At 44.4% G+C, this 219,590-nt stretch overlaps 1 protein-coding gene and 2 non-coding genes across 3 annotated transcripts; 2 read left to right on the top strand and 1 right to left on the bottom strand.

Annotated features, from left to right (window-relative positions):
• Positions 1–2,425: 2,425 nt before the first annotated feature.
• Positions 2,426–185,776, top strand: daam2 (dishevelled associated activator of morphogenesis 2). Its single transcript, XM_042333487.1, has 26 exons — positions 2,426–2,665; positions 81,388–81,594; positions 115,655–115,744; positions 123,265–123,339; positions 124,363–124,457; positions 130,695–131,028; positions 133,719–133,829; positions 135,726–135,829; positions 137,403–137,469; positions 139,642–139,759; positions 141,121–141,259; positions 141,827–141,885; positions 142,955–143,145; positions 143,526–143,540; positions 146,061–146,360; positions 152,339–152,446; positions 154,313–154,419; positions 154,991–155,075; positions 163,896–164,002; positions 165,599–165,687; positions 166,138–166,306; positions 166,563–166,670; positions 167,178–167,238; positions 169,042–169,173; positions 180,797–180,967; positions 185,246–185,776. Exons 2-26 carry the CDS (start codon positions 81,424–81,426, stop codon positions 185,459–185,461), a joined length of 3,222 nt encoding a protein of 1,073 aa, XP_042189421.1. The 5' UTR covers positions 2,426–2,665; positions 81,388–81,423; the 3' UTR covers positions 185,462–185,776.
• Positions 12,758–12,830, top strand: trnam-cau. The gene has a single exon. It is a non-coding gene; the product is annotated as a tRNA-Met (tRNA).
• trnaa-agc lies at positions 182,277–182,350 on the bottom strand. Its single transcript has one exon. It is a non-coding gene; the product is annotated as a tRNA-Ala (tRNA).
• Positions 185,777–219,590: the final 33,814 nt, after the last annotated feature.

The following is a 219,590-nucleotide window of genomic DNA, read 5'->3' as shown; positions in this document are numbered from 1 at the left end:
TAACATCAGCCAATCACACTGCTTAGTGCGCATACTCCCTTAAGTGTTGAATCTGACTGACATCAAAAATGTACGGATCGGAAAATTTTCAAATGCGCGGCAACCGTGGCAATACTTTTCACTGAAGAGGACGTTAATTCGAAATGAGTTTATCAAAGAAGTGGAAAGTGGACGCTGAAGGCCGAATATTCAACAAAGAATGGACTTCTAGATTTTTTTTTACTAGTGTGGGTAGAAAGTAAAACAAATAAAATAAATTAAATAAAAATAAATTAAAAAATGAAATAAAGAAAGAAAATAAAAACAATGTGCAGTTACAAAATAAAATAAGCAATTTTGCATGTTTTCACTGGCACTCGATGAGAGTTGTGATGTCAAAGCCACAACCCAGTTGATAATTTTTATTTGAGGTATCACCAAACATTTTAAGCTCACAGAAGAATTGGTATCAATGCAGTCAATGAAAGATACGACACCTGGAGAAGACTTTTTGGAGGCAGTAAATAAGTGTATCTTAAAATTAGGAGCGCAGTGGAAAAAATTGGTGAATGTGACCACCAATGGAAGCCCAAATCTGACAGGCAAAAATGTTGGGTTACTGAAAAGAATTCAAGATGATGTCAAAGAAACAAATCCAGAACAGAATATTGTTGGATGTTTGAATACATCAATGTCTGAGTGTTTAAAAAGTAGACTCAGACGTTGATGTATTCAAACATCCAACAATATTGTTTTTCTACACCAAGAGGTCCTCTGTAAGAGTGTTCTAAAACTAAGCAATGTCATGGACACAGTTACGAAAGTGGTGAACTACATTCGAGCAAGAGGATTAAACCACAGGCAACTTGTAACTCTGCTTGAGGAATTGGAATCCGAGCATACAGATGTTCTGTATCACACGAATGTAAGATGGCTTAGTTTAGGAAAAATCTTGAAAAGAGTGTGGGAACTGAGAACAGAGACTGATTTATTTTGGGGCATGAAACAAAAAGATTTGGATTTCCCACAGCTGAATGACAATAATAATAATAATCCTAGCATTTGATATAGCGCTTTTCACGTCCGGAGGACGTCCCAAAGCACTTCACAGAATACACTGTAAAGTGAATCGACTGTATATTTGTGGGCAAACGCGGCAGCCAATTGCGCACAGCAATGTCCCACAAACAGTCGTAGATTGAAAATGACCAATTTATTATTGTTTTTGGTTTTGGAGGGATTATTATTAGGCTCTGTGTGGAGTAAGGAAACTTGCCCAAGGTTTCGCCCTCTGCCTGGAATTGAACTCAGGTCTCTCACTTGCAAAGCGAGTGCTCTAACCACTGAGCCACAGGACTCCACAAATGATGCAAATTGGCTCTCTGATTTCGCATTTGCCGTTGATATGATGGGCCACATGAATGAACTGAATTCAAAACTACAACGGAAGGGGGCCTTTGTGCACGATTTGTATTGCAGTGTTAAGTCATCTATGACAAAATTATTTACTTTATCACGTTAGATAGGAAACAGGCTGTTCGCCCACTTTCCAATTTTGCAGCAGATTACTGTTTGCGATCAAAACCTTAAAAAGTATATTTCGTCATTACTTGACCTGCATGCCGAATTTTCTCGTCAATTCCAGAATTTCAATTTGATTGAAAATGACCTGTCTTTGGTCTCTTCACCTTTCTCATTTGATGTTGACAAAGCCCCATTTGACCTCCAACTTGAGTTTATTGACCTGCAATGTGATCCATTGCTTGAAGAGCATTCAAATCAGTGCCATTTCCCAGTTTTTATGCCTCTCTTAATGAATATACCTTTCCAAAAATAAAGGCTTATGCCCGGAGGATGCTTGTGCTGTTTGGATCAACATACATATGTGAGGAGACATTTTCTGTGATTAAATCAATAAATCAAAACATAGATCTGTGATGACTGATGACCACCTTGCATTAACCAGATAATGCACTTATCTGGTTAATTATCTGGTTAATGCACATCACCGCTTTCATTCTTCCCATTGAGTGAGCTACTCACATTCTCATCACTATGTGAATAAATATTGAATAAATGTCTACTCAATGAGTTGCTTTTATTTAACCTAATTTTAATGAATGTTGATCATATAGACTTTATTTTATGCATGTACAAGTGTAAGACTTGATTTTGAGCTATTATTAAGCATTTGCGTCTATATTAAGTGTGTGACCCCCGAAGCTTACCAAACCTCGTGCAGTGGCCGCCAGCCCCACTACCCCCCTCCCCTGGGGACTGCCGGGGGCTAATGCCCAATTATATTTCCAGCTGAAAAAATACACGTCCCAAAATGCATTGAGATATCGCTTGGAAACCGAAAACCCCGAACTGACTGGTCCTCCCTCACTGCCCTCTCACCACCGGGGGAGTCTCTGGGTTTCTCTTTGGTTCGAGAGGAGAGTGACGCTGAACGTCGCCGAAGACTAAGATGAAAAAAAGTGAAAACAAATCAGTGTCAGTGAGTGAACGGTTGGGTCGCGGGAGGTGGAGCAGCGGAGTGGACGTTTCACAAAATCTTTTTAACTTTGATTATATCTGACAACTTCAAAGGATATATATATATACTGTATATAAGCAATTTATTTTGGAAACTTGGGGGACTCGTCTGCAGATAAAAACAGAAAGAAATCGAAGCTCTTTGAATGTAAGTACAATATAAAATCCAGATTCCTGCAATGTCCTGGGAACATGGGAGGGAGCAGTTGTGTGGCTTTAATTTAAAGTTTGGGACAATGCGTTTTATTCTCGCTCTGGTCAGGTTACTGACTGACATAGCATTGCTGTTCTGTAGGAGAAATGCAAGAGGGTCATTCCAGTTTTTGAATAAGCATTTATAAAATAAGGATATACATGAAAGTGGTTATTGTTTCTATGCTAATTTATGATTTCTGACCTGGACGACATAGAGCATCTGCATTGGGAATCTGAGAAAATGTGCACTGATTTAAAAGTGCTGACTTCACCAGTGAATGTAATAGATATTGTTAACAAACATTATTTGAATTGCAGCAATCCTATTGGTTTTCTATTTATGAGTTATATTTTCGTGGTTTTCAGAATAAGGGAAGCATGAACTGGGAAATGTATCAGGAAACTATCATTTTAGTCTCGCTTTAACATAACCGTATTGGAAGATATAATCATTGAAACAGCAGAACAAGTTCCCAGTCCTCGATCAACGTTTGACACAACACGTCTGACAATAGTAATGCAAACTGTGGAAGGAGAGAAAATGCTGTGACCTTTGCAAAATTGTATCGTGTTCATGTTATGTATCCAGCTTCTGGATTTGCTTGGCAGGATCCACAGTTATTCCAGTTACTTGCGTACATTTCTGTTAAAAATGGGAACATGACTGTTAAAAACGTGCCTTGAAACCAGATCAGGTATTTTCTCTGCCTCTGCCTCTGCCCCATTTACTGTGTCAGCTGAAGTCATTTTTCTCTCAGGTTGATGACGTCTTTGCAAAGTAAACGGAGGGGTTTTGAGTTTTGTTTTGCCATTTTGTTTTACTTACAATCGGGTTAAGAGATGTAAGGATTATTATCTGCAATATTCCATTGGAAGTCGTCTTAGTCCATTTTTTTTCAAAAGGGAACTTATTGGTTGCTGATTTTCTAATAACGTTGGTACTTTTTTAATTCCCCCATCACTACTGCTGTTAGTGATTGGGGACTTACTGATTTATGAATTGGATGTCCTTTATAGATTACATGTCGCCCCCAATACTTGCTGCACTGCACGATTGAAAAAAATTGGAGAATGCCTAGTTATACCGTTCCCCTTGTATAGCAATAAAAGTACCCACTATCGTAAGCTTGACGTCCATGTCAATAATTTTTTTTAAAACAAATTGGTGAAGCTCAGGCCAGGAATGTAACAAACACATTCTGTAAGAATGGCATTCTGTACAGTTCGATGCCTGTCCTAATTAATGAAGGGAGCCCCATCTTACAGAGTGGATTGAACTACAGAGTAGTCCTGGAGTCCTGTAGCTCAGTGGTTAGAGCACTCGCTTTGCAAGTGAGAGACCTGAGTTCAATTCCAGGCAGAGGGCGAAACCTTGGGCAAGTTTCCTTACTCCACACAGAGCCTAATAATAATCCCTCCAAAACAAAACAATAATAAATTGGTCATTTTCAATCCACGACTGTTTGTGGGACATTGCTGTGCGCAATTGGCTGCCGCGTTCGCCCACAAATATACAGTCAATTCACTTTACAGTGTGTTCTGTGAAGCGCTTTGGGACGTCCTCCCGACGTGAAAAGCACTATATCAAATGCAAGGATTATTATTATACGAAGAACCCCCCTCCCCTCCCCCTCACACAAAAAATACACATCTGTATCTGTGAAACAGTTGTTTTTCTGACTGGAAGTGTGCAGTGGTGTCCCCCAGGGGTCGGTATTGGGACCAATGCTGTTTTTCATCTATATAAATGACTTGGACTTGTGTATAGGAAGTACAGTTTCCATGTTTGCAGATGATACTAAGCTAGGGAAAGTAATGAACAGTGAGGAGGATAGTACCAGAGTGCAAGTGGACATAGACCGACTGTTAAAATGGGCAGACACGTGGCAGATAAAGTTTAATGTGGAGAAATGCAAAGTGATGCATTTTGGGAGGAAGAATGAGGAGAGGCGATATAAGCTGATGGTACAATCTTAAAGGGGGGGAAGGAACAGAGAGACCCGGGGGTTCATATAAGCAAATCTTTGAAGGTGGCCGGACAGGCAGATAAAGCTGTTAAACAAGCATACGGGATACTAGGCTTTATAAATAGGGCACAGAATACAAAAGTCAGGAAGCTATGCTGAACCTCTATAAAACATTGGAGCTGGAGATTGTGTTCAGTTCTGGGCCCCACACTTTAGGAAGGATGTCAAGGCATTGGAGAGGGTGCAAAGGAGATTCACCAGGATGGTACCAGGAATGAGGGATTATTCTTCTTGGAGCAGAGAAGGTTAAGGAGACTTAATAGAAGTTTTCAAAATTATGAGGGGATGCGATAGGGTGAACAAGGAGAAACTATTTCCACTGGTGGGTGGGTCGGTAACCTGAGGACACCAATTTAACATAGTTGCTTAAAGAAACCGAGGGGAGGTGAGGAGAAATTTTTTCACACAGCGAGTTGTTTGGCTCTGGAATGCATTGCCAGAAAGGGTGGTGGAAACCAATTCGATAACAACTTTTAAGAGCGAAGTAGATCATTATTTTATTAGAAAAGGGAAGGATTTATTGGCGAGGGAGTGGTCCAAAAAAGATGGTATATGAATTTCTTTGCCCTACAATATAAGTGGTCATCTCTGGGTCAAACTAACAGGTGGTAGAACAGACGACAGGTCTATTAGCCACATTAATTCTTGTGACATGGTCGTTTCTGATATTGTTTTCAGTGCCTGGTTGAAATAGGGAGCCGCACTCACTTTCGAGGTTGTTTTCGCCTCCTGTCATGGGTCCCAGAACAATGTCAACTAGGAATAGTGAGAATCAGAATTAGAGAGAGAGAAGTGAGAGAGAGAGAAGCAGAATTAGAAATGCGAGAAGAGAGGTTTTGCCAGTTACTCGCATTGATTTTCTTCCAGTCCATCCAACAACATTCCACTTGAGTTTGTGATTTGGCAGCTGGGCAACTGAACAAAAAAATACGTGTGCCAAACTCAAGAGGAGGAGCATGTTTTGAAGTTTATCAGAAATTGGAAGATTGTATTGATTGAGTGTACATTTGTTATTTTAACCCTTTGCGCTCCCGACCATCTGCCAAACATTCACATTCTGCTTTTGTGTGAGAGACGATCCATCGTCATAGGAAAAATATGCAAATAAATCAAGTCAGGTTTGGAAAAAAATGTCATATAAGCAAATGAGTCCTTGATGTACACAGGCACTCAAGGGCTGGATTTCAATGTCATAAATTATCCGCATGTTTTTACAGTCATTAAATGACCCATTATAACTCTCTCATAAAGGGGTCTCGAGGACGGGATAGACAATGATACAGTGTTTAAATCTGACACCCGTTAGCTGAACTCTGGGGAAACATCACATTGAATTACTGCGTTTCTAAACCTTTAAGAACATCGTCTGTGTGCCACATTCAAATGTTCCGTTAATCTCGCGTGTTGACAACAGTAGCCCTTTGAATCCCAGCCAGCTCAGCCAGATATGCGCAATAACCTGACCTTTTATTTGGCTGGCTGTATCTTCCCACTGTGTCAAAGCTGCCTCAGACTACCAAGTGTGGGCTTTGTTACCCAGCACACACAGAGTTAAGACGCACCCATTTGGGATTAGAGTTCTATGATTTAAACACCCAGCACATAATTACTCAATGAATACTAGTTCCTTTATGCCCAGTACAGAATACTGGACTATTCTCGTGGTTGAGTATGCAGAATGTTCTTCTAAATAACCGTTTCTGACCCTGAATCTCCCCAAATATCAAACACAGGTTTATTACATATCATAAGCTTTGATTATAACAACGGTATTTTCTGTAAACAACAGGTGTCTTAAAATAAACCTAAAAGATCCAAAAGGATCAGATTTACACTAATTTAAAGGAACACTTTCAATCGTTTTCCTCCTTGTTCTGATGAATGCAGGTGAGTACTAAATACAATCAAAGACTAATGAAGGATTCACTCAGTGAAACATCAGTGGCCATTTTTTGGGGGGATCAGCCGGGGTTCTGACACATGCGGAAATCAATCACTGTGCTTAAGAGTATCCAAACCAAGCTGAGATTTCCATGCATCCCACCTACACATAGAAATCCCAGAGATAGATTGTTGGAATGGAAACTCTCTCCCTAGAGGAATGCATCTTGCTTACTTAATTCCAGAGAGTATTAGGCACAAGAACCAAGGCTTGGGGACCCCAGAGTGTGCTAACTGCTGGAGTCTAACCAGCTAAAACCGCATAGTTTGCCATTGATATCACTATCTGACAAGCTTTCCCGCTGCTTGTCCAGCTAGGCATTGTGTCCAGTGGTAATTGAACATGGCACCACATCCTCAGATTTCACTGTCCTCCTCTCCTCCCTAAACCTCACCATCCACATCAACTCGCCGAACCACAACCGTGGCCACCCCCTAGACCTCATCATCACCCACAGCCTTGACATTTTCAACCTGTGCATCACGGACAAGGCCATCTCGGGCCACTTCCTCATCTCTTTCTCCTCTCTCATCTCTCTCTCCTCCATCAAGCCCTCAACTATACTTTTCTGCCCATGGAAAAGGCTTTCCCCCCGAGACCCTCACAAAGGCCCTCTCATCCTCAGACCTCCTATCCTTCTGGCCTTCCACCCGCAGTGACCCTGAAGCAGGCGTCAAGCTAGCCATGATTGCCTCTCCTCCACCTTCAGCTCCCTGAAATCCAGGATCGTCTCCAAACCCACCTGCTCCCCCTTGTACAACAGCCATCTCCGCTCCCTAAAATCCCAAACCCGGCGGCTCGAGCGCAGGTGGCAGAAAAACAGCCTCACGGTTTACCACCAGCTGTGGCTCAAGCATCTTCACACCTACCGCCGCTCTCTATCACAAGCAAAAACTGAGCACTACTCAAATATCATACTGGAGGCCAACAATAACTCCAAAATCCTATTCTCCCACGCCCACCACTTCCCCCGTGCACCCCCTCAAGCACCCTCAATCATCACATCTAACGTCAAGTGCGAAGAAGTCATGGACTTCCTTACCTCTAAAATTGACATTAGCCTGGCAGCTTTATCCTTCTTCCCTAATCGCTTACCACCACCCCCATTTCGTCCCCCTCACCCACCCCGCCCTCAGCTACTACCACGGCTCTCATCCTCATTCATTTGCCCCATCTCTCCTTCCTCCCTCTCATCCACCATCACCACAATGAAACCCACCACTTGCTGCCTTGACCCCCTCCCCATCCAACTGCTGATCACCCAGCTCCCCCTCCTCTGCCCACTGCTGGCAGACACTATTAACCCAGTCTCTCTCCTCAGGATCAATCCCACTCCCCCTCAAAACTGCAGTCGTCACCCGTCTCCTTTAAAAACCTACCCTTGATCCCTCCAACCTTGGCCACTACCGCCCTTTCTCAAACTTGCCCTTCCTCGCCAAAGCTCTGGAACACTTGTTGCCAACCAACTTTGCACACATCTCTCCCTCCACACCCTACTCGAACCCCTCCAGTCCGGTTTCCGCCCTGCCCACAGTACAGAGACAGCGCTCGTGAAAGTCACAAACAATATTGTCTCTATCTGTGACCAGAGCTCCCTCTACCTTCTCGTCCTCCTGGACTCTCCGCCACGTTCAACACAGTCGATCACGCCATCCTCTATGCCTATGGTCACCTTCCCCCTCCCACTGACTCAGCCTTGGGCTCTGCCATTGTTAAGCGCTCTGAGACACTGCCCTCGTGGAGGGTGCTGTATAAATGCAAGTTGTTGTTGTTGACATAGGCAGGACAATGTTGTGCAGCTGTCACCCCTGGACTGTGCATCTAAATCTCTGTTGTGACTGGTACATGCCTCTCAGATTGCAAGAGAGAGATAAGCAAAATCCATGAGCAAGATTGCAGATGCAATTTATCAGCTGGGCTCGTGAATCCTGACAAGTCATCAGGTATCCTTAAACACTGCCCCCCACCCCACACGACGCTATCAGACGCACACACACACCAGTCCCTCCCAAACATATTGTTAAGAAAATGTTTGACTTTCGAGCTAATGCACTACATTACCAGCGCGGCTGCGATTATTGCTCATGTTGGCACAGCCCAAATAATCATCTCAAGAGGGAGATGTTGTGAAACTAACTTATTGTGACATTCAAATTGCCTCTTGTGGAGCATAGTTTCAGGTTGTAATTTCTTAAATGATCAAAAACGAGAAAACATCTAACAGAGTACCGAACTAACTTACTATTTGTTACAGCGGCTGTAGTTCTCAGATTATAGATGTTGCTCTGGTCACACAACCCACTCCCCCCGCCCACTCCCCCCCCCACTCCCCGCCCCACTCCCCCCCCCCCACTCCCCCGCCACTCTCCCCGCCCCACTCTCCCCCCCCACTCCCCCCCCCACTCCCCCCGCCACTCTCCCCCCCACTCCCCCCCACACTCTCCCCCCACTCCCCCCCCACCACTCTCCTCCACTCCCCCACTCCCCCCCCCACTCCCCCCGCCCACTCTCCTCCACTCCCCCCCCACTCCCCCCCCACCACTCTCCACCACTCTCCTCCACTCCCCCCCACTCCCCCCGCCCACTCCCCCCCACTCTCCCCCCCACTCCTCCCCACCACTCCCCCCGCCCACTCCCCCCCCACCACTCTCCTCCACTCCCCCCCCACTCCCGCCCCACTCCCCCCCACTCTCCTCCACTCCCCCCCCCACTCCCCCCCACCACTCTCCTCCACTCCCCCCCCCACTCCCCCCGCCCACTCCCCCACCACTCTCCTCCACTCCCCCCCCCCCACTCCCCCCCACTCCCCCCCCCACTCCCCCACCACTCTCCTCCACTCCCCCCCCCCACTCCCCCCCCCACTCCCCCCCACTCCCCCACCACTCTCCTCCACTCCCCCCCCCACTCCCCTCCCACTCCCCCCCCCACTCCCCCACCACTCTCCTCCACTCCCCCCACTCCCCCCCCCACTCCCCCCCCACTCCCCACCACTCTCCTCCACACCCCCCCCACTCCCCCCCACTCCCCCCCACTCCCCCCCCCACTCCCCCACCACTCTCCTCCACTCCCCCCCCCCCACTCCCCCCCACTCCCCCCCCCCACTCCCCCCCACTCCCCCCCCCCACTCCCCCACCACTCTCCTCCACTCCCCCCCACCACTCCCCCCCACTCCCCCCCCCCACTCCCCCCCACTCCCCCCCCCCACTCCCCCCCCACTCCCCCCCCCCACTCCCCCACCACTCTCCTCCACTCCCCCCCCCACTCCCCCCCCACACTCTGTTTTGCTGTAAGTGCGAGCCTGTTGCTTTAAGACTGTGTTATGCAATCTCTTTGTCTGTCTGCGAGAGCCCTGTCTGTCTTTGTACAGCATTGTCAGTCGGCATCACACGGTGCTCCGCTCACAGCACCGTCAGCCCTACAAATGACATTGTTTCTCTTTAAAAACTTATTTAAAAACAATACGAATCCGCTTGAACACAGAGCAGTGCTTATACATCACATCATCTGCAAAAAGAATGTCGGGGTCGTGTGTGATTCACACCAGAACTATACAGTATATATATTTTTAACGTATATTTTCAGAGGAAATTGATTTGTTCAGCCTCTCGGGGGAGGGCTTTATATTGCCGGGTGGGAGGGAGTGACACTGCATGACTGGGAGTTGATTTGCAGTCTTTGTGTGTGTGTGTGTGTGTCTATGTCTATCTGTGTGTCTTGTCTGTCAGATTGTCTGCGTCTGTCTGTGTGTCTGTCTGTCAGTGTGTCTGTCTGTCATAGTGTCTGTCTGTCTGTGTGTCTGTCTGTCAGACTGTCTGTGTCTGTCCTTGTCTGTCTGTCAGACTGTCTGTCTGTGTGTCTGTGTGTCAGACTGTCTGTCTGTGTGTGTGTCTGTGTGTCAGACTGTCTGTCTGTGTGTGTGTGTGTGTCTGTGTGTCAGACTGTCTGTCTGTGTGTCTGTGTGTCAGACTGTCTGTCTGTGTGTGTGTGTGTGTGTGTGTCTGTGTGTCAGACTGTCTGTCTGTGTGTCTGTGTGTCAGACTGTCTGTCTGTGTGTGTGTGTGTGTGTCTGTGTGTCAGACTGTCTGTCTGTGTGTGTGTGTGTGTGTGTCTGTGTGTCAGACTGTCTGTCTGTGTGTGTGTGTCAGACTGTCTGTCTGTGTGTGTGTGTGTGTGTGTCTGTGTGACAGACTGTCTGTCTGTGTGTGTGTGTGTGTGTGTCTGTGTGTCAGACTGTCTGTCTGTGTGTGTGTGTGTGTGTCTGTGTGTCAGACTGTCTGTCTGTGTGTGTGTGTGTGTCTGTGTGACAGACTGTCTGTCTGTGTGTGTGTGTGTGTCTGTGTGACAGACTGTCTGTCTGTGTGTGTGTCTGTGTGACAGGGCTGTGTCCAGGCCAGAGTGTGATGTGAGGGAGAGGGCGCTGTACCTCTATGTATTAACTTTGCTGTTCTGCTTTGTCTGATAGTTGTTTTCAGGTACTGTTTTAGGTTTATTCCTGTCGCTCCCCCCAGGGGTTGGGGAGAAAAGAAAAGACAATCAATTTAGTGGATGGCAAATCCCATCGCTGCTTTGTGACTGCAAAAAAAATGTTGGTTCAGAAATATATACTACACAATGTGTGTTTAAAAAACCACTGTGTGTTTTTGTGGAGAATTTTGTTTTTTTTTACCTTTTAAACCCCAAACCATGTTCCTTATTCGATGGATATAAAGAATATATCAAATATGTGCTGGAATTAAATAAAGAATATAATTGATTTCTGGGAGCAATTATCTAATTGAGGGTTCAGATAGTATTACTGATAAAAGCATATTGTAGGAAGTTTTTCAGATGAGTGGGAAAGCTCGGAAGGTCCAGTGAATAAGTGAGTCATAGCAGAACTCTGCCTGTGATGTTCTGCATCTTCCCAGTAGGATACGCACAAAGCAGGATGTGGGAATGCCCCTAATCTTAACTGGGCTGACATCAAAGAAGAGCTGGGCTCTGTAATGCAAGTAGTTCCTTGGGACTCAGTGCACTGAGCCATATCGCTCACTTATTTTAAAATAAAAATAAAATATTTGCTTTAAAAATGTTTACCTGCTGAAAGGTACTGAGAAGTATTATAAGAACACAGAGTTCTTTCTAAGCTGTTGCATGGCAATGTGAGAAGTGTTTTGCCTCTTGTCAGATACATTTGGTTGCCATATTGGAAATCATCCAAAATGGGGATATCAAGTAGTGCTCTTAATTCCAGCATTTTCAACATCTGCCCTGCACTCCTTTCTGAGCAGAATTTCAGCGACCATTTTTGCAGACTCAAACCAGCCTTAAAACAAGACATTTTAGGGGCCACAAACCTACCCCCCCACCAATATTTTAACCTCAATCCTTATTTAAAGGATTTACAGGAAGGTTGTCACAATAAGGAGGGAAAAGAGTTCCAATCTTTCAATTGTTCTATTGACTTTACAGCATATTCTGTAAAGCGCTTCGAGACGTCTAGAAAATGTGAAAAGCACTATATCAAATTCAAGGATCATTATTATTATTATTATTGAAAGTCATTTTTAATCCATAATCTTTTATTAATTCAAAGTATCACTGATGGTAACTCTAGCATTTGGACAGGTTATTGCTTGTATTTTTAAATCTATCCCCTGATAAACTGGTTGAAACAGAAGAATCAAGATTTTCAAATGCTTTATAAGTAATTATGTATTTTGAGAGTATGGAAACTGGACCACTAATTTTTGTCAGTTTCTTTTGGCCACACTTTGCCACACAAGTTGGATTTCAAAACTCATATATTCTAGGCTGACTATCCAATGCAGTGCTAGGGGTGTGCTGTATGGTTGGAGGTACTGTTCTTTGGATGAGGCATTAAACCAATGACCTAGTTCAGGTGGACGTTAAAGATGGCACTATTCAAAAAGAGAAGGCAATCTGTCTGTCCAGTGGCCAACAATTTCCATATTAAATTGGGCGATTCACTTATTTACATTTCATGCTATTTGTGGGACATTGCTGTGTACAAATTAATTTCCATGTTTGCCTACAAATATAGTCACTACAGTTTCCAGTATATCCTGTAGCGTGGAGTTCTGTAGCTCAGTGGTTAGAGCTCTCGCCTCATAAGCGAGAGAACCTGGGTTTGATTCCCGGCAGGGCGAAACATTGGGCAAGTTTCCTTACTCCATGCACCTGTTTATCTAGCAGTAAGGGGAACCCGGTGGTTAGGTCGATTGGCCGATCGCTTTTCCGGTGGTAATAATTCCTTTAAAAAAATTGGTCACTCAATCCACGATTGTTTATACACTGCTGTGCACAATCGTGTTTCGCCCACAAAAATATGCAGTTATATGCAGTATATTCTGTGAAGCGCTTTGAGATGTTTCGAAGACGTGATAAGGCGCTATATTAAATGCAAGGATTATTTTATTATTATAACTTTGAGATGTCCTACCAATGTGAAAAGTGCTACTTCAAATGTAAATGTGAAGATTGTAAGTATCAGGTTGGCTCAATTGATAGCACTCTCTTGCCTCTGGAGTCAGAACATTGCGTCAAGCCTCTAGGTTGATACTGTAGTGTAGTGCTGAGGGAGCACAGCATTGCCGGTGTGCTGTCTATCAAATAAGCTGTTAAACAAAGGGCCTTTCTGCCTGTTGAGTCAATGTTAAAGATGTCATGGCATTATTTGAAATGGCTCGAGATAAAGATGTGTTCATTCATTTCATTACTATTTGCGGGACTTTGCAGTATGTCAATTGACTGCCAAGTTTGCTTACACATACAAATTCACTACTATTTACAATGAAGCAGAACAAGAGGGCACAAGTTCAGAATAGCAATTTCAGGAAATATTTCTTTACCCACAGGGTAATTAACAACTGGAACAGGTTAACAGGAAGAGTGGTTGAGGCCAGGATGTTGGACTCATTTAAAAAAAACAGCTTTATGCTGTAATGGAGAACTGTAGGGTGGGTATTCCCAAAGAATGAGATCAAATGGCTTAAGCATCCAATTTTTTCTTGTCAACCTTTAAATCACATTGAGTACTTTCATTTGTGATAAGGTACTACAATAGTAACTAACCTCATTATAGCTTGGTCCTCAGGATCCATTATGTCAGAAAAGGGAAAATGAACAAGTTCAACACCACATTGAATATTACTTCATTTAGAGAGGTATGAAATATGCTATATACTATACTACTACAAGGGGAAAGAGATAATTTAGTGAAGAAATTTATAGAGATACACAGCAGGTAGATTATTTTTATTTTGAAACTACTATGGCCAGATGGACCACTGTGGTCTTTTCCGTTCCTATAGTTCCTGTTACATTTTAAATTGAAAATTCTTGTGGTATGAGTTTGTGCAATGTGAACATGAGTGCAAGAAATTATGGTCAAAAAGTGGCCAATGAAAAGGGATTTAGAACAGAAGAGCATTGGCTGCTGAGATCATTCCCCAGCTTCCAAAGAAGGAAAAAAAGATGTGAAATGACACCCACGTGTTGGGAAATTGGGAATCTATAGGTTTTATTACTGTGTTAGCTGAGCAAAGGAGATGGGCAGGAGAGTGGGGTATGAGCAAGGCAGTGAGTAGGGTTTTAAGGTAAGGGTGAGGATCTTGATAGATCCTTTCGGAGATTGGAAGTCAGTGGACCCTGGCAAGGATTGTTATTGGTGAGGATATGGATAGTGGAATGTTGAATGAGTTGGACATTGTGGATGGTGGAACTGGGAAGACAGTGAGAAGTGCACCTGAGAAATCGAGGGGGAAGTGACAAAGGTGTGGATGAGGGTTTCAGCAGCTATTACAGTAAGATAAGGTTGGAGATGAGTGGCGTGCCAGAGGTGGAGAAAAGTAGTTCTGGTCACCGACTGAAGCTGGCGATCAAACCGGATGGCTAGGTTGTGCAGGTTTGGTGAGTTTGAGAGGTAAGTCATGGACGTTGAGGAGATCAGAGCTGGAGGTGAGGAGATGGGTACCTAGGAGAACCACATTGAGCTACAGGAAGTTGGTGATCTGATAAACAGGTGGCCAGACTTCCGTGGATCTGGGGGTCACGCCTAGAGAAAGAAAAATAGATTTGTGAGTCATCCACATACATGTGGAAGTTGACTCCAAGTCTGTGAATGATGTCACCAAGAGAGAGTAGGCAAATGAGGAAAAGGAGGAGGGCGAGGATAGAGCCCTGAGGCACACACCTCTGAGGGGAGCAGGAGCAACCATCAGTGGAGACAGTGGGTCAGTCGTTTGGAGCAAGGATTTTAAAACAGATGATTTTTTTTATAATGCTTATCAAAATGCAAAGATTTATTATTATATGTGTAAAACTAAAATGTATTTGAAATGAGTGATTAGAAGGATTTTTTTTCCCTAGAAACAAATAACTGATTTACAACAAAAATAGAACAATGGCCATTTGGCCTATTAAACCTATTCCATCATTTTATTAAATCATGGTAGAATTTGGAAATCCCACTTCCTCAATTTTTCCTCACGTTTCCCTAGTTCTATCTCCCTTTAACTGATCCCAATTTAACTGCTTCTTCTGGAAAAGTACATTCAATATTATCACCAGTTTTTGTGTGAAGAAATATTATTTGGTTGCACTTAATTGATTTAGCTTGATGCCCAGCTTTTTGATCTCTACCAGACAGAAAAGTTCTCTCTATCTATCTTGTCAGTTCCCTTCATTATTTTGAACACGTAATTCAGATGACCTCCTTGCGCTCCTCAGCTCTTGGCAATAAAAACCCAGTTTATCCAGTTTCTCATCATAGTGTTGCTGTGTACCTTTTAAAATAAATTGGACAAATATCCGATTAGGATTGAAGTAGATACACAATTTGGACAAATTAAGATTGTTCAGGATTCCATGTAATGTGGTTCCTGAACATAATGCAAATGAGCCTTTCCTGCTCCCCCACCAAATGTACGTGAGATCAGCAGAGTTGACTTTCGCCCTTTAGCTTCCTTTCTTCCCAGGAAATAGTACTAAGCTTTCCCTTGGCACTACCTCTGGTTGAAATTGTGAAGTCTTTGCAGCATCCCACTATCAAGTGTCGCCGTTATTTAATCCAAAGCAATTTATGTATCCAAGGCTTTTTGTCTATTTGTAAATACAACTTGAGAAATGCATGGCATTCGCCAACTAAACTTGTGCACATAGTTTCACATGGTCAGTGGTTCTAATAGGTTAATGTTGGGCAAGATCCAATGATATTGCTGGTGTCTTGTGAAAACAGTTTGGGTCATGGTCCACATTCTCTGAATGCCCAGGTTGTTTATTTCCCTACAAAAGATAATGCTCCAAAACAGATAATTGCTTCTGAGTCTCTGGAAATCCTGGCTATTCTCTAAAGCTACACAAACATTTATAAAAGCAGCCTATTGCAGGCAATGTTTAGATGTACAAGAGCATGGTGGAAGCAATTAGCTCATTTATTGTTTGCAAGAAGCCTTCCTCAAAGTGCAAGATTGAATAATTTGTCCAATTATCTGGTTATGAGAAATTGAGCAAGATGGCCAAACCAGGCAATTATAAATAATAATATCCCTAGGTTTGTGGAAGATCTCCATTGGTCCAAAAAATAATGAGTTGTTACTTTATTTTATGTATTTATACAAATGTAAACTTATGCATCAGTTTTTACTTGCCTGAGAAGAAGGTCTGCTGTTAGATACACCATTTCATTTTAAACTAGGCTAAAGAAAACCTTCACTCCTCAAATCATAGAATCATAGAATTATACAGCACAGGAGTCCATTCGCTCCATCGTATCCTGCCCGCTCTTTGAAAGAGCTGTTCAAATTAATCCCACTCCCCGCGCTCTCCCCGTAGCCCTACAAATTTGTACTACCAAACATCTAATGTCTCAGCAAGTTTATTCAGTGAATAACAGCTCTACAGGCCAGACATTATTGATCCCTGACCCATGCTGAGTTACCTGATCTCACCTTGGCTGCCACGAGGACTGGTAAAATAAATTTCCTTAACACTCCTGGTTGAGTGCAGCTAAAATCAGCCTGTTCTGATTACTAACCAGAGAAGGTCTGCTGTTAGATACACAATTGTGGATACAATGTGAAGGCAGAACTGGGCTTAGTTGTGATGCGATGACTCTTCTTCAAGGCTCACAAATGAACAGTCATCACTTGGGCGAGATATCAAAGGGATATTTGTAGTGCCCCAACTGCTACCCCAGGTAAGATCAGATAACTCATCAATGACCTGGGATTGGATAGCACTTCTCAGTTTTTATGAATCAGCTATCCACTGGATAAGTTGACTGAACTTTTAAGAGAGCTAAATCAGAATTTTTTTCTCGTGTTTGATTAACTTAATTCGTTAACTTTTACCTTTTTTTCCGAATGATTTTCACAGGGAATACATTGAATAAAGAATACTAAATACCCTGGAGTGATTACAAAGCTGTATTTTAATTGAGTGGACCAGATGGTTTATATATAGAATAATGGAGATCTGGGAGTGATTATGAGGCTATAATGTAATGAAAGGGTTTAGTTGGCTTATGGCTTACATTTAGGATAATGGATATCTGTCGGTGATTACAGGGCTGCGGTGTAATAGAGGAGTTCATATAGTTTATATAAGTAAATATAAGTAAATATAAGATATAACCTGAGAGATCCTTGAGCAGTTGAGTATTGCCAGCTGAACCCTGAGATTCGATCACAGCCTTGAACTGTTTCACTGGTACCTTTATAAGTCATTTATAAGTCATTTTTGTACTTGGCTTGTTGACCGCAACAGTGTTAGTTGTATGAGTGATCTGAGGTCTTGATTATGCCCACAAAAGGTAGAAATATCTCATGGCTTAGACAAAATGTATTAATGTAATTTTTTTTTGGTGTGGCAGTTCACAGAATTTAGCTTACTCAGTTTATACTATTCTACAAAGGTTTTTTTGTATAAAACCATTTTACCTCTGGAGATTCTGATTTGGATCCGGCCCAGAATATGGGAAACTGGAAAAATATTTTTATAAAAAACCTAAATTTTTTTTGAAAATTAATCGCAAGTGAATTGAGTCTTTGTAGCCTTGGTTTAGTCCCCAAGGTCTGAGTCTCAACAAAACGGCTTCTGTTTAGGTTAGGGGTTTGGCATAAGTAACTGTGAATAGTCTTGGGAGTGGAAATATAAAACACAGTGGATGAGGATATCTCAAGAAAGGGCTGTACAGTGTTGCTGACCTGAATTTAAAGCTGACCTGTTAATGAAAAATAAAAGTTAGCCAAGGTTTCCAGGCCTGAGCACTATCTGGGCTCCCTTCCATCCTCCACAACACACACACACACACCACCACCACCAGCAAGTGTGCATGTGTGAATGTCAGGTGAGGAAAGGATTGTACTTGGTTGCAATGCTTCTTCCCCTTATATCTGCCTAGCCTCCCAAAACTTTTTCAGAGAAAGCGTGATTAAGTGGGGATCACAAGATTATTTCAGGTGAAGAAGGCCCTTCGGCCTATTTGATCTCAACCTTCCAGAACACATATTTATTCTCCCATTACAACATCAGGCTGTTTTTTAAGTAAATTCAGTTACCTGGCCTCGCTCACCCTTCCTGGGGTAAAGAAACACTTTCTGGTGCCTGTTCTGAAGTTAACCTAAACCAGATCACATTTGGGGTCTTTGAATCATGATCGCAAAATATGCAACAATATATCTTTTAAATACTTTCTTCCGTGACTTCATAAGTTGCAAGCATGTCAACTACATGATCAAAGCTTAGTGTGTGTGTCAAATTGTGCTCAATAGACAGGATTGTGACTGCATTTAATCTATCCTGGATCATTGTAGATCTGAGTGAGTTTTTGATGAGGCTCATCTTTGAGAACGAGAGTTCAGCTTGACACACTGTTACTGGTTGTGTTAAGAACATATGAAGAGAAATGTGATCCTAATGCAGATAAATGCACTGACATGGCTGCCTGTGTCACCGGCAGCAGAACAGACGAGTTGTGTACAGTGAATTGTAAACCGACTTGGGGTTCTCCACTCTGGTACAGTTGCTGACGAACCTCAGTGATGGTTAATCAGTTGAATAACACTGCCAATTACATTACAATGAATAACCATTAAACGCTTTGAAAGAAGTGTATTTTTGTTGCAAATGTGGGTGATTAACTGTGTTTGAGGCCCAAAGTTTTAGCAAAATGATAAATAGACTGGAGATTGCAGGTTAGCAGGGTGAAGTGAGGTGGGGTGCAATTAATCCGTCCTTGCTATAAAGTCTCCTCTAAGATATCTTCTCTCAAGATTGAAGAACTCTATCTTATCCAATTGTTATTCAAAGCTCATTCCTCTAACATTGGCATCATTCTCATTGCTCTCCTCTGCACTGGCTCTGGAGCTCTGCCCCCTATGTTGTAGCGACGAGAACTGTATTCAGGACTCAAGGTGCAGCAAACTAGAGCACTATCCTCAGTATGAGGATCTGAACTCAACTGGTTTAACAAAATAAAGTCCAGCTTTACCATTTTTATTACTGCCTCGTACTTTTTAACAATGAGTGATGAGTCAGCTATGACCCCTAGATCTATTTCAGCTTCCTCCTTAGCAAGTTCTGTCCCAGCTGTATGTTTCGTATTCTTACTTCCAATATGTAGTACTTTGCATTTATCTGTATCAAATTTCATTTGCCAGTTATCGGCCCATGTGCAGGCCCTATCAAGCTCTCTTTGTAAGACCTTTGCTGCTTCCTCTGACTCCACATTTCCCTCCAACTTGGTGTCATCTTTAACTTTAACTATTAGGTATGCAAATCCAAGTCGTTAATGCAAACAAGGAATAGAAGGCGTTCCAGAGCAGGGAATTGTGTGCATATCATCAAACGAGGCAAAGAATGTACTGTAAATATCAAGTCCCGGATGAGAGCTAACTTTCTACAGCTGAATGTTGACAAGACGGACACCCTCCTCCTTGACTTCCGACAGCGTCTTGTCAACTCAGGCATTGACATCATCATTGTTTATAGATACACTCTCCAACTCAAAGAACCAGTACGGAACCTTGGTGTCCTGTTCAACTCTCAGCTGTCCTTCAAACTCCACATCCATGCCATGACCCGTTCTACCTGCCCCCACCTCTGCAACATTTCCCTACTCTGCCACTGCCTTTCCCCCAGGCAGCTGAGAGCCTCATTTATGCATTCATCATGTCTAGGCTCGACTATGCAAAGTCCCTGTTGTTGGCCTTCCCAACTCTTCCTTCCACAAGCTGTAGACTATCCAGAAGTCTGCAGCTTGTCTCTTCTCCCATACTAAGCTCTGTGAACCAATCACCTTCATCCTCACTTGGCTACAATGGCTCCCCATCCCTCTGAGAATTGTATTTAACATCCTCGAATTAATGATTCGGACAGGTTACTAGGAAGGGTAATTCAGGCCAGGACACTGGACTCATTTAAAAAAAATTGATAATGTAATAGAAGATGGTTGGGAGGGTAATCTAATTAAGCTCTTAGAGAGTGTGATTAAACACTATTTATATAGCGTTCCCCTCATGAAGGTTGTTGTTGTAAACTGGAAGGATGAGATCAAATGGCAGAAGGGCCTTCTTCATCCAAACATCTCTTGTGATTTTGTAATGTGTTATCATGATTCCCTCCATGACTGTGTACCTGGCCTTGGTGCACATTGCAGCTCTAACAACAATTGTTTGTCTCTCTCTGGGGAGCGGTTGGGGGTGAGGAAGAGGAACAAGGTTTTCTCATTTATTAACTGGCAAAATTACAAAATCACAAAGCTGAAGGGTAACAAATCCAGCAACAGAAACAAGATAGCTGAGTGGTAAAATCCTCCACACTTCAAAGTGCATCCTTAGAAAATCTACAATACTCACAAACTGTCGATAGAAGCAAATTACACATTAATAAGTAGATCCAATGTTTAAATGTGTACATCTGACATATCCTCTGTAAGATCTGTTTTCTGATCTCTATGAGACTCACAAAAGGAGTACAGAGTGTATCTATCCTATTCTCCATCAGTTCTTTTACCCTTTTTGTGGGAAGCGCAAGTGCCTAATACTTGGCACAGTGTTTCTTGAAAAGCTCATCTGTACCCATACTTTTTTTGATGTTTCAGTCAACAAGCCACAACCGTACAAAACAACGAGATTTTGAAACCCTTTCTCCCTGATTACGTCTTCGAACCCCTCCGACCTGTTCAAGCTCCCACTCTGACTCCCGACATGAAAGGTGCTATAAAAATGTAATTTGTTGTTGTTATTGACTCTGTGAAGCACTTTGGGTTCTATGTGAAATGTACTGCCACCGTGCAGATTGTTCCCTTTTTATGTACAAAAAAAAGACTAAATATCATTTGGTTATGAAGGGCATCAACATTTATTCGAATTCAAGATCTTCATCCTCGCCTACAAGGCCATTCACGGCCTTGCTCCCTCCTACCTCTCTGACCTACTATCCCCCTACTTACCTGCCCGTACCCTCCATTTCTCTGGCTCCGGTCTCCTCCACATTCCCCGCCCCAACCGCCCTACCATCGGTGGCCGGGCCTTCAGCCTCTCAGCCCCAAGGCTCTGGAAGTCTATCCCCCAGTGCCTTCGCCTTGCTTCCTCCCTTTCCTCCTTCAAGGCCGGTCTCAAGACCTTTCTCTTTGACCGTGCCTTCAGCTTCCCTCTCAACTCTCTACCCCCTCCTCGCCCCCTCCCTTCCCTCCCCTCACGCTGACCATTTCCCCCCTGCTCGGGTCCTGACCCAACTGTCCAGCGCCTTGGGACGTCCTCCCGACGTGAAAGGCGCTCTATAAATGGAATCTTGTTGTTGTTGTTGTTGTAATTCTAGGCTTAGAAGTTTAGAGGGTTGAAATTCCTGTCAAGCACAAACATAATGGGGAAATCTGCTGGAAGCTGACATTGTCAATGTCACTCCTCTCAATGCTGACAGGAATTTCAGAGAACTGATTCTCTATGGGTCTCTATTGTCACTTCATAGACATGTAATCTGTGGAATGTACCAACTTGGGGTTGAACGATTGAATACTTGAATGATTGATAGCCTGGAGTTTTTCATGTGAATGCCTTTGAGGTCAGAGAGGATTTTTTACATTTTGCAAATCTTGGAAGAGTTGTTTATGGATGGTTAACGGCCTGCCTGAGTTGATTAAACCAGATGAGGAGAGTTCCATCACAATATGGAAAGGGCGGGATTGATGAGCCAAATAGCTGCAAAAGGAGTGTTGACCTGGTTGGACCTTACTATAGTATCTTCTCAAATAGAGCCCTCACCAAATGCACTTAGTAGAGAACAGAGACAATCCACTGATAGGTAACAACCAGCAAGGAAACCATCAGCTCTTTGATGTTGGTAACAATAATAATACTTGCATTTAACATTGTGCCATTCACAGCAAGAAGACCTCTCAAAATGCTTCACAGGTATTGTAAAGTATAGTGACTCTGTATTTTGTAGAAGAATATGGCAACAATGTTCTAAAAACAAAAGTCATGAAATGAATGATAATTTTATCAGGGGATTGTTAGTCAAGGTATCAGGAGGAACTCCCTACTCTTTTCCAAATTGTGCCAGGGATCTTTAACATACACTTGAACAGGCAGCTGGTGTTTCAGTTTAACATCTCATCCAAAGGAAAATATCTCCAACAATGCAGCACTACCCCAGAACCGTATTGAAGTGTCTTTCTGGACTCTGAGTTCAACATTGAGCTTGGAATCACAACTATTCTGACTCAGAGACAAGAGTGCTACTAACTGAGCCAGGCTGACACTTGAAATAATGGGTTCAAATTTCACTGATTTTGATAGTTGATACCTGTATCTCAGTATGTGACAATAATAATAAATAATCACAGGATTTTACTGTAAAATTAATGTGTATTTCTAGGTGAATGTGGCAACCAATTTGTACACAGCATTATCCCACAAACAACCATGAAGTGAGCGACCATTTTTATTTGGGGCACTGTTGGACACCCTTCTATTTTTTGTTACATGTGGGACTAGTTGGTAGCTCTTTCAAAGAGCCGGCACAGGCACGATGGGCTGAATGGCCTCCTTTTGTGCTGTAAAATTCTATGATTCTATGAAATTAGCACATTTGAGTAAGTTATTCTCTATTGTCCATGGTTGTCGGGAGTATTTGGGGAGATGCAACAACACCAAATTACATTTACACAGTTGGGAGGACGTGTCCAAGCTGCTGGACAGTCAGGGATTTGGACCTGAGCTGGGAAGATAGGAGTTGGAGGCTGGCCGAATGCGCGGTCGAAGAGGAGGGTCTTGAGACGTGTTTTGAACGAGGTAAGGGAGGGAGCAAGATGGAGGGAATGTGGGTTAGAAGAGCTGAAAGCCTGATTGCCGATGTTGGTTTGGGTGGGGGTGTGTAGGCAGGGAACATGGAGCAGGCCAGAGCCTGCTGAGCAGAGGGAATGGACAGGTTGAAATATCAGGTCACAGAGGTAGGGGGGAGCAAGGCCATGGAGGGCCTTGAAGATGAGGACGAGGCTTTTGAACTCTATCCTCTGGGGGATGGGGAGCCGGTGGAGCTGTGCGAGGGGGAGGGTGATGGGCTCATGGAGCCTGGTGCGGAAGAAGACATGAGCTGCAGAGTTCTGGATGATCTGCAGCTTGTGGAGGGAAGATTTGGGAAGGCTGACAAGCAGGAAGTTGGCCTAGTCGAGCTTAGATATGATGAAGGCGTGAATTAGGGTTTCGGCGGCCTGAAGGATGAGGCAGTTGGTGGAGCCGGGTGATGTTGTGGAGGTGGGGAAAGCCGTACGGGTCATGGCACAGATGTGGGGTACACAGGATGGTTGAGGGTCATAAAAGACCCCAAGGTTCCGGATTGGCTTTAGTAAGGTGGAGTGTGCAACCATGGATGGTGATGCTGTCAGCGCCTGAGGTGAGGAGGCGCTGACGGGAGCCAATCAGGAGAGCCTCGGTCTTGCTGACATTCAACTGCAGAAAGTTAGCTCTCATCCAGGACTTGATGTCTACAGACATTCAGTCAGGACAGTTGCAGTCGGTTGTTAGTAGTTAATATAGTGGGGGTGTAGTCGGGATCTGTGATTGCATAAAGTACAGCGCCAGGATCTCCCAGGTTACAACTTTCCCTGCTGTAAAAGGTGAGATTGCTGTGCGTTGGAAGTATAGGAGTGCTTATTCTGACAGTCAACCTCAATTCTTTTTTCGAATTACGTACAGTACATTTTTCACATAACTTGGCTTTGCCTTGTGTAAATAAAACCGTCTGCTTTCTGTTTGTGTCAAAACTCCCAAACAAGCTGCTTCCCATAATATATTGCAGCTTGAAGTCTTCTGGTCCTATGAGAACATTCTCAAGCACATTTAACAAACTATTCCGCTGCTTGGTGCAGACTGAGATGAACAAATACCCCATGCAATACAATGGGACCTATTCTACCCAAAATACTAAACCAGTGGGGTGGGATAACCCCAATGGCTTCTGTGCTGTTGGTTCTGTGGGCAGTGAGTGGGGAGGGGGATCTGTGGAGAGAAGGAAACTAGAGTAAATAGATGTAAGGATAGATGAATATATTATCTGGAGTTTGAACTTGGGGATTACCTTTGGGGATCAGGGAGTATGAAAACAGCTTTCCCTGGAACTAGTATAATTTGTGATAGTATAGAGTTAGCAGTAGAAGTAATGAGCTTGCTGGGTTGAATTTTGTTTCTTATCAGAAAATTGAATGATTTACTTCCCTTGACCCCCCCCCATAGCTAATCTGAAGTATCTGCCTGAAATGGTGCACCCCCACATTCATTAGTTATTTTTATCTCTCTCCATATACTGGTAGTCGCTTCCAACACTGATCTTCTCTGTTTAGGAGACAAGCCTGTACCATAAGCTGGAGGATGCAGTGTAGGTCTTGTTGAAGGTTAGCATTACCATGTACTTTGCCCGGCAAACATATGTGTGCAGATACGAACGACCTACTGTGTATGCCAAGATACCTCCTGAAATGAGTGGAAAAGAGAAAATACTGGAAATATACAGCAAAAACAACAATCACAACAACAACAAATTGCATTTTCCCTAGGCCCCAGTCACTCAGCATCTAAAATTAGGAAGTACTCCATGTTTTAAGTGTGACTGGCTTCTGATCATGGAGAGCACCTGAAATGCCAACATGTTTATCTTTTCAGATTTGTGGGAATAAGGTATACCCGCAATTTCTTGCAACTCTAATAGGAAGTTAACCAGCCTGGATACCAATACCAACACTAATAGTAAGTTAACCAGCCTGGATACCAATACCAACACTAATAGCAAGCTAACCAGCCTGGATACCAAAAGAGGAATGTGTCCCTTTAAGATGCATGTTAATAACCTGATTCTGTGGAAACTTGGCAGTAGTTGCACTGACAGACTAGGAGCCAGGTTTCTGTGGTTACACTGCGCAATGTACAATCTGTGAGTCGCTTTGGGAGTTTACAAGCTGCTGGACAGGAAATCTTTTGCATACTTTATCCAGGACTATTGGGGTTATTTTTGTCTGCCGTGACATGGCACTGCAGGACTTCATTTTCGGGGGAAATGTTACTTTCAGCAGTTTTATGTTCAATGCTCGTTCTATATCTGATGATGAGGAATTGTAATAATTACAGAGGAATTGTAGAAATTACAGCCTAGGAGATCAATTGGTCCATCAAGCCTACCTATGAAAGGCACTGCTGTTGTCCAATTGCTTATGATGGACAGGAGGGAATAGAAGGTTGAAAGGAAAACTTTTTTTCCCACAGGGTAGTGGATACATGGCACAGACTCCCAACAAAAGCAGTAAAAATTGTTCAGGCCTTCAAAGGAGAAACTGGATGCAATTTGCTCAAGAACAATATTAGAAGATTCTGGGGATAGGTGGAGACGGAGATGAACAAATCCTCCACAGAACAGAATCTGGATCCTGCAGGTGTGTGTGGTGTGCAACTGTTGCAAGCAGATTGGCGGCTGTATGTTTTTATAACAATTTGCATTTATATCATGCCTTTTATGCACAATAGTGTCTTGGAGCATTAGACAGTGGCAGGGTTGAATGCCAAGCAAGGGAGAAGGGAGGTGACCATCAATGCAGTCAGTGACGTTGGTCTTTTGAGTCTTTCATCACCTCCTGCCTCTATTATTCCAATACGCTCATCGTCAGTTTCCCCAGCTCCACTACTCATAAATTTCAATGAATTCAAAACTGACACCTGTATCCTCTTCTGCACCAAACCCCTCCCTATTGGAGAACGGATCGATTGAAACAACTCCCTAAACATGTTCACAAGCTGAAGCAAAGCAAGTATTTAATTCTACCCTGAAAATTATCCTAACCATTGAAAGGAGTTGATAAAAACCTTCAATAATATTGTTTTGCACAGAAGCTTCATATAAACATGAGCAATGGTGTTACAATCTCACTGTTGAGCACTGTCCTCCTCTCAGTTCAAGTCATCAGAATGAATACAAAGAACTGGGGTGGTACACTGACCTTTCACTTCTGAGATCTGGGTTTGAATGCAGCCCAAGTTACTGACACGAGAGGCCGTTCTATCTGCTTATTGTATGTAAGGCACATTTGCTGAATTTTCAACTTAATTTTTGATGTCCACTGGTCTGAGGCACAAACCTTGTCCTTAATTCAGCACTGATTGGCACCAAATTACAATCTCTTTCAGAGATCTGCAAGGACAGTTGAAGTAAGAAATGTAAAATATGGCACCAATGTAGTAGAGGTTGGTGCTGAGGCAACTTGTTAAAAGAAGGCAAAGGGATGTTTGTTCTGCATCTAATCCATGCAGCACCTGACATAGTAGTACTGGATGAGACAGGGTAGAGAGAGTTTTGCTGTTATTAGCCCATGTGCTTGACCTGAGAGTATTGAATGCTGACATTAGATTGATTCTCTAATTGTTGGTGATGTTGTTGACCCTTTCCTGTGTGAGCTTCTAATGGGGGAAAAAAAGTGTAAATTATGTTGCTTAGGAGTGAAAAATTGTTGATGATCAGAGACTCTCAAGTCAGGTACAGCAAAGTTAATATTAAGTGAGAAATTGTTGTGTTTCTCAGCACTAACATCTCTCACCGCATTGAGCATAAAATGCATACACTAAGATGTGCTAAAAGTAAAATAATTTTCGAGGCTGGTGCAACAATGCACATGAAAACGAGCCAGGTCAGGCTGGACGTGTACAGAATACTGAATTTTGGGAACTTTGCAAAATTGTGGAAATACTGTCTCTTTTCCTTAAACACAGCCAGTTGAAATGTGACAGGTGAACAGATGTTTGGAACAAGAGATTTTACACGTGCGGTAATTGGTGTTTCAGGCAGATTATTGGCATGAGCTGAAGCAACAGAGGGTTACACTGAAGAAAGCTGTACACAGATGAAGGTTTCACAAGAGGAGGATTTGTGTTAAGGTTGGGAGGAGAGTGAGTGAGCCATGTATGAGAACTAAGGATCCACGAGCTGAGAGGAAAGGAGGGGAGGTTAAGGATGTTGACCACAAAGATATGTTTTTAAAAAAGGTATAGAGGGCAGCTGCAAGGCAGAAGAGCTTTAGTAGAGAACGAAAGCACAAGGGTTGAAGACTCAGTCACCTCTTATGAAGGAGTATTTGCAAATAATTCAATTGAGAGGTGTGAAAGTGTTAACTTAGATTATTTCTTACTTTGGGACCAACCAAATGCAGTTCTGTACTTTTCTATATTCCTTTATAGATTCCTATAAAAACACACAGAAATATAAAGTAATCTGCATAATACTGTAGCCCATGGATTTGGGGGTACGTTACATGGAGTTCAGATACCGAGCACCTTCAACTGTTCCAGGATCCTCTTGTGCTATTTTATTTGCTCTTTGCAGATGCAGATATGGTCACTGTGGTCTTAAGAACATAAGAATTAGGAGCAGGAGTAGGCCATTCGGCCCCTTGAGCCTGCTCCGCCATTCGATAAGATCATGGCTGTCTTCTGACCTAATTCTAATTACCTACCCTATCCCCATATCCCCTAATCCTTCTGTTTTTTAAAAGAGGCCAACCATACCCTCTGTTTACCCAGCAATAAGCAGAACCCTGTTGTTAATCGATTAGTGGATAATTTTTCCAGGGGTAATATTTCCTTCAAAATAAATAAAAATTATTTGGTCACTCAATCCACGACTGTTTGTGGGACACTACTGTGAGCAATTGGTTGCTGCGATTCACCCACAAAACATAATCAATTCACTTTACAGTATATTCTGTGAAGCACTTTGAGACGTCTAGAAGATGTGATAACAACAGATACAGATACAAATCCCGAATCCTGTGAAGTCCAATGAACTTAATCCACTTAATACCCTGGAATAGAATCCATCCAGTCCTAGAGATTTGTGTTTTAACTTCCAATAGTATATCCATAACCATTTTCCCACTCATATGAAATTCTGGAAGTTCCTGACTTTCACTAAATATTAGCCTTCCCCATATCAACGGTATTTTATCCTTTTAGCTTTTTTGCTTGGACCCGAAATGTGTCATTTGAAAAATTCTTCAATCTTATTTTAAATCCTGTTTTTATATTAAGAAAGCCAGTTTTCAAATAAAATATGAATACAAGAAGTTTCCAAAATTATTAATTTTTAAGACAATGGTCACAAGTCTAAGAGTGGGAGAAATATACCTCTAGTTCTATGGATGAGTTCAGTTCATTCTTGTCACCAAAATAATCTACTAATTAAAATCTTTCAGATCTCGTAATTATCATACCCGGATTTCATAAACTTTTGCTGTTCTGACGGGCTGCCTGTCAGACATTAAGGCCTGGTTGAGCATTTAACTTTAACTCACTTTTGCCAAAGTTGAACTCAATGTCCCTTGTATGTTCAGGGTATATTGTTACCTTGTAATATATGTTCAAACTGTTGTCCCATAACAAGCTGTGAAATAAAATCCAATATGTTGGTATGTTGATTTGTGCTGTATAGTAAGTCTTCACTTACAATTATTGGGAAATCCTAAAATAGGAGTTGTTCAATTTAATGGCAGAAGGAATTTTGTTCCAGAATTGTTCCTTAATTTAATTCCTAGGTTTCAGTTCCTAATCAAGTTCCATATCCCTCACTGTCCATATTATCAATTGCCTTCATAAAACTGAACTTGGAACTAACTTTGTCCCTCTTTTTACTCTTTCTGATTGTATATCAAATAGAGTGAACACAACGGGATGAGGCTTGGGGCTGCTCTTTTAATGGAGGCAAACTAATTTGGAGACTCTTTCCTTTAAACAGACCGATCCTTGGAGAAGAGAATGCTATTTTATTACTTTAGGGCCAAAATTCTGTGCTAACCATTAATTATATAAATTTAGATAGCTGCGGATTTTTAGTGCCTTTTTTGAGTTCAGTCCAAACCACTTAAAAGGCCTCATCTTCAAGCTGGGTAATCTGTAGCCACAAACAAAATTGACTCTGTGCGTTACCTCCAACTAAGTATTTGTTCTTTGTCTGTGCCAGGAAATGTTACCAGTGGCCCCCAAAAATACTCCCTCTGAAGGTCCTGAGAGATATGGCCAGAGCCAGGTGTCTTTTGGACCTCAGTCTCCTCCTATCTCTTGACCCTGTTGAAGCTGCCAAGTCCCATTGAATCTGGTGTGTATATATATATAAATGGCCAACACATTATCACCTTGTGTTCCTGAACCAAATCACAAATCTTCCTGAAAGCCACTTCTGGTTCTGCCATCAGATTTTGACCTTGTCAGAGATTAACCACTGAAAAAACACCATTTTTACATGTCACTATTTTAACATAAAACATTCTACCGGAAATTTGTCCAAACCCTTTGGCTCAAGTACCATTTCCTACCAAAATTGTGATACCTGTGCCTTCTAAATCCTCCCCAATGTGAAATGTGGTTCTCTTTTTAAAAATATTTTTAAAATTTAATTTGTCTTCTCCGAACCACTTTTTAGTACTCTCTTCACTGAAAATGAACACGTACAGAAATGAGATTGGGCTGAAGGTGTTTCTGTCTCTCTCTCTCTCTCTCTTAATCTCAGTCTCTTTCAATCTTCATCAATTCACTTTTCTCAATCTGTGTCCATCTGTTTCTATGTCAGTCCTTTAATCTGTCTGTTTTTCAATCTCTGTCTATCTCATTCTCAATCTGTTACTTGTGATTGGATAATAATAATAATACAATAATCCTTGCATTTGATATAGGATCTCTAGGTAGTATATGTCTCTATTCTTGTGTCTAATTCTCTGTACTTTTCTCTGTATCTATTGGGCTATTTGCCCTTATATCACTCTTTATGTTTGCAGTTTGTGTTTTACTAATGTGTGTGTGTCTCTCCTTTTGGTTTGCCTCTCTATATCTATGTGCATATCTCTCTGTCTTTGCTTGTCTCTATGTGTGTGGCTCTTTGCCTTTGCTGCTGTTTATATATGTGTGTGCTTCTCTGTTCTTTTTTTGTATATGTGTGGCTGTGTGCTGTGCGTGTGTATGTGGTGTGTCACTGCCCTGTTCTTGGCTCAGCCCCTTGTTTACAGCTCACTGCAAAGGCAGCTAAACAAATCGCAGCTGGGACGACTTGAAATGCAAAGCATATTGATTGCTGCAGAGAGCAGCACAGCAGCAGCACCCAGCATTCAGAGCAAGTACCAGCACAACTGATTGCAGGAAGGAAACTGCTGTTGACGCAGTTTATGAGTGTACTTTGGCCTTCGACTCCATCAGGAAGTTATTGGGGTTGGAGCACCGAGGTGGGTGGGGAGGACCATCCGGAGGACAGTGCCAGGACCGGCCCACTGACTCATGGGGAGTCTGCAGCACATCGACCCCTGTCGGCCGCAGTTGGAACCAGTCACCAGTGAGCAGCACAAGCAGCACTGGATGTCAACAACAACAACTTGCATTTATATAGCGTCCCTCATTCAAGGTAACGTCCCAGAGTTAGTGGAGCACAACTCCAAGTGGAGGGAGGGGGATGTCATGCCAATCGAGCCCATACCAATCAGGCCTGCATCTGTAAACATGTACTGAGGTGTAAAGGGAGAGCGGCACAAAGCGAGTGAGATTGAGTGAGTGAGTGACAGATATACAGTGAGTGAGTGACAGATATACAGTGAGTGAGTGAGGGAACATATTCAAGACTGAGATTGATAGATTTCTTGTGGATAAAGGGATTAAGGGATATAATAATAATAATTATTATAATATAATAATTAATAATAATATAATAATAATTATTATTAAGGGATATGGGGATAAGGCGGGTAGGTGGAGTTAGAATAGATCAGCCATGATCTTATTGAATGACGGGGCAGGCTCGAGGGGCCGAATGGCCTACTCCTGCTCCTAATTCTTAGGTTTTTATGTGAGTGAGTGACAGATATACAGTGAGTGAGTGAGTGACAGATATACAGTGAGTGCAGATATACAGTGAGGGAGTGACAGATATACAGTGAGTGAGTGAGAGAGAGATACAGTGAATGAGTGACAGATATACAGTGAGTGAGTGACAGATATAGTGAGTGAGTGAGTAAGTGAGTGAATGAGTGAGAGAGAGAGAGATACATTGAGTGAGTGACATACAGTGAGTGAGTGACAGAAATAGTGAGTGAGTGACTGAGTAAGTGAATGGGAGAGAGAGATACAGTGAGTGAGTGACCAATATACAGTGAGTGAGTGACAGATATACAGTGAGTGACAAATATACAGTGAGTGAGATACCATTAGTGATGGCACACTGCGAGTTTTGGCCATTAGTTTGGGCAGAAGATTTGAAATGGCATCTCTTTGCCTGAACCCACCAATAGCTTCAGGTCCTGCGCTGGTGCTGCTCCAGGACACTGCTAATATCTATAGCTTGCTGGATGAATCCTTTAATTAAAGAGTACAGAGGATAATAATCCTGCCATGGTCTTGTGAATATGCAGCGCTTCTGTGCAGCAAAATAAGCAAGGACTCTTGACAGGCAAGAGCTGCTAATATGGTGGTCTGTGAACTATGAACAGGATGGTCCCATGGCCTGTTAGCACGGTGAATGGCAGGCACTTGGATTTGTTCTCAGCTGCTATAGTTTTGAATCTTGTGCTGTGGTCTTTTGGAAGAGAACAACTTAAACCCTGCTGCTGTTTTGAAACTGAACTCACTAAAGCAGGAAGGAATCTAAGGTGCTGTCTGACAGCATGTTTGACTTTGCTATTATTCACAAGTTGACTTTGCTTATTTCAGGAATGGAATGTGATCTTGCAATACAGAAATTTTCACTTCTAATTTATTTTTCTAAGTACTTACCCTTTGCTGAAGGTGCTAATCCTACTAGGGGTTATGATTTCACCCTCCAGTAGCTCACCCAAGGCCACGTGTTGGCAGCTTATTGTCATCATTGGTTGGTGTTTTATTGGGGGGGGGCGAGAATCACAGCCACGTATGAGTCTTTCCTTATATTCTCTTGTTATAAAAGGAAAGGCTGACTGCTGCCAAGCCCCTGCTTAAGTCCTGAAATCTCACCTTGTCTTAGGCTGTTAAACCGCTTTGTCTTAAAATGTAAGATTGAGCAGAATTGAGGAAAATTCTTAAATGTTTCTTAAAGTCACAATTATGAATGCTGGTTTTCTGTATTTTTTTAAAAAGGGAAATCTGCTTCCAAATCAGATGAACTTAACAATTTACTACAATTGTGTTGGGGATGTGGATCTTACTTTTGAACGTAAACAGGCCAAGACCAGGAGAATTTCAGCTCTCCAGGAAACAAGTCAATTCCATCTCATAGGAACAAACCATAGGAATTAGGAGTAGGTCATTCGGCCCCTCGAGCTTGCCCCGCCATTCAATAAGATAATGGCTGATCTTCTAACCTAACTCCATCTGCCCGCCTTATCCTCATATCCCTTAATCCCTCTATTCTTTAGAAACCTATCAATCTCAGTCTTAAATATGTTCAAGGACTGAGCATCTACATCCTTCTGGGGTAGAGAATTCCATAAATTCACTACCCTCTGAGTGAAGAAATGTTTCCTCAACTCTGTTCGAAAGGGCTGTCCCTTAATCTTAAAACTGTGACCCCTCGTTCTAGATTCTCCTACCAGGGGAAACAGTCTCACACTATCTACTCTGTCAAGCCCCATTAGAATTTATATGTTTCTAATTATTATATATTCTAGAGAATATAGGCCTAGTTTACTCAACATATCCTCATAGGTCAACCCCTTCATCCTAGGAACTAACCTAATGAATCTACGCTGCGCCCCGTCTAAGGCGAGTATGTCCTTTCTTAAATAAGGAGACCAAAACTGCACACAATTTTCTAGGTGTGGTCTCACCAAGGCCCTATACAGTTGCAGCAAGACTTCCCTACTCTTATATTCTAACCCTTTTGCAATAAATGCCAGCATGCCATTAGCCTTCCTAGTTGCTTGCTGTATCTGCATACTAACTTTTTGTGACTAGTGTACAAGGACACCCAATTCCCTCTGAATACTAACACTCTCCTCTTCTAGAAAATAATCCGCTTTTCTGTTTTTACTACCTAGGTGATTAAGTTAACACTTCCCCACATTATATTCCATCTGCCACCTTCTTGCCCACTCACCTAGCCTATCTATATCCCTTTGCAGTCTTTTTATGTCATCCTCAGAGCTTACTCTCCCACCTAGCTTAGTATCATCCGCGAATTTAGATATTTTAAGTTCTATGTCTTCGTCCAGATCATCGATATAAATTATAAATAGTTGAGGCCCAAGCACTGATCCTTTAATTCCATGTGCCCTAATCTTGTGTAGCAGCCTGTTATTTGGCAGAGTGTTGAACACCTTCTGAAAATCTAAATATACTACATCTACTGGTTCCCCACTATCTAACCTACTAGTTACATCCTCAAAACCTCTAAAAGATTTGTTAAGCATGACTTCCCTTTTGTAAAGCCATGTTGACTGCCTAATCATATTATGGTCCCCTAAGTACTCCACTACGATGTCCCTAATTAAGGATTCTAGAATCTTGCCTACCACCGATGTCAAACTGACTGGTCTATAGTTCCCCATCTTCTCTCTCTCACGCTTCTTAAATAGTGGTGTTACGTTTGCAATCTTCCAATCAATGGGAACTGTTCCAGAATCCAGAGAATTTTGGAAGATCAAAAACAAGGCATCCACTATCTCAGCCCCCACCTCTTTTAAAACCCTAGGATGCAGGCCATCAGGTCCAGGGGCTTTGTCATTTTTCAATCCCAAAAGTTTCCCTAGTCCTAATTCTTTACTGATGTTAATTTCCCTAAGTTGCTCACTAACATTAGCTTCTTGGTTCCCTCTATTTTTGGTAAGTTTTCAGTGTCTTCTAACGTGAAGACAGAAGCAAAGTATATGTTTAATGACTCTGCCATATCTTTATTCCCCATTATAATTCCTCCTGTCTCTGCTTGTAATGGACCCACATTCACGTTTGCTAGCCTCTTCCTCTTAATGTATTTATAAAAACTCTTGCAGTTTGTCTTTATGTTCCCAGCTAGTTTGCCCTCATAATCCATTTTCTCCCTCCTAATCAGTTTCTTAGTCTTTCTTTGTTGGTCTCTGAAGCCCTCCCAATCCTCAGGTTTACTGCTCTTTTTGGCAGTATTATAGGTCTCTTCTTTTAATTTTATATTTTCCCTAACTGCTCTAGTTAGCCACTTTTATAGTGGCTCAGTTATACCACTTTTCCCCATGGTATTTTTATTCCTCAAGGGAATATGTGATCACTGGAAATTATGTACTATATCTTTAAAGGTTTGCCATTGCTGGCCTACTGTCATATCCCTTAATCTAATTCCCCAGTCTATTTTAGCTAAATCCTCTCTCATATCTGCACTCTCATATCCCCTGTCACTGCTGCCCTGGCTGAGCTCAGGGAGACAAATAGCACTGACTAAACCCACTATCACAGTTTCAAGTACTGTGATGGAATGGATGTGAGTAGGACTATTGGGCATTGTCACCTATTCAGGGATACACTGAGCCATGAGAAACTATTAGCATAATCTCCCGCCAGCAAAGGAGGGCGATGGTGCCACATTAAGAACAAAGTCAACTCCTGTCAGAGATAACACAAGAGAATCTTAAGGAGAAGTGCAACTTGCTTTGAGGTAGTAAGAGCTTCAACGATGTCTACAGTTAGGACTGAGCCAGGTATACAATGATAGCTTGTTGGTGGGAAAGCCAATGGTAATTCATTCCTTCATTAGGTTCTGCCATGTTGTGGCAGGACTAGGCTCTTAATACAGAAGCTCTATTGTAGCTCCCCAACTGCTACCCAACTAAAATCATCAAACTCAGCACAGATTAGAATTGGTGATCTTTTGATGGTATAGCTTTGAGGTCTTTATCCACCAGACCACGGCTGGCAAAGACGCGGCCCACAGCCCAAAGATACAGTTTTGAGTAACTCCATTTTCTCCTGTCGGTGGAAAAACAAAGGGTCACCAGCCCAAAGACATATCCTAGCAACACAGACGTCAGTTTTGCACATGTATAAAGTGACATATCTGAGATTAGTAATAAAAATGGGCTTCATGGCAGCAATGTGCGCAACATCACACATGCGCACAACTCAACTTTGTTTTGCCAGGAACCATTTGTTGGCTCCCATGTTTGTTACAAGTGACAGCAAATGGACTGCAGAAAATGGTAGAGAGGGATGGAGAGTAACAGAAGGAGAGAGAATCTGTCGAGGAAGGATAGAATTGGGAGAGGGAAGACAGGGAGAGAGCAGGGAGAGAACAGCTGGCACATTGTAGCACTATAGAGACAGTATAACTGCTGATGGAACAATGTTTTAAACAGTGCTGCAGCCAATTTGAAATTTAGGTAATGTTCAATTATCTGCACTGTTTGCTTATCTGCCACGGGGCCAGTCCAATTACTGTGGATAATCGTCTCTATACTGTAATTGCTGGGATAGAACCTGTTAAAGTGTCTTGTATCAATGCCGGAGAAATTTCACTTTATCAGTAGTTAAATCTGCAATTTTTGATATTGGAAGTAAGATGATTAATGTATCTATTATAATACATAGAGGATGAACATATGCGCATCCCTCCAGCACAACATACTTTGAGTTTAAAATAAGCATCAAAGGCTATGCCATAGGTTGACACTGCATCTCTAGAAGACTGATGTCTTTTTGGGACTATATTCTGGTTTCAGTTTTGACATTCACGAAGTCTTCCTTCTTGACCTATATTGACAAAACAACAACAACAACAACAACAACAAGATTCCATTCATTGAGCGCCTTTCACGTCAGGAGGATGTCCCAAGGCGCTGTACAGTTGGGTCAGGACCCGAGCAGGGGGGAAATGGTCAGGGTGAGGGGAGGGAAGGGAGGGAGCGAGGAAGGGGTAGAGAGTCGAGAGGGGAGCTGAAGGCACGGTCAAAGAGAAAGGTCTTGAGACCGGCCTTGAAGGAGGAAAGGGAGGAAGCAAGGCGAAGGCACTGGGGGATAGAGTTCCAGAGCCTAGGGGCTGAGAGGCTGAAGGCCCGGCCACCAATGGTAGGGCGGTTGGGGCGGGGGATGTGGAGCAGACCGGAGCCAGAGGAACGGAGGGTACGGGCGGGTAGGTAGGGGGATAGTAGGTCAGAGAGGTAGGAGGGAGCAAGGCCGTGAATGGCCTTGTAGGTGAGGATCTTGAATTCGATCCTCTGGGGGATGGGGAGCCAGTGGAGGCGAGCGAGGGTGGGAGTGATGTGGTCCCGAAGCCTGGTGCGGGACAGTACACGAGCTGCAGAGTTCTGAATGACCTGCAGCTTGTGGAGGGAGGTGCCGGGAAGGCGGCGAGGAGAGAGTTCCCATAGTCCAGCCTTGAGGTGATAAAGGCGTGGACCAGGGTTTCAGCAGCGTGAGGGGTGAGGTAGTGCCGTAGTCTGGCGATATTCCGGAGGTGATGGAAGGCGGTGCCAGTTGTGGCGCGGATATGAGGGAGAAAGGACAGCTCAGGGTCGAACAGAACCCCGAGGTTGCTGACTGCTTTGAGAGGTGGAGAGTGCAGCCTTGGATGCTGATGCTCTCGGCGCCTGAGGTGCGGAGGCGCTGACGTGAGCCAATCAGGAGGGCCTCAGTTTTGCGCACGTTGAGCTGGAGAAAGTTGTCTCTCGTCCAGGACTCGATGTCGGACAGGCAGCTGTCAGGACATCGGTGGTCGTGGAGTTGAGGGTAGAGGAGGAAAGGTAGAGTTGGGTGTCATCCGCATACATGTGGAAGTTAACCCCATGTCTGCGGATGATGTCACCGAGGGGGAGCATATAGAGGGTGAAGAGGAGGGGACCGAGGACAGAGCCCTGAGGGACACCGCACGAGACAGTGCGGGGGGTGGAGGAAAAACCATTTGTGGAGACAAAGTGAAGACGGTGGGAGAGGTACGACCTAAACCACTCAAGGACAGGGCCTTGAAGGTTTAGGTGGGAGGACAAGCGGTGGAGGAGGATAGCATGGTCGACCGTATCGAATGCTGCCGATAGGTCGAGGAGGACGAGGAGGCAGAGGGAGCCCTGGTCACAGATGGTCAGGATGTCATTGGTGACCTTGACCAGGGCAGTTTCTGTGCTATGGGCAGCACGGAAACCCGATTGAAGGGGTTCGAATAGTGAATGGTTGGAGAGGAAAGAGCGCAGCTGGGAGGCGACAACTCGTTCCAGGACCTTGGATAGGAAGGGGAGGTTGGAGATGGGCCGGTAGCTTGATAGCTGCGACGTATCAAGGGAGGGTTTTTTTAAGGTGGGAGTGATGGTGGCAGTTTTTAAGGGAATGAGAATAGAGCCAGAGGAGAGGGACAGGTTGACGATGTCTGTGATATGTGGGGCAAGGCGGGGGGGACGGAGGAGTTGGGATGTGGTAGAGAACAGTAGCCTAGGGTTGTCCTTCGCCTCCAGGATTATCCTGGAGTAGAAGGACGATTTTGAGGAGGTCCAGCCAGATTTGTCGGTGGACCGTTAGGCCAGATTTGACCCAGGTGCGTTCAGCGGCCCGCACCTGGCTCTTCAGTGAGTGGAGGTGGGTGGTGAACCAGGGGGATGAGCGAGAGTAGGAGACAGTACGGGAGGTGATGGGGGCAAGAGTGTCAAGTGTGGAGGAGAGGGTGTTGTGGAGGAGGGTGAGAGCAGAAGAGGGGTCAGTGAGGGTTGAAGGCCAGAGGGAGAGGAGTTCAGAGGACTCCAAGGCAGCGGTTAGGGATTGAGGGGGTAACTTCTTCCAGGGGCAGTAGAAGATGGTTTGTGGGTCTGGTGGAGGTGGGGAGGGGGGTGAAGGTGGTGAAGGAGATGAAGTGGTGGTCGGAGATGGCCGGTGATGGTGACATCCGAGACACTGAGGCTCCGGGTGATCACCAAGTCGAGTGGGTGGCCGTGACTCTGAGTGGGGGAGTTGATGTGGAGGGAGAGGTTGAGCGAGGAGAGCAGGGAAGAGAAATCTGAGGAGATGGAGCAGGAGGGGGTGAAGTGCAGGTTAAAGTCGCGCAGGATGATGAGGTGATCAGAGCAGAGGCAGAGAGATGTGAGAAGTGTTGAGATATCAGAGATAAGGGTGGGAGAGGTTTTAGGGGGCCGGTAGAGGAGGAGGATTTTAAGTGAGAGGAAGGAGGGGTGAGAGAGGGTGAGGTGCTCAAAAGAGGGGAAAGAGCCAGAGGAGTAAGGGGATAGGGCAAGTGGTGTCCTTGAGATAAGGGCAACACCACCGCCACGGCGGTTGGGGCGAGGGATGTGGTGGGAGGTGTAGCCGGGTGGTGTGGCCTCCGTGAGGGGGAAGGTGTCGCCTGGGGTGAGCCAGGTTTCCGTTAAGGCCATGATGTCAACGCTCTCATCAAGGATGAGATCGTTGATGACCAGGGCCTTGTTACAGAGGGAGTGGACATTTTGTAGTCCGATGTGGATGGAGCGGTTGACAGACGGGTGTATGGGGAGGGAGGGGGGTCCCGGTTCTGAGGCAGGGGTGGGGGAAGTGGGGATGAGGGAGGAGAGGTTGGCTCCCCTGGTCTGTTTCAAAAGTGCTTCAGGGTTAATTGCCGTCAAGTGAAGTGACTAAGTGCTTATGGGCAAACGTGGCAGGTAATTTGTACACAGGCAAGTCCCACAAACAACCATGAAGCGAATAACTAATTTGTCTGGGAGTATTTGTAGCCAGGTCACCAAGACAAACTTCTTTCAAATAGTCTATGGGCTCTTTATGTGAACCTAAACAGGCAGACTGGACCTCAGGATAAACATCGCTTTTGAAGGAGGTCACCTCTGAAAATGCAGCTTCTCCCCTCAGCGATGAACTGGATTGTCAGCCTAGATAGTGAGCTCAAGTCCCGACAGTAGGTTTCTGTTCCGTTTCCATTCTTTTATACTGCTGAGTATGTTAATTTAGCCAGTGCATGATTACATCATCAGAAGAGTTGCTGAACCTGACAGTAATAATAATAATCCTTGCATTTGATTTACGCTTTTCACGTCTTCTAGACATCTCAAAGTGCTTCACAGAATGTACTGTAAAGTGAATTGACTGTATATTTGTGGGCGAATGCGGCAGCCAGTTGCGCACAGCAATGTCCCATAAACAGTCGTAGATTGAAAATGACCAATTTATTATTGTTTTGGTTTTTGGAGGGATTATTATTAGGTGTGTGGAGTAAGGAAACTTGCCCAAGGTTTCGCCCTGTCTGGAATTGAACTCGGGTCTCTCGCTTGCAAAGCGAGTGCTCTAACCACTGAGCTGCAGGACTCCACAGGAGATGGATAAAAAATTCTGGCTGGAAACAATACATTTAAGCATACTGTTCCAATTTAATTACTTCACACAGGAAGTGGTGAATATGTGGAATGGACTATCCAGGGAAGTACTGGAGGCAGATTGTGCCAATATTTATTTTCAAGGGGGAATTGGATAGTTATTTGATGATTGAAGGATATTAGAATAGGGTATGAATCATTTTACTTTGGGTCTAGCCAAACAGATTGCAATGGTCTTTGCTAGTCCTGTAAATTCCTATTTCTAATGATTTTAATAACTATACTTGCATTGTTAATAATTTAGCTTCGTCATGTTAGTAGTTTGGCTCAGTTGGTAATATTCTTGCTCTTGAGTCAGAAGGTCATCAGTTAAAGACCTTTGTTGAGACTTTGACCTTAGTCTAGTGTAGTGGGGGTTTAGGGGGGGACAGACAGACAGAAGTTGGAAGTGCCATAATTTGTTCAGCTGGATATCACAAATATATGGCAATGGAAAAGAGAAGGCACTTCCCTGTGTCTAGCTGACAATCCTCCAGGTTAAATTGGTCATTCACTTCAAGGCTATTTGTGGGGCCATATTGTGTGCACATTGGTTGCTGTGTTTGTCTGCAATTAACCACTCACTGCACTTGACAGCGAAATGGTTTAAGACATTTCAATGTTACAGGCTCTATATCATTTGCAGGGATTCTTTATTTGGTGGTTTCAGTAACTTCTCCAGACAAACATTCACCCTTTTGTTCCCCAACCTGTGGGTCTGAATCTGGACCCAGGTATGCTGTGGGCCACCTCCATTGTACAGAGCTGTCAGTGTTTGGCTTTGGAGCTCAACTGCTCTGTTCATACATTAAGCAATAATTGACCTCTGTGCTTATTGTCTTTGACATCATCAACCTCTCCCTGTCTTCTGGCACTGTTCCTATCCCCCTCAAAACAGCCACTATCACCACCACCTTGAAGAAACCTTCCCTTGACCTATCACAGCTGGCCCATCTCCAACCTCCCTTTTCTGTCTAAGGTCCTTGAGAGAGCCGTTGCCTCCCAGCTTCGCTCTTTCCTCTCCTCCCACTCCCTACATGAGCCCCTCCAATCAGGTTTCGGTGCTGCCCACAGCACGGAAACTGCTCTGGTCAAGGTCACAAATGACATCCTGACCATGTGTGATCAGGGCTCCCTCTGCCTCCTCATCCTCCTTGACGTCTCCGCCACCTTTGATACTGTGGACCATTCAATCCTCCTCCACTGCCTCTCCTCCCACCTCAACCTTCAAGGTTCTGTCCTTGACTGGTTCAGGCCCTACCTTTCACACTGCCTCCACTTTATCTCTGCAAACGGCTTCTCCTTCAGCCCCTGCACCGTCTCGTGTGGTGTTCCTCAGGGCTCTATACTCGGTCCCGTCCTCTTCACCCTCTACATGCTCTCCCTTGGTGACATCATCCGCATACATGGGGTAAATTTCTCCATGTATGCGGATGGCATCCAACTCTATCTCTCTGCCTCCACCCTCACCTCCAGGACCACTGGCGTCCTGATCGACTGCCTGTCCGACATCAAGTCCTGGACAAGGGACAACTTTCTCTAACTGAACGTCAGCAAGACCGAGGCCCTCCTGATTGGCTCGTGCCAGCGCCTCCGCACCTCGGGCGCTGTCAGCATCAGCCTCTACGGCTGCACACTCGACCTCACTTAGCCAGTCAGGAACCTGGGTGTCTTGTTTGACCCAGAACTGTCCTTTCTCCCCCACATCCGTGCCATGACCGGCACTGCCTGCCACCACCTCCGCAACATTGCCAAACTCCGCCACTGCCGAAACCCTCACCCACATATTCATCACATCAAGGCTCGATTATGGAAACTCCCTCCTCATCGCCCTTCCCAACTCTTCCCTTCACAAGCTGCAGATCATACAAAACTCTGCAGCTCATGTACTCTCACACACCAGGCTCCATTACCCCAACACTCCCACCCTCACCCGACTCCACTGGCTCCCCATCCCTCCATTCAGCAGGCTCCGGCCTGCTCCATCTCTCCTGCCCGGTGGCCAGGCTTTCAGCCTCTCTGCCCCCATACTCTGGAACTCCATCCCAGTCCCTTCCCCTCGCTTCCTCCCTTGCCTCCTTCAAGGCCGGTCTCAAGACCCTCTTCGATCATATCTTCAGTCACCTCTCTGCCTTCCCTCACCCCTACCCCACCCCTCCCCCATGCTCGGGTCCTCAACCCTGACTGTCCAGCGCCTTGGGACGTCTTCCCGACATGAAAGGCCCTCTATAAATGTAATTTTGTTGTCATATTCAGCTTTGGTCAGGTTTTTGTGGGTGAAAGTTGGACTGCATCAGCGTTCAGAATAGCATTCAGTATACATGATCCCTTCTTGGTGCTACCAACACCTCAATGATTTATAATTTGATCAGATTTGCTGTAAATTAAACTAGAGACTAGGGTGTGCTGCAGAATATTATATAGATGGCGAATTGATTGGGATTTAAAAAGGAGATAGATACTGTAGATATTTGGGAACGACAGATATTAGGAGATATGAAGATAAAAATGGGAATTGGATTAAAAGATCTACAATGATCTAATAAAATGACGCAACAGGCTCGACTGGCCAAATGGCCTCCTCTTATTCTTTTATCATCATCAGCGCCATCTACATTAAAAATAAAAGATATGAAAAAAACTAAGATGTTAATCCTTTAAATTTTACAGGATCAACGCTTGTTCCACTGGATTAAATCATAACTCAGGGATGACCCTTTGTTTGTTTTCTTCTCCAATTTCTTTGTCTCCCTCGATACCTCACTCACCCAGCTGTGTGGGTGTGCACAGATTAATGGTGAAGGGCACAAGTGAGCACTACTGAGACTCCTTTCCCTCCCACTCCACACACATACATACATACACACCCACACATATTACAATTACTGATGATAATGAGGTTGAATCGGGCTCCCCTGAGACTCTCTTCCCCCACCTCACCCCCAGACCCACCCCTGCACCCACCTCACTCCCACTCTTACCTCCACCCCCAACCCCGCACCTGGACCCTCATACAATACTCACATAAGTTACATGTTGTCTGGATTCATATACGATGGGATAAAGTTGGGCAACTTGTAATGTTTTCCTTGTGTTAATTAGCACAAGGAACGCTTAATGAAACACAGCAAACTATAGCACAAGGAGTGGCCACTGGAGCAATGCAGTGAAAGGCAGCAGTGCCTATGCGTATCTCTTCAAGAGCATGTTTGGGGAGTTATCCTGGAAGACAAGGTAGGATCGAATCACCTTCTGATATAGTTTTACACATGAGCCCGAGGCTTTGAGTATTATGTTGGGATTTTAAGCAGCTGTTGAGCTGTAATCTTACACCAGTGTGGGCAGTACTTTGAATTTCAGAATACAAAACTGCTTCTTTCTGCTGCTGTTATGTACGGATTTGTATCTGACTCCTGCATAACTCCCTCAGGCTCGATCAGTCATCTGAAGCTCAGCCTTGGCTGTGTCCACGTCTCCTCTTGGCACTCTGCTCAGGAAGTGTTTATGCTGAGAAACAGGGTTTGGTTTCAGAGCAGTTTATTATGCAAGATCCAACATAGAAAAAAATGAGTTATTTCTTAAATGAGTCCAGCATCCTGGCTGCTACCATTCTTTCTTCTCACCCATTCCATCTGTTATTTATCCTCTGTGTAAAGGCATATCTCCTGGTGCCTATCCTAAATTTTTTTTATCACAACCCTGACCCCGTACTCTCTTGTCCTGCTGCTGTGGTGTAGGACAATAGGGCCCAGGGTCAGGGCTGGGAATCTTTGGAGTAGCTCAATTATTATACCCTGATGGTATAGTGGGATAAAAGTTTGTAATTTTGTTGGGAATCTTTTTCTTTGTGTACGGGAGAGAAAGAGGGAGAAGGGACATGCAGATAGTGAAAATGAAATATTTGCAACCCAGTGTTGCAACCAGGCAGTCCTTCCAGTAATTTGATGTGCGTTATGCTGATCCTCACAGGAATAATCTTCTTTCCTTTGACTGAAGATCCTATGGGTTAGAATTGCACTTTTCCAGTTCTCTGCAGAAGTCACTATTTTCACCTTTGAATAACTAATTGGGATTTCTTGTTGCAAACATCAGTTTCTATTCAGCATGTGTTTATGTGTTTCACAGTACTGGGTGGATGGGTCATTTCCACAGATGTTCGATGCAAGTGAACACTGCTAATACAGGGAACTTTTAACCATTAAACATCTAGATGCTGTAATAGAGATGTTGTGAACTACAAACCCCTCCCCCTGCTCCCTGGCAGGCATTTGAGTCATTTTAGAAGATTTATCAACTCATTCTTTGCAGGAGAATGAAGGTGCCTTTCATGCTGGAAGGTCCAGTATGTGAACAATCTTCCTGGGGTTGGGGGGGGAAGGTAAGTGGGGTCTCCTTAGAACTGAACTTGCCCCAAGATGGCAGGCTGTTAGGTTAAGTCTCTGTGGCGGGCCTGTCAGTCAGGCAGGTCTGCAGTACTCCCGGGCATGACTGATGACAGACCAGACTGCCTGGCTCATCGATTTGCAGGGGAAACTGGTCACTGGGGACAGGGATTCTTCCCACTCAGCTCCTGTTAACCCTGCAAGCCAAAGCCCTAATGGTGGTCAGTCCTGGCTGAACAAGTAGCGGAAAGCTTTCCAGACAATGCTTTCAATGGCAAGCTATGTGTTTTTTACTGGTTAAACTCCAGCTCCTAATACTCTCTGGATTTAGGAAATCAAGATGTGTCTCTGAGGAGAGACTCCACATTCTATTCCAGTAAGTCATTCCAGTCCAATCATGTGTCAGGGGGATGCATGGTACTCTTAAGCATGGTGATTGTTTTCCTCATGTGTCCAACATCAAGTTTACCACCAAAAAATTAGGGTGTGAACTTGGAGTACTGAAGTTTTGCTTTATTTTTATATTTATTTTATTCAACAGTGAGATGCCACACTGATCGAGGTCAGCAACCAAGGTGATTTTCAGTAATTGGGAATTGAGTTTTGAAGACTAGTTGATGATATTGGGTCTGTTTCTGTGGAAAAGACGTGACCTGATTGAAATGTGCACAATTGACATTGCTGATGCATGGAATTCCCCGTCATAGAATCCTAGAATTATACAGCACAGAAGGAGGCCATTTGGCCCATCATGTCTGTGCCGGCTCTTTGAAAAGAGCTATCCAAATCAATCCCACTCCCCCACTGTCTCCCAATAGCCCTGCAAACTTGTCCTCCCCAAATAATTATTTACTACTCTCTTAAAAGTTGTTATCGAATCAGCTTCCACCATCCTTTCAGGCAATGCATTCCAGATCCGAACAACTCGCTGTATGAAAACATTTCTCCTCACCTCCTCTCTGCTTCTTTTAGCAACTATTTTAAATCGGTGTCCTCGAGTTACCGACCCACCCGCCAGTGGAAATAGTTTCTCCTTGTTCACTCTATCAAATCCCCTCATAATTTTGAAAACCTCCATTAAGTCTCCTCTTAACTTTCTCTGCTCCAAGGAGAATAATCCCAGCTTCTCTAGCCTCTCCTGATAACTGAAGTCCCTCATTCCTGGTACCATCCTGGTAAATCTCTTTTGCACCCTCTCCAATGCCTTGACATCCTTTCCTAAAGTGTGGGGCCCAGATCTGAACACAGTCTCTAGCTGAGGCCTAACCAGTATTTTATAAAGGTTTATCGTAACTTCCTGACTTGTATTCTATGCCCTTATTTATAAAGCCTAGTATCCCGTGTGCGTTTCTATCAGCTTTATCTGCCTGTCCTGCCACCTTCTAAGATTTACTTGTATGAACCCCCGGGTCTCTCTGTTCCTTCACCCCCTTTAAGATTCTACCATCAGCTTATATTGCCTTTCTCATTCTAGTTGCAGAAACGCCTGTCTGCTCCTTTCACCATTGTGTCCCCAATGACAATTGCATTGACACTCTTTCCTGTGTCCCCTTGTGCATCCATTTGCTTTTGACTCCCTTCCCCAGATGTGTCATCACCCTGACCTCTTTCAGTGCAGGGAACCAATTTATGAGTGCCACACTCTCAGGGGATAATAATAATTATCCTTGCATTTGATATAGCGCTTTTCACATCTAGATGTCTCAAAGCACTTCACAGAATATACTGTAAAGTGAATTGACTGTATATTTGTGGGCGAAACGCGGCAGCCAGTTGCGCACAGCAGTGTCCCACAAACAGTCGTGGATTGAAGTGACCAATTTATTATTGTTTTTTTTTCTTGAGGGATTATTATCAGGCGTGTGGAGTAAGGAAACTTGCCCAAGGTTTCAGCCTGCCGGGAATCGAACCCAGGTCTCTCTCTTGTGAGGCGAGTGCTCTTACCACTGAGCTACAGGACTCCACATTTCTGCACTGCCCGTCCCCTCTTCCTACCATGCCAGGTGGTCACTCTCCTTCTGTGGCTGTGGGGTGACCACCTCCTGAAACATTTGATCCATGAACTCTTCACTCTCCTGTATGCTATGTAGTGCTACCAGCCTCTCTTCAAGCTCAGAAACTCTGAGCTCAAGCTTGAGCATCCGGAGGCACTTCCTACACACATGCCTGTCCAGGGCACACAAAGCATCCTGGTGTTCCTACATGGTACACATTGTGCATGCATATTATTTTAATATAAATTTATAATATATATTTTATAATTCTGCAACTCTTTCCACCTCTGCAGTGAATTCCCACTCTCACCAAATTCCTTAATAGAATTCTCACTCTGTTCCACCTCACTCAGTTCCCTCTTCATGCTTCTGGGCTCTCTGAGAAGAAAGAGAGCAATGGTGTTTAAGTGTTTGTTCACTTTTTCAGTTCTGGTATCCACTGTATCTAACATTAAATGGCTTGACTGATTTTTTTCCAATTGTTATTATTGGTTTACCACAGAGAGCTCATGCCTGGATTGGTTGCTCAAACCGCATGGTTTCTCAGAAGTTCTGTCACATGAGCTGTTCAGCTCTGTGCAGAGCCAGGAGAACAGTGAGCGGTTCAGTCCTGCAAAGCAGCAATGGTTTGCTTGGCTGCCAGTCACTGGTGAAGCTGGAAACCTTTCAGCACAAAGCTGCTCGGCATTCAGCCATACGACCTACAAAGTGTTTTTCTACTTTCTCGGATTCAAGCCACAACAGCTCTCTGTGAATAAATTGACTCCAGACACCATACAAGGAGCCAAGGTCTGCTTCCCATTGATGAGCAGCAGAACCCACCTTTGTCTCTGACTCTGTATGTGCCTATTCTTCAAGACTACTCTCTCTCTCCACCCGTAGTCCTATAGCTGTATGCTGAACAGCATTACAGGAGGCTGTGGGGATAACGTTTCCAATGTTTCATAACAAGTTCATTATTAATATATTATAAAACTTTGGAAACTTTATTGCTGCAACGTTGTAGAGGGCAAACATGAAAATGGCCCTTCAGCCTATTCAACCTCCTGCTTCCAGATTGCTCACCTGCCACTTTGCCACCTGACTGATTAAAGGTCCAGAAATTTGTGACACACTCAAGGGAAGGGCTGCATGAATTTGTTTAGAGAAAAGAAAATTTATTTTGGAATTATTAATTCAGTGCTATATCAAATGCAAGGATTGTTATTAAATAATGGTTACATATTCTAAATTGTCCAGTAATACCTTAGCAAAAAATTAAGTACATTGACAGAAGCAACAACAACAAATTACATCTGTATAGCATGTCGGGAGGACACCCCAAGGCACTCTAGCAACACGAGAGATTGAAAATGGGAAACACTAAAATGCCTTCATCACTATTGAAAGCAAAGGCAACAAGCCTCTTCTGTGACATTTTCCTTATCAACTGCATGTTTCTGGGATCCCATTAAAATCTCGATTGGTTATGGCAACTTGGCTCCAATGAAAGATACAGAAACAGGCAAATAACCATTTGGATAGTTTGTATGTAATTCTGCACTTGCATTCACTTTCTTCTCAAGGAGAATGCCAAAAACCTTTATTTGGTTTTCATGCAACACCAATGTTCTCCAAACAGCCTGAGTTACAAGTAATTCTACAAATCCTTATGAAAAAGCTCACAAGGAATCTGTAGAAAGTTATTTTTGTCAATGTTTTATGATGGTGAGTGTTTAGTTTAAAAAGATTGTTCAGTATTGAAAGGATTATTCAATTATTCAACATTTCAGCATGAAGGCAATTGAAAGCAGTTTCTGATTTAAATAAACATTATTTAATACAAGAATCCTATTTTAATGGTCAGGAAGAGCAAATAAAATGTAATTAACAAACAGTTAAATCAGTATAAAGTTTGCTACCAGTATGGATCTCTGAGTTAGCTATCCTGCTTACCTAACTGCGAAGTCCAAACCTGTAGCTTCTCCACACTGAGCAGGACACAAGTTGCCATGTGTTCCAGAAGTTTGTTACACTCTACACAAAGCAATACTATCCGGTACTGTCCTAAAATTATTTTGAAAAGATTATATTGAGAATAATTGTATCCGTGTCCCTAGTTTGAATTGAGCCGAGACTGAGTGGGTTATTGCCTGCCTGGCTGGCCTGAAAGTAGAAGTGTTGTTATGGCCAATAGGAGTCTTTTTTTTTCAGGCTCTGGCTCAGTTGATTTATTTGAATCATTATTTGAGATTAATGGATGAGATGCTAAACCAAGGTCCCATCTACTTGTTTAGGTGGATGTTAAAGATATGCCTCACCTTGATACACGCAGAAATGTTGGAGAACCAGAAGTAGAACAGAAGAACTTCTTGTGCAATCTCTTAAAAGAGAAAGCAAAGCGGACCAAATATCAGAGTTCAAAAAACTGACATATGCTGTGAGGTTTGAAGGGTGGATGACCCAACCACTACAGAAATTTGGATGGGCAGAATAGGTTAAGATTCCACAGACATTTTCTTTGACTGAGTAAGATGATTTCAGTCAGCATTTGCAATTTTTTGAATATCTTCAGCATGGAAGAAGCTTTTGGAGAACAGTACACCTTTTAAGTCAAAAGGCAAAATACTACAGATGCTGGAATTCTGAAATAAAAACATAAGTTGCTGGGAACATGCAGCAGGTCAGGCAGCATCTATGGAGAGAGGAAAGTGAGTTAACATTTCAGGTCAGTGATCTTACGGCAGAACAGATGACCTTTCATCAGAAAGGTTGATGACCTTTGACAGAGTTCTGACAAAAGGTCATTGACCTGAAACGTTAACTCAGTTTCTTCTCCATAGATGCTGCCTGACCGAGGCGACTTCTGTTTTTATTTCATTCTTTTAAGTCATCTATTTATACCATTATATAATATATAATAATAATCCTTGCCTTTGATATAGTGCCTATCACATTTTTGAGATGTCTGAAAGCGCTTCACAGAATATACTGTAAAGTGAATTGACTGTATATTTTGTGGACAAAACGTGACAGCCAATTGCGCACAGCAGTGTCCTACAAACAGTCATGGATTGAGTGACCAATATTTTTAGGTTTTTTTTAAAAGAAATTATTACCCCCAGAAAAGCGATCCGCTAATTGACTGACAACCGGGTTCCTACTTACTGCTAGGTAAACAGAGGCGTATGGAGTAAGGAAACTTGCCCAACGTTTCGCCCTGCTGGGAATTGAACCCAGGTTTCTCACTCGCTCTAACCACTGAGAGTTTAACTGCTTTAAGATGTAAAGGGCTAAGCTGCACATGATTCACTTATGATTGTTAAGGTTTGCTTTGCCAAATGAAGCAATTAACTGAGAACTCTTGAAGATAGTGACAGAGGTAATAGTTCTAAAGTTGCCAGGTTCATTTCAGATCAATGGAACCATTTCCTTCACCTACTTTTTTTATATTTAGTGTAGGCCCTAGGTTTTATGGGACTGTTACCGTATACTATGTGAGTTCAAAGTCCCGATGTATGCTTGAAATCATAAGCTTCTGACTCAGCAGCAAGTGTTACCAACTTAGCCTGGCTGATATCAGTCTCAGAAGGTGAGGGGTTAAAAGACAACTTTAATGTAAATACTTTACTCAGACGGTGGTTAACACGTGGAACAGTTTGCTTCTGAAGGCAGAGGTAAAGAGTGTGGTTATTTTCAAGAGGGAACTGAGTGTATTTTTGACAGTGGAAGAAATGCGAAATAGAAAGAGATGGGATTTCACAATGAACTGACTGAATAGCTGGACTAGTCTGCTTTCCTTATCCTGTACATTCCTGTGTTCCTATCTCCACAAGGGATGGGATAAACCCTTTCTGACTCTGTTCTTTGATGCATAACATCTCATTACTGGGACTGAAGCGAACTTCTGATGTAGAAATAAAAGCGTTCTGTTCACTTTGACATTTGCCCATCTGACTGCGCTATTGTTCTCTACACATCTGTACTGCTTCCTGAACCATATCCAAAAAACACTGGTTGCATCCATATCTGTGGAGATTTATGTTAGTGGGGAAACCTTTTGTACTCCTCATTTGGGAGGTTTTATTAAAACATGTCCAGGTTTTGACTTCATATGGTCTCTCCCAAAATACTGATGGTCGTAAGGAGTTCAGCTGTCTGATATTCCACCCTGTCTTAGTGGGGAAAAATATTTTGCATAATAATTTAAGATTGCAGAGACATTTGTGAAAAGTTTTGAATCCAGTCTTGAATTAGAAACTGTTTTTCCACAATACTTAAAAAATAAACTGGCTTCCCATTTAAAACCGGATTCAAGATTTTTTACAATTCTGCAGGGGATGGGTGGGAAAGAAGGCAAACCATTCCACTTGTAACAGTGTAGCCATTAGGAAATTACATAAGGATGAATTTCCGTGCATTTTCCTTGACTCATTTGCACTCCCATCCTCGCGAACTACTGGCACAATGGAGAATTCACTGTTGCTTTGCCTACAATGTTACCATCATCACTGGAGTAACCACTGCATGGTACTACTTTATGAAAATGTCACCCTTTCCTGTCTTCAGACCAGTGATCTCCTCCACCCACTCCAAGCGCTCTGGGATGCTACCCTGCATGAGGGGCGCTATGTAAATGCAAGTTGTTGTTATATCTCATTCACTGAAGCCTTCACTTAATTGGGGGCAATGCCTTGTAAGTGCAGCTCATTCCCTGTCTGAATGGGCTTTCGATTAGTCAATAGCTGACGCTCAGGACAGGCACATCCGCAACATCTGCTTTGAAGTGGAGCCAAATTTCTGTGGGTTCAGAGGTATCCTCTCGGTGTGGGGGGGTTTCCAAGGTGACATGCCTTGCAATGGAATGTTGGAATCGAGCCAGCCCTCTGTAATGGTCTCTAGCTCGGTTCCTGAGCCAGGCTGGTCCGCAGTATTCCAGGGCACCTCTGATGACACCACAGCCGAGCCTGGCTCATTGGCATGATATGGAAGGACAGAACAGTCACTGGGGGCAGGGAGTCATCCTACTCAGGTCCTATTAACCCTGCAAGCCAAAGCCCTAATGGATAAGGTGGTCCTAGCTGGACAAGCAGTGGGAAACCTTGCCGGACAGCAATATCAATGGCAAGCTGTGCAGTTTTAGCTGGTTAGATTACTGCAGTTACCCCAAGCCTTGACCCTTGCCAACCTGTGCCTAATACTTTCCAGAATTAGGTAAGCAAGATGAGTCCCTCCACGGAGAGAGCATGGATTCCTTTACAACAATCTATCTTTGGGATTTCCATGTGTAGCTGGGATGCACAAAAATCTCAGCTTGGTTTGAATACTCTTAAGCATGGTAATGGGTTCCACATGTGCTGGACACCCGGTTGAACNAAAAAAGTGTTAAGTAATATAAGTAAAGTGCTGCAAATGTGTTACTATTTGGTAATTAATGACAATCACTCATGCCTGCAGTGTATCCATTTCAGCTCAATCCTTGGCACTTAGCTACCATCTTTGATACACCCATGAACTGCCTCCACTTGAATTTGTGATCCTCCATGCAACTTTTTGCATGGGAGAAGCAGGGGGATCTGATTAACCTCTTTGATGCCACTAAAATTTCAATTTTGGCATTAAAAGTGTTTTAAATAAGGGAATTTAATCAGTATACCATTGTCCTACCTCTCATACCATCACCACTTTGTCTTCACAAACGGCTTCTCCTCCAGCCCTGCACGGTCATGTGTGGCGTCCCTCAGGGCTCTCCTTGGTCCCCTCCTTTTCGATATTTACATGATCCTCTTGGTGACAACATCCGTAGACATGGGGTTAACTTCCACATATATGTGGATGACACCCAACTCTCTCTCTCTCAACTCCAGGATAACTGCTGTTCTCACAACTGCCTGTCGGACATCAAGTCCTGGATGAAAGCCAACTTTCTCCAGTTCAATGTCAACAAGACTAAGGCCTTCCTGCTTGTTTCTAGTCAGCACCTCTATATCTCAGGCTCTGACAGCATCACCCTTCATGGATGCACTCTACACCTCACAGACCCAATACAGAACCTCAGCGTCCTGTTCAACCCTCAACTGTCCCTCATCACCCACATCCGTGCATAGACCCGCTCTGCCTTTCCCCACCTCTGCAACATTGCCCATCTCCGCCACTGTCTCTCATGGCAGGCCGCCGAGATCCTCATCCATGCGTTTATCAAATCCTGGCTCGACTATGCAAACATCCTGCTCGTCAGCCTCCCCAAATCCTCCCTCCGCAGGCTGCAGATCATTCAGAACTCTTGTTTTAAGAACTATAAAAAACTGACTTCCAAACTAAGACTCAATTGGAGAGCTTTCTGCAATATCACAATTTTTAATTTTCAGACAAAATAAATGTTACTGGCTTTCAGTGGGGGAGGGGGAGTCATCACAGCCGACCCCCAAACTTATCCTCACCTGAAGTACATGCAACTTCCAGCATAGGATAATAATCAGAGGTAGGAATCCTAGCTGATTTTTTTCTTCCTCCTTAACCACAGAAGGTCAATTATAGCCTGCCTTGATACCTCAGCTGAGATCACCTCCCACAGAGCACACTGTAGAAAGCACATAGAGAGATCAGTAACAGCAATATGTACTTAAGTTAATTATAAGGAGTGGCCAAGACCCATGTGAATGAGAGTGGCACAAGTGTGAATCCATGAAGTGCTTTAATAGGAGTCACAAATTGTGAACTCCTGCCTTCAATTGTGCCCAGTCACTGCCTGGTGGAGAACAGCCTTGTCAGATAGACAACAAAACTGCATGTCCCTTGGGTGATGGGATAGCCCATTCCCCTCTCCGCCTGCAGTCCTGCACTCTCTCAATGAGGAGACAAGTGAAATAGAAGAAACAGTGCCAAATCCTTGCTGGATATCCAGCTCCGTCTTATAGTAATAATAATCCTTGCATTTGATATAGCAAATTTGATATAATCCTTGGATTATTATTATTAGATAATTATTATATTATTATATAGTGTATTTGAGATGTCTCAAAGTGCTTCAAGGAATATACTGTAAATTGAATTGACTGTATTCGATCGGCAAAATATAGAATGTATTTTTAAATGTATTTCTAAAAATTCCCTAAAAGGGGAATTCACGCATGAGAAAGGCCATTCAGTCACTGAAACTCATCCGCTAATGCATTTACTCTCCCATTGGGATTTACATTATATTTGGGGTCAGAAGGTTCAAGTCTCCCAATGGGACTCTAGCTCACAGTCTAGGCTGACCCTCCACGACAGTGCTGACAGCCTTCACACGAGGAATCAAACTTGTCCTTTGATGTAATTGATCCTGTGGCCTATTTGAAAGACAAAAGAGGTATTCTCAGTGTCCTTGCAACATTCCTCCAAAATAAATTGGTTATTAGTTTATAACTGTAGGACATTGCTGTTTGCAAATTGGCTGCTGGGTTTGCCTACAAGAACATCACTGCACTTGACAGCAATTATCTGTGAAACACTTTGAGATCCTTTGATGTTATGCAGTAGATGTTGTATCAAATGCAGGGATTAGCATTTTGAAGACCCAGGGTTTTGCTTGTGTGACCTTCATTTGGCAGATTATCCCAAACATTTATCATTCTTTGCATAAGTCATTTTCTTGCTATTTGTTCCAAATGCACTTTAACTCAATTTCATGTCTCTGGATATACTTTCTTGATGTACTTTGAAGTACTTTGGGCATCTCTTATCTATAACCATTTACCATTCAATGTATTTTGCTGATGTCTTCCCCCCGACTTATAAGAACATAAGAGCATAAGAATTAGGAGCAGGAGTAGACCATTCGGCCCCTCGAGTCTGCCCTGCCATTCGATAAGATCATGGCTGATCTTCAGACTTAACTCTAATTACTTGCCCTATCCCCATATCCCCCAATCCCTCTGTTTTTTAAAAATCTATCAGTCTCAGCCTTGAAGATGTTCAAGGACTGAGCATCTACAGCCTTCTGGGGTAGTGAATTCCATAAATTCACTACCCCAGAAGGCTGTAGATTCCATAAATTCACTACTCACTGAGTGAAGAAATGTTTCCTCAACTCTGTTCTAAAAGGCTGACCCTTAATTTTAAGACTGGTTATAGATTCTCCTACCAATGGAAACAGACCCTCAGTGTCTACTTTATCCAGCCCTTTAAGAATCTTATATGTTTCAATAAGATCCCCCCTAATTCTTCTGTACTCTAGAGAATACAGCCCTAGTTTATTCAGCCTATCCTCATAGGTCAGTCCCCTCATCCCAGGAACTAACCGAGTGAATCTACGCTGCACCCCCTCTAGGGCAAGTATGTCCTTTTTTAAATAAGGAGACCAAAACTGCACACAATACTCTAGGTGCGGTCTCACCAAGGCGCTATACAGGCCCTATATATTTAATCACCTTCTTTCTAGACTAAAACTTTCTTGTTGAATCTTTCATCCCTTTACACTTAGCGTCTGTTTTGTTGCTCTTTTCCAGACTTTTTGTAATGCAAGTACAGTAAATAATAATCCTTGCATTGTATATACAACAACTTGCACTTATATAGCGCTCTCCACACAGGGTAGCGTCACAGAGCGTTTAATAGTGGCGGAGCCTGACTTGAAGCTGGGGGTAGGGGAGGAGGTGGCTGTAAGCACAATCAAAGAGGAAGGTTTCAGGTGGTACTTGAAAAAGGGGAGAGAGGGGGCAAGGTGGAGGGATTGAGGGAGAGTATTTCAGAGTTTCGGGGCATAGTGGCTGAAAGCGCGACCTCCCATGGTGGAGTGGAGGGAGGAGCAGGCGGCCGGTGCCAGTCGAGCAGAGGTGCTGGGTGGTGAATTGGGGAGTGAGGAGGTCAGAAAGGTAGGGAGGTGCCAGTGAGTGAAGGGATTTAAACGCAAGTGTGAAGATCTTGAATTTGATCAGTTTAGTGATGGGGAACCAGTGGAGCCTGACCAGAACTGGTGAGATGTGGGATGGAGTTTGGTCAATATCCGCATATAGCGCCTTATCAAATCTTTGAGATGTCTCAAAGCGCTTCACAGAATACACTGTAAAGTTAACTCACTGTATATTTTGTGGGCGAAACGCGGCAGCCAATTTCTGTTCATTGTTGTTGGGTTAGAACCACGTATATCAGTGAGTGATGGAGAATTTTGATAGAAGGAAAAAAAGTTCATGTTCCCTGATGTTTCAGGTAAAGTCTTTTGACTGACTAAAATTAAAGTACTTGAAAGCTGAGTTGGCTTTATAAGCACAGTCATTGAAGCTTTGAGATCTAAGTGCCAGCAAGGTCGAATTAAGCTATTACTGAAAACACTGCCAAGTCTCCTGAAACCTGTCAGACTAGAGCTGGACCCTTGTAATATAGTGCTTGTCGAGCAGAGGGATTAAACTGTGTTGTTTAATTGCCAGGCTCAGACAGATATTGAAGGTTTCATATGCCTCAGTGTGATGTACGGCCCTAAACCATAATTCAGTGAGCCGTGATACTAACAATGCCTCGTAATCTGGTTAAATTACTCGGCAATCTCTGCACCATTTTTTCAAAAGTAACATACTTTCCGGCTCTCATAGTCCAAGTAGGTATGACAAGGGGCACAAATTCTACCAGGGCTGTGGAGTCCTGTAGCTCAGTGGTTAGAGCACTCGCTTCGCAAGCAAGAGGGTTCGATTCCCAGCCGGGCAAAATGTTGGGCAAGTTTCCTTACTCCATGCACCTGTTTACCTAGAAGTAAGTAGGAACCCGGTTCTTAGTCAATTGGTGGATCGCTTTTCCAGGGATAATAATCCCTTAAAAAAGATAACAATAATGTGATCACTCAATTTGGTCATGACTGTTTGTGGGTCACTGCTGTGCGCAATTGGCTACCGCGATTCGCCCACAAATATAGTCAATTCACTTTATAGTATATTCTGTGAAGCGCTTTGAAACATCTCAAAGACGTGAGAAGGCGCTATATCAAATGCAAAGATCATTATTATTATTAAATACACAGGCCCATTAACCAGAAATACTCTGAGGTTTATTTTTTCTCTGTTCTTGTTAGCCCAGTGTGTTGGTCTCTTGTAAATTTAGACTATGAATGTTTTGTACTCCGTTGTACACAAATGAGGAACATAGGAATTTAGGAACAGGAGAAAATAATAATAATAATAATCCTTGCATTTGATAGAGCGCTTTTCACCTCGGAAGGATGTCCCAAAGCGCTTCACAGAAGTGAATTGACTGTATATTTGTGGGCGAACGCGGCAGCCAATTGCGCACAGCAATGTCCCACAAACAGTCATATGGATTGAAAATGACCAATTTATTATTGTTTTGTTTTTTTGGAGGAATTATTACTAGGCGTGTGGAGTAAGGAAACTTGCCCAAGGTTTCGCCCTGACCTGCCTGGAATTGAACTCAGGTCTCTCACTTGCAAAGCGAGTGCTCTAACCACTGAGCCACAAGACTCCACGATGATTTAGTCATTGGAGCCCACTCTGCTATACACAATGCATTCACACCTTCTCTAGTCCCACTTCCCTGCCTCCTCACCATATTCTTTAAACTTTCTACTTCCCAGATTTTGATTTATCTAATTTTTGAATCTCTCAATTTCTGTTTTATGGATTTCAAGATGGTGTATTCTCAACGCTATCACTTCTGTGACAAGAAATGTATTCCCAGAAAGACAGGTAGCAGTGGGCACAGTCATGATGGGCCAAATGGGCCTCACTTTGTGCTGCAACATTCAGTTCCATAATGTTCATGTGCCTACAAATACACTTATTATACATGACAGCAATTAGCTGTGAAGTTCTTTGAGATATGTATTTCAATGTTATAAACAGTATATTAAAGAAAAATATTAAAGACAAAGATTACTTTATTTTTTATTACCACTATTAATTATCATTGTTGATAACTATCATATCTCACACTGTGTTTTCCCTTCCGCTTGGTAACAAACATAACAAGGGCATATTCGGACACGGTGAATCCCAATTGCTAGTGCACTGTGCTGAGCAGCCCCTCCCTGTCTGCACGTTCTTCTGTATACAACAACAACAACAACAAGATTCCATTTATAAAGCGCCTTTCACGTCAGGAGGACGTCCCAAGGCGCTGCACAGTTGGGTCATGACCCGAGCGGGGGGAAATGGTCAGGATGAGGGGAGGGAAGGGAGGGAGCGAGGAGGGGGGAAATGGTCAGGGTGAGGGGAGGGAAGGGAGCGAGGAGGGGGAAGACAGTCGAGAGGGGAGCTGAAGGCACGGTCAAAGAGAAAGGTTTTGAGACCGGCCTTGAAGGAGGAAAGGGAGAAGGCGGCGAAGGCACTGGGGGATGGAGTTCCAGAGCCTGGGGGCTGAGAGGCTGAAAGCCCGACCACCGATGGTAGGGCGATTGGGGCGGGCGACGTGGAGCAGACCGGAGCCAGAGGAACGGAGGTTACGGGCAGGTAGGTAGGGGGATAGTAGGTTGGAGAGGTAGGAGGGAGCGAGGCCGTGAATGGCCTTATAGGTGAGGATGAGGATCTTGAAATCAATCCTCTGGGGGATGGGGAGCCAGTGGAGGCGAGCGAGGGTGGGAGTGATGTGGTCCCGAAGCCTGGTGCGGGACAGTACACGAGCTGCAGAGTTCTGAATGACCTGCAGCTTGTGGAGGGAGGTGGCGGGAAGGCCGGCGAGGAGAGAGTTCCCATAGTCCAGCCTTGAGGTGACAAAGGTGTGGACCAGGGTTTCAGCAGCGTGAGGGGTGAGGTAGTGCCGTAGTCTGGCGATGTTCCGGAGGTGATGGAAGGCGGTGCCAGTTGTGGTGCGGATGTGAGGGAGAAAGGACAGCTCAGGGTCGAACAAAACGCCGAGGTTCCTGACTGGCTTTGAGAGGTGGAGAGTGCAGCCTTGGATGCTGATGGTGTCAGCGCCTGAGGTGCGGAGGCGCTGACGTGAGCCAATCAGGAGGGCCTCGGTTTTTCGCACGTTGAGCTGAAGAAAGTTGTCTCTCGTCCAGGACTCGATGTCGGACAGGCAGCTGTCAGGACATCGGTGGTCGTGGAGTTGAGAGTAGAGGAGGAAAGGTAGAGTTGGGTGTCATCCGCATACATGTGGAAGTTAACTCCATGTCTGCGGATGATGTCACCGAGGGGGAGCATATAGAGGGTGAAGAGGAGGGGACCGAGGACAGAGCCCTGAGGGACACCACATGAGACAGTACGGGGGGTGGAGGAGAAGCCATTCGTCGAGACAAAGTGAAGACGGTGAGAAAGGTACGACCTAAACCATTCAAGGACAGTGCCTTGAAGGTTGAGGTGGGAGGACAAGCGGTGGAGTAGGATAGCGTGGTCGACCGTATCGAATGCTGCCGATAGGTCGAGGAGGACGAGGAGACAGAGGGAGCCCTGGTCACAGATGGTCAGGATATCATTGGTGACCTTGACCAGGGCAGTTTCTGTGCTATGGGCAGCACGGAAACCTGACTGAAGGGGTTCGAAAAGTGAATGGGTGGAAAGGAAAGAGCGCAGTTGGGAGGCGACAACTCTTTCCAGGACCTTGGAGAGAAAGGGGAGGTTGGAGATGGGCCGGTAGCTTGATAGCTGCGACGCATCAAGGGAGGGTTTTTTCAGGGTGGGCGTGATGATGGCAGTTTTAATGGAATGGGGACAGAGCCAGAGGAGAGGGACAGGTTGATGATGTCGGTGATATGTGGGGCAAGAAAGTGGAGCTGGGAGATAAGGAGTGGAGTGGGGATGGGGTCAAGGGAGCAGGTGGTTGGTTTTAGGGATAGGATGAGTTTAGTGACAGAGGGTGGGGAAACGGGTACAAAAGTGAGTAGGGGAGGATGGGTAGCAGTCGGAGTGTGGGAGGGAAGGGGTGGGGGGTTGGTGGATGTTGGAGGGGAAGTGACCGCGGAGCGAATTCCCTTGATCTTGGATTCAAGGAAATCCAGCATCTCCTCGCAGTGAAGGTTGGAGGAGATGACCTGCGCGGGGTGGCGGGGGGGACGGAGGAGTCGGGTTGTGGTGGAAAACAGTAGCCTGGGGTTGTTCTTCGCCTCCAGGATTATCCTGGAGTAGAAGGACGACTTGGCCGAGGCTAGAGTGGAGCGGTAAATTTTGAGGAGGTCCAGCCAGATTTGTCGGTGGACCGTTAGGCCAGATTTGACACAGGTGCGTTCAGCGGCCCGCACCTGGCTCTTCAGTGAGCGGAGGTGGGTGGTGTACCAGGGGGAGGAGCGGGAGTAGGAGACAGTGCGGGAAGTGATGGGGGCAAGAGTATCGAGTGTGGAGGAGAGGGTATTGTGGAGGAGGGAGAGAGGAGAAGAGGGTCGGTGAGGGTTGAAGGCCAGAGGGAGAGGAGTTCAGAGGACTCCAAGGCATCGTATTTAAACTGACATACCGCAAATTAGCCTCTCTCAGAGTGGCACATGTTGGGAACACTCACCGCAGGCTTTGGTATTATTTTAGCTTAGTCTCCGACTGTGAATAAAGCGATTTTTTGTATTCAAAGGCAATGCACGGAGGCAGCAACACCGATCTGGAATCAGCCAGCCTGCCTTCACACAGCGAGAGAGAGTGGTGGTGGCAGGCGATGACTGGAGCTCCCGTCTCCATTCATCTTTGGCAGCCGGAGCAAATCCTGCAGCTTTCAGGAAACTCAAATTAATGGCTAGCAAATGCTTTGATTTATTTTCTTGGTGACGTTCCCGGACATTGCACCAGGCTGAGTGGTGGCTGAGGAGAGAGTAATATAATAGTAATTCTTGCATTTGATATAGCCCCTTATCATGTCCTCGAGACGTCTCAAAGCGCTTCACAGAATATACTGTAAAGTGAATTGATTGTATGTTTTGTGGGCGAAACGCGACAATAAATTGCGCACAGCAGTGTCCTACAAACAGTCATGGATTGAGTGACGAAATTATTATCCCTGGAAAAGCGATCGGCCAATCAACTAACAACCAGGTTCCTACTTACTGCTAGGTAAGCAGAGGCATGTAGAGTAAGGAAACATGCCAATGATTTCGCCCTGCCCGGGAATCAAACCCAGGTCCTCTCGCTTGTGAGCCGAGTGCGCTAACCACTAAACTACAGGATTCCACCTAGGGGAATGGTGGACTTGTTACCGCTTACCTCTAATGTGAGAGTACAGTGGAGGTGATTTGAATTGTAAGTAGAATTCTGAGTTCCCTGAGCACAGGCTGACATCTGGACACATTATTTTTGTCATTTTGTTTTGATCTGCTCTAAGAGAGCATCATCCTGGCTTTGCACCTCAGCCTGTCATTTGCTGGAGTATGCAGTCCAGAGCTTCAGCAAAGCATTGAGCTGAGTCTTATCTAAAACAAGAAAACCAAAGAACTCATAAAAGGGGGTTTAATTTAATAGAATGCTTAATGTTTGGATACTTAAAAAAAATTCTATCTTAAATTAAGTATTAAATTCAGCTTTAACTCTTACTGGAGCTCCTCTGCTGACCTTGTCAAAATCACCTCAAGCAGCTGGGTTATCATGACATGAACATTTGAAAACAAAACACCCTATCACATCAGAACTTTCTGAAACACTTTACAGCTTTTATCAGCTATTTTGAAATTCATGATCATGGTCTTAGCCTTAAGAAAATATCTTTTAAAATATAATATTGCACAAAAATTCAGGAAAATTCTAGGATTTAGTCTTAGTTTTGAAACCAGCTCAGATCTTACAGCAGGTTTTTACTCCTTTCCTTAGCCTCGGAGCTAAGGCAAAGGGTAGCCTCAAATACAGCCCCAGCTGAGATCAGCGTAGGATTTGAACCTGTGACCTTGCAATTTGCATGGCGAAGAAATACTGTCATGAACACAGGATGAATATGTGGCCAGTGATAGCGATAGTCATGCAATAGAAGCCAAAATAGTGGAAAATTACGGCTGTTTTGTGATGTTCTATTAATAATAATAATACTTGCATTTGATATAGCGCTTTTCACGTCGGGAGGACGTCCCAAAGCGCTTCACAGAACACACTGTAAAGTGAATTGACTATATTTGATGGCGAACGCGGCAGCCAATTGCGCACAGCAGTGTCCCACAAACAGTCGTAGATTGAAAATGACCAATTTATTATTGTTTTTGGTTAAAAAACTATTCCCACTAGTTTGTGCTGTAGCATACCCTCTTTTCCCTTCTCATTGCATAGGTTCACCTTAAGGGAGATAACTGTATCAGCTGGGTTACCTTAACATGAACATGAAAAAGAAGTAATCTGTCACAAAACTCCTCCAAACTCTTCACACAATGATTTGCTTTGACTGTATTGATTGTTGTTATGTAGGCAAACACAGCTAATCTGCACCAGCCATGTTCCACAAGCACCAGTATGGTGAATAAGAATTAACCTGTGTTCACGGCAAATTTAGGTGAGGAAGGAATATTCTAATAATAATGCTTGCATTTGATATATTTGATGTATATGCGAATTGTCTCGAGATATTTCGAAGCACTCAACAGGGAATTGCTGACAAGTGCCGTGTCTATATTTCTAAGTGAACATGGCAGGCATTTTATAATATAATAATCATCCTTACATTTGATATAGCGCCTTATCACGTCTTGAGACGTCTCAAAGAGCTTCACAGTAGCTTTACTGTAGAGTGAATTGACTGTATATTTTGTGGGCAAAACATATTTTGTGGGCAAAATATACAGTGGGCGAAAATTTTACACTCAAGATTCCTCAAGTCGCAAATTGATCTAAAGGCTAAATGTGAAATGTAAATGTGAAAATTCCGTGCTCTTTGTAATTGTGCTGTGGGATGTTTAACATTCACCTGAACCATGAGAGTTAAACCTTAGTTTAACAACTGATCCAAAGGACAGCAACTCTGACAAGCAGTGGTTTCCCCAGTATGGGTCAGTCTGGATAATGAGGTCAGATCCTGATGCTCGCGCTTGAATCCACAACCTTTTGACCGAAAGGTGACAGCGCAACCACTGAGTAAGCCTGACAGTGCCATCCCAGCCCAGGGTGGCTATGTCAGTCCTCAGTCTGAATGACACTACTGTCATTGTGTTTGAAGCTTCCTTGTTCCAGCAGCACTTTTGGATTACACAGAGCTGTGCTCACTAGCGTCTGCAATGGATAGTAAATGGTATCAGTTGAACTAGCTGGTACCAGCTCTAAGCATTGCGCTCACCCCTCCCTGCTCCATCAGTGTGTACATAGTTTGTAATTGGACTCTGGGCAGAAATCCAGATGAAAATGGATCAGAGTGAATATTCAATAGTAAAAGTCCTGTGGACTTAGTCAGGAATTGGGGAGACTTGCAAATTTCATTTGTGTGGCATCTTTCACGTCAGGAGGATGTCCCAAGGCACTGGACAGTCAGGGGGTTGGACTTGGGCTAGAGGCAGGAAATATTGTGGAGCATTGCAGAATTCCCTGGTCAGGGACCATTTGCACAATTCCACTTAACTCAGCTTTTAAAGTTTGATTTTGTCTTTTAAGAATACTCGCCCTCTTATCCCATTATAGCTGTTTCTTAAATGAGTGTAGCAATCGTGGCCTCTACTATCCTTTCTTCTAACCCATTCCAGATGCTGATTACCCTCTGTGTGTGTGTGTGGGTGGGTCAGTCAGTCACAACCTGAACCTGTGCCCTGTGGTCCTTCTGCTTTGATGTATCTGAAAATATTGTTCTGGGTTATTTTTTCTATCCCATGAGACTTCTATAAAGTCCCTCTTTTGAATTAATTAGATAAACTAGGGCTATCTAATTAGATAACATAGACACCTCTTTTTTGAGAACACTTTATCCAATTTATCCAGTTTATCCAATTATTTTGTAACCTTATCGTTCCTAACATTGGTTGCTTGCATATTGCATCATCTTACACTAATAATAGTAATAATAATCCTTGTATTGTATATACAACAACGAATGTTTAAATTGCCTTTCATATCAGGAGCACGTCTTAAGGTGCTGGTCAGTCAAAGGTTTGCACCCGAGTTGGGGGTTGGTTTCAGGAGGGATGGGGCCCAAAGTGGAACTCTGGAAAGATGATCTGCTGATGGTGGGATGAGCACGGAGGGGCTGTGAAGTGGGAACGACAACAAGATTACATTTGTATAGTGCCTTTCATGTCGGGAAGATGTCTCAAGACACTGGACAGTGTATAGTATTTCAGACCTGAGCTGGGGTCAGGGGGGGAAAGGGAGGGGAGGAGAAGGGGGGTGGCCGATCACATGGTCGAAGAGGAGAGCCTTGAGGTGGGACTTGAAGGTGGATAAAGAAGGGGCGAGGCAGAGTGACTGGGGAATGGAATTCCAGAGGTTGGGGGCAGAGTGGCTGAAGGTTCTCCCGCCAATGGTGGGGCGGGTGGGGCGGGGGACGTGGAGCAGGCCAGAGCCGGCTGAGCGGAGGGAACGAGTGGGTTGGTATTGGGTTAGGAGGTCGCAGAGGTAGGGTGGGGCGAGGCCATGGAGGGCTTTGTATGTGAAGACCAGGATCTTGAACTGGATCCTCTGAAGGATAGGGAGCCAATGGAGTTGGGCGAAAGTGGGGGAGATGGGGTCACGGAGTTTGGTGCGGGAGAGGACAGGCTGCAGAGTTCTGGATTATCTCCAGCCTGTGGAGGGAGGAGTTGGGAAGGCCGACAAGCAGGGCGTTTGCCTCTCCGACCTACTATCCCCCTACCTACCTGCCCGTACCCTCCGTTCCTCTGGCTCCGGTCTGCTCCACATCCCCCGCCCCAACCGCCCTACCATCGGTGGCCGGGCCTTCAGCCTTTCAGCCCCTAGGCTCTGGAAGTCTATCCCCCAGTGCCTTCGCCTTGCCTCCTCCCTTTCCTCCTTCAAGGCCGGTCTCAAGACCTTTCTCTTTGACCGTACCTTCAGCTCCCCTCTCGACTCTCTACCCCCTCCTCGCTCCCTCCCTTCCCTCCCCTCACCCTGACCATTTCCCCCCTGCTCGGGTCCTGACCCAACTGTACAGCGCCTTGGGACGTCCTCCCGACGTGAAAGGCGCTCAATAAATGGAATCTTGTTGTTGTTGTTGCGTAGTCGAGCCTGGAGGTAATGAAGGCATGAACAAGAGTTTCAGCGGCCTGGGGGGTGAGATAGCGGTGGAGTCGGGTGATGTTACGGAGGTGAGGGAAGGCAGAGTGGGTCATGGCTTGAATGTGGGGAAGAAAAGACAGTTGAGGGTCGAACAAGACACCGAGGTTCCTGACTGGCTGGTGTGAGCCAATCAGGAGGGCCTCAGTCTTGTTCACATTCAACTGTAGGAAATTTGCCCTCATCCAGGACTTGATGTCCGACAGTGGTCCTGGAGTTGAGAGTGGAGGTAGAAAGATAGAGTTGGGTATCATCCACATACATCTGACCCCATGTCTGCAGATGATGTCACCAAGGGGGATCATGTAGATATTAAAGAGGAGAGGGCCAAGAACAGAGCCCTGGGGGACGCCAGACATGACAGTGCAGGGGCTGGAGGAGAAACCGTTAGAGGCAACAAAGTAGAGACAGTGAGAGAGATAGGAATCGAACCAGGCAAGGGCAGGTCCGCAAAGATTAAGTAAGGATGGGAGGCGGTATATGAGGATGGAGTGGTCGACAATGTCGAAGGCGGCAGAGAGGTCGAGGGGGACAAGGAGGCAGAGGGAGCCCTGATCACAGATGTTCAGAATGTCATCAGTGACTTTGACCAGGCTGTTTCCGTGCTGTGGATTGGAGGGGTTCAAAGAGGGAATGGCGAGAGAGAAAGGAGCGGAGCTGGGACGCGACGACTCATTCCTGGACCTTGGAGAGGAATGGGAGGTTAGAGATGGGGTGGTAGCTGGAGAGGGAAGGTTTTTTCAAGATGGGGCTGATGGGAGCTGTTTTTAGGGGGTTAGGAACTGAACTGGTGGACAAGGAGAGGTTGATGACATCGGACAGGAGAGAGGCCAGAAGATGGAGCTGGAAGGCGAGGAGAGAGTGGGGATGGGATCGAGGGTGCAGATGGTGGGTTTGAGTTTGCGGACAGTCGTGTTGAGGGAGGAGGGAGAGATAAGGGGAGATGGGTGGGGGGGTGGGTCATGAGGGAGTGGTGATGTGGGGGTGGCAGTGGACGGGGCAGAGGTGGTTGAATGTATCCCCTCGATTTTAGGTTCGAAGAGGTCCAGCATCTCCTCACAGTTGGCGTTTGAGGAGAGAATAGGTGAGGCATGGGAAGGTGGATGGAGGAGATGGTTAGTGGTGGAAAAGAGAAGCCTGGGGTTGTCCTTTGCCTCCAAGATAACCTTGGAGTAGAAGGAGGATTTGGCAGAGGCAAGAGCGCAGCGGTAGGTTTGATGTGGTGAAGCCAAATCTGTCGATAGACCATTAGTTTGAATTTGGTCGAGGCGCGTTTGGTAGCTCGCACTTGTGCCTTGAGGGAACGGAGATGACTGGTGTACCAGGGGGATTTATGGGAGTATGAGGCAGTTTGGGAGGTGAAGGGGGCAAGGGAGAGCAGAATGGAAGAGAGGGAGTTGTGGAGAAAGGAGAGTGAGGAGGGGAGATCGGTCAGTGATGGCCAGAGGTGTAGGAGTTCAGATGACTCCAGGGAGAGGGAGAATTTTTTTTTCCATAGACGGTATGTAATGATGGAGGGTTGGGAAAGGGGAAGGGTTACTTAGGTGTTGAGGGAGATGAACTGGTGGCCCGAGATGGCTTTGTTGACGATGGTGATGTCCGAGATGGTGAGGCCCCGGGTGATCACCAGTCAACGGGGTGGCCACGGTCATGGGTGGGGGTGTGGATGAGGAGGGAGAAGTTAAGGGAAAAGAGGAGGGCGGAGAAGTTGGCAGAGGTAGACCAGGAGGGGGTGAAGTGGAGGTTGAAGTTGCCTAACATAAGGAGGCGGTCAGAGCAGAGGGAGAGGGAAGATAGGAGGGTGGAGATGTCCGAGAGGAAAGTTGGGGAAGGCTTAGGGGGACAGTAAACAAGGAGGATTTTGAAGGAAATCCTGGAGGGGTGGTAGAGTGTAAGGTGTTCGAAGGAGGGGAAGGTTGCGGAGGAGTAAGGGGAAAGGCTGAGGGGGGACCGGGAGATGAGAGCCACACCACCACCACCACCACGGCGATTAGGCCATGGAGTTTGGTGAAAGGTGTAACCTGGAGGTGTGGCCTCAACTATTGGGAACGTGTTGCCTGGGGAGACCCAGGTTTCGGTGAGGGCGAAGATGTCGATATTTTCCTTGACCGTGAGGTTATGGATTGCGAGGGGAGGGGACAGTTAGTGGTGGGAGTGTGGGGGGATGAGGGGTGGGGAGGGTTGGGCAGACAGGTTGGATGGGGATGTGAGTGAGGAAAAGTTGGCTTCCGTGAGTGAAAGCTGGCGGGCCTTGCGGCAAGAGTGGGGGAAGGGGAGCTATAGGAAAGCCGACGGCATCTACCACGGTGGGCGCGACGAAGAATGTGAAGGGAGGAGCAGAGGGAGGCTGTGGGGGAGTCGAGGAAGGATAGGAGTCGGGGCAGGCCGAGGGAGGGGAGGGTTGAGTGGGAGTAGTGGAGGGAAGGGGATGGGGTCGGGAACATCTTGGGGAAACAGCTCGGGTCAATCGCGGCAGCCAACGTGCGCACGCTGAGACTCGGAGCGGACAGGATGTTCAGCGAGCCATGGCTATCCCGCGGGGCTGTGAGGCTCAGTGAGGAGATGGGGCAGTGGTGTCTTCCTGGTGAGTCCTGGCCTCGAGATTCAAATGAGGCGGGCGGGATGACGTCATGCGGCATCCAGTTGTTGATTGGCTGAACCCTCAGAGAGTCCCGGATGGTGGCGCGGGCGCTGCTGGTGAGGACCAGCTGAGGCGCTGAGTCCCTCCCCCGCCCCGGGCCCCTCCCCCCGCCCCGGGCCCCTCCCCCCGCCCCGGGCCCCTCCCCCCGCCCCGGGCCCCTCCCCCCGCCCCGGGCCCCTCTCCCCGCCCCGGGCCCCTCCCCCGCCCCGGGCCCCCCCCCCGCCCTGGGCCCCCCCCCCGCCCGGGCCCCTCCCCCCGCCCGGGCCCCTCCCCCTGCCCCGGGCCCCTCCCCTGCCCCGGGCCCCTCCCCCGCCCCGGGCCCCTCCCCCGCCCCGCCCCGGGTGGCATCGGGCCCCTCGCTGGGTCTTGTCGCCGCTCGGGGTGTCGAACTCCTCAGAGAGGAAGACTTCAGACCTCGAGTCGCCGCTGAGCCGCCCCAGCCGCCGGCTTCCACCGCGTCCCAGGTTCCACTGGACGTTGAGCCGCAAGTCCCGTCCCAGCCTCGCTCCGAGCGCCTCGGACCCCGATCCCGGGTAGGGTCGCCTCCGTCTCCGATTCCACTCCAGGCTCCCCGGCCACGGGAGACCTCGAGCCCCAGGGCTCCGGACGCCCCAGCTTGAGTCTGGACGATCCACAGCCACATCTCCATGTGCCTCAAGGTCGAGGAGCGCCTCGTGAATCCAGTCTTCTGACTGTCGCCATCTTAGATGAAGTGGGCTCATGGTGGATGGGTAGGGTTTTAGAAGGTGACAGAGATAGAGTGAGGCAACACGGCGGAGGAATTTAAAAGTGAGGATGAGGATCTTGAACTCCAGCCTCTGGGAGATTTGGAGCCAGTGAAGCCAAGGTTGGGAGTGGAGTTTGGTGTGAGAGGACACCAGCTGCAAAACTCTGAATGGGTTTTAGCTTGTGGAGGGAGAGTTAGGAAGTCAAGCAAGCAAAGAGTTGGAGTAGTTAAGCCTGGACGTCATGAATGCTTGGATAAGGTTCTCAGCGCCCAAACACGAGAGGTAGTGGCAGAGGTGAGGGAAAGCTGAAAGGGTTAAGTCACAGATGTGGGGTTTAAAAGACAGTTGAGAGTTGAACAAGACACCGAGGTTCTGTGGCTTCGTGAGGTGGAGTCTGTATCCATGTAGATTGATGCTTTCAGCCCCTGAGATGAGAAAGCACTTACATGAGCCAAGCAGGAGAGCCTCTGTCTTGTTAACATCCAGGACTTGATGTCTGACTGGCAATCTGTCATAAATGGAATCCATGGTAGAGGCAGAGAGTTAGAATTGGGTGTTATTTGCATACATGTAGAAGTTAACCCCATACCTGCACGTGATGTCAACAAGCAGGAGCAAGTAGATATTAAAGATGAGGGGACCCTACAAACAGCTAGGAAATCAATGGCCCCATTTATTTGGGGGATTGTTGACCAGGACACAGGAAGAAACTGGGAGTACAATATGCCCCCCCTGCACTGCATGGACCATCAGCCTAAACTATACAAATTCAAGTCCCAACATGGGGCTGAGTTCCAAGATCCAGTGTAACTAGTGAGAAGCTATTATAATAAATGAATGATTTATAAAGCTCCAGAGGCTTCTCTGTACTCCATGGGTTAACCAGGGTTGGAAAAGAGTGTAAGCAGGATAACATACCTCTGTGTGGCTCACAACTCCAAGGGCACTCCTGCTTCTCTGCTGGTTCAAAATGTTTAATAATTCCCACTTGCTGCACCTCTGACCTGATCCTCAGAATGTGGGTGGTCAATGCAGAGTTTCCTGTACCAATTGGATATCGACAGCTGGATTCCAGTCCAGGCTTGCCCAAGCTTCCAGCTCTCTCTGTTCCTCTGTGCCTCAAATCAAGGTTGAACTTTCCATACCGAAAACAGGAGGAATTCGGGGCCGTACACATAGAAAGAGGCAATTTCAAAAGCACAATCCCTGTTATTGGGGATGGGGGAGGTCTTGTCCTATTGTGCAGACCCAGATACGTTTGAATGGGAGGGAGTTGACATGTTGTAGTTTGTATAATACTTCTTAATGTTCAAAGTCTCAAGAGGCTTGATTCCTTTTTCTTTTTATTGAGGTATGGTTCCAGGGGCACCAGGTGGTCTTTAATACATTGACCAAGTGGCTAGTGATCACATCAGTTGGGTATTCACATGCTGGGGGGGCAGGAAACAATCTGAAGTCAAGCTGTTGCACACTCATGCATCTTCTGCCAGAATTGGGGTGGGTGGAGATGGAAAAAGAGTCACTAGATAGTGATCAGAAGTAAGGGAATCCTGACTAATATTTTTTCTCCCTGTGATTCTAGGTTTTCTTATGGTTTATAAGAACATAAAAACTTGCTAAGCGAAAGAAGACCAAGGTCAATCTGGTTCACCTTCCACCATCCTGGCAGTCGCTTATCATGTTGTGTCCCAAACTATATATTGTATCCTGAGATATTATTTTCTAGCAGAAATCTATCCAATTTGTTCTTGAAACAAACATTTTTTGCTTTTACCATCTCCCTAGGGAGCCTGTTCCATAAGTTTACTGCTCGCTCACTGAAGTAGTGTTTCCACAGATTTGTTCTGAATTTGTTCTTTTCAATCACAGGCCGTGTCCTCTGGTTCTACTGTTCAGGACAAAATAAAACAGCTTATCATGATCTACATTATCTGGTCCCTTCAGAATATTAAAGACCGTAATCATACCACCCATTTGTTAGGTTCTCTAATGCGGGGGACACTGCCCTCAGTTGACAGTAACTGACTCATCACAGAGTGGGGATTGGGCCTAGTGACCTTCTGTGTTGAAGTGCAGCACTTTTAATGAAAAATCTTGGGGAATGAAAACCAGGTGGGAGGCTGGCGTGGACGTGAGCTGCTTTTTGTCTGCCTGGATAGGACCGGAGCTGCTCCCCATCTGATAACCTCAGCTCAGTAGACTGAACAGCGCCTCTCCACACACATGCATGCACTGAGCCTTGTTGGTAAAATTAAAAACACACATACATACCCTTTTTTTTACACTGAGGCACAGAGGAAAGATCTGTATCTGTCAGTGTAGTGAGGTAAGGATTTCCTCCAGAATCTTAGCATTTATTATTTGTACATGCCTCTTTGTTGCAGCATTGCTCCTTAAGAAGCTTATGTGGTACCCCACCCCTCCCCACCCTCATGATCTGGGATGGGTCAAAAGGTTGTCGTTTCAATCTCCACATCAATAATTTTGTTCATAGTGCAGACTGAATCTCTGGTGCAGTTCTGGAGTTCTACATTGTTGAGGCACAGCTATTGGTACCTGTTCAGCACTTCTATTCCTTGTTTTCTGAGCGGTTTCCATTCTGTAGGCTGCCCTTATGTAACATCCCCCAATCAGGGATTTTTGCGGCCTTCCCTCAGTTAACAGCTACGGGTAATCAAAGTAAAGCTGGCGTTGTGGTCCTTTGCACAGCCCCTGCAGCTGCAGATGAGACTTACTGTGGTTCTGAGGAATGCTAACTGCAGTCACGAGCTGCTCTCTACCTGATTGAGCAAGCACACCCAGCACCCAGCAGTCCAACTTCCTGTCCCTAGACAAAACAAAGCTTTGGCATGATCCTATCAGCAGACCCTCGCTCTGAGGAAATAATAAATAATAATACTTGCATTTGATATAGGGCCTTATCACGTCTTCAAAAGTGAATTGACTGTATATTTTGTGGGCGAAACGCAGCAGCCAATTGCGCACAGTAGTGTCCCTAAACAGTCATGGATTGAAGTGACCAATGTATTATATTTTTTGAAGGAATTATTACCCACGGAAAAGTGATCTGCCAATTGACTAACAACCGGATCCTACTTACTGCTAGGTAAACAGAAGCGTGTGGAGTAAGGAACCTTTCCCGACATTTCGCCCTGCCAGAAATCGAACCCAGGTCTCACTTGCGAGGCGAGTGCTCTAACCACTACACACACAATCCAATAGGAGGAATGTGGGTAAATAATGGAACAAACATTAACAATAAAATCCTTGCATTTCATACAGCGTTTATAGCATTGTTCCAGGAAATTTCTGTCAAGTGTAGTGCCTGTTTATTTGTAAGCATAGTTTCTCCCATATTCTGATCAACAGTCCTCCAGATAAATGTAAATAATTCACTGTGTGGCCCTGAAACTGTGGAATACTCCCTCAATCCCTCCGCCTTGCACCCTCTCTCCCCTTTTTCAGGTCCTGCCTGAAAACCTTCCTTTTCAACCATGGAAGGTCACCTTCTCACCTCCTGGCTCGGAGTCAGGTTCCGACACTGTTAAGCACTCTGAGACGCTACCCTGCGTGGAGGGCACTATATAAGTGCAAGTTGTTGTTGTTGGATCTTACTGTGTGCTGCCGCTTCTGGTTACAAAGGCAGTCACTGCGTTTGGTAGCAATTCCCTGTGAACTGTTTTGAGACATTTTGATGTTATAAAAACAACATTAAATGCAAGTTATTATATGATTATCATTATAGGTACTTGTTTCCATGAGAGTGAGATGGGAGAACAGCACCCTTAAAAGAGAGACTAGTGTTGTTCATGGCTGAACATGGTTGAAAAGGAAGGTTTTCAGGCAGGACCTGAAAAAGTGGAGAGAGAGTACAAGGCGGAGGGATTGAGGGAGTATTCCACAGTTTCAGGGCCACATAGTGAATTATTTATATTTATCTGGAGGACTGTTGATCAGAATATGGGAGAAACTATGCTTAGAAATAAACAGGCACTACACTTGACAGAATGCCCTTTCGTGAGGCAGTGATCGGGAACAGAGCAGCGTCTGCTCTTTGTTCACCATCGTGGTAATGCCTGCGCAGCAACATAGCTCCCTTCACGCAGAGTAACGTCCCAGAGTGCATTAACCAGTCAGCCGCTTCCTGTGTGCAGCAGGAGTGGGGAATCTTGGCATAGCAGTTACAGGCTGAAGAGTAAAAGCTGTCTTGCAGCAATGCAAGGCAGAGACAGATAGTCTGGAGGTCAGGTTTGAAGCTTTAGTTGATATCTTCCCCGGCAAATGCTTCCAACCATGAGTTTTTTAAAAAAAACAAAATGCCTTTTAAGGATAATTGTAATACATCCATGGAACGCTCGCTCTAGCTCTCCTGATTTATTTCTCTAACCTGACCCCACATATGCTTGTGAAAAAAATATGTTCACAGCCAGTGAAGACTGAACTGTGCGCAGTATTTTCCGGTGGGGAAGAGGGAGGTCATTTAAAAAGGAGCAGATGCTATGGCAGTAGGATGGTTTACTGGTTTTGTTTGCAGTTCTGCTCCTCTCTCAGGAGCTAGACCGTGTCTTTTTTTGCCCTGCTCCAGCGCAGTGCGTTTCCTTTCACTCCTGCCCTTGCTGTGCCAGCTGGGCCTCCATCCTCGACTCATACCACACTCAGTCTCAGTCACTTTCTTCTTATTCCATCATTCTCCTTCCCTCCTTTAGTCCTGTAGCTCAGTGGTTAGAGCACTTGCCTGGCAAGTGAGAGGACCTGGGTTCGATTCCCAGGCAAGTTTCCTTACTCCACACCCCTGTTTACCTAGCAGTAAGTACGAACCCGGTTGTTAATCGATTAGTGGATTGCTTTTCTGGGGGCAATAATCCCTTCAATTTTTTTTAAAAAATTAGTCACTTCAATCCACAACTGTTTGTGGGACACTGCTGTGCGCAATTGTTGCCTCATTTTGCCCGCAAAATATATAGTCAATTTACTTTACAGTATATTCTGTGAAGCCCTTTGAGACATCTTGAAGACGTGATGCAAGGATTATTATTATTGTTGTTTCCTCCCTCCACCCTTCCCTCACTAACTCCCTAATTAATTTGCTTCTTCCCTCACTTTTTTCCTCCCTCACTCTCTCACCCCCCACACAGTTCCTTGCTTTGTTTGTCCCTCCCTCACTTTCTCTCCCTTCTTCCCACCCTCACTCACTAACTTCTTTGTTCATTCAACCAGACAATAATTTATAGTTACATAGCACCTGTCACATCAAGAGGAAGTCTCAAAGGCCTTCACAAAACTGACTGGAAGCCTGAGTGGGCAGAAAGTGAATGGGTAAAGGGTGGGATGGTGAGTGGATAGAGGGTGAGTGGGTAGAAGGTGAGGGGTAGAGGGTGGGAGGGTGAGTGGGTAAAGAGTGAGTGGGTAGAGGGGTGGGGCTGGTGGTGAGGTAAACATGTTCTCTCTGCTCTCCTTGACTATCTCAGGAGAAGCTAGTCACTGCTGGTTTCTGGGGTGGGGGAACTAGTAGAGCAGAGCTCATGTAGGTTTCACCCACCAACCTACAGAGGAGATGAGAGGGTATCCTGAAACACTTACTGCAGAAATGTGCTCTTTGTATTGAAGTGAATACAATCTTACTGGTTACTTTGTTCTCTCGGGTTCTATAAACTTATCAGAAACTCATGAAAAGTTGCTGATAAATTTATAGATTTACAGAGTGAGCCCTCTCCTGAGTCAACCCATAATTACAGTGGTTCATGGCAGGAATTATATAATAGAACAGTTAGAGCTCAGCGTGCACAGAAATCCAGCCAAACCAGAGGCTGTGGTCAGCAGGACACAGAAGCAGTGAACCAGCAAGTTACAGAATGCAGAGCCAACTGAGCACCTGTAGGAGACCAACACATTATATTACACACCTTTTAAGTCAAAGAAATGTCTGAATTACAGAATTAGATTAATCAGTCTGAAAGTGAATGCTGTTACGGTGTCAGATGTGCTTGCAATATTCCACTAACTGAAATGAGATGATTAATAAATAGCATAAATATATACAGTTCTTCTCTTTGCCCTTATTTCTAATTGTTCTCAAACCTGACAATAATGGTTGAAACTGTGAAAGGAAGTTACCAGGTTAAGATCCAAATCAATCAATGCTGAGTTTGTGACCTCAGCTGGCTGACCAACAAAACTAGCAAAATGCTAGCCTAGCTCAGTTGGTAGCACTCTCATCTACTCTCACCTACAAATCAGAAGGCTGGGAGTTCAAGCCCCACTTCACAATATCACAACAATGGTCTGGATAAAGAAGGCTCTTCAACTAATCCAATCTCCTCCCTCCTGAACACCCTGCCCTGTCCTCAACACTACCACCCTTCCTGCCAAACTGTTCCAATCATTAATTACCATCTGCTTAAAGACAAACTTCCTGGTATCGGTCCTAAAATTGCCCTTTACAACTATAATCCTGTGTCCCCTTGTTATCCTGTCTTGATACATCCTAAAGTATTGATCTGGGATTTCTTTGAACTCACAAGTTTAAGCTGATAGTGCAATGCAGTTCTGGGGAGGTGCTGCATTGTTGGAGGAGTCATCCTTCCTTCCTATGGGACATTAAACCAAGGTTTCCCACCTGTTTGTTCCAGTAATGTTAAAGATCCTAATAACACTACTGGAAAAGAGGAGGTAGTTTCTCGCAGTGTCTTTGCCAACAATCCCACAAATAAAATGAGTTACTCACTTCATGGCTGATTGTGGGACATTGCTGTGCACAAATTAATCTCTGCACATATAAAATATGCCCTCCTGATGTGAAAAGCGCTATATCAAATGCAAGGAATATTTTAAGATCACAAAAGAGATTTGGATGAAGTTTCCCGTGAAACAGGTCAGAAAAATGTCTGAATGAGTATTCAGAGCATTTCCCTTGATAGTCCTTACATGTAAGAACTCTGCTGCACCAAGAGCATTCTAAGAACACAATTAATCATGGCAATAAAAAATAAAAAAGTCTGTTCTGTGAGCTTCCTGCAGACAGGCAAGTGTAGTCATTATACAAGGGTACAGGGAGAGAGAGGAGAATTGATGTTTCCTTTGTTTTTACCTGTTGTGCAAGATTAATTTTCACTTTACTACATGCAAGGTTTGATGCTGTTAAGCAACTGGTTTCTTGTTTGTTCCTTGTGTGTGTGCATGTGTGGGTGGATGTGAGTGTGTCATGGGTTTATATCCAGGTTGTACTGGTAGGATCAAAATCTTCTCTGTCTAGAGACTATAAGGATCCTGTGAGATGAGTTTGTGGGCCAATCCTATATATCCAATACCCGGTGTATTCTCCCGACATAAACTGGCATCAAAATCTTGCCATAATTCCATTATAACACTAAACTGTTTCTTAAATGAGTCCAGTGGTCTGACCTCAATAACTCTTCTTGGTAACTCATTCCAGCCATTCATTACCTCCTGAGTAAAGAAATTGCACTTCACACACCCCGAACTGTGTCCTTTTGTCTTAGTGCTTTGAGGTGTCCGCCACTGTTGGTTGGTAGTTTAGATGTTTATGACTGGCAGGCCATGTTATAAACATCTGAGCTGTGAGCTTGATTATTCAGACTTGAGCTCCTTCATTGTAGCTGGTCCAGGACCTGACCACTAGCTTCTCATGGAGCATCTAGGTATGGATATTAATTGATGACAAAATGCCATCGTTGTCCACAGAATGAAATGGAGTAAAAAAAATTGTGTTTTGGGACAGAGCTGGTACAGTGGTCGTTGGAAAGCCATCACCACAGAAGGTTACAAAGCACCAGTCCTCGGGCACCTGCTCTGAGCTGAGCAAGTGTTAAGTGACATTGTCAGCACTTCCTATAACTACATTGTTAATAGTGATCCTTGCTCTTAATGTAACGTCCGTAACGCTGAATTACCTCAAAGCTTTTCCCAGGGAATTTCTGTCTAGTGACAGTATTTTGGAAGCAAACACAGCAGCCAAATTGCACACAGCAATGTCCCATAAGTCAATGACCAATTTTGTTTATATCGGGGATTGCTGGTGAGGACGCCAGTGAAAACTCCCTTCTCATTTCCAATCATATTATGGGATCCTTGATGTCCACCTCAAGTAAGTTTGATGTCTCATCCAAAGGCTTTGTTGAATGATTCTGATTGCTCACTTACATATGGCTACTGGAAGGGGATGGGGTCTATGCTGAGCTGTACTTGGTGGCCCCAGGCAGCCTTTGATAATTCTGGTGGATTGTATTGCCAGCTGTTAAACAGGAGGACAGATTTGAGGCAACATGATTGCTGTCTTTAAGATTCATGCTGACCTGCTGAGTTTTTCCAGCTCTCTCTGTTTTTGGACAGATTTGAGCTTTATCTATTGTTGCTTCTCACTGATTCCGCTGAGGGATGCTTTTCCTTTGATACAAAGTAAGTAAGTCAGTCAGTGAGTGAGGGAGGCAGGGAGGCAGGCAGGCGGGCTCAGGAGATACATCAACAATCATTCGTGTGAATGTGTGGTGTGGTGAGACCATACTTAGAATACTGTGTACAGTTCTGGTCGCCGCAGTACAAAAAGGATTTTGCAGAAATTGAGAAGATAAAAGAAGGGCAACCAAAATGATTGAGGGAATGAAGGACTGGACTATGAGGGACTTAAGTAAATTGGGCATGTTCCTGCTGGTAAAGAGAAGATTGAGAGGCGACATCATTGCTGTCTTTAAGATTCCAAAGAGGCAATATAGATCATGACAGGCTGTTTCAACTGTCCAGAATAGTAAAATCAGAGGACAAGGCCTGCAATTGGAGGGGGATAATTTCAGAACGAATCTACGCAAACACTATTCTAGTGAGCGAATAGTAAACGTAAGGAGACGGTTGAAGCAGGAAAGTCTTTCAAACACAGATTAAGTAGTTTTAGGAAATACATAGGCAGTCTGGGAAGTATGTGCATGCGACCGCCAGGAAGGTGGAAGAAGAACTAGATGGACCTTGTTTTTTTTTCGTCCAGAGCATTTCTTATATTCCTATATATTCTTATGAATCTGTTTAGAAATCTTGAGGTGAAATTTGCAAGCCATATAATATATCACATTGAATATGTTGGAGCTGGATTCCCCCCTTTCCCCGACTATGGCATAAAGGTTCAGTTCAAAGTCACTGACAGATGACTCTTTGTTAGTGTTGGAATCTACCATTGTTCTGATTGAGGAGACCAGCGTTTCAGTGTCACCTTACGGGATACCGGCCAAACTGAATTGTGTATGAGGTCAGTATTCTGTCACACACTGCACTGAAATGCTGCTCTACAATAATAGCAGCTTGAAATATCAGGCAACACTGACTAACTGATTTCTCAAAGAGGGTAATGCCCTTCTTGGGACCAGCTTAATTGCTGGGTACAAAATTCCAAAGATTTCTGAGCATTTCACAGAATATTGACTTAACTCAGATTGAATTTGTCTGGTATTTCTTGAAGTGGCACTGAAATGCCATTCTCCACGCTCGGAAACGACAACGAAAGCATAGGCACAGTGAATGACACAATAGGGTACCATTTGGCCCATTTTTTTTAACTCCTCCAAGAATCAATCCACCATGTATCAAATTCAAATTCTAAATTCTCTGCTCTTTTTCCCCATAACATCCAATACCTTTCCTCTGTTATCCACTGCTGGTGGCTACAAAGATAATGTCTTCAGAGCTTTAAGCCTAACCATGTGCTGAAGGTATAGTGCTGGATATGGGAGGAGATTTTAAAAAGAAACCAGTTTATGTCATTAACTTTCCCTTGTAGAAACATCTGTTTGGTCTCTTGCCACTTTACATGGAATAATTGGATAGATTATTCTGTGAAACTGAGGTGAAGTGTCATGATTCAGGAGAGAGCAGGAGGCAAATCAAAAAATTAGTGACACCAAACCTAGCTGAAGATAGGAGGAAGAGGGGAAGATTGAGAGAGGTAAGGAGTTCTAAGAATTGCACAAACTTTTGAAGACATACAACATAAACACATACAGGGAAAAAGTTAGGTTTACAGTAGATAGTCCTGATAGTCGCAAGCGAGAGGACCTACTAGGTTTCCTTATTCCATACGCTTCTGATTACTTAGCAGTAAGTAGGAACCTGCTTGTTAGCCGAATTGCGGAATGCTTTCTCGGGAGTAATAATCCCTTCAAAAATAATAATAATTTGGTCATTCAATCCACGACTGTTTGTGGGACACAGCTTGCTCTGCCACATTTCCCCCAAAGTATACAGTCAATTCATTTCACAGTATATTTAAAGCGCTGGAATGCATTGCCTGAAAGGGTGGTGGAAGCCAATTCGAAAACAACTTTTAAGAGAGAGGTAGATAATTATTTGGGGAGGACAAGTTTGCAGGGCTATGGGGAGAGAGCGGGCGAGTGGGATTGATTTGGATAGCTCTTTTGAAAGAGCCGGCACAGACACGATGGGCCAAATGGCCTCGTTCTGTGTTGTATAATTAGAATCATAGAATCATAGAATTATACAGCACAGAAAGAGGCCATTCGGCCCACTGTGTCTGCGCTGGCTCTGAAAAGAGCAATCCAACTCAATCCCATTGGCCCGCTTTCTCTCCATAGCCCTGCAATCTTGTCCTCTACCCATCTACCTCTCTCTTAAAAGTTGTTATTGAATCAGCTTCCACTACCCTTTCAGGTAATGCATTCCAGATCTGAACAACTCGCTGGGTGAAATTTCTTTTCCTAACCTCCCTTCTGTTTCTTTTAACAACTAACTTAAATCGGTGTCCTCAGCTTACTGACCCACATGCCAGTGGAAACAGTTTTTCGCGGTTCAACCTATCAAATCCTCTCATGATCTTGAAAACCTCTATTAAATCCCCTCTTAATCTTCTCTGCTCTAGGGAGAATAATCCTCGTTTCGCTAACCTCTCCTCATAACTAAGGTCCTTCATTGCTGGTACCATCCTGGTAATAAACCTCCTTTGCACCCTCTCCAATGCCCTAACATCTTTCCTAAAGTGCGGTGCCCAGAACTGAGGCCTAACCAGCATTTTATAAATATTCAACATAACCTCCTGACTTTTGAATTCTATGCCCTATTTATAAAATCTAATATCACGTATGCTTTTTTTAACAGCTTTATCTACCTGTCCTGCCACCTTCAGAGATTTGCTTAAGTGGACCCCCAGGTCTCTCTGTTCATTTGCCCCCTTTAAGATTGCACCATCAGCTTATATTGCCTCTCCTCATTCTTCCTACCAAAATGCAACGCATTTCTCCACATTAAACTTCATCTGCCACATTTCTGCCCATTTTATCAATTTGTCTAGGTTCTCTTGGAGTCTGGTGCTATCCTCCTCATCATTAACTACTTTTCCTAGCTTAGTATCGTCTGCAAATTTGGAAATTGTGCTCCCTATATCCAGGTCCAGCTCATTAATATAAATCAGAAAGAGCAGTGGTTCCCTGAGGGACAGCACTACACACCTCCCTCCAGTCAGAAAAGCAACTGTTTACTACCTACCACTCTCTGCTTTCTGTCTCCTAGCCAGTTCTGGATCCATGTTGCACAGTCCCTTTAATACCATGGGTTTCTATTTTGTTTATAAGTCTCTTATGTAGCACTTTGTCAAATGCCTTTTGAAAATCTAGATAAACTACGTCTACTGCAGTACCTTCATCCACCCTCTCAGTCACTTCATCAAAAAATGCTATAAGGTTTGTCAGACACGATCTGCCTTTAACAAATCTGTGTTGTTAAACCATATATTTCTAAGTGAGAATTTATATTGTCTCGGATTATAGTCTCCAGAAGTTTTCCTACTACTGATGTTAGGCTGATTGGCCTGTGGTTCTCAGTTTTATCCTTCTGCCCCTTTTTGTACAGGTGAGTAACATTTGCAAGCTTCCAGTCCCCTGGCACCACTCGCGTGTCCAAAGAGGATTGAAAGATTGTGACCAGAGCCTCCGCTATTTCCACCCTTGCTTCCCTCAGTATCCTTGGATGCATTCCGTCCAGACCAGGTGACTTATCTATGTTGAGCACTGATAGCCTTTTTAGTACGTCCTCTCCGTTGATTTTTATCATATCCAATTTCTGTTCACAAGCCTACAATATTGTGGCACTGGTTGCATCATCTTCTTTTGTGAAGACAGTTGCAAAGTACTTATTTAATACATCAGCCATGCCCTCTGCCTCAACAAGAAGATTTCCACTCGGGTCCCTAATTGGACCCACCCTATCTTTGACTAACCTTTTACTCTTGATATGCTTACAAAATACCTTAGGATTCCCTTTTATGTTTCCTACTAATCTTTTCTCGTGCAGTCTCTTCGCCCCTCTTATTTCCTTTTTCACTTCTCCTCTGTACTTCCTATATTCTATTTGATTATTTTGTTTCTTTTGGACCTGACATTTGTTCATAAGCCTCCTTTTTCTGTTTGATTTTAATCCCAATTTCCTTAGACATCCAGGGAGGTTTGACTGTCTTACCTTTCCCCTTTGTGGGAATGTATTTGCTCTGTCCCCGAACCATCTCCTCCTTGAAGGCCATTGTTCATTTGCTGTCTTACCTGCCAATCTTTCTTTGCAATCTATCTTGCTCAGGTCCCTTTTTAGCTCACTGAAATTAGCCCACTTCCAGTTGAATTCTATGAGACGTCTCAACGATGTGAATAGGTGCTATATCAAAGGCATGGATTATTATTGTTGTTATTATTATAGCTTCATTAGATGAGTTAGGATCAGTTTAGGTTCAACTTGCTGAATGACAGAGTTCTGCACTGTAATTTCTAAAATTCTATGAGTTCCATAGTCTTGAGGCCTCGACTGGGAGACAAAGATGACGAGACAGAGCAATGAATTGTAGGGGACAAAGGTTGTGGCATTTCAAAAAGGGTTCCTTCTGTTAATTGATTTTATGAATCACTACAAACAACTCTAAGATTTCATCCAGAATAATGGCTCCGGAGTGTGTAAGATGATTTATTGTTTTATTTTTATTTTTTGGCTGGTTTGCCAGGCTTGACAGTGAGGTGTGGGGGCTACCCCACAGACGAGAAATGACTTGACAGCTCAGGAAGTATTAAAAGAGGGACTGTGCCTTGTGGGGTCAGTTTGACCCAGTGCTGTCACTTTGCTGCTGTTAACCAGCTGGTGATTTACTCCTTTCACTGCCCACACGCCAACAGTTCTAGTTTTGTAAATCTTATAATTCAAAGAAAGTAATCCCCCAGCAACAAAATGTTTAGGTCATTTGTTGGGTGCAGAGGTCTATATATTCAATCAAGCAGCTTTGCCAGGTTAAATCAACTTTTATTTTTCCCTCCCATTGGAATCATTTTTATAATGTTTATGGAAGAAGCTTTGTGTTATTTAGGAGTGTTTCTTTTTCCTTCTCTTAACCTCCTGGGCCACAATGAGAGATTGGCTAAATTTGAGTCGTATTCCTGAAAGCTAGAGAGATTATAGTGATTATAGTAACTGATCGTGATAAATAATAATAATGGTGGTACAGTCGATTGAGGTGTTTAAAAAAAGGACAGGTCATAGAATTATAGAATCATAGAATTTTATAGCACAGAAGGAGGCCATTTGGCCCATTGTTCCTGTGCCGGCTCTTTGAAAGAGCTACCAATTAGTTCCACTCCCCCGCCCTTACCCCATAGCTGCTCTTACCCCATAGCCCTGCACATTTTTTTCTTTTCGAGTACCTATCCAATTCCATTTTGAAAGTTGTTATCGAATCTGTTTCGACCACTCTTTCAGGGAGTGCGTTGCAGACCGTAACAACTCTCTGGGTAACAAAAATTTGAGAAGCAATGGTATTACTTCTGAAGTACAGGGTGACCAAAAAGTTGTGATAATTACCCTATTATCTAAAAAACCCAAAATATCATAATTTCTTTAAGACTTATTAGATATTGTAATGGTATCACAACTTTTTGGTCACCCTGTATTTATTTATCTCATTGTGCATTAAAAGGCCTGCCTTCTAATTAACTGGCGAAACAAGCTGGATAGGTTGAATAATCTCCACCTGTTCCTGTGTTCCTACTGTGCACTAGCACCAATGCAGATGAAATGGCTGAATGGCTTTCCTCTGTGAGGGCTCTCCAAGTTGAAACTGTGCAGGTTCACTGATGGACTATGTTTCCATTTCTTTTCCACAGATCATGAACTGTAGATAGCAAAAGCACAAGGTGACCATGGCGCCACGGAAGAGGAACCGGCATGTGCTGGGGTTTTTGTGCTGCCTGAGGAGCAGCGAGCACCCAGAAATCACCTTCAAGGACAGAAGTGTCCCCCTGCAGCTCCTGGAGTTCTCACTGCCAATGCCGCCCACAGAAGAACTCAATGCCAGGTTTACGGAGCTCGTTGTAAGTGTCTTGAAGTCTAGCAGGGAAGTTGTTTAACAACAAGCGATCGAAATTGAATTGTGTTGATATAATTTGATGACCATTATTATAATTAATAATAAACATAGAAGTCGCTGGGAACAGTCGCTAGGGTCAGGGAGCATCTATGGAGAGAGAAAAGTGAGTTAACTCACTTAACTCACTCACTTAAAAGTGAGTTAACTCACGCCGAAAGGTCATCAACCTGAAACAATAACTCACTTTCTTCTGCCCATAGATGCTGTTTGACTTGCTGTGTGTTCCCAGCAACTTCTGTTTTTATTTCAACTTTCCAGCATCTCCAGTATTTTGCCTTTGATTATAATTAATAAGTTGCTTTTGTAGAGCACCTTTCACATACAATAAACATCTCAGAGCACCTTACACATCAAAACTGATCAGAAATTAAGTGAAGGTTGCAATACAGGCAATATGGCAGCTAAACTGTCCCAGCAATATCCCATAAACAATAATTAGATGAGATTTTAATTCATTTGAATTTCACTTCATTTCTAACTATTCTGTAAACTGCTTTGAGGTATTCCTGTTTTGAAAGGCACTGTATGGACACGAGTTGTTATTGCCAGTGTCTGGAAAACAGTGTGCGCCTTATGTGCTAGCTATTGCATCACATACAATCAAGTATTTTCTAAAGAAGGATGGAAAATGGGGTGAACATCACACATTTGAGCAACATTGGAATGGATCTTCAAATTACTCATCCTTTGGGATGAGTTAGTGCTCTTTATGGACAGGTGGTCCAACATACTAGATTGTGGTTGAGAGCAATGCTGCCCAGTCACTTTAGGCCATGCAATGCATCCTACTGTGAATATTATTGTATTGATTTTCTTCCACGTCAACCCACCAAGCATCTGGGATCAACAGAAAACTTTGTACTGCTGTCTTTCCTCTGATGACTCCACAGTGAGAACTTGACAACACAAGAACAATAAACAGCAATAAATGAAAACAGACTAAGCATTTGAGGGCTTCTGCTCCAACGTGTCCCTTGCCACACTCCCCTCCCCTATTAAGTATTTGTTGGTTAAAAACACAGGCTTTGTGTTCCAGAATTCCAGAAGAGAAAGCCGCACTTCTCCCCAATAGCTTATTCTGTGAATGGCTGAGCAGGACAGAGTGAGTTTGATCACTGGTCTGTACTGATGATAGCTGATCTCAGGAGTGATGGAGAAGCATTATATTTGTCCTTAGGGCCCTTGATGTGGTTGGTGATGAGGATGGGGGAAAAGCAGAAATCCGTCATTTCCAAAGAAAAAATGGTCATACTTTGCCCATGATCAATGACAATTGTTGCTGGATTTGCATTTCTATTTATCCATTTAGTTCCACTCTGTTTGTGTCTGAAATGATCCTATCTGAAATCAATTTAGGGTTGGGAGAGGAGTCTCAATGAGGTGCCAATGGATCTGAGCTCACAATAAAAATGGGTCCTCAATTTGACAATCTCACCTGGGGTGGGGGGAGGGAGGGGGCAAAGGATGGTGGGTGATGGGAAATGGAAGGTGTCAAACTGCTGGAATTGGAACACGTTTCTATAGTTAGGTCAGGAGAGTGATAAGTAGATAGTCTCTTTCTCTAACTATTGCACTTGCCCAGTATTAATAATGGGCATCTGGAATGGAACGTTGTCCATTCTCCAGCATTAACATCCGGTACCTTTACGGATCAGAGAGCTCTGTAAAACAACATTGGCTATTGTGGTTGGGAGTATAGTTATCCATTAACCTCGCAACAACTTGAATTAATAATGATAATAATCTTTGCATTTGATACAACACTTATAATCTCAAAATGTTTCAAAGCTGTTCACACGGAATTGCTTTCAAATATAATTAATGCATATTTATAGGCACATATGCCAGCCAATTTACAACAACAACAACAAAATTACATTTATAAAGTGCCTTTCACGTCGGGAGGACCTCCCAAAGCGCTGAAAATTTAAGGACAGCAATAGCCCAGCCAAGAAGTGAATGACCAATTTTTCTGGAGGTTTGCTGGCCAGGAGAGAAACTCTTTTTGAAAAGTGTAATGGGATCTTTAACAACTACTTATACAGAGAAGACCTTTATTTTAAAGTCTCATTCAAAGGATGACACCTCCTCCAGCCCTCCCACTGTTGTGCTCAAAGTCTAAGCATCAGCTTGAGCCCACAACCTTCTGAGTCAGAGGTGAGAGTTCTATTGACTGAGCCAAGTGGTACCTTTGAAAGGTTTCTGCCAATCTGTGCTGCACATATTCATGTTGGGCAAGGCTGGAAGCAGAAAAACTTAATTGAATCTGATTCAGAATTATTTTTGGTGGGGGAACATCTCACATGCACACTTTAACATGAGCGTGGAGTCCTGTAGCTCAGTGATTAGAGCACTTGCCTCGCAAGTGAGAGACCTGGGTTTGATTCCCGGGCAATGCAAAACTTTGTGCAAATTTCCGTACTCCACACGCCTCTGATAACTTAGCAGTAAGTAGGAACCCGGTTTTTAGTCCATTCGCAGATCACTTTTCCGGGAGTAATAATCCCTCAAATAAATAAATAAAATAATAATAATTTGGTCACTCAATCCACAACTGTTTGTGGGTCACTGCTGTGCGCAATTGGCTGCTTCCTCCTCTACCCTCAACTCCACGACGACCGATGTCCTGACAGTCTGCCTGTCTGACATTGAGTCCTGGACGAGAGACAACTTTCTTCAGCTCAACGTGCGTAAAATTGAGGCCCTCCTGATTGGCTCACGTCAGCGCCTCCGCACCTCAGGCGCTGACAGCATCAGCATCCAAGGCTGCACTCTCCACCTCTCAAAGCAGTCAGGAACCTCGGTGTTCTGTTCGACCCTGAGCTGTCCTTTCCCCCTCATATCCGCGCCACAACTGGCACCGCCTTCCATCACCTCCGGAATATCGCCAGACTATGGCACTACCTCACCCCTCACGCTGCTGAAACTCTGGTCCCCGCCTTTATCACCTCAAGGCTGGACTATGGGAACTCTCTCCTCGCCGCCTTCCCAGCACCTCCCTCCACAAGCTGCAGGTCATTCAGAACTCTGCAGCTCGTGTACTGTCCCGCACCAGGCTTCGCAACCACATCACTCCCACCCTCGCTCGCCTCCACTGGCTCCCCATCCCCCAGAGGATTGATTTCAAGATCCTCATCCTCACCTACAAGGCCATTCACGGCCTTGCTCCCTCCTACCTCTCCGACCTACTATTCCCTACTTACCTGCCTGTACCCTCCGTTCCTCTGGCTCCGGTCTGCTCCACATCCCCCGCCCTAACCGCCCTACGATCGGTGGCCGGGCCTTCAGTCTTTCAGCCCCGAGGCTTGGAACTCTATCCCCCAGTGCCTTCGCCTTGCCTCCTCCCTTTCCTCCTTCAAGGCCGGTCTCAAGACCTTTCTCTTTGACAGTGCCTTCAGCTCCCCTCTCGACTCTCTACCCCTTCTCGCTCCCTCCCTCCCCTCACCCTGTCCATTTCCCCCTCCTCACTCCCTCCCTTCCCTCCTCTCACCCTGACCATTTCCCCCCTGCTCGGGTCCTGACCCAACTGTCCAGCGCCTTTGGGACGTCCTCCCGACGTGAAAGGCGCTCTATAAATGAAATCTTGTTGTTGTTGTTGTTGTTGCTGCTGCGTTTCACCCACAAAATATACAGTCAATTCACTTTACAGTATATTCTGTGAAGCATTTTAAGATGTCTCGAAGACATGATAAGGCGCTATATGAAATGCAAGGAGTATTATGAGCAGTGGAACCCTAGATCGGAGGATCCGTCAGTTCAATTGTAGCTGTCTTCCCCCCCCCACACCTCTCCTAAAACTCCGTGAATGGCCTTGTAGGTGAGGATGAGGATCTTGAAATCGATCCTCTGGGGGATGGGGAGCCAGTGGAGGCGAGCGAGGGTGGGAGTGATGTGGTCGCGAAGCCTGGTGCGGGACAGTACACGAGCTGCAGAGTTCTGAATGACCTGCAGCTTGTGGAGGGAGGTGGCGGGAAGGCCGGCGAGGAGAGAGTTCCCATAGTCCAGCCTTGAGGTGACAAAGGCGTGGACCAGAGTTTCAGCAGCGTGAGGGGTGAGGTAGTGCCGTAGTCTGGCGAACTTCCGGAGGTGATGGAAGGCGGTGCCAGTTGTGGCGCGGATATGAGGGAGAAAGGACAGCTCAGGGTCGAACAGAACACCGAGGTTCCTGACTGGCTTTGAGAGGTGGAGAGTGCAGCCTTGGATGCTGATGGTGTCAGCGCCTGAGGTGCGGAGGCGCTGACGTGAGCCAATCAGGAGGGCCTCAGTTTTGCGCACGTTGAGCTGAAGAAAGTTATCTCTCGTCCAGGACTCGATGTCGGACAGGCAGCTGTCAGGACATCGGTGGTCGTGGAGTTGAGGGTAGAGGAGGAAAGGTAGAGTTGGGTGTCATCCGCATACATGTGGAAGTTAACCCCATGTCTGCGGATGATGTCACCAAGGGGGAGCATATAGAGGGTGAAGAGGAGGGGACCGAGGACAGAGCCCTGAGGGACACTGCACAAGACAGTGCGGGGGGTGGAGGAAAAAACATTTGTGGAGACAAAGTGAAGACGGTGGGAGAGGTACGACCTAAACCACTCAAGGACAGGGCCTTGAAGGTTTAGGTGGGAGGACAAGCGGTGGAGGAGGATAGCATGGTCGACCGTATCGAATGCTGCCGATAGGTCGAGGAGGCAGAGGGAGCCCTGGTCACAGATGGTCAGGATGTCATTGGTGACCTTGACCAGGGCAGTTTCTGTGCTATGGGCAGCACGGAAACCCGACTGAAGGGGTTCGAATAATGAATGGTTGGAGAGGAAAGAGCGCAGCTGGGAGGCGACAACTCTTTCCAGGACCTTGGACAGGAAGGGGAGGTTGGAGATGGGCCGGTAGCTTGATAGCTGCGACGCATCAAGGGAGGGTTTTTTCAAGGTGGGAGTGATGGTGGCAGTTTTTAAGGGAATGGGAACAGAGCCAGAGGAGAGGGACAGGTTGACGATGTCTGTGATATGTGGGGCAAGGAGGTGGAGCTGGGAGATAAGGAGTGGGGATGGGGTCAAGGGAGCAGGTGGTGGGTTTCAGGGATAGGATGAGTTTGGTGACAGAGGGTGGGGAAACGGGTACGAAAGTGTGTAGGGGAGGATGGGTAGGAGTCGGAGTGTGGGAGGGAAGGGGTGGGGTGTGGGTGGATGTTGGAGGGGAAGTGACCGCGGAGCGAATTCCCTTGATTTGGATTCAAGGAAATCCAGCATCTCCTCGCAGTGAAGGTTGGAGGAGATGACCTGCGCGGGGTGGCGGGGGGACGGAGGAGTTGGGATGTGGTAGAGAACAGTAGCCTGGGGTTGTCCTTCGCCTCCAGGATTATCCTGGAGTAGAAGGACGATTTGGCCGAGGCTAGAGTGGAGCGGTAGATTTTGAGGAGGTCCAGCCAGATTTGTCGGTGGACCGTTAGGCCAGATTTGACAGGTGCGTTCAGCGGCCCGCACCTGGCTCTTCAGTGAGCGGAGGTGGGTGGTGAACCAGGGGGAGGAGCGAGAGTAGGAGACAGTACGGGAGGTGATGGGGGCAAGAGTGTCAAGTGTGGAGGAGAGGGTGTTGTGGAGGAGGGTGAGAGCAGAAGAGGGGTCAGTGAGGGTTGAAGGCCAGAGGGAGAGGAGTTCAGAGGACTCCAAGGCAGCGGTTAGGGATTGAGGGGGTAACTTCTTCCAGGGGCGGTAGAAGATGGTGGTGGGTCTGGTGGAGGTGGGTGGAGGTGGTGAAGGAGATGAAGTGGTGGTTGGAGACGGCCTTGTCGGTGATAATGACATCCGAGACACTGAGGCCCCGGGTGATCACCAAGTCGAGTGGGTGGCCGTGACTGTGAGTGGGGGAGTTGATGTGGAGGGAGAGGTTGAGCGAGGAGAGCAGGGAAGAGAAATCTGAGGAGATTGAGCAGGAGGGGGTGAAGTGCAGGTTAAAGTCGCCCAGGATGATGAGGCGATCAGAGCAGAGGCAGAGAGATGTGAGAAGTGTCGAGATATCAGAGATAAAGGTGGGAGAGGTTTTAGGGGGCCGGTAGAGGAGGAGGATTTTAAGTGAGAGGAAGGAGGTGTGGGAGAGGGTGAGGTGCTCAAAAGAGGGGAAAGAGCCAGAGGAGTAGGGGGATAGGGCAAGTGGTGTCCTTGAGATAAGGGCAACACCACCGCCACGGCGGTTGGGGCGAGGGATGTGGTGGGAGGTGTAGCCGGGTGGTGTGGCCTCCGTGAGGGGGAAGGTGTCGCCTGGGGTGAGCCAGGTTTCCGTTAAGGCCATGATGTCAATGCTCTCATCAAGGATGAGATCGTTGATGACCAGGGCCTTGTTACAGAGGGAGCGGACGTTTTGTAGTCCGATGTGGATGGAGCGGTTGACAGAAGGGTGTGTGGGAGGGAGGGGGGTCCCGGTTGTGAGGCAGGGGTGGGGGAAATGGAGATGAGGGAGGGGAGGTTGGCTCCCCGGGTCTGTGTCTGGGGTGGCTGGCGAGTGTGGTGGGGAATGGGGCAGTCGGTGTGGCTGCTGCTGGACAGCCAACGCGCGAGTGCCACGGTGCGCCCGGCGGAGGATTCCCAGACTGGAACAGAGGGAGGTTGTAGAAGGGTCAAGTGGGGATAGAAGGTGAGAGGGACGGAGAGAGAGGAGGAGAGAGTGGGAGAGATGCAGAGGGGGGAGGGTTTGGGAGTAGAGAGGAGGGAGGGAAGGAGGGGGTGAGGGGGCATGGGTCATAGCGGCAGCCATAGTGCGCACGCGGGGACCGGGAGCGAGCGGCCAGGTGGATGGAAACATTATCTCATGGGCTGGGGCAGCCAACCCAACAGGACCATGGTGGGCCCTGATGTGAGCCCTGGGGGGGACACAGAGGATTTTTTTTGTTGTTGCGCGCGCACACTTCTGAAAATGACAACTATGACGTCAGCGGTTCCCCCGCTCCGTCCCCACCCGTTCCCTCCTCAACAGCCCTGTGCTGCACTCCCTGCCGCGTCGAGCTTAAATACCTGAGAGATAGGCCCAGGCTCCTCCCCGCGCTGTCCTGGCGCCGCTCCCTGTCTTGGAAGTTGTTATAGAATCGGCTTCCACCACCCTTTCAGTTGATGTATTCCTGATCCGAACAACTCTCTGTGAAAATAATTCTCCTCACCTCCCCTCTAATTCTTTTAATCCCATTTCTCCACTTTGTCCCCATTCCCCTAATTTCCCTTATTTTCCAAGTATATATCTATCTCCTTTTTAAACATCGAAATTGATTCTGCTTGCATAGCCGTCTGGAGTTTTGTGGCCTCCTAAGGTGGTGCATTCTATATACTCACAACTCTGTGAAAAAATAAATGTTTGCTGATCTCAATTCTCGCCATATCAGCTCTACTTTTAAGATTATTGCCATGTGTTTTGTATCACTTCACCAGAGGAAAGAACAGTCCGCTATTTGCCTCATTTGCATATTGAGCAAAAAAAGAAATAATAATCCTCGCATTTGAGGTGAAGCGAGAAAGAGAAGAAATGAGAATTAGACACAAATGTCGTTCTATCCCAATATCCATAAACTACATCTTGTTGCCACAACAAGTTGAAATGATCATTTGGGGAATGCTGCAGGCACCAGACCCACCAGGCTCACAGATATCTGCCGACCATATGTGTGAGAAAGCTTATTCGCTCTGTGCCAGGCTACTAGCTACGGCATCCCACATATATTTGCCAGACTGCAGGAGGGCCAACGGATTGACACGACTGCCAGATTGGTGGCGTCCCTGGGCTGCAACGACATAACCCCACGGGGATGCTCTCCCACACTTCAGATCCCCATCACCCGAGATGTTTCAAAATAAAACAATTTGCAGATTTCCAACTGGGTTAGAAATTCTATTTTCCTCTTTAAAATAACTTCAAATTGCGGCCTCAGTCTGGCACTGGTTATGATTTGGGAGAAACCTCACTTGACATTCCTAAAGGGAACATACATGGCTAATTCCTCACTTCAGGAACATGGCTTGGCAGAGACATTCACTTCCCATTCCCGACTCCTGAAGGAGAAAGATGAACATGGGCACTGTTGAAGAGGGAGATAACCCAGTTAATATGTCTTTCTGGGTCTCTTCTGCTTCTCACCTTTCTGTGGGGAAAAGTAAATTCTTCTCATTTTCAAATCTAATGAAAATGCAGTGTTCATTTTGGCCGCAATTATCATTTCATAGAATTATACAATACAGAAGGAGGCCATTCGGCCTATTATGCCTGTGCTGACTTACCATAGAGCAACAAATGGAAGGATTGCATTTTGCGTTGGGCTGATATCAAGATGGCTAATTGAACTCAATGGCCAGTGTAAATGTTTGTTTTGTAGTGGTGTTGGTGGTGGTGTTGGGGTGGAGGCGATGAGTGGGGGAAATCAGTTGAATGTTTACAAGAGAATTTGCAAAGGTAAGTGCAAAGGTAACATCACAACTAATTTACAAACTTTTTGGGGGGTCAGCCGGGTGTCTGACACATGCGGAAACCCATCACCATGCTTAAGAGTAACTAAACTAAGCTGAGACTTCCATGCATCCCACCTACACGTGGAAATCCCAGAGGTAAATTGTTGGAATGGGATGTGCACTCTCTCCCTGGAGGAACACATCCTGCTTACCTAATTCCAGAAAGTATTAGGCGCAGGCTGGCTTGGGGACCCCAGAGTACGCGTTGGAGTAACTGTTGGAGTCTAACCAACTAAAACAGCATAGCCATTGATATTGCTGTCTGGCAATTTACAAGCTGGGTTGTGTAACACATGTTGGATTTCAGTATGTTAACTAATGAAAGGGATTTCAGGTGAATGTCATTGGTTGTTAATTACATTAATACAGGCAACTGCACATATTTGCACATGGTTAACACAACCGACAAATTGTGGCAAACTTCCTGCCGCTTCTCCAGCTAGGACCACCCTATATATCAGGGCTTTGGCTTGTACAATTAAAAGAAATTGGGTTGGAAGAAACTGTGGAGCAGCCTGGTTCAGGAACCAGAACTACTGGGACTGCCACAGAGGATCAACTCCAGACTTCGTAATTTTCCATTACCAAGTCTTGGAGCCAGCTGAATACCAGGGAGATCCCTCTTACATCTCACCCTCCCAAGGAGGATAGTCACAAGTCATTCGACATCTGAGAAGCTCAGATTTGAGCCCTCACAAAGTGCATAAGAGATACCAGGAATTCTCTTGGTGAGTGGTAAACCTCAGCATGAAGTGCATGAGAGCTTTGCCACCATCCTCCTGCTCATATCGTGGACACACATTCCTATGCATCAAGTGGTGATTCCACCAGTTGGACTTGCGGAGCTTCAGCAGCAGATGGTTATCTCTGTACATATCAGTCAAGGTGGATACCAAGCCTTAGATATATGAACATATGAATCTGGACTCCAGGTAACATGTTCTTGCAGCTGTCATCCCATGCTTCATACTTTCCTCATAAGCTGTTTTATGGCTAGTGATCAGAAGCAGGAAACCTTGCCTACATTACATTTTCCTATCTCGGGGCCACTGAGACCAATTAACTAGTGTAACTGGTAAGCCAGCTGGAGTCAGCTAACTGAGCACAGGCCGGAACTCGAACCTGTGACTTTCTCATCTACATTGATCAGTGTTGCATTGGGCAATAGCTTTTCTCACTTGGGAGGGCATCCCTCTAAACATAGACATCCCTCTAAACATAGACATGATTTGCACAGGGAGGTGGAGGGCTTCAATTGACGCTCTCCATTATTGGAAACAAAAAACATCATTTTTGATGATTGGCAGACCTTACAATGCTTTGACCTTCCATTTCCTCCCCTCTCCCCATGATGAGGCCAGCACTGTGACATTCTCATTCAGGGAGCATCATGGGAAGATCTGATGAAACTCATCCCTTGATGTATTCTTGAATGACTCTTTGTTTAACGATGGCCTACAAACTGTGGGACTCTTCCATTAGTTTGATTAGTCCAGCAGATAATGGGGACTCCTGAGAGAGTGGTGTACAAACTTGTACAACGGATGTGAGGATTTGATGGACCAGACACTTCAGGAGGTGGTCATCCCATAACCACCAAGGGTTCAGAGGGAAAGTGACTGAGTGACTATCCGGCATAGTAGGAAGAGGGGATGGGCAGGGCAGAATGCCCCCAATAGTCTAACACTCTCAAACCGGTACTCTGTACTGAATATTGAAAGTGTTGATATCTCCAGGGAGGACAGTAAAAACCGATTGGTTGACCAGGGGGACATAGGTAACAGGAGCAATGCTGTTGTCATAGGGATACAACAGTGAAAGGTATAGACAGGCGTTTCTGCAACCGAAGACGGGAGTTAAGGATGGTATGCTGCCTCCCTGGTGCAACGGTCTTAGACATCGCGGAACAGCTGAATACATTTCTTCAGGGGGAAGGGGAACATCCAGAAGTGGTGGTTCAGGTTGGGATCCATGATATTGTTAAAAAAAAGGGCTGAGATGCTACAAATAATAATAATAATCCTTGCATTTGATATAGCGCTTTTCACGTCGGGAGGACGTCCAAAAGCGCTTCACTGTAAAGTGAGTTGGCTATATATTTGTGGGCGAACGCGGCAGCCAATTGCGCACAGCAATGTCCCACAAACAGTCGTAGATTGAAAATGACCAATTTATTATTGCTTTTGGTTTTGGAGGGATTATTAGGCTCTGTGTGGAGTAAGGAAACTTGCCCAAGGTTTCGCCCTGACCTGCCTGGAATTGAACTCAGGTCTCTCGCTTGCAAAGCGAGTGCTCTAACCACTGAGCTACAGGACTCCACAAAGGGTGAATATCAAAAGCTGGGGAACAAACTAAAGAATAGAACATCCAAGGTGGTGATCTCCCTGTACCTCGGGCAAATAAATACCATAATGGCAGGATCAAGCATATGATCTAAGCTTGGCTGGAGAAATGGCTTGAATCTGGAACGCATTGCCTGAAAGGGTGGTCAATTCGATAACAACTTTTAAAAACATGGTTGGATGGGTATTTGAGGAGGACAGCTCGCACCAAGCTTCGGGACCACATCACTCCCACCCTCGCTCGCCTCCACTGGCTCCCCATCCCCCAGACGATCGATTTCAAGATCCTCATCCTCACCTACAAGGCCATTCACGGCCTTGCTCCCTCCTACCTCTCCGACATACTATCCCCCTACCTACCTGCCCGTACCCTCCGTTCCTCTGGCTCCGGTCTGCTCCACATCCCGCGCCCCAACCGCCCTACCATCAGTGGCCGGGCTTTCAGCCCCTAGGCTCTGGAACTCCATCGCCCAGTGCCTTCGCCGCCTCCTCCCTTTCCTCCTTCAAGGCCGGTCTCAAGACCTTTCTCTTTGACTGTGCCTTCAGCTCCCCTCTCGATTCTCTACCCCCTCCTCCCTCCCTCCCTTCCCTCCCCTCACCCTGACCATTTCCCCCCTGCTCGGGTCCTGACCCAACTGTACCACGTCTTGGGACGTCCTCTCGACGTGAAAGGCGCTCTATAAATGGAATCTTGTTGTTGTTGTTGTTGGATGGGTCTGCAGGGTTATGGGGAAAGGGCTAGGGAGTGGGATTGACATTACATTGCTCTTTTCAAAGAGCTAGCACAGACTCAATGGGCCGAATGGCCTCTTTTTATGCTGTACGATTCTATGATTCTATGATTATGACTTGTGTGCTGCTCCCTATTCTGTATTTAAATACTAATAGACTTGTTAATCTTGTTAATCTGTGATTTGTTGACCTTAACAATGGTAGGGATGTTAGCTCTGGCTACTTGAATAATTTCACATTGAAGATAACATGTGTCAATATCAAACATTCACCATTCAAATATAGTGTAGCCAGAAACACAGAGAAGCTTCTCCAACAATGTATAAGTATAGTGCCTCCTACTGTACCTGTGAAATATCACTTTTCCACCTGATTTTCATTTCCTGAGTGTGATTGCAACTAGGAAGGGCAGTTTGGACTGATAACCTATTCTCATAGGAAGATAAATTTAGACTACATCATCTTATTTTCCATTTCATACCCAGTATAGACAGAAGAATAAATATCTAGTCTGGCACTCTCTGTTGGTAGAACGCTGTTCTCTAGGTTGGTTCATTGAATGTGGCTTGAGTTCTCTGGGGAGGGAGTTGAAATGAGAAATGAGAAACAAACTGAGGACAGTTATGCTGCCTCTTGACACAGTGGAGCAAGAACACCCAAATTAACGAGCTAACAGCTTAGTGCTGAGAAGCAGCAGGGATACAGGAGGCTTTGCTTACAATGGGTGTCCTCATCTCCTCACTACCTTCAAATACATTTGATTTGAATGCATGAGATATTGAGATGTCGCTTTGTACAAGGGAGAAACAAAACCTCATTAGGAAACCATCACAGGCTGTGTTAGCGCTGTAATGAAATCCAGTTCCTCATTTTTGCATGTACAGCGTTATTTCTGGCTGTGCAACAAACAAATCTAGGCACAGATTCCAGGAGGACTACAGGATTTGGAGCTGTTTGACACAGTTGGGTTGTATGGGCTCAACTCATGTACAAGTTTACTCCTTCCAGTACACTGATCTTTCCATCAACCCGATCTGCCCCAGTCATCTCTCACAACAAAAGCTTCACAAACAATCCCACCAGGTAACCTAGATGTTTTCACAACCACCTCCCAGCCATCAACATGTGGCAAACATATGTGGTTCATGGCAGCAGAAGCTGCCGGATCCCATCCTCATCCTCCCACTGTTGATGCATTCCACATTGACACAACCATGTTACTAACTGCTGATTGTCAGTGTTTGCAGCCTCTACAAGATCACAAGAGAAGTTCAGATGAAGAAGGTCCATTTGATCCCATGCTTCCAGAATACTACATCTGACCATCCTCCCATCAGAGCATTAAACTTTTATTTTAATGAGTCCTGCATCCCTGGTCTCAGCCACCCCTCCTGGTAACATATGGTAACTGTTTGCAACCCTAAACCTTTTTCCTTTTGTTCTGCCTCAGCACATCCAAAAGTATTGTTTTGAGTTAACATTTTCAATCCCATTTAAAATCACATATACTTTCATAATGTCCTCTCTGGGACATCGCATTTCAAGACCGCTTATCTCCACTGCCTTATGGCAACCAGATCTGTACGCAATGCTCCAGGTGCCGAGAACTCTACAGCTTGAGTATGACTTCTAAGGATCTGAACTCCAATGATTTGGCAATATAACCCTCATCCTGTTTGTCTTATTTATTCTTGACTCACACTGTTTTGACCTGGTGAATGATGAGTACTCCTAGGTTACTTTCAGCTTTTCCTTTGGTGAGTTCTATCCCATTCATGGAGTATATGTACTTCCTATTGTTATTCTTCTATGCAGTTTCTTGCATTTATAATAATAATAATAATCCTTGCGTTTGATATAGCACCTTATCATATCTTCGAGCAGTCTCAAAGTGCTTCACAGAATATACTGTAAAGTGTATTTTTGAGGGTGAAATTTATCTGTATTTTACTTTATTTGTAGTCGTTAGCGCATGTGCATACCCTTTCAAGTTCTCTATGAAAGACCTTTGCTGTCTCCTGTTATTCTACATTCCCCCCAACCACTTCATTCTCTTCTCTTCAGCCAATTACAATTTCATATCCATATCTTTTGCTTGCTATCCAGTGACAGCAGCTGTGAAGGAATCTGTCAACTACCGTTTGGAAGTCTAGGTACACTGTATTGCAAGAATTCCCGCAGTCAATTTAGGATGTCACCTCTTCAACACAGTCTATGAGGTTGGTCAGATAAGATCTACTCCTTCTGAATACGTGTTGATTGACATTTATTAGTTATGTTTAAACAAGTAACATTCCATTTTCTTTCTGATGATTGACTCCATCAGTTTTCCAATTATTGAGGTCAGGCAAATGGGTCTGTAATTGCCAGGTTTCTTGAATATGGGAACCACCACCTTCTGATCTATTGGTACCTCACCAGTGGTGATTGAAATTGACCCTTTCATAAAGTCTGTCAGTGCTACATTAATCTTCTGCTTTGTATCTCTACGAACCCTGGGACACAGTTAATTTGTCCCGGTAGTACAATAACAACAAAATTACATTTGTATAGCGCCTTTCACGTCGGGAGGACATCCCAATCAGTGTTTCAGACCCGAGCTGGGAGTCAGGTTTGGCAACGAGGAGGGTGATCGAAGGCATGGTCAAAGAGGAGGGTCTTGAGACGGGTCTTGAAGGAGGCAAGGGAGGGTTCAAGCCCCACATTGCGGTTTGAGTGCACAGACCAGGCTGACACTATTGTAATAATGAGGAGCATTGGATTGTCGGAACTCTTGTGTATCAGGTGGCTGCGGCATAAAAGCCTAAGTTCCATTGGCCTGCTTGGGTGGATGTTAGTGATCCCAGGAAACTATTTGAAAAGAGAAGAGAGTTAATTTCTCCTGTTATCCCAGGTTACCAATCTTCCAGAGAAATTGGTCATTAACTGTTTGTGGAATTCAGCAGTGTGCAAATCAGATGAAACAGTTAAAACATTTACTGCTATATTTTTCCCAGATTCATTCCCTTGTTTGTTCTAACACAATATTTCAATGCCTCACTGATTTCACAACTATAATCTTCTGCAAGCTGAAATTAAACCAATTAAAAAGCATTATTTTGTTATAATAATAATAATTCTCATAATTGATACAGCACTTTATCACATTAAAACATCTCAAAATGCTTCACAGTTTTTTGTAACTGTAGTGACTCTGTATTTGTAAGCAATCTTAATCTACCCCTGTGGGACTTCAGCTCACAATCCACTCAAGGACAAGACTGTAGAAGTGCTGAATCTGTTTGTTAAGATGTTAAATCAAAATCCTTCTACCTGTTCATACGGATGTTAAAGATGCTACAATACTATTTAACAAGAAGAGAATTTTCACCTGTTGTCCTGGCCTTCACTCCTCCAGATTAATCATAAATCATAGAATATTACAGAGCAGAAGGAGGCCATCCAGCCCATTGTGCCCTTGCCAGCTCTTTGAAAGAGCTAGCCAAATGAATCCAACTCCCTATCTCTCTCCTGTTAGTCTTGCAAATTTGTCCTCTCCAAGTATCTATCCACTTCTCTCTTGAAAGTTGTTATCGAATCTGCTTTCACCCTTTCATGCAATGCATTCCAGATCCGAACACCTCGCTGTGTGAAAACATTTCTCCTCACCTCCTCTCTGCTTCTTTTAACAACTATGTTAAATCCGTGTCCTCGAGTTACCGGCCCACCCGCCAGTGGAAATAGTTTCTCCTTGTTCACCCTATCAAATCCCCTCATAATTTTGAAAACTTCTATTAAATCTCCTCTTAACCTTCTCTGCTCCAAGGAGAATAATCCCAGCTTCTCTAGCCTCTCCTGATAACTGAAGTCCCTCATTCCTGGTACCATCCTGGTAAATCTCCTTTGCACCCTCTCCAATGCCTTGACATCCTTCCTGAAGTGTGATGCCCAGAACTGAACACAATCTCCAGCTGAGGCCTAACCAGTGTTTTATAGAGGTTCAGCATAGCTTCCTGACTTTTGTATTCTGTGCCCTATTTATAAAGCCTAGTATCCCGTATGCTTGTTTAACAGCTTTATCTTCCTGACCTGTCACCTTCAAAGATTTGCTTATATGAACCCCCGGGTCTCTCTGTTCCTTCACCCCCTTCAAGATTGTACCATCAGCTTATATTGCCTCTCCTCATTCTTCCTCTCAAAATGCATCACTTTGCATTTCTCCACATTAAACTTTATCTGCCACATGTCTGCCCATTTTAACAGTCTTTGTCCTCTTGCAATCTGCTATTTTGGACCTGAAATTTATCATAAGCCTCCTTTTTCAGTTTTATTTTAATTCCAATTTCCTTATTCCCTTTGTGGGAATGTATTTGTTCTGTCCCCGAACTATCTCCTCCTTGAAGGCTTCCTATTGCTCATTAGTTGTTTTACCTGCCAATCTTTATTTCCAATAATAATAATAATAATAATCCTTGCATTTGATATAGCGCTTTTCACGTCTTCTAAATGTCCCAAAGCGCTTCACAGAATATACTGTAAAGTGAATTGACTGTATATTTGTGGGCGAACGCGGCAGCCAATTGCGCAAAGCAATGTCCCACAAACAGTCGTAGATTGAAAATGACCAATTTATTATTGTTTTTTGTTTTGGAGGATTATTATTAGGCTCTGTGTGGAGTAAGGAAACTTGCCCAAGGTTTCGCCCTCTGCCTGGAATTGAACTCAGGTCTCTCGCTTGCAAAGCGAGTGCTCTAACCACTGAGCTACAGGACTCCACCTGCCTAGGTCCCTATTTGACTCACTTGCCCTCTTTCAGTTGAATATCTTCACCTTTGATTGCTCCTTGTCCCTTTCCATGAGTAGTCTTAACCCAATGATGTTGTGGTCACTGTTGTCCAGATGCTCTCCTTCTGAAACCTGCTTCACTTGCCCCACTTCATTCCCCCGAACTGGATCCAGCATTGCTTCCTTCCTCGATGGACTGGAAATATACTGAACCAGAAAGTTATCCTGCATACATTTTAGGATTCCTTCCCCTCCTTGCCCTTTATACTGTTATTTTGCCAGCCTATGTTAGGATAATTGAAGTTCCCCATTATCACTACTCCATTGGTTTTGCATCTTTCTGAAATCTGCTTGCAGATTTGCTCGGTGGTCTATAGTATACACCTAACAGAGTAACAGCTCCTTTTCTGCTCCTTAACTCTAACTAAAAAATTCTGTTTTTAATAATAATAATCCTTGCATTTGATATAGTGCTTTTCACGTCTTCTAGAACATAAGAACATAAGAATTAGGAGCAGGAGTAGGCCATTTGGCCCCTCGAGTCTGCCCCACCATTCGATAAGATCATGGCTGATCTTCAGACCTAACTCTAATTACCTGCCCTATCCCCATATCCCCCAATCCCTCTGTTTTTTAAAAATCTATCAGTCTTAGCCTTGAAGATGTTCAAGGACTGAGCATCTACAGCCTTCTGGGGTAGTGAATTCCATAAATTCACTACTCTCTGAGTGAAGAAATGTTTCCTCAACTCTGTTCTAAAAGGCTGACTCTTAATTTTAAGACTGTGACCCCTGGTTATAGATTCTCCCACCAGGGGAAACAGACCCTCAGTGTCTACTTTATCCAGTCCTTTAAGAATCGTATATGTTTTAATAAGATCCCCCCTAATTCTTCTGTACTCTAGAGAATATAGCCCTAGTTTATTCAGCCTATCCTCATAGGTCAGTCCCCTCATCCCAGGAACTAACCGAGTGAATCTACGCTGCACCCCCTCTAGGGCAAGTATGTCCTTTTTTAAATAAGGAGACCAAAACTGCACACAATACTCTAGGTGCGGTCTCACCAAGGCCCTATACAGTTGCAGCAAGACTTCCCTACTCTTGTACTCTAAACCTTTTGCAATGAACGCTAACATGCCGTTCGCCTTCTTAGTTGCTTGCTGCACCTGCAAACTAACTTTTTGAGACTGGTGTGCAAGGACACCCAAATCCCTCTGAACACTAACACTATCTAATCTCTCCCCCTCTAGAAAATAATCTGTTTTTCTATTTTTTCACACTTCCCCACATTAAATTCCATCTGCCACCCACTTGCCCACTCCCCTAGCCTATCTATATCCCGTTGCAATCTTTTTGCATCATCCTCAGAGCTTACTCTCCCACCTAGTTTAGTGTCATCCGCAAATTTAGATACGTTACATTCAATGTCCTCGTCTAGATCATTGATGTAAATTGTAAATAGCTGAGGCCCAAGCACTGATCCTTGTGGCACTCCACATCCTGCCAATTCGAGAATGACCCGTTATCCCTACTCTCTGTTTTCTACCCGTTAGCCACTCTTCAATCCATGCTAATATGTTCCCATTAATCCCGTGGGCCTTAACCTTGTGCAATAGCCTTTTGTGTGGCACTTTGTCAAATGCCTTTTTAAAATCTAAATATACTACATCTACTGGTTCCCCCCTATCTAACCTGCTAGATACATCTTCAAAAAACTCTAAAAGATTAGTTAAGCATGACTTCCCTTTTGTAAAGCCATGTTGACTCTGCCTAATCTTGTTATGGTCTTCCAGGAATCCCATAACAACATCTTTAATTAAGGACTCAAGAATTTTCCCTACCACTGATGTCAGACTAACTGGTCTATAGTTCCCCATCTTTTCTCTCCCACCCTTCTTAAATAGTGGTGTTACGTTTGCAATCTTCCAATCAATGGGAACCGTTCCAGAATCCAGAGAATTTTGGAAGATCAAAGACAAGCCATCCACTATCTCAGTAGCCACCTCTTTTAAAACCCTAGGATGTAGGCCATCAGGTCCAGGAGATTTATCAGTTTTAAGACCTGACAATTTACCTAAAACCATTTCTTTACTAATATTAATTCCCCCAAGTTGCTCGCTAACATTGTCTTTCTTGGTTCCCCTCTATTCTTGGAAGGTGTCTTCTAAGGTGAAGACAGTCGCAAAGTACTTGTTTAATGACTCTACCATGTCTTTGTCCCCTGCTACAATTCCCCCCGTCTCTGCCTGTAGCGGACCCACATATACCCTTGACCTTTTTTTACCTTTTTTTTTACCTTCCTCTTTATATATTTATAAAAACTCTTGCAGTCTGTCTTTATGTTCTTCGCTAGTTTGCCCTCATATTCCATTTTCTCCCTCTTAATCACTTTTTTGGTTCTCCTTTGTTGATCCCTAAAGTTCTCCCAATCCTCGGGTTTACTACTCATCTTAGCTGTTTTATAGGCTTCTTCCTTTAACTTTATACTTTCCCTAACTGCTCTAGTTAGCCACGGTTGGGCCACCTTTCCCGTGGCATTCTTATTCCTCAAAGGAATATGTGCTCGCTGGGAATTTTGCACTATCTCCTTAAACGTCTGCCATTGCTGGTCTACTGTCAAATCCTTAAGTCTAATTTCCAAGTTTATTTTAGCTAAATACTCTCTCATATCAGCAAAGTTGGCTCTACTTAAATTTAAGACTTTTGCTTCGGACTTAACTACTTCTCTCGCTAACTTAATGCTAAATTCCATCATATTATGATCACTTTGCCCTAGAGGAGCCTTAAGTTCCAGTTTGCTGATCAGCCCTGCTTCATTGCACAAAACAAGGTCTAATATGGCCTGTTCCCTGGTTGTCTCCTCAGCATATTGATCTAGAAAATTATCTCTAATGCATTCTGTAAACTCTTCCTCTATCTTACTTTTCCCAATTTGGTTGTCACAATTTATGTGCAGATTAAAATCACCCACAATTAATGTTTTTCCTTTACTACATGCTCTGCTAATTTCCTGATTTATACCTTGGGACTGCTGTTCGGGGGTCTATAAACTACTCCCACTAGAGTTTTCTGCCCCTTGTTGTTATGTACCTCTACCCATACTGACTCTACTTCCTGCTTTTCTGATTTAAAATCTTTCCTCTCTACAGTTTTTATCCCATCCTTTATTAGTAGGGCCACCCCCCCTCCTCATTTACCACATTGCCTATCTTTTCTATACACCGCATACCCTGGAATATTTAGCTCCCACCCTTGATCTCCCTGTAACCATGTCTCGGTGATGGCTACCAGATCATACCCGTTTGTTTGTATTTGTGCATTTAACTCATCTATCTTATTTTGAATGCTTCGTGCATTCTAGACGTCTCAAAGCGCTTCACAAAGACTGTAAAGTGAAATGACTGCATATTTGTGGGCGAAATGCGGCAGCCAATTGCGCACAGCAGTGTCCCACAAACATGGATTGAAATGACCAATTTATTATTGTTTTTTTTTGAGGGATTATTATCAGGCGTGTGGAGTAAGGAAACTTGCCCAAGGTTTCACCCTGCTGGGAATCGAACTCAGGTCTCTCGTTTGCAAAGCAAGCGCTCTAACCACTGAGCTACAGGACTCCACGATGGTCCCTCTAGCACATTGTCTCTTGCCAGGGCCGTGTAACCATATATTTAATCAATATTGCCACCACGCACCCCTCCGTTTTTTCCTTCCCTATCCCTCCAGAATACATTTGTAGCCAGAAATATTCATCTCCCATTCCTGCCCTAATAATAACTGTTATTGCCAGTATATCATAACCACATGTGGCAACCTGAGCTTGCAGCTCATCAACCTTGTTTGTCACACTCTGTGCATTTATGCTCACGCACTCCAAGACCAACCTAGTCTGGTCTGCATTTCTACCCTGTCTAATCCCTCCTTTTTCTGGACTATGCTTTATTGCATTGCTATTAGCCTCTCGTAACTCTCTATGTAACCTCTCTGATGTTACATCCCGATTCCCTTCCTCCCTCAAAATTAGTTTAAACCCTTCCCCACAGCACTAGTTAACTTCCCTGTGAGGACATTGGTCCCAGCCCTGTTCAGGTGTAACCCATCCACCTTGTACAGGTCCCACCTGCACCCGGAACTGGTCCCAATGATCTAGGAATCTGAAGCCTACCATTTCTCTAGTTCATGTGTTTGATCCTGCTGTTCTGATACTCACTTGCACGAGGCATTGGGAGTAAACCAGAGATCACTTGAGATCCTACTCTATAGTTTTTTCCCTAGTTTCTGATACCTGTAGGATCTCAGCCCTTTTTTCCTTACATCATGGATCCCAACATGGACCACAACTTCTGGATGTTCCCCTTCCCCCTGTAGAATGTTTTGCACCCATTCCATGATGTCTTCAACCTTGGCACCAGGGAGGTAACATACCATTACGCTTTTGGTTGCGTGTCTACTCCTTTCACTGTTGTGTCCCCAGTGACAACTGCATTGGTACTCTTCTCTGTGTCCTCCTGTGCATCCATTTGCTTTTGACTCCTCTCCCCAAAGGTGTCATTACCCTCACCAGTATTCAGTACAGAGAACCAGTTTGTGAGTGCCACGCTCTCAGAGGATTTCTGCACTGCCTGAACCCGCTTCCTACTATGCCGGGTACCCACTCACTCTCCTTCTGAACCTTCTGTGGCTGTGGGGTGGCCTTTCCTGAAACGTTTGATTCTTGAACTCTTCAGCCTCCCATGTGCTATTTAGTGACTCCAGCCTCTCCTCGAGCTCAGAAACCCTGAGCTCAAGCTCGAGCACATATATCTGTCCAGGGCACACAAAGCATCCTGGAGTTCCCACATGGCACACATTGTAGATGCAACCGGTCTCAACTGCCCTGACATATTCCCAGATATGTTTTATATATTTTAATATAAATATTATATATTTTATAATTATGCACATCTTTCCCCCTCTGCATCGAATCCCCACTCTCACCAAATTCCTTAACACAATTCTCACTCTGTTCCATTTCAGTCAGTTCCCTCCTCATGCTGCTGAGGTCTTTGCTTATTGGAAGGGCTTAATTGATATAGCTTCCACTGGTTTAGTTGAGGTCCAGGAGTTAGTAAGGGGAGGGAAGGGAATCTAATCTCTAGTCTCTCTCTCTCGAGAGAGAGAGAGAGAGAGAGAGAGACTTGTTAATTTGTAAACTGTGCCTTCCAGTTTTCATGTTCGGAGCACACTCCCTTCCTGCTGTCATCACCTCTAGACTGGGCTCGAGCTGTGACAGCATGTGGCTGGGAAGGAAACCTACACATTTGTTAATAGACACTCTCTGCCTTCTCTGCCTTTGGCTAAAATCAAGTACAGTTTTAACTGTGTTTGATTATGGAGATTGATCCAGTGACTTGATCATATAATATCATATATTGATCATGACAGTATTAAGAATGGAACTGTTGCTGCCTTTTGGCTGGTTTGAGAGGCTGGCATTTGTATATGTGAGTGTCTGTGACCCACCTTTGGGACTTGACTGACCACAATGAGCGTCCACCCCACTCTGTGCCACCTCTAGCCTCCACAGCCTCCTGCAGGCTGACAGTGTCCCACTAATCTGCCACCTCTTGTCCCAGTGTGCGTATCTTGGCTGCTGCCCCCGACCCGAGCTGGCTCTCCCTCAAAATGACCCCCATCCCTGCAACTCTCCCGCTCTATCCTGCTCTCTCTCTGCCCTCCCCATCTCCTATTTTTGCTTGACCCCCACCCCGCCCCCCCCCACGGCTTCCCTCTGCTCCAGCCCGGGAATCCTCTGCCGGGCTCATCGCAGCACTCACCGTTGGCTGTCCAGCAGCAGCCACACCGACTACTCCATTCCCCACCACTGCCGCAAGCCACCCGGGACCCAGACCCCGGGGCTAATCTCTCCTCCCTCATCCGCATCCCCACCGTCCCTGCCAAACAATTCACTACACCCTCCCATCCCACACACCCCCCTGCCAACTGTCCACTCCGTATTGGCCTTTAAAACGTCTGCTCCATCTGCTATAAGACCCTGGCCGGCAATGTTCTCATCCCATCCTTGATGAGAACGTTAATATTATGGCCCTCACGGAAACCTGGATCACCCCAGGTGACACCTTCCCCCTCACTGAGGTCACACCACCCGGCTACACCTTCCACCATGCCCCAACCATCGTGGCGGTGGTGTGGCTCTTATATCCAGGGCGTCACTTGCCCTATCCCCCTACTCCACTGGCTCATTCCCCTCCTTTGAACACCTTACCCTCTGCCATCCCTCCCATCTTTTGCAAAAAATTCTCCTAATTTACCCCCCAACAAAATCCTCCCCCACCTTCATCTCTGACATGTCCACCCTCTGCCTCTGCTCCAACCGCCTCATCATCTGAGGTGACTTCAACCTCCACTTCACCCCCTCTTGCTCCACCTCCTCAGACTTCTCCTCTCTTCTCTCCTCTCTCACTCTCTCCCTTCACATCCACTCTGCTACCCACACCCACGGTTACCCGCTCGACCTGGTGATCACTCAGCGTCTCGAATGTCACCATCACCGACAACGCCATCTCTGACCAGCATTTCATTTCCCTCAACTCCTATAACCCTCTCCCCACTGCCTCCAAACCTACCACCATCTCCTACTGCCCGTAGAAGAAGATCTCCCCGCAATCCCTCTCCGCTGCCCTGGAGTTCTCTGAACTCCTCGCCCTCTGGCCCACCTCCCGCACCAACCCATCCTCTGCGTTTACTCTCCTATTCCCTCTCACCCTTTCCAACATATTCGACGCCCTTTCCCTCCTCACCTCCCGAACTGCCTCCTATTCCCGATGCTCACCCTGGTCCACCAGCCACCTCTGCTCGCTCAAGGGCCAGGTGCGGTCTGCCGAACGCACTTGGCTCAAATCCGGCCTAACAGTCCACCGGCACATCTGGCTGGACCGCATCAAAACCTAACACTCCCCTCTTGCCTCGGCAAAATCGTCCTTCTATTCCAGATTAATCCAGGCTCCTGTTCTCCACCACCAACCAGCTCCTCCGCCCTCCCCACCACGCCTCGCACATTCTTTCCTCCGACTCCCACTGTGAGGAAATGCTGGACTTCCTTGAGTCCAAAATCGAGGGAATCTACTCAGCTGCCACTGCCCTCCCAACTTCCACCCCCTCCCTACTCCCCCCCACACTCCGATCACTACCTATCCCTCCTTCCACACCTTTGAACCTGTCACCCCCTCCTCTATCATCATCACCATATCCTCCATGAAGCCCACCGACCTGCTCGCTGGACCCCGTCCCCACCCCTCCCCAACTCCACCTTCTTGCCCCACTACTCGCCGACATCATTAACCTCTTCCTGTCACCTGGCACTGTTCCTATCCCACTCAAAACAGCCACTATCACCCCCACCTTGAAGAAACCTTCCCTTGAATCATGACAGCTAACCAGCTTCCGGCCCATTGCCAACCTCCCGTTTCTGTCCAAAGTCCTTGAGAGACCCGTTGCCTCCCAACTTCACTCTTTCCTCTCCTCCCACTCACTTCATGAACCCCTCCAATTGGGTTTCCGTGCTGCCCACAGCACGGAAACTGTTCTGGTCAAGGTCACAAACGACATCCTGACCATGTGTGACCAGGGCTCCCTCTGCCTCCTCGTCCTCCTCAACTTCTCGGCCGCTTTTGACACTCAATCTGGCCTAATGGTCCACCGGCACATCTGGCTGGACCACATCAAAACCTTCCGCTCCGCTCTCGCCTCGGCCAAATCATCCTTCTATTCCAGGTTAATCCTGGAGGCGAAGGGCAACCCCCGGCTCCTGTTCTCCACCACCAACCAGCTCCTCCGCCCTTCCCACCACGCCTCGCAGATTCTTTCCTCCGATTCTCCTCCACTGCCTCTCCTCCCACCTCAACCTCCAAGGTTCTGTCCTTGACTGGTTCAGGTCCCACCTTTCACACCGCCTCCACTTTGTCTCAGCTAACGGCTTCTCCTCCAGTCCCCCCACCGTCTCGTGCCGGATTCCTCAGTGCTCTGTCCTCAGTCCCCACCTCTTCACCCTCTACATGCTCCCCCTTGGTGACATCGTACGCAGGCATGGGGTAAATTTCCACACGTATGCGGATGACACCCAACTCTATCTTTCTGCCTCCACCCTGAACTCCAGAACTACTGGCGTCCTGACCAACTGCCTGTCCAACATCAAGTCCTGGACAAGGGACAACTTTCTCCAACTGAACGTCAGCAAGACCGAGGTCCTTCTGATTGGATCGTGCCAGCACCTCCGCACCTCAGACGCTGGCAGCATCAGCATCCACGGCTGCACACTCAACCTCACTAAGCCAGTCAGGAACCTGGGTGTCTTGTTTGACCCAGAACTGTACTTTATCCCCCACATCCGCGCCATGACCGGCACTGCCTACCACCACCTCCGCAACATTGCCAAACTCCGCCACTGCCTCAGCCCTCAGGCTGCCGAAACCCTCACCCACGCATTCATCACATCAAGGCTTGACTATGGAAATTCCCTCCTTATCGGGCTTCCCAACTCCTCCCTTCAGAAGCTGCAGATCATCCAAAACTCTCACACACCAGGCTCCGTGACCCCATTACTCCCACCCTCGCCTGACTCCACTGGCTTCCCATCCCTCAGAGGATCGAGTTCAAGATCCTCGTCCTCACTTTCAAGGCCATCTATGGTCTTGCCCACTCCTACCTCTCTGACCTACCTCTCTCCCCTGCTGACTCCCTATCAACCATGCTGCATATCTCCCGCTCAACCCGCCCTACCATCAGTGGCCGAGCTTTCAGCCTCTCCGCCCCCATACTCTGCAACTCCATCCCACAGTCCCTTCGCCTCGCTTCCTCCCTTGCCTCCTTCAAAGCCATCTCAAGACCCTCCTCTTCGATCATGCTTTTGGTCGCCCTCCCCCTTCTCTTCCTTCCCTCACCCCTACCCCACCCCTCCCCCATGCTCAGGTCCTGACCCCTGACTGTCCAGCTCCTGACCTGAAAGGCGCTCTATAAATGTAATTTGTTGTTGTTGGTGGTTAAGATACTGCACTTGAAACTTGGTGACTCTTTTTGTAAGATGATTCATGTAGACCAGGGGCGTGGGAATTCTCTGCTGGAGATTTGGTGCAGTTTTCTAATACCGATAAATCTGAAGCTGTTTTGTTCCAAACAAAATTTTTAATGACTGTGTCTCAGAGAAATCAGCTGAATAACACCACTGAACCGTGATTTCAGCCATGACGCATGCTTCTTAATTCACTCATCCATCTCCCACCAATTCTGAGACAGCATCAAAGCAAGTCAGTTCATTGATAATTATAAAGTACATCCAGATATAGTTCTTAAAATATATTGAGTTGAGTGGTGGGTGAGTTTTGTGGGGTTGAAGTGACAATATGAGTCTATCATGTAATGATTACGAATGCTAACCAACAGGCTATCATTGAGTCACATCTAAATCCAGATAGTGTATCACCAAATCACGTCTAAATCCAAATGGTCTCAACACTAAATCACGTCTAGTTATAGACAATTTGGAGCTGATTCATACCTTGGGCCAATAGAAAAAGTGCGGAAATATTTACCCAGTAAGTGCGGAGAAATTTGAGAAGCTTTGCAGAAAATTGCAGTGTTGATTGGTGGTATTGAGAGGTGCATTTTGTGAAACAACCCAGATTAAAACTATATGCATATGTTTCCTGAACATGTACTTATGTTTAAAGTACTAAAAATGTTAATTTGAATAGTACAGCACTTACCAAGAATTGGTGGCTTAGTTTAGGCCGTAGCGGGGTCTAGCACACTGTTTGTACAGGTGTGTAGCAGGGCCTAGCACACTGTGTACAGGTATGTAGTGGGGCCTAGCACACAGTGTGTACAGGTGTGTAGCCGAGGGGGTGTTTGTAGCAGAAGAGGGCTTTTGTAGTGGATTCCGTGGAAAAAGTGCAGCTCTTCTATTGGCCCAGGTCATACCTAACCCCAGTCTAGTGCTGAATCATATCCAGTAACATGGGATCATTAATGTCCAACTGAACAGGCAGACAGGACCTCAGTCTAATGTCTGATTTGAAGGACAGCACCTGTAACAATCCAATTGGAATGTCAGCCTAAATTAGGGTTGCACCAACTTTGCTTCATATTGGGTCAAAAGTTGAGGCAGCATCTCCAGGTTACACCTTTCACCAAACCCAACGGCTGAATCGCCGTGGCGGTAGTGTGGCTCTCATCTCCCGGTCGCCCCTCGGCCTTTCCACTTACTCCTCCGGAACCTTCCCCTCCTTTGAACACCTTAACCTCTACCACCCCTCCAGGCTTTCCCTCAAAATCCTCCTTGTTTACTGTCCCCCCAAGCCTTCCCCAACCTTCCTCTCGAACATCTCCACCCTCCTATCTTCCCTCTACCTCTGCTCCGAACGCCTCCTAATCTTAGGCGACTTCAACCTCCCCCTCCTGGTCTACCTCTGCCAACTTCTCCTCCCTCCTCTCTTCCCTTAACCTCTCCCTCCTCATCCACTCCCCCACCTACAACTGTGGCCACCCCCTTGACCTGGTGATCACCCGGGGCCTCACTGTCTCGGACCACCACTTCACCTCCCTCAACACCTCCATACCCCTTCCCATTTCTCAACTCTCCACCATCACATACCGTCTGTAGAAAAAAAATTTCCTTCCTCTCCACTACCCTGGAGTCATCTGAACTTCTATAGCTCTGGTCCTCCCTGACCAATCTCCCCTCCTCACTCTCTTTTCTGCACAATTCCCTCTCCTCCATTCTGGACTCCCTTGTCCCCCTCACCTCCCGAACTGCCTCATACTCAACAACAACTTGGATGTATATAGCGCCCTCCACGCCGGACGGCGTCTCGGAGCGCTTTACAGTTTCGGATCCCGGGGCCGAGCCAGGGGGGAGGGGGGGAAGGTGACCAAAGGCGCGGTCGAAAAGAAAGTTCTTCAGCAGAGACCTGAAAATGGGAAGGGAGGGAGCGAGAGGAAGGGATTGAGGAAGGGAGTTTCAGAGCCTTGGGGCATAGTGGCTGAAGGCACGGCCGCCGAGGGTGGAGTGTAAGACTCGGGGGACAAGGAGGAAGCCAGACCCGGAGGAACAAAGGCAACGGGTACTGTTTTGAGGAGAGAGGAGGTCAAAGAGGTAGGGGGTGCAGAGGAGTGCAGGGACTTGAATACGAGGGTGAGGATCTTGAAAATCGATCCTCTCTGGGATAGGCAGCCAGTGCAGTCTGGCAAGGACTGGGGTGATCAGGGAGCAGAGTTTCATGTGGGTGAGAATGCGGGCGGCAGAGTTTTGAATGAGTTGGATTTTATGGATGGTAGTGGATGGGAGATCGGTGAGGAGGGCATTAGAGTAGTACTCCCGTAAATCCCCCTGGTACACCAGCCAACTCCATTCCCTCAAGGCACAAGTACGAGCTACCAAACGCGCCTGGACCAAATCCAAACTAACGGTCCATCGGCAGATCTGGCTTCACCACACCAAGACCTACCGCTGCGCTGTTGCCTCTGCCAAATCCTCCTTCTACTCCAAGGTTATCTTGGAGGCAAAGGACAACCCCAGGCTTCTCTTTACCACCACAAACCGTCTCCTCCATCCACCTTCCCATACCTCGCCCATCCTCTCAAACTCCAACTGTGAGGAGATGCTGGACTTCCTCGAATCCAAAATCAAGGGGATACATTCAGCCACCTCTGCCCCGTCCACTGTCACCCTCACATCACCTCTCCCTCATGACCCCCCCTCCCCCACCCATCTCCCCCTATACTCCTTCAACACTATCTCACCCTCCTCCCTCACCATGACTGTCCGCAAACTCAAATCCACCACCTGCTCCCTCGATCCCATCACCAACTCTCTCCTCATCTCCCAGCTCCATCTTCTGGCCCCTCTCCTGTCCGATGTCATCAATCTCTCCTTGTCAACTGGTTCAGTTCCCACCCCCCTAAAAACAGTCGTCTTCAAAGTCACTAATGACATTCCGAACATCTGTGATCAGGACTCCCTCTGCCTCCTTGTCCCCCTCGACCTCTCTGCCGCCTTCGACACTGTCGACCACTCCATCTTCATACATCGCCTCGCCTCCTTACTTTATCTTTGCGAATCTGCCCTTGCCTGGTTCCATTCTTATCTCTCTCACCGTCTCCACTTTGTTCCCTCTAACAGTTTCTCCTCCAGCCCCGGCACTGTCACATCTGGCGTCCCCCAGGGCTCTGTCCTTGGCCCTCTTCTCTTTAATATCTACATGCTCCCCCTTGGTGACATCATCCGCAGACATGGGGTCATATGTTTGCGGATGACACCCAACTCTATCTTTCTGCCTCCACCCTCAACTCCAGGACCACTGCTGTCCTGACAGACTGTCTATCGGACTTCAAGTCCTGGATGAGGGCAAACTTCCTACAGTTGAATGTGAACAAGACTGAGGCCCTCCTGATTGACTCGCGCCAGCGCCTCTGCACCTCAGGCTCTGGCAGCATCAACCTCCATGGCTGCACACTTCAACTCACCAGCCAGTCAGGAACCTAGGTGTCTTGTTCGACCCTCAACTGTCTTTTCTTCCCCACATCCAAGCCACGACCTGCTCTGCCTTCCCTCACCTCCGTAACATCACCCGACTCCACCGCTATCTCACCCCTCAGGCCGCTGAAACTCTTGTTCATGCCTTCATCACCTCCAGGCTCCACTATGCAAACGCCCTGCTTGTCGGCCTTCCCAACTCCTCTCTCCACAAGCTGCAGATAATCCAGAATTCTGCAGCCTGTGTCCTCTCCCGCACCAAACTCCGTGACCCCATCTCCCCCATTCTCGCCCAACTCCAATGGCTCCCTATCCTTCAGAGGATCCAGTTCAAGATCCTGGTCCTCACCTACAAAGCCCTCCATGGCCTCACCCCACCCTACCTCTGCGACCTCCTAACCCAATACCAACCCGCCCGCTCCCTCCGTTCAGCCGGCTCTGGCCTGCTCCACGTCCCCGCCCCACCCGCCCCACCATTGGCGGGAGAGCCTTCAGCCACTCTGCCCCCAACCTCTGGAATTCCATCCCCCAATCACTCCGCCTCGCCCCCTCCTTAGCCTCCTTCAAGTCCCGCCTCAAAACCCTCCTCTTCGACCATGCCACCCCACTTCCCCTCCCCTCCCTTCTCCCCCTTGACCCTAGCTCGGTCTGAAATACTGACACTGTCCAGTGCCTTGGAACGTCCTCCCGACGTGAAAGGCGCTATACAAATGTAATCTTGTTGTTGTAAACTACAGGAGTTACAAAAGGATTCATAATGAGTAAATCCCAGCTATGCTGTGACCCACCCTCAGGGACTTCACTGGACTTTACAGAGTCCCAACATCTGAGCAGACTTGAGACTTGCATTTAAATTTTTTTGACCATTTTTCTTTTTTAGAATTATAAAATACTAGAAATTTCAGGATAGAAGGAGGCCCTTTGGCCATCAAGCCCATAATGGCCCCAGCTTTTTCCCTGGACTCTTTTTATATTGCCCTCAAAGTATACAGTCAATTCACTTTACAGTATATCCTGTGGTTTGCTTTGAGACGTCTCGAAGACGTGATAAGGCCCTGTATCAAATGTAAGGATTATTATGATTTTCTTTATTATTATTACACACACATTTGTGACTTTGCAAAATTTAGACATCAGTGGTTGTTGCTATGAAGGCAAATGCAGCAGCCAGTCTGAGCCACACACAGCACTGATTTAACCATCAGTTTTAATGAGGTTGGAGAGAGAAGAATTGAGGGCAATGTCACCAGGAGAGAGGACGAGGCGAAGAATCCAAGGTGGGATTGTGGTCACACTCGCCTGCTTGCAGCTTGTGGATGGATAGTTTCAATGTGGAATGGGGTCAAGCCTGGGACTGAGAGAGGGGAAGGGCTTCATTTGTTTCTGGGCTACTGGATGATTTCAAGATGATGTGCGACAGAGGAGGTTAAAATTATTTGTGCAGCACCTTAGGCCAGCTGATCAAATAAACTTTCTGTTCCCAAAGTAATCCTGAGGGACTCCCTAATGTTGCAGAAGGAATGGGAGGTTTTCATGGAGAGGAAGTCATTTGCAGGGTCTGTGTGTATCTGTCTTCTGGTGTGTTGAGGGGGGAGGGGAGGAAATCATTGAAGTGAATGTCAGGTCTGTGGTAGCGGACTTCATGTTTACTTTGAAAGGTTATTACATTGGAGAGGAAACCTGACTCCGAGGGCATTGACAAGTAGACTTCCTGGCTGTATTTCTCACACTCACGCACACACACAACACAAATACACATCACACACTCAAACAAATAGACATACGCATGCACGCAAAACATGCATTCACATCACATAAATCTAGACACCCCCCCCCCACACACACACACATGCAAACACACTGACAAAAACACACATGCACAAACCACAAGTGTTTCGCACACAAACACAGGTATAGAAATGCTTGTCACTGAGACACTTATTGCTGGACAGTGACAGGAAGCATAAGGAGGACTTAGTTAAGGTGCAGTCACTGAGTCTCACTGGCCCTGAGATACAGTCAGAGGCATCGCTTATATGCCACTGCCTACTGTTTTATGCTGAGCTAATGATAATTTGGTCAGTCATTAAGCCTTTGCAGCTGTTCTCCAATTCCGAGCACCCCACTTTAGGAGATGGCAAGGCTATGGAGAGGCTAAGGAGGAAATTCATTAGGAATGATGTCAGGGATTGATGTTGGCCGCTTTACTTCTGAGGAGAGGTTGGAGAAACTTGAGCTGTTTTCAGGTTGAGAGGAGACCTGAAAGAGGTGTTCAATCTTTTGCAGAACTTTGATGAAGTAAATAGGGAGAAACTTTTTGCACTGGTCACTGAGCCAGTTACACAGAGGGCAAAAGGCAACACACTGCACATGCTCGAAATCTTAAATAAAAACAGAAGTCACTGGGAACACTCAGCAGGTCATGGACCTGATACTTTAATTCACTTCCCTCTCTCCACAGATGCTGCCTCACCTGCTAAGTGTTCCCAGTGATTTCTGTTTTTATTTCAGTAACTTAGGGCATGACTTTAAGATCATTATGAAAAAGCAGAGAGATAGGTTAGTTTTTTTTACACAGAGGGTGATTAGCACATAATAATAATAATAATCCTTGCATTTGATATAGCGCTTTTCACGTCTTCTCGAGGTCTCAAAACGCTTCACAGAATAGACTGTAAAGTGAATTGACTGTATATTTGTGGGCGAAACATGGTAGCCAATTGTGCACAGCAGTGTCCCACAAACAGTCGTAGATTGAAAATTATCAATTTATTGTTGTTTTGTTTTGGAGGGATTATTATTAGATGTGTGGAGTAAGGAAACTTGCCCAAGGTTTCGCCCTCTGCCTGGAATTGAACCCTGGTGTTTCGCTTGCAAGGCAAGTGCTCTAATTACTGAGCTACAGGACTTCAGATGGAACGCCCCATCACAAATGAGGAATGGATAAATTTTTCAGAGCTGGCACAGGCACAATGGTCAGAATGGCCTCCTTTTATGCTTTAAAATTCTGATTGTGTTAAAAAATTGCAATTGTCTGATGAGGACTCCTGTGGGATCCTCCTGTGCCTGGGATTCTCCCAAGCTCCCCCCCTTCTTCCTCTTCCTCCTCCTCCTCCTCCCTGGCTTCAGTGTCGTGAACCATAAGGACACTCTTTGGGAGAGATTAATTCAACCCAACAGCATTCCTGACGGTTGAATCGTAGACGGGTTGCGGTGTGAGGTTTCTTTCAGCCAAAGTTCTGGTGTTTAAAATCATTCCACATGGGGCTAGAAATGACAGGGAGATGGGTTCTTTATAGCTAGTTAGCCGGGGGCGGGTGTGGGGGCAGAAATTCCTCCCGGGTCGAGATTACGACTATATTCATGGCTTTTCAGAATTAAATTTAAAAGAAAACTGACTTCAAAATTAAGACAGCATTTAAAATCGTACAAAATGTGCACATGGTGAACTTCTAAAACAAACATTCCCAGGCAAGTTCTTTCCACTTCCCCTGAAATAGCCAGTGAGTTCTGCTGCATCCCCTAAATTTAATGTGGTAGGAAACATTCACACCTTTAATACTATTTAAAAGGCACTTGTAAATGCCAGATAATGTTATATCATTGCACCACCATTTATACCATTCTCTGAGTGGCTGGAATGGACATTGAGACCAGTTTTACTGTAAATTAGGATTGAAGTAGTGGACACTGTCTGGTACCATACCCAAGTACCATTCAGCACCATTCACCTGGAACAAGGAGCATCTCCAGGCTATTTGAACATAGGAATTATTGTAGCTGAGTCCTAATTATATCTTCTGTCACCCTCCTATCCCTACCCTCCCTGCCCGCTACCCCTCCTGATCCTAACCACCAGCTCAGGTAAGGTTCCCTGACTGCCCAGTACTTCGGGACATCCTCCTGAAGCGCTGTACAAATGTAATTGGTTGTTGTTGCTGGACAACAACTCACTGGAAATTCACCCAGTTACTGGTAAGTGATTAGGAGTGATGAGCCCTGGCGAGTCTCCTCCCCTTTTTCTTTCCCAGCTTGTAGGTGCTGAGGCTAATTTTAGTATAATGTTCCCCTTCCTGGCTGGAATTAGCTAACTGTGCACACAAGCTATTGGACAGAGGACCTGTATGACTCCCTTTCACACTGATTAGTGCCTTCATCGACTGAGCCATGCAGGGAACGAGAATGAGGTAGGTTAAAGTCCCTTTACATTCCACACGTACCATCTATGATGAATGTGCCTCTCCCTCAGTTTAACTGGTCATAGTCACTGTCTCAACAGAGGTTAAAATATATCTTAAATTTTAAGAGTTTCTCCCCTGTTGAAAGGCAAAAAGAAGTTGCTTTTGGCCCAGCTTGATGGGATCGAATTACTTTTAATTGCCGCCTCCATCTCTCCTCTGCACAATTCATCCCCTTCCTTCCCTCATAGAAAGGGAGAAGGGGGATCACCCTGTTCTTATACAGAACACATACTGTATCTTGCATTTCAGGCATCCCTTGTCCTACATTCAGTACCTGTCAATGGAACCTTTCTACAGCCAAGAGGACTGTTATTACAGCTGGTAAACTCTGCCCGTGAATAAAGGCTGCCTTACAGAAGTTTCACACAGGCAGGAAACCCAGTCGGTGCCACTCATGTGTGAGAAGCACTTATTTCACAAGCAGCCATTAACATGGCAGTACTTCATCTGTGTGTGGGGAAGGGGAGAGAGACAGTGAAGGGGAGGGGAATCCACCTCAAATCCGCAGCCCAATTGATGTGCTGAACATCACATAGAGCACATTTTTTGACCTCAACGGGGGTTCAATGATCCATTTTGCAACAACAACAACTTGGATTTATATAGCGCCCTCCACGCTGGATGGCATCTCAGAGCGTTTCATATATCCCATATATCCCTCATTCCTACTCACCTCTTTGTTGCTTTCCTGATATCACGTGAAGTGCTGGTCTAATTTAAGCAGCTTGGTGGTTAATGGGAAGGCAGTAAGGCGGGTATTATGGAAGGAAGAGTTCAAATTGGCTAAAAGGTTCTCCTTCATCTGGACTTCTCTTCTGAACTCTTAGAAATGGCAAGCGGGGGTAAATACTGGTGACATGAAGGATCTCTTGTTGGAGGTGAGGGGACCTCTCGCAATCTGCGTGGCTGATTTCTCTGTCTCTTATTCCTAGGATGAATTGGACCTCACTGACAAGAATCGAGATGCTATGTTCGCTTTGCCCACGGAGAAGAAATGGCAAATATACTGCAGCAAAAAGAAGGTACGGAATGGGTAGGGCAACAGTGACAGCGTTTACATTGCAACTTTCACTCAAATAAATGTCTCCAAACCTTTTCAGGGAGTAAAAATGATTAGGGATGAATGTTTTTGCGGAGGCAAAAATAGCAGCCAATCTGCACCAACCAGTCCTGTAATGTAAATAGCAATCAGATGAGGGGCCAATTCATTTGAATTCAATGGTAAATTTAGATGAGGAGGGGAATGTAAAATAGGATAATCAGCAGCAAAAAACAGAATGGGAGGCGGGAGGGGTGGGTGTCTCAATGTTCCGTCGAATCACAAGGCAGTTGAAATCTGAAATACTATGTCTACACACTCAAAAAGGTAAGATGGTCTGGAAATAAAAAATAAACGAAATCTTAATATAGAATGTTATTTAAACAGCGGGTCCTGGAAACTCATCAATCGTTTTTCCCGAGAACTTTATGGGCAGTCCAGGGATGTGCGTGCACCAGTGATTCTAGAAAAGGCCACTAGTCACAGCAGTCATTTTGGACAATTTCTGTTGCCCAGCCATTGAATGTCTCGCTCAGTAATTGTTAGAACAGAAGAGGCTGATCCATCGTGTGCAGCAGAGAGTAATCAGACTTGCAGCTTACAATGTGCTGCTGTGTCACAAGTACATTTGGCAGCACATCAACTGAGCACCAAATATTAAATTAGGGAGCATCCTCAAGATCTTGGATCAAGATTGAATATTTGGGCCCGTAGACGAGAAGAGGGAGGGGTTTAGCACAGTGTAACAGGGAAGGGGGAGCACCTATAGATGCTGCCAGCCTGAGAACATCTGATGTTGGTGCCAGTGGCCACAGGTCTATGATTGTAGCAAATTACCAGTTGCAGGACTCTGCTCTTCATCTCACAAGCTTTGATCAGTAATGGCATTAAATTGGCTTCAAATATACGGACAGTGGGTTTCTTTCTATGGCGCAAGACTTGAACACTGCTTGGCCTCGAGATTGTTAGCAAAGCAAGTGGGGAGAGACAAGAAGGAATTTCTTCACTCAGAAGATTGAGTGCAGAATTCATTACCACAACGGGCTACTGAGGATGGGTCAATAGGATCATTGAGAAGGAAACTGGATAAGCACCTGAGCTATTAATAGATATAAGGAGAGAGCTGAAACGTGGGTAAATGCAAGTAGTAATAGCACAGACACTGGACTAAATGGCCTCCATGTGCTGAAAATGTCTGTGTTTCAATGCTTGTGTGTGTATGAGATCATTCTGCTAGACTTCCCTTCCCACTTCTAATTCATAACTTTTTGAACCTTGTCTTCGAACTCTGTCAATGACCTCATAATCTTGATAGTTTAAGACTTATAAGGTGTTTAATTTGCATTATTTCTTAATTGGATTCCTCAATTAGAAATCCTGTGTGACACATTTCTAGTTATTGGAAAGAGCCTCTCAATTTTGGATTTCTTGTTTAGGAAATATCGCAAAATAGACCCATTAAAAATTACAGCACAGAGGAAGACAGTTGTGTCCATGCTAGTTCTAGCTCCTCTACTCTATCTACCTACTCTAACCACAATTGACCCAATATTGATATGCTTCCTATTCAACTATTTATCCATTTCTCTCTTGAATGTTGTATGGTCTCAGCTTCGATAGCAACTTGTGGCAAAGTATTTCACGTCTAATAAGAAAGATATTTCTGTAACTACCTACTTGTTTCGCCCACAAGAAACACAGAGAATTCACTTTACATTATATTCTGTGAAGCGCTTTGAGATTTCTAGAAAACGTGCTATATCAAATGCAAGGATTTTTTAAAAAAAAATTCAGTTTTTTCCAACCTTAACTTGATGATCAAAAAAATAAAACATCCCCTTTTCCATAAGAGATAAGTATTCACCCCTCCCCCCAAAAAAGAGTGGAGGAACAAAAAAGGAAAGCAAATGGATATATAAAACGTAGCAAGTTACTCCCTGAAATGGGGGGATTGCACTGCATGAAAAGCCTCATGCAACATCTGTAAGTGTTTCTGAAGTTTGGCCCAGCATTAAAAAGGTGTTTGTTATATATATATATATATATAAGAAGTTGTGAATGCTGAAGCCCATCAGAATCCCTGATCTAATGATATAAAACAGGAAGGTGGTACACTTAATACAGTACCAGTAATATTTATTTAAATGTTTGGCCTGGGATTCGCATGGGCTTTCTCCCTTGGGGAGGGAAAATGTTTTTTTTAAATAAATAAGAAACCCATTCCACCAGCTGACAGGGCTTGGCTGGCAGGTCCATTTCTCAGCTGTCAATCAGACCTGCAGCATTATATCATCTTCTCCAAAAATCACTTCCAAGCTACAACCCTCTTGACTCTGTGTACATGTTGTGAAGATTTGTCAGCAGTGGGTGAACAAACTACCCGAATTAGAAAGGCACAACGCAAATGTAATTTTGTTGTTGTTGTGAGGGTTAATTTGGTATAAAGGAGCTGCCTGGACCACATGTTTTGTTAATCATTAATAGTCAAGCAGAGCAGTGGTGGAGAGCCCACATTGGGGGTGGGAGTGAATTCACTGAAAGGATGGTCCTAGAGGAGGGGTTTATGCAGAATCCAAGCAGTAGGTCTCAAGGCTAGATGAGCCAGGGCTGAGCCAAAGGAGAAAATTGAAAAAAGGACAATTTGTTGCCACAGAAAATTCAAAACACAGTACAAGAGAATGGAACAAAAGAAAACCAGTCTGTAGTTTTGTGATGAAAAAAAGACCCATGGCGGAACATTGATCTGTCACCCCACAACCTTTGAATTCAGATAGATGGGAAAGTGCCTCTACCACTCATGGTCGCTTCCAATTTTACACTGAATCAGTGGTGGCCATTTTGGTTTAGTCGAACAAATATTCACATGAAGGTCATGGCCCTGAATTCACTGGTGTTTTGAGCAACAGTACTGAGTGAGATGATAAAAATGTAAATGGTCATGTACTGGTGGGGAGAGGAAGGAGATTCTTTGACACAGTGACATAGAAATGCAATCCTGAAGTGCAATATCTTGACAATTTCATGTACCTGATCTGTAAATGCTTAATGCTCAGGGCTTCTCATTGGGAATTGCGGAAAGTAGGACTCATCCCGTATCCACACTCTCTCCTAGGAGATATTTCTGTATAAATATTCCTGATCGCTAAAGATAACGAGTAAAAACTTTACGTCAAACATCCGTTCACCCTCACGTGCAAAGTGGAGAACATTTTCCCGGGCAGTGGAAGTTTTCACCAAAACACTTGGACGACAACATTTCAGCATCTCTAGTCCATTTAAGCAAGTACTCCATTGCACACAAGTGAGTTTCTATGCCTATTATATGGAATAGGCCAGAGTTGAATAATAGAGACATGAGGGTGATTGGATAAATAATGTAGAATTTGTACTTGTTACTTTTGGGAACTTAGGTGAGAGAAGACCAAGGTCCATGTGGTTCGCCTTCCACCATCCTAGCAGTCGCTTGACATGTCATGTCCCAAACTACTGTTTCCTGAGATATTATTTTCCAGCAGAAATCTATCTAGTTTATTCTTGAAACAAACAACACTTTCTCCTTCCACTGTTTCCCTAGGGAGCCTGTTTCATAAGTTTACTGCATGCTCACTGAAGTGGTGTCTCCGCAGATTTGTTCTGAATTTACCTCCCTTCAATCGCAGGCTGTGTCCTCTGGTTCTACTGTTCAGTACAAGATAAAACATCTTGTCATGGTCTAGTCCCTTCAGAATCTTAAAGACCATAATCATATCAACAGTAGACCAGGGACTATTTGTGCAGAACTTTCCCTTAGGAGAGAGTGTGGATACAGGACAAAGTCCACAACAGATAGGCTAGATCTCTGTGAAAGAAGAAGCTTCAAAGGTCTCCTTTTATTCCATGGATTCTTGAATTTTTGTCTTGAAAGATTACTTTGCTGTCAATGACACCCTCCCCCCACATACTTTGCAATGATGTAGCTGTGAGCTCCCCACAGTTGGGTCTATTGAATTGCATAATAAGTGTGGCTGATCTCAATTACTCTGCTGTTCATGACCTTGTCTATAGTGGTTTCACTGTGTTGGCTGAGTGACAGTGGTAAAAGGCTTGTAAATTGCCCTCTGGAACAGTGAATGAGTTTAATTGAAAACGCACTGTCCTTTGCTAACCATGCTTAGGCCAAGCCTTATCTAAATCAGCTGACAGTCACATTTGAAAGGATGGGAGTTGTACCAAGTTTCCTAGGCGCAGCCTGTTTTTTCCCCATGAGGTATCAGTCAATGCATTTAAATGATTGATATTCCCTTGGATCAATATTTTAAGAAATTAATGTCAAAGGTGCAGAGAAAGAGCAGGGTATGGGAATAGAACAGATCATTCTGGAAGTTTGCTGCATTAACAAAAAGAACAAAATTACATTTATAGAGCGCCTTTCACGTCGGGAGGACATCCCAAAGCGCTGAACAGTCAGGTGTCGGGGCCCGAGCATGGGGGAGGGGTGGTGTAGGGGTGAGGGAAGGCAGAAAGGTGGGAAGGAGACCAAAGGCACGGTTGAAGAGAAAGGTCTTGAGACCGACCTTGAAGGAGGCAAGGGAGGAAGTGATGCGAAAGGACCATGGGATGGAGTTTCAGAGTGTGGGCGCAGAGAGGCTGAAAGCCCGGCCACTGATGGTAGGGCGGGTCGGGCGGGAGACATGGAGCAGGCCAGAGCCCGCTGAACAGAGGGAGCGGGCAGGCTCATAGGGAGTCAGCAGGTCAGAGAGGTAGGAGGGGACAAAGCTGGATCACTGACATAATGAGCTGATTTGCTACTTATTGTGCTCCAAACTTTTTGTGATTCTGTTATCCACTGCAAACTGTGTTTCCCCCAAAGTTTTTAACCAATCTTGACTATGTTGTTCCAAAGTTCAATGTAAGTTTCTTGCAGTGAGAACATCAAGCCAACCACTTTGTGCGCTGTGCATGTAACAGGCACCATGTTTGGGATTACTTTCGGACTTTTCAATCTACTTTCCTCCTCCCTTTCCAGAACCTTCCTCGTCTGCTCCCTGTATTCCTGACAGCAATTAGCTGTGAAGCTCTGAAAGATGATCTGGATTTACAAACGATATGTCAAATGCAAGGAGTATTATAAATTACATGTTATCTTTCATGTAAAAGGACAGCTCAAAGCACTTGACAACTGTTATTGTGAACACTATCACAAAGTTGAAATGCTAGAGAGATTTTTAGGTTTTAAGTCATCAAGAGGGGTTACGAGACAATATGGTTATGGAAGAGAGGTAGAGATGACAGCAGTGTGGTGGCTGAAGGCTCGGCCACCGACAGTATAATGGAGAATGATCAGTTGACCAGTTTGAAGAGTTGACAGGAATACAGGGCTGGACAAAATTCCGTCTAAACACTGGAACTATCTTGCTGGCTGGAGCTCTCTAAAAAATGTGAGATATTTGTGATTCCAAAGACTGAAGGATATTCTTAGTCCCGCAAGCATAGGAAATATACATTACATCATCCCTTTTGGCCTGGTGACCCTTGAAACATGACCCTTGAATTCTCATTATGGTCTAGGCCTCATTCTCTCAATTTGTAGAACTAAGGACTCATTTTGAGATGAAGCGATTACTGAAGATGCTTTATTCTATAAATGCACCCTCAAGCAAGACCTTCATATAATAAAAATATTATAATTCTTTCAGTGACTATCCTTCTTGGGGGGAAGGTAAGCGAGGTCTCCTTGGAGCTGAACTGGCTCCAATGTGACATGTTTGGCAACGGAATGTCGGAATCGAGCCAGCCCTCTGTGATGGTCTTTATTAAGTCCAGTTCCTGAGCCAGGCAAGTCCACAGTATTCTAGGGCACTGCTGATGACAGCATAGCCCAGCCTGGCTCATCAGCAGGACTTGAAAGGACAGACAAGACATTGGGGGGCATTGAGACATCCCACTCAACTCCTGTTAACCCTGTAAGCTGAAGCCCTAACGGGTAGGGGGGTCCTAGTTGGATAGCAGTAAGAAAGTTTGCCACACAACAATATCAATGGCAAATTGTGTGGTTTTCGCTGGTTAGACTCCAGCAATTACCCCAACGCACACCTTTGCCTTGGCTCTTGCCAACTTGCGCCTAATAATTTCTGGAATTAGGTAAGCAGGATGCATTACTCCAGGGAGAGAGTATACATTCCATTCCAACAATCTATCTCTGGGATTTCCATGTGCAGATGGGATGCATGGAAATTTCAGCTTGGTTTGGAGACTCTGGGATGCAGTTTCATAGAGTGGGGCAGATAAGCTGAAAGTCTGACCTCCGATAATGGGAGGTTAAGCTGGTGCCCACTGAATGGAGGGAGTGGCCATGTTGGTTGGTTTGTGAAAAATTATCTGGCTGATCCTGTTGTCAAATCCTATCTTTCCCCTTTTCCTACATGCACATACAACAACAACAAGATTCCATTTATAGAGCGCCTTTCACGTCGGGAGGACGTCCCAAGGTGCTGTACAGTTGGGTCAGGACCCGAGCAGGGGGGAAATGGTCAGGGTGAGGGGAGGGAAGGGAGGGAGCAAGGAAGGGGTAGAGAGTCGAGAGGGGAGCTGAAGGCACGGTCAAAGAGAAAGGTCTTGAGACCGGCCTTGAAGGAGGAAAGGGAGGAGGCGGCGAAGGCACTGGGGATAGAGTTCCAGAGCCTAGGGGCTGAGAGGCTGAAGGCCCGGCCACCAATGGTAGGGCGGTTGGGGCGGGGGATGTGGAGCAGACCGGAGCCAGAGGAACGGAGGGGCAGGTAAGTAGGGAATAATAGGTCGGAGAGGTAGGAGGGAGCGAGGCCGTGAATGGCCTTGTAGGCGAGGATGAGGATCTTGAAATTGATCCTCTGGGGGATGGGGAGCCAGTGGAGGCGAGCGAGGGTGGGAGTGATGTGGTCCCGAAGCCTGGTGCGGGACAGTACACGAGCTGCAGAGTTCTGAATGACCTGCAGCTTGTGGAGGGAGGTGCCGGGAAGGCCGGCGAGGAGAGAGTTCCCATAGTTCAGCCTTGAGGTGATAAAGGTGTGGACCAGAGTTTCAGACATACTGAAGACATACTGTCTTCACTACCCTTCACTGCTAAAAATGCGTTCAATTCACTCTTGAAAACTGCCCGCACTATCCACCTCCTTGGGTAAACTGTTCCACATGTTAAATATTCTCAGTTTGACATTCTGAGCCCCTGTTGTGAACCTCTTGACCATATTGAATAGATTGTCTCTAACCTTTAAAATGCAGATTACTTAAATTGCCTCTTTTCCAATGTGACCATTCCCAGCTCCTGCAACCTCTCCCAGTATAGATGCTGAACACCATACATTCAAACAATTCACTGCTGATTTATTGACTGAAGTGTTTATTTTGACAAAGGAGTTGGCAAGGAGAGGCTAAGGGTAGGCCCACTGGTTGCTGATAGTGTTGGCTTTCCCTGAGTGTATCAGCTAGCACTGGCTCAGCAGTGCCATGGATTGTACTTTGATCTAGAATTTTTCTCTTGTTTACCAGGAACAGGATGATCCCAATAAGCAGGCCACCAGTTGGCCTGACTACTACATCGACCGAATCAACTCCATGGCTGCAGTAAGTGACTGTCTTTAACTCAGATGTTACAGGGTCTGGCTATTGAAACGCAATGAATATCCCTATTTCTCCACAGCCTGAATGATTTACCTGATTCCATGCCTCTGATTTGTTGTATGTTACATTTTTTTGACCATTTTTCTTTTCTAGAATTACAAAAAACTAGAAATTTCAGGATAGAAGGAGGCCCTTTGGCCATCAAGCCCTTCCCTGGACTCTTTTTATTTTGCCCACAAAACATAGTTAATTTAATTTACAGTATGTTCTGCGAAGCACTTTGAGACGTCTCGAAGATGTGATAAGGTGCTGTATCAAATACAACGATTATTATTTGCTTTTCTTCAAATATTGGAGGTCTGCTGGCCAACTGGTAAAGAGTTAATTTTGGGGGAAGAGTGCGAATATTGCCGCTCTTTGATACATGAAATATAAAAAGTTAACCAAAAAATTAAGCCTGGTGAGGGACTGCAGTTTATAAAACATAGTCTCTTCACTTTAGTAATGTCACGATGGCAGATGCTAGAATCTGAAAAGGAAGTAATCACTTCCGGAAAGTGATGTGCTGCCACCTCGTGGGCGATAATTTAATGCCAGCAAAAGGCAAAGTGCTGCAGATGCTGGAAATCAATTTGAAATAAAAACAGAAATCACTGGGAAGACTCAGCAGGTTAGGCAGCATCTATGGAGAGAGGAAAGTGAGTTAACGTTTCAGGTTCATGACCTCAACTTAATGCCAGCGATTGGTTTGCAGTGTAGTGCTGGAATCTACCTTCACTTATTCGATTCCCTTATAGATAACCGGATACGTGAGTCTTAAGTTGTTTAGATTTCTCAGAGGTCCATGTGCCGGCACAGAAAAACAATAACAGCAACAATTTCATTTATACAACGCCTTTCACACAGGGTAGCATCCCGGAGCACTGAACAATGGCATTGCCCCAGCACGCCACAACCCTGGATGGACACTCGCTGGCTGTGGTGTGGTGTGGTTGTTGCTTAATTAAATGTTTTGTTCCTCTACAGATGCAGACCCTTTTTGCCTACGAAGAGGAGGAAATGGAAATGAGAAACACAGTGGTTGAAGGCCTCAAGACAGCTCTACGAACACAGCCAATGAGGTATTGTTTCATTGAGAAACAAGTGGGATTGGCCAGTTTGGTGTTAACTTGTGCTGAGGTAGAGGTCACAGGGTCAGACTTGTGGCCCTGTGATATTTATTGCATGTAATGGGCCTCAGCCAGGACCCCACCCTCGCCCACTGGTGTCAATCAAGAAACCGGGATTGCAGTTCTGTACTTCCAGCTTGTGAATTGTGACCTTTGACTTGTGATGGCCTTTGACTCGTTAGTAAACCTTTGACGAGTTTGTTAGTAAACAAAATACTCAAAACCCATGAAGCATCAGTTGAAGTTTGAGACCTCCCAGGCGTCACCATTCCATTGGGGGAGGTTGGAAGTTTCTGAACCAGCTGATATCAATGTGATGGTTTACCATTGTTGACAGGCAGATTATTTGCATGTTCCTTTGTCCTATGGCACTTTATATTGGGCCTTCATCAGTCCTCCCTGATCTCTTCCCTTATCCTTTCATATTGTTTTCCTTCAGGTGTTTATTCAATTCCCTTTTAAAAGCTATTACAGATCTGGTTTCTAAAGTTATCTATTGCAAAGTAAAGCTTTTCATATTCTAATGACCCTCGTCCTATATAAAAAAAACTCTTTAAACTTCCAGCTTCATTCTTCTGTGATAATCCTCAATTTTTGCCCTGTTCATTTACAAAATATGGCCACTAAAATTTACAGTATAATCCTGTAAAGCACTTTGAGACATCTTCCTGATATGAAAGGAACTATATCAAATGTAGAGATGGAATTATTATTGTTAACTCACTGATCAGTGAAATTCATGCCTCTTTTAATTGTATCTATTTTTGGAACATCTGATAGATTCCTTCACCACCCCATTTCCTCTCCACCACCAACCTCTGAGCTTTGGGCTTAATTGAGTCAATCGAAAATTTACTTCTTGACAATCTTGAGCTTATGCTCATTTGAGTGCATTTCATGTACTTTGTGACGATTGTACCAATATTAGTCAAGTTGTGCTACATGCAGAGACCAGATCTGTCTGCATCAAATTGGATACGCAAAATTTTGAGCTCGTAGTCTAGAGCATAATGATGCCATCAGCTGCTTGTGCAGATGACCATTAAAGAGCCGGTGATGCTGTTTGAAAGAGAAGGCAATGATTCTCGGTGTCCTGGCCAACATTGCTTCAGATAGAGAGGTCATTCACTTCATGGCTGTGCACAAATTGGCTTTTGCGTTCACCTACAATACAGTCATTACAAACACAGTAAAAATGCTTTGAAACGCTTTGAGATATTTCAATGCTATAAGGCTCTATATCAATTGCAAAGATTCTCCTTCTTATTCCTTCCATTATATGGAAGGGACAAAACAGCTGCTGAGATTTACTTTCAGTGCTTTGCAGCTGTCAAATGAACACAGAAATAGAGACTGCTCAAAACTCATTATGTTGCCACTAATCTTAATAAGAAATCTCTGGCACTACCAATCTACACTGAGAACAATGCATGCCCTGCATTGGTGCATGACAGCACCACAATTGATGGAATATGCGTCACAATCTGATTCCAAATGCTGGATGTTCAATTTTTTTACATTTGAAAAAAATATTTAGCCAGAAGCAGACGGGCAAAGAGCCTCAGCTAGAACTAATACGTTTCATCCTCAACGATATCAAAGAAACGTATTCAACATTCTCATACTCGGCTCTTATTTAGAATCATAGAGTTATGCAGCACAGAAAGAGGTCATTTGGTCCATTGTGTTCATGCCGGCTCTTTGAAAGAGCTATCCAAATTAATCCAATTCCCCCACTCTCTCCCCTGCAAATTTGTCTTCCCCAAATATCTACCTACTTCTCTCTTGAAAGTATCTTCTCCCTCTTTCTCTTCCCACCTCCCTTGGCTACCACCCCCAGGTCCGCTGCTCAACCAGTAATGTGAAGCACTTTGAGATGTCTTCCCGATGTGAAAGACTCTATATAACTGCAAACTGTATTGTATTGACAGCCCCTCTGTGGTTCCGAAAATGAGGCTTATTAACCTGCTCCACCATTTTATTAGTTCATAGCAACTCTTCATTTTCCTAAATCCCATGTTCTCAATACCCTTTCTATCTGAGTCCTGGACTTTCCCCTTCACAAACAACTCAGTCAATTGAGATGGTGCATTCCAATTCGTGTGATTTCTCGCGCTACGTGGAATCCTGTAGCTCAGAGCACTCGCCTTGCAAGCGAGAAGACCCGGGTTTGATTTCCGGCAGGGTGAAACGTTGGGCAAGTTTCCTTGCTCCACATGCCTCTGTTTATCTAGGATTAAGTAGGAACTTGGTTGTCAGTCAATTGGCAGATCGCTTTTCTGGTGATAATAATTCCTTCAAAAAATAATAATTTATTCACTCAATCCTCGACTGTTTGTGAGACACTGCTGTGCGCAATTGGCTTCCGGGTTTCACCCACAAAATACATAGTCAATTCACTTCACTGTGTATTATGTGAAGTGCTTTGAGATGTGTTGAAGATGTGATAAAGCATTATATCAAATGCAAGGTGTGGAGAAACCTCTTGATACGGTTGGATCTGTTTTAAATGACTGACCTACCCAAAAGAGAAAGTGTGAGAGTGGTTTGGCTGGCCATACTTGGGATATTCCGATCAGAGCTGGCAGTTTTTCTCTATTTGACACTGCCACCCTTCAAGCTTTCACTGGGCAAAAAAAGCATGTTCATAAATTTCCTGCTGGCTTAGTTTTGTCAATATTCTTTGGAGCATGGATTTAACCCTTCCACCCACTCAGATGGAAATGTGAGGAATTCCGGTGTTGGAAAGGTTAGCAAATAGCAACACAATCTGGCATTGCACTGTATTGGACAAGGTCTCTCATTGTTTCTGGGGAACAGGAGGCTTGGAACTGGGGACAGTGAGGAGGTGATGGCTTCAACCAACTATATGTAAAAGGAGGTGGCAGAGGAGATGTTACAGACATCTCATGGCAAGACTGATATCATATTTGCTTTCTACACTCAGACATGCACATGAAGAATGGGTATGGATCCGGGATTCATAAAGTACTAATGATGCATGTGGCTTTTCCATTTCCCACAGGGTAACCCCCTTGTACATCATACTGAGCTGCAGCAACTGAGCTCTGAAGCAATCCTTCAGTTTAGCTCACTCGCCTCTTGAGTCAGAAGGTTTTGGGTTGACATCCCACGTCAGGACTTGAACTCACATTGTGTAAACTGACAGTGCAATGCTGGAGGGGATGGGTATTGCAATGTTGAGGATGCCATTCTTCGGATGAGACGTTAAACTGAATCAGACGTCTGCCAGTTCAAATGGTCGTTAAAGATCCCAAGACACTATTCGAAAAGAGAAGGGAGTTTCTCCTGGTATCTTGCTCAATAAATCCTCTGGATAAAATTGGTCACTCACTCCTTGATTCGATAACAACTTATAGGAGAGAAGTAGATAATTATTTGGGGAGGACAAGTTTGCAGGATTATGGGGCGAGCGGGGGCAAATGGGATTGATTTGGGTAGCTTGTTTAAAAGAGCCAGCACAGACACGATGGGCCGAATGACTTCCTTTGCTCTATGATTCTATGGCTGTTTGTGGGACATTGCTGAGCACAACTGGCTGCTGCATTTCTCCACAAAATACAGTCAATTCACTTTACAGTATATCCAGTGAAGCACTTTGAGATGTCTTGGTGATGGGATAAGGCACTATATCAAATGCAAGGATTATTTTATTCTCCAGGGGCATCTTGACATACACAGGGTGCCTATGGCAGTTACACTTTATGTTCCGAGGAGCTTTTTCCAGTATCCAATATCAAGCTTTTTCGTTACCCTTCTTCTACCAGAGCATTTATTTTCAACCGAAGTAATGTCCAATACCAACCACGTCAGTACCTCATGTGTGATAATGAGCTGCTGCTGTAAATGTGCTCCACTGGAGTTTTTTGTGCCATGTTTACCCGCTTTGAGTACCAAATAGCTATCTGCATGACTTGGCATATCTGCATATTTTAAAGAAACTCCTACCAGCCTTGTTAGCATAGTTTTCCTGGTAATCACCAAAGTCTCACTATGCATCTGGCAGCAGATGATTGGTGCTGTGCTATTGACTGCTGGCAACAGAATAATAAGGATGGGAGATGTGAGTGGAAGTGCCTGACTGATCATATGTGCCAAAGTCTAATCTAGTGCTATTCAAAGAGGGAGGCTTTGAATGGGCGATTGTCCTTGTTCAAGTCGGGCAATGTTTTAAAGAGAAAGGTTTTACAAATCCAGTGTTATTTCCTTCTTAGCTCCACTTGGATTCCAAATTTGCCTGGCATGAGTCAGCTGCTTCAGAGAGAGTAAGAGAAAATTGCAAGTGGGAAGAATTAGTGTGGCAGCGAAGCGATGCAGTTTGACAAATAGGGATTTGAAAACAAGTGAGAGGATATTAAAATCGATCCGTTCGATGATTGGGAGCCAGTCGAGCCTGGCAAGGACTGATGTGATGGGGGGTAATAATAATAATAATAATAATAATAATCCTTGCATTTGCTATAGCGCTTTTCATGTCGGGAGGATATCCCAAAGCGCTTCACAGAACACTCTGTAAGGTGAATTGACTGTATATTTGTGGGCGAACGCAGCAGCCAATTGCGCACAGCAATGTCCCACAAACAGTCGTAGATTGAAAATGACCAATTTTTATTATTGTTTTTCGTTTTTGGAGGGATTATTATTAGGCGTGTGGAGTAAAGAAACTTGCCCAAGGTTTCGCCCTCTGCCTGGAATTGAACTCAGGTCTCTCGCTTGCAAAGCGAGTGCTCTAACCACTGAGCTGCAGGACTCCAAATTACAGGGGATGGAGTTTAGTGTGTGTGATTAGGAGCCGGTGGAGCTTGGTAAGGACCCCTCACAGGCTCACATGTGAAGAATAACCATTTGGACATAGTACTGGAGGCTGGCTGACTTCCTTGGACAGATACCCCAGAATGAGACAGCTCCTTTGCAGGAGAAAATGGAGGAAAAGAAAACTGAAACTCACTGGGTATTTAGTTTGGGGCCAATTCTTGCCTGAGAACAGACCTGAAAGTGCAGGAGAGGCTTCGGAGTTCGAGATCTTTTGGTTTTGAAGTACTATAAATATTAATAATAATAATTCTTCCATTTGATATAACATCTTATCACATCTTTGAGACATCTCAAAGCATTTCACAGGATTAACTGCAAAATGCAGTGATTTTGTATTTCGTAGCCAAACGCAGCAGCCAATTTCCACACGACAATGTCCCATAAACAGGAAAAACATATAAATTTACATTCATATAGCATCTTTCACATCATGTGAAGTGAATTGAATGATCAATTTTATCTGGCCAGGAAACTGGGAGAAATTTCCTTCTCTTTTCAAGCAGTGCTATGTGATCTTTAACACGATCCTTTAGCTCAGTAGTTAGAGCACTCAACCTCGCAAGTGAGAGGACCTGGGTTTGATTCCTGGCAGGGCAAAATATTGGGCGAGTTTCCTTACTCCTTACGTAAATAGGAATCCAGTTGTTAGTTGATTGGCGGATCGCTTTTCCGGGGGTAATAATCCCTCAAAAAAAAAAAAAAATTTGGTCACCCACTGTTTGTGGGACACAGTTGTGCGCAATTGGCTGACACATTTCGCCCACAAAATACATAGTCACTCCACTTTACAGTATATTCTGTAAAAATGCTTTGAGACGTCTCAAATATGTGATAAGGCACATATCAAATGCAAGGATTATGATAACATTCACCTGAAAGGCGGAATGTTTAACATCTGAACGACGGCACTTTGACAATGCAGATCTCCCCAACACTGCACTGGAGTGTCAGCCTGGATTAAGAGTTCAAAGTCCAACCTTCTGACACAGTGTTACTAACTGACCCCAACTCAGGCAAGCTTCGGCCTGCTTCATGTTCCCCACCTTGCCTACCCCACCATTGGCGGGCGGGCCTTCAGCCTCTCTGTCCCCACCCTCTGGATCTCCATCCCACAGCCCCTCCACCTTCCCCCCTCCCTTGCCTCCTTGAAAACCCGTCTTAAGTCCTCTTTGATCGTGCCTTCAGTCACCCTCCTATTCCTGCCCTCCACCGCCCTGATCCCAACCACCAGCTTGGGTGCAGACTGTCAAGTGGCTTGGGACGTCCTCCTGATGTGAAAGGCGCTATACAAGTGTAATTTGTTGTTTTTAATGTTGACCCATACTGACATACGTGTGATATTTTGACCCTCAGGTTTGTGATGCGGTTCATTGAGCTGGATGGCCTTACGTGCCTATTAAACTTTCTGAGAAGCATGGACTATGACACGTCAGAGAGCCGAATTCACACATCCGTTATAGGGTGTATCAAGGCCCTGATGAACAATTCACAGGGACGGGCCCACGTGCTGGCCCATCCTGAGAGCATCAACATCATCTCGCAGAGTCTCAGGAGCGAGAACGTCAAGACAAAAATCGCAGTGCTGGAGATCCTGGGGGCGGTTTGCTTGGTACCCGGGGGCCACAAGAAGGTGCTGCAAGCAATGTTGCACTATCAGCTTCATGTGGCTGAGAGGACCCGCTTCCAGGTAGGCTTTACTCCCTGTGACACATACGCTCCCATAATCACAGAGAGCCTCAGTCAGGCACAGTGATGCCCACCTGATTGGTGAAAATCGGGGAGGGAGAGCACAGGTTTTGCCCTGCCTCACCAGAGTGATCCTGGGAAATAAATTAAACCAAAACATTAACTTGTTGGGTCACAATTTACAAATCAAAAAACATTTGCTACAAATTATAATAGTGGTAGAAGGGAAAAGGAACAGACTTCTTTCCAGAAGCGGGTGTTGCCATCGTATGGGCAAGAATTAATGTCAGAGATCTTGTTTTCTGGTCAGCCGGGTGTCTAACACTTGCAGAAAACCATCACTATGCTTAAGAATATCGAAACCAGACTGAGAGTTCCATGTAAGCCAGTTACATGTGGAAATTCTCAGGTCTGGAATGGAATGCACACTCTCTCCCTGGAGGGATAGTTAAGAAATGCTGGAAACATTACCCAATTTTTCAAGAATTTTTTTGTCATTTTTAGTTTCCTTTGGATTGTTCTTCATTAAAAGTAAAGTAATTCATTCAAGTCTCACATCACACTTGCGCTAATCATTCAGAGATTGGAAATCTCTCATGATATTAGCCTTCAGACCATTTTCTTAACATTTAGAATGGTACAGAATTTTGGAAAATTTGTAAATTCAGTATAAATTTGAAAGCTAGTTTGTGAACTTATTTGTAAAACCACCTTCCAAATTAAGTCTTTCCCCTGCCAAAGTGACGTTTTGCATAATTCTGCAATATGTTAAATGCTCGAGAAAGGCTAATACTTTTGACAAACGTTTGGCCTCAGATGCTTAGGAAGCAGCTTCTACTTCATATTTGTGGAGTTGATTATTGCTGACAATCAGCAATATTAACGCATAACTCTGGATCATGTTTCCAACATCAGGAAGGTACAAGGAAGTGAGTTAGCAGCGAAAAGTAGATATAGGAAAGAAATGTGATTAGGACAAAGCACCAAAATAATACAATTTACATTTACACAATTTAATTTTGGGAGGATTCCTCAAACGGCTTTAAGTACTCAGGTGGGCACCAAACAAAAGCAAATGGATGCCTAGGGGAATATAGGGAAGAGTGTCAATGCAATTGTCATTAGGGACACAATGGTGAAAGGGGTAGACAAGCATTTCTGCAACCAAAGACGTGACTCTCGCATGGTATGTTGCCTCCCGGATGCCTGGGTTGAAGACATCACAGAACGGGTGCAAAACGTTCTACAGGGGGAATGGAAACATCCAGAAGTTGTGGTCCATGTTGGGATCCATGACATAGGGGGAAAAAAGGGCTGAGATCCTACAGGGAGAGTATCAGAAGCTACAACAACAACAACAACAACTTGGATTTATATAGCGCCCTCCATGCCGGATGGCATCTCAGAGTGCTGTACTATAACGGATCCCGGGGCCGAGCCAGTGGGAGAGGGAGTAAGGTGACCAAAGGCGCGGTCGAAGAGAAAGGTCTTCAGCAGAGACGGGGGACATGATGTAGTGGCAATAACAGAGACCTGCCTCAAATAAAGGCAGGAATGGGAGCTGAATATTCCTGGCTACAATGTATTCAGGAGGGATAGGGGAGGAAAAAAAGGAGGGGGGTGTGGTAATATTGATTAAAGATTAATTGATGGTTACGGCCCTGGAAAGAGACAATGTGCTATAGGGTCCAAAAATAGAATCTATTTTGTTAGAGTTAAGGAGCAGAAAAGGAGCTCTTACTCTGTTAGGTGTATACTATAGACCGCCAAATAGTGGGAAGGAGATAGACGAGCAAATCTGCAAGCAGATTTCAGAAAGATGCAAACCCAATAGAGTAGTGATAATGGGGGACTTCAATTATCCTAACTGGCAAAATAACAGTGTAAAGGGCAAGGAGGGGAAGGAATCCTAAAATGTATGCAGGATTACTTTCTGGTTCAGTATGACTTCCAGCCCAACAAGCAAGGAAGCAGTGCCGGATCGAGTTCTGGGAAATGAAGTGGAGCAGGTTTCAGAAGGAGAGCATCTGGACAACAGTGATCAGAACATCATTAGGTTTAGAGAACTTATGGAAAGGGACAAAAAGCAATCAAAGGTGAAGATACTCAACTGGAAGAGGGCTAATTTCAGTGAGTTAAAAAGGGACCTATCCAAAGTGGACAGGAAAGAAAGATTGGCAGGTAAAACAGCGAACGAGCAATGGGAAGCCTTCAAGGAGTAGATAGTTCGGGGACAGAACAAATACATTTCCACAAAAGGGAAAAGTTGGGCATCCAAACCTCCCTGGATGAATAAGGAAATTGGGATTAAAATAAAACAGAAAAAGGATTCTGTAATTCAAACCAGTGTGGAGGGGAGGTGGGGAATAGCTGAAGAAGGTGCGGGCCGGAAACGTAGCAGAAAATAGTGATCGAAGATGGAGGTCTTCAGGCAGAAAGTGGGTAGGGAGGAGACAAGTTGGAGGAATCTGGGCTAGAGTTCCATATAATAAGCTCAGGCATATTGGGAGGGGGGAACTAGCACTGCCAGACGCAACAGGGAAAGAGCAGGGAAATTAGATCAGAGTTTATAAATCCAGTCACAGAGGAAGAACAGCATGAGCTCAAGGAATGTCCTGCTATGTTTTAAATGCTTTGATTCGAGGTTAAGTCAGTTAAACCATCGTAAAGCGTTTTTTTTTCTGGTTTCAGACCTTGCTGAACGAGCTGGACAAGAACACTGGAAAGTACAGGGAAGAGGTTCACATCAAGACTGCAATAATGTCCTTCATTAATGCAGTGCTAAATGCCGGGGCAGGAGAGGTGCGTCGGGGTTGGGGGCCAGTGGTCAGGGCTAGAGGCCAGGGCAAGGGATCAGGGCAGGGCATCAGGAGATCTAATCTCTGTCTTTCCAGGTCTCTCCAGTTGCCCAAATTCCCAAACTTCCTCCCAGTCTTAGCCTGTGAGACTACTTTGCATTAAAATTTAAGATTGCATTCACTTAAAAAATACACTATAATGAGAAAATTCTGTGAAGTGCTTTGAAATGTGTGAATACACTGTATAAAATGCAAGGATTGTTATTCTATTTATAATTGTGGAAAACTCTAATTCAATCTCAATTTAGGAGGCAAATTTCCGCAGTTCTTTAAGGGAGCCTGGCTCCCAAATTAAGATTGAGTTTAAAATTTTTTCACAATTATATACTATGTTGAGGTTTAACAGGTGGAACATTGGGCCTCAGGTGCCATCAATTAAAGTGTGAGCTTCACCTTTGTGATCTCTTTCAAAGAAGCAGTCTCAGCCTTTGGGCCCTTTTTAATGAGGTGATCTCTGGTCTCCATCGAAAGGAGTTTTGCAATAAGACTGTGCATCAACAACAACAACAAAATTACATTTTTAGAGCGCCTTTCATGTCGGGAGGACGACTCAGGTGTCGGGGCCCGAGCATGGGTAGGAGTGAGGGAAGGCAAAGAGGTGGGAGGGAGACCAAAGGCACGGTCGAAGAAAAGGGTTTTGATGGTAGGGCGGAAGACATGGAGCAGGCCGGAGCCCGATGAACGGAGGGAGCGGGCAGGTTGGTAGGGAGTCAGCAGCTCAGAGAGGTAGGAGGGGGCAAGGCCATGGATGGCCTTAAAGGTGAGGATGAGAATCTTGAATTTGATCCTCTGGGGATGGGGAGTCAGTGGAGTTGGGCGAGGGTGGGAGTGATAGGGTCACGGAGCCTGGTGGGTGAGAATACACGAGCTGCAGAGTTTTGGATGATCTGCAGCTTGTAAAGGGAAGAGTTGGGAAGGCCGATGAGGAGGGAGTTCCCGTACACTCCCATACACTCCCAAGCCTACACTGTTTCAACACTGCCCGCCCAATTCCAAATGATGTGGGAGGAGGGGGAAACACCATCATAGAACAAGGCTTCACTGACCATAAATTAGTACTAAATCGATCATCTCATCCAAGAAGCCACATGGCTGGTGCGGACAATTAGACAAGTCAGAATGTTACTTATGTGAAAGAAACTATACAAATGTAATGTTGTTATTGTTGTTTGCTACAATCTGTGCGGCCCAGGTCTGGAACTTCTTATAATAGTAATAATAATAATCCTTGCATTTGATACAATGCCTTATACATCTTCGAGACGTCTCAAAGCGTTTCACAGAATATGTGGTAAAGTGACTTGACTTCATATTTTGTGGGCGAACCTTGGCAGCCAATTGCACACAGCAGTGTCCCACAAACAGTCGTGGATTGGGTAACCAAATTATTATTTGTCTGTCTGTCTGTCTGTCTGTCTATGTGTCTATCTGTTTGTTTGTTTGTTTATTTATTTATTTATTTATTTATTTGAAGGGATTATTATCCCGGAAAAGCGATCCACTAATCAACTAACAACCGGATTCCGACTTACTGCTAGGTAAACAGAGGCATGTGGAGTAAGGAAATTTGCCTAATGTTTCGCACTGCCCAGGAATCAAACCCAGGTCCTTTCACATGGGAGGCGAGTGCTCTAACCAATACGCTTTAAGACTCCATTCTTGATACAAAAGTGCAAGGTGTTCCTTTTCCCCAGGTTCTAACATCTAGGACAATCCTGTTAAGCAGAGGGGAGAGAGAAAGGAGTTGGCGTTTACAGGGCAAAAGCATGTTTGTATTATGAGAGGCTTATTGCAACATTCCAGCAAACCAAGGGTTATTTCTACCTTTGCTGCTTCATAGGACAATTTGGAATTCCGACTGCACCTCCGATATGAGTTTCTGATGCTGGGCATTCAACCTGTGATTGATAAGCTTCGCAGCCATGAAAATGCAACATTAGACAGGTAAATGAGCCCTTTTCAAACCACGAATGAGTGAGTGCAACTTGGAAACCACCAGTACCTTCAACTCTTTGCCCTCTATATCATAGAATCATAGAATTATAGAATCGTAGAATTATAGAATCGTAGAATTATACAGCACAGAAGGAGGCCATTGGCCCCATCGTGTCTGTGCCGGCTCTTTGAAAAGAGCTATCCAAATCAATCCCACTCCCCCACTCTATCCCCATAGCCCTGCAAACTTGTCCTCCCTAAATAATTATCTACTTCACTCTTAAAAGTTGCTATCAAATTGGCTTCCACCACCCTTTCAGGCAACACATTCTAGATCCGAACAACGCGCTGTGTAAAAACATTTCTCCTCACCTCTCCTCTGTTTCTTTTAACAACTATGTTAAATCGGTGTCCTCAGGTTACCGGCCCACCCTCCAGTGGAAATAGTTTCTCCTTGTTCACCCTATCAAATCCCCTCATAATTTTGAAAACTTCTATTAAGTTTCCTTTTAACCTTCTCTGCTCCAAGGAGAATAATCCCAGCTTCTCTAGCCTCTCCTGATAACTGAAGTCCCTCATTCCTGGTGCCATCCTGGTAAATCTCCTTTGCACCCTCTCCAATGCCTTGACATCCTTCCTAAAGTATGATGCCCAGAACTGAACACAGCACTCTAGCTGAGGCTTAACCAGTGTTTTATAAAAGTGTATACATCTGCGGGGACATAGTGTTTCAGGTGGTTCCCAAGCGCAGAGTATCTACAGCTTGGCTCAGTGTTGCTTATCTCTGCTCTCTCCCTCTTAGCATCTCCAGTGTTACACTGGTAGCTACCCATGCTGAATGATTAGGGGCTCCCACCCTCATCTCCAGTGCCCAGCCAGAATTGTCAAGCACTTTAGGATATCCTTCTGACATGAAACGAGCTATATAAGTGTAAAATTGTATTGGATGGAGAAAACTATGAAGGAATAAAATTAAAAGATCTGCCATGGTCAAATAAATTGTCAAAGCAGGATCAAGAAGCTTTGCCCCCGTTTTTATAATCGGGATAGTGAGCAGTGAAGCACAGTGAACTTTCTGATTCTCTCTGTGTACTATATTTCATAGAATCATAGAAGATTTATAGTATAAAGAATGATTTCCCATTGATTAATCTATTTGAAAGTTTAAATTATTTTCTCTCCACCCTCCCTTTTTAGTTCACTGCTCCTCAGACCCCACCCAGTAGAGCTGAACAACATGGCTTTTCCCAATTTTCTGCCTTTGCCATTTCCGAGCTGCCCATAGTGCAGGACGTTCCACATCCTCAACCTCTTGGGGGAAAAAGGTGGCATCATGTGCTTTATTTAATGTCGCCTAAATGCGAAATGTTGTGATGTAATGGTTGTCAACATTGCTCAGTGAACTGGAGGATGTGCAAAAAGCATCCATCCAGTGTGAGTTATGTAAATGAGGTTGTCAAAGTGGCCATGAAACAGCTTTTGGGACAGAGCTTTGGCTGACTTCACAAGATCCGAAGGCTTCATTTCGCCAATCAATTTCTTCAATTGAGTCTTAAGAAAACTTACCTATCTTTGCCTTTAGGCACTTAGACTTCTTTGAGATGGTCAGGAACGATGATGAGAACGAACTCGCAAAAAAGTTTGATGCGGTGAGTACCGATGTCTGTAACACTGAATGTGTAATTCGGAACAGAAGAGATGGGATTTGGCTTGTGTAGGACTTTCATTATACAGTATTCTCTTTATAACACGATTCACTTTGGTTTGGATACTCTAAAGCATGGTAATGGGTTTCCGCATGTGTCTGACACCTGGCTGACCAAAAAACAAGTAACACCCTGGCTCCAGGTATCTGGAATTTGAATCTAGCTGGAATGGTCCTGAATCTGAGACTTCGAATTAGATTGCTTGAATCCCACGAGTAGAAGATATCTTGTTCGCGCATAAAGAAAAGCAATGCTGAAGAATGCCAGTAAATGCCGGTACCAGCATTGTAATTACACGTTGCCAGAATTTCTGGCTTGCCAGAGCAGATTCCACCCCCCATCATTTGTCTGGCTAGATGGGGTTCATCTGTAATGCGGGTGCCTGTGGATGTGTGGCTGGCTTTCCTAACATTAATAAATTTCTGATGTCCAGATGATCAGGTCACCTCTACGCAGCACTAACAGAGGAACAAACACAGGCAATTTGGCCCACAGTGCCCATTATTGCTCTTTGAAAGAGCAATTCATTCAGTGATTTTATTCAATTCATTCATTTACTATTCAGCGCTTTGGGACGTCATCCTGATTGAAAGGCGCTACACAAATGCAATTTGGTGTTGTTGCTTTGACCATCAGTCCAGCAGTACATTCCACATCCTTTTCATAGAAAAAATCCTCCTTTGATAATTATTGTAAATGAATGCCCTCGACTTACAAACTCACCTACAGGTGAAAGTAATTTATCCCTGTCTACTCTATCAAACCCCTCATCATTTTAAAGATTTTTATTAGGTGAAAGTAGACCCAGTTCCTTTAGTGTCTGCTCATAAGTCAAACCATTTGTCTCAGCATTCCTGAATATTTATCCCACCTCTTTACATTACAGCATCAAAATGTTTCTTAAATGAATCTAGTCTACTGGCCTTAACCATCCTCGCTGGTAACCTATTGGGCAGTTGATTCCCCTCTAAATATGTCCTGTTTTTGTCTTCAACATCCTATTTGCACACCTTGAACACACCCTCTTACCTCTTACCCTGCTGCCTTAGGGTATCTGAAACAAATGTTCTGGGTTGACTTTTATTGAAGGATGGAAGCTTTACTCTCAGTTATCAGTTTGTGCTGTGCTGCCTGTCTTAGGTAATACCTCTGCTAGACGCTGAAGTTTCCAGTAGGAGGTAGGGCTGTTGCAACAGTCGCTGGGATCTGATGGTAGTTAGTTATTTTGAGGTGAGTGATGCTTCCAAACATCAATTTTTCAAGTCATAGAATCATAGAATATTACACCACAGAAGGAGGCCATTCAGCCCATTGGCTCTTTGGAAGAGCTACTCAATCAGTCCCACTCTCCTGCTCTTTCCCCATATCCTTGAAATGTTTTCCTTTTTAAGTATCTATCCAATTCCCTTTTGAAAGCTGTTATTGAATCTGTTTCCATCTCCCTTTCAGGCAGTGCAGTCATCAGGCCTACACCCCTTTATCCTAATGGTAGTGGAGTAATGGAAGACATTATACTCCTGCCATCTCTCTGTTTATCTGACAGTTTCAGTAACCAGTGAACTCGTTGTTAAAGAGGGTGCACCCCAATCAGCATCATTGGTGATACAAGTCCTAACATTATGTTATCTGCAGCAACAATCTTCCAAATAAAACATTATTATTTTGTGGGTTGATCTCAGTAAATTGGGACTACAATTGGCTTCAATGTTCCTGGATTTGGGAAAGGAAAGTCAGTCACGGTTCCGGTATTCATCGCTAGAGACCCCTTCTCCCTTTACTGTACCACTGCCTCGTGTGTGTGAATGTCAGGTAAGCATAAGATCTGTATATAAACCATCTGATTCCTTTGATTCGAAGGCAGCCTCGAATGTAGTCCCTCCTGGGGATCCATTATTCTCTATATAAACCACTCTGATCCTCTCAATTAAATTCCAGTCTATAAACACAATCCCACATCTCTTCGTGGCAAGAAACAATACATTTCAAGACAAAATGGTCTGAAGAGGCTAAGACCAGGTGGAACTTTTGGGATTCTGAAGCAAATGTTGTATATCATGTTCCATCAGGAATGCTGCCCACTTCGAGGTACTGAATTCTGATTTCCCCACTTTCCAGGTGCACATTGACACAAAGAGCACAAGCCAGATGTTTGATCTGATTCGGAGAAAGCTGAGTCACACAGACGCCTACCCGCATCTGGTCTCTATCCTACAACACTGCCTCCAGATGCCATGTAAGTATATTTGGACAACAAAACGTTGGGCAAGTTTCCTTACTTCACATGCCTCTGTTAACCTTGCAGTAAATAGGAACCGATTGTTAGTCAATTCACGGATAGCTTTTCCGGGGTTAGTAATTCATGACTGTTTATGGGACTTGCAAGGATTATTATTAATATTATTATGATCTTTATTGTCAATGTCACCACACAAAACCGGGTCCTCAGATGTTTCGGGGATAACTGCCAACTACCGATCGTTCCACCACAGTTCAGCTGTCTCCTCCACCCCCCCCCCATCCAGTCTCTCCTGAAGTTGCTTGAATTATTTTCAGTTCTGGTTTCTCGTTGAGGGAAATGATTTTGTCCTGCCAGTTAAGTTCTCTTTCAAGGAATACTCCAAGGAGCACTTTTCAATTTCAATAAATATGATACGCACTTAACAGATGTGTCTTTGAGAGAAATCTTTGCCAGAAATGCAACATAACTCAAGAGTTTCCTGCGCCCCCTCCTTCCCTTCAAGAGCATTAAATTCCTCTTTTATCTTCAGCCATCAGTCCCTACTGCTCCCAGTTGCCCCTTCCATAATATCACTTTGAATCGACACTCAAGTTTTGTATGGTTGACTTATTTTCCTTTCGTCCCCGTTTCTGTGTGTGTGTGGGGGTGGGGGGGGGGGGTTGGGGTGGGAATGATCAGGTACCAGTCTCACACTGAGCCAGGGGGAAGTACCAGACCTGTTGGTGCTCAATGATATCCCTCTTTGGTGGTGCAGCTTTGGTGCCAATTTACCCCTCTCCATCACTTTAATTTAAAACAAAACACTCTGCAAGGAGCCTGATAGTTTGGAATCTCCTCTGGCAACAAGCTCTGGAACAGCAGCTTAGGACCAAGGCATGTTGTCTTAAGCCCTCAGCTGCACAAGGCCTGAAGTGTCGAAGCAACAAGTAAAGGGGAATCTCTGGAGAGAGAATGGTGGAGGAAGAAGTCTGTGCATTAAAGTAGCTCAAACCCTTAAAGAATAAAGCTCAAAGTGCCGTTCTCCATCTCGTTGGCCTCCAGGTGTTGCTTTGCTTCCCATCTTTTTTCAGCCATTGATTTGGGATTCACAGGCCATGAATTTCATGGTGAATTTCTTGACCAGAAGGTCACAATTGGCTGCCACGTTTCGCCCACAAAATGCACAGTCACTATACTTTACAATATATCGTGTGAAGCGCTTTGAGATGTCTCAACAGCATGATGAAGTGCTACGTCAAATGCAAGGATTAGTGCCATTGTTATGATTAACACAGCGAATACAATTGGCAACGAGATGTCAGCAACGAGATGCCATTTGTGGGGTTTGTGCAGTTCTGACAATGCCCTCTCTGCAGGGAAGAGGAATGGGACCAATTGCCAGTACTGGCAGCTCCTGGACAGGATACTGCAGCAGGTGGTGCTGCAGGACGAAAAGGGAGATGATCCTGACGTCACCCCGTTGGAGAACTTCAACGTAAAGAACATTATTCGGATGTAAGTTATACACCATAGGGAACCAAGTATGAGGTATGATCTGAGCCTCACTCAAGCCTGATATCTCACCTAGTCTTGGCCTGTGAGACAATTTTGTCTTCAAATTTAAGATGGTGTAGAATCGTAGAAAATTCTTAAGTTCAGCCTTAGTTTGAAAGTCTTTCTAAAGCCGACCGGGTCTGACTGTGTCTCGACCTGGACTAACCATTGACTGACCAGGGCTAACCAGCACTAACAGGGCTAACTGGTGCTGACCAGAAATAATGAAGAGTTACCAGGACTGAGCAGGAATTACTAGCACTAATTGGGAATAACCAGGGCTAGTTAGACAAGACCAATACTGACTGACTGACTGGGACGGCTTGAATGGTACTTCAGTGGAAGTTGTCATCTGTTTTGAAGGGAAGAAATACACAGAATCGAGAGGAAAATAAACTTGCAGCAAAAATATTTGAGAGATACTTGATGTTTCCAAAGTCAGCTAGAAATTAGAGAAGATTGACACAGGGCTATTGTATTGATTCATTAACAGACTAACAGTCAATGTGAACCTCTCGCCCTCGGCAGGTTAGTGAATGAGAACGAGGTGAAGCAGTGGAAGGATCAAGCAGAGAGGTTCAGGAAAGGTAGGTTTTTATCCTGATCACAAGCAGGGAGTTGCTACTCCACCTCAGGCAGCTGCTGTCAGGAATGTTGCTGTATGCTGTATACTTCCAGTGATCCCAGCGCTGTGTTCTGGGTACTCTCTGTGCTCCCAGCAAGGCATGCGCCCAGCAAGGCATGCTTCCTATGCTCCCAGTGCTCTCCGCTTCTAGCACTCTGCACTGCCTGCGCCCCCAGCGCTGCCAGCGCCCAGTGCTGCGTGCTGCCAGCGCCCAGTGCTGTATGCTCCCAGTGCTGTCTTCTTCCAGTGCTTTGTGCTTCCAGTGCTCCTTGGGCTTCCTGTGCTCCCAGTGCTGCGTGCCCCCACCCAGTGCTGCGTGCCCCCACCCAGCGCTGCGTGCCCCCACCCGGCGCTGCGTGCCCCCACCCGGCGCTCCCAGTGCCCCCACCCGGCGCTCCCAGTGCCCCCACCCGGCGCTCCCAGTGCCCCCACCCGGCGCTCCCAGTGCCCCCACCCGGCGCTCCCAGCGCCCCCACCCGGCGCTCCCAGCCCCCCACCCGGCGCTCCCAGCGCCCCCACCCGGCGCTCCCAGCGCCCCCACCCGGCGCTCCCAGCGCCCCCACCCGGCGCTCCCAGCGCCCCCACCCGGCGCTCCCAGCGCCCCCACCCGGCGCTCCCAGCGCCCCCACCCGGCGCTCCCAGCGCCCCCACCCGGCGCTCCCAGCGCCCCCACCCGGCGCTCCCAGCGCCCCCACCCGGCGCTCCCAGTGCCCCCACCCGGCGCTCCCAGTGCCCCCACCCGGCGCTCCCAGTGCCCCCACCCGGCGCTCCCAGTGCCCCCACCCGGCGCTCCCAGTGCCCCCACCCGGCGCTCCCAGTACCTCCACCCGACGCTCCCAGTGCCCCCACCCGGTGCTCCCAGTGCCCCCACCCGGCGCTCCCAGTGCCCCGTGCTGTGAGTTCCATCCCTGCTGAGAATGATTGTTTTGTGACTTGGACCGCATAATTGAGAGAGATATCGCAATGAGCAGCAAACAACAACAAGATAACAATTTATGTAATTGATTTTATGGACATTCTGCTATGCTCAGAACACGCAGAATTACTGGGCAGACTGGAAAAGAAGGAGCGAGAGTGTGAAACCAAAACGCAGGAGAAGGACGACATGATGAAAACTCTCAACAAAATGAAGGACAAACTCCAGAAAGAGTCCATTGATCTGCGACAAGCAAGAGATCAAGTGGTGGAGCTCAGTACACGACTCCATGACCTAGCAGCCTCTGTAAGTCCTCTCTCACCAAACCTGACACTGGTGGTTAAATGGGAGATAGTGGAACTGTGTTCCTTGAACATCTTCAAGGCTGAGACTGATAGATTTTTAAAAAAACAGAGGAATATGGGGATAGGGCAGGTAATTAGAGTTAGGTCTGAAGATCAGCCATGATCTTATCGAATGGCGGGGCAGACTCGAGGGGCTTAATGGCCTACTCCTGCTCCTAATTCTTATGTTCTTATGTGTCTGTTTAAGGGGAAAGTAAAGGGGAAAGTCTGTATACAAGGAATTAGATACAGAATTGAAGAAAGATAATATTAAAAGATGAGGCCGGCCAGTCACACCAGATATTAAAGGTATTAAACGTTTTGTGTAAATTATATGTGGAGTCCTGTAGCTCAGTGGTAAAGACCCGGGTTTGATTCCCAGACAGGACCTTAGGCAAGCTTTCTAACTCCACACGCCTCTGTTTACCTAGCGAGTAAGTAGTAACCTAGTTATTAATTGATTGGTGGATCACTTTACCAGGGATAATAATTCTTTTCAAAAAAAATTTTGGCACTGAATCCACGACTGCTTGTGGGAAAACTACTGTGCGCAATTGGCTGCCGTGTTTCACCCACAAAAGTACAGTTAATTCACTTTACAATATATTCTGTGAAGCGCTTTGAAACGTCTCAGACGTGATAAGACACTATATCAAATGCAAATATTATTATATGTACAGCAGAATTACAGATGAAAAATAAATTATTATCAATTGATCAGTCCAGAGTGCACAATGTGTTACTAAGATATAGAGTTCTTTATCAGTAAAAACCCTTTGTTTTTCTCTTTTGTTGTAAATATCTGTTGAGCTGTATCAGCCTCGCTCAGGGTGTCAGCCTGGCTCACTTGAGCATAGTGATGGGTTTCCGCATGTGTCAGAAACAAAATTGGTAGCAATGTTGCCTCTGAGTCAGAAGATTGTGGGTTCAAGCTACGTTGATACTTGAAACTCTAAGCTTACATTCCATTCCATTCACGATTCGAACCCCTTCAGTCGGGTTTCCGTGCTGCCCATAGCACAGAAACTGCCCTGGTCAAGGTCACCAATGACATCCTGACCATCTGTGACCAGGGCTCCCTCTGCCTCCTCGTCCTCCTCGACCTATCGGCAGCATTCGATACGGTCGCCCATGCTATCCTCCTCCACCGCTTGTCCTCCCACCTAAACCTTCAAGGCCCTGTCCTTGAGTGGTTTAGGTCGTACCTCTCCCACCGTCTTCATTTTGTCTCCACAAATGGCTTTTCCTCCAGCCCCCGCACTGTCTTGTGCGATGTCCCTCAAGGCTCTGTCCTCGGTCCCCTCTTCTTCACCCTCTGCATGCTCCCCCTCGGTGACATCATCCGCAGACATGGGGTTAACTTCCACATGTATGCGGATGACACCCAACTCTACCTTTCCTCCTCTACCCTCAACTCCACGACCACCGATGTCCTGACAGCTGCCTGTCCGACATCGAGTCCTGGACGAGAGATAACTTTCTCCAGCTCAACGTGCGCAAAACTGAGGCCCTCCTGATTGGCTCACGTCAGCGCCTCCGCACCTCAGGTGCTGACAGCATCAGCATCCAAGGCTGCACTCTCCACCTCTCAAAGCCAGTCAGGAACCTCGGGGTTTTGTTCGACCCTGAGCTGTCCTTTCTCCCTCATATCCGCACAACCGGCACCGCCTTCCATCACCTCCGGAGTGTCGCCAGACTACGGCACTACCTCACCCCTCACGCTGCTGAAACTCTGGTCCACGCCTTTATCACCTCAAGGCTGGACTATGGGAACTCTCTCCTCGCCGGCCTTCCCGCCACCTCCCTCCACAAGCTGCAGGTCATTCAGAACTCTGCAGCTCGTGTACTGTCCCGCACCAGGCTTCGGGACCACATCACTCCCACCCTCGCTCGCCTCCACTGGCTCCCCATCCCCCAGAGGATCGAATTCAAGATCCTCATCCTCACCTACAAGGCCATTCACAGCCTTGCTCTCTCCGACCTACTATCCCCCTACCTACCTGCCCGTACCCTCCGTTCCTCTGGCTCCGGTCTGCTCCACACCCCCCGCCCCAACCGCCCTACCATCGGTGGCCGGGCCTTCAGCCTCTCAGCCCCTAGGCTCTGGAACTCTATCCCCCAGTGCCTTCGCCTTGCCTCCTCCCTTTCCTCCTTCAAGGCGGTCTCAAGACCTTTCTCTTTGACCGTGCCTTCAGCTCCCCTCTCGACTCTCTACCCCTTCCTCGCTCCCTCCCTTCCCTCCTCTCACCCTGACCATTTCCCCCCTGCTGGGGTCCTGACCCAACTGTACAGCGCCTTGGGACGTCCTCCCAGACGTGAAAGGCACTCAATAAATGGAATCTTGTTGTTGTTGTTGTTGTACATGGCAATGCAGTGCTGGGGGTGTCCTGGAGATGAGACGTTGTTGGAAAGGTGTCTTTAGGATTACATTGAACCGAGTTCGTTATTTGACTATGCAGGTGGACATTAAACATCCCGTGACATTGTTAGAAAAGACAAGGGAGTTTCTCCTGGTACCCTGGTCAACAATGCTCCAAATAAAATTGGTCATTCACTTCATGGCTATTAGGAGGATTGCTGTGTGTAAATTCACTGCACATTCTCCTACAAATATACTCACTTCACTTTAGAGTATACTCGGTGAAGTGCTTTGAGGCATCCTCTTGACAGGGTTGATTCTTATTAATCACTTCATGGCTGTTTGTGAGCCATTGCTATGCACAAATTAACTACCACATTTGCCTACAAAACACACATTCCATTTTATTGTGATGAAATGCATTTGAGATGTGCTCCCGATGGGAAAAGGACAAGATCAAATGTAAGAATTACTCTTCTGTATGCTTATTCACTCACTCCCTGTTTCCTCTTTTCCAGAATGGTGGCAACTTCTCTTTCCTTCCCCTGCCACACCCAGGAGGACCCTTCCCACCCCCACCCCCTCCTCTAATGCTGGGAGACCTGCCTCCACCGCCTCCCCCTCTGCCCTATATCTTCGCACCTCCTCCTCCCCCACCTCCTCCCCCAGGCGGCCCCCCTCCCCCCCCTGGGGCACCCCCCTACTTTAACTGCGGAATACCACCGCCCCCATGTTCTCTAAACCAGAATATCCGAAAAAAAGCCATTCCACAACCATCTCACCCTCTGAAGTCCTTCAACTGGCACAAGTTAGCTGAGGTAACAGTTTCTCAAACATTGGGATAAGGTTTGCTATGATTTTAAACAATGTCCTCATTAACTATTATCCACTAGGTGCCAGCACACACATCCAGGTAAGTTGTTTGTTTTGTCAATTACAAGCTTTACAGGCTTATAATTTATAAGTCTCAATCTACAACTGTTTGTGGGCCACTGCTGTGCGTAATTGACTGCCGTGTTTCGTCCACAAAATACTGCACTTTACAGGGTATCCTATGAAGTGCTTTGAGCCATCTCTAGAAGCTTTTTTTTATATATTATCCCGATTTAACCTGCTGAGCTGGAGCAACATTTGCATGATAAGCTGTTTTATCTTGTACTGAACAGAAAAGCCAGAGTACACGGCCTGCGATTGAAGGGGATAAATTCAGAACAAATCTGCAGAAACACTACTTCAGTGAGTGAGTAGTAAACTTATGGAACAGGCTCCCTAGAGAGACGGTAGAAGCATAAAATGTTGTTTGTTTCAAGAACAAATGAGATACATTTCTGCTAGAAAATAATATCTCGGGAACAGTATATAGTTTAGGACACAACATGTCAAGCGACTGCCAAGAGGAAGGCAAACCACATGGACCTTGGTCTTTTTTTGCCTAGAAATTTTTTATGTTCTTATGTTCCTATTAGTACCGCATGTTTCATTGCATTCCACAGGTCCCCAGATCACAATCTGACCTGTAAATTCATTCCCTCCTGAAAGAAGGTGAAAAATACCTGGAAGAATGTGGACTAGAACTGAATGCAGTCTGATGCTCTGTGTCACAGACAATATGTGAAAACACCTCATCCCAGGCTGCTCAGGGGGGGCATGACAGGTTCTTTCTCACTCACGCTCATTGACACATCATCCCCAGCTTCAGCCGTAATGGAGGCAGATCTCAGAGATCATTGTTCTATGTGGGTGTTACAGTAATTGTAACCAATAGGAGCACTGTAACTGATCCCTGGTGTTAAAGGAACTAGCTATGAGGAAGGATTAAATAAGCATGGACACAGGTTATAGAGCTCTGGCTGGTCTGAAGTTTGTCTAGGCATAAGAGATGGAAAGCAGAATAGTCAAGCTTGGATGTGATGAAAGCATGATCGAAGGACTTACCGTTATTATCAGATATGTCAAAGCATTAGGACAAGAAGCATCAGGGTGTGAAGACAATTTTAGGAGAGACATTGGAAAGTGCATGTTTTTTACAGAGGATAATGACCAACTGGAGCTGGTTGACAGGAAGTGTGGGAGAGGGTGGGATTTAACAAACTGCTGTGATGTATTTTGTGATGGTAGGACATTGGACTGAAGGGTCTTTTTCAACCCAACTTCTCTTGTGACATACTAGGGACATGATGGTGCTGGGTCCTGCAGCCTGAACAACACTCCTCATCTTATCTCACTGAACAGAGTGTCCAGGTGCAATACATCGACCTTCACACAAAAATACAAATACTAAAGTAAAAAGTAAAATTTTGAAAAAAGCATGCAAATGGAAGAAAGTAAAGGGAGGCTGAGAGAAACAACAACAACAAACTACATTACACAGCGCCTTTCACGTCAGGAGAATGTCCCAAGGCGCTAGACCAGTCAGGGATTTGGACCTGATCAGAAGCAGTGGAGGGCAGGGGAGGGTGGGGCTATGAGGGTGGCCGAAAGCGTGGTCAAAGAAGAGGGTCTTGAGACATGCCTGGGAGGGAGCCAGGGAGGGAGCGAGGCAAAGGGACTGTGGGAAGGAGTTCCAGAGGGTGGGGGCAGAGAGGTTGAAGGCCCGACCACTGGTGTTGGGGCAGGCTGGGCGGGGGACGTGGAGCAGGCCAAGCCATAGATTTGTGCCAGACTCCATCAGCAAGCTATAAAAAGCAAACTGTAGCTCAGTGCTGTCAGAGATCTGGGGGAGGGAGTGGAGGCTGTCTACACCTTGCTCTCAGTTGATAGTGAGCCAGCTGTTCCTGGCCACAGCAAGCTGGCTACATTTCGACTATAATAGATGGTCGATCCCTTTCGGGACTATCATTTTAAAACCGGAGGAAACGCACCATTTTTCATTCCTTGGCAGTCACCATTTTGGGGGGGGTGGGGGAAGAGGGAGGTCAGTGAGTCCAACGAGTGGCTCTGAATTTCATCTGGTTACAGACCAACAACAGCAACAACAACTTGCACTTAAATAATGCCCTGCACGCTGGGTAGTATCTCAGAGCAATTAAATTATTTATTATAACTACACAGGAATCGAGCCTGACTCCGAGCCGGGAGGGGTGGGCGGAGGTGGCCGTAAACACGGTCAAGGAGGAAGGTTTTCAGGCGGGACTTGTAAAAGGGGAGAGGGGGGATCAGCAGCCTTCCTGAAGTGCCGGATTTCTCATCGCTGCTGGCAGACATATTACCCACAGCATCCACAGCTCAGTGCCTCGCAAGCGAGAGGACATGGGTTCGAATCCCGAGCAGGGTGAAATGTTGGTCAAGTTTCCTTACTCCACACGCCACTGTTTACCTAGCAATAAGTAGGAACTCGGTTGTTAGTCGATTGGTGGATCGCTTTTCCAGGGGTTAGGGTTAGGTTTTTTCCTTAAAAAAACATGGTAACTCAATCCACGACTGTTTGTGGGGATGCTGCTGTGTGCAACTGCCTGCCGCGTTTCGCCCACAAAATATATAGTCAATTCACTTTATATATAAAGTATATTCGGTATATTCTATGAAGCCCTTTGAAATGTCTCGATGGCATGATAAGGTGCTTTATTATTAGTAGTAGTAATATTATTATTAGCATTCCTCTCCCATTCAAATTTCCTCGCTCCTTGAGTTGTGTAGAACAATGACACTGATTACCTGAATAACTCAATTAGATCTTATTGTGCCTGAGGGTCACCAAACAACCCCATCATGGGGGTGATAATAAAGAAGGCAATGGTTTGAAGATACTCTAGCTTTGGGCCAAATCATTGTCTCAAAGTCTGGGGGTTGGGAGGGGGGAGATCGTGGAATTAACTCCCAAACCTCTCACTGCCTGAAGTCTTTAGCAATGTAATAATTATCACCTTGATCACCCCACCCAGCAGGAGCTTTCCTAACATCCTAGCCTCTACTCTCGGTGAAGAGGACTCGCCACTCGGAGATAGCGACTGGGGGGATCTAAAGCAGAATTTAGAAAGAACCATTTCATTCATAGAGCAATGAGATTGTGGAAATCGCTGCCTGAAGCGGTGGTTGAATCAGACGGTATAGATTGATTCAAGAGGAAGATAGAGCTTCAAATGAGTGAGAAGGGAATAGAAGATTATGAGAGGCAGCAAGGAATCAATGAAGACTCGTATAGAATATAAACACCAGAGGGGACAGGTTGGGCCAAGTGGCTTGTTTCTAAGCTGTACATTTTTTGTAAAGAGAGAGAGAAACAATCAGGGTGTCCCTTCACCATCTCCCTCATGACATTCCTCAAACAACCCTCGGATACCAATAAGAATCAATAACTTCAAGGCCCACAATTGAGCCCACCACCCCATTGAATGGCCCAGTATTAGATGGTCAATGTAGCACACAAGGTTAGTCCATCAATAGCACAATATCTTCTACAAACAGTAGCAGTACCTCAGACACACTCATCAAGTCTGTCCCTCTTGATACCATCTAATACATAAACCCTTGCACGGATCTTGTTGCTAGAGTACACATTCTGGATAAAATCTAAAACTTGGCCATGTTCTCCCACAGCTTTCAGCTTCTTCATGACAACATTAGGTCATAATCCCCCAAATAAAATGTTCATTCACCTCATAGCTGTTTGTGGGATGTTGAGGGGCACAAATTAGCCGCCCTATTTACCGACAAAATATAGACTTTACCACTTTGATGTTCTCCCAATGTGAAAGGTGTTACATCAAATGTAAATGTATTTAAGTCAAAGTCCTTTCAGAAATCAACAAACCCAAGTTCCCCAGCTAAGTTCAGTTACTCAAATAATATAATTTTAAAAATGTGGTCACTGAATTCCAAGACTGTTTGTGGGACACCGAAGTGTGCAATTGGCTGCCGCATTTCACCCACAAAATGCACAGTCACTACAATTTACAGTATATTCTGTGAAGCGATTTGAGACGACTCAAAGATGTGATAAAGCGCTATATCAAATGTAAGGATTATTATTTATTATAGCTACACAGAATTCGAGCCAGAGATCTTCAGGATCTGTATGTCTTAGCTACTCCCTTGATAATCTCCTGCAGCCATCAGAAAACTTGGACAGCAGGGAGCCTGAAGAATCCCATTATAAGTACACAGTGTCATTGTTGCCACTCTTAGAAGAAAGAGGAAGCTCAGGATTGTAACTTTGGGCTGAAGTGCTAAATGAATGGCAATGTGACAGAGAGTTACAATGGACTATTTTTATCAGTAATGTATAAAAATTCTAATCCAAGCATAACATTTGCCTTGGCAGGTAGTGATGCATTTATCAGGATTTAAGTGTGCAGTTCTCTCCAGTAGTTTTAGTGGTTTGATCTGACAACCAACAGTAACACTGTTGAGGCAAAAAAAGTACCTTTAACGTGTCTCAAGAAAAAGACTTTTAAGGAATAAAAACGTGGAAATGACCCATCCTACTGAGGTCATTCATTTTAAAATGATTTATGAGAAACTGGGTGACATAATGAGATAGAACAGTGTCTCTCAATGAGCGGTCTATGACCTGAGACCAGACTATGATAACCTCAAGGCCAGTCCACACCAGATGTCTCGCTTGTTTGAATGACCTAACTGACTCATTTACCAATGATCTGCCACCATTTTAAGAAGAAACTGAGCTGCTTTCTGACATCCAAAAGGTTGAGAAGTACTAGGTTAGCGCACTGTCCTTTCACTTCTTAAGACTTGGGTTTGAATTAAGCTCAGCTTGACATCGTGATGGAATCTCCTCTTTGTGTTGGTTGTAAGAATCATGCAGACAAATGTCACATTGATGTGGGGAGTGGGGGGCTGACTACCAAGGTTGGAATTCAGCTGACCTGGGATGGAACCTGGTCTGAATGTTCTCTAAGCTACTTGCTGAATATAAACACACACATTGTTGGGCAAAAGTAGCAGTTTCAATAAATACATATTCTTTAAAACAGCATCTGAAAGTCTAAACGCTGGGTCAAATGTCTCACTCAATTGGAATTCAAGATAGCAGCACTGAATATTTGTCAGTCGGCTTTGGGGCGAGCATTATTCAGATATTGAGGGCACGGAGATTTCCTAACACATATTAACCTCATTCCCAAAATAAGGAATGGAATGTGTTTAACAACATTGCAGTTTTGGTCCTTATGTTATGATTCTCACTGTCCAGACAGACACATGACCAGTGGCCATTTGGATGAGGTACCAAAGAGAGTGCAGGACACAGCCCAAATGAAGGAGTCCTGTAGCTCAGTGGTTAGAGCACTCGTTTTGCAAGTGAGAGACCCGAGTTCAATTCTAGGCAGGGCGAAACCTTGAGCAAGTTTCCTTACTCCACACAGAGCCTAATAATAATCCCTCCAAAACCAAAAACAATAATAAATTGGTCATTTTCAATCTACGACTGTTTGTGGGACATTGCTGTGCGTAATTGGCTGCCACCTTCGCCCTCAAATATACAGTCAATTCACTTTACAGTGTGTTCTGTGAAGCGCTTTGGGACGTCCTCCCGACGTGAAAAGCGCTATATCAAATGTAAGGATTATTATTATTATAAGGGTCTTTAGCAGAGTAGCGGGAAAAGCAGAGGGAAAAAAATCTCCTTTGTGTTTTAACCAATTTTAAAACTCTGGTTAGGAATTCTGTCAGCAAGGTTTGCCAAGCCTCTGCTATACATCATTGAGAGAAGTCACATTATCGTTACAGACATTGTTTTACTAGAGCCCTGACTTGAGCCAGGTTCACAATCTCAGTACCCTTCAGATGTTTGTCATGTCCATGTCTTAATCATACCTCATGCTCTGAATTCTTACAGAATAAGATTGGGGACACTGTCTGGACTGAGATTGATGATGTTCGAGCCTTCAATGTGCTGGACCTGGAAGACTTCGAGAAGATGTTCTCAGCGTACCAAAGGCAACAGGTGAGGTCCCTTCAACTTGTATGAAAACCCAAATAATTGAACACAAGTTGCATTCACTGGGTGGGAGCAAGATTCAATACATCAAGAATCAGTAAAGATTAAACAAATGACATTTGTCAGGCATTCAAACAGGTCTCTGAGATCCCCTAGATTTATCTCCCCCACCACCATTTTGGCTATTAAATCCAACCTCTTGTGGTATGCCACTTGAGTAAAGCAATTTTATTTACCTGATTTGCAGAGATGGGGTGTGGCTGTTGTACGTCATACATCGACAGTAAAATATCATGATGACCCTCATTATCCAGATTTGTGCATAAAGAATGCCTGCCAAGGGTAACTCATCCTTTACAATTGTACTTCTGGACAAGTCCAGAGGAGAAGGGGCATGTTTAAACAATAAATCATTTGATCAAATAGCACAGCAAGGATCTTGCCACCAAAAATCCAGGGCAACTTTTTTTAAACATCCCTGATAAGATTGTAATGTACATGTTCTGCCCTCGAGTGGAGAGTGAAATTACAGCTTGAAACACAATTTCAGGCATCTTCTGTAAAATGTCCCATATAAGGCAGAGAACTCTTCTCATTACATATGTATGTAAGTGTGTGTGTGTATATATATATATACAGAAAGAAAGATGGTCACAGGTCCTTAATTGGGCTTTAAGTGGCTGGCTGCCCGGTTGTTAATCTAAGTCTGTCATTGCATTTTTACGTACTGTTTATGACCCAGTGCAAAATGTACTCAGATAGTTCATCATCCTGACAGCTGGCTCGCCGGCTCCATTTTTTGAATAGCGATCATTCAACAATTGCACAACAGCAGGCTGCACTTTCTGTTTTTCTTTGGACAAGCAGAGGTTAAGTCTCAGGATTCTTTAAAATGTGGAAGTTCAAAGGTCTCATTTTCTAAAAAAAAATTAAATCCACAAATATTGGCTCTTGAGAGGCACTGGGTCTGCCTGGCCCCAATGCTGTTAGTGATTTCAAACTTAATGTTCATGACCTTGCTTGGAATAGTCTTCCTCTTTGAGTAGTCCTCTACTCCATCAATTAACAATGACAACATCTCTGCATGTGGATAGTGTCTATTTTGTGAGTGGTTTTCAGCCCAGTTGATTGCCTGATCACCTTGTTCAAGCTTGTGTGTGGCGCATTTTCTAACCTCTGGAAGTGAACTCCAACTTGTCTTCCATTAACACAACTTTTCTTGCCTTTCTCTATTTTTCAACACCAACAATTTTATTTATATAGTACCCTTCACACGGCATAGGATTTCTCTATTTCCTCAAGACTATCGAAGAGGGTGATTCTTCCAATTTTTACTCTCATGCTCCAATTGTTCTCTACTATAGATTTATCAAAAAGAATCACAGAATCATAGAATTTTTCAGGCCGAAAGATGGCCATTCATGTCTGTGTAAGATCATCCATTTAGTCCCACTCCTCTGACGTGGATTTCTGTTGGGGAAACATCAACCTGGCTGCTGTCTGGAGTCCCCTCGCTATAAATAAATGCCACTTGTGAACCTCCCAGGCAAGTAGCCTGCTTACACTCACAGTGGTCTAAATTGCAAAATTATTTACAAATAGTGAATGCCACATAGTTACTTTCCGTTCAGTGCTAACTCACTTTGGCATGTTTCATTTTTCCATGTTTCTTGGCTGGCTTGCCCTGCACAGGATGTGCTCACTAACCTCTTGAATCAGGTGAGTGGTTTGTTTACCAGTGAGTTATAACTACTTATCACCAGCCTCTAGTATTTGGTTTGAATTACATACAATTCAATAATATACAAATAGATGAACAGTATGGCTAACTAAATGTTCTTAACTATTTTTTCAAATGAAATTAACACATAGAAAGAGCTTGGCTCAACTGAGGATCTCTACCTCACGACCAGGAAAGTGAAAGAGCTGTCGGTGATTGATGGACGGAGAGCGCAAAACTGTGTAATTCTGCTGTCAAAGTAAGTATGAAACTTCAAGGAGCCACCTCAGCCTTCAAGTAACCAACTATAACATGCCTTTCACCCAAATGAACATCTCAAAGTGCATAAGACCAGTGCTCAGTGAGGTCGATGTCAGAATGAAGTATCTCCGAATGAGTTAAAAATATCCTTGACCCTTTGTATCACTGAATCTAATTAATGTAATGGACCATCCATTTAGTCCCACTCCCCTACCATGGATTTCTGTTGGGGAGACATCAATCTGTCTGCTGTCTGGTGACAATGTCTCTGGTGAATAATCAACATGTAATATCCTTGCATTTGAAGTTGCACTTATAATATTGAAACATCTAAAAGCAATTTACAAATAATAATAATAATCCTTGCATTTGATATAGCGCCTTTTATGTCTGATCCTATCCACACCTCACATCCACCAAAGTGCACTTTCCCAGCAGCAAAAGGGAATCCTGAGTAAGGGAAAAGGTAACAGAGGCTCCAACTTGATGGAAATTGATAAAAGTGTGCAGTGGGCCAAATAGCCTGTTTTTGTCCCAGACTTTCTTATCTTCTAATATTCTACTATTAGGTTAAAACTATCCAATGAAGAGATCAAGCAAGCTATTTTGCAAATGGATGAACAAGAGGACTTGGCCAAAGACATGCTGGAACAAGTAAGGATATCTACATCTCCCTCCCTTCTTACTCCTTCCCTTCTTCTATCTTCTCCCCTTCCCTGTCCTCCCTCCCTTCATCCCTCTGTATTCCCTCTCTCTATTATGTCTTTCACTTGCTTTTCCCTCCCTCGGTTTTCTTCCTTCCTTAGCCGTCCCTCTTAGTAGATCAAATGGCCTCATTGGGTACTGTGGGAGTCGATGGAGGGCGCCTTAAGTCCGGGTGACTTCATCTGCCGCAAGTGTCTGGAAATCAGGGAGCTTCAGCTGAGAGTAGCTGAGCTGGAAGCCCAGGTGCAAACACTGCGCTCCATCAGGGACAGTATGCTGGAGGAGACCCTCACTCCCCTAGGACTCAGTGATAGCAGCCCATCACTGTATAGGAATCATGAGAGAGGGGTACTGGAGCCATTGGGAGGTCAGAGTTCAGGAACAGCACCACTCCCAGAGGAGCCCAACACACAGCCACAAGCTAAAAGTGATTGGGTGACAGTGCGATGGGGAAAGAAGAGGGATTGTGCAAGGCAGAGCACCCCCAACAGAGTACCGGTCTCAAATCAGTACTCAGCATTAGCAATTGAGAGCGTGGAAACCTCCCATGAGGACAGCAGTGAACATTCTGTCCAACAGGACAGGGGCATGAATCACACGGGCAACACTGTTCTGATAGGGGATTCAACAGTGTGAGGCACTGACAGGATCTTCTGTCATAAGAATTGTGAGGCTAGGATGGTTTGCTGCCTTCCTGGTGCGAGGGTAGTGGACTTTACCCAGTGTGTGGACAAGATTCTTCAGGGGGAAGGAGAATGTCCAGAAGTCATGGTCCATGTCATAGTCATGATATTGGGAAGAAGAGGACTGAGATACTCCAGGGCGAGTATCAAAAGTTGGGGAACAAACTCAAGGCCAGAATATCCAAGGTGGTGATCTCTGGGTTACTCCCGGTGCCTCAGGCAACGGGGCACCATAATGAAAGGATCAGGTGTATGAACGACTGGCTGGAAAAATGGTCCAGAAAAGAAGGTTTCCGTTTTGTGGACAATTGGGACCACTACTGGGGGAGGTGGGATCATTACCTTGCGGATGGGCGGCACTTAAGCAAAGCAGGGGTTAGCTTCCTGGTCAAGAGATTATCGAATGCTGGGGGGGCTAATTTAAACTAGTGGCGAGGGGGGATGGGTATCCCAGGATAAAGAATAGATTAGGGAATAGAAGAAAAAGACAAGTGGGAAATATAGAGCAGGTACTTGTGGACAATTTCCTCAAATGCATGTACCTAAATGCACGTAGCTTAGGGAATAAGGTTGATGAGCTGCAGGTTCAACTGGCCGTAGGGGGTTAAGATGTGGTAGCAATAACTGAGACATGGCTCAAGCCAGGACAGGAATGGGAGATAAATATTCCAGGGTATAATGTGTTCAGGAAGGATAGAGAAGGAAGAAAGGGTGGAGGGGCGGCAATATTAGTTAACGATACAATTGTAGCTGTAGAAAGGGATGAGACTCTAGAGGGCCCGACAACAGCCGGGCCGAGCGCCCAGAGTGAGCTACGTCCGGAGTGAGGTGAGGCCAGAGTGTGAGGGAATTTGGTGAGAGTGGGAATTGCTGCTGTGAGTGTCGTGAAAACTGCAATCGTGAGTACATAACCCAATTTGTTGTTGTTGTTATTCAAGTCTTGTAGTAGTTGTTGTAGTTGTTTTAAGTCTTGTGTTATTTAAAATTGCTGATACCATTGGTACATTGGTCTTGTGGGGTAACTTTACAGGGAGCAGCTGTAGCCAATTAAGCTTAGCCAATAACAAATAACTTATTGATTAAATTAACTTATTGATTAATCACTTGATTAGGCGTTAATTCCAAATCACTGCTGAGCAAATCAGAAAGTATAAATAGGAGATAGCTGCGCGAGCCGAGAGCGCGCTACGTCCGGAGTGATGCGAGGCCAGAGTGTGAGGGAATTTGGTGAGAGCGGCAATTAGGTGCAGAGGGGGAAGTGGGGGCAGGCTATATATCTTTGTATCTGTATAAAGTTTTTGAAGATGGTGTGGCAGGTAAACTGTGAGGTCTGTCACATGTGGGAGTCAATGGAGGGCGCCTTAAGTCCGGGCGACTTCGTCTGCCGCAAGTGTCTGGAAATCAGAGCGCTCCAGCTGAGAGTAGCTGAGCTGGAGTCTCAGGTGGAGACGCTGCGCAGCATTAGGGATGGAGAAAACTTCCTGGGCAGCTTTATCCTGGAGCCGGACACTCCCCTGAGGACCAAGGAAGAATGTAGCAGCGACGGACATGACTGAGTGACAGTCAGGCGGGCAGGCAAACGTTCCCGAAAGAGAGGGGCTGAAGAATCCCAGACTTTAGCCTTGTCTGACAGGTATGAAATATTGGCAACCTGTGTGGACAAGGAAATCTGCGAGGAAGACGGGCAAACTGACCCCAACACCCCTGTGCAGGAGGTTAAAAATGTAATTCTTATTGGGGATGAGACAGTCAGGAGGACTGATACAGTTTTCTGTAGCCGTAGCAGGGAGACAAGAAGACTCTGTTGTCTTCCTGGGGCCAGGGTGAAGGATGTCACCGCCGGACTGGAGATAAATTTGAGGCATGAGGGAGAGGATCCAATTGTAATGGTACATACAGGGACCAATGACATTGGTAGGACCAGTAGGGACGAGTTAAGGAGCGAGTTCCGGGAATTGGGAATTAAACTAAGGAATAGAACTTCCAAAGTGATGATATCGGGACTGTTACCTGAGCCAGGAACTAATTGGTAAAAGAAGATCATAGATCTGAATGCCTGGCTAAAAGAGTGGTGCGGAGAGCAGGAATTCCAATTCATGGGCCACTGGCACGAGTATTGGGGAAGATGGGAGCTTTTCCAAAGGAATGGGCTCCACCTAAATAGGGCTGGGACAAATGTCCTGGCTACGCGAATAAATAGGGAGGTAGAAAGGGCTTTAAACTACTAAGGGGGGGGGGGGGGGAGTGGAAAAACATAGTAAAGTATAGTCCATTAAAGTTAAACTTGAGATCAACAAAAGCAAGAGAGCAGATTAACAAGGGAGAAGAGCAAAGTGTGTCAAGCAGGGAAAGGAAGTGGGGTGATAGAGTGCTGGTGAATAGGGTTAATAGCCGGAAGAAGGAATTAAGAGCGCTATATCTGAATGCACGAAGCATTCGTAACAAGATAGATGAATTAGTTGCACAAATAGAGACAAACCGGTATGATCTAGTAGCCATCACCGAGACATGGTTACAGGGTGATCAGGGATGGGAACTGAATATTCCCGGCTACGTGGTATATAGGAAAGATAGGCGATGTGGTAAACGAGGAGGGGGAGTGGCCCTGCTAATAAAGGATGGGATAAAAACAGTAGAGAGGAAAGATTTTAAATCTGAAAAGCAAGATGTAGAGTCAGTATGGGTAGAGATACGTAACTTCAAGGGGCAGAAAACTATAGTGGGAGTAGTTTATAGACCCCCAAACAGTGGTCAAAGTATCGCTCAAGGTATAAATCAAGAGATTAGTGGAGCATGTAGCAAAGGAAAGACACTAATTGTGGGTGATTTTAACCTGCACATAGACTGGGACAACCAAATTGGGAAAGGTAACATAGAAGAGGAGTTTATAGAATGTATTAGAGATAATTTTCTAGATCAATATGCTGAGGAGCCGACCAGGGAACAAGCCATATTAGACCTTGTTTTGTGTAATGAAACAGGGCTGATCAGCAAACTGGAACTTAAGGCTCCTCTAGGGCAAAGCGATCATAATATGATGGAATTTAGCGTTAAGTTAGAGAGGGAAGTAGTTAAGTCTGAAGCAAAAGTCTTCAATTTAAATCGAGCCAACTTTGCTGGTATGAGAGAGGATTTAGCCAGAATAAACTGGGAGACTAAACTTAAAGATTTGACGGTAGACCAGCAATGGCAGACATTCAAGGAGATAGTGCAAAATTCCCAACGAGCACATATTCCTTTGAGGAATAAGAATGCCATGGGAAAGGTGGTGCAGCCATGGCTAACTAGAGCAGTTAGGGAAAGTATCAAATCAAAAGAAAAAGCCTATAAAACAGCGAAGATGAGTAGTAAACCCGAGGATTGGGAGAACTTTAGGGAACAACAGAGGAGGACCAAAAAATTGATCAAGAGGGAGAAAATAGATTACGAGGGCAAACTAGCAAAGAACATAAAAACAGACTCCAAGAGTTTTTACAAATATATAAAGAGGAAAAGGCTAGCGAGGGTGAATGTGGGTCCATTACAGGCAGAGACCGGAGGAATTATAATAGGGGACAAAGACATGGCAGAGTCATTAAACAAGTATTTTTCTACAGTCTTCACCGTAGAAGACACTGGAAACATACCAAAAATAGAGGACCAAGAAGACAATGTTAGCGAGCAACTTAGGGAGATTAACATTAGTAAAGAGATGGTTCTAGGTAAATTGTCGGGTCTTAAAACCGATAAATCCCCTGGACCGGATGGCCTGCATCCGAGAGTTTTAAAGGAGGTGGCTACTGAGATAGTGGATGGCATGTCTATAATCTTCCAAAAGTCTGTGGATACTGGAAAAGTTCCCATTGATTGGAAGATTGCAAACGTAACTCCACTATTTAAGAAGGGTGGGAGAGAAAATAGGGAAAACTATAGACCAGTTAGTTTGACGTCAGTTGTAGGGAAAATTCTTGAGTCCTTAATAAAAGACGTAGTTATGGGATACCTGGAAGACCATAAAAAGATTAGGCAGAGTCAACATGGCTTTACAAAAGGGAAGTCATGCTTGACTAACCTTTTAGAATTTTTTGAGGATGTATCCAGCAGGTTGGATAAGGGGGAACCAGTAGATGTGGTATATTTGGATTTTAGGAAGGCATTTGACAAGGTGCCACACAAAAGGCTGTTACTCAAGATCAAGGCCCACGGGATTAATGGGAAAATATTAACATGGATAGAAGAGTGGCTATCGGGTAGAAAGCAGAGAGTAGTGATAAACGGATCATTCTCGAATTGGCAGGATGTAACTAGTGGAGTGCCACAAGGATCAGTGCTTGGGCCTCAGCTATTTACCATTTACATCAATGATCTGGACGAGGACATTGAATGTAATGTGTCTAAATTCGCGGATGATACTAAACTAGGTAGCAGAGTGAGCTCTCAGGATGATGCAAAAAGATTGCAACAAGATATAGATAGGCAAGGGGAGTGGGCAAGTAGGTGGCAGATGGAATTCAATGTTAGCAAGTGTGAAATTATTCACCTAGGTAGCAAGAATAAAAGAACAGATTATTTTCTGGAAGGGGAGAAGTTAGATAGGGTTAGTATTCAAAGGGATTTGGGTGTCCTTGTACACCAGTCCCAAAAAGTTAGTTTGCAGGTGCAGCAAGCAACTAAGAAGGCGAACGGCATGTTAGCGTTCATTTCGAAAGGTTTAGAATATAAGAGTAGGGAAGTCTTGCTGCAACTGTATAGGGCTTTGGTGAGACCGCACCTAGAGTATTGTGTGCAGTTTTGGTCTCCTTATTTAAAAAAGGACATACTTGCCCTAGAGGGGGTGCAGCGTAGATTCACTCGGTTAGTTCCTGGGATGAGGGGACTGACCTATGAGGATAGGCTGAATAAACTAGGGCTGTATTCTCTAGAGTACAGAAGAATTAGGGGGATCTTATTGAAACATATAAGATTCTTAAAGGGCTGGATAAAGTAGACACAGAGGGACTGTTTCCCCTGGTAGGAGAATCTTACACCTGGGGTCACAGTCTTAAAATTAAGGGTTAGCCTCTTAGAACAGAGTTGAGGAAACATTTCTTCACTCAGAGGGTAGTGAACTTATGGAATTCACTACCTCAGAAGGCTGTAGATGCTCAGTCCTTGAACATTTTCAAGGCTGAGACTGATAGATTCTTGAAAACTAGAGGGATTAGGGGATATGGGGATAGGGCAGGTAATCAGAGTTAGGTGAGAAGATCAGCCATGATCTTATTGAATGGCGGAGCAGGCACGAAGGGCCGAATGGCCTACTCCTGCTCCTAATTCTTATGTTAACAGAATCAATCTGGTTAGAGGTCAGCAATAGGAAAGGAGTGGTTACACTGATAGGGGTTTACTATAGACCACCAGATAGCGGGAAGGAGATAGAAGAGCAGATCTGCAACCAGATCACGGACAGATGTAGGGCGAACAGAGTTGTCATAATGGGGGATTTCAATTATCCCAATATAGATTGGTAAAATAGCAGCGTTAAGGGCAAGGCAGGAAAAAGGTTCATCAACTGTACAGGAAAATTTTCTTGAGCAGTATGTCTCCAGTCCTATAAGGAAGGAAGCATTGCTCGATCTTGTCTGGGAATGAAGCAGGTCAGGTTGAACAAGTTTCGGTAGGGGAGCATCTAGGTAACAGTGACCATAATATTATTAGATTTAGATTACTCATGAACAAAGGACAAAGTACAGTCAAGGGTGAAAATGCTTGACTGGAAAAGAGCTTTTGATGGGCTAAAGAGGAACCTAGAGTTGGTGGACTGGCAAGTAAGAATGGCAGGTAAAACGACTCATGAGCAATGGGAAATCTTCAAAGATATGATAGCTCAGGGTCTAAACAGATATATTCCCACAAAAGGGAAATGTGCGAGAACCAAGCCTGCTTGGATGACCAGGGATATTCTGTCTAGGAAGAAAAAGAAGAAGATGGCGTACGACAATTGGCGGATACAAGACACTGAGGATAGCAAAGCGCATTATAGAGAATGCAGGAGTGATCTTTAAAGAGCGATAAGACAGGCAAAAAGATCGCATGAGAAGAGGTTAGCAGGTAACATAAAGGGGAATCTTAAAATATTTTATAAGCACATAAAGGAAAAAGGTTAGTTAAAGGTAGGGTGGGGCCAATCAAAGACAATGACGGCAATCTTGTTGTGGAGGCAGAGGGCTTGGCTGATGTACTAAACGAGTACTTTGCATCTGTCTTCACAACAGAAACGGATGCCCCAAATGCCACAGTATTGGATGACAGCGTAGAGGACATAGATCAGATTACTATAGACAGAGAGAAAGTTCTGAAAAGATTGACTGGGCTCAAAATTGATAAGTCACCAGCACCAGATGGGTTTCACCCAAGGTTGCTGTGGGAGATACGGGTTCAAATAGCGGAGGCTTTGGCCATTATATTTCAATCGTCATTGAACACAGGAGTGGTGCCAAGAGATTGGACAGTGGCTAATGTTACCCCACTCTACAAAAAGGGGCAGAAAGACAAGCCCAGAAATCACAGGCCAGTCAGCCTAACTTCGGTAATAGGAAAGCTACTGGAGACTGTAATCCGGGACAAAATAAATCTCTACTTAGAGGAACACGAGGTAATTAGAGACAGCCAACATGGATTTGTTAAAGGGAAATCTTGCCTAACAAATCTAACAGAATTTTTTGAAGAGGTGACTGCGAGGGTTGATGAGGGAAATGCAGTGGACATTATTTACATGGATTTTAAAAACAGTACCGCATAAGAGGTTAATAAAAATACTGGAGGCCCACGGTATTAAGGGGACAGTGGCAGTTTGGATTAGGAACTGGCTGAGTGACAGATAGCAGAGGGTGGTGGTTAATGGGTGTTTCTCGCAATGGAAGGAGGTGTGCAGCGGTGTCCCCCAGGGATCGGTATTGGGACCACTGCTCTTTCTAATATATATTAATGATCTGGACTTGGGCATAGAGAGCACTATTTCCAAGTTTGCAGATGATACCAAGTTAGGTAGGGTAGTAAATAGTGAAGAAGATTGTGATGGACTGCAGGCAGACATACACAGAATGGTGGAATGGGCTGACGTGGCAGATGGATTTCAATGTAGATAAGTGCGAGGTGATACACTTAGGTAGGAAAAATGATAGGAGGCAATATAGGCTTGGTAGCTCAATCGTGAGGAGGGTGAACGTACAGAGAGATTTGGGCGTTCAAGTAAGCGATTTATTGAAGGTGGCAGAGCAGGTAGATAGGGCAGTAAAAAGGGCATTTGGTGTACTGAGCTTCATTAGTAGGGGCATAGAATATAAGAGTAGGGAGGTTATGCTTAATCTGTACAAAACACTGGTTAGGCCTCAGCTGGAGTACTGCGTCCAGTTCTGGGCACCTTACCTCAGGAAGGATATTAAGGCACTGGAAAGGGTGCAGAAGAGATTCACGAGAATGATACCAGGAATGGGGAAGCTTAGCTATGAGGATAGGCTGGAAAAGTTGGGACTTTTCCCATTAGAGCAGAGAAGGTTACGCGGGGACCTGATAGAGATCTTCAAGATCATGAAAGGTTTCGACAGGCTAGATAGGGAAAAGCTGTTTCCGCTGGTAGGTGTGTCTGTGACTCGTGGTCACAGTCTTAAGATATCTACCAAAAGAACCAGAGGGGAGGTTAGAAGAATTTTTTCACTTAGTGAGTTGTTAGAATTTGGAATGATCTGCCTGAAAGGGCAGTGAAGTCCAATTCGATATCAGCTTTTAAGAGAGAACTGGATAGGTATCTGGAGAAGACAGGTTTGCAGGGTTATGGGGAGAAAGCTGGTGATTGGGGTTAGTGAAAGTGACTTGCTCTGTCAAACAGCCGACACAGACTCGATGGGCCGAATGGCCTCCTTCTGTGCCGTAACATTCTATGATTCTATGTAAGCCTTCTTTGATTTGTTTTGTTGTTCATTTTGTTGAATTCTATTAAATACAGCAGATAGAAGATCACAGAAGAGGAAGTCCATGCAGTGTAACCACTGATTGTTTGTGGTGATGGTGGTGGAGGAGGAGTGTGTTTAGTATGCAGTGTAATTCTGGGGTTTCTTTGTCTCTCCAGCTGCTCAAATTTATCCCTGAGAAGAGCGACACAGACCTTCTGGGAGAGCATAAGCACGAGATTGACCGCATGGCGAGGGCTGATCGCTTCCTCTTTGAAATGAGCAGGTTTGAAATGAAATGATGTAGCATCCTCTCCTGATTGTCGGGGTGTTTCTGTCAGGATTACCAAGGAGACCATTCCTCGGAAACAACAAATACTTCTTTTTATGTTGTATCTTTGTCTACTGTTTCTAGGTTTCTAGTCTTGTTTATCCCCTGTTTTAGGTGCCCTGCCCCCAGGTGGAGTAAAGCAGCCAGTCACCTGGCTCTCATCTGGCCTATTTTTTTTCCTGCACATCAGTTTTTTCCTCTCCTGAATGTACTGACACATGCTAGAGTACAGATCCACGGTACCTCACTTCAAGTGTCCGCTCTTCACACATGAGCCTTAACAGTAAGTGCTGGTAGGCTATTCATCCATCAACACTCAACCCAATCCTGCTTTTACCCCATGCCAAAGAACATGTGATTCTACCAAAGGGCCATTGGATAGCAGTCACTATTGGGATCCCTGGTTAATGCCGCATCTCCTTCCCTCCTTTGCCTCGGGCATTTAGCTGAGATTAGTTTTGTGTGTGTGTGGGGGGGGGGGGGGTTGGGTTGGGCAGAGGAAGGGGCTGGCAAAATAGAATCTGAAACTCATCAGGGCCTATGTGGTTCAGTTCCATCATGACAAGTGCGTTTCCAACAGCGGCACTGAGGAAAGCCATCTGTTTTGCTGTTGTATTTGTCATGACAGTCGATCTCACTGTTTGTTAGCCTCAGGGATTGGCCCATGCCAGCCTTCATAATGAAGCACATTAATGAGTGAGAGCTGATCCTGAGAGTGGAGACCATTTGCTATCGATCTGGAGTCTCAAATCTTCTCCAAATTATACACCAACAATTTATTTTTGTATTTTTATAGAGTCTTGTCATGTTGAAACATCTCAAAGTGGACTCCATATCTCCCCAATGTGGAGTCCTGTAGCTCAGTGGTTAGAGCACTCGCTTTGCAAGCGAGAGACCTGGGTTTGATTCCCGGCAGGGCAAAACCTTGGGCAAGTTTCCTTACTCCACACACCTGATAATAATCCCTCAAGAAAAAAAATAATAAATTGGTCATTTCAATCCACGACTGTTTGTGGGACACTGCTGTGAGCAACTGGCTGCTGCGTTTTGCCCACAAATATACAGTCAATTCACTTTACAGTATAGTCTGTGAAGCTCTTTGATACATCTAGAAGATGTGAAAAGCACTATATCAAATGCAAGGAATAAAGTGCTTTAGGTGTAAGGAGCCAATTGTACACAGCAATGTCTCACAAATAGCCTTGAGGTAATTGATCAATCAATCTGAAGGATTGTTAGCCAGCACACTAGGAGAAAAACTCCTGTCTTATCCAATAGTCTGATGAATTGTTCTGATTCAACTGAAGCAGATAAAGGATCTCAACTGAACACATCTTCCGAATGAATAACAGCTCCGACAATGCAGTGCTTCCCCAATGCTGTACCTGGAGTGGCAGCCTAGACCTTGAACTTAAGGCCGTAATGTGTAACTTTAATCCGTAATCTTCTGATTTGGAGGCAAGAATGCTATTGACTGAGCCATCCTGACGCTGGTTTGCTCTTGGTGTGGAACTAATCTGTTTACATGAAACATGTTGTACTTGCCCACAGAATTGATCACTATCAGCAGCGACTCCAGGCCCTGTACTTTAAGAAGAAATTTGCTGAACGACTAGCAGAGGCAAAGCCAAAGATCGAAGGTAAGTCTGCTGAGGAGGCCAGGCTGACTAAATATTTACACTCTCACATAATTTCTGGAATAACATTTCTCTGCCCCACCAGCGTGGGCCTCACCAGCTGTGAAGCTTCATATGCCATTTGTTTTTTCAGAGGGAGCTGGTTGCTAGGTGAGCTTTTTTAACAAGTAGTAAATCAGATGATAAATTGGTGTGTCTTGAGGTTTTGCTAGTTATAGGGAACGGTATCAGTTTTCCCCCCCTATCCCTCCCTCCCTGTCCTTCCGTGTGGGAGGGGAAGCACTTTGGCCTTCGGTTGGCACTGTGCCCAATGGCCCAACATTATCCAGTAGCTTAACAACATGTGGAAGCCCCAAGTCCCTGAAACCCACGTGTGTGCCGAAGCCTTTGATGAGTTGCAGATCGAGTTTACATTCTCAAATGGAAATGTGTCTCTTGGGTCTTTTCCCTCAGCCATTCTCCTGGCTTCCAAAGAACTGTGCCGCAGCAAGAGGCTGAAGCAGCTGCTGGAGGTGGTGCTGGCATTTGGTAACTACATGAATAAAGGGCAGAGGGGCAATGCTTTTGGCTTCAAGATTTCCAGCCTGAATAAAATTGGAGACACAAAGTCAAGTATCGACAGGTATGTCTTTGTGGGTTTCTCTTTTGGATTAGAAAGCAAGTATGTTTAGGGCAGAAAAAGATCACTAGGCTCCATCAACTCTTCCTTTCATTTTTCATTCAACTTGCCCACCCCCCCCCCGTCCACCCCACACATTCCAGGTTTTAACACAACCTTTAGACTCAGAGCCAAGAGTGCTACCAACTCACGCAAGTTGACACATAAAAGTAATCACATGCAAGGTTTCTAATTTGTGCTTGGAACTCTTTTATTCTAGGAACATCACACTGTTGCACTATCTGATCATGATATTTGAAAAGACCTATCCCGAGATCCTGACCATTCAGTTAGACTTACTGCACCTACCGGAGGCAGCCAAAGTCAAGTGAGTAATGCAGGAAGCAAGCTTGTGTTTGTGTTATATTAGTTCCAGACAATTTTCATGCCCTCTCTTGAAGATGCTGCTTCATAGATCTGCTAATGTCTCAATGACAATCAGTGCCTGTATTGTACTAAGGCTCAAAGGATGCAAGTTACAATCCTGGCCAGGCCAGAGTGAGCTAATCTTAGCTTGGGGAGCAAGTGGGGTGTTCGTGTGTAAGGGAGGGTAACAATTAGCCATTCTTGCTGATCAGGACTCACTCCCTCCTATCATTTGACCTGTGAGTGTGCATAGTGGGTGAGTTCGGGCTAAAGGGACGGGAAGCATTAATTGCGACTTCCAAAAACTGTCAAGTGTGAAAGAAGACTGGAAAATGTTTATTCCCTCCCCATATGAAAACACAAAAGATAAATTGATAGACCACATGTCCCAGGCCAACTCTGAATTTTATTTGCTCTAAAAGAAATGTTTTTAAAAAATATATATATATCATTTGCAATCTCTATACAGCCTAGCAGAGCTCGACAAGGAGATGAACCATTTGAAGAATGGGCTGAAGGCTTTAGAAGATGTAAGTATCCACTAAAAGTTAGTGTTGAAAAGAGTGCCGCTCCATTGGGGAGTGGAGCGATTAAATCCAAAACACCACAGAGCTGTGCTGTAAAGCTTTACTTACTGTTGGTTCTGTGGGCATTTTTCTGTCTTCTTCTCCTACTCCTCGATTCACATAAGAGGTAAAATCAGAGGGTGTATTGATACAGAATGCTATGTAATGCAAGGATTATTAATGTAGCACTTTCTAATCGTCAATTGGGAAACAGCCATTGACCGAGGCCTGGGAGCGAGCTAATGGTCTACCTCTTGTCAGTGAACGAATCACAGCTCTGGTCGAGGGATCTGAGAGGAAGAGATGGGGGCAGGGGTAAGGAAAGCCTGTATAAAATAAAAGTTCAATACCATTTCACGGTGAGCTTTAAACGCTGACAGGATTATTTAGTGCCTTGCGGGTAAAATAATATTAAACCCAGGCAGCCCATAGTCCCAGAGGAACAGCATTTCAGTTGTATTTAGAGGGTGCTGGTTTGAAACACAGTCATCCTGCCCTTTGAACTTGGCAACCATCTATGGGGGAAGTGATGAAGAGGAATCTTTTTCTCTTCCCCCCAAAAAAATTGCGAAAGGAAAACGTAACCATATGTTTTACCAAAAGCATCAGCGAGGAACTGATGGCTGGTAGGATTTACCTTCATTCATAGCTTCCTCGGTTTGGCTCGAGCACATTCACTGGAAAACCAGGAGCTCAATGCCTTTGTTTCTGAGTTCAGAAACTGCTTTAGGCAACACAGCAGAATAATAATGATAATCTTTGGATTTGATATGGTCCTTATCATGCTGAAATGCCTCGAAATACTTTACAGGTAATTGTTGTCAAGTGTAGTGACTACCTTTTTTGTAGGCAATTCACAGTAGCAGCAAATCACAGCAAAGTTCCACTAGCAGCCATGAGCTGAATGACTAATTCATCTGGAGATTTGTCAAGAGGAACTCTCTGCAAAAGGGTCATGAAACTTCCACCTGAATAGTCGTCATAGCCTTAACTTAACGTCTCATCCAAAACAGGACACGTCTGACAATGGAGCAGGCACTTCCTCTAGTAATACACGGGAGGGTCAGTGCGGAATATGCACTGATACCTCTCTATTAGTGGAGTCCTGTAGCTTAGTGGTTAGAGCACTCGCCTCGCAAGTGAGAGACCTGGGTTAAATTCCTGGCAGGGCGAAACCTTGGGCAAGTTTCCTCACGCTTGATAATAATCCCTCAACAAAAAACCCAACAATGATAAAACTGGCCATTTCAATCCACAACTGTTTGTGGGACACTGCTGTACGCAATTGGCTGCCGCATTTCGTCCACAAATATATAGTCAATTCACTTTACAGTATATTCTGTGAAGCACTTTGAGACGTTTTGAAGATGTGAAAAGCGATATTTCAAATGCATTTGATTATTTATTATATATCTGGGTTGCTGAAGAGGGGACCTTATTAGACAGTGGCAGAAAGCAATGCTAAATTGTTCAGCTGACTCCACTGTTTGTGTATGTATGAGCTCTATGGTCTGCTTTTGGCATAAGGCCTCAGAACAGCCATCGAGCCTTAACCATAAACTGTCGTGCTCCCCCACCCCCCACCTAACTACTATGATTTGTTGCTTTATTTATTGTCACTTAGCAAAACAGTAAGCAGCTGTTGCATTTGTAAAGATCTAAATTATCTTTTACTTTTCACTCCTCTTCCCCCACCCACTAACCAAACCTCACCTCACCTTACCCCACATCATCCCACTTCACCCCAACTCACCACACCACACACAGGAGCTGGATTACCAGAAAGGCCATGTGAGGGACCCACGGGACAGGTTCGTTTCAGTAATGAACGACTTCATTACAGTGGCCAGTTTCAGCTTCTCCGAGATGGAAGACCTTTTGAGCGAAGCAAAACACAAGGTAAGGAGAAAGGAGCATAGATGGTGCCGTTAGGATAAGTGGGGTCAAAGCCCTACTGTGATATCTCACAGTTGTCAAGAATCTGGGATGGTGTGGCGGGAGGGCATAGTGAGCTGAAGACCCTCCCCTAAAATATGTGTATGTGTTGGTCCAACAAGTCAGAAGTGAGCTTTGAAGAAGGTTACAGTTTATTTCATTGGAGTCACTGAACAAAAATAACAACAAATTACACTTGTTAAGCACCATTCACGTCGGAGAGATATCCCAGGATGCTACTATGGACGACATACCAGCAAGTATTTCTTTACCCAGAAGGTAATTAATGGCTGGAAAGGGTTATCAGGGGAAATGGTAAAGGCCAGAATGGTGAACCTTATAAAATGTAGTTTGATACTGTAATGGGAAGATTGTGGGATGGTTATTATGCATGGATGAGGTCAAATGGATTGAAGCACCTTATTCATTCAAATCAGTATTCTGATCTTCAACTCACAAGCAGTAGCTTTCTATTGGAAGAAAAAATAGTTTCAGGGCTTGTGTTTATAGTCCAGAGAGCCTACAGAATCTTTGATGCTATTTTTCAACAAAACAGAGGTTGAAAGGAGATGTGATCGAGGTGTTCAAAATTATGAGAGATTTTGAAAGGTAAGTAAGGAGAAACTATATGAGTTAGTAAATATTGGACATAACTTTAAGTTCATTCCCCAAAAATCAAAAAGAGGTTAGGAGAGAGGGATTTTTAAGACTGCACCAAAAACTTTGGTTGAAACAGAATCCATAATAACTTTTAAAAGAGAATTGGGGAACAAGGAAAAATCTGAAAGGGTATGATGGGTGGAAGTGCAGGTAGTGAGACTGAATGGATGGCTTTTTCATAGAGTTGCCACAAATAATCCTTGCATTTGATATAATAATAATAATAATAATAATCCTTGCATTTGATATAGCGCTTTTCACGTCGGGAGGACGTCCCAAAGCGCTTCACAGAACACACTGTAAAGTGAATTGACTGTACATTTGTGGGCGAACGCGGCAGCCAATTGCGCACCAGCAATAATAATAATAATAATAATCCTTGCATTTGATATAGCGCTTTTCACGTCGGGAGGACGTCCCAAAGCGCTTCACAGAACACACTGTAAAGTGAATTGACTGTATATTTGTGGGCGAACGCGGCAGCCAATTGCGCACAGCAATGTCCCACAAACAGTCGTAGATTGAAAATGACCAATTTAATTATTGTTTTGTTTTTTTTTGGAGGGAAACTAGCCCAGGGTTTTGCCCTCTGCCTGGAATTGAACTCAGGTCTCTCACTTGCACTGAGCTACAGGACTCCGCAAGCATGATGGATGGAATGCTTTCCTTCTGTACTGAGGAATTCATAGAATCATAGAATTATACAGCACAGAAGGAGGCCATTCAGCCCATCGTGTCTGCGGCTCTTTTAAAAGAGCTATCCAAATCAATCCCACTCTCCTGCTCTCTCCCCATAGCCCTGCAAACTTGTGCTCCTCAAATAATTATCTACTTCCCTCTTAAAAGTTGTTATTGAATCAGCTTCCACCATCCTTTCAGGCAATTAATTCAAGATCCAAACAACTCGCTGTGTGAAAAAATTTCTCCTCACCTCCCATCTGTTTCTTTTAACAACTATTTTAACTATTCCACTATTACCACCATTGGAAATAGTTTCTCCTTGTTCACCCTATTGAATTCTCTCATAATTTTGAAAACTTCTATTAAGTCTTCTCTTAACCTTTTCTACTTATATGAACCCCCAGGTTTCTCTGTCCCTTCACCCCCTTTAAGATTGTACCATCAGCTTATATCGCCTCTCCTCATTCTCCCTCCCAAAATACATCACTACACATTTCTCTACATTAAACTTCATCTGCCACGTGTCTGCCCATTTTAACAGTCTGTTTATGTCCATTTGCCGTCTGCTACGATCCTCCTCACTGTTTACTACTTTTCCTAGCTTAGTATCATCTGCAAACTTGGAAATTGTACTCCCTGTACCCAAGTCCAGGTCATTTATATAGATCAAAAACAGCATTGGTCCCAATACTGACCCCTGGGGGACACCTCCAGTCAGAAAAACTACCGTTCACCACCACTCAATGCTTTCTGTCTCCCAGCCAGTTCTGTATCCATGCTGCAACTCTCTCTTTAATACTGTGGACTTCTATTTTGCTTACACGTCTCTTATGTGGCATTTTATCAAACGCCTTTTGAAAATCCATATAAACTACATCTGCTATTCTGTATCATAGAATTATACTTATACAGCACAGAAGGAGACCATTCATGGCTGTGCTGGTACTTTGAAAAGAGCGATCCAAATCAATCCCACTCCCCTGCGCTCTCCCCATAGCCCTGCAAACTTGGCCTCCCCAAATAATTATCTATTTGTTAGACGTGATTTGCCCTTAACAAACCCATGTTGGTCGTCCTTTATTAATCCATATTTTTCTAAGTGAGAATTTATTTTGTCCTGGATTATAGTCTCTAGAACTTTCCCCACTACTGACGTTAGACTTCTGGCCTGTAGTTCCCAGGTTTATCATTCTGCCCCTTTGTGTACAGGGAATTCCAGTACAATTCTAGTCTAACACTCCATATTATATTTTCTATCCCATATTCTGGCAAAGAAAAGAGTGGGAGTGGGGGGGGGAGGGGGGAGGAGAAATAGCAAGTGACATCATTCCTTGAGCAGTCTCAACAGCCTCACTGTAGTCAGCCACTGTGAGGAATCATCATGTCAGGAGCAAAGACTTAAGACTGGAGTGTTTCAACAATAGAAAAAGACTAATTATTTCAGCTTGAGCATCACATGTTACAATGTATAACTTTGCATCTTTACCCTCTCTCTCCACCTTCACTTCCTCTCCCACCACTTTCCCGCCAAATACATAATGTTTCTGACTGGAATCCCCCTCAGACTCTAAGCTGTAATAATTCACATCTTAGCCAGGCTTCTGTTTGTTATTCCATTGGCATTGCGACGTGAAGCTAGCAATAAGGCTTGCGCTCGCTATAAATCACAGCTTTTCTTAGTTCTTTCTCGTGGAAAGTCTGACTGGACAGATATGCCTGGAGCCATTACTTTTTTCTCAATGCAGCTCCTGCAGACAGGCAGACCTGGAGCATAAAACAAGCTCTCGCTTTTATCCTACGTCACATATCTAAAAATATCAGTTTTACTGCCACATTAACCGGCCCCAGCCATAAAACTCCCATCATACTGGACACGATTCCTGACAAACCTAAGGTACCATTGAAAGTCCTGGTTTCCTGTTCCAAACCCTACTTCTTTCTATTAAATCAGTGAATGTATCTCCTTTTTCTCTTAATATTTATGCAATCCGGTTCTGTTAATGGAGTTTCTTGGCAGAACTTCTGTTTTATGTTGCTTCAAAGAACCTTTGTAAATATAGATTTCCTTTGGTGTAAATTCCCTTTTGATTTTCATAATTTTGGTGGAACAGCAGTTTTGAGGCATAAACAGCTGTGATTTCTTTCCCACTCTCGCTCTCTTCTCTGTCTCTCCCCCCACCCCACACAGGTGCTGCGTGCTGTCCAATCAGCATATCTTGTATAATAACAGAACTTCTCCACATGCTCTGCTCCCCTCTTATGTGGAAACCTGTAGCTCAGTGGTTAAAGCACTCACCTCACAAGCACAAGACCTGGGTTCGAACCTGGCAGGGCGAAACGTTATGCAATTGGCTGCTGCCTTTCACCCAGAAATATACAGTCAGTTCACTTTCCAGTATATTCTGCAAAGCACTTTGAGACATCTCAAAGACATGATAAAATGCTATGCAAGGATTATTTTTATTAACATTATTATCTTCTACTGCCTCCGACCTGACCTTCCATCGCTGGTTTTGTCCTGACTCAAGCCATTGCTTCTGGGTTTAACCTAACCTGCAACTGACCTGTTTGTGGGACATTGCTGTGCCCAAATTGGCTGCTGCATTTGCCCACAAAAACATTACAGTCACTACACTTGACAGTAAATCCTGTGAAGCACTTTGAGACATGTCGATAATGTAATAATCATCAAATGCAAGGATTATTATAAATACTGTGAAGCACTTTGAGATGCTTCCTTTAAAGTCTCCTTGTCTGGTTTATTTTCAAAGCTGAATAGCCTTTATCCATGTTTATTCAAGTCATCTCTGCAATAATGGGCAGCAGTCTCATAGCTTTCATCAGCTTGTGAGTAACTAGGTGTAATTTTAAAATTATTTGTCTTCACTGTATAATTTTTATCTTGTTTAAAAAAAACACATTTTCGATCTAAGAGTAATTTGAAGTTGGTTTAGGAACATAGGAACAGGAGGAGGCCATGCAGTACGTTGAGCCTGTTCTGCCATTTCATTAGATCATGGCTGATCTATACCTCAACTAAACCTTTCAATTCCAATTTCCTGCTTTCTCCCCATATCTCTTAATACCCTGACCTACCAAAAGTCTATCAACCTCACTCTTGAAGGTGTGGATGGATCCAGCATCCACGGCCTTTTAGCGGAGAGACTTCCATTTTTCTATCACCCTTTGAGTGAAAAAATGCTTCCTGATTTCACTCTTAAATGGCCTGGTTCTAATTTGAAGACTATGCCCCCTTGTTTTCGATTCCCCCAACAGAGGAAATAGCTTCTCTGTATCTACCCTATCAAATCCCTTTATCATCTTAAATGCCTCAATCAAAACACCCCTCAACCTTCTAAACTCAAGGGAATACAATCCAAGTTTACACAGCCTTTCCTCGTAACTTAACCCTTTTAGGCCTGGTAACGTTCTGGTGAACCTGCACTGCACCCCTCCAGGGCCAATATATCTTTCCTGTGGTGTGGTGCCCAAAACCGAACGCAGTCTCCAGATGGGGTATGACCAATGCTCTACAGCTGATGCATCATTTCTTCCCCTTTGTATTCCAGGCCCCTTGAGATAAACGCCAACAATCCATTCACCTTTCTAATTACTTTTGCACCTGGGAACTAGTTTTTAGTGATTTGTGGATATGGACACCCAAATCTCTTTGCTCCTCCACAGCTCTTAATTTTTCCCCATTAAGAAAATATTCTGCTTTATCTTGTTTCAGGCCATAGTAGATGATCTCACACTTGCTTACATTGAACTCCATCTGCCACAGCTTTTTCCACTCACTTAAGTCCTTTTGTAACTTCCTAGTCCCATCTAAGCAATTTACTGAGCTCCTAGCTTAGTATCATCTGCAAACTTGGATATAAAACTTTCTATTCCTTCATCCAATTCATTTTATATATATGTATCACAATTGCTGTGTGTGTAAATTCACTTTACAGTATATTCTGTGAAGCGCTTTGAGACGTCTCAAAGACGTGAAAAGCGCTATATCAAATGCAAGGATTATTATTATAAATATAGCTTTGCAAAGACTAGTTTGGGTTCGACCTTTTACTTGAGCATTTTCAGTGAATTCTTGCATGGGGTTGATTGTCAAATATCCATAGTCCTGCTCTGTACTAAGCCATAGGGTATGCAGAATTGATATGAGCTAAATCATTTTGTTTTTAAATTTTATCCTGAGAGTTGTTACGGTCTGGAATGCACTGTCTGAAAAGGTGGTGAAACCAGATTTGATAATAGCTTTCAAAAGGGAATTGGATAGATATTTAAAAAGGAAAAAAATTATCATGTCCAGGCTTGACTATGTCAACTCTCTGATTGCTGCATTTCCCAACTCTTCCCTCCATAACCTGCAGATCATTCACAACTCTGCAACTCCGCAAGCCAATCACCCTCATCCTCACCCGCTCCACCTGCTTCACATTCCCCAGTTCAGATCAAGTTCAGGATCCTAGTCCTCATTTTAAATCCCTCCATATTCTTGCCCACCATACTTCTTGACCTTCTAAAACCCTTTCAATCTGCCCCTTCCCTATGTTCAGCAGGCACTAGCCCCCTGCTCCCCTGCTTGTCTCACCATCGGCAGTTGGGCTTTCAGCCCCCCTCTCTGTGACTCCTTCCTAGAGTGCCTTTGGCTTGCTCCTTCCCTCACCTCTTTCAAGGTCCATCTCAAGACTTTCCTCTTTGACTGTATGTTTGGTCATCTTCCCCTCCCCCTCACCACCCCCTTGTCCCGAGCCCTCCTGAATCTAACCCCCAGCTCATATGCAAACCCTCAACTGTCCAGCACCTTGGGATGTCTTCCTGACATGAAAGGCGCTTTACAAATGCAATTTGTTGTTGTAATCAATGACTGGAACAGGTTGCCAGAAAAGGCAATAGGAGCCAACATACTGGATTAATCTAAAAAGAAGCTTGGTGTTGTGAGGGGGAATGGTAGGTCGGGTGTTCTGGAGCAATTAAATTGGATGGGCCTAAGGGCCTTCTTCATCCAGGCCGATCTTGTGAACAGAAGCTCAGAATTTATTCTCTAGTAAGGGCTCCAACTCAGGAGAGGGAAAGTGAGCAAATGTAGATTCAATTACAGCGAATGGTGAATATGTGGAATGGATTACCCAGGGAGGTGGTGGAGGCAGATTGTGTCAGCACATTCAAGAGGGAATTGGAAAACTGTTTGGGGAAGAGATGGATTGACTGGTATGAGAGATAGAGTAATGTAGGAATGTAATGTTTTAATCTTGAGATTTGGCAGAATGGATCACAATATAAATTCTTGTGTTCCACATAAAACAGAGGACAATTGCCATACCATTAACATGAAGAAATCTGCGGAACCCAAATATAGTCCTTTGCTTGGATCGATGGATGCAAAATCCAGACAGATCAACATATTATTTATGTATCTTAAAAGCAAAGAGTCTAGGGCCAGGGTAAGTGCTGTGTAAGTCATTTAAGAAGCAGTAAAGTTTGGTGGAAAGTGGAAGAACATTTTTATTGGCAAGATTGTGACAGCAACTATCAGGACATTGGCTAAGGCAATGACAGAAGCCTAAATTTCTGCCAAAGGAAAAAAAAATCCAGAAAAAAAATTAAAGGGATGGGGATTGAGCTCTTAAAGGCAAACATCACTCATCTCTCTGTTGCCTTCCTGGGGCCAGAGTGAAGGACATCACTTCTGGGCGGGAGAAAAAATTGAAGCAGGAGGGAGTGGATCCAATTGTTATGATTCACATAGGAACCAATGATGTAGGTCAGACCGGTAGGGACGAGTTGAGGAGCAAGTTCCAGGAATTGGGAGTTAAGCTAAAGAGTAGAACTTCAAAGGTATTAATATCGGGATTATTACCTGAGCCTGGGGCAAATTGGTACAGGCAAAAAAAATTAAAGATCTGAATACCTGGCTAAAAGAGTGGTGCAGAGGGCAGGGATTTCACTCTATGGGCCACTGGCACCAGTATTGGGAGAGACGGGAGTTATTCCAAAGGAATGGACTCCACCTAAACAGGGCTGGGACAAACGTCCTGGCAACACGAATAAATAGTGAGGTAGACAGGGCTTTAAACTACTAGAAGGTGGGGTGGGGGGTAACATCAATCACATGTAATCCGTCACAATTAAAATTAGGACCGATGAAAGTGGGAGAGTAGATTAACGAGGGAGATGAGCAAAGTGTGTCAAGCAGGGAAAAGAAGCCCAGGGATAGGGTACTGGTGAATAGGACTAATAGCCTGAAGTCAGAATTAAGGGCGCTGTATCTGAATGCGTGAAGCATTCAAAACAAGATAGATGAACTAAATGCACAAATAGAAACAAATGGGTATGATCTGGTAGCCATCATCGAGACACGATTACAGGGAGATCAAGGGTGGGAGCTCGTGGAGTCCTGTTGCTCAGTAGTTAGAGCACTCGCTTTGCAAGCGAGAGACCTGAGTTCAATTCCAGGCAGGGCGAAACCTTGGGCAAGTTTCCTTACTCCACACGCCTAATAATAATCCCTCCAAAACCAAAAACAATAATAAATTGGTCATTTTCAATCTACGACTGTTTGTGGGACATTGCTATGCGCAATTGGCTGCCGCTTTCGCCACAAATATACAGTCAATTCACTTTACAGTGTGTTTTGTGAAGCACTTTGGGACGTCCTCCCGACGTGAAAAGCGCTATATCAAATGCAAGGATTATTACTATTATTAAATATTCCAGGGTACATGGTGTATAGGAAAGATAGGCAATGTGGTAAACGAGGAGGGGGGGTGGCCCTGCTAATAAAGGATGGGATAAAAACAGTAGAGAAGAAAGACTTTAAATCAGAATAGCAGGAAGTAGAGTCAGTATGGGTAGAGGTACATAACAACAAGGGGCAGAAAACTCTAGTGGGAGTCGTTTATAGACCCTGAACAGCAGTCACAGTATCTCCCAAGGTATAAATCAGGAAATTAGCAGAGCATGTAGCCAAGGAAAAACATTAATTGTGGGTGATTTTAATCTGCATATAGATTGGGACAACCAAATTGGGAAAAGTAAGATAGAGGACGAGTTTACAGAATGTATTAGAGATAATTTTCTAGATCAATATGCTGAGGAGCCAACCAGGGAACAGGCCATATTAGACCTTGTTTTGTGCAATGAAGCAGGGCTGATCAGCAAACTGGAACTTAAGGCTCCTCTAGGGCAAAGTGATCATAATATGATGGAATTTAGCATTAAGTTAGCGAGAGAAGTAGTTAAGTCCGAAGCAAAAGTCTTAAATTTAAGTAGAGACAACTTTGCTGATATGAGAGAGTATTTAGCTAAAATAAACTGGGAAATTAGACTTAAGGATTTGACAGTAGACCAGCAATGGCAGACGTTTAAGGAGACGTTTAAGTAGGGGACAAAGACATGGCAGAGTCATTAAACAAATACTTTGCTACTGCTACTGTCTTCACCTGAGAAGACACTGAAAACCTTCCAAGAATAGAGGGGAACCAAGAAAGACAATGTTAGCGAGCAACTTGGGGGAATTAATATTAGTAAAGAAATGGTTTTAGGTAAATTGTCAGGTCTTAAAACTGATAAATCTCCTGGACCTGATGGCCTACATCCTAGGGTTTTAAAAGAGGTGGCTACTGAGATAGTGGATGGCTTGTCTTTGATCTTCCAAAATTCTCTGGATTCCGGAACGGTTCCCATTGATTGGAAGATTGCAAACGTAACACCACTATTTAAGAAGGGTGGAAGAGAAATGGGGAATTATAGACCAGTTAGTCTGACATCAGCGGTAGGGAACATTCCTGAGTCTTTAATTAAATATGTCGTTATGGGATTCCTGGAAGACCATAACAAGATAAGGCAGAGTCAACATGGCTTTACAAAAGGGAAGTTATGCTTAACTAATCTTTTAGAGTTTTTTGAAGATGTATCTAGCAAGTTAGATAGGGAGGAACCAGTAGATGTAGTATATTTAGATTTTAAAAAGGCATTTGACAAAGTGCCACACAAAAGGCTATTGCCAAGGTTAAGGCATATGGGATTAATGGGAACATATTAGCATGGATTGAAGAGTGGCTAATGGGTAGAAAACAGAGAGTAGGGATAAACGGGTCATTTTCGAATTGGCAGGATGTGGAGTGCCACAAGGATCAGTGCTTGGGCCTCAGCTATTTACAATTTACATCAATGATCTAGACGAGGACATTGAATGTAACGTATCTAAATTTGCGGATGACACTAAACTAGGTGGGAGAGTAAGCTCTGAGGATGATGCAAAAAGATTGCAACGGGATATAGATAGGCTTGGGGAGTGGGCGAGTAGGTGGCAGATGGAATTTAATGTGGGGAAGTGTGAAGTTATTCCCCTCGGTAGAAAAAATAGAAAAACAGATTATTTTCTAGAGGGGGAGAGATTAGATAGTGTTAGTGCTCAGAGGGATTTGGGTGTCCTTGTACACCAGTCTCAAAAAGTTAGTTTTCAAGTGCAGCAAGCAACTAAGAAGGTGAACGGCATGTTAGCGTTCATTGCAAAAGGTTTAGAGTGCAAGAGTAGGGAAGTCTTGCTGCAACTGTATAGGGCCTTGGTGAGACCGCACCTAGAGTATTGTGTGCAGTTTTGGTCTCCTTATTTAAAAAAGGACATACTTGCCCTAGAGGGGGTGCAGCGTAGATTCACTCGGTTAGTTCCTGGGATGAGGGGACTGACCTATGAGGATAGGCTGAATAAACTAGGGCTATATTCTCTACAGTACAGAAGAATTAGGGGAGATCTTATTGAAACATATACGATTCTTAAAGGGCTGGATAAAGTAGACACTGAGGGTCTGTTTCCCCTGGTGGGAGAATCTATAACCAGGGGTCACAGTCTCAAAATAAAGGGTCAGCATTTTAGAACAGAGTTGAGGAAACATCTCTTCACTCAGAGGGTAGTGAATGTATGGAATTCACTACCACAGAAGGCTGTAGATGCTCAGTCCTTGAACATCTTCAAGGCTGAGACTGATAGATTTTTAAAAAACAGAGGCATTGGGGGATATGGGGATAAGGCAGGTAATTAGAGTTAGGTCTGAAGATCAGCCATGATCTTATCGAATGGCGGGGCAGACTCGAGGGGCCAAATGGCCTACTCCTGCACCTAATTCTTATGTTCTCAGTGAGCCTGTTGATCATAGTTCTGTTTTTTTAGTTTATTACTGGGTGAGGCCCAGATTCATCCCAATTGTCTTCCATGTTGAACATATAATAAATGGAAAAGAGGGTAGTTCAGTGTACTCTTTGTTCAGAAATCTGGAGAGTGGCAAGATGATATCTTATATCTTAATCCAATATGTCTGCACACCTGCTTGTGTTTTATTTCATATTGTGTACACGGTTGTGAGAGGTCTATTTAAGTTGTAATCAACCACTTTACTGAGCGGAGGGAAGCACCAGGTTGAAATAGTGTTAGCAGGTCACAGAAGTAGAAGGGGCAAGGCCACGGAGGGCCTTGAAGACGAGGACAAGGATTTTGAATGGTATCCTCTGGGGAATGAGGAGCTAGTGGAGCCGGGCGAGGGTGGGAGTAATAGGATCACAGAAGCAAGTGGGAGCAATATTTGGAAAATGGATTGATTGTTCTTTCATTCAAACTGGACATGGGGGGAGGGAGGGGAATAGTATGCAATGAGAGTCACCATGATTAATAATAATAACCTTGCATTTGAAGACGCCTTATCACGTCTTCTATTTATGGTGTGAGCTTGCCTCTGGATTCACAAATGCTGCAAATCCAGCCAGCGTGACACCAATCCCAACCAAGTGATGGAGTACATGGAGATCAGGTGTGACCAGCGTTAACTTCAGCTGCCATTCCTCCTCTCCTCCATTCTGTAATATTATAACCTGTCCAAACCCACTGAGGCCCCACACATGAAGAATGGCCATTTGGGCAGGGTAGTCTGGCAAAGAGTTGTCTGGCGTCTGTAGAGTTCTCCCCAGCACGAGGCAGCAATGCCTTCAGGACACGAAGGCAGATAATTGGAGATGGGGTGGGGGGGATAAAAACAAATTCCCCAAAAAACTCTTTTCAACTCTTGTCACTGATATTCACTAAATCAGAGCTGAGCAAAAGGCTGAACTTTGACATTTCACTTTTATGAAACAGAAATAGAGGGGTCTTTATATCATTGGGCACTTTTTATTTTCAGCTGATTAAACGGCCTGCGAAGCTCCCACTTGAACCTCTCTCTCTCTCTCTCTCTCTCTCTCTTGGCAGTACATAAAGACGTTGAAGCACTTTGGAGAGGACGAAGCCAAGATGCAGCCAGATGAGTTCTTTGGCATCTTCGACACCTTCCTGCAGTCGTTCAACGAAGCGAAGCAAGACCTGGAGAACATGCGGAGGAAGAAGGAGGAAGAGGAGCGCAGAGCTCGCATGGAGGCTATGGTGAGAGGGTGCTGTTAGGAGGCTCTGGGACAGATCCACAGCTTCATGGGTTAAAAAAAGATCCATGGGTTAAAAAAAGCACCTTGCTGTGTGCAATTGCATGCCGCGTTTCACCCACAAAATACAATTTTACAAAATACTTTACAATATATTCTGTGAAGCATTTTGAGATGTCCCAATGACTTTTTAAAAACTGCGGCAGCATCCAAATGAAAGACAGAATTTTAGAATTCCTCACAATTTTAAGATTTAAGACCAAAGTTTTACAGGCTTATTACTAAGTGTACTTTCGTCCACAAAATGCACCCAGTCACAGCACTTTACCATGAAGAGCTTTGAAACGTCTCGACGACGTGGCAGCACACTATATCATGATCAACCATGATCTTATTAACTGGTGGAGCAGGCTCGAGGAGGCGAATGGCTCCTATTTCTTATGTTCTTATATCAAATGGAAGGATCATTGTAATGATTATTACTCGTGGGCTCCTGATAATTCAAAAAAGTAATTGCAGTATTTTCTCAATCCACATTATAATCAGAACCATCAGAGTAACTCACTGCTTTCAAATGTCCAGCCGTCTCCAGCTCTGTATATAAATAGAGTTTATAATAACGACACTTCTTGTGACTCCCACCAAATGAGCTAACTCCCCATCCCTTTTCAGCTTTTCACGAAAGGATTTGTTTTGTACTCCATGAGAGTCCAATTACGTAAAAATCCTCTGTTATCCTGTCAGCACAAATGTTTACCATGTGTCTTTGGCAGAAACCCAAAGGCACATGGTAAAAATGTCACATGCAGAATTTATTCAATTTAACTATTGACATTTCCCTGGGCAGCAGTCCAAGGGAACAGAAGTGGAAGCTGTTTTTTTACACAATCCTGTAACATGTTGCCAGGTGATATTTGGACCATGTAACAATGAGAACACACTGATCTATGGAATACAATGGATTAGAGAGTCACACTTCCTGCATCCGCCACACTAATAATTCTTGCATTTGATATAGCCCCTTATCACGTTTTCGAAACATCTCAAAGCACTTCGCAGGATATGCTGTAAAGTGAATTGACTCCATATTTTGTGGGTGAAACGCAGCAGCACACCGCAGTGTCCCACAAATAGTTGTGGATTGAGTCACCAAATTATTATTTTTTTTAAAAATTAAAAAAAACATTTTTTAAAAAAAATTTGAAGGGATTATTAACCCCTGGAAAAGCGATCCGTCAATCGACTAACAACTGGGTTCCTACTTACTGCTAGGTAAACAGGGGTGTGTGGAGTAAAGAAGCTTGCCCAACATTCCGTTCTGCCCGGGGATCGAACCCAGGTCCTCTTGCTTGCTAGGCAAGTGCTCTAACCTCTGAGCTACAGGACTCCACTTCCTTGTAACTCCCACTAAATGCGCTAACTTCCTGACAAATCCCCTACAGGGAAAGAGGGGAGTGTGACTGAGTGACCGGTGGGATGGGGAATCGATGGCTTGAGGGGTGGGGAACAAACGACATGGAAGAGAGGGAATGGGCTTACTTTCTCCTGGAGGCAGGTCGACAAGAGGTGTTGAGAGGTGAGAGACGGGATGGGGTTGATCAGTGTGAGGCGTTGAGGGGTGGGAGAATGGTGACTATAAGGCTGGGTTTGAGTAGGATGTAAGGTGGAAAATAGACATCAGCATTGATTGCAGTAACACTAGGAATGAATAAAAGTTGCTCAGTCACATCACCCTGTGTACAAACCCTCTTTTTTGACAATATTCTCTTGTTTCACCTTTTGTGTCTCTAAAGGGCTGACTCTTCTGCATGAAGAACCAACAGCTTTATGCTATTTCATCATGCAGAGAGTTTGAGAATCTGAAATGCAATGCCCCAGAGTGCCAGCTGTAGAGGCTATTTAAAAAAGGGAGCTAGATAATGTCCTACCCAGCAATCCCCCAAATAAAAATTAATCATTCACTTCATGGCTGTGGAATATTGCTTTCACCTTATGAAACACACACTTTAAAGCATAGCCTGTGAAGTGCTTTGGGATATCCTTTCTAAGAAAAAGATGCTGTATACCAAATGTATGATGTTGTTTATTATTATATTTGGTAAGTGTATTATGGGCCAAATGTTCATAACCATAATAAAAATCCTTGCATTTGATATAGCGCCTTATCACATCTTCGAGACGTCTCAAAAGCCCTACTGTAAAGTGTAGGGCTTTGAGACGTCTACTGTAAAGACTGCATACTTTGTGGGCAAAATGTAATGTGTAAGTAAGGGTATTCTGTGGAAATGGTCATAAAAGTTCTGTCGTGACCTAATTAACCGGAGGTGCTTTTCCAGTTTCTTTTTGAATAAGTTGATTGGTCCAAATTGCTCTAACCTCTCCCCTGAATCTTCTGCTAGGAATCCTTCAGTATACTGACATCCACATCTTTATAGGGGGATTCATAATAGGATTTCTGTAGCTTAGTGATTAGAGCACTCGCCTCGCAAGCGAGAGGACCTGGGTTCGATTCCCAGGCAGAATGAAGCTTTGGGCAAATATCCTTATTCCACATGCCTCTGTTTACCTAGCAGAGAATAGGAAACCAGTTGTTCGATTGATAAATCGCTTTCTGGAGTAATCATCTCCCCCAAAAATTAATTAAAATAATAATTTGGTCACAAATTGGCTGACGCATTTTGCCCACAAAATACAATCAATTCACTTTACAGTATATTTCTATGAAGCACTTTGAGATGTCTCAACAATGTGATAAGGCACTATATCAAATATAAGGAATTATTATTATTTATAAATATATAGAATCCAGCAGGTACATTATCCAGCCCAGCACCTTCTTTGGCTGCAAATCAACTTCACAGAAGCTGGGAATGAGATCAGAGTCTGTGCTGAGCTGTGATTGATACCTGAAGGATTAAGGATCCCACAAATTTACGGTTCAATGTCACTTCACGTCAATCTGATAAACTGAGGGCACAAATTCGATGGGCTGAATGGTCTCTTGTTCCTATTTTACAGATTTATAAGAAGCAGGTTTTTTTTTAACACCACATTGAACTGAATGAAAAAACTCTCCCAGATGATGAGAGAAGCTGCAGGAATGTTTGTGATGTTGAGGAGCGTTGGGGTGGGGGGTAGGAATGTGTCCCTCTGGCCTTGTAAACTACACAACTCTGCAGTCAGTACAAAAATGCTGCTGGAGCTCCAGGAGCATTGATTGGAAGCAGAGCTGCAGCGTCTGGCTCCAGGTCCCCTAGGAATCCTGTGAACTGTTTTCTCTCTGCATCTCCACAAACCCTACAAGCATGGGAACTATGTGCTCCCTTAATACCGTGCATATTCCGACCATTCCACATTCTTACTACCACCACCACACACACCCCACCCCCCACCCCTTCAGACAATCCAGAACTGAATCATTCATTTTGCTTAACAAGCTGCAGATAAACCGGATTCATGTATTGCAAATTTATTTTTCCATACATGGTTCTCAAGTTTAGAAATATCGCTGTGCTTTAAGAAAGATTGGAATTCTGAAAGGAAGTTTCTTTTTTAGTGTCATCTACTCTTTGACCTTCTGCTCCCCACACTCCCCATCATCCCACCCCCAAGAGCAATCACACGGATACCATAAGTGCAATAAAAAGTGAGGTGGGGAGGGAGGGTGCACTTTCTGTGCCTCAGCTGGTTTTAGTGTGGAACAAAGGCACGAAAAAGTGGGAAGCTCCCAGGTTCAATTCCCTGGTCTATATGAAAAAAACAATGGCCAAATTCCAGGTCATGAGGTCACCTAGTGCCCTTTCCTGCTTTGTACATGCACAGCACATAGGAAGTGATAATAACAATAATAATAATCCTTGCATTTGATATAGCGCCTTATCACGTCTTTGAGAAGTCTCAAGGCGCTTCACAGAATATACTATTAAGTGAATCGACTGTTTATTTGAGGGCAAAACACGGCAGCCAATTGCGCACAGCAGTGTCCCACAAACAGTCGTGGATTGAGTGATCAAATGATTATTATTATGATGTCAGTGCAGGGAATGTGCCAGCCAGGCACAGTGAATCCAGCTGTCGCGCCTCGTTATTATTCAAGTCATGAATTTATGGAGCCGAATCTTTGCTTCGTAACGGAGCTCCCATTGTATAAAGCACCTGATCCCCTTGAGTAGATTCCAGCCTGGGGAATCCTTTACTCCAGATATAAACCATCTGAAACTCCTTTTTTGTATTACAGTTCTGCAGCCTCTCCCAGTCGCTAATCCCTGTGATTGTCTTGCAGCTGAAGGAGCAGCGGGACAAGGAGCGGCAGCTGAAAAAAGCCAAAGCTGGTGGCATCTCGGAAGAAGTGGGGGAGTTTGATGACCTGGTTTCAGCACTCCGCTCGGGCGAGGTATTTGACAGGGATCTGTCCAAGCTGAAGCGCAGCCGCAAGCGATCTGGTAACCAGGTGGCCGAGAGTGGCAGGGAACGAGCGGTGACCAAGCTCAACTACTGAACTGGATGTGATCAGTCAGACTGGGCCAAGAACTCCTACAGCGCCATTGGACTCCAGTGACTCCTGCAGCCGGAAACTTTGCCATTCCTCACCAAGCAAGCCTCTCCTTCTCCCCCCCATCTTCTCCCTTATCTTTCACTGTGGGAAAGGAATAAAAGTGCCTGTCTGCTCTGTAGGGTTGCTGGTCAATGGTTAGGTATTCCCCCTCCACCAACCCTTCTGTTATAAGAGCAGGGAAGTGTTCCCAGGAATAGCGAATTTTGGAGATTTAGAAAGTCTCCTCTTCTTGGACTGAAAGGGATCTGCGATCATCTTCCTTTCCTTCCCGGGCTGTCCGGCTGGATTACTGAGTTGATAGAGCCCTAATATATGGACCAAGTCTCTGTTTCTCTGCACCATTCTGACTTCCCATTGGTATTTTCCACCACTCATTGGCATTGGAACGACATGTCCCAATTTGGAAAAATGGGGAGAGGGGAAAGTGAGTGAGGAGGGGAACAGGATCACAGGAAACTGTGAGACGTCCAAGGCTACAACCACTGTGGACCTTCAATGAGTCTGTCTTACACAATGCAGTATTAAACTCCAGTCACTATTTCAGAATTGATGGTACTTGCACCAATATATTCTCACAAACTTAGATAACCCGCTGCAAACTTACCGGTCCTATATTGTGCAATAATTTTTTTATATATAGCTTCTATGTTTAAAATTACCATGAGAGACAAATAGTCATTTTAAATACTTTGCAGGCAACAAACAAGAGACATAGAGTCAATTGTTTGGGGCTTGTGCTAGGAGATGCCAAGAGTTCTTCCCATCTGTGAAATCAAACCAGGTGGCTTTTGTTTTTTGGGGGCAATCGAGAAGGTGGGCGTCCTCACCGATCACAAGCACATGGGCGGCCGATAGGAAGAGACATAATTAAAGGGGATGTTGAGAACCAGTCCTGGCACAAAACACTGAATGAATGGACTTACTCCTCTCTGTCTCGCATGTAAACCTCACAAAAACGCACATAATCAAAATGGCAATGCACCTTCCTGAGGCTCGAATGCATACAAGAATGAGGTACACTTTTCTTTAAGTCTTCCACAGAAGAACTCTGTTGCCTTCTCCCACCCCCAATGACCCTACTTGATCTTAAGGAGAACAGCACTACAGCCTATAGTAGGACTTTACTTTAACGCTATATTATATATTTTTTACATTTCTAACGAGTTATATGCGCAAATGAGGTGAATGTGCTTCAGGTTTAAGATGCTGAAAGTGCAGACGACATCATCCTTCGTGCAAACCTGAAGCTTGTTTCTGTGGTTGGCTTAAGGCCAAAATTTCACTCATTTTGTCTTAATTTAAGATGGTGCAGAATTGTGGAAAATTCTTCAATTCAGTTCTAATCTGGTCAGTTCTTCTAAGAACTGCAGGAAAGCAGATTCCAAATTAAGGTTGTATTTAACAATTCTGGGCAATTTGTAAATTTTAGGGCAAAATTGTCTTCCAGGCTAGATGGTATTTAAGGTCTCTGAAGAGTAAAGAGAGCCTGAGGTTGTCCAAAAGACAAAAATAACAACAATAACTTTGTGCATTTATAGAGCACCCTTCAGGCAGGGTGGCATCTCAGAGCCCTGAACACTAATCAGCTGGCATTTCGGTCATTCAAAATCTCTACAAAGTTGACATGGGCAAGTTTCTGCTCACTCAGTGGCCTTTACAATATATGTGCACCTTTCAGGACGCAAGGTTTGGAATAAGGAGCAGTATTTCAGCATTCATCATTTTTATTGATAAGTTAGTGTTAAAAAAAAACTGTAAAATAAATATAAGAAGAGTTTCAAGCAGGATTAGTTTATCTCCTACTTTCCAAAAGTTTCTTTCTGGGTTTTTAATCTGTAAATCTAATAACCTTGAATCCTTGAAACTTGTCCATTTCCTTCTTGAAACATTTACCAGGTTGGTTCCCAACAAATAATAGATAAAGCAAACTGGAGTGATGCCCTGAAACATATAAAGCCTTCTAAAGGCTGAATACTATTAGAGTCTAACATCTACAGTATAATAGGTTCTCTAATAGTCTCATGTTGAGGCCTACAGTGTACCAGTCTGTTCAGTGGGCAGCCAAATTGAGGTACTGAGTGTATCAGGATATGTAATTGTATACACATGAGGCCTGCGTGTACCAGACTGTTTAGTAGCCCATCACAGTGAGACCTAGAGTATAATGTCACTACCATTCTCTTTCATCCTTCAGCCAGAGCTGTGTGCTAACTCCATTTGACATGTTGTTCTTAAATGTATTCAGTTACACTTTTTTTAAACCCTTTCCATTATGAAGTGGCCTCATATTCCAAGTGAACACTACCAGCATCTGTGACAGCTCCCAACCTTTACATGGGGAAACGTTACAGCTTCAGGGGGCAGTGCCCAGTGGGTCAAAGCAAGCAGCTGTCTCACATCTAGTGAACCTCAGTTTACCTAGCAGTAAGTAGGAACCCGCTTGTTAGTCGATTCTGGAGGTAATAATTCCTTCAAAAAAAATAATAAATTGGTCACTTCAATCCACGACTGTTTGTAGGACACTGCTGTATGCAATTGGCTGCCGCGTTTCACCCACAAAATACACAATCGCTATACTTTACAGTGCATCCCGTGAAGCGCTTTGACACATCTCAAAGATGTGATAAGGCACTATATCAAATGCAAGGATTATTATTATTATAGTGGTATGTACCTCAGTGCCAACTCCCTCAGTGCCCGCTCCACTAAAGTGATGCCACTTACACAGCTTGTGTCCGTGCTCTCTCCTTACATGGAGGATTTGCGCCATGGAGAAAACCCAGATGTGCAGTTCCAGAGTCTGGGCTCAGTTATATGATGGCCTCGCAGAGCTGTGTAGAGGACATGGGTTCATGTACAAATGGTAATTATGTAAGATTGGCATGGAAACACTACCAGAAGTCATACGGTGCAAGCAGTGGATGGCAAACAGAATCTCCCATAAAACCCCTGGACTCAATTGTTCAGTATATCATTCAATCCAAGCAATGGCAATGGAAATGTTTTTATGTGGGCACAATGTGCTACTGACCAATGAAACCCCAAAGCTCGGTGAGTGAGATTGGCATAGAGAAGGGAGGGAGTACAGGGCATAGTCAGAAAGTATTTGGTCAACGCACACAGCAGTAATATTGAAAGGTAAAGCCTTTATGCCTCGTTTTGTGCTGCTTACACGTATATAACTTGACAGCATAAGGGCAACAGGGAGGAGGGGGGAGTTGACGTACATATAACAGGCACAATAATCAATTAGTGATTTTTAACCCAATGAAAATAGGAACAGGAAGCGAAGGAGAGAGTTTTAAATCACATATCTGCAACTCCTCCTGATGATTCAGTTTCAGAGGGACTAGTAACCTGGATGAGATTTCTAGTTATGCTTGAGATAACAACTACTTACGTTTATGTATAGCACCTTTCACATGAAATGTCTCGAAGTGCTTTACAAAATACCATTTATTAGAAATTAAGTGAATTATTTAGATAAATGTGGCAGCTAATACACATTGGCGATGTGCGTAAACAACAATCAAATGAGAAGCCAATTCCTGTGAATTTGGATATTGATGGAATGTAGAGCAGGGTAACTGGGAGGAAAAATTCTACTTTTGTTTGAAATAATGATGAAGGGAACGTCCCCTTAACCCACACCGGGATCACAAGGCAGACAGAATCAAAATTAATGACATCTTCAAAACAGGACAATATTTCTGGAGTATATTAAATAATAAAGATATAATACACAATGCTCCAGCCAATCTGCACAAACAATGTCCCTAAACAATAAGGCTTGAATATTTTGTAGATCCCCCCCCCCGGTACTGTGGTTTACAAAGGAAAGGGGGCAAAAAAGAGGGGAGGAAAGGAGAGGGGCAGACAAGCTATGGTTTCATCAGTTTCTGACAAGAAGCTGCCTATACAGCCACAGGCCAATCCTATTGTATTAGGCTTCAAATGTGAAGTGTAAGCAGATGCCATGCTCCCATCAGTCAAATGTGTGTTTTTAAGTGCTCTGAGATGCTACCCTGCGTGGAGGGCACTAATACAAGTGCAAAAGTGCAAATTGTGTTTAAAAACTGCAAAAGATACGATAGAGTGTTTGAACATTGAGGTTTGGAGAAGAGCAGAAGGCAAGGAGGCTAGTCAGGCTAGTCAGTCCATCATTACTAACTATTACGAGATAAAACGCTGATCGTTATTTTTGGTCGATGTGAGTTAGCTTTTTGACCACCAGTGTATTGACTAGACATTTACCTTATGTGAAAGTTGTTGCTGACTTTAATGCTAAACTTTCCTGTGGGTCTCTAGCAGGTATTGGTGAGTACAAGCAGGCTGGCCCTGGATAGCAAACTAGAGCATATAAGATTATTGCTGATCGCTATTGGGAACTGCCTAGAGCTAATGGATGCCAGGATTTGTCTGCAACTCTGCTACCTATTGGTTAAGACTAGTTGGATTTCAGAACTCAGATCAATTTACTTCCACTTGATCCTCCTACATTTACATGCCTCCTGGAGTTTATAATGGGACATCCTGTTGCCCACCAACACTGCTGAGATTGGTAACTTTTTCACGAGGCAGAGAATCAGAGATGGATTTTGCATTCCCATTCCCCCCCCTCCCCACCACCACCACTCACTGCAACTGTGCAGAAACTATTTCCAGTGAAGAGGATTAACTTGGAACAACAGTAACAGCAGTACATCTGTAATGTCTGGTAACCTAGAATTTACAGCACAACACTGTAAAAGTCTGTTGTGTTGTCAGTTGTCTCTTCCATTAGTGACTTACATGGATTTTTCCAGCATTCTGCCTGTGAAAACCAGTACTATATCACTGCATTCGTCTCTCCCGTACACACACTCCCGTTCTGAGACCCTTATTCTGACACTCAACTGCAATCAGTCTCAGTATAATATGACCTTAAGCTATACAGTAATTGCCTGAAGCTTTCTTTGCAGTGGTGGTTCTGTTGGATCTATCTAGGTTAGATTATCTCCAGATTCCCAGAAGCAGCAGCGAAGTTAAATGGGATGCTTGAAAAGGAAGAATGGTAAAGGGTTTGGGAAACAAGTGGGAAAATGGGATTAGACTGGGTGGTTTTTATAGGGAAAAAATACCTCCCTCCTGACCCCCCCCCCCCCAAAAGCAAAGGAAAGGTAACATAACATATTAGGCATGCTGGCCTCCTGACTTTCATGACGTCATTATGTTAGCGAGGCCACTGTGTGTGAGGTGAGGCATGTTGGCCATTGGCCATGTTTCAGGCGATTTGCTTGAGGCAATTATTTTAAAAATGTAAAAATTCTGTAGCTCAGAAATAACACAACTTACATTTACATAGCTTCCTTCACACGGAGTAGCATCTCGGAGTTCAATACATTCTTGGACTTTTAATACATTCTTTTAAAATATTGATCATCATCTGAATTAATGATAGTTTCAGGCTCCATGTACCTCTGCTTATTAATATGAATGATAAGTTCCCTCCAAACGTCTTTTGTCTTGCTGAGGTGAATGGAAGGTTTCTGCCTACTCTTGTTGGAATTAACTGGGAAATAATTTTCTCTTACCTTAGAGACAAAGTTTCCCATTCATATATTTTCGAGTTTGCTAAAGTTCAATGTCTGAGTCATCACTTTCTTTTAGATTATTATTCATTATAGCCTACATTTTCTTATTCATTACCATCCCCCATCCTTATTTGCCACAATGGGTAGGGAGCAACGGTACAGATCAGCTTGATGCTGAGGGATAGGTTCTGCTGACTGATAGACTCAGGAGAAAAATAAGGGTTAAGAAAAGTCTAAGCAACTTGTAAATTGTACCTCTATTTATTTGCCTGATTTAGTTACGCTACATGTTTGATATATACGTGATATAATGCTAAATGACAGAGCTGGTGTTTCCTTTAGTTGATCTGTGTAGTCTCAAGAGTATAAAAGAGAAATCAAAGCTACTTTGTCTCTTTGATGTACTGCAGCCTTCACCAAAGGTACACAAGGAATCAATTCCTTGTGTTTCTGTATTGGATCCCAACTCTGAGGCTGAGGCAAACCAAGAGGGAAGATGCTGTTGCTTCCAAAAGCACAATGTGTTTGCCTGAAACACCACTAACTATACCAAAGGGAGATTTCTGTGGTCTTTTGTTGATCGGCCTTTCTTGTGCGTTGAGCTTTTAAGGCACTGGTTTAATGGGAATAGTTTGGAAATACAGTAAACCTCACATAAGCTGTATCAGTTGGGACCAGAAATTTAATATAAATTATGCAAAGTGTGAGTTATGTCAAACTTGAGTAGAATATAAAGTCTTGAACGGGACTTTGGCAGATATACGGAATTATACAGATCAGAGTTATGCGAGTTTTACTGTAGCAAATTTACATATAGGGGCATTGTAAATTTAGAGTGATCGACCACAGCTATCAGACTCTTACCACCCTCTGCCAGGACCATTGTTGACGTGGCTGAGGTGTGCATTCATACCCTTATACAGTTTCTGCCGAGCAACATTCAAAGCACAAATTACAGAACAAAAGGAAGGCTGAAAGTCAGTCGGCTGTGCAGGAATCTCCCATTTATGATTTCTAGGATTACTGTGGCAATTCAGATGAATGAATTGCTCATTTAAGCTTAGAAGCATACCAGCAAGGCCTGAATGGAAAAATAACAGGGTTTCCATCTCTTCATAACTCGGTTGTCTGCATATCTCCATGCTGGCTTTTGACATGGAATTAGTTTGAGGTGAACTTGATGAGATGGGTGGGTGGGTGGGGCGAACAATGAAATGAAAGAGGTGGGTGCTTGCGCCTGCAAGAATAATTCAATATTCCCTGCTTTTCTGATTACAGTTTTTTTAAAATAACGTATTTAAGATTTTCCTAATGTTGATATTGCCAAAACAAATTGATATGAATATTTAAACTGTTGTGTGTTTGACATGACGAGGTTATCCAAAAATAACTATTAAACAAAATGGTAAATATATAGTCTTTTTACCTTTTGTAAATTCAGTAACTAGAAATCCCACTCGTGTATTAAAAAAAATGCTGTACAGTACTAAACCCTGGCTTCTGGGTAATATTTTGTGCTTTTTTCAGAATAAATCTTGGCTCCTTCTGATATATACGTGTACAAGGTGTGTCAATTCCTTCTATCTTGAAAGTTTCTTTTACATTGCACCCTCATGTTTTGCTTGTGGGAGGTTTACTCTGTACAATTAATATTAAAGGTCTCATACAGGTAGGCTTCATAATGGAGTTGTACTGTCCTATGATCTTATAGATCAAACACTCTCTCTGAACGTGCTTTCATCTTTCCTCTCCCAACCCACCTTGGCTCTCACATCTCACCACCAGCATTGTCAAGCACTTTGAGTCGTGAAAGGCTCCATCTAAATGTAAATTTGTATTGTATTGTAAACAGCATTACTAGACCTTGCAAGCTTGGATTCCACGGTTTGATGGTATTTGAACCTCCCTTGTAACACAATCATAAACCATCTGTTATCCTGTTATAAAAGCTGATCTGATGTCTTGTACGAGGTGCTGAGGTTATCTGCTGAAAGTGAATCTGCATTGGAAGCCTTATTTATTTTTTCCGCTTTGAAGTGAGGTCAAATCAGAAATCTCACATTTAACCAGAGACTCTATTCCTGCTTGTGCTTCTCCTGCATAATTTCCTTTAAGATTCAGCTTTGCAACCACATTCTTTCTCTTTCCCCCTCCGCTAGATTCCAAAACCTTCAGATTTCGGGAAGCTGATCAATGGGTCCGGATTGCTGAATAACAAGGACACAACTGTGACAGTATCTGATCAGCTCCGAATCCATGACTTTTGCTCTTGATCATTGAAAGCTTCCTTGGCACGAGCCCAGGACTCAAAAGAGCTTTGCACATTCATGTGTTTTTATTGTTGCTATGAATAATAAAGGGATGACGGAGTGAAACGTGGTACATGATGTGTTATAATCTGGCTTTGCAGAATTAACGTTGGTGATTTTCCTTCAAGAAAGGCTGGCACAATCAACAACCTAGTGCTCCAAGAGTGTTGCCCTGGAATGTCAGTCAGTCTATTTATCCAGAGGTTTGTTGGCCAAAACAATAACAACAAGAACAGTCAGCCAGTCAGCGGCACGAGAGCAAGGGGCGGGGTGAGGGGTGGGGAGGGGCGAGGGGAGGGGCGGGGCGAGGAGAGCAGGCAGTCAATCAGCTAGTCAGCGGCACGAGAGTGAGGGACGAGGGGCGGGGCGAGAGGCAGGGGCGGGGTGAGGGGTGGGGCGAGGGATGAGGGGCGGGGCGAGGGATGAGGAGTGGGGCAAAGTGAGCAGGCAGTGTCAGAGGATAAAAAACAACGAGAAAATTAAAAGTGACGTCAGAATGACGTCAGTATCAACACTAACTGCAGACTAACAGTAAACTAACAACTATCAACACATCACACACCACGGACTTAACTTGATCAACTTAATTTGATCAACTTGATTAAATTAAAACCTAATTAACTTAACTTAATTAACTTAAGTTAACCAATTAACTAACTCAAGTTGGAAGAGGTGACAATGGCATGGCAGGTGTTATGTGAGGACTGTGACATGTGGAGCTGATGGAGGGCAGTCTGACCCCGGGCGACCACATCTGCAGAAGATGTCTGCAACTGGTGGTACTTCACATAGGTACCAATGACATTGGTAGAGTTGGCCAAGAAGACTTGAGAAGGGAATTCGAAGAGCTGGGGTCCAAATTTAAGTCGAGATCATTGAAGGTGGTAAATATCGGGACTACTGCCCACACGACAATTGGTACAGGAACAAACAAATTAAGGACTTGAATGCATGGCTAAAGGAGTGGTGCGGAAATCAGGGGTTTAACATTAGAAAAAGTAAAGATGATAGTGCAGAATAGCATGCCACATAATAGGAATATGTTAACTAGGGGTAAGAAGCTTGGCAAAGTAGATAAGGAATCAGAGAGTAGAGGAAATGGTAGAAAATTAAAAGTGTTATTTTTGAATGCGCGAAGCATTTGGAATAAAATTGATGAATTAAAAGCACAGATAGACACATATGGGTACGATCTAGTAGCCATCACTGAAACATGGTTACAAGGAGATCTAGGGTGGGAATTAAATATTCCAGGGTTCTCAGTTTACAGGAAAGATAGGCACTGTGGGAAAAGAGGTGGTGGGGGAGGGTGTGTGTGTGTGGGGGGTAGCCCTGTTAATTAGGGATGAAATAGAAGCAGTGGAGAGGAAGGATCTGAAATCCAATGACCAGGAGGTCGAGACAATATGGGTGGAAATAAAAAATAATAAAGGGCAGAAAATATTAATGGGAGTGGTTTATTGACCCCCAAACAGCGATCACAATATAGCACAGGGTATCAATCAAGAAAGCAGTGGAGCATGTAGGAAAGGTAAAGCGATAATAGTGGGTGATTTCAATCTCCACATGGATTGGGAAAACCAAATCGGCAAAAGTAAGTCAGAAGAAGAGTTCATTGATTGTATGAGAGATAACTTTCTAGAGCAGCCGAGGAACCAACCAGGGGACAGGCCATCCTAGACCTTGTTTTGTGTAACAGAACAGGGCTATTTGGCAGTGTAGGTATTAAGACTCCTCAAGGGCAGAGTGATCACAATATGATTGAATTCTGCATTAAGTTAGAGAATTAAATTAAAGAGATAATTAAATCCGAGGCAAGTATTCTGACTCTAAGTAGAGCTAATTTTGTAGGTATGAGGAAAGATTTAGGTAAAATAGACTGGAGAATAAGGTTAAGAGGTAAAAATGTAGATCAATAGTGGCAAATCTTTAAGGACGTAGTGCAAAATTCTCAGCGGTCGCATATTCCCTTGCAGAGTACCATAGGGAAAGCAATTCATCCGTGGCTAACTAGAGCAGTTAGGGAAAGCATCAAATTAAAAGAAAAGGCTTACGAAACTGCCAAGAAAAGCAGCAAATCTGAAGATTCTGAGAGTTTTAGAAACCAGCAAAATAAAAATAAAACACTCATTAAGAGCGAGAAAAAGGAGTATGAGGGTAAGCTAGCTAGAAACATTAAGTCTGATTGTAAAAAGTTTTTACCAATATATTAAGAGGAATAGGCTAGTGAGGGTAAATGTAAGTCCACTTCAGCCAGAGACGGGAGAAGTTGTAAGGGGGGATAAGGACATGGCAGAGTACCTAAATGGGTACTTAATCCTTGATTAAGGATGTGATAGTGCGGTATTTAGGGGAGCACAATATAATTAGGCCAAGTCAACATGGCTTTACAAAAGGGAAGTCATGTTTGACAAATCTCATAGAGTTTTTTGAGGATATTTCGAGTAAACTAGATAAGGGTGAATCAGTGGATGAGGTCTATTTGGACTTCCAGAAGGCATTCGATAAGGTGCCACATAAAAGGTTAGTCCAAAAGATAAGGGCCCATGGAATTGGTGGGAGCATATTAACATGGATTGGGGAATGGTTAACGGGTAGGAAACAAAGAGTAGGGATAAACGGGTCCTTTTCAGATTGGCGGGATGTGACTAGTGGAGTGCCACAAGGACCAGTCCTTGGGCCTCAGCTATTTACCATCTACATCAATGATCTATATGAGGACATCGAAGTTAATATATCTAAATTTGCGGATGACACAAAACTAGGAGGAAGTGTCAACACAGAGGACGACATTAAAAAATACAGCGAGACATAGATAGGTTAGGTGATTGGGCAGGTAGGTGGCAGATGAAGTATAATGTAGGGAAGTGCGAAGTCATCCACCTCAGTAGCAAAAACAGTAGAGCGGGTTATTTTTTAGAAGGGGAGAGATTGGAATGTGTTAGCGTCCAGAGGGACTTGGGTGTCCTTGTACACCAATCACAGAAAGTTAGTCTGCAGGTGCAGCAGCAATTAGGAAGGCGAACGGTATGTTTGCATTCATTATGAAAGGATTAGAGTATAAGAGAAGGGAAGTCTTGCTGCAACTGTATAGGGCCCTGGTGAGACCACACCTGGAATACTGTGCCCAGTTTCGGTCTCCTCATTTAAGGAAGGATGTACTTGCCTTGGAGGGGGTGCAGCGTAGATTTACTAGGTTAGTACCAGGGATGAAGGTGGATGAGTTACGAGGATAGGCTGACCAATTTGGGCCTATAGTCTCTAGAATATAGAAGAATTAGAGGGGATCTTATAGAAACCTATAAGATTATCAAAGGGCATGATAGAGTAGATAGTGGGAGACTGTTTCCCCTGGTTGGAGAAACTAAAACCAGGGGTCACAACCTTAAAATCAGAGGCAGCCCTTTCGCACTGAGTTGAGGAAGAACTTCTTCACACAAAGGGTGGTGAATGTATGGAACTCACTATCCCAAAGGGCTGTTGACGCTCAGTCCTTGAACATATTCAAGACTGAGATAGATAGATTTCTTATTGCAAAAGGGATTAAGGGATATGGGGATAAGGCAGGGTCAGGTTATTAGCTGGAGTTAGATTAGAACATCAACCATGATTGAATGGTTGGGCAGGTTCGAAGGGCCGAATGGCCTACTCCTGCTCCTACATGTCATGTTATGTTATGTTAACTTGGATTTATATAGCGCCTTCCACACCGATAGCATCTCAGAGCGCTTAAAACACCAGAAGAAACTCCCTTCTCTTTTCCATTAGAGCTGTAGTCATGTCCTCCAGAACAGGTAGCTGGGTATTTAGTTTAATATTTCATCCATACAATAGCACCTGCAAGGTAGAGCTCCTCCATTGGAGTGTGAACCTGGACTGTACACTTAACTCCCGATGTATCAGCAAAGCTAAGTTCATAGAGTTTCAAATAAACTGCATGGAGTTTTCTACTTTTGTATCCAGATATATGCAAATGTATGACAGAGAAAACACTTCTTTGAAGCCAATTTATAGCATTAAATTCCGAGGTGACCCTTGGGAACAAAGAAATTCCCACCAGAGGTTCCAACGCCCATTAATGCAGTGAAAGAAAAATATAACAGTGTCAGATTATGACACAGGATACTCCGAGCCAAGTTAACACATCCCTGTTCCAAGTGTTATTTCAATCCTGGTCCAGAAATACAGTTCACCGTTAAAAACATTCACGCTTTATTACCGCCGCTGACTCCACTTAAAAAGCAATTTCCTCTCCAGAGCCATCCTTGCATTGCCACATGTTCCAATAAAGAGGCCAAGACCATGTTTGCCAATAAAATACACAGTCACTACACTTGACAGCAGTTACCTGCAAAATGATTTGAGTTACTTTGACATTCTAGGCACTGTATTACATGCAAGGAGAATTATGCCATCATTCTGTTAGGTGCAGGTACTAATTTGCCCTCCATCTTGTTACAATGTGCTGCTATGGTTGGCAGAGTTGACAGTAAATCTCAGTTCATGTAATTCCTTCTGCAGTTTGGAGCAATACAAAAATGTTTGTAGAATGATTTATTTTTTCAAAGTTTCCTTCAGCTCAGATATTATCAGATCACTAACTTGCCCTTCCACTCACATAGCAAGTTTAATATGAACAACCTCACTCACGTCATCCTTTCGTCCTTTCCTTCACTTTCTCTCTGTGTCATCTGCTTTCGACTCCTAGTGTCATTAGTTCAGAAGTGAAACAGTGGGGAAAGGGTTGAAGGTACTCCATTGTTGGAGGGTCTGGCTTTTGGAGGAGACATTAAACCAGGTCCCACCTGCTTGATCATGTGGTCTTTAAAGATGGTACTATCTTTAAATAGTACCATGGTACTATGGCAAAGAGTGGGGAGTTTTTTGAGTGTCCTGGTCAACAATCCTCCTGGTGCCTTGGATATTCATTTCGTGGCTGTTTGAGGGACCTTTGCTCTGCGCAAAATGACTGGTGCAATTGCCTACAAAGACAGGCACTACACTTGACAATAATTACTTGTGAAGCACTTGGAGACATTTGAGGTGATGAAGCTCAATGCAAGAATGCAGGTTCCTTCTTTACAAGCTCCATAGCAATATGTTTTGCTCTGTGTGACTGGCTGATCTGTTCTGCTGCCAGTTATCCTCAAGCATTATTCTCTGCAACATGCTGGGACACTGCTAGGTCACAGAATGCTGTCCATATACTACACAGGAGTTCAGATGAAAGGGCTGTAGACATGTGATAGTGTTGACATTTACCCAGAGCGAGTAGCGCGCACTGACACAACAAAACACAACAGACCCAGAAATCAAATTGAAACCTTACATCTGGTGAGCTACTCAAGGCCCCAGCACTCTGTTAGCCCAGCCTCCAGCCTGCAGCCCTGCAACTTAGCACCGATTACAAACTGTGCCTTTATTGATCTAGCAGAGAGAGTGAGTGAGAACGGGCAAGAGAGGGAGAGAAAGCGCGGGCCATTGCGATGGTTTAAGCAGATGCCAGGCTGCGGAAATTACACAAGCAGCAACGAAGCTTGGAACCACCAAACAGGAAAATTCAAACCCATACCGAAAGCGGGACACGAGGACTTCTTGTTTCCCTGGCCGTGCACTCTGTCACTCACAGCCAAAGTGGTGCAGGAGGTCATGAAGAAAGATGAAGGTGTTATAAATCTGACTCCCCCACATGATTTAATGGCCTTCTTGGTGCTCATGAACTTTCACAAGCGCAAGTCTTGTCTTCAGATGACAGGTCAGAGACAATTCCAGTTCTACAGAGTAGGCCAACCTGACAGTGAGGGACATATTAGATTGACAAAGACTGTGACATAATAATAACAATAATAATAATCCTTGCATTTGATATAGCGCTTTTCACATCTTCTAGATGTCTCAAAGTGCTTCACAGAATATACTTTAAAGTGAATTGACTGTATATTTGTGGGCGAAACGCGGCAGCCAATTGCGCACAGCAGTGTCCCACAAATAGTTACGGATTGAAAATGACCAATTTATTATTGTTTTGTTTTGGAGGGATTATTATTAGGCGTGTGGAGTAAGGAAACTCGCCTAAGGTTTCACCCTGCCTGGAATTGAACCCAGATGTCCCTCTTGCAAGGAGAATGCTCTAACCACTGAGCTACAGGACTCCATTGCCTCATAGAAACCATTGCCTCATCCAAAAGGCATTCGCCCATCGATCCAGGTTTGCATCTGTGTAGCAAATTTCTGAAATTGTTCTGTTCAACAATTGTTTAACATATAGAAAACTATTCCGTTTTAGCACTACCATAACTCTAGTCCATCACCAGGATTCCTCAGTCACTGCAGGTGGAGTGTGAACCAATGACTTTCAATAATGTTGTAAGGTGAGAAATATCATTTCAATTGTTGCCATCACCTCGACATGTACCAGAGCAATTGAATCTGTATCAGAGCAAGATCACAAAATAACAGTCAAACACATGCCTGGAGCCCTTAGTATGTTAATGAAGTTTTAAAATGCTCCATTAACATGAAGGTGGGTGTGGGGGGAAGTGCAACATTCAGGTCACATGTGCCACACATTTTGACAAAGAGCTGATAATTCTGAGTACCCCAGTGAGCGGGCCTGTGACAGCAGCACAAGTGTCAGCCTCTCTGCCCCCACTCTCTGGAACTCCATCCGCCTCGCCCCCTCCCTTGCCTCCTTCAAGACCCATCTCAAGGCCCTCCTCTTTGACCATGCGTTCAGTCATGGCATAAAGACCACTTGCAGTAACGGAGACACTGGTGACTGAGCTGGTTTTATCTCCCCCTACCTGACCCTGGACGGCTGAACCCCGTCATCCATAAATTTCCCTGTTGAAATACTTGGACACATTTGCCAACTTGTACTGGTCATAGTTGACTTCTCACAAAGCATTGTGTGTCGAGTGAAAGCAGGTAACTGGTACAGCCTGGCTGGGTTTGGCCACTTTTGGCCTCAGGGTCATAAAGTTGTGGATTCAAGCTCCACGTTGGGAGTCCTGAAATAACAACATTGGGCGTGAGTTGATTGTTGGAGGTGCCATTTTTCAGATAAAACTTTTAAACCAAGGTTCCACATGTCTGTTTGGCATATGGATTTAAATACCCATTAAATATCCCTTGGCTCTATTCATAAAGTGTTTTGGACAAAAATACTGAGATAAGTTCTCGCTGGATTGAGGAACTTTGGTGGGTCCAAATGCACATTTTCCTATTAATAAATGTGACAGCAATTCCCTGTTTAAGTGTATATAGCCATTTTGGCATTAGTGAAAAGCGCTATATCAAATGCAAGGATTATTATTATTATTATTATTATTATTATTATTAAAGGCTCTATAGCACATGTAAGGATTATTTTATATCCTACCCCGAACTCTAAAACTAGCGACCAGGCACCTTCCTAACTCATCTGGTTCGGAGCCTTGCCAATTGGTAAGTTTCCTGATATTGCGGTCAGGAGAGCAAAGACATTTTGTGCAGTAAACTTTCACTGAAAGGTCTCATACCCAGGGACAGATTAGTTGGTATTTCTGAGCAGGAGGTGACATTCTGGTAACTGATCCTGATGCTTGGGTCATCTGCCTCTGGACTGATGGGTGTGGATCAGTGATTAGATAACTTTCTGTTTATTTATTGCAAGATCAAAAGCTCTTTCTTAAGGGATGGGACATTTTTTCGATGTTCTGCAGCCAACATCAACATAAAGAACAAGTTAGGTTTAAACAGTCAGTTTTAGGTTTAGGGTTCAGTTTCCAGCATGCAGGGGCAGGTGGCTGGGGAAGGGGAATCACCTACAGCAATAATAATAATAATAATCCTTGCATTTGATATCGCTCCCCATCACGTCTTCAAGACGTCTCAAAGTGGTTCACAGAATATACTGTAAAGTGTAGTCACTGTACATTTTGTGCAGCAATGGGCAACACCCATCATTGTCTGATTATTCACATTCTTTAATCAGACACTAATATACAAAATACAATACAATAGAACATTACATTTGTAAAGCGCCTTTCACACAGGAGGACGTCCCAAGGCACTGAACAGTCAGGGATTAGGACCTGAGCCAGGCGGCGGGGTTTGGGATCAAGGAGGGTGGAGGGCAGTGAGGGTAGGAGGGTAGCTGAAATCCCGGTCAAAGAGGAGGGTCTTGAGCCATGCCTTGAAGGAGGCAAGGGAGGGAGCGAGGCGAAGGGAATGTGGGATGGAGTTCCAGAGGGACTCTGTGCCAGTTTGGCTCAGTTGGTAGCACTCCAACCTCTGCACCAGAAAGTCATAGATTTAAGCCCTACATCAGGACTTAAGCTCAAGTCTGGGTTAAGACTTGAGTGCAATACTGGCGAGTGCCGCAATGTCAGAGGTGCATCTATCAAATGAGATATTTAGTGGGTTTCCCATCTACCTGCTCTATATGTAGATGTTAAAACTCCTGTTACAACTACTTGAAAAGAGAAGGGAATTTCTTCTGGTGTCCTGGCTTACAATCAACCAACATGTCACATCAGTCTGACACTAAAATCGCTCAGATAAAAGGAGAATCATTTACCTGGAAGATTCCAGGTTGTGGAAAATTCTTCAATTCAAATTTGGAAGCGAAATTAAAGTTTAAAATAAAATGGGCTATGGATGGGCTCAAACAAGATGGAATGTCGCGCCTCGGACATGTTCCCCCAGAGGGCAAAGGCACTGTACGTTTCAGCACTCAGCTGAACAGACCAGAAAATTATAAGTTTTAATCCTGTGCTGGGCTGGGATAGCTGATCTCAGCTGCCGGGTCTGGGTTAGACAGGTCAAAATCAACCAGGCTCCTGTTCCTTATCATTATTCAGACTCCCCAGACTATCCCTTCCCCCACAGAAAATTGCGTGTGTTGGTTAAAGGTCGGTTGAGGATAGACTAGACTCGAATGAGATGTTTCATGATCAAATAATTGTCAATGGTCATGAGTGAATAATAATAATAATAATCCTTGCATTTGATATTGCGGCTTATCACGTCTTTGAGACATCTCAAAGTGCTTCACAGATTATACTGTAAAGTGAATTGACCGGATATTTTGTGGCTGAAACACGGCAGCCAATTGCGCACAGCAGTCTCCCACAAACAGTTGTGGACTAAGTGTCCGATTTCTTCTTATTTTTTTAAAGGGATTATTACCCCCGGAAAACCTATCCACCAATCGACTAACAACTGGGTTCCTATTTACTGCTAGGTAAACGGAGGCGTGTGAAGTAAGGAAACTTGCCCAACTTTTTGCCCTGCCTGGGAATCAAACCCAGATCCTCTCATTTGCGAGATGAGTTCTCTAACCACTAAGTTACAGTATCACACATGAGCCAAGAACTCAAGATTGCACGTAGAACCCCAGTAGAAAGGTAAAAGAATTAATAGCACCTTCAAGAGACAGGACGGGAGAAAAGATGGTGGTATCATGCTAAGTAACATGAAACAGAGGAACCTGTAGCCATGGTATATCCTGTACTGGCCATTCCTTTTGTACATCAGCTAAAATTAACAACGCGTAGGAGGGGAGGAAGTGTTTGGAGCGAAGCAGCTGGTCAAATACTTGAAGAGTAACCCAAGCCAATCATTTCCAGATTCACTTACTAATGGAATCAACAGCTTCCTGCACGGAAAGCTGCCGGGTGTCGTATAGAGGTGGATTACTCACAGCAGATACCTTACAGTGGTGGAGAATAATTTAACAATTTGCTCCCTTTCAAAGGCCAATTGGCATGCTTCTGTATTCATTAGAGTAATGTCTCGCTTGATGTTGATGAATGAAACAGTTCCTACAATGCTAGTGGTATTACGAGATGTCAGTGTCAAAGACCAGAAATTCCAGCTTGTTTTGTCTTAAAACTAAGAGCATGCAGAATTGTGGAAAGTGCTTCAATTCAGTTTCAATTTGGAAGCTGATCCTTTGTAAAAAACTGCAGAATACTGGTTTCTAAATTAAGATTGAGTCTAAGATTTTTTTTACACTTCTGCTCGCTATTCAAAGCAGATTGAAGCAGCAGTAAGCAAGGCCAACTGGATTTCAGCTATATTGGTAAATCAGCTGAATTTAGATCCCACTATGTCAATACTCAGGCTGTGTAGTACTCTTGTCAGTCCTCACCACAGTACTGCATAAAATTCTAGTCACCGTAATATGATGGGGCTGTCCAGCTCATAGTGGAGGTGCGGGGGAGAGCAATGAAGATGATTCCCAACGTTATGAGCTGTGAGTAACAATTAGACAAGCTAGGGCTCTTCAGTCTTGAGAGAAAACATCTCAGTGGGAACTTCAGAGAGGAATATAACATTGTAAATGGAATTGAAAAAGTAAACCCCAAGCAATACTTTAGAAGCAACAAGACAGTAGAACCAGAGGACGTAGGTTTAGAATTGCCAAAGACAATTTCAGGAGGTTTTTCTTTATTCAGAGGTTTAATTAACAACTGGAACAGGTTGGCAGAAAGGGTGGATGAGGGCAGGTCACTGTTCTCATTTGAAAAGCAGAGTGATGCTGTGATGGGAGGATGGTAAGGTTCTGAAGGGTGAGATATTCTGGAGGGAGGAGCTCAAATGAGCCGAAAGGCCTTTCTCATCCGAACCAATCTTGTGATCAATCATAAATTTTAATACAAAGGGCTTTACAAAGGCTGAGATTAGATGGAATTTCAGGCCTCAGGCCATAGCGATCAGTGGACTGTTCCCCATTGAGAGGTTTGGTTTTGGTAGAATCTGATTCATTAAACACAAGGTCATAAAAAAAAATGCAAACTCACTCACATTCACTAAAAGAACTAGAAGAACCTCTTGATGCAACTACTTGTGTTGTATTATCCTTGGAGGAACATATCCTGTTTACCTAATTCCAGAGAGTATCAGGCACAGATTGGCAAGCGTCAAGGATTGGGGACCCCAGAGTATGGGTTGGGGTACCACTGGAGTCTAAGCAGCTAAAACAGCATAGCTTGCCATTGGAAGCACTGTCTGGCGCTACTTGTCCAGCAAAAAACACCCTACCGTAAGGACTTTGCCTTGCAGGGTTAACAGGAGCTGAGTGGGATGACTCCCTGCCCCCCAGTGTCTGGTCTGTCCTTCCAGGTCCTACCGATGAGCCAGGCTGAGCTGTGCTGTCATCAGCAATGACCTGGAATACTGCAGACCCACTGGCTCAGGAACTGGACTAGAAACCGTTACAGACGGCTGGCTCGATTCTGAATTTCTATTGCCAAATATGTCATCTTGGAGCCAGTTCAGCTCCAAGGAGTCCCTGCTTACCTAGGAGAGGAGCATAGGAGAGGGAAATAGAGGGGTGCAAGAGAGGGCAATAGAGGGGTGTAGGAGAGGGGAGTACAGGGGTGTAGAAGAGGGGAATGAAGGGGTGTAGGAGAGGGGAATAAAGGGGTTTAGGAGAGGGGTATAGAGGGGTGTAGGAGAGGGAAATAGAGGAGTGCAGGAGAAGGGAAAAGAGAGGTGTAGGACAGGGGAATAGAGGAGTGTGGGAGAGGGGAATAGAGGGGTGTGAGAAAGGGGACAAATAGGTTTAGGAGAGGGGAATAGAGCAGTGTAGAAGAGGGGAATCAATGGGTTTAGGAGAGGGGAATAGACAGGTGTAGGAGAGGGCAATAGAGGGGTGTAGGAGAGGGCAAAAGACGGGTGTAGGAGAGGGGATGAGAGGGGTGTGGGAGAGGGGAATAGAAGGGAATAGATGGGTGTAGGAGAGGGTAATAGAGGGATGTAGAAGAGGAGAATAAATGGGTGAAGGAGAGGAGAGTAGTGAGATTTATGAGAGGGGAATAAAGAGGTTTATGAAAAGGGAATAGAGGAGTGTAAGAGAGGGGAATAGATGGGTGTAGGAGAGGGAAATAGAAGGGTTTAGGAGAGGAGAACCAGGGGAATGTAGCACAAGGGAATTGAGGCATGTAGGGGAGGGGAATAGATGGGTGTAGGAGAGGGGAATAAAGGGGTTATGAGAGGGGAAGAAATGGGTGTAGGAGAGGGGAATGGAGGGGTGTAGGAGAGTAGAATAGAGCGGATTAGGAGAGGGCAATAGAGGGATGTAGAAGAGGGGAATGGGAAGGGTGGGGCCTGGTGTACAGTGTATCTATGTGGAGTCCTGTAGCTCAGTGGTTAGAGCACTCGCTTTGCAAATGAGAAACCTGAGTTCAATTCCAGGCAGAGGGCGAAACCTTGGGCAAGTTTCCTTACTCCACACAGAGCCTAATAATAATCCCTCCAAAACCAAAAACAATAATAAATTGCTCATTTTCAATCTACGATTTGTGGGACATTGCTGTGCGCAATTGGCTGCCGCGTTCGCCCACAAATATACAGTCAATTCACTTTACAGTGTGTTCTGTGAAGCGCTTTGGGACGTCCTCCCGACGTGAAAAGCGCTATATCAAATGCAAGGATTATTATTATTATTATTATTATTACCAGCATAGATCAGTTAAGATGTATTAGCCTGTTTCCATGCTGTATCTCTATGTAACTTTATATCTCATGGTTTCACCTTATTAGTCTATTATGTGGTATTAAGGTACCACATAATAGACTAATGAATAAGGTCAGAGCATGTGGAGTCAGGGGAAAAATAGCAGAATGGATAGCAAGCTGACTACAAAACAGAAAACAGAGTGTAGGGATAAAGGGTAGCTACTCAGACTGGCAGGGGGTGGGCAGTGGTGTTCCACAAGGTTCGGTATTGGGAACACTGTTGTTCACAATATACATTAATGATTTGGACTCAGGAATCAGCAGTACAATTTAAAAATTTGCGGATGACACCAAGTTGGGGGTATAGTTAATACAGAGGAGGACTGCAGCAAATTACAGCAAGACATTAATAAACATGCTGAATGGGCATTTAAAAGGCAAATGTATTTCAATGTAGAAAAGTGTGAGGTGTCACATTTTGGTAGAAGGAATAAGGAAGTCACATACATCCTGGAAAATAAAAAACAAAATGGGGTAGAGGAGCAAAGGGATCTAGGGGTACACATACACAATTCACTAAAAGTAACAAAGTAGGCCATATAAGGCCATAAAAAAAGCAAACCAGGCATTGGGGTACATTTCTAGAGGGATAGAAATGAAAAGCAGGGAAGTTATGGTAAACATCTATAGAACCTTGGTTAGACCACACTCAGAATACTGTGTGCAGTTCTGTTCCCCACATTATAGAAGGGATGTAGAGGCACTGAGAGGGTGCAAAGGAGATTCACAAGGATGATCCCAGAACTGAAAGATTATATCTATCAGGAAAGGCTGAACATACTTGGACTCNTTTTTTCTTGAAAATAGGAGGGTAAGGGTGACCTAATAGAGATCTTTAAAATGATGAAAGGTTTTGATAGGGTAGACATAGGGAAGATGTTTCCACTTGTGGGGGAGACCAAAACCAGGGGCCATCAATATAAAATAGTCACAAATAGATCAAATAGGGAAATTAGAAGAAATTTCTTCACACAGAGAGTAGTGGGAATGTGGAACATGCTACCACAAGGAGTTGCTGAGGCAAATACCATAGATGTATTTATGGGGAAGCTAGATAGGTACATGAGGGAGGAAGGAATAGAAGGTTATGCTTGAAGGCTCAGTTGAGGAAGGGCAAGAGAAGGCTCATGTTAACACTGGCATAGACCAGTTGGGCCGAATGGCCTGTTTATGTGCTGTATATTCTAATATATTCTAATGTATCTAAGGGCCTTAAGAGCATACTATACTGATCAGTTCTGTTACTGTTAGACGTCCTTACAGTTATGCACCAGACATGTTATGTTAATATTGACTAACTGTGTTAAGAGTAAGCCTTTCAATTGAAACTGCCCTGAGACAAACAATAATAAATAATAATAATAATTCTTGCATTTGATTTACTGCCTTATGAAGTATTCGATACGTCTCAAAGTGCTAAAGATAAAGCGAAAACTAAAGATCATTGATACATTCATTCCCATTAAGCAAGCAGTGTACAAAGCATGGGAAATCAATTGGTGTATTACCACAAGTTTAGTAAATTGGTGAGAATATAATAATAAAATATAATAATCCCTGCATTTGATATAACGCTTTATCACGACATCTCAAAGCGCTTCACAGAATATGCTGGAGAGTGTAGTGACTGTCTGTTATGTGGGTGAAATGCAGCAGCCAATTGAGAAGCTGGTTTGCACAAAGGCTCAATTTAAGCATTCATAATAATAATAATCCTTGCATTTCATATAACATCTTATTACATCTTCAAGATGTCTCAAAGCGCTTCACAGGATTTACTGTGGAGTGTAATGACCGTATATTTTGTAGGAAAATTTACACACATTAGTTAGACTAACTTTACCTGGGGGATTGTGGTCTAGGATACCGGATATGATGAGAACTTCCTTTTCTTATCATCTAGAGCCATAGGAACTCTAATGTCTACCTGACAGGATCTTGGTTTCACATCTCACCCAAAGGACGGCACCTCTGACAATGCCTCACTACCCAGCACTGCACTGGAGCGTCAGCCTTGACTATCAGCTCAAAGCCCTGAAATTGGAGTTATTATTGATATCCACTGGTCTCATTTTTCTGCGTGGGACTGAGATTTGTTGTGACGATGGAGTGTCTGGAGGGATGTGAGGTGATATTGTGTGTAAATAGCTCCCAAGGTATTCTTGTATCTTGCAATGATTCATCCTTTTACTGGAAAAAAACAAGACTTTTTGTCACTCACATACTTGGCTCCTGTAGAGACAGTTTGTACTTTATCAATTCACCAGTTGCTGCAAAGCCTCAGTAAAGTACCCAATGCCTTCTCGTTTACTGTGTTTCTATTGCTGCCGTTCAGACCATGTTCTTCTTCCATGTGTAAGTGTATGGACTGTGTAGAGCTGGTCTAATGAGTGCCCAACATGACAGCTTGTGTGTGGAGAGATAATGAGAGCTTGAGAGACTAATCCTGAGATGTTGAGAGTTTTTATAACCCTTGGACCACCTACCCACACACTGGCTTGCCTCCTTCTGTTTGGCCAGAGATTGCCATTCTTGGCAGGAGTCTTGGCACAGCCCCATCCTCAGTCTTCCCTTTATCTCAGGAGCATGTATCCTGTCACACTTACTGGGTTGGCAGCCCTCCTGAGCTCAAGGGGCTTCCCTACAGGAGAATTTCAATACTGTACTTCACTTTGAGCTTGAAAGTACCAGCTGAGGTTACTTTGTCTACACCATGTGCTATTGCATATAGTTCCATGACACCTTCTTAAATGTCTTCTTTTTGTATTTAAAATCCATCTTTATCTCTATTTTGTTAATAGTAACAAATAACCATAAATAAATAATAATCCTTTCAGTTGATGTTGTGTAACATCTAGACGATGAGATAAGCCTTGACAAATCATTTATTAATCGATTGTTAATCAATTGGTGAATCTCTTCCCGGGGGGAAAAAAAACATTTGGTGACTCAATCCAGGACAGTTTGTGGGACACTACTGTACGCAATTGGCTGCTGCGTTTCGCCCACAAAATACAAAGTCACTCCAATTTACAGTATATTCTGTGAAGCGCTTTGAGACTTCCAATGAATGTGATAAGACGCTATATCAAATGCAAGAAATATTATAATTATTATTATATGGCACCTACAGCATAGCAGCTCAGCTCTGTTGGTAGCTTTCAGCCTCAGTCAGAAGGCTATGGACTCAACTCCTGCATTGGGGACATGATGCTCATAGTCTAGAGCAGCCAAGTAGCAAGTGTCAGAGATGCATCCTTCAGATGTAACGTAGTGGTTAGAGCACTTGCCTCACAAGTGAGAGGACCTGGGTTTGAATCCCGGGCAGGATAAAACCTTAGGCAAGTTTCTTTACTTCACACACCTTGGTTTACCTAGCAGTATGTCGGAACCCACTTTTTTAGTTGATTGGCGGATCGCTTTTCCAGGGGTAATAATCACTTCAAAAAAAATTATTATTTGGTCACTCAATGCATGGCTGACTGATTGTGGAACACTGCTCTGTGCAATTGGCTGCAGCTGGCATCATGTACAGTCAATTCACTTTACAGTATATCTTGTGAAGCGTTTTGAGATGTCTCGAAGATATGATAAAGTACTATATCCCTGCTAATTGAACTTCCCAACTCTTCTCTCCACAAGCTGCAGATCATCCAGAACTCTGCAACTCGTGTCCTTTCCCTCACCAGTCTTCGTGACCTCATCACCCCCACCCTCGCCCGGCTCAACTGGCTCTCCATCCCTCAGGCGATCGAGTTCAAAATTCTGTTCCTCACCTTCAAGGCCCTCCTTGGCCTTGCACGCTCCTACCTCTCTGACCTGCTAATCCCTTATCAACCTGTCCGCTCCCTCTGCTCAGCTCCCTCTATCCTGCTCCATGTCCCCCACCCGGCCCGCCCCACCGGTGGTCGGACCTTCAGCCCCTCTGGAACTCCATCCTACATTGCCATTTTCTCGCTCCCTCCCTTGCCTCCTTCAAGGCTCGTCTAAAGACCTTCCTCTTCGACTGCGCTCCGGTCACCCTCCTACCATCTCTATCCTCCTACCTCCCTGATCCCAACCCCACCCTGCTTGGGTCCAAATCCCAAATCCTTGACTGTACAGCGCTTTGGGATATCCTCCCGACGTGAAAGGCGCTGTACAAATGTAATCTTGTATTGTATTGTATGTGAAATGCAAGGATTATTAAAAGAACCCATGACGTTTATCAAAACTAGTTTTTCTGGTGTCCTGGCCAGTAAATCCTCCAGATATATTAATCGTTCACCTCCTCACTGGGGCACTGGGGTTGTGGGGCACTGCCTTGTGCAAATTGACTGCTGTGTTTGCCTACAAATACCTAGTTGCTGACTTAACAGTAATTATTGTTGTTATTCTAACTGCTGTATTTTCTGCTGGATGTTGCTGTCCTCTGCTGGCTAGAAAGGGATGCACCCGTTTTGTACAAAAACACTGTTTAAACAAGTTGGCTTGAAAATAATTTTTGCAACAGAAATTCATCGACTGTGGCTGAACCAAGAGTCACTGCAGGATGGTGTCTCTGCCATGGACTGAAATGATTGAAATAAAGGTAGTGCTTGGATTGAATTTACAATGACCCACAGGGGAACACTCTCTTCCCTTCCAAACACTTTCATCCTGTGAGCCACCGGCCCTGCCAAAGACAATCATTGTCTGCAACAAATCATCCGCCTCGCTTCTGCTCCCAGTCACTGCTTGTGCTGGATGTCTCCCAGTCAACATTGTGCTAAGAGCCGGTTACACATCAGTCAGGTCAGGAAACATTTCTTCACATGGCAGGGTGGTGAGAATGTGCAACACTCTGACCCAGAGGCGGTAGAAGCAGAATTATTTAGGAGAATAATAATAATAATAATCCTTGCATTTGATATAGCGCCTTATCACGGTGTCAAGTCATCTGAAAAGCCAAAGAGCCCTAGCTTATCTAATTGTTCCTCATAGTCCTTCAAACGCTAGACATCAGGTTCAATATTTTCCTCACAATGCCTTCAGTGACTGGGATGTTCCATTATGTCATTGTAAGCAGATCTGTACACAATATTCCAGAGTGACCTAACCAGTGCACTGAACAGCTAGAGTATGACCTCCAGGGACCTGAACTCAATTGATTTCTCCCAGCATTTGGTTTGCCTCATTTCTTACAGTTTCTCACTCTTTAGACCCATGAGAAAAGAGTCAACTGATACCCCAGGTCCCAGACCTTCAGTTTCTCCCTTGGCAAGCATTATCTTGTCCATGGAGGACATGTGCTTCCATGTTACATTCAGCATCTTGTTACATTCAGCATCTTCTACTTATTTCTATTAAACTTCATTTGCCAGTGATCAGCCCAGTTACTGGGCTACATACCATATCAAACTCTTTGTGTAAGACCTCTTCTACCTCTGATTCCATAGTGGTTCCTAACTTGGTGTAACCTGTAAACAGTGCACTGGATCTGCAGAACTAATAATAATAATAATAATCCTTGCATTTGATATAGCACTTTTCACATCGGGAGGACGTCCCAAAGCGCTTCACAGAACACACTGTAAAGTGAATTGACTGTATATTTGTGGGCGAACGCAGCAGTCAATTACGCACAGCAATGTTCCACAAACAGTCGTGGATTGAAAATGACCAATTTATTATTGTCTTTTTTGGAGGGATTATTATTAGGCTCTGTGTGGAGTAAGGAAACTTGCCCAAGGTTTCGCCCTGTGCCTGGAATTGAACTCAGGTCTCTCACTTGCAAAGCGAATGCTCTAACCACTGAGCTACAGGACTAACGTAGACCATTAATATAAACCAGGAACAGAATGTGTCCCAGTCACCCACCACTATTCTCTTTATCTGTTTAAAGACAGGGCTGAGGTTTAATCTTTACTTTCCCATCCCTAGTAATTTTGTTGTTGTTGTTAGTTCTCCTTCCAACACACCTGGAAAGAATGTATTCCCTCAATTTCTCCTCCTCCCCACAAACACAAAAAAAACGCAATGAATATTTGTTGACTAAGCAATTATTTGAAAACGAACCTTGAAGTCAGGCAGATAATTAAAGTGCCCAAATGTGGAAGCATTTTAACCAGATAGTGGGGACACTTGATGATAAACAGTCCCTAAATCATCAGCTGTGGAAGTTGCAGCAGCATTTGGAAGGTCATAATAATAAAAATAATAATAATAATCCTTGCATTTTATATAGCGCCTTATCATGTCTGAAAGCACTTCATAGAATATATGGTAAAGTGAATTGACTGTATATTTTGTGGGCGAAACGTGGCAGCCAATTATGCACAGCAGTGTCCCACAAACAGTTGTGGATTGAGTGACCAAATTATTAATTTTCTTTTGAAGTGATTATTATCCACGGAAAGCAAATTGCCAATTGAATAACAACTGGGTTCCTACTTACTGCTAGGTAAACAGAGGCATGTGGATTAAGGAAACTTGCCCAACGTTTTGCCCTGCCGGGTAATCAAACCCAGGTTCTCTCACTTGTGAGGCGAGTGTTCTAACCACTGAACTGCACGACTGTTTTGTTTTGCACTTGGTTTTGTGTCCTTAGCCCGACCTGTGGACATAGTGCACAAAACTGAGTGCCTTCGCTTTGAGGAGCTGATAAATTGATTCCATGCACATAATAAAGATAAGGAAAATAAGGAAAGTCCTGTGAAATTTTTTTTTTAATACATTTTTGTTTTATTTTTTGGGAATTTTGTTTTATCCATTAAAATATGATTTTATTTATCTTTATTACATTTACTTTAATGAAATACCTTAAATAACTGTGTACAAATTAAAAACACAATATGAATCCTCAGTTTAATTCTAACAAAGCATCCAAATAATCATGTAGGTAAAATCCACCTGGTTAATCCCGGTTGGGGATATAAAATAACAGCTCTCCAGCGCATGCCATCACTCCCTCTCCTGCTCCATGAAACGTGCTCACTTGTTGGTTTTCTATCTATTGTGTTTAACTTTTTTCCCATGTTTGTATAATATGATTTATTTTTATTTTATACATTGTTTTTCATTTTATTTTCTGTTACTTCATATGTGCGAAAACAGGGCACTCTAAAAAATAAGCCATAACTTAACCCCGGCCCAACTAGTCTGTGCCAATGTTTGTACTCCACACAAGCCCCCATTCGTCCTATTCCCTTCAACTACACCCTTTTATTCTCTCTCCCTCAAATATGCAACAAGTTTTCTCTTAAATATGTTGATGCTAATTGCTTCAACCACAGCTTGCGCCAGTGAGTTCTCACTATTCTCTCTGAAAAAGTTCTTCCTAAACTCCCAATTAGACACACTAGTAGCTATATTATATTTATCCACAAGTCTGAAATTCCACTTAGATTGTCTGAAATCTTTGATTTTGATACAGTACCTTTAATGTCGGAAATCATCTAAAAAGCTCTTTACAGAAGTGATTGCAAAGTGCAGTGACTGTGTATAATTGTAGGCAAACACTGCAACCAAGTTGCGCTGAGCATGTCCCTTAAAACTAAAATTAATTGTAATTAATTGCAGAATTGTAGAAAATTCTTCATTGTGTGGTTTGAGAAGACCTGAAAAAACAGGAAAAAAATGAAAACTTCTCCAGCCTGTCCTCATAGCTAAGGTTCCCCATTCCTGGTATCATTCTCGTAATCTTGAGGATGTCCAGCTATGCTCCAAATCAGTCATTTACTTCATGGTTCTTTGTGGTATATTGATGTGCAGAAATTGGCTGCCGTGTTTACCAATGGGTACAGTCACTACACTTGATCGCAGTTGCGCATGAAGCAACATTGACACTATAAATGTAAGGATAAAAATGAGACTATTCAATTACAGAATGGCATTAAGAACGTAAGAACATAAGAATTTGCTGGTGAAAGAAGACCAAGGTCCATCCAATTCGCCTTCCATCATCTTGGCAGTCGTTTGACATGTCGTGTCACAAACTGTATATTGCACAAACTGTATAACAACTGTATATTGGTGAAGCTTCCAGCCAACACACAAACAACTTGCCAGCCAACACACAAACAACTTGCCAGCCAACACACAAACAACTTGCCAGCCAACACACAAACAACTTGCCAGCCAACACACAAACAACTTGCCAGCCAACACACAAACAACTTGCCAGCCAACACACAAACAACTTGCCAGCCAACACACAAACAACTTGCCAGCCAACACACAAACAACTTGCCAGCCAACACACAAACAACTTGCCAGCCAACACACAAACAACTTGCCAGCCAACACACAAACAACTTGCCAGCCAACACACAAACAACTTGCCAGCCAACACACAAACAACTTGCCAGCCAACACACAAACAACTTGCCAGCCAACACACAAACAACTTGCCAGCCAACACACAAACAACTTGCCAGCCAACACACAAACAACTTGCCAGCCAACACACAAACAACTTGCCAGCCAACACACAAACAACTTGCCAGCCAACACACAAACAACTTGCCAGCCAACACACAAACAACTTGCCAGCCAACACACAAACAACTTGCCAGCCAACACACAAACAACTTGCCAGCCAACACACAAACAACTTGCCAGCCAACACACAAACAACTTGCCAGCCAACACACAAACAACTTGCCAGCCAACACACAAACAACTTGCCAGCCAACACACAAACAACTTGCCAGCCAACACACAAACAACTTGCCAGCCAACACACAAACAACTTGCCAGCCAACACAACACACAACTTGCCAGCCAACACACAAACAACTTGCGAGCACTGGTAAAGCTTGTCCAGGAGAACCAAGCAAAACCGATGTGCAGTCTGTGCCCCAGGGAATGAGCTGGAACCATTTATAAAAGTCAATCGACATGTTCAAGATTTTTGCATAATTACTAATCTAACAATGAGCCAATGTGAGGCAATGGAAAAATGAGTTCCTGGAAACGATTAGAAAGACAGCCAGCAATTTACAGTGGCTTCTACGGCGTAACATCTCAGAGCCTCACAGTAATTATTGTCAAGTGTAGGGACTGTTTGCAGGAAGAATGCCATTTGTTAATCTATTCAGCATTGGGAATTTGTAAACAAAACTCCAATTCAGGCCAGGGAATCGCAGCTCCTTTATATCTCCGTGAATGAGGTTTCAGGAATAAATGCAGAAAGGGAAGGAGTGAGATATTGAGATAGAGAGGAGCTTCAGAGGTTAGAGTAGTTGCTGAAAAATTGGCCACCGATGGTGGGCAGCTGGCTCGAGGTTGCCAAGCAGAATTGGGTAGGGGGGGCAAGCAAAATCATGGAGTAGGAGATCAGAGTTAGGTAAAAAGATGTTTACGTGAGGGCAAAGACTTTGAAGTTGATCTATTGAGAACCAGTTGAGGGTTGCAGAACTTGGTGCCAGTGAGGATGAGGGCAGCATGAGTTTTTTGAGGGAACTTGTGAATATTGGAACTAGGGAGCCTGGTGAGGAGTGCGTTTGAGAGATTGAGTTGAAAGTTAACAAAGGGGTGAATGAGGGTTTCAGCTGCATTTTATATGAGATAATGTATTGAAGGTAATTTAGGCAAGTTTCCTTACTCCACATGCCTCTGTTTACACAATTGGCAGCCGTGTTTTACCCACAAAATATGCAGTCAATTCACTTAAAGTATATTCTGTGATGCGCTCCAAGATGTCTCGTAACCGTGATAAGGCTCTATATCAAAAGCAAGGATTATTATTATTTGGTGAAGCTCCAAGAAACTGAGGCTAGGACAGGGATTAAACGTGAGGAAGGAAAGTTTGGGATTGAACTAGGTATCAAGGTTGCACACTGATCCAGTGAGTTTGAGAGAATGGCCATGGAGATTAAGAGGTGATAGCTGCAAGTATAGACATCTTTGTCGGGAGAGGTGGAGGAGGATGGCTTCAGGCTTGTCCATGTTGATCTACACAAAACTGAGGTTCATCCAAACCTTGACAGACACACAGGCAGATCAGTGGACCTAACATCAGGAATAGCAGTGGAAAAGCAGATTTGTCTGTGATGATAATAATCCTTTCATTTGATACAGTGCCTCATCATGTTGAGACATCTCAAAGCACTTCACAGAATACTGTGACTATACAGTGACTGTATATTTTGTGGGAGAAACGGAGCAGCCAATTATGCACAGCAGTGTCCCACAAACAGTCGTGGATTATTTATTTTTTGAAGGGATTATTACCACAGATAAGGTATCTGCCAATCGACTAACAACCTGGTTCCTATTTACTGCTAGGTGAACAGAGGCGTGTGGATTAGGGAAAAGTGCCCAACGTTTCGCCCTTCCCGGGAATCAAACCCAGGTCATCTTGCTTACAAGGCGAGTGCTCTAACCACCAACCTGCAGGACTCCATTGTACATGGAGCAGTGTCGGCAGATATCCCCAAGAGGGAGCATGTGCATAGGAAAAAGGACACATCATAGAATCATAGAATTATACATCACAGAAGGAGGCCATTCGGCCGATCATGTCCGTGTCGGCTCTCTGAAGGTACTATCCAAATTAATCCCACACCCCTGCTCTCTTCTCATTGCCCTGCAAACTTGTCTTCCCCAAATATCTATCTACAGATAACTCTTGAAAGTTGTTATCAAATCAGCTTCCATCAACCTTTCAGGCAATACATTACAAATCTGAACAACTCGCTGTGTGAAAACATTTCTCCTCACTTCCCTTCTGGTTCTTTTAACTATTTTAAACCTTTGTCCTCTGGCTACCGACCCAACCGCCAGTGGGTTTCTCCCGGTTCAAATACCTTCATAATTTTGAAAACCTTTATTAAATCTCCCCTTAACCTTCTCTGCTCCGAGGAGAATAATCCTAACTTCTCCAGTCTCTCCTGATAACTGAAGTCCCTTATTCCTGGTAAATCTCCTTTGCGCCCTCGCCACTGCCTTGACATCCTTCCTGAAGTGTGGGGCCCAGAACTGAACAGTCTCCAGCTGAGGCCTAACCAGTGTTTTATAGAGGTTCAGCATAACTTCCTGACTTTTGTATTCTGTGCCCTATTTATAAAGCCTAGTATCCCGTATGCTTTTTTAACAGCTTTATCTGCCTGTTCTGCCACGTTCAAAGATTTGCTTATATGAACCCCCGGGTCTCTCTGTTCCTTCACCCCCTTTAAGATTGTACCATCAGCTTATATCGCCTCTCCTCGTTCTTCCTCCCAAATTGCATCACTTTGCATTTCTGTGCATTAAATTTCATTTGCCACGTGTCTGCCCGTTTTACCAGTCTGTCGGTATCCTCTTGAGGTCTGCAACTGTTCTCCTCACCGTTTACTACTTTTCCTAGCTTTGTATTATCTGCAAACTTGAAAATTCTATATCCTACACCCAAGTCCAGGTTATTTATATAAATTAAAAAGAGTGGTCCCAATACTGAGGTCCTAATATAGATGATGGAGTGCTGAGGTACGGTGCAGTTTATATACAAACTACTTGATCCCTGGATTAAATTCCGCTCTATAACATTCCTGGGGATCTACATATAAATTATGACTGATCTCCTGGATTACAATCCAACCTCGAATCACGCCCAGAAAGATTCCTTACTTTCTATGACTGGAGAGAAAGTCAGTAACAAAATGCCAGAGGGAAGCAAATAACATGTCAGCAGTTTATTTTTTGAATGTTTGTAAAATTATAATTTACATATTTAAGTACAATTAAGTTGCATTTTGTGCGCACTCGACAATGTGGGCTGCGATTAGTGGGACTGGAAAAATCCGTCTCAATTCAAAAAGAAATTCTCCACCAGCGGACCTGACTGGACCATCAAACAGGGCACAGTGTAAGTGCATTCATCATCATAGTGCATTAACATGCAGGTGGGCGTCTGCTACAACACATTCAATCCCAACTTCATGATAGAGCCGTTTCAGTTCAGAAATTCTTAAAGGGGTTGATCTTTCCTGGTGGAGTGGAGAAACAATGTGCAGTTTCACATTTGAGCCCAGTTCTCCCTCTCCTTTAAGATCAGTACAAATTTGATTTACCACAAGCAATGTGTTTATACTGATTTTCTGACGGCTCACTTTGTCCTCTAAAAATAATCTTTTTTTTCCTCCTAAAAATTCATTGTGAATGTGAAACAGTTGTACAAAACCGTCTGTCCATGTCAGAGTTAGGTGCAGGATTCTTTCACTCTCCTCCCCAATTACAAATGAACAACCCCGGCCAGTGCAGACACAATGGGCTGTCTGTGCTGTGAATATTGGCTCCTATTTTATTCTGAAATAAATCTTTAAAGGCTAATTTATGAAGCAAGGCAAAAGGGGGGAAATCATAACTCTCCCCCCACCACCCCTCCCTGTGATTGTAGATTGCGTTACAATCTTGTGAAGCGCGGGGAGATTGATTCACAGGAAAAGCTGCCCGTCAGCCAGCACAATCCTTTGCTGGCCAACACTAGCAATGCAGACTTCAGTCCAATTGGCTGTTCACCCACTTGACGGACAAAGCTGATGAGCAGGCAATAATTGTGGGAATTAAAGGCAAAATGGCGACTGGGTTCATTGAAATTCATTGATTGAAATGAAAGGGCACTTTTCGGGTAATCTGGCCATGCACCTTTATTTGAACTCCTTTATGCAGTGGAACTTGTAGGGCTCTGTTGGCAGTAGTTCAGCAGTCTGCCGAGATTGGGATGAAACAAATAGCTCTTTATGTGTTACAGAATATTTCAGTGTATTTGACAAAAGCCTGCACTTCTAGAGCACCCTTCACATTGGGCAATGTATTTTACTGGGAAAGGGTAGCACATTCAAAGAAGTAGGATTTGAGGCAGGACAGAGAAAGAAAGCAGAGGCCAGAGTGGTAGAGGTTCAGGGAGTAGAAACTAAAGGTTATGATGTGCACCTAGCAGGGAATTGAGAGATTTATAATAACAATCCTTGCATAGGATACCTATAACTTTGCCTAATAATAGCACAACACCTTACAGTAGTATATCCTGCAAAGTGTTTTGAGACATGCTCCTGATATGAAAGGTGCTGTATCAAATGCAAAGATTATTTTTTAGATAATGACAAAACATCTCAAACATAAGAAATTGTAGTGTCACACATTTCCCCTCTTTCCAGTTACTAATGACAGATCCCATTCTATTTTAGTCTGAAATAAATCTCATGTATCTGTCTAGTGTAGTGACTGCAGGCAAACTGAGTAGCCAACTTGCACGCAGCAAGGACCCAAAAGAGCCATGAGATGAACGACACATTGATCTAGAGGATCTGTGACCAGGATATTGGGAGAAATTCCCTTTGTCTTTTCTAATAGCTTCACGAGATTTTTAAGGTGTTAAAAGTGTGGGTGCCAATGGCGCCAGAGTAAAGATGGCTGTCGTATTTCGCCAACAACATATACAGTCACTAACCTCAGCAACATGAAAAGTCGCTATAGCAAATCCAAGGATTATTATTATCTTTAACATTGAATTGAACAGTTTGGAGAACATCTTCAGATTTGACAATGTTGACTAAAAAGGCATATTTTTTGTGAAGGAGATAGAGAGCTAGAAAGGCAATGTGGGATTCGAAAGGTGATGTTAGGGGTGGGGGGGGGGAGGAGACAAGAAGGTGGGCAAGTGGGTGGTGAGGAGTCTTGTGCAGGAGAGAAGTCAGGCTGTGTAGTGGTCGGTCTGTTGAAGTGTGTGGGAAGGAGCCTGGG

The sequence above is a fragment of the Callorhinchus milii genome, unplaced genomic scaffold (genome assembly GCF_018977255.1).
Source record: "Callorhinchus milii isolate IMCB2004 unplaced genomic scaffold, IMCB_Cmil_1.0 Scaffold3, whole genome shotgun sequence".
NCBI classification, from domain to species: Eukaryota; Metazoa; Chordata; class Chondrichthyes; order Chimaeriformes; family Callorhinchidae; genus Callorhinchus; species Callorhinchus milii.
The sequence above is the reverse complement of the archived record's forward strand: the minus strand, read 5'-3'. Positions and strand labels throughout refer to the sequence as shown.

Excerpts from the sequence above, each read along its gene's own strand:
- daam2 (XM_042333487.1), top strand. The coding sequence starts at position 81,424 with ATGGCGCCACGGAAGAGGAACCGGCATGTGCTGGGGTTTTTGTGCTGC. Across the intron at positions 131,029-133,718 it reads CTGAGAGGACCCGCTTCCAG|ACCTTGCTGAACGAGCTGGA; the intron begins GTAGGCTTTACT and ends TTCTGGTTTCAG. Across the intron at positions 133,830-135,725 it reads TAAATGCCGGGGCAGGAGAG|GACAATTTGGAATTCCGACT; the intron begins GTGCGTCGGGGT and ends GCTGCTTCATAG.